This window comes from Eurytemora carolleeae, unplaced genomic scaffold, assembly GCF_000591075.1.
Source record: "Eurytemora carolleeae unplaced genomic scaffold, Eaff_2.0 scaffold292, whole genome shotgun sequence".
Taxonomy (NCBI): domain Eukaryota; kingdom Metazoa; phylum Arthropoda; class Copepoda; order Calanoida; family Temoridae; genus Eurytemora; species Eurytemora carolleeae.
This window is the reverse complement of record NW_019396324.1, coordinates 85,212-317,123: the sequence shown is the minus strand read 5'-3', so window position 1 is coordinate 317,123 and position 231,912 is coordinate 85,212. Positions and strand designations below refer to the sequence as shown.

Below are 231,912 nucleotides of genomic sequence, written 5' to 3'. Positions count from 1 at the left end.
AAAAGGATTAGTTGGGGCTTGCTCCCCGTGTCAAAAAAATTGTTTTAATGAAAGTATTTTTAAGGGTTTGAAGTCGAAAAACTGCAGTTTTTTAATTGTTACAGGGTTGGCTCTGTGCTCATATATATACAGATTTCTCAATAGATCCAAAACCAGTAACTGTGGCTAAAAAAATGACGTACAGAATATTTTAGGCCGGTATTCGGCATACATTTTAAAAATTATAATAGCTCTTTCTTATGTTATATGTTCTTTCCGTTCGTTATAGTTGAGAAAATAAGGAGAATGTGGTTCGGACGAGAAAATGAGGAGAATGTGGTTCGGACGAGAAAATAAGGAAAATGTGGTTCAGACGAGAAAATGAGGAGAATTTGGTTCGGACGAGAAAATAAGGACAATGTGGTTCGGACGAGAAAATAATAACAATGTGGTTCGGACGGGAAAATGAGGAAAATGTGGTTCGGACGAGAAAATAAGGACAATGTGGTTCGGACGGGAAAATGAGGAGAATGTGGTACGGACGAAAATGGTTGTTGTTGGCCTCCCTCCCCCTCCTACAATCGACTCGTTGATTAAAATAGTTTAGATTTCTTTCACAATCTTAAAGCCAGCAAATTGCCAAATTTTCTATATCAGAGTTAAACCCCTGAACTTAACAATACATTTCTGACAAGTTTATTTGATTAATTACATATTCTCCAAACTATGTAAACAAAGAAGATTTCGGAAACTTCACAAAGGATCAATATTAAATTAGTTGGCAGTCCGATAGGTAGTCTGGCAACAAAGTGATTAGAAATAAGGTGGCGGAGGAGGGTTTGCGTATAAGGTGGGGGAGGAGGGTTTGCGTATAAGATGGCGGAGGAGGGTTTGCGTATAAGGTGCCGGTGAGGAGGGTTTGCGTATAAGGTGGCGGAGGAGGGTTTGCGTATAAGGTGGTTACAAGGCATGGGGGAGGAGGGTTTGCGTACATTGCTCCAAAGTTGGCTTACTGTAAATATGAAATATGCAAAACATTTTGTAAACATGTTTTCACAACTCTGGACTTTATACCCTGAGACTAGGAAAATTAAAATCTTTGTTTACAATATCTGTATTTGTTTTGAAACTAATTCCTTATGTTTCTACCAGAAAACTGTAGAATAGGAAGACGACATTACAGCAATAGTGCAAAAGCGCGTTTTATGTTGTCACAAACCAAAAAGCTGTACTAATAAGTTATTAAATCACTTTTAAAGTGAAATGGGTCTATTTACACTGCACCATTACTGTGCCTCATGTTCATCGAACTATTTAAAGTCATAATTTTAGTGTGAAAGTCAACTTACAATTCCAAAGTTTTCTGGTTATCACTGTAATACCTCAAAATGTGTACCTAAAAACCCCAGACCGTAGGTATACTTGCATTGGTTTGGAATTCAAATAAATTATCCAACATCCAAAAAGAAACAATTGCCACAATTGTATAAATTTCATGGTTGTTGATTTTTTTAATTTTTTAAATTTTTTTTAAATGAATAGAGCTCAATTAATGTTTATAGACAAATATAGAAAAATCATTTGATTGTTTGATTTTAACTTCTTAAAAAAAATTGAATAGTTAAATAAGAAAAAAAATTCTGAAAATATGAAGAAATTCATTTCACCTGAAAGCCTGAACCCCTTAGATCCATGATGACTATAACAAACCCCTTAGCACTGGACATATAGTGGACCCAATCCACGCTCCACTGTTTAGAAACCAGTTGGTGCCCTGGTCCACCATATCTAGATATTACAATATAATGGACCCAATCCACGCTCCACTGTTTAGAAACCAGTTGGTGCCCTGGTCCACCATATCTAGATATTACAATATAATGGACCCAATCCACGCTCCACTGTTTAGAAACCAGTTGGTGCCCTGGTCCACCATAACTAGATATTACAATATAATGATCCCAATCCATGGTCCACTGCATTTAGAAATCAGTTGGTGCCCTGGTCCACCATATCTAGATATTACAATATAATGGACCCAATCCGCGGTCCACAATTTTGGTATGAACTACGTGATTAACGGGACTGTAAGCGAAATTTCAAATGAGCTTCCATGCAAAGATATTGTTTCCTGCAGTAGAAAGACACTGTTTTTTAGAGAAACCGCAATCTAAAAAAATCAGTCTTAAAAATGTCTAATTCATACTTGATCAACCTTTTTCAGATTCAATATGGTATCCTTTAAACCTGTGACTGATCAAGGCCCAGAGCCCGCGATTTAAAAAATTCGGGAAAATACGACTCGGGTCTAAGCTGTCGTTGGGCCTTATTTACGGTGAGCTTTCAGATTCAAGCTGCATCTTATTTTCCACAGAGTTGAGTTCAAAAAACATGTTTAATATTCTACTTGGCGGATTTTAATGGTAGGATTTAGCGCATTTACTTGAATTTGGGATGTCCCTCTTTTGCACGGAGGTTCACTTGAATTTATGCTTACAGTATTTCAGAAGGAATTAATTCAATCCATGGAAAAGATATGAAGATAGTGTTTTCTTAATGGATTAAAAATATAAAATGTACATTGTACAATGTGCATGTAACACATATTTTGTATAATGTACAGCTATAAATGCATTCCAATCTTTTGAAGGGTGTGACCGGCAATGTTTGGTAGTTAAACTGAGAATGTAGCATTGTGGAGAATTTTTTAGGACTTATTTGAGACATATAAAACGTTTTAATAATGTATAAATACTGAATTTGAGCGCAAAATCGACTTTCAAAATTTTCCTTTTGGTTGATTACGTTTTGAGAATCGGTTTTTTATATTATTAAATAAATTCTCCAGTAAACTAATTAATTGTTTTGGAACAGGTTCAGAAAATAGAAGGTAACTATTATAATCGAAAATAAATATTCTTATTCAGTTATTAGTTTTTGTAATCTCTTATTGTTCACAAACATTTTCTGTAGATTTTCTGGAATTTTATTGAAAGACGACTTTTGAAAAAAATTGTAGAAATCTGCGAACAAATTCATAAAGAATAAGAAATTCAATATAATGATGAAAAAAATAATTAATTCTAACGTTGATTTATTGACAACTTTCTATTGAGAAATATGTTCCTAAGCATCTCATCAGTTTACTGTAAAATATTTGATACCTTTTTTGTCGTCGTTATTTAATAATCTAATAAAAAAAAATCGATTCTCAAAAAGTAACCACCCAAATGGATGAATTTGAGCGTCGATTTTGCACTCAAAATCAGTAATTATACATCATTAAAACGTTTAATGTGTCTCAAATTAATCCTAAAACTTTTTCCATAATACTACATTCTTAGTTCAACTACCATACATTGCCGGTCATACTTAGACTCACTGTAAGATAAATGTTGAGAAAGTAAAATCATTAAGCACGGTCATCAATTATATAAACGCAGAGTTTTTTAATAAATTATCTACATAATAAAACAAGACATTCGTATATATGTATATATAGCAGTTGGCCAAACGGCTGGACCGAATAGGCTGACATATTAGTGGACACTCATGAATTTCCCACGGGCAACGCTGGGCCCCTCAGCTAGTAATATTATAAAACATATAATGCCACACAGACAACATAAACAAGGAGAATAACATTTTGTATTTATATAAATGGTATTGTCCACTTTATCTGAGTCCCTTCAATTATATTGTCTAGCTAACACTTCTTAGGATTGCTTTTATTTCAGAGCAATTTCACAGATTTCCCCGTTTTATTCACGAATTTTTAAAACATCGGTTACATAAGGGATTGAGTCTTTTTCACAAACTCTAATTTTCTCATCTCTTTTTCTTTGCAACCTGATGGTGTATATACCTTTGATATTTCAAACTCAAATTATTAGTTTTTGAGTTTATATGTAGTTTGTAATTACAAAGAATTAAAAAGATATAGGGCTTATAAAATCAGAGTTTGTTGCGAAGACTCGATTCCGTTAAAACTCATTAATCCTTGGACCGATTTGCCTCAAATTCTGATTGGAGAAACTCAGTAGCACCAAGGGAATTTTCTTAGTCTGGTTTAAAAAATCCAAGTTGAGTGCGTTAATCAAAAGAAAATGTGTTAAAATCATACATTAATTTATCTAATTTTTATTGTGTTTTAAATTCTCTTTAACCGGTGTGCAGAGGTAATTTTAAAGTGACTTTACACATTTACAGAATGGCATTACCGATTCACAACGGTACCCTTTCATCCAGCTTATTATGAGAAAAAATCGTGAACATATCCTTGTGATTGTGGTTAAACTTTTGGTGACTTGCAAATGTTATGCAACTGAAATAAAAGAAAATATGTAGGAACATACAGATTTCAACACGTTTTAAGATGGAAAAACAACAAAATCATCAGTTCACGGGCAGCCGTAGCACATTAGAATTTCCGAGCCGGGTCCCAAATTGTCCTGTATCGCCCGGACATTGGGCAAATAAAGCAGACACTCAATAGAACTAGCCGGTGCAACAAGGTTGACGCGGTCAGACTTTAGGTTAATTTACTTTTACTAAAGGGTCAGAAGTGTGTGAGTGGCTCAAATACAAAATTAAAATGGTTCAGGGTTGTGAATTGGGAATCTCATCTTACAACTAGAAATATTTGTTTGATATTACGTTAATGCATTTAGAATATATTTTTTATCATCATTTATACTTATACTTACATTTCATAAAGAGTAGGGAATGAGATTCTGTCCGTATCTGAGTAACCAGGCGGTATAATAATCTGATAAATAGTTTATCCTTCATACCTAGTTATACAACACTATACTGTACACAGTAAACAGTGTACACTGTACACTGTGCACTGTACAGTGTTTACTGTACACTGTACACTGTATAACAACCTAAAAAATAGTTCATCCTTCATACCTAGTTATACAACACTATACTGAACACTGTACATTGTACACTGTACATTGTACACTGTACACTGTACAGTGTACACTGTCCACTGTACACTGCAGTTTACTGTACAGTGTACACTGTACACTGATAAACACTATACTGCACAATGTATACCGTACACTGTTTACTGTACAGTGTACACTGTTTACTGTACAGTGTACACTGTCTACTCTACACTGTACACTGTATAATAACCTGATAAATAATTTATTCTTCGTCCCTAGTTCTATAACACTATACTGTTCACTGTACACTGTTTACTGTACACTGTACACTGTACACTCGGTATACCTTTTTTAGTAAACAAAGTTCGGGGTATTTATGCTTTGTTAATAATAAATTATTTTTTATTAAAAATTCTAGTTTTCTCTGCTCATTTTTAACCAGTAAAAAATATAGTATAGATGAATTAACTCCTAAAATGGCAGTATCGGAACTATTTCCAATGTGACCTTGGCCTGCGGAGTATTGAGGCGCTATGAAGAGAATATTTTACGATCATAAAATCAACTTATGATATCTTTATCACAAGTTTACTGCTTCTATCAATAGTTTATGATCGGGAAATATCATCAATCTCATTTTTGCTTTTTTTACAGAATATAAACATTTATGTTGGATATTTTTACAGGAAAACTAGTATAGAGGGCATCAGATTATTTTCTTTACTTAAATACAATTCAGTTTGTTAGCTTTCAAGCTTACACTAATCTCACGAGAAGAAGCTGACTTATTTGGTGTACCGTCCCATTAATCTGCCGTTTATGGTACAGGGTGTCCCAAAAAACATGGGAATTCATTGACAAATTGGATATCGTCTTTGTTATGAATAAGCATTGTAATACCTAATTTCAAAAGCCATAATATTATTATGTTTGCTAGAGTTTATTTTATGAAAAGGGTAAAAGACTGTAAAGATGTGTCTATACTGTCTCCGCAAGATAAACAGTGAAGACGGACAAGTTTACTCTGTTTGTATACTGCAATTTTCTTGTTTTACTAAGCACACCCCTATGTAGTCAAAACATAAACAAACAAAATGTGAACATAGCAGTTTGTATTCTGTAATTTTCTTGTTTTACTAAGTACAACCTTATGCAGTCAAAACATAAACAAACAAAATGTGAACATAGCAAACGAAACTCTTACAGATTACAGCTGTCTCAGTAGGTATCCCTTACATATTGGGACACCGTACCCTGTATATATGAATATTGTTCAATTGGGCCTAGTTCTGGTTAAAAGTCAGTCCTGTAATTTAAATAAATAGGAGTTTAATTTAGCTCCTTATAGAAAATTTGATACGTTTTAACAAATTTATTTGTATGTTCTGAAATTTTTTCCCCAATTTAAAACAACATTTTTTTGATTTTGAACCTCATAGATATTTTTGGCCCAAAATTGTCTATTGTTATAATACTGGTAAAATAGGATACCTAGCTCAAATCGTACAACAAACAACCTTCCACAATAACAACTACAGTACATTTTATATGCAGGACAGTTGCAGTACAGTGCAGTGTAGTACAGCACAGTTAGCATTTAATTATCATTTAGAAGGATCAAATTATTTCCTTAAGTTTAGCAAACTGATGATCAGCGACTTGAATACTCATGTATCTGAACATAAATAAATGTATTAATTCAAAACTTTGAATACTCATGTATCTTTACGCATAAACAGATGTATTAATTCCAAAGAGAATAGAATATATATTAGAGTGTAATTTACTAGTAAAAAGTGTAAAACGGCCATTTTGTTGTACTGTTTCCATTCTGCAGGTGTACTCCACATATTTGCGCTATATAACCTTTTGGGCCCTGGAACACTATTTTATAGAAAATCTAAAATTTATATAAAAGAAAGCCAAATTATGAAATAGGCTGGTTTCATAATTGACCAATGATCATTTCACATAGACTCTATGCTTTTCACTTTACAAACGATGATTTTCCGTTATAGCTATAAACCATGATGTTTTTATTGACCTAATTCATTATAAAGTTTATTTAACAGCTTTAAAAATTCGAAATTGAAATGGATAGTCTAGGGAACATACTATATGAATGTACTCTACTGCATATAATTTGTGAACATTTACATGATTTGAACACTTTGAACTCTCTTTCAGGCTGAAAGGGACTGACTAAATTCCTACCAAAGGATTGTTTAAATTCCACTCTAATATATATTCTATTCTCTTTGATTAATTCAAAACTAAAAATCCTTAAATTTTTATGAAGCTAGTATATTTGTTTGTAGTAAAGAATACTTTTAAGACAATTGAAGTAGAAAATATGTTTTTGTTAAAGGAAATAAAAAACGATCATTTTATCTTATTTGATCGATATGTGCATAACGTTATTTCATTAACCTCATATGTATTAACCTGATATGTGGTAAAGCTGTTGTATTAACCTGATGTGTGGTAAATGTGTTGTATTAACCTGATATGTGGTAAAGCTGTTGTATTAACCTGATATGTGGTAAAGCTGTTGTATTAACCTAATGTGTGGTAAAGCTGTTGTATTAACCTAATGTGTGGTAAATGTGTTGTATTAACATGATATGTGGTAAAGCTGTTGTATTAACCTGATATGTGGTAAATGTGTTGTATTAACCTGATATGTGGTAAATGTGTTGTATTAACCTGATATGTGGTAAATGTGTTGTATTAACCTTATATGTGGTAAAGCTCTTGTATTATACTGATATGTGGTAAAGCTCTTGTATTAACCTGATATGTGGTAAAGCTCTTGTATTAACCTGACGTTTGGTAAAGTTGTTGTATTTACCTGATTTGTGGTAAAGTTGTTGTATTAACCTGATATGTGGTAAAGTTGTTGTATTCACCTGATATGTGGTAAATCTGTTGTATTAACCTGATATGTGGTAAAGTTGTTGTATTAACCTGATATGTGGTAAAGTTGTTGTATTAACCTGATATGTGGTAAAGCCGTTAAGTTGACCAGCTGGTGTAGCCTGGAGTTTGTATCCAAGGTCAATAACAAACTATTGGAGGGAAGTTCATACACTTTACTGTATGGTATACAGGGCCCTTTACAATTCTAAACAATACACTTTACTGTATGGTATACAGGGCCCTTTACAATTCTAAGCAATACTCCTTACTGTATGGTTTACAGGGTCCTTTACAATTCTAAACAATACACTTTACTGAATGGTATACAGGGCCCTTTACAGTTCTAAACAATACACTTTACTGTATGGTATACATGGCCCTTTACAATTCTAAACAATACACTTTACTGTATGGTATACAGGGCCCTTTACAATTCTAAACAATACTCCTTACTGTATGGTATACAGGGCCCTTTACAATTCTAAACAATACACTTTACTGTATGGTATACAGGGCCCTTTACAATTCTAAACAATACTCTTTACTGTATGGTATACAGGGTCCTTTACAATTCTAAACAATACAATTTACTGTATGGTATACAGGGCCCTTTACAATTCTAAACAATACTCTTTACTGTATGGTATACAGGGCCCGTTACAATTCTAAACAATACACTATACTGTATGGTATACAGGGCCCTTTACAATTCTAAACAATACTCTTTACTGTATGGAATACAGGGTCCTTTACAATTCTAAACAATACACTATACTGTATGGTATTCAGGGCCCTTTACAATTCTAAACAATACACTATACTGTATGGTATACAGGGCCCTTTACAATTCTAAACAATACACTTTACTGTATGGTTTACAGGGTCCTTTACAATTCTAAACAAAACACTATACTGTATGGTATACAGGGTCCTTTACAATTCTAAACAATACTCTTTACTGTATGGTTTACAGGGTCCTTTACAATTCTAAACAATACAATTTACTGTATGGTTTACAGGGTCTTTTACAATTCTAAACAATACTCTTTACTGTATGGTATACTGGGTCCTTTACAATTCTAAACAATACAATTTACTGTGTGGTATACAGGGCCCTTTACAATTCTAAACAAACTGTATGGTATACAGGGTCCTTTACAATTCTAAACAATACTCTTTACTGTATGGTATACAGGGCCCTTTACAATTCTAAACAATACAATTTACTGTATGGTATACAGGGCCCTTTACAATTCTAAACAATACTCTTTACTGTATGGTATACAGGGTCCTTTACAATTCTAAACAATACTCTTTACTGTATGGTATACAGGGCCCTTTACAATTCTAAACAATACAATTTACTGTATGGTATACAGGGCCCTTTACAATTCTAAACAATACTCTTTACTGAATGGTATACAGGGCCCTTTACAATTCTAAACAATACTCTTTACTGTATGGAATACAGGGTCCTTTACAATTCTAAACAATACACTTTACTGTATGGTATACAGGACCCTTTACAATTCTAAACAATACTCTTTACTGTATGGTAGACAGGGTCCTTTACAATTCTAAACAATACACTTTACTGTATGGTTTACAGGGCCCTTTACAATTCTAAACAATTGAATGAATTCTTTTCAAGGGAAAAAGTTCTAAATCGTGCTGAAGACCCAAATCCAACATTTGGTGTCAGGTTTAGGCTAAATTACAGGATGGAACTTTCTTCACTGGTAATTCCCAATACCTGGACGTATGCTTTACAGGACGGTGAAAACATGTTTTGTGAGTATTCACAATGGTACCCGGTATTCTCAACATCACATTCACCTAGAAGGAAGAGAGATAATAAAGTTGCTATGTCAGGAAAATACGGGTTTCAAATATTAGTTCATGCTTCACCTTCAAGAGCGAGATGCATTAGGTTCCTTTACTTTGAATTAAGTCGCGTTTTAGTCTCAACAGAATTTAACGAATTTAACCATGTGTTTAAACTAATGTAGCTTTGTTCTCTAGAATTTAACGAATTTAACCATGAGTTTAAACTAATGTAGTTTTGTTCTCTAGAATTTAACGAATTTAACCATGTGTTTAAACTAATGTAGTTTGTTCTCTAGAATTTAACGAACTTAACCATATGTTTAAACTAATGTAGTTTTGTTCTCTAGAATTTAACAAATTTAACCATGTGCTTAAACTAATGTAGTTTTGGTCTCTAGAATTTAACGAATTTAACCATGAGTTTAAACTAATGTAGTTTTGTTCTCTAGAATTTAACGAATTTAACCATGTGTTTAAACTAATGTAGTTTTGGACTCTAGAATTTAACAAATTTAACAATGTATTTAAACAAAAAACGCTTCCGCCGACAAAAAAGTAAAGAAAGGGGAAAAAGATCAAACTTAATAGATCAAATTTTGATCATCACTCCACAGTCGCAGATGTTCAGGGGACTGTTGACCTTTTTTCACATGTAATACCGTTATCTTTATCAATTTAAGATGTCCGTAAGTAGAAGAATTAATTTTTTGTTGTTGTAAAATTCTACCTGATTGAGTAAACCCCTTATATACGTCGGAGAATTGATTGTAGTCTAATGTTGTGTCAACAACTTTTACCCAATTAAGAAATTGGTCTCAATTGAATATTTTTAGAACTTTCTAAGGAAACCCCTGAATTCTACACAACCTACGGGAATCGTGAAACCTAAGCAAAGTTTTCATGTTTTTTTTAATAGTAAAAAATACCTCTTATTTTTAGGGAAGGATTAGGTGAAAATCTTAAACTTGAATTCCCGATCCGTCCTTGTTGTGTAAAGTTCATTATTCCTCGACACTAATTGTGAGGTTTGTTTGAAAAAGAAGAGAACAATGAAAATACTTTAAATTGAGTTCTCCTCATCCTTCCATCGAAATACAGGATTATATGACGTAATTTAAAACTATTTTTCATTTTAAGATTGACATGTCCGATTTACGTCGGTACCATTCCAAGATTTTTCTAAAAAAGTGACTTGCAGATTTCTGGTCTTCATAAAACTTCATCAACTCCCCTTATCGTTCATACCTTTTCCTAAACTTACCCTGGAGTTCATAAAACTTGCTAAACTCACCCTGGCGTTCATAAAACCTCAAAAACTCCCCATAGCGTTCATACTTTTTTTTAAATTTACCCTGGCGTTCATAAAACCTGTTAAACTCAACCTGTCGTTCATAAAACCTCATCAACTTTCCCTAGCATTCATACCTCTTGCTAAATTAACCCTGGCGTTCATAAAACTTGCTACACTCACCCTGGCGTTCATAAAACTTCCTAAACTCACCTTGGTGTTCATAAAACTTGCTACATTCACCTTGGTGTTCATAAAACTTGCAAAACTGACCTTGGTGTTCATAAATCTTCCTAAATTCACTGTTGTTCAAAAAACTTTCTAATCTCACCCTGGCGTTCAAAAGCGTGCTAAACTCACCCTGGCGTTCGTAGCTGTCGGCAAACTGACAGCTAACAGATGAATCACAAGAACAGCTGTGTGGACAGCTGGAGTTAATTACTGGTGAGTTAAAGGAAAAGGAAGGACAGGTTAAACATTCAGGTTTGCTCTCTCCTTTATCACTCACTGAAATAAAAAATATATAAATTTGATTATTTTGTTCATTTAAGTGTTTTAAGCTTTCTTGTCAAATAGTTTTACAATGTTCCTATTCTAAACCTCAATATTGTGTACCAAGCTATTACATTATAATAAATATTTTACATACATAGATGTACTGAAATTCTATTAAAGTATTTCCTAATCTGCTCATTTGGGGGAAAGATTCAGAATGTTCCATCGAATAATTTTTGATTATTAAAAAAAATATAATTTTATGAATAGAAAATTCAAAGAAAAGGTAATAGTTATTTTATAAAAGGGGTCATAAACGATTATTCTAAATTCCTAGTTGAATAATCAAAAAACCTAATTTTGTCTTTTTATAACATTATCACTTTTTATACTTTGAAATTTTCGAAATGATAGAATTTCAGGGATTTAAACCATCTTGTTATTCTTGGGTAATATTTAAGTCTGTCCCCACACCTTGTCAAAAATAGGTACTCTTTTTGGATCCATTTTTGAGCATTTAGGATTTTAGGGCTTTTAGAAGACTAAAAAATACTGGGAAAACTACAGTCGTCGTAGTATATATCAATACAATATCTCAATTTTGATTTCTACCAACACTTTCGTCAACATTTTGCATAGTGTATTAAATGCTAACTTTCAAAGCAAACAATGCTAAATTTGTTTACTCTTTTAATTTTGTGGAGTCTCCTGAAACCCCTAAAAACTACATAAAACGTTACCCTACCCTAGAGTCCTTGTTGAAGATACTTCAATAAATTGAAATAGATAAGGGGAGAATTAGTTTCTTTGTCGGTATTGAATTCAAATTAGTTAATCCAATACAGTTGAAACGTGACTCAAATATAAGCCGGGTAAAATACTTCTGAGCTGCAAACTAATAATCCCGATCCCTTGAACTAAAGTTTTAACTGTGAAAGTGCGGACACTTTTAATTTGAGAAAAAAGCTTAACTTTTCCATATTTTCATTTTTGTTATTTCTCCCCTGGTCGAAGCTCCCTTCAACTCCTGACTGGGAAGACTGGGAACCATTACCAGGCGGGATATTGAAGGGACTGTAAAGGAAAAATGAAAGGGGGTATAGGATGAAACCTGATGTTTAAGAAAGTTTTAGATAGATATTTGTAATCATCCAGAACAAAAAGTTCTATCAAAATTAAACTTTTTTAGGTTTATTGGACGTTTTCAAAAATATGCAAAAAAAATCATTTCTGACACCCCTAGGCTTAGTACGTCAATATAATTCACCAAAACCATACTGCAATCCTTCAATTATCATACAGGGAAATTTTCATCTTTCTGAACATCCCAACGAATGATTTGACAGGTTCTTTGAAAATTATTATATTCAAATAATATTAGGAGCACACCTAAGTTTCTCAGGCTTCTCTGGGATATCGTCGTTTTCAGATTGGTTGCGTATTTGTTGAATATGATCTGTTTAATACTACGTATCTTATACAAGTCCTTACATATATATGTTTTGGTATTATTTTGACACAGTTTTGTATCAATTTCTCGAGACAAGAACATCAGATAGATGCTCAACTCCTGAGATTCTCAGGTTTCAGCCTATACCCCCTTTCATTTTCCCTTTAAATAAAGATAAAATTGATCTGTAGATTGACAAGATCAAGCATTGTTCTCAATATCCAGAATACAAGAGTTCCGATATCTGTCATTTTCAAGGGAAAAAATAAACAAAGAAATTAATATAAGTTGTAAATTTGTACTCGTGCAACGTGCAATTTTATCTGAATCTTCGTAAACATTTTACAAATGTGTCCGTTCTTAATGCTGGTTTTTAAAGATTTTCAAACCAAAACTATTTTTAAGCATCTTTTAAGCATCATGTGAGTTCTCACAAAAAACGTCCCTGCTTGGACGTTATTTTGGATATAAACAAACCTTAACAGACTAACAAAATATGCAATCTGCAAAATTCATAAAAAATATCAATTAGCTGACAGCTTGACATTTAGATAATTGTAAATGAAGAATAAAAAAATATTATGTTTGTAAAAATTATCAAAGTTCTGAAGTTAGCTATATACTGTTTCAGTTTTTTCAACCATCTTTAATATCACTTTTAAACATTTCTTTGAATTTAAAAATATCTATTTTTGATTAGATGATTTAGATGCTTATGAGTATGACAATCATAATTTTAAGTTCCAATATCTCCGTTTGAAATAATTTTGAATTTACAGTTCGGGAGTTGCAACTATTTTATCTATATAATAAAACAAAACATTTGTATATATGCTTCCTATAGCCGGCCAAACGGCTGGAACGAAAGGGCTGACATTTTTTGGGGAACCCAGGGGTATCCCAGGGGTAACATAGGCTAACAAATTAAAAAAAAATTAAAATTAAAAAAAAAAGATCTAGTATGTTTTTTTTTAATTTTACAAGCAGTTAAGAATAATAAATACAATGCCTATCTTCTTTAAGCTTTCTTTCGATATTCAAATTGAATGAAAAAAATATTTTCAGCTTAGAATTTATTAAGTGTTGCAATTTCCTATCTGATAGAACTATAAGAGATTGAGTTCTCAAATTTTGAAGTCCCAATATCTTTGCAACTCGATTTCATCATATTTCAAACTATTGATACTGATCATAGTCTAAGTTTAAAATATTAAGATTACAAAGATACAGGGATGAGAATTTTGAGTTTGTGTTTTCTGCTTTATTCAAAATTTATTTATTTTAAAAAATCCTTCACCTCGAAACAGATGACGCACTTCCGGTTGGTTTTCCAGAGTACTTGTAAAATATCTAAAAAACAAGATTTTTTTCAATTTAAACCAAATTTAGCAAGAAAAAGACGAAAAGGGTAAATTTTTCTACAATCTCGTTATTTCTCCAATGAATCCCTCCTGGCTTGTCTTATTTTTACACCCTGTATGAAAGATTAATGATACACACTGTGTAAAAGATTAATGCTACACCCTGTATGAAAGATTAATGATACAACCTGTGTAAAAGATTAATGATACATCCTGGATGAAAGATTAATGATACAACCTGTGTAAAAGATTAATGATACATCCTGTATGAAAGATTACTGATACACCCTGTATGAAATATTAATGGTACACCCTGTATGAAAGATAAATGATAAACCCTGTATGAAAGATAAATGATACACCCTGTATGAAGAATTAATGAAACACCCTGTATGAAAGATTAATGATACATCCTGTATTAAAGAAGATTAATGATACACCCTGTATGAAAGATTAATGATATATCCTGTATGAAAGATTAATGATATAACATGTATGAAAGATTAATGATATATCCTGTATGAAAGAATAATGATACACCCTGTATGAAAGAATAATGATACACCCTGTATGAAAAAATAATGATATATCCTGTATAAAAGAATAATGATACACCCTGTATAAAAGAATAATGATACACCCTGCATAAAAGATTAATGATACACCCTGTATGAAAGAGTAATGATACACCCTGTATGAAAGATAAATGATACACCCTGTATGAAAGATTAATGATACAATTCCTGTATGAAAGATTAATGATACAATTCTTGTATGAAAGATTAATGATACACCCTGTATGAAAGATTAATGATACACCCTGTATGATAGGTTGACCTACATGATATTATTATCCTGGTCCCAGCAGTCAATGCTGGTCACCTCAAAGTGTCCCCGTGTCAGCTCCACAGGTAGAGACGGTGCGTCCCCCTCTGATATTCTAGGATAAAATAATATTATAATTTTGGTGCGTCCTCCCTGATATCGTGGGATATATAAATATATATATTCTAGAATAAATCAATATTAAAATGGTGCACTCCCCCCGCCCATGATATTCTGTCCCAATCCCAAATCTGTCCTACCCGCAGCGCTCGGTCCCCTAGCCTTTTCTAGACGCATCCCTCGGCCACATAGCCCATCCTAGCCGCAGCGCCCGGCCCTTTGGCGCTTGGGAAATGTACATTTGAAAAGTTGCCACTTGGGAATAGGGCTGGGCGTCGTTCCTGGGGAACGATCGTTCACAAGAACGAACGGAACGATCAAGAACGATCCCAAGTTAATATTATAAATAAAAGAATAAAATTACCTAAATTTAACAATATGAGGAAAATATCCTCTGGAACCCTGATCAGTTCAATGTCGTATACCTTTGATATTTCTAACTTATCCTATAAAAGTGAACAGTAAACTTGTTTAAACCAACCTAGGAACATTTTCGTGGTTCTACCGAGTTCACAATCAAAACTGGAGTTATAATCTGACATTCAAACAGACAAACAGAGATTATTTCTATATATATATATATATATATGTATAGAAGACAGAACCAATTTATACTAGTTCCCTTTGTACCTGGACATATTTGAATGGAAGAGCGGAGAACCATGAGGTTCTATCCAACCTGGCTGAGTTTGCTGGTTTCCAAGCTCCCCAGCTACCTGGAGAAATAAATACGGTTCACATTGAACTAGACAGATGGAGTGTGACCTCGGAGCTCCTCTAGTTTTGATTTTGTGCACAAGTAATAAAAAGCAAATTTATTTGACGACATATTGGACATTTTATTTCATAGCTCTTCAATCAGAGAAGATTAATGAAAACCGTAAGATTTCAGTCTTGTAAATAATAAGCTGTAAATGAGTTTTAATTTTACACTAACTTGTTCATTATATAAATAAATAAATAGATAAGTAGATTGATAGATAGATAGATAAGTAGATAGATAGGTAGATACTACAACAGTTGAAACACAACTCTTTTTGCCAAATATATATTTGGTTTATTGAACTACACTGTTAGAAAAACCCGCTTACAATCAACAGTATTTAGTTCACGCACCAAGCCATGAAGATCCGTTGTAATATATCAACGATAATTCTGCTTGATATAAATTTACGGCCTGTACGCTAAATTCTAATTACATTCACTTGAATTCTACTTACTTCAATCATCAGAAATCGAAGCAAGCATAATCCTGCTTACTTTAATTACAGTGATCCGGCGTTCAGACACGTACCGGCACTCAATTCAATCAGAATACTACTTGGATTCTGCATTAACCAGAATTCTGCTTACTTCAATTAAAATTTGACTCTCTTCAAGTAAATTCTAAGAGAGATCAATAATGTATGTATTTAAAGTATCTTGAATAAAACTGACATTGCTTTCTCTCAATTCTCATTTAAAAATTTGATGTGATTCTAATTTTACTTATATCAACTAGTGTTTAGGCTAATTCAAGTAAAATCATTCTGACCAGAAAACATCAAATTTCAAACGATATATCAATGAATGTCTTCTATATACTGGTTATATTGGCCTGAAATATGATGATATTGAAAATTTACAAAATGGCATTTCTAACAGTGTATCCCCAGGGCATTCTTACTTTATCTCAGCTTTTGATAGATGGATAGATAGACAGATTTAGAGATAATTAAATATATTATTAAATTAAATATTGAAATATACAAAGATAGATAGATAGATAAATAGATGAAGAGATATATAACAGATAGAAAAACATGGCTTAACTGTTCTAAACTAGGAGTTTATCTTATAAAAATAAAATCTAATTCAGAACTTTAAATTTAGTTTTTCAAAACATTATTTAAATCTTTATTAATTTTCTAATTCTAAACAGATTTAAGTTTTCATCAGAAAATAAACTTAAAAATGTATTTCTTAACATCTACTCATATTTTTAATATATTAAATACAAGAGAAAAGTTTTGGTTGGAAACTTGAAAACGATGAAAAGAGGTATGAAAGATAAATAATAGTTCTCGGGGGCGAAAAAGTTCAAGTTTTGGAGAGAACGAAGAAGCTCACTCCTTAAATACCGAAGAAAGGAAAAACTAGATATCCAGGGGCAGCCGTAGTACATTTGAATTTCCGAGCCGGGTCAACTTTTCCGGTTCAAGTTTGTACTGTATCGCCCGGTCAGTGAGTAAACTCTTAATAGGACTAGCCGATGCAACAAGGTTGACGCAGGCAGACTTGAGATTGAATTTACTTTTACTGAAGGATCAGAGGTGCGTGTATCCAATAAAAAAGGCAGATCTTATAATTCTGAATTTTTAAATGATGCAACTTTTGTACAATTGTACAAGGGAGTCGTATATTACTCAGAAGGGCAGTTAAATGAATAGTACTGTACTGTTCTTTATTACAATAAACTGTACTGCACAATGCACATACCATTGTACAAGTGTAATCTGGGGGAGAGCAGAGTGTGTACACCATGAACTGTTGAGATCTCGGGAGCCAGCTGACACTAAACCAACAAAAAACATGATTCAAATTTTTTTTTGCCATATTCTTAAGATTACCTGGGAGATCTGGGGGGGGGGATAATTGAATATTTGATATATCCTTTGTGATACTTTTTATCTGAAATTTTATTTTTTACTTTCCCATAAAAACCATTTATTTTCAATTCCATTTATAATTTACCTTTGAACTTTTTTAAACTCCAAACAAGTATCGTAATTGCTTCTTAAAGGGACTGTAGAGGAAAAATGATAGGGGGTATAGGCTGAAAGCTAATCACTTTAGCTCTCGATCGCGACCCATTAAAGTTATATCTGATTTTCCTATCTCGAGAAATTGATTTACAACTTTGTCAAATTTATACGAAAATTAATATATATACAATTTTGTATAAAAGTAGTGGGTTTAAAAAGATCAAATTCAGCAAATATGAAACCAATCTGAAAACGATGATATCCCAGAGAAAGCTAATTGTAACTTAGGTTTACTCCAATTCTAATTTTATATTTGTTATTTTTTTTTTTTATAGATTTAATTCATAATATTATTTATACATCCATATTGCTTGACCAGAAATTCCACCAATGGCAGTGCAGTAAAGTGGTCACGTGATACAGGCGGTGACACGTGACCAGTATACTGCTCTGCCATTGGTGATAGTTCTGGTCACGTGATTTAAGTTTAAGATTTTCTAAATTTTACATACTTTCGTATAATTTTAACACAGTTTTATATCAATTTCTCGAGACAGGAACATCAGATAAAACTTTCATGGGTCGCGATCAAGAGCTAAAGTGATAAAGTGATTAGCTTTCAGAGCCATACCCCCTTTGATTTTTCCTTTACAGTCCCTTTAATACGTTCTTTTTATATGTTAAGATATCAAGTGTAAATACAAAATGTTATTTTTCGTACTTGTTGATAATGTTAATGTATATTTTTAATTCAGATAATTAACATTAATGAACATAATTAAAAGTAATTGATGTAGATTAGTTATACAAAAAATAATGCAAATGTAATGAACAATGATAAAATAGGAAATATGATTGTGAATCTTGGAATCAATTGCACTGACTGAAAAAGTATATAATAAACACATCCGTAAGTTTAAAGATTGTAGAAATATAGACGAAAACACGTTTGATTTCATATAAAAGAAACCGAATGCTTCTCTCTCTGGTTAGTTCGGGGTGGACTAGACCCCGAAAAGGAAACCTTGAGAATTTCAACGATATTCTCTTAAGGACTTGAGTTTTTGCCACAAACTCTGATTTTCTAATCCCAATATCTTTGGAACCCAATGTCGTATACCTTTGATATTTCTAACTTATCTAGCAATAGTCATAGTTTAAAATGTCAAAGGTTTACGACGTTGGAATCCAAAGATATTGGGATTAGAAAATCAGAGTTTGTGGCAAATACTCAATTCCTTTCCGGCTCTGCCAAAAATAAAGACAGTTTTACTTTATGTACACAGTGCACTAAATGTACAGTATAAACTGTACATTGCAAAATGTTGGAAGTTATTGAAAAACTTTCTCAATCAGAAAGTTTTACTCTTCCATCTAGTGTATCATATTGAGTTGTTTTACTCTTCCATCTAGTGTATCATATTGAGGTGTTTTACTATTCCATCTATTGTATCATATTGAGGTGTTTTACTCTTCTATCTAGTGTATCATATTGAGGTGTTTTACTATTCCATCTAGTGTATCATATTGAGGTGTTTTACAATTCCATCTAGTGTATCATATTGAGGTGTTTTACTCTTCCATCTAGTGTATCATATTGAGGTGTTTTACTCTTCCATCTAGTGTATCATATTGAGGTGTTTTACTATTCCATCTAGTGTATCATATTGAGGTGTTTTACTCTTCCATCTAGTGTATCATATTGAGGTGTTTTACTCTTCCATCTAGTGTATCATATTGAGGTGTTTTACTCTTCCATCTATTGTATCATATTGAGGTGTTTTACTCTTCCATCTAGTGTATCATATTGAGGTGTTTTACTATTCCATCTAGTGTATCATATTGAGGTGTTTTACTATTCCATCTAGTGTATCATATTGAGGTTTTTATTTAACTAAATAAACTTCAGTAAATATGAACTAATGTGTTTTCACTTTTTGTCTATACTGTGAAATATTGATAGGGTCCAAATAAAAAAATATGTTCATACGGAAAATATTAAAATTTTGAATTTGAAAAAGGGGTAATTTTCATTTTTTCACTAAAGCATCAAATGCCTCGTAAGTGATGCATAAATGAACGAAAGTCAGAATATGCAATTTTAATATTCAATATTTTATTTGCAATCACAACTTTCTTTTTTAGACAATAAATTTCTGCAATAAAGTTTTATTTGAATAATGTCAAAAGTAAAAGTTTTCTTGTTATTCATGTTTAATGATTTCCTTAGTGTGTCATCATTGGCCCAGGACACAGAACTGATATACCAATCCCTAAAAAATCATACAGTAAAAACCAAAAAACAAAGGAATGATTGTTTTCTTTTCTCTTTCTATTTGGAAATATAGCCATAGGTTTAGTGTTTTTCATAATATTTTTTATTAGTTTCATATTCAATGCACTTAAAACGACGACTTTTTGTCCGCTAGGTGTCTCTCCCTCGTGGAACTACAGCAGAACAATTAGCGGCCAACTAACCGTCGTTTAAATTGCATCACATTAAAAACAAATAAAAAAATTCATGAAATATCAACTTTTTTCGAATGCATCGAATTGCATTCGACATGTATAGGTTGTAATATCTAAATGACTTATTTTAGATTTAATTGAATTATTTAAGATCTGAGTTGAATAATGTGAATTTTAATGGACGCTGTAAAGCTCTTAGGTATAAGACGTTTTTAACCATGTTCTCCATTTATAGATGCACCAGGCAATAATATGGAATTCGATTCGATATCAACCTATACCACCTTTCACACTTACTTTAAGTAAAGTGTTTTTAAAATATATATCTTGAATTAGAAGATGATTTGTTTGTCCAAACTGGATATGTTCTTGATCATTGTCTCAATTCGTCAAGATCATATCTATTACAATCCATAAATTCTTTTTTTTATAAAAAAGTATTCTAGTTTCTCAAAATTTTTGTTGATCTTTTCTTTATGTCAAAACCCAGGTCTCTTCTTGTAAATGTCGTGAATTTTGCAAATATGTTCATAAATATGTTTTTAAATAGGACAAAGCATTAATTAATTTTTAGAATTTTTTAAATTTTGATTTAAAATTCATTGCAAATGGTTAAAAGATCCACAAAATTTTAATGGCCATAAACGCAATAATTAACAAATAAAGATCATTTTGGTCAATTTACAGAAAGATTGGCCTAAAGTTTGTTTCTAATTCCAAAAATAAGATATATTCCATTTTTCAAATAGGTGAATAGTCTCTTTTCTTTATGGCAAAAAAAAAACAAAAGAACATTTTTTTCAACTAAATATTACTTTTAGCCTCATTGTCGTAGACGTTTAAATAATGACCTGTAGAAGGGAAAGGTGTTAATTAATTTTATCAAACTTTGATTCTCGATAAACTTTTAATTTGATCAAATCTAGCAAAGTCATAAATCTCCTAAAACTGATATTCTACCTTGTCTACATGTTTGTACAGAAATTAAATTCTAAAAAATGTCATAAACATGAAAAGGTCCGTAATTGAAAAATAATCTACGTTTAAACATGCAAATCTTTTCCTCTTTCTGTATGAAAAGTATATAAATTCTATTTTTTTCGGAAATAAAAAAATCAAACTTTTATATCAAAACAACTTTGCTTCTGTCTGAGCAATATCATACAATCCTAAACCCCTTTCCCACGTCCTTTGAAATCTTACCCAAACCCCCCTTCATGGTGATTAATTGGAGTCCTAAAAAGAAAGAAAAATTGGATGAAACAATTATATTGTCTTTAAAAAATTTGAAAATAAAAAGTAAAAACTAACGTTGATTTTGATTTTATATTTAAACTTAACAAAGAGTGTTTTTTTTCGAACCCATTTCACCCTTTTATTGTAGATTTTTCAGATTTTTTTATTTGACAATTCAAAAATATATATATTTTGATTCCTGACAGATTGTTGCTTTTTAAATGACAAATCAATGCAATCCGGGCATACTGAGCTCATTTTGATTCGCGTGACTAACTTTGATGGTTAAAAAATATTCTTTTTCTTCGATGTTAATTACTTCAATAAAAACAGAAAATATTTTTTTCTAGTTATCTAAAGGCTAATCGTGTATTATTTTTAGCTGAAACATGTAATAGGAAGAGAATAGAGGGCAGGGGGGGGGGTTAATTAGTAGTATTTTCCTTCGGGATTTTCTATCTTTATTATCATTGCCTAAACCTTACATTTTCTCAAGTTCCCTCGGGGGACTCAAGAACCAGTAGGGGCCCACACCATCCACACCTGGGGAATAATATTAATATCAATAATATTGATAATAATAATAATGGAAATAGTAGTAATAATAATAATAATAATAATAATAATAATAATAATAATAATAATAATAATAATAATAATTAGAATAATACCTAATTTTACGAGAGTAAGGTTCACCCCTGGATTTATATCTCCTGCCAAAGGATATCTTACTGTACTCTGAAACAATAATTTAATTTAATTAAAGAAAAACTTAATATATTAAAAGCTAAGAATAATTTGCCATGTAATGGCATATATCATCAGTAATATTAACAAAACTAAGTATGTTCTAATATATAACCGATTTAACCGTCAAGAAAAAACAAGGAAAATTTTTTATTTTTCTAATTTTCCAATTTTCTAATTATTGTTTACACAAAAAAGTACAGTTTTGGGGAAAAATAAAAACAAACTTACAAGGTGTTGATTAAAATTAAGTTGTAAGAATTAAAAAATAGTAGATACATAGTATCTGATCTATAAAGTAGAAGCTGTTGATATGATGGATCCTGACTCTGGTATCAGATACGATATGTTCACCTGGTCCATAGAGTAGAAGCTGTTGATATGATGGGTCCTGACTCTGGTATCAGATACGCTATGTTCACCTGGTCCATAGAGTAGAAGCTGTTGATATGATGGGTCCTGACTCTGGTATCGTTAAAAGTACAGAAGGCGAGGAAAGTACCACCCGGAGAAACCCAAGAGGCTGATCCACTGTTCAATAGTTCTTCTACAACAATAAGAGTTATGAAAATGCAAAAGAAATTGAAAATGAAAATATTTTATATCCCCTGATATTTCTTAAAGAATATGAATTAATTTGCCCTGTTTCGACCTTCGGTATGTACACTTAGTTTACGTGGTCCCCCTACAGTACGTTTATTGTTGGTGCAGGCTCAATTTTAATCAATTTATGATTTCTTCTATTTTGTGTTTTGTGCAGCTTACATCCCCGGTATTGAAATATGCGAGGAGAACTTGAGTTTAAGATTTCATCAAACTATTCAAAACTATGTGTTCAACATATTTCAGGATCAAATTCAACAGAAAACTTTAGATATATAGATATATAGAAATACAATATATACATATGCATTAAATATTTGTAAACTAAAAAATAATAAAATTTGTTGCTATAATATTGTCTACATATGTGGTTTCACAAAAATGTCCGAAAATTTAAATTTACTTATTTTAATATTTGCTAGATTCTGAAACATGATAATGCACTTAGAACTGGGTAGTTTCAATTCAAGTGATATTTATGCAAGCAAATCAATGCTCGATTAACAACGGTACCATTATGAACTTTGTCTGATCAATTAAACACCAATTTTATTCTTTAAAAAAAATTTCACTTGCGCAATTCTTCTGCAGGAAATTATATATGAATTATCAGAATTAAAAACTTTTAAACCTTAAAAAAAAAAATATGTTCCTCATTATTGGTCAGATAACTAGCTGTATCTAAAGGGTACCGTTGTGAACCAGGCATTGTCATCTTTGTATGGAGGGTCACTTGAAACTACAAATACAGGTCCTTCGAAGCACAATTCATTTGGGCTTTAACGTTTAAATATCGCAATCTTTTGGAGCGCAAATCTTGTAAAACAAATATTTTAATTTAACACTCTAGTAACCCCTAATTTTATAAAACCAAATATTATTAAAATTTTTGTGTTTTTAAAAATCCATTAAATAACAACTTTACCTTCATAAATCCAGTCCGGTACACCAATAAACAACTGTACCTTCATAAATCCAGTCCGGTACACCAATAAACAACTGTACCTTCATAAATCCAGTCCGGTACACCAATAAACAACTGTACCTTCATAACTCCAGTCCGGTGCACCAATAAACAACTGTACCTTCATAAATCCAGTCCGGTACACCAATAAACAACTGTACCTTCATAAATCCAGTCCGGTACACCTTTAAACAACTGTACCTTCATAAATCCAGTCCGGTACACCTTTAAACAACTGTACCTTCATAAATCCAGTCCGGTACACCATTAAACAATTGTACCTTCATAAATCCAGTCCGGTACACTTTTAAACAACTGTACCTTCATAAATTCAGCCCGGTACACCATTAAACAACTGTTTCTTCATAAATCCAGCCCATTACACCATTAGACAACTGTACCGTCATAAATCCAACCCAGTAGACCATTAGACAACTGTACCGTCATAAATCCAACCCAGTACACCATTAGACAACTGTACCGTCATAAATCCAACCCAGTACACCATTAGACAACTGTACCGTCATAAATCCAGCCCAGTACACCATTAGACAACTTTACCGTCATAAATCCAACCCAGTACACCATTAGACAACTGTACATTCATAAATCCTGTCCGGTACACCATTAAACAACTGTACCTTCATAAATCCAGCCCAGTACACCATTAGACAACTATACCTACATAAAAATAGTCCGGTACACTATTAAAAACTGTACCTTCATAAATCCAGTCCGGTACACCATTAAACAAGACTCCCTCAACACCAGTACTTGTTATTCTGTGTACTGTACTTGATTCTACAGAGGGCTAAACAAAATAATAATAATATAATATATATTTTTATATAATATGCCAATTGCTATTGGCTTTATATACTTAATTTGCTCCAAAAGAAAAAAAACCTCATACTCTATATGCTTTACTTATATTTCCAAAGGTTTTTCCAGCCACAGCGTTCCAACACTTCGTAATCTATGACTGAGAGATAAAGACAATTGTTGCTAGGTTGAATGAGAATTAAGAAAATGGTCAATATAGCAAATCATAAAAAAAACAAATGGAAAATAAGAAAGTGGTCATTAGAGAATTTGAAATAAAGTGTGAAGGAAACAAAAAGTTACATGTATATTGTATAATCTGATCAAACCAATAATTATTTACAACTACTGTATAGCGGAGGCAAGAATTTGATGATGCCCAGGGTAAACGAACCCCGGGTATTCACCTTGGAAAGGGGCCCAGGGTAAACGAACCCCGGGTATTTACCTTGGAAAGGGGCCCAGGGTAAACGAACCCCGGGTATTCACCTTGGAAAGTTGGAAAACTAGGGATTTCCAGACCTAAGGGAGCAGGTCAACTCATGTTACCCGGAGAACGGGCAGTTGGCGACGAACCTTCTCATTAGGAAGATGTAAGATCAGTTTGTTAAGAGTTGTGACTCTATCTTCTTACTTCAAGTTTTCTAACCATTAGTATCAACCTTAGTTTGTATTTTTACATTAAATAAGGTATTTGTACCGTACATCGTTTAATATCGGGTAGATGAGTTCAATTTGGATTAGCCCTTTTGGCTGGAGAAAATATTTCTCCCTCGTCCATTTCTTCATATACAACACTACTTTACAAGGTGGTTAAGGTTACTTTTCCAAGGGATCCCAAAACCAATGTTGCCTTGCTGTGCTCTTGTTTTACTATCAAGATTAGTCAAGGAAACCAGTGGTTTAGTAACACGTTTAATTTCCCGAAAAGGTTGTTGTACAGTTTTATCGTCTTTTAAGATAAAGATGCGCGATTTTTTGTTCGAGCGGGTCGTTATTTTACTTAATTGTCCCAAGAGACGAAAGTACCTTGACGTCCCTCTCCTCTATTTGGGAAAATCATAGGTCAGTTATGTTAGCAAAACGGCGGTAAGTTAAAAAGTGATCTAGTTTCTAAACTAGTTTATTCGTAAATATAATCCTATTTAAACCTGTTTTATAATGAATATATGTCATAATAACCTGATAATATAAACTAGTTTATTCGTAAATATAATCCTATTTAAACCTGTTTTATAATGAATATATGTCATAATAACCTGATAATATAAACTAGTTTATTCGTATATATAATCCTATTTAAACCTGTTTTATAATGAATATATGTCATAATAACCTGATAATATAAATCATTGTTTTTTACAATGATTAAAGATGAATTTGATGCCCAGGCAACATATTGAAGATGAGATCCGTTCATAACTGTCTCTACTTCCGGATTACTAAAAAAAATTTACATTATTAAAACTAGCTTGCCTAGGGTACTCACAGTTTACCCGCGCTTTGTCGTTTAAATTATGATTTCCCAAATGTTTCCCTTTAAAAGTCGACCTACTTAGAATCTCAAAACAAAACTAAGACCATTCCCGTTCCCGAGTTCCCCAATCAAAATCTGAGGCAAATCGGTCAAGGGGTTATTGAGTTATGATCGGACATTCAACAAACAAACAGAGATTAAACAACTTTATATATAGCTAGCTTGGTTACAAAAAGTTACTTATGCCGTTTACCCGCACTTGAACGATTTTACCGGGAAACTAAAATTTCGCTATTGCAGTCGACCCACTCAACTTAGAATCTTAAAACCATGCTAAGAACATTCCCGCGGGCTCCTGAGTTTTCTAATTAAAATTTGTGACAAATTGGTCAATGGGTTCTTTAGTCATGACAAACAGACAAACAGACAGACAGAGAATACAACTTTATATATTTTAGATACTAGCTTGGCCACCTAGCTCTGCCCAAATTACTAAAAGTTACTCCCGCCGTTTACCCGCACTTAAACTTTTTACCGAAAAACTAAATGTTCTGCTTTAAAATTTTAAATTACATTTTCATCAAGAAATTAAAAATTTTTCGTATTTGGTATTGAAAACTTAAATTTTACTATCTATTTGTAATATTTGAGGTATTAAAGAATATAATTTGATTTTTACGTTATTTTCGACGGATTTTGACTTAGGGATCAATACACAGACAGGATTGCACAGACTGAACGAACAGACAGAGTGAACAGACAGGATACACAGACAGGATGTACAGACAGAATGTACAGACAGAATGTACGGACAGACTGTACAGACAGAATGTACAGACAGAATGTACAGACAGAATGTACGTTGTTGTATGTAGTTTTATGTGAAAATATGTCACAATAAAATGTATAATTTAGGCAATAACAAACATAGATTGTAAACAAGGTTCGGACTTCATGAACAAACTGTGAAACCGCGGACTAAATCTCTTTAAGTGTCCTTAATTTCGAAAACAATAACCTAGCATCAAATAGTTTAATTTTTGTACTTATTCAATTCTTTTAAACAATTAAGTTAAACTGGAACCCAAACTCTAACAAAGCAAATCTAATTTTTGTTAGAAAGAATTAAATGATGTTTTTTCCAAACGCACACTTCAATTGTTCAATGCAAAAATAGAAATGGGAGTTATTTTATATTAATATAATCATTTTATCAATAATCAAAAAGTATTAAAAATTTACTTTAACCAACCCCATAAAAATCAGATTCTTTTGAAAACATTGTAAATAGAAACATTGTAAAACCTGCGAGAAAAAAAAATCCACGAAAAGTTTTTTTGTGTTATTGTTTGATAATCTAAGAAAAGAATGTCGTAGATAGAACTAGGGTTGTTAATCGTTTTTGAAAACGATCGTTTTTATGAAAACGAGTGGTGACCGTTTTAGATACGATTGTTTTTAAAAAAACGATATTTTTTTAACAAAATTTTTTATTGACAATTATGTTAACGATCGTTAACGAAGGGTTGTCGTTAACCATCGTTAACGAAACGACGAACTTTATAAAAACGGTCGTTTTTAAAAAAACGATCGTTTTTGAAAAAATGTCATGCAAATTTATTGAATGTCGTCTTACATGAAGTTGAAGAGTTGTGGGGGAACTAAAACTTCTTGATATTTTTAAAAACACTCAATGATAAGTACAGATGCCCTTCAGGTCGGTTCCCTCTCTTCGTTCACGATCGTTAACGAAGGGTCGTCGTTAGCGATCGTTAACGAAACGACGAGTTTTATAAAAACGATCGTTTTAAAAACAACCATTTTTATAAAACGAAATTTTAAAACAACGATCGTTTTTAAAAACGATCGTTTGGTTTTTGATTTTTCGTCGCCTTTTTTATAACGAAATAATCGTTTTTCAAAAAAAAGAAAACGTTAACATCCCTAGATAGAGCATCAATTAAAAGTTAAAATCGAAGAGGGGCGCGAAGTGCCCTGTACATTTTCATAAAAAGAAACCTTTGGCCTTAGCTTTTTCAAAATCGTAATGTTTTGTCCCGTCAAAAGATAAATCTTTTTCTCACAAGGTTTGGAAAAAGTTTTAACGGGAAGAAAAACTCAACTTTTATTTATTTATTTCTGTTGTAATAGTCATAACATTGACGAAAAAAATAACAAAATCATTCTTTTTTTAACTTTATGTTAAAAGAAAATATAATAATGCATCCTTCTACAAGTTGATTTTAGTAAATGCTTTTAATGCAAAAAGTATTAAATGTATATAAAATGTTATTGACCATTCAATTACAGAGTTCCCTTAAATGCACGTTGGTGGCCTTAAAAAAATTATCTGAAAAAATGTCATAAATTCTACTCACCATCCAGTTCGACATTTATCGACTCTAAATTCTACAGTCTATATAGTGTACTACGCACGAGGATCCAGACAGCTTGGAAAATTATAAACTTGTATTTAAGGACGGGTCAAATTTAAAGTGTCGCAATGCCTTGGCCTTTTTTAACATACTAACTCGTTCATACATTTTGTAGTGAAAAAAATGCGATTCAATTGTGATGATTTTAAATAGACCAATAGACATTAAACTCAACAATTTTGCTGTTTAAACAAACATTTTAATAAGCTGGTTCTCAAAATATTGGTAAACTAATTGCTTTAAAGGGAGTGACCGGCAATGTATGGTAGTTGAACTGAGAGTACAGTATATTGTTGAAATATTTTTTAGGGTTCATTTTAGACCTATCAGACGTTTTTACGGTTTATATTTTTCCACCAAAAACGTAAATGTAATCTTCAAAATCCTCATCGATTGTGCATTTTGAGAATCGGTTTTTTTAAAATTATCAAATAAAGACGACGAAAAATGTAGCAAAAAAATCTTTAGTTAAGTAATTAATTGTTTAGGAACAGGTTGAGAAAAACAAAGTTAACTCTTATCATTAAAAATAAATTAATCTTATATATGTAATAGTTTCTGTAATGTCTCAATGTTTAAAATCATTTTCTGTAGATTTCCTGTAGTTTTTAATGAAAAGACGACATTTGAAGAATTAGGAGAAATCTGCTAACAAATTCACAAAGAATAAGAAAATCAATATAATGATGAAAAAGAAAGAATTGGTTCTAACATTGGTTTATTGACAAATTTCTAATGAGAAACATGTTCTTTGAATGAATGCCTTTTTAGATCCTATACTACAGTTTCATGGGTCTCGCTGTAGACATTTTAGAGCTACAACTAAGTTTAAGTATTAAGTAAAACTATCTACAAAGAATACCCTGTATTGAAATATGCTCAGTCATATTTTTATCTCTCATTCAATATTCGACAAAAATAGTATAAAAAAGTATTTAAAATATGGACGTTAAAAAAATTTGTATAACAACTAAAATGAAAAAAATCTTCATTTAATGAAAATTGGTTTTAGAGCTAAGGTTTATTGATTGATTACCATGGTGCAGGGTTACCCACAAAGGATGAGACTTTAATAACGACCTGAAACTCATGAGTTCTGCAGATCTGAGGTTAATTTTCGTCAGAGGTCTTTAATATTGCATTTTAAAGATGTGCTAAATGATTAAGCAAAGAATGCAGACAGTTTAGAGCTATAACAGGGAACGAATCATCAACTAAAATTACAAGTTCGTTCAGATTCCATAGAGTCGTCTCAGAAGCCTCGTCTTTTGTTATAAGTAACATTATATATATTACTAACTGAAGAGCCCGGCGTTGCCCGTGAAAAAAAAAGTTTAAAAAAATGTTTTGTAAATTTCGAATTTTTAATAACACTCCCCGGCCATCCCTGAGTGTCCACAAACAATTCCAGCCCAATCGGTCCAGCCGTTTGGCCGGCTATAGGCAATAGAGATGTCAACGATAGTGTAACGTAACGTAAAAATGTACGTTTTTGTACGTTACGTTACAATAATGTGTAACGTTTGGATATATTCTATATAACGTGAACGTTAAACGTTAACGTTATAGGAGCCCATACCTAACGTTAACGTTAAACGTTAACGTTAGAGGAACATACCCCCAACGTTAGCGTTTTGGGGAAATGTAACGTTATTTTTCAAATATCTACAACTTTTTTGACCATAACGTAAAGAAATGTTTTGTTTCCAAGGGGAGCTTGAAAGTCTAACGTTTGAAAAATGAATTGTGATTTGATTGAATATCGTTACGAAAGGATTTCTATTTCAAAGTTCAACTTATAAAAAGTGTAACGTTGTATAACTGAAAAATGCATTACTGTTTATGAAAACGTTTTTAAAACGTTTTCCCTTATAATATAATGAAAAATTCAACGTTGCAGAAATGGGTTTTTATTTTATTAATCAGGAAACGAAAGTTTTTTTACAGAGTAAAATTTCAATAATGTAACGTATAACATTTTAAAAAATGTAATTCTGTAAATCAAAACGTTTCATAACTTTTCTTTGAATACTAAATTGATTAGTCTAACGTTAGATATATGATGAAAATGTTGTTCATAAAACGTTAGACTATGAGGGCTGAGTTTAAATTTCAAAAGTGTAACAATAATTCTGTCAATCAAAACGTTCCTAATATATCAATGTAAGAGATTTAACTGATGATAATAAGAGCAAAGACTTATGGTTTTTCATTTCAAGTTTTAAGAAAATGAGTTTATGCCACAAACTCTAATTTTCATTTAATATATCTTTGCAACCCGATGTCGTAGACCATTAATATTGAAATATACAAGGTTTAAACCATCGGGTTGGAAAGATATAGGGATTAGTAAATTTGAAAAAACTTAGCTCCTTTCTAAAGTGTAAACGTGTTTTTTTGTAACATGCTATTAGTGAAAATTCAAATCTTATAAACTTCTTGGACATCAAAGGTTTTTGATTTGCCATTGTTTGATGAAACCCACTAAAACTCTGGAAAAGGAAGACGACATTAGGAAATTTTACATATGCATTTTCTGTTATAAAGCAAATGATTTACTAATTGCAAAAAATCAACTTTTAAGTGGAACGGGTCTGTGAACAAACAGAACTGGAACAGAATTGCTGGGTTTCATGTTTATTTGACTACTTGAAATCATAACTTCAGTTGGCCAGTTGGCATGGTTCATGTTTTAGGTTGAAAATTTAGAAGTGTAGATACTTACTAAAATGCAACAATATTTTATCAAATGGAAAATGCGTGTTATGTTTTATTCATCAATAGATTTTTATGAAACTTTAGAATAGAAAAAAAAGTTGATTTTTTAATTAATTTTTTTAAAAAGAAAAAAATGTTAAATAATTTTATTTCGAGCTGTTTGTGTTAAAAAAATTTAGCACTTGTTTTTTAACCCCAAACATGAACTCTGAAAACATTTTCATTGTGGTTTGTAAACTAAAGCTAATTCCGCTTTTTTACTCACTTTGTAAGTAACATAAAAAAAAACACAAAAAGAACTAAAAATTCGCCACAAATTATAATTTTCTAATCTCTACATCTTTGCAAACTGGTGTTGTAGACTTTTGATATTTCAAGCTATGACTTCTGTTAGATAAGAATGTCTAAAGGAATTGAGTTGTTCACAAACTTCTATTTCTAATCCCTATATCTTTGCAACCCAATGTTGTAGAGTCGTAGACCTTAGATATTTTAAACTATGAATTCTGTTAGATAGAAAAAAAGAAAAAATGCAAAAGTGGTTTGCCTTGACGAATTTTAACTCATTTTATAAAGTGTCCCAAAACATGTCTATTTTTTAAGCTCGTCAAATACACGATGGTAATTTCTAGTGATCCTCCATTTAAAGAGGGCCATGCTTGATTCCCAATAATAACGTGTATACCTTAATCTGATTGATGATTTGAAAATTAGGAGTGTTTTCCTATCTTGTAAATGTATGCTGGACGTTCAGGGTGATTGATTTGTGACTTTTTTTTAGAACTCAGCCAGCCGCCCACCTGAGGTCGCTGCGTTTCAAATTAATAAAAATATTGTAATAAAAAAATTTCAAATTCGTCCATAGGGTTTCGAATTGACAATTTAATATTAAAGAAATCGCCGTAAGGCCTAAAAAATATTTCAAAAAAAAAATATGATACATCTTTTTCTTATAAATTTCATGCTGAAATCAGATTCGAAAACCATTTTTAAATATATTAAAATCTTAAGAAGTTATGGCCAAATAACGGTACTAAATTCCGGTTTTAAAACTTTTTAATGTTTTTGATGAGTTTTTTAGCTCTGACTCACTCAATTTTCAATTTTTTAAAACGCTTTTCAGATTTGAATTTAGCATTGAATTTCCAAGAAAATGATGTATAACATGAAATAAAAAAATGAAATTTTTTTTGTGGCCTTACGGTGAAAACGAAGCGACTTCCGGTGGGCGGTTGGCTCTATTCCAATATTGATCACCCCTACTGGACTTGCCACTCCATAAATGGAAGGTCACTTGAAATTACGTCTCTAGTCCCGTAAAGACACACTTTGAGTTGAAAGTCTAATGCTAAAAACTTTCATAATGCATATTCTTCTACTGCACATTCTCTAAAAAGGTTAACAATACAACAGCAACATACAGGATGAATAAAAAAATGTAATTATCACGGAAAAAATCTTGCAATGCTTTCATTTAGAAACAATATTATTTTGATAAAGTGTAACGTTAGAAACATTAAGGCTTGAACATTTTAATACAACGCAACGTATAGAACATTTTTTCAAATCTTTCTTAGAAACGAAACGAATAAACAGTTTTGATTGTCAGTTGTAAAAAAGTGTAACAAAAAAGTTTTCACAATAACGTTTCGATAAATCGTAACGTAAGAAAAGTTGCATTTTAGTAAAATTTCTAAACGTAATTAAAAGAGTTTATATTGGAAAAGTTAAGATAAAACGTAACGTTAACAAAAAATATTCTTTGCACTGAAATGCATTGTAACGTACAGAACTATGCTCCAATGACGTTTTATTAAAGCAAAACGTTTGTCATCTTTTAGATCTTAAACTAAGTGAAAGTGTAACGTAAGGTCTCTGAAAAATTTTACCTTGCATGAAAGTTGAACGTTAAAAAATTGTGGTAATATTACATGAGCTTTAACGTAACGTTGGAAAAGTTTTTTAAAACGGGAAATGCAAAAGCGTAACGGAGCTTACTGTTTTTTCACTAACATTTACTAAAGCTTAACGTTGTATAAGGTATTCAAGTGTAGAAAATTCACTTGGTAACGTTACTCTATGCCATAAAATTTCATAATGTTCAACGTAACGTTTCAAACGTTAATACTTTTGATGAACACTATCGTAACGAAAGCTAAAATCTAGAAAAATCAAAACGTTGACATCTCTAATAGGCAACATATATAAATACAAATGTTGTTTTATTCTGTAGATTATAGTATTTGTGTGAGAGCTTGCAAATCTTGGTTTTCAGTTTACTTCGCAATATAAACTTAATACTTTGTTTCTCCCATTTTCCTAAACCTTGTATAGTCCTATATTTCATTAATCATCATTTTCTTCCATTTTTCTCGTTCAAGCATTTCTTTTGAATAAAATAAACATTTGATAAATTGTACAGAAACGCCATTTATTCTAAAAACCTTGTGCCGGCGTTTGGATTTTGTCTAAAATTTGAAAAATTGTAAATTCTAAATAAATGTTATGCATTTAATATGTAGACTTCTGCAAGACTTATTTTAAACAGTCAAAATATAAATAACTAGGCTATTACATGTTCTCTTAAATATCGTCTTTGATTTCCGATATTTGACAAATGATATAAAGAGATTGAAAGTCAAATGAGATTTCTACCTTCTTTGTATCTTTAAATTAACGAAAATATTAAACTTTTGAATAGTTTTGTTGATTTTGAATAAACTGGAATCTGGACTAATTTCCTAATATCTCCGTCAATTTTGAAGGTAAAAAATGGTAGACCACATTTTGGAAATCCCAAGACTAGCAGTTTTCGGTGTTAATTGTTGAACTGTGATACTAAAAAATTATGTTTACGAAAAAATCCCGCAGAGAACAAAAACGACAAAGAAGTCGTCATTAAATTTCCATGCTTATTGGGACACACTGTAATCAAAATAAACAAAAAAAATTAGTCCAAGGTGTTTGTATTTTTAGTTTTCTTTTCACGTCCATTTTTTAACTTTCTTTTGTTTTCCTTTCTTCTTTGATCCTACCTTATTCTAACATTTTCCTATCTTTTTCCAACCTTTTTCCTATCTTTTTCCTATCTTTTTCCTATCTTTTTCCTACCTTTTTCATATCTTTTTCCTATCTTTTTCTTACCTTTTTCCTATCTTTTTCTCCCCTTTTTCTTATCTTTTTCTCCCCTTTTTCTTATCTTTTTCCAACCTTTTTCCTATCTTTTTCCTATCGTGTTCCTATCTTTTTCTTATCTTTTTCCTGTGGTTTTCCTATCTTTTTTTCGATGCGCTCCAATTTACGGAAAAGTCGTCTCCTAAGAAGGATAAATAACACCTTCAGATGACGTAATTCTTGCTTCTATAATCAATGACGTCATATGAGGTTGGTATCTATCCGTACACCCTAACGCATCGAAGTAACCTAACTATATTATACAACCTTGCATTGAACAGTGAGAAAAAATTTGAAGATCGAATCTCCAGAAATTATTAATAAGAGATGAATATATTATCAATGTATACCTGGAACCAAGGCGAATGAACGAGTACTTGGCTAATTTTGAAAATCTAAAAAAAAAAATTATTTATAGAAAAATATTCAATTATTAACACGCACAATTGATAAAAGAATTAAATAAAAAGGAAAATGGGTGGGATTAGCAGGAAAATGGGTGGGATTAACAGGAAAATGGGTGGGATTAGCAGGAAAATGGGTGGGATTAACAAGAAAATGGGTGGGATTAGCAGGAAAATGGGTGGAAAATGGGTGGGATTAGCAGGANGTATATTAGTATATTAGTATATTAGTATATTAGTATATTAGTATATTAGTATATTAGTATATTAGTATATTAGTATATTAGTATATTAGTATATTAGTATATTATGGAATTGGCTCCGATTTTTGAAAAAAATAATTTCGAAAGTAATCGGTATAAGATCTAATATTTTTGAAAAAAGGAATTGAGATTTTGACGCAAACTGAAAATTAGAATTCCTTTTTTTTGCAACATTTGTAGAGTTATAGCTGGGCTACACAATCTAAGTTTGTGGATTGGATAATCTAAGTTTAAAATTTCAAAAGTTTACACCCTCAGGATGCAGATATACATATTTGAACATTTGAGTTTGTCGCAACGGCTCAATTCCTGTGTTGCTCTTTTGACGGTTATATAATAAAAATTAAGTTATTTTAAGTGCTAAAATTGACTAGGGTATAAAAGATAATAAAAATCCTGCTTTCATCATAGAAAGTTATAATTTCTCTGCTTCTTAAGTTCTCTTAGATCCGTCCATTTATTATGTTTGTATAGTTAACGATCAAAAACATTTAGAATACATCCAGAGCACTTATCAGAAATTACATAAAATAATTTCAATTTACCAATTCGCACGATGTTCAAATTAAAAAAATTATAACTCGCCTCTGATTGTTATATTCAAATCCCTGTACATTCGTAATGTGATGGCTGTTTGAACTTTACCTTGTCACACTTTAAAGAATGTCAGATTAAAAGGTCAAAGTTTGAAATATGAAAGGTTTACACCATTTACATTAGAAACTGTTGCTCAGAAACTGAAAGTCGCCATTTTCGTCATTTCCAATTGTAGAGGATTTTCTTTTTAAGTTGGTGCATTTCCAGGACACTATCAACAAATCCCACTTTTTCTTAGGCTGCACGCATCGAAAGTCTAATTTAGTCTGATCGGTTCAGCGAGTGGAGGAAGGCCGCCTCAACAATTTCTCGTCCGAGCCACATTCTCCTCATTTTCTCGTTCGAGCCACCTCGAAATCTTCGGCCTTCGATTATTTTGTGTTAAAAAGTTCCCAATTCTTGAAGATAAAACTATTTTTTAAAAATCTGGCCACGTTAGGGCATAAAATATGGATGGACTATAGTATTGCAATGATTATATCATGTTGGAATCTTCAAACCCATGAGAATGATGTCAAACTTTATTTAGGTAAAACTTAAATCTCTTCTGCCTCCGTGATGGCTAACCTTCACGATATGAAATAAATAGCAAAATATTCGGCGTACCTTTGCCTATAATTTTCACAAGGAACCACCCGGAAAAATTCTATGGTTTTTACTAAAGTTAACAAAAAAGATTGAAGTTCTTTAAACTTGGAATTATTTGCGGCATTCTACACCAGGAATATCTGAAAATGCGCGTAAAAAAGGTGAACTTTTTAAAGACATTAAACTTGAATTCTTTAATTCAATTGAAACTTTTTATTCGATTTACAAAAATTTGATATTTCATTTATGCCCTAACGTGGTTTGATTCTTGAAAAATAGTTTAATCTGGAAGGATTAGACACTTAAAAAAAATAATATTGATAGGACGATGATTTCGAGGTGGCTCGGACGAGAAAATGAGGACAATGTGGCTCGGAATAGAAATTGTCGTGGTCGGCCTTCCTCCCCTCGTTCAGCCGTTTGGACAAATAGACAAACAAACAAGCAAGGTATATACATATATAAGTTCAGTTATTTTATATAAGAAAATATACTTACGAAAACTGTACTATCACAAAGGTTGCGGGTTTGGTTTATTTCCACGTCCAAAACACTGGTTTAAATATTTATAAAACACTTTTGTCGCAAATAAAAATTTTCTAATCCATATATTTTTGCCTCCTGTTGGTAAAAACTTTTGATATTTCAAACTTCGATTATTTAATTTAACCGAATTCCTAGTTTGAAATATCCAACATTGTATTGCCAAAGTAGGGGTTATAAAATCAAAGTTTGTATTAACTTCCTTAAAAAAGAGATTTGTCACAAAAAGTTTCCTTTTTACAAAATTGTTTTATAATATTCCTTAGACCCCCGTTTGAGTTAATAAATACAAGCTCTGTTCCTAAAATTATGAGATCATGCAATACTGTTTTGAAATAAATCAACATTAAGGGTGTTGTGTGACCTTAAAATGCATGGCGGTAACATCTATATTTCTATCTATCTCATTATCAAGTTAGAGTTATGAATCCTTCAATCGGCGCTATCAGTAAATGCAAATATTTACTTCTACTGAAATTATAGTGAATAGTCTAGCTTGATGATTCTCTTCTTCTATTCTCGAATGTTTCGTACATTTTTTCTGAACCATTTAATAAAGTTTATGGCACCTTGTGTAATCTACATATAGTCCTTACCGTGCTAAGTACTCACTAGTTTCAATAGAAGTAAATATTTCCATTTATTAATAGCGCCGATTGGAGGATTCATAACTCTGATTGGATAATGAGATAGATAGAGAGATAGATGTTACCGCCATACTATTTCTATTGGTTCAGAATAGACAACAAACACATGGCTGAACCCTGATTAGATCAGGCGCTAATGGACTCAGCATACATGAGTGTACTGTATATTTTTTGTTTGCACTTTGTCTAAACTATAATTTATCGTAGAAAATAAAAATTCTTTTATCAATAAAAAATATATTCTTTGAAAATATAATTAATTACTTAGTGACCGTAAATTCTTTGATAATAAACATTTTTTTTTAAAAATTTTCATCTAAATTTTTCTAAAAAATCATTTTCTTTGGTCTCCTAATTAGAAACAGATTAAAAGTATGGAATTCCATTTATTCTTTAAATTTTTCCAATGAATTATTATTGGATTCTCCATCGTAAAATTTTAAATCTTGATTTAATAAAATATTAGGTTTTTTTTCAAATTAATTCCATGTTTATTTTCTAAATGGATCTGTGGAGAAACTAACCTGATATCCAGGTTGCATTTGTAGGGTTGGGGCGGAATGACCCATTGTATATTTGGTTGAAAACTATCCGATGCCCTTGAACCCTAAATATAAACATTAAATATATTTTTAAGTAATCTTTGGCTAATAAAGAATTTGGTTATGTACGGAAAAATAATGTTTCATGTACGACAGAATATTGTTCATGTACGACAGAATATTGTTCATGTACGACAGAATATTGTTCATGTACGACAGAATATTGTTCATGTACGACAGAATATTGTTTATGTACGACAGAATATTGTTTATGTACGACGAAATAAATGTTTATGTACAACAGAATGTTGTTTATGTACAACAGAATATTGTTTATGTACAACAGAATGTTGTTTATGTACGACAGAAAATTTGAATAAAAGAAGTTAACCGATGCCCTTGAGTCCATTAAAGCAAAAATGTTTTAAAATTTGCATAAAAGCTCGCTAAATATTCTTAAAACTTCCGCCAATTCACTTCTTTCTTAGAAAATGTTTGGATTTTATTTTGCAAAAACTATTAAGTTGTATAGCTGCTAATAAAATACTAAAATACAGTACTAAAACTTTATTAAACCTTTTTAGTTCATAATCAAGGTAAAGTTTATCATGACTATACATTGATTTGATAAATGGTTGATAAATGGTTGATAAATGGTTGATAAATAGTAGATAAATGGTTGATGAATGGTTGATAAATGGTTGAAAAATGGTTGATAAATGATTGATAAATAATTGATAAATGGTTGATAAATGGTTGATAAATGGTTGATAAATGGTTATGGTTGATAAATGGTTGATAAATGGTTGATAAATGGTTAAAAATGGTTAATAAATGGTAGAAAAATGGTTGATAAATGGTTGATAAATGGTTGATAAATGGTAGATGAATGTTGGTAAATGGTTGATAAATGGTTGATAAATGGTAGATAAATGGTTGATAAATGGTTGATAAATGGTTGATAAATGGTAGATAAATGGTTGATAGATGGTTGATAAATGGCTGATAAATTGTTGATGAATAGTTGATAAATGGTTGATAAATGGTTGATGAATGGTTGATAAATGGTTGATAAATGGTTGATAAATAATTGATAAATGGTTGATAAATGGTAGATAAATGGTTGATAAATGGTTGACAAATGGTTGATAAATGGTTGATGAATGGTTGATAAATGATTGACAAATGGTTGATAAATTGTAGATAAATGGTTGATAAATGGTTGATGAATGGTTGATAAATGGTTGATAAATGGTTGATAAATGGTAGATAAATGGTTGATAAATGGTTGATGAATGGTTGATAAATGGTAGATAAATGGTTGATAAATGGTTGACAAATGGTTGATAAATGGTTGATGAATGGTTGATAAATGGTTGATAAATAGTTGATGAACGGTTGACAAATGGTTGATAAATGGTTGATAAATGATTGATAAATAATTGATAAATGGTTGATAAATGGTTGATAAATGGTTGATGAATGAATGGATTCAGGGATCTGAGTATAACCTATTCATGGTTTAGGTCAGCTGTGAAGTTGGTTTGCAACAGAAACAGAGAACTATTTACTCTGTGCAAAATCGAGGTTGTATATCTTAAACACACAAAGCCTGGGATGTTGCTCATTAAAGGGACTGTAAGCGTAATTTCAAATAAACCTAAATAGAAATGGCATTGCTTGATTCACAACAGTACCCTTAAAGGCTTTGTCTGTTCAAGTATGCAGTATAACATATAGGAGTAATCAGATTTAAACACTTTGTATAAACCAAGTTCAATAATGCGTAGATGAAGCAGGAACAGAGTTTAAACCAGGAAGATTATCTGAATTTTACTTAAAGAACGGGTTGGAAAATATACTTCAGTCCCGCAAAACATCTAGCGGGGTTCACATACACTTTATATTCGGCAATGTTTTTATCAATTGGAATAAAATATACAATAATAATAGTATCTTTAGTTTGCTAGTTGTGCTAGTTATGCATTTAAATACCTTCCCACCTACCAGATTTCAGTCGGGTATAACTTTGAAACCAGAAAAACGACAATATCTTCCACATTCTTGATCAGAAAAGGGTTTCAAGGGTACCGTTGTGAATTGAGCATTGCAATCGTTGCATCAAGGTTGTTTAGTAAAATTGCTTACGTTCGATGAGCGCCAATGTACGGAATTTTGTCTCCAAAGCAATGGACAGTAAAATCCGTAGCAGTAATTTAGGAATTTCACTTCTAATTGCTAAGGAGACGACTTTTTCCGTACATTGGAGCGCATCGAGAGTAAGCAACCTTGCTAAACAACCTTGCTTTGCATGGAGAGTCACTGTAAATTGCGCGTTTAGTCTCTTTAATGTTTAAGAAAAGGAAATAAACAAAATTATAACGTATGCTCTACCCTTTAATGTATGTTTATGTATTCTTTGTCTTAACTCCGGAATATGAATAAAATTTTTCAGGGATTTTCCTTTTATACATTAAACTCACAACTGCAGAAAGTAACATTTTATTTTATTTCGTTCAACAGAAGTGCATTATGACACAATTCTACGGAATAAAAATGAATCTATAAATCATCCGACAGTTGTACTGCAGTCGACACCTTCATAGCTTTTTATCTGTATATATAAAGTTGTATTCTCTGTTTGTCTGTTTGTTTGTGTGTCCGATCATAACTCAGTAACCCCTGGACCGATTTGTTTTTGATGGGGGCACTCGGGAGACCCACGGAAATGTTCTTTCTAGATTCTAAGTTGAGTGGGTCGACTTTTAACGGGAAAAATATCTAAAATCTTAATTTACGACAAAGGTCAGGTAAACGGTGGGACTAACTATGACTCCCCTGGGCAACGCAGGTTTCAAGTTAGGTCTTTCTAAACTTATTTGTTTGAACAGGAAGAATTTGAAAAAAAGTGAAAATGAGGAAAAAAGAAGTAAAAAATTGTCTGAATAGTTTTGTGCAGGGGAATTGAGTCTTTACTCTTTACCAGAAACTCAGCTTTTCCCTTCCCTATATCTTTGCAACCAAATGTCGTAGACCTTAGATATTTCAAACTACGAATTCTGTTACATCAAATCATCTGATTTTGATATATTGAAGTTTTAAACCTTCAGGTTGCAAAGATATCAGTTTGACAAAGTTGAGTTTGTGGCAAGGATCGAATAAATTTCTTGGTGCGGAATTGACAAATTCTAATGAAATATCGGGAAACATTTTTTTAATTAATTGAATTTAAAGAATAAGGATTTGCGAATTTTTAACCCATTTTCGAAAAATAAAGTTGTTCACTAAAAACTAATTTTGAATAAACGTAAAAATGTTATTTGTACGTTTTAAATATCTTACCAGGGGCATATACAGGAATTTGTCAGGAGGGCTTATTTTATTATATATCCGTGGGCTTATTAAACTTTCCCGGGGGGAGAAGGGGGGGTCTCAGCAACCAGCAACCTGATTCCTTCAGGAAACTATCGATTTTTTGATCCAAGGAAAGGGGCTAAGCCCCGATAGCCCCCACATTCTGTATACGCCTCTAAACCATGACCTTCCTGAAGATTAAAACTAGCGGAAACCACGACCCTCCTGAAGATTAAAACTATCGGAAACCATGACCCTCCTGAAGATTAAAACTAGCGGAAACCATGACCTTCCTGAAGATTAAAACTAGTGGAAAACACGACCCTCCTGAAGATTAAAACTAGCGGAAACCATGACCCTCCTGAAGATTAAAACTAGCGGAAACCATGACCTTCCTGAAGATTAAAACTAGCGGAAACGAAAATAATAAAAGTTTCTAAAACTAACCTCAGATTAGATCTAAGATTAACAAACTAAAGAAACTTTTAACAAGGTGGCACCAGAAGATGAAGCTTTTAATACATCTGAGAAAAATAATCTAACATTTCTAATTCGCCATTTTCTACATTTTCTACATTTTCTACATTTCTACATTTTCTACATTTTCTACATTTTCTACCTTTTCTGCATTTTCTACATTTTCTACATTTTCTACATTTTCTACATTTTCTACATTTTCTACATTTTCTACATTTTCTTTTCTGCATTTTCTACATTTTCTACATTTTCTACATTTTCTACATTTTCTGCATTTTCTACATTTTCTACATTTTCTACATTTTCTACTTTGATTTCTTTTTCGCTGAAAACAAGAAAAAAAGTGCACTTTAAAACTTGCTAACTTACGATAAAAAAATGGGAGTCTTTTAATTCTGCGCGTTCCGGGATTTCGTAAACTGAATCTTTTTAGAGTAAAATGAATGAAAAAAACGCATCAGGGAATAAGAATAAAGGGAAAAGAAATGGTGATGGTCTGGCTTGAGAAAGCCAGTTGCACTGCTTTGCAGACGAGTTCCTTATTACACACTCACAGTCTTTTGGTAAAGACACACACCATGATAACAGTCAAGGAAATTGCAGAACAATGTCGTCAATAATAATTAAGCATGAATAACTTAAGTAGATTATTGTAAACTTTAATCAAATAATATTCTTATTCTAATTATATTATAATTGCTCAAATGAATGTTTAAAGCGTACTGCTGCAGCTGTGATTCCCTTTAAATAGAGAGACGTGATATTTCATATTTTAAACAGGGTGTGACTAGGACTTCATGAGACGATTGTTTCTTTATAACTTAATTCCTGAAACTAAAATCATGATTCGCTCTTCTTCAAATCATAAATAAGCCACTAAAAGACTTTCTTCCAGGCAGAAGATTTAATTCAACCTAGAAATCGTCATATTTTGTAAGTTTCAGGTCGTCTTTATATTCCCATCCTTTGTTGGTAACCCTGTACCTTGGTGGTCCTTTGGGCGGAGTAATAGCATAAACTGTGCAAGCAACCACCCCTCCTACTCCTAGTATGACCAGGATAGAGATGAGGATCCCCTTCCAGTTCCGTGTATCAGGAACATACGAAACCAGCTCCTAAAAATACACTTTTATTTAACGTTTTTTTTTGTTTAAATTTTTATTCGAATTGGTTCAGCTTTGTTTGTTGTTGTCAAGGCCAGAATAGGAAGAACAAAGCTGGGTTGGTTTGGCTAATAATAACTTGTTTTGACTTTTGTGTGGCCAAAATAATAGTGTAGTAAAGAAAGATTATTTACATTTGACCAAAGATATGTAAGTGATTTGGAAAAGTGGAATGGTTTAGCCAAAGATGCTCGATTGGTAGAGCCAAAAATATCTAGAAAGGTAAAAATTTTATTTGTTTTGCAAAGGCTGGGTAGAAACGTAGGTTTGGTTTGGCCAATAATCCGTCGAAATGCAAAAATTTGGTTTGGTTTTGCAAGTCTGGATAGAAAGGAAGGTTTGGTTTGGTTCGGCCAAGGCTCTGTAGATAGAAAGGTTTGTTTTGGTTTGGCCAAAAATATGTCGAAAGGTAAACATTTGGCTTAGTTTGCCCAAGGTTGGGTAGAAAGGAAGGTCTGGTATGATTTGGGCAAAGGTGAGTAGAAAGGAAGGTTTGGTACGGTTTGGGTAAGGCTGGGTAGAAAGTAAGGTTTGGTTTGGTTCTTGCCAAGGCTTGTTAAAAAGAAAGGTTTGGTTTGATTTATTCAAGGCTTGGTAGAAAGGAAGGTTCAATTTGCTGTGGCCAAGGTTTGGTAGAAAGGAAGGGTTGTTTGGATTGGTTTGGTTTGGCATCATAAGTGCTCCCCTGGGAGCCCTTACACCTAAAGTATTCTCAATATCTCTAGATTAGAGATATATTCTATAAATAAATACAATTCAAATAAATCTGTTAACTCTGTAAAGGCTGGGGGATCTAAATCAACGTTTACTATAGCCTGAGGGGGGGGGGGTCATGCACTCCTTCCCCCTTTAGAAAATGACCTTAAAGGGCCGAACTTTTGTGTTTTGAATCTTGAGATCAAGGATATGATCGGTGTTTGTTATTTTACTATCAAAGACAAAGCAACTTCTCCAAGAGCTGCGGCTTGAACAGATTAGGTGGCGGGCGCTGCGGCGAGAACAGGCTAGGGGGCGCGCGCTGCTGCTACAACAGACTTGAGAATTTACAGCTTGGGAAATTGCACATTTGGGAAGTTGCTACTTGGGAACGCACGTAAAATCTAGTGATCTCCATCTTGTGCAGTCAAACTGTCTTCACAGAGAATATTCATATTATGTTCCTTTTAAAAATCAATAAACCTTTTTTTTTTGTCGATTTTTAAATCGATCAGATCTCTTTTATATTTAGAATCTTTAGTCACGCTAGATCTTCAAATTTCCGATAAATTGTGTTTTTTTGTTTTAAGTTTAATTTTTCATGTTAGCAATACATCCTTGCATAAATCATGAAACCCTTCTACCTTCTTTACTTTAATTCGAAATATCATAACTAAAACTTATTTTCAATTAACCTAATTTTCTTCTTCATATTTGAAATACCTATTAAGCAAATCAGAATTTAGATTTTATCCAACCTGTTGCTGCATGATTTAAAAGAATTATTCAAAAAACAGATAGAATTTGTTTTTTAGCAAAAAATGACAAATAACACAATAAATGCATTAATTTCTAAATAAGGGTATACACATTTAATGCAAGAGGTCTCCATTAAATCCAGGCCACAATTGTTTGGCTTTTTTTCAATTCTGAGTTTTCTGTATAATGCACAAGATGGATTTTTCAAAATCTATCATTATGACCCAAATATTGGAACAATTATAAATAACTGTCTTTATAATTTCAATTAAAGAGGGACATGTCAAATTCACGAAGGAACCCTTCAAATTCTTTCTCTGGTCAATGATATGGAGAATATTAACGATTTTATTCCTCCCATTGTATCTGCTGTAGAAATGCGCAAGTTACTTTTGCAGAAAAAACAATTGAAACTTAAGAATTTAAAAAAAAGTTAAGCATGGATATCTAATTCTTTCTTGGTTTGGCACAACTTTTAAGGGTAACGTTATGAATCAAGACATGCCACTCTATAAACGGAAAGTTCCTTTAAAGAAACTAAATCTTGGGGTTTAAAACCAAAGAATGTCTCTGCCATTGTTATTCAGGTAAAGCTACAGTAAGACCCATTTAAGTGTGGAATTGAAAGTCAAAATTTATACATAACCCGATATATGAGGAATGTATGAATATTTAATGCTGTTGTATTGCAAGTATTTTATGTTGTATAGACTATATAAAGTCATAACTGCAGGCTGAAACTCGTCTTTTCATTCCACAGTTTAATTCTTAAAACTGCATGGAAATGTATAAATATATATGTTTAAACGAGAATCTAACCTAAAAATACAATCGAACACACCATTTTAGAATCTAGATATACAAAACATCCCATATCCTTATTGAAAAAAAAACTCTTTTCTTTTTCTCTTTGTTAGATATAGCTGTTGGAAACCTCAAGTTTGAAAATGTGGATGGTTTTTTAATGATTTGAAAGGTTTTGCTGATAACTGAGCTGGTATCACTTGAATTCATTTAAAATAGTTAAGCCTGAAGAGTGGAGGATGTGGAGGTGGGAGGAGGGAGGGGAGTTTGAAATATTAATCCCCAGATTGTTAAAGAGGAGAAGGATTGAGAAATTAATTTATTTTAACGATTTCCTTTAAACCCTAGAGGAGTTTAAGATATATTGTATCGGGCTCTTTCGAACATAGAGGGGTGGGGGTGACAAAAGTACCCCCCCCTCATTTTGGTTCAATTTCCAATTTAAATTTTTTCTAACACCGTATACGTTTGATCATACAGTGATAACCAGAAAACTCTGAAGTAGGAAGACGACTTTAAAAATAAAAATAAACCTTTGAAAAGTTCAATGAGCACGAGACTCAGCAATTGTGCAGTGTAAATAGACCCATTTCACTAAAAAAGTGATCTATTAACTGTCAAGCAAAACTATTGCTTTGCAACATTAATTACATTTAAGTATTGCTATAATGTCGTCTTACTAATCCATTATTTTCTAGTTATCACTGTATTTCTGACTTATGTCTTCCTACTTCTTTTCTCTCTCGAGAATATTCTTTCACGAAAAATCGATTTCATTAAAAAATTTAAAATTTAAAATGAAATTGACCTTTCTAATGGCAAACTTTGAATTCATTTAATTGGGTTTTGAACAAGTTATAAACCAAGTTAAAAATCATTTGCCATCATAATGATTTATGGGATCTGGTATATGGACGAAATCAATTTTAGAAATTATCTTAAATCGTTTTACATTAAACGCATTCGGGCACAAGCAATTTTAAGATGAAAATTAGAATTAAAGACTGCATCAAAGAAAATATATGTCCTTAAAAATGAAATGGGGTATAGGCTTATGGAGGAAAATAAGCCCTTTTGATCGGTACTAATCTTACTTCTATCTGTTGCTTCTATAAGGAGAAAAAAACGACTCATGCTGAAGCCTGAAGAACGAAGCGTCATAGAAATTCAGAAATTTGCAACATTCAACTAGCTCGGATCGTAGAAAATTCAATTTAATTCCAAATATGAAATATTAACTATATACAAATGCGTAGAAAAATAATCGATGACTATTATTTGCAATATCTGAATGATTTGCATGGAATTAATTGATCTTTTTACGATCCAAGTCGAATGTTGCAATTTTCTGAATTTGTATGGACGCTACGTTCTTCAGCATGAGTCGTTTTTAAAAGTTTTCTCCTTATAGACGCAACAGATAGAAGTAATATTAGTAGCGATCAAAAGAGCTTATTTTTCGCCGTAAGCATATACCCCATTTCATTTTTCGCGAACGCTCCCTTTAACTTTACATCAATTTCCTAAAATAACCGTTTCTCTCCGAATCTGTAGACGCGTCTATATCGACATTTTCGAGCTAAATTGGAAAAAGTTTATTTAACAAGAGCTGCAATGTATATACCTCAAATGGATCTTTAGTATCATAGTAGTGAGATGGCCCATCAGCTACCCCACCAGCGTGCATACTGATAGATCAGCTGACTACTGTTAGGCATTGGTCAACTCTACACGCCGGAACCACGTGACCTCCAAGATCAGCTTATCCCTATTACGCATTGAACCACGAACAAGTCAAAGTTATGGCATATTCAGGAGTCTTTCAGATTTCAGACAATGTGTTAAAAAGCACGTTATTTCAATGCTCAGCTCACTTCATTTTACGTCCTTATGATGCATTTCGTTTTACGCTTTGCTTAAAACAGACATCATATATTTGTTTACAGAGTGCATATTGAATGCTGATGTTAGGGATTATGAAGAACTTCTCAGTTGAGGTGTAGTAGAATTACAGAGCTTACTGCATTATTAGGATTACATTTTCTATCTGGAATCAAATTGATATTTATGAATTTATACAGTACTACATTACATCTTAGAATTGTATCTATATTACTTTGCTTGTCTGTCAGGGTGTTTGTTTTCAATAAACATAAAAAACGGTTAAAACGAGCCGATCAAGCTCAAAACTTTTGAGACAATGGAAAGTTTGTGGGGGCTCAGAATTACGAAAAATTGTCTTCAAAATGTTAGAGAATTCAGAACAAAATATTATTAAATCACGCAAATCTGCCCCTTTGGTAAAAGTAAATTCAACCCAGGGGCGGATACAGGGGGTGGCGGGGGGACATTCGCCACCCCCTGACAGATTCAGGGAGGGGCGTAGCCCCTCCCTGAGATTTCGAGGCAAAAAATGTTCCCAATTTTATAAATCGTATGTGTTTTTCAATTTCAAGCTTTTTTTATTTAATGGAAATCTTGACTTTCCTTTCTTCACTTTAATTTAAAAATCAACGACAACAAGTAAATGTTATTGTTAACGATAAATTTAGAATTAGAAATTTGTAAGAAACTAGACTTAAGTTATAATATTGTTCATATCTAGTAATGTTCCTTAATCAATACTCATTTATCAAAACTGTAATATTGGTCCTAATTTTGATGCATTTAAGTAGAACTAGTAATTTCTTTTTGTTTTTAAATTGCTAATGTTCCTATTATTGTTCCTGTTCCTAATACTGTGTCCGACCCAACTTAAATCCCTGTCCTAATCTATTATTTTTGTTCCTAATTCCTGAACAATCTTTTAATTGTTCCTAAATGCCTGTCCTAATCATTTATTTTTGTTCCTAATTCCTGAACAATCTTTTTATTGTTCCTAAATCCCTGTCCGAATCCTTTAATTTTGTTCTTAATCCCTGAACAATCTTTTAATTGTTCCTAAATGCCTGTCCTAATCATTTATTTTTGTTCCTAATTCCTGAACAATCTTTTAATTGTTCCTAAATTCCTGTTCTAATCCGTTAATTTTGTTCCTTAAAGTTAAAAATATAGTTTTTTAGTCTTTAGTTATTAATTTTGACTCTTTTTGAGTCTTTTAAGTCAAAAAAAAATTTCGCCTGCGGCACGATTTTTTCTTCCTAATTATTATTTTTTTTGTTCCTAAAAAATCTTCCCCCCCCCCCTCACTTAAATCCTGTATCCGCCCCTTATTCAACCTATATGAAGCATAAAGTCTGACCGCGTCAACCTTGTTGCACCGGCTAGTCCTGTCCTTAGAGCTAGGTACAGTACAAACTGTGACCGGAAAGGTTGACCGGCTCGGAAATTCAAATGTACTACGGCTGACAGTGAAATAATAAATCCCCAACTTTTGTTGTTGTTATTGTTTATTGTTCAAAGAGCTCGAAAATGCTTACAGAGAGATTCACAATTAAAAGTTGAAATACTAAAAGCCTAATTACTAATAAGATATGAAAATTGTCTACTGACATACACAGTTACTCATATTATAGTTCAACGTACTGTGTAGATACAATGTACAGTACACAAATGTACATTTTTAAATTGCAATGTTTAGTTAAAATATCATTTATTTGATTTGGCAAAGTTATATAATTTTTAGTAAAGAATTCGATCTCTCTCCGGGACCTTTAATATATTGCAACAAGTCACGGGCAGCCATAGTACATTTGAATTTCCGAGCCGGGTCAACCTTTCCGGTCACAGTTTGTACTGTATCGCCCAGACATTGGGTAAATAAAGCAGACACTCATTAGGACTAGCCGGTGCCACAAGATTGGCGCGGTAAGACTTTAGGTTGAATTTACTTTTACTAAAGGTTCAGTGTCAGAGCTGCCTGAAGTTGTTGAACTACACAGAGCCGGTTCAACCACGTAACTTTAACTTGAAACTTTGAATCAATGATTCAGTTGGCAAAACGAATATTTTTTACACTGGGTATTGTCTTTTGTGATATTTTTGATCCTTGGTTAACGATAATGTTGTATTCTGTAGGAGGGAGGAGAAAGGGGGGGGGGGAGGAGAGAGAGAGGACAATCCTGTCAATGATTTGATTTGATCAAACTGAAAGAAGGGAAGAGAAATATTGACAGTGTTAGAGGTCTTATAATCAAAGGCTGGCAGAGATAACCCTCTGACCGAGGGACATGACATGAATTTTTAACTTCTCAATCTTTTCCTTCTTTACTTCGAGGCAGTAGAAGATATAAATAATATTTGGGGAGCAAAAAAATCATTTTGATCTCATTTAAACGTCATGGTAACGTCACCTATATTGTGTACTTTTTTTGTAGGACCTCACAAGACCCAAGCGGCAAGATTTATTAAAGTTTATTTGCCTCCCGAAAATTTTGAAAATCCACCCAAAATGTTACAGTATCCACGAATTTTTGTTTTGTTATTGCTTTATATTGTATGGGGAAAAAATGTTAACAGAGCCATAATTAAAATTGAAATAAAAGATGGGCTCGAAGCGCCCTGAAAGCCTAGTTCCTTGAAATATTATATTTTCTAATTTTTCTAATATATCTTTGAAAACAGAAAAATCTGCAAAATTCTTTATTGTTTTTGTTCAATAGTACACGGGAAGCCGTAGTCATTTGAATTTCCGAGCCGGGTCAACCTTTCCAGTCCCAGTTTGTCCTGTATCGCCCGGACATTGGGCAAATAAAGCAGACACTCAATAGGACTAGCCGGTGCAACAAGGTTGACGAGGTCAGACTTTAGGTTGAGTTCACTTTTACTGAAGGGTCAGAGGTGCGTGAGTAAAGAAAATAAAGGCTTGTAAATATCAACAAAAAAACAAAGCTAGAACTTATTATTGAAATCTGGTATTTTCATTGTTGTAAGCCTTTCATGATCCCTTAAACTGAATCCTTTTTGGGCTAAACTTTAATTTAAAGCTTTGTGTTTAATTGAGCATTGAAAAGATAATAAAATCATACAAATTTCCGAATTGTCATGACTTAAAAATTGTTAGAAAGTTTTTAGATTTTTCTAATTATTTGTGTTTTCTGAAAGTTCATTCATCAAATCTTTCTTTATTTTTTTTATATAAATATATTATATGTTTCAAAATATTTTTAATATTTTTTGAGATTTAGACATTTTTATTTGTATAAAAAATAGTTTATCAACATTTTGTATTTTGCATAATCATAACAGTAATATTATGTACAATATTTGTTAAGAGAAATTCACCATTTTCTCTCGAATTCTCAATTTTCGGAGTTAATATTCGCCTAGCTGAACGTGAAAAAATCTTTTCAAATATTATAAATCTATAATATTTTACAGTCCCCAGACAGACTGTTGTGAATATTTGCATAAATTGTTAAGACCGGATCAACTTTAAAGTCACCAGCTTTATTAGACTTTTTTGAGCCCTGCATGCAATATTGATTTGATAGGCCTTAAAATATTGATAATTAAACCTAAATAATATTTAATAAAATGTACAATATTGATATTAAACCTAAATAATATTTAATAAAATGTACAATATTGATAATTAAACCTAAATAATATTTAATAAAATGTACAATATTGATACAAAATAGAAAAAGAAGCTTGAACATATTTTATAAAATTACTTCTTGATTACATTTTCTAGATCCTCCCCCCCTCATTAATCCATCTTTATATTCCCCTAGCTCTCATTTTCTTAATAATTATAAAAATAGTTTAAATATAAACACACTGCAGTGCATTATATATTATATAAATGCGAAGGCTGTATTTAAAGGGACTGTAAGCATAAATTCAATCCATTTAAAGATGCCAATCTCCGATTCACAACAGTGCCCTTTAATATATGATAAACAGAAATAACTTCTAATTTTTACTCAAACAAAGGTATTAAAGGTATAGTGCTACCATCGTGAATCAAACTTGCATCTCTGTCAAGTCTACATAAATTGAGGGTCAATTTTAATGATGTCTTAAGTCCCTTTAAATTCTGCATATTGCATTTTATAAATATTCTATGGGTCAAAAAATATTTTAGCATTTTATTAACTACTTCTAATATGGTTCTGTCTAAAACATCAACTTTGCAACAAAAATGTACAGCTTTGGAAAAAACAACGCTAATCCTGGTTTTTAAAATAAATTCTGTTTTTTTTTTTTTTTGGGGGGGGGGTTAGTTTCATTCCTACGAAACTACCTTCTTTTATGTAATAAAATTATAATAAATCTACGCGCAAGGTCAGACTGGTAACCCAGCACCTTAACTGTTGTTTGGTGTGAGGAGGAACTCTGTAAAATGTGTGTTCACTTCTACAACCTTTGATAAGAAATAGTTTTCTAATTTGAAAGTTTTAAGTAGTTTAAGAACAGAAGAATAGAGTAACATTAGAATACAATAGACAAATTGTCGGTATTCGCCCAACTTTTACTTAAATTCAAGAAGGAACAAATATCTAGACTCCTCTGAAATGTGGCATTAATTTTCAAGACCTGGTCGACTTTCAAGTGTCCTAAAGCGTTGAGTTTTAATTTTACCGTTTAAACTCTCTTATACTTTTTGTAAACATGTATATAGATGAGAACTACTGCAGGAAATAAACCAATATGTTAGAACGTTCATTTTTAAACAACGCTTTAAATTGCTTTTTAAATAGAAGACCTCTCCCTTCAATCAGTAATTTCTCACAAAAGGAATTGAGTCTTTTCCACAAACTCTGATTTTCTATTGCGACCCAAAGTCGTAGATCTTATATTTTTTAAATATGAATTCAGTTATTAAACAATCTTAGTTTTCAAAGGTTTACATCCTCAGGCTGTAAAGATAAAGGGATTAGACAAAATAAGTTTGAGGCAAAGACTTCACAATCTTTTGTAAAGATTTGATATCCATAAAATACAAATAATAAATGATAATTTACTGAAAGATTTTCTGAACAGTGACAAAAAAGTAAAACAAAAGGAAATCCGTGAAATTTCACGCTTTAAAATTGTTTACCGTCGCACCAAACACTTTCTCATGCAACTAGTATTAATTTTATCCTTATTAAATTTAGCTGTTCTCAAATGGCATTAATATAAATTTCTCAAAAAATATAGAATTTAAGTGAGTATCATATATATATTAAGCGCAATATTTCACCGTGGTCAGATAAGTTTAACTACGGTAAAAACAATGTAATTTTATTTTTATTCATGGTAACCACAATTTTTTTCTGAAATTATATTTTCCCCCACTAGGCATACCAATACCCCCCTCCCTTCCCTCATTAAGGTTTACCTCATCAGACTGCAAAGATATTATGGATTAAAAAATAAGTGTCTAGCTTCTTTATGATTTAATTTTTGACACCTTTTTTTGAAAAATCAAGTTTAAGTTTTAATTAAAGTTTAAATGTTTAAGCAAGTAAAGTAAGTAAAGTAAAGTAAGTTAAGTCAAGGGTAACATGGATTAAAGTTTTTTATCCCTTAAAAGAATGCTTTAAAAAATTGTAGAACATAGATAAAGTGTTTTTTGTTTAATCTTTGCAATCTACTGTAGATTTGTAAAATTTCAAACTGTATATTTTACTATATCAAATCGCCAAATTTTTAAATGTTAAAGGATGACACCATCAAATTGCAAAGATATTTTAGATTCAGAAATAAAAAGAAAAAGATGATAAATAATAATTAATGTTTTTCTTCCTCAAAAAAATTACATTTTAACTTCTAAATAAGTCATGGTTTGAATATCCAATGTTTTCTAATTATTTATTTTTCTGTGACCTGTCTCCAATATTGCTTTCGCATGTCTAATTTACTGTTGAATGTTGAATAGGCTGAAAAACGATATTTGTTTATTGGTATTATACCCTCTACTTACTTAACCTACTTTCAGTTCACTTTTTCTTTTTGAAACATAAATGGGAAAGTTTAAAATTTATATTTCAAACCAGGTTTAAAGAATGGAAATAAAAAAAATTATAATCTAGAAAAAAATTTAATTATTATTGGATTTCTAGAAAAAAAAGTAACCTTTGTGATGACATTTTCAGGATAATTTAATTATTTGATGAAAATCATCAGACTTATTTAATTAGATTGAAATTACATTGAATTAAGTAAATGATGATTAAAATGAATTATGTCGTTAACGAGGTTGAAAATAATTCTAATTTTAGAATATTCCTAATTAAATTCTAAACCAACTAGGATTAGATCTATTATGATTACCCCCACATCTTTTTTTTCTATAGAAATGCAATCATCCAAAAGTAGGAATTTAGGGCAGAAGTTTTTTTTACCTTAGATAATTTTTCTGCGTTCTTGTAACAATAACAATTATAACGATTTCCAAATTTTTCGGGTTAGAACAAATTTTAATTTAACTTTTTTTAAACCAAATTTTTAATCTAACCGTTTTAGTATATTGTAAAAAAAGATACAAACAGAGGAGTTAAATATCTATTTACCCAAATAGTCAATTTTAACATAGACATAGATAAAGATAAGATGTAAATAGAAAGTATCTGTTTGGTGAGCAAGTGAGGTAAATTTTATATATATATACATTAGCTTATCAATTGATGGCAATAACATTTCAGAAACAAAAATGTTACATAATTAAAGTTGAAACAGCATCGATTCTTTGTACCATAGGTTTGATTTCATGATTGAAAATTAATAGTTTTAAGAAAAGAGCTTATTAATATATATATAACTATAAATATACTTTCCGTGTCTGTCTGTTGGTTGGTTTATTTGTATCCAAAATTTTGTGTGGGACCTTACATGACCCCAGGGAAGGTTTAGGAATGATCAAAATTTCAAAAATTAGCCTCCAACAAAATTCGATTGGCATTAAATTTTGAAAATCCACGATATTTTTTTTTAAATCCGCGAACTTTTTTGTTTGTTTTTGTTTTACAATGTATACTAAGAGAAATTGTTCATAATTGAAATAGAAGATGGGCGCGAAGCTATCTGTAAGCCTTGTATCAAATTCAAACGATAGCATTCAAACAATATCATTCAAACTTTAGCATTCAAACGATATCATTCAAACGATATCATTCAAACAATATCATTCAAACGATATCATTCAAACGATATCATTCAAACGATAGCATTCAAACAATATCATTCAAACAATACCATTCAAACAATATCATTCAAACAATAGCAATCAAACAATATCATTCAAACAATATCATTCAAACAATATCATTCAAACAATATCATTCAAACAATATCATTCAAACGGCAAAATTGCATTTTAAAATTGATAACATCATAATACAAAAATTTAAGACCTTTTTTAAAATCTATTTTATGACTCTAAACCAAATTTTAGTTAATTTCATTTTTCGAGACAGCGCATTCACATTGCAAACTACACATAAGGATAAGGTCAGATTCATGCAACATTACTGTTTCAACTTTATGACCTGGTAACTCCGTTAGCTTCGATTTCACGCCATTAGCGCCTGATCAAATCAGGGTTCAGTCATGTGTTTGTTGTCTATTCTGAACCAATAGAAATTGTATGGCGGTAACATCTATCTTTCTATCTATCTCATTATCCAATTAGAGATATGAATCCTTAAATCGGCGCTGTCAGTAAATGGTAATATTTACTTCTACTGAAACCATAGTGACATAATATGATTAAAGAACATTTATCCATTCTCAAAGTCTAACAAAACATTTGAAAATTCGAATTTTTTCGTTTATTCGATATTTCGAAGAATTGATTGCGATAGAAGTGTTTTTATTTCTTTATAATATTTGTGTATGTTACATATAATATATGTGTACGGTACATATAATATATGTATACGGTACTTAAAATATATGTGTACGGTACATATAATATATGTGTACGGTACATATAATATATGTGTACGGTACATATAATAAATGTGTACGGTACATATAATATATGTGTACGGTGCATATAATATATGTGTATGGTACATATAATAAATGTGTACGGTACATATATTATATGTGTACGGTACATATAAAGGTGTATAGAACGTTATTTCCTTATAAGGGGCTGGTTATATGTATGTATTTATATATATATTTCCGAATATTTGACTTTTTGGTATTTTATTTCTGAGGATTTGTAGTGTAAGAGGGGAAATGTTGAATAATGAAAGAGGCCGGATTTGTGAATATATAAAGTAAAAATACCTCTTCCTGTCAAAATATAATATTTTCTAAATACAGTTTTATTTCTCATTCACTCCACAGTCCATAGAGTTTTCTCGGTTGCACGACATCTTGGATTAATTTTCAATATTTGTCAGAGATAAGAAATTATAAGGTGCTTTTCTACTTAACTATCTATATAATAAAGCTTTCGCTCATATATGTATACATATATATATTTACATAGATACATATACAAAGGTTTATAACTTTAATGCTATGGAAACAGCAATACTAAGTTTATAGCTTTATTGTTATATTAATAGCAACACTGAGGTCATAACTTAATTTTTATACTAATAGCAATACTAAGCGTATAGCTTTATTGTTATATTAATAGTAATACTAAGTTCATAGCTTTATTGTGATATCAAAAACACAATATAGTTTATAGCTTTATTGTGCAGATATTAATAGTAATACTAAGGTTTATAGCTTTATTATTATACTAATAGCAATACTAAGGTTATATATATCTTTATTGTCATACTAATAGCAATACTAAGGTTATATATAGCTTTATTGTCATACTAATAGCAATACTAATTGGTTATGAATAGCTTTATTAGTATACTAATAGCAATACTAAGTTTATATATAGCTTTATTGTTAAACTAATAGCAATAATAATTTTATATATAGCTTTATTGTTATACTAATAGCAATACTAAGGTTATATATAGCTTTATTTTTATTCTAATAGCAATACTAAGGTTGTATGTTGCTTTCTTGTTATACTAATAGCAATACTAAGGTTATATATATCTTTATTATTGCTTCTGAAATGCTATAAAAGTCATGAAAAATGCTAATTTTGTAAAACTTACAGATAAAGTAAATTTGACGTTAACCTCAAATCTTGCATGCTTTTAAAATCATAAATATAATTAAAAATAATAAATATAATTAAAAATAATAAATATAATTGAAAACCAGAGGAGCTATGAGGTAACAATGCTGTACCATTAGTTTGGCACAGATTTGACATTAAGTCTAGATTAGAGGGACTCTATGAGCCTCTCTGGGCCTCTGTGGGCCTATATGAGCCTCTATGAGCTTATATGGGTCTCTATGAGTCTTAAACCCTAGTCCCGGGGTTCAAAGGACCAGAGAAAAGAAGGAATTGAGAGAATAAAGAAACGTTCTAAAGAAAGAATTAAAACTCCTTATGAGACAAGAAGAGATAAACTACAGTTTTCATTTTACAAATTATTTTCTCTTTGACATTTGCTAAAGTCCTTATAATAACATAATAATACTACATAATACGTCAGCTTGTTCTCAAACTTGGGTTTTCCCAGCTGCATCGATTGGCCCAGAAATCGACGTACCCTTATTTTAGCGAAAATATTGCCTAAAAATATTTTCGAACTAAATCAAAGTTGATTTAGTTTAATTCAAATCTAGCAGTTTTGTTCTTCTTCCAGTTCCTTATTAAACGAAGAAAACTGGTTTTTGGGGTTAGTGACCTGAAACCATGAAAATACAAATACGTGTACTGTGTGTGATGTAGATGTAAAGATATATTAATTTAGGATCAAAATTAAGGTCTGTAAATGTAAAGAGGCTCTGCACTACAATGTGTATTTAGCCGTTTATTGGATAAAAACGTTATACCTTCTTTTTTCTTAAGGTTACAGGAAATTGTGTGCATAAAGAATATAAAAAGAGTTTTCATGTCTGAAAATAGTAATTGTTTATCGTTTTGCTTTGTTTTAAGAAAATGAATAAAAATTAAAAAAGATTCTGAAACTGTATATTCTATTTAAATTTTCACTCATCAAACTTTGCAATATCTTTATCGTCAAAAAAAATTAACGATACAATAATAATTGTTATTTTTTTTTGCATTTATCTTCAGTTAAGGTCAAACGGAATATTTTATATAGGTTTCTACATTTCATTTTTAAACATGTTTTAACTTTCATTGTTACAGAAAGGATTTGAGTTTTTGACACAAACTCAAAATTTCTAATCCCTATATTTTTAATTTCTAATTGTAAGTCTGATTTCAAATTCAGGAAACTAGGCTTTCAGAGCTCTTCGCGCTCATTTTCTATTTCATTTGTGAACATTTTCTCTTTGAGTACATTGTAAAACAAAACCAAAAAATAAGTTCACGGATTTTCAAATACAATGAAAATCGAGTTTTGTTGGGGACTAACTTTTGAAATTTGTATCATTCATAAACCTTCCCTGTGGTCATGTGAGGTTTCACACAAAAGCTAGGCCCGATCGGTTCAGCCGTTTTGATACGAACAAACAATCAAACAAACAGACACCCAGACAAGCAAATTATATATATAGATATATATATATATATATATATTTGATCTGATAGAATTCATAGTTTGAAGTAGGATATCGGGTTGCAGCAAGCAAAGATAAAAATCAGCGTGTGCGGCAATAACTTAAAACTTAAATCTTTGTATCGATAATTTTGAACTTTTTATAATTGCTATTAGTGTCATGATTTTGTTCTTTCCGAATAAGATATATCAAATGTTTAAGGATAAAAGTGGAACTAAACACTAAACAGGCCATGTGCTTCAATTTCAAACGGTTAATATATTTGCAGAGGCCGAATTTAAAGAGTTTGAGCCGCCGCGGCTTAGATTAAATCCGGGGCTCAAATATCGTTGGTTTCACTTAAAATTGTATTCAATTTTTCAATATTTAAGCCGGGCGTTCAATTGAAACTGTTTTTGGGGGATTTGTGACGCGGCTTAAATTCATTAAATTCGGACAGAGTCTACATATAATATAAAAACCAGAAAGTGGTAATAATGAATAAAAAAATCAATCTTAACTTAATCCTATGACCTGATATACATCAAGGAAATGGGTGAATATTTGTTATGTAGGGCAGCGTGAGCTGGTCAAAGGAATTCAGTCTCTGAAACAAACTCGAGTATATTCTAATTACAATATCTTTGCAGCCTGATGGTGTAAACCTTTGATAGTTTAAACTTAGATAATCTGATCTGACAGAATTCAGAGTTTGAAACAGATAAGGTCTGCGACATTGAGTTGCAAATATATAGGGATTAGAAAACAGAGTTCGAAACAAAGACTTAATTCCTTTGACCCACTCCCCCCACCCTCCCCGCCTTTCGAATGAATTTTTAAATATAAAATATTCAGATAAGAGGGAAAACTGACGATAAAAAAGTGAAAACTAGAAAGGAAGAGTGGGGGGTGGTGTTAAATTACAAAAGAATGGAAGATAGAAATGTAAATACCAAAATAAACATTTCCGGGATGGAATGATAAAAATTTCAGGATGAATGGTATTGGTGCAAATGTTCACAAAAGCAACCTTAAAATATATATTTATATATAATGGGCTAAATAATGGGATAAATTTAAAATGCACAAAAAGTGAATAAATTATCCGCAAACTTTTTATTCTCTTCAAATATAATTGCTTAACTGTTTTCCATATAACATCCTTGGTTACTGGAATTCCTTTTTGTTTTTTAAACTTTATCATCAAGTTTGGCTGATATATATGTTGATAGATACGTAAATATTTCGTGATCAAAGATATATAGGAAATCTAAAGTAAAGGTTTGATCGACGAGACGGATTAGAATGATGATTAAATTATGAATCCTAGCCACGGAGCAGGGACGGATTAAAATGATGATTAAATTATGAATACATAGCTACGAAGTAAGGACGGATTATAATGATGATTAAACTATGAATACTAGCTACGGAGCAGGGATGGTTTAGAATGATGATTAAATTATGAATACTAGCTACGGAGTAAGGACGGATTAGAATGATGATTAAATTATAAATCCTAGCTACGGACCAGGGATGGTTTAGAATGATGATTAAATTATGAATACTAGCTACGGAGTAAGGACGGATTATAATGATGATTAAACTAAGAATACTAGCTACGGAGTAAGGACGGATTAGAATGATGTTTTACAGAGCAGGGACGGATTAGAATGATGATTAAATTATGAATACTAGCTACGGAGTAGGAACGGTTTAGAATGATGATTAAACTATGAATATTAGCTACGGAGTAAGGACGGATTAGAATGATGATTAAACTATAAATACTAGCTGCGGAGTAAGGACGGATTAGAATAATGATTAAACTATGAATCCTAGCTACAGAGCGGAGGATCTGAAACTGAACAGAAGGAGAACCCACGGGAAGAGTCTCTCTCAAGGGTTCGAAGAGAAAAATTTCTCCGGGTCCTTGGTTCCGATCCTTCCTAACTCTCTATCCCAGATCCTAACCTTGATCTTAACCCTGATCCTGGTTCTTAGATCTTCCTGCATCTGATACATGGTTACCCATGAGGATGAGACTTCAGAGACGACTGGATAGAATTTACACTGTCAATTTCCTCATATTCACGATTCTCTGCAACTTGAAACTTGTTTCTTTCTTTTTACATTCATCAATTTCAATTAAAAGATTGTATGAAGCGCAAAATACTTTAACCTTTGTATCATCATATTATATGAGAGTCAAGTCCGCATTACAGTCTGATCCTTTGTGGGTAACCCAACACATAAACCATGATATAGGATACAAACACAATCTTATAGATATGGAAACAGGAGAGGATCCCGTGGATTTAACGGTTCTATTAATATTCCAGAAAGCTGCGACTTTCGATCACAATTTGACCCATTAAACATTTTTTTTGCATTTTTTCAGAAATACTTTTTTGTCGGCATATGCATTTTGAATGAAAAAGAAAAGAGCAAGCAAATCCGTAAGTTTTAAGAATTATAGACCAAAACACGATTGATTTCAAATAGAATAAACCGAATGCCACTCTGGTTAGTCCGGTGTGGGATGTGTAGACTGTAGAACCTTGAGATACACCAGACCCTGATAAAGGGCCGAGAGAAGCAACAAAGAGACCATGGTATCTGGATACCAAGAAAAGAATAGAAAAATAAAAGGAATTATAAAAAAAATTTCAAATCAATGTACATTTTAAAACCCCGTTTTCAGTAGGTTTTTCAGTTAAGAGGTTTTTTTGGCAAAAAGAAAGTAGAACTTAATTTGTGAAAAGTAGAGTACAGACATAATTTAATGGTATAGTTGAGAATGTATATATAATTGTATTATATGAAGCATATACGATATTCCTCTGGAGATATGCAATAATAAAGAAGATGTTGGATGGCTCCTACTACTACAATCTTATTATATTACTAGGCTTCCAGGGCGCTACAAGCCAATCTTCTAATTTAACTTTTAATTTTGCGGATTTACAATTTTTTGAAATTTTGAGCATCCAAAAACCTTCCCCGGATCATGTGAGTTCCCACACACTATTTGGGCCCGATCGGTTCAGTCGTTTGTACGTTCATCGGTTAAAATAGACAAGCAAAGTATTTGATGTACATTGTACATTGTACAATGATGACTCTACAAAAATTGAAAAATTGCCTCATACACTAATTGTATATCTTTGTAACCTAAAAGACAACCCAAATCATATTTTCAACTTTGGCTAATAATTACAGATATTTCGGTACCCGCTCATCCTACCTAGAGGAAACTGACATAAATGTTTTCTGACTTAATGATTATCCGAAAGGTTGAGGTCGGTTTGGAGGATCGAGTTTGATTGAAGTTTGACGGAAACGGAAAGTCGATTTAAATCCGTATAAAGGCGCGTGAAACAAAAACACTACCCAATAATTTCTTTGAACTACTCGATAATTAGCTTGGATAGCAACGACATTTTTTAGTTTAAAATTACATCATTATAGGCCAAAACTTTAGCCATTAAATCTGGCTATACTTAGGAGATTCTAATGCATAGCCGGATACATTGCAATGAAGGCAACTAATGCACGACACCGGAAAAGCCTAGGAAAATCAAGTTTGTTGAAAATCCCTCTGTACAAAGTAGTGTATACTCCCTTTAAGTCAATAAAGTTTGGAAATAGTCTTTTTTTTTCAATTTACTAAGTATTTACTCTGAGCTGAAGTAGAAATATTGCGTGATGCTTTTCTTTTTTATTATCAATTCAAACAGTATAAAAAATAAACCTTTCACTAAACTTTTCTAGTTCATGGAGGTTCAATCAATCTTTGAAATCTAGAGACTAAGGCAGCCATTTCATATTTTAAATTTATCATGTTTACAGGAGTAACAAAAAAAATATTTAATTTCCATGTAAAAAATGTTCTGTGAAAAATATTTGGAAACAAATTATTACTTGAATTTTTATTCAATGCAACACAGTTTTTAAAAGGAGGGCTTTGCTGTTTTGTTAACAACATAAAGATTTATTTTTTGAGAAACTCTAGAAAAATAGGAAATGATATGAGTAAATTCCTCTCACAAAAATAGAATCTATATATATATAAAAGCAGCACGCACTGTCTTGGGAACCCAGCTTTGACTGAGTTCCCAAACAAAAATGTTGGGCAAATTGGTCTAGAGGTTCATGGACATCCAAACAAACAAACAAAGTAGTAATCTCTGTTTTTATGTCCGATCATAACTCATGAATCCCTTGACTGATTCGTCTCAAATTTTGATTGGGGGAACTCGAGAATTTTCATAGCTTGGATTTAGAATTCTAAGTTGAGTGCGCTGACTTGTATAGTGAAAATTCATACAAATCTGAGTTCCCAAGCAAGTATTGTTTATTGCTGTAAGATTTAAAGATGAAAAATGATTGACACATACTTATAAATCTGTTTCCATTTACCCTCAAGGGTTTGTTATAACCTATAAATATTCACGTAAAAATCGAAAAGAAGTTTGTTTTTAGATTGAAAAATTAAAATTTCTGTAAAAGTTCGTTAATTAGATCGACCCCCACCCCCACTTTATACACATACGCTACAATATATTATACTTTTTTACTTTTGTCCCATGATTAACCATTTTAAATTAACTAGGCTTTTAGAGCGAATCACGCCAATCTTCTATTTCAATTGTGAACATGTTCTCTTTGTATAAACATTGTAAAACAAAACAAAACAAAAAATTTCGCGGATTTCATAAAAAATTTCGTGGATTTTCAAAATGTTCAAAAATTGAATTTTGTTAGAGGCAAATTTTTGAAAATTCGATCATCCATATACACTTCCTGGGGTCGCGCGAAGTTCCACAAAAAATGTGGGCCGATCGGTTCAGCTGTTTTTACGTTAATGGATACAAACAAACATACAAACAGACACCCAAGCAAAGTATATATATTATAGATAGCTAAAGGTGAATTAGGTTTTACCCAAGAAGATCTATCTCATGATGTTAATCGTTTTGATTTTTTTTCAAAACTTTTATTAAAACTTCCAAGATTTCAAAACTGTTTTAAATAAAAGTTTGTTTTAATAAACTTTACAATATTTTTATCCAAAAAAAAAAGAATAAGGTGTAAAAAACAAGTTTTACAACATTTTCGTATTTGGGTCGTTTCAGTTTCAGTTTCAGTTTCAGTTTCAGTTTCAGTTTCAGTTTCAGTTTCAGTTTCAGTTTCAGTTTCAGTTTCAGTTTCAGTTTCAGTTTCAGTTTCAGATTCAGATTCGGTTTCAGATTCTGTTTCAGTTTCAGTTTCAGTTTAAGTTTCAGTTTCAATTTCAGTTTCAGTTTCAGTTTCAGTCTATTTTCTGTAAAAGTCAAAATTTTGCATAGTGTAAAAAAGCAAATGTGTAAACAAAGGAATTGAGTTTTTGCCACAAATCCCAATTTTATAATACCTGTATCTCAACAACCAGATGATGCATACCTTTCATATTTCAAACTTACATTATTTGATCCACCAGAATTCATAATTTGAAATATCTACGGTCTACGACATTTGGTTTTAAAGAAATTGGGTTTTAAAAATCCGAGTTTGTGGCAAAGACTCAATTCCTTTGAAAACATTTGTTTTTCTGACAGTTTATGCCAAATTTTTCCCATGAATTAAAAAAAGAACCAACCAAGATTGATATATATTTGATGGGCCCCCCGTTCAGAAATATTAAAATCCATATTTGATTCAATTCTAATTCAAAATTCACAAGATTTGAGTCAGCAACTTAATACGGTCGGTTCAAAGGGAGGGTGTTCAAATTTTAGAAAATAAGAAAAGGATTAAAAATACAGTCTTGGTTTTTTTTCAATGCTGGTCATTTTTATGGCAACCGCCTCAGAATCTAATTTTCAAATTCCAATATTTTTAGAACCTGACGGTGTAAACTTTTGTACTTTCAATTTTACCCATGACTCAGCAGAACTAAAGCAGAACCCGTGGTTTAAAATTTTAAAAGCTAGGTTTCGTGATTTTCCTTAACCTCCGAGAAAACAATATTGGTTTCAAAATCCTTTATTCGATAGAATTCCAATTTGTTATTGAGCAAGTGTCGGAAAATGTCTGCAGTCTGACGACAAGATGAAAGTATGATTAATATTCTGTTTTATATTGAAGGGAATGTCACATATTTCTAAAAACACATAATGCCTTATTTTTTTATTTTGATCAAAGCTGAGCAAATCAACTTATCGTTCATGAGTGCCAACCAGCCAACCAATCCCCTTAACCAGGGTCTGGTTTACAATCCCCTTAACCAGGGTCTGGTTTACAATCCCTTTAACCAAGGTCTGGTTTACAATCCCTTAAACCAGAATCGGGTTTACAATCCCTTTAACCAGAATCTGGTATTGAAACGTTAAAAGTTTATGAATAACCTTGAATTTAAGATAGAGGAGGAAAAAGCAGATTTAGAAGGAAAACTGCTCCTGTCGTAAACAAATAGGGAGTTGAAATAAACCACAGTCTTCTAAAATAATTGATTTAAGAAATTAGACCCGGGCCGACTTTAAGCTTTCGCCAGGCCTCACGAAGCCAACATATTTTTGTTTTGTTCGAAATAAAAATATTTCTAGTTTTCTAGTCAAATAATTTTTTTCTGGATTTAAGGATTTTTCGGCGAAATTGTAATATATTTTCGCATATTTTAGATTAGAGAAAATAATTTGCATTTTTTTTGTATTTAAAGTCAAATGTTTTTGGAAGATTTTTAAAAGAGCCTTAAGTCCAAAAGTGAATCCTATTGAAGGGTGAATAATAATCACCCCCCCCCCCACCCTTTGCCCCCTCCCTCCTAAACCAGGATTTATATAATGGAAGTCTAATGTAATAAACTTAGATATTGATATAAATAGTTTAAATACAGGATTATATTTAATGCATGATATGGTAGTAAATGTGACTTCGGAATATGAATTTGAAATTATGAGTCTATATAAAATGTGCATTAGTTCTAATAGGAATTGAGTCTTTGTTTGAAACTAAAATTTTCTTATCTAGCTCAAGAATACAGAGAGAGCTGTATCTGGATTCATACATACTTAAGAATACATAGAGAGTTGTATCTGGATTGATACATACTTAAGAATACATAGAGAGTTGTATCTGGATTAATACATACTTAAGAATACAGAGAAAGCTGTATCTGGATGAATAGAGAGATAGTTGTATCTGAATTGATACATAATTAAGAATACTAAGAAAGTTATATCTGGATTGATACATACTTAATAATACAGAGAGAGCTGTATCTGGATTGATACATACTTAAGAATACATAGAGCACCAACATTGGGTTGATAAAGAAGACAATCAACAGGACTATCCGACGCAACAAGGTTGACGCGGTCAGATTTATGCTTCATATAGGTTTAATTTACTTTTACTAAAGGGGGAGAGGTGTGTGCAGAGAGAGTTGTATCTGGATTGATACATACTTAAGAATACTGCGAGAGTTGTTTATGGTTTGATACATACTTAAGAATTCTGCGAGAGTTGTACCTGGATTGATATAAACTTAAAGAACTATTGGAGTAAGGCATTGGTTACATACTTGACTAGACAAAGCTTTTAGCGACCGTTGTAAATCGGACATGCGGCCATGCCACTCTCTTAATGGAGAGTTACTAGAAAATACAATCATAGTTCCTGTAAGTTTCACTTCGCCTACAGAGCTACCCATTTAAGATGAGAATTAACGATTACAAATGTTTCCCAATTGATACATTGTTGAAGGCACTATGAGATGAATGGATACTATGTTTTTTCAAATATGGAAAATGTTGAATCAGACTGTAAAATGTATATTGTAATATGGAAAATGTTGAATCAGGCTGTATAATGTATATTCTAATATGGAAAATTTTGAATCAGGCTGTATAATGTATATTCGAATATGGAAAATGTTGAATCAGGCTGTAATAATGTATATTCAAATATGGAAAATGTTGAATCAGGCTGAATAATGTATATTCAAATATGGAAAATGTTGAATCAGGCTGTATAATGTATATTCAAATATGGAAAATGTTGAATCAGGCTGTATAATGTATATTCTAATATGGAAAATTTTGAATCAGGCTGTATAATGTATATTCGAATATGGAAAATTTTGAATCAGGCTGTAATAATGTATATTCAAATATGGAAAATGTTGAATCAGGCTGTATAATGTATATTCGAATATGGAAAATGTTGAATCAGGCTGTATAATGTATATTCGAATATGGAAAATGTTGAATCAGGCTGTTTAATGTATATTCGAATATGGAAAATGTTGAATCAGGCTGAATAATGTATATTCGAATATGAATAGATTTCAAGGAATCGGTTTCAATTTAAGATAAAGCAAGATTAAAGACGCGAGCTAGCAATAATACCCCCCCCCCCTCCTTTTTTGAGTTATTTCTTTTTAATTCAAAATTTTTGTTGACCTTTCAGAGCAAGGTACTAATGCAAGGAAAGTTAATTGCGGTCGCGTATACTCTGCGTTCATATTGAAACCAGCTTTCTCTCTGGGCGGAATTTGTAAACAAGAATAGATGATGATGAAGAAAAGTGTTCGTCTGGTATCCGAGGAGGTTAAAATTTTAATAATTTTGAAAATTTGCATGACCAGAATATTTCATAGTACAAAAAATGCGTACACCTCTGAAATAACTTTCCTTGCATTAGTACCTTGTTTCAGAGTAACCACAAGAATCAGAGAATAAAATTGTCATGATTGCGATTAGAATTGTAGAAATTTTTTTTTAATTCTAAGCATCCGGAAACCTTCTCCCTGGGGTCATATGAGTTGCCTCAAAAATTGTGGGTCCAATCGGTTCAGCCGTTTTGATGTTTATTGGATACAAACAGACAAGCAAAGTATAAGTATTATTCTAATACAAAGCAGTAAATTTCTCAAATTGTTTTTCAATTTATATTTTTACATAAACTGATAAAATATTTTAGTAATTTAATTTGTCCTTCTTAACATTTCTTTGTTAACTTGTTTACCCAGGATTCACGTCAATAGAAAGCTAGATAAGCATTCTTCCTGTTAGGTTATATATTGGCAGTTTAAAAAGGTTTTTATGCTTTTTTGATCCCTTTTATTTGCCTGAGCATTATAAAAATTACCAGGATGAGAAAAAAAGTTTGCTATTGTTAAATTGTTAAATTTGAAAATTTAAAACACCTAAACATTAGAGATTATAAATTGGAATAAAATATTTCAGTCTGTTTTTTTCTTATCAGTCAGGCCGGAGCCATGTTACTTCCCTTGGCAATTCTTGCCTTAGGTAAAATATAATTTTTTTTATAGAAGTTTAAAGAAGAAGAAAGTTCAAGGAGAGATCTTACACTTTTGCGTTCACAGAATTTCTAATGGAACGCTTAATTTTAAAAACCAGAATAATTTCCAGAAATAATAATCAAAACTTTTTCTGGCCAAAAATTGTTAAGTCTCTTTTCTTACATTCAGGGTTTCTTGCAGACTTCATCTGGTTCATTTCTGTGCTTTATCATTTAGTAAACCATTTCAATAAAAAAATGGAAAACGGAAACCAAAAATCAAGCTCCATATGTTCAGAGATTTTACAGTCCCATCCTGAGTGATTAACCCCGTTTGTATAATGTATATCCATAGTATGTAAACGAAATTGTATGCCTTTCATAAGCTTTATATATAGAACAACTGTTCTTTGTATTGTAAATCTAAAACCATCTCATTAAATCAAAATATGGCTAGGGAACCATCATGGTTTAAAATGTTAACAGATTAGCTTTCAACAACCAATAGAAAGAACCTTTCAGTTTCAACTCATTTACTTAACTAAGCGTTCAGTTATTAATTATATCTTATTATATCTACTTTGTTAATTTAATTCACAGTTTATGAACAGATTAAAAAAAGTACTAACTTATCTAATCAGTTTTAATAGAAAATGTGCGTTTTTCTTTTAGTAACTAATAACTCTCGATAATTTGTGGCTCCTTCTCTCTTTTTTGACGCTGAAGGACTGATACATATTGTCTTTAGGGCTTGCTGGTCAGGCAGAGGCCAAGCATCTTGGATGCTATTATGGAGTATGGGCATATACAAGACCGGGGATGGGAGAGTTCTGGCCAGAGGACATTGATGTTAGTCTCTGCGATGTAATCTACTACGGGTTTGGTAATGTTTTAAATGACACCTATGAGGTGTGTAGTTGGGATCCATGGTTTGACATGAGTATGGAGATTGATGGTGGAGATATGTCAATTCCTAACTGCATCCAGGAAAGAGATGGAGTTCAGTGGCCTCCTGGTTGTACAACCGACAGCGGACTTGAATACTGTCATCACAACGGAATGAGAAGAACAATTGCCTTGAAAGAAAAGAACCCAAATTTGAAAGTTCTTTTCTCTGTTGGAGGATGGACTGCTGGTGGGTGGATCTTTTCTCAAATGGCTCAGACAGAAGGAACAAGACTGATGTTTATCAGAAGTGCTGTTCATTTCCTCAAACATTTTGGATTTGACGGTCTTGATTTGGATTGGGAATATCCTGCATACGACATGTTGCCTGAGGTACCCACAGATCCAAATGACAAGTACCATTTTACCTCTCTAATGAAAGAAATGAGAGAAGCATTTGACAAGGATGGGTTACTCATAACATTTGCTGCTGCTCCAGATCCTTACAAGGCAAATAATGCTTATGAGATAGAAAAGGTACATCAGTATGTTGACTGGATTAACATAATGAATTATGATTATGGTGGCGCCTGGGATAAGTTTACTGGAATAGACGCTCCTCTTTACGGAAGATGGGAAGAAGGGTTCCAAGGCCATCCTCACTATGAGTTTAACATTCATGCAACTGTCCAGTACTATCTCAACAAGGGAGTTCCATCTGAAAAGCTATCCCTTGGTATTCACACTGAAGCCAAAGGATTTGTACTGAAGAACAATGATGACAATGGAATTTACTGCCCGGCTTCAGGATCTCCAAACATGACATTTTCCAGGCAAGAGGGATGGCTCAACTATTATGAAGTTCTTCAGTTCTTCTACAATGACACAATTGAGGATGCCAACTATCAAGATATGAAGCCTGGAATTGAGAACTGGAACTTTTTCACAGATGGATGTTATATGTCACCCTACGCATATCAAGGCCAGTTCTGGGTTTCCTATGACGATGAAATATCAGTTGACCTAAAAGCAAGATATGCAAACCATCACAAGCTAAAAGGAGCTTTTGTTTGGGAAATTGACACTGACAACTTCATGGGATTATGGGGAAAAGAAAAGTACACCATCACCAAAGCAATCGCAAATGCTCTGACATTTGGCAAAGGTCTAGAAGAGAACGAAATATTGGGAACTGCTGGTGAGAATGCTGCATGTGCTCCACAAGCTCCCCTCTGCGACCCAACCAATGGTAATGCAACCATTCCAACTCTATCGACAGCTCTCCCTACTCCTACAACTACACCAACCGAACATGATTGTGATGAAGTTGGGTGCAAGGAGAACGGAGATTTAACAGCATACCCTGGGGATTGTCACAAGTATTACAAATGTATCTTTGATGACTCTGGCATGTGCCACTTAGAGCAGTACACCTGTGATTCATGGTTTTTTGACCCCATGACTGACTCATGTGGGTGGGAGCCACTACCAGGAGATGACCATCTTTGTAAACAATAAATCCTTTAATATATACATACTGTAATAATTTATATATTGTGTCGCATATTTAAAATGTAAGAATGTGAATGAATGATACGTTTAAGTAATGTATAAAATAAACGTTATATTACTGTTCATAAGTTTTAATTGATTAAGATAGTGATGTTTGATCTAAAATAAAGAATAAATAGAGACTTTTATTTACTTTATTATCAAAGAATTTAATCTTCTTCATTGATTTTAACACTGCGTAATATCTAATCTTGAAACGTAAAACTCATGTATAAATGTCTCCCCAATCTACATCTTATACTTTATATACAGGGTGTCCCACGAAACATGACAGTTGGTGAATAGTTTGAAATGCCTTCTTCCATATAATGTATTAGATATTTAAGACTTTTTGTGTAGTTTATTTAGATAAAAAGTCTACTAAAATATATTTTACTTTCAAATCAATTTTGCTATAATACGACTGTCATATACTATTTTTTATTAGTCTCTTTACTATCAGACAACTTAAAAAAATATGGAAGAAGACATTTCAAACTATTCACCAACTGTCATTTTTCGTGGGACACCCTGTGTATGAAATATAAGATGTAGATTGTACAGTTTGAACAGATTTTTGTTGAAGTTAATTCTATTAAAAGTGTTCTAATAATATTCCATGAACCCATTTTATCATTGATCATTTTTGAAAGATTTCCTAAGGTATATGAATTTTAACATTTTTAATATTTTTATAGTTATTATATAGTTTATTATAACATAATATTTAGTTTATCGATTTTAAACCTTTTTCCTACAGTAATAACCACAATACGACTGTATAGCAATACTTTAGTGCATTTGATGTAGTTACAAAGCAAATAGTTGTACTGAACACTTATTAAATAACTCATTTTAAGTGAAAATGGTGTGCTTTCACTGCTTAACGGTTGTGCCCAATGATTATTGAACTATTAAAGAAGTAAATTGAGTCATAAATGTCGTTTTCCCATTTCAGAGTTTTCTGGTTATCACTGTATTTCTGTGTTATATGTGTGTGTTGTTATATGTTGTTAAATTTGTCTGCTCAAAGTCGAGGATAACACTCACTGATTTTCGATTGTAAACAAAAATTTGTTAATCTGTAAGACGACATTTAAAATGCGAGATGAGTATCCGAGGATAATACAGGATGAACTACAAAGGATATCCAGGACGGCTCCAAGGGGGGGACCTTCGCCCCCCCCCCCTCCTTAAGATTTTGAGGCAAAAACTGTTCCCAATTTAATTAAATCATGTTCTTAAATTAATTAAACGTATGTTTACCCCTTTATCAGGTTATTTGAAGTGTAATTATGATTTTTAATACAAAACAAACAACTTGGTAAATCAGATCATAAATAAAAAGAAATGTCGAACTTAACCCTATCCCTGCTGGGGTACTTGAAAACCAAGAAACGCGGGGGGGGGTCAATTTGACCCCCCCCCCTCTATATCCCATGTTTGATGTCCAAATATGACAAATGATACATCACTAAAAATTTCTTATGCTCTAATTTTAGAATCTGCCAAAAAATTGCATATTTGCAAATATAATTTTTTTTTGCTAAATCCAGTTAAATATGCTTTTGCAAAATATGTCCAAAAAATTATAAAAAATACATTTTTGAAAACTCCTTGACCTTGGCAAAATCTAGCAAAATTTTAAATAAAAAGTACAAATTTCTTTTGACGGGTTGTATGCAAATTATTTGCACAAATTTCTTTGCAAAACTTGTTCAGTCCGTTTCCTTATGTCATAGGCTTTCCAAAAATCTAAAAATTATCAAAATCTGACGAGTGGGTCAAAACAAAGATTTAGTTTTTTAGGAAAAAGTAGTCATTCATCCAGTGTGCCTGAGGAATCAGGCAGTTAGTATGAAAGCCTGGTTTAAGACCTTAAAAAATGGCTATGGGTGTTTAGAAAAAGTCAGAAAATTTCAACAGCCTCAGACCAATACTTTTTGAATTATGTAAAAAGAAACTATAAGGTGGGGGGTAAAATACTATAATTCAAGTCTTCCTGTCCTGTCAAAATTTTTTGTTCCTATTTTTAGAATTTGTTGTTCCTTTTCAGATTTGTTTGTACCAAATAAATCTCGCCCCCTCCCCAGGTTGAAATCCTGTGTAAACACCTGAATAATAAGACTAGAGAGACGACTGAATTTGTTTTTTATTTTTTTTTAAACTTTTTTAACGGATTTCGAAAATTGTGAGTGGTGTGCGGCATTCTTAGATAGTTGCGCAAGCGACAAGAGAAACAAACAAATTTATTAAAAAATATTATAAAATATAAACTTAATACAAATGTGGCGAAAGATAATCGATGAATATAGGTTGTAATATCTGAATGATTTGTTTGAAATTAAATTGATTTTTTACGGTCTAAGTCGTATGTTGCAATTTTCTCAATTTGTATGGCCGCTAAGTTATTCGGTATGAGACGTCTTTAACAATTTTCTCCTTATAGATGCAACAGATAGAAGTAAGATTAGTAGCGATCAAAAGCGCTTATTTTTCTCCGAAAGCCTTTACCCTCTTTCATTTTTCTCGAACACTCCCTTTAAGTCAAAATTCTTAATTCAAACTTATTATTTTCATATTTGAAGTGTTTCAGGTCAATCTTTACAGTCTCATACTTTGTGGTTAACCCTGTAAATTTTCAAGAATAAAAATCTTTTTGTTAAACACTTTTTTTTTAATTCTACGGGCAACGCCGGTCACTTCAGCTAGACATAAAAAAATCCAATACATTTATATTTTAAAATATATAGAAGTCGTGTAGTTAATTTCACAGAGATTTCACTTGGATATTATTTTTCCCATATAGTTTTTGGTCATTCGCGCAATCACCCATAAAACATAATTTATAGTCAAAACTGTTAAAAAAGAATTGGCCAAACCAAACCAAATTCATGAGAGTCTTGGCAGTAAACAGAAGTAATGAAAACGATCAGTGAAAGGGGGGGGGGGCGTCCTCCCTGGAAAATTGGGAAGGGGGGTCTTTCATCCTAGAAAATTGAAAAGGGGGTCGTCCTCCCTTGAAAATTGGAAATGGGGGTAGTCCTCCCTAGAAAATTGGAAAGGGGGCCGTCCTCCCTAGAAAATTGAAAAGGGGGGTCGTCCTCCCTGGAAAGATTGGAATGGGGCCGTTCTCCCTAGAAAATTGGAAAGGGGGGTCGTCCTCCCTGGAAAGATGGGAGGACATAAATGGAAAAGGGCCATTCTTCTAGCCCTTTAATTTCCAAAATAAGTTTTTAAATTCCCTGCAGCGCCACTTTATTATTAAAAATGATTTTTTTAATCACTCATTTCCAAGGCCCATGGGCCATGGGCCATGCCCCAATAGAAACTATAAAATGATGTTACCTCAATTGTGTAAACATCATGTTTTCGGTTTCCATTCCTCCCAGACCCATTCCTTCCAGACCCAGACCCATTCCTACCAGACGAGAGTGCCATCTGTACACTGTTCATCTTGTCACGGTAAACTAAAGTAATTATGCAAGTAAAATTTTATTTGTTTTCAATTATTACTTCTCTTATGTAAGAGCCATTGAGAAGAACAAAAATGTTTTGAGTTTCTAATATAAAATATTTATACAATATATATAATCTATATATTAGGATATATAGATTATATATTAGGATAAATATGCTTTTCATATTCTTTAAAACAAAACTATAGTATAACTACAAGGTCACAAAACTATAGTATAACTACAAGGTCACAAAACTATAGTATAACTACAAGGTCACAAAACTATAGTATAACTACAAGGTCACAAAACTATAGTATAACTACAAGGTCACAAAACTATATTATAACTACAAGGTCACAAAACTATAGTATAACTACAAGGTCACAAAACTATAGTATAACTACAAGGTCACAAAACTATAGTATAACTACAAGGTCACAAAGTCGTACAAAAAATGTCCTCTTGTTTAGTTCACAGTGTTCTAGATTTAGACCGAAGATGTTGAAGTCAGTTTGGAGTTTGGAGCTTTGGGTCAATTTGGAGCTTGGAGTGCGTTTGGAGCTTGGAGTCATTTTGGAGCTTGGAGTCAGTTTAGAGCTTTGAGTCAGTTTGGAGCTTGAAGTCAGTTTGGAGCTTGGAGTCAGTTTGGAGCTTGGAGTCAGTTTGGAGCTTGGAGCCAGTTTGGAGCTTGAAGTCAGTTTGGAGCTTGGAGTCAGTTTAGAGCTTGGAGTCAGTTTGGAGCTTGGAGTCAGTTTGGAGCTTGAAGTCAGTTTGGAGGTATTTTGGAGCTTGGAGTCAGTTTGGAGAATATTTTGAAATTGAGAACATTGATTCTTATTCATATACAGGTAATAATTATTTTATATAAACTTTCATATTTAACAAAGAGTTGAAATTGTTTTTAAAAATTTTCAAAATATGAAAATATTAAATTTTTATTTTGTTTTTAATCTCCAGATATAAAATAATTGAAGATTTAATCTACAAGATTTAAAATCTACATTTTTGATCAGACAAAGGTTCAAAAACCACCGTTAATATTGAAATGTAAAAAATCCCGAGGTCATGTCGGTCATGCAAGGTGCCAAGAAGACAAACTGGACTTTTCATTTACTTTGCTGTTCGTTTTACATTTTGGACCTTAAAGGAATTAAGTATTTGTCAAAAACTCTGATCTTTTCTTTTCAACCCAATGTTGAACACCTTAGATATAAATTTTGTTAGATAAAATAGCGTCAAGGAGTTGAGTCTATGCCACAAACTAAAATTTTCTAACCCCTATGTCTTCGTAACCTGATGCATATGGTGTAAACCTTTGATATGTACAAACTTAAATAATTTGATTTCACAGAATTCTTAATTCAAAATATCTTGGATCAACGTCATTGAATGGAAAAGATATAGAGATAAAAAATCAGAGTTTGTTGCAAAGACTCAATTCCTTTACAATATTAGAGGTTTATACCATCAGGTTGCAAAGATATTGAGATTGAAAAATCAGATTTTGTTGTAAAGACTCAATTCCTTTACAATATTAGAGATTTATACCGTCAGGTTGCAAAGATATGGAGTTTTAAATATTTGAGTTTGTGGTAAAAACTCAATTCCTTTGTGCGGATTTCAGAGGAATGGAATGTTAGAAAGCAAGATGTTTAAAATCATTTATCTCCTTTGCTACATATATATCTTTTAGTGACAATTTAAAACAAAAATTAGCAAGGAATTTAAGCAATCAAAAGGAAATTTACAGTAACACAGAAAATTTCAAGAATTCAGAACCTCTGATGAACTTATTTACATCGAGGTAGACAACGTTCCCTAACCAATTGGAAGTTGTTGACAAGGGAATTGAGTCTTTGCCACAAACTCCGATCTTTTAATCCCTTTATCTTTGCTACTCACTGCCGTAGGCCTTGGACATTTCAAGCTATGTATTCTGTTTGATCAAAAAATCTAAGTTTGAAATATTGTTTACGCCATTGAGTTTGTACCAAATACTTAATTTCTTTTAATCGGAAAATGAACTTTTGAAATTAAATTCATCAACTAGCAGGAAACCTGTTCGTAAAAAATATCGGAAAATTCTATTGTACCGTATGTAATATGTATTTACTTTCTCCTCAATCTTTATTTATTATCATGGGTACACCGCACTGTATACACAGTACACACACTTTGCAGTCTGAATTGATATAACTCCTTTAGCCCTCTATAGAAAATATATATGCATGCATTATATAATGTTTATCTTAACAGAGAGGCTGAATTAAAATCAGGAAACATAATATGTATATAGCCAGATGTTTTAGATACTGTGTAGTCTACATAGGAGTATGGAAGGTATTATTATTATTGTTGTAAAAATCAGGAAATGTCTTTTATGTTTAAGATATATTTATATTTATTGAATGATTCAGGGTTTGATGCTTTGTAAGTTTACATTAAGCATTTAGCGTTTTCAACCATTTAATTTCATAAACAGACGGAGTTCCGTTGCGTGGAATTGCGCGCAATGATTGCTTTCGCTTGCGCCATTTCATTGCACTAAAATTGCGAGCAAGTAAGCAATTAAAGTGAAAACTTTTTTTGGTCAAAATTAGATTATTTGATGTCATTACAAAGCAAAATTAGATTATTTGATGGCGTTACAAAGCAAAATTAGATTATTTGATGGGGTTACAAAGCAATATTAGATTATTTGATGTCGTTACAAAGCAAAATTAGATTAGTTGATGGCGTTACAAAGCAACATTAGATTATTCTATAGCGTTACAAAGCAAAGTTAGATTATTTGATGGCGTTACAAAGCAAAATTAGATTATTTGATGTCGTTACAAAGCAAAGTTAGATTATTTGAGTGGTTACAAAGCAAAATTAGATTATTTGATGTCGTTACAAAGCAAAGTTAGATTATTTGATGTCGTTACAAAGCAAAGTTAGATTATTTGATGTCGTTACAAAGCAAAATTAGATTATTTGATGGCGTTACAAAGCAAAGTTATATCATTTGATGTCATCACAAAGCAAAATTAGATTAGTTAATGTCGTTACAAAGCAAAATTAGATTATTTGATGGCGTTACAAAGCAAAATTAGATTATTTGATGGCGTTACAAAGCAATATTAGATTATTTGATGTCGTTACAAAGCAAAATTAGATTAGTTGATGGCGTTACAAAGCAACAGTTAGATTATTTGATGGCGTTACAAAGCAAAATTAGATTATTTGATGTCGTTACAAAGCAAAATTAGATTATTTGTCGTTACAAAGCAAAATTAGATTATTTGATGTCGTTACAAAGCAAAAATAAATTAATTAGTTATTCAATAAATCACTTATTCAGTTAAATGTCTCTTCCTAAGACACAGTTTTCGGGTTATCATGCTTCATATGAATATTGTAAAATAAATGACTAAGTTTAAATTCAATTTTCTTGGCATTTGAGACTCAAATGTTGGTAAAGTTCAGTTTATGTACGCCACTGCCCACTACCAAAGAATAAATTGAACTTGTTTCGTTGTTGAACGGAATTGCGCAATAATTAATTGCATATCTATAAGGTGTACGTCATTGAATTGAAAAAAGATATGGGGATTATGAAAAAGTTTTTAACAAAAACGCAATTCCTTTAATTAGTATTCCACCTTTTCTTTTCCGAAAACAATCCCAGCCTTCTATGGCTCTGAAAAAATAGGAATTCTGAGCGAATTCAATCCTTCGTGCAGTGCCATCTGCTTATATCTTGCAAAGTATCTTTCTGAGTTAAACAACTAATTATCTTGTTTAAAACAAAGTTTATGAATTACTTCAGATCTTGGTTGTTTTAAAACTGGAAAGTTTCTCTTTTCTTCTGAAATCAAGGTTTACAGAAACGTTTCTAAGACTAAATTTGTTCTGATTAAAACATTACATCAATTTTTTTGGAAATATGTTTTTTAAGCATAAATATAAACTTCTTGTAACCAACACGAATGCTCTAATCCTTTTATCTTCGTGAAATAATGTTGGGGAGTATTATATTGAAAACAAAAAATGTTTAATTATTCAAAAAATAATTCTGCCAATTTAATTGAATCTCGTATATTCAAAATCTGCATCAGGTTTTAATATTACGCTTAGATCTAATTCTGTATAACATAGAAAGAAAAAGGACAGCTACTGATGTTGCAAATGACTTTTGCCAATAGTTAAACAATTTGCAAACATGTCCGGCCACACTGCTACACAACTTCACATTAGCAAGATTTTTCAACATTTAATATTTTCCTATTCAGCTGGGGAAAATAGAAAATAAAACACATATCTTCTAATGGACAGTTCTTCAACTTTTCAATACTTTTAAAGGAATTGAGTCGTTGCCACAAACTCTGATTTTCTAATCCCTATATATTTGCAACCCATCTTTGTGAACCTTAGTTATTTCAAACTATGAATTCTGCTGCATCAAATATTTTAACTGTTGGGTTACAAAAGATTTCCACCATCAGGTTGCAAAGATACAGTGTTTAGAAAATTTGAGTTTGTGGCAAAGACACAATTCCTTTATCTTTAAACATTTTTTTCTCAAGAAATTTTTTCATACAAAATGTGACAATACTGTGGGAAGGTTAATTGTTTTTGATGTCCACACTATATTAAAATATTTAGAAGAAACTCCAAGGTTTGCATAAATTGTAACCTTGATTAAATTGAAACTATAAAAAAAACTCTCCTTTGTAACTCACACTTTTTCTAGAGAATCCTTTGTGAAAAAATAATCCCCCCCCCCCGGCTTCATCTCCTCTAATTTTCTCTTAGAATTCTGGGGGAGCATCCTTCCTGGATATATTATCATCTTGAAAATACTAAATTATTTTCTTCATTTAGTATATTTTAGTTGAGGGAAGAAATATATTACGATCCTTACCCGTTAGGGAAGGTTTGTTTTTTAATTTCGTTTCTTCATCGCTCATGAAAGACCCATTTCGATCGTTTCTTTCAATCTTTCAAAAATATTGATTTCGTGCGTTTTCTAAATTATCATTCGTTTTCTCAGTGAACGATTGTTCAGTAAAATAATTCTTTTAGTAAAATCGGTTGTTAAATAAAATCGTTCTCTCACTCTGTTTTGATTTTCACTGTATTATGAAGCAAAGCAATACAAGGAGGCACATCTGAAGATTATGCCTTAATTCTTTGGTTAAATTCGAGTCTCTTAACTTAACCCCTTGTCTTAACTTTTCTAAATCCTTACGCGTAATTGTTGATAGCTCTAGTTTAAAAGGAGTAGTTGGCAAAATTCTCATATATTTCGATTTCTGGTTGGAAAATGGGGATGGTGGAGGGGGGGGGAGGCAAAACTAAAAAAACGTGTTTAAGACTAGAAAAGGTGCCTATTCTCTATTATATGTGTCCTAGTGTTTTTATTTTCTTTAATTCTGTCGTTATCATACAGGACGCACCTTTAGACCAAGCATTGAGGTTGCACAATTGGGACATACTAACTTGCGTACATTAAAATGCACAGTTCTCGAAGCAAAAAAATAAGTTTAGTATTATAAGCTTCTAAAAATATCCCAAGAGGGTGCATGAATTATTTACAAACGTTTAATCGTGGATATCAAACGGGAGAAAAAAAACCTCCATTACTGGAGAAAAAAATTTACTTTTTATTTAAATATCGATCCATGTTTCAGATTTTTGAGATTTTGGTGGAAAAAAATATTTAAAACAGACAGGTTATCGTTCTGAAGGACATTAGACAGGTTATCGTTCTGAAGGACATTAGACAGGTTATCGTTCTGAAGGACATTAGACAGGTTATCGTTCTGAAGGACATACTTTTTTGTGTTGAATTCACTTGTTGACTGCTGAGAAAATTATGACTTTTTTTTCTTCTAAATCTAAAGTAATTCCGAGAAACTGAAGAACCTAATTAGATATTATGATGATTAAAGGGGGGATGGTATAATGTAGATTAAATCCAGGTATTTATTAAGAGAAATATGATCCAGTAATATATGGAAAAGAAAACGTTTCTAAAAGTACCAGAAATTAAAACTGACCCACGGTTTTATTAAGGAGTTTGGGAAAAGGAATTGAGTTTTGGCCAAACACTCAAATTTTCTAATCCCTATATCTTTGCAACCTGATGGTGAAAACATTTGATACTTCAAACTCAGATTATTTGCTCTAACAAATTTATATGTAAGGTATAATACATTGGGTTTCGAAGACATAAAATTTAGAAAATTCGAAATTGTGCAAGAAACACCCNGGGTACGGTTAATAAAATACGGTGATCAAAATGAAGAAAAAAAAACATAAGGGGGGTATTTTGGCTCCGGATCTTTTGGTGCCCCAGGCATATCGATGTATTTTGAAGAAAATTTGCTGTAGTGAATTATTCAACCACAAATCTTAAAAAAAACGGTTTCCGGTTGGCACTTTCAACTTGCGAAAAATCGTCTTTTCTAAACGTTGTTTTAATATCCCAAACCAATCCATGCACTTTCAGTGGAGTGCAATGGCCAAAATCGATCACCCCTAATATATTTATGTTTGTTTACGTAGTGAGTAAACGAGATATATATATCAAGAGAATTAACATAAAACAAAATAAAAAAAAAAACACATCTGTAAAGTAAATACAGTATGTTTTTACATTGTAACATTTAATCCCTTGATATCGTTACAATCCCAGACATAAATCCTAGGGAAATCAAGATCAATCGTTGCCCCCCCTAGCCTTTGGTTGAACAAACGGAGCTTAACTCATACGTCTGTTCGGTTCAAAGGTCTAGGGTGCACTGTTGAATCTTAATGAATCAGTTCAGGTTAACTACTCCGCATTCATTAAAAGAACAAAGAGATAAAGGTGTGAGGCTGGGGGAGGTTTTTAGCATGAGTCACCTATACTTTAAATATTACAACATACAGTGTATTCCAATTACCATACAAAGGAATTGAGTCTTTGTCACAAACTCAAATTTTCTAATCCATATATTTTTAAACCTTTGGAATTTCAAATTTAGATAATTTAATCTAACAGAATTATAGCTTGAAATATCTAAGGTTTCAAAGGTAAAGGAATTAGAAAATCTAAGTTTGTGGCAAAGACGCAATTTCTTTTCTTATTTGCATTCTTTCTAGAATTTTTTTACTGAAACATTCCAAAAAAATGTGCTACAGAAATGATTTTTTGGAAACTCTGTGTGTGTGTGTATTTATATATGTATTGTTTTTCAAGTGCTTATTTTCTTCGTGAAAGGGTTCTCTATATGTCCAGAGAGTCCTTTATAACAAAGGAAAAGAAGGTATAGGATTATGACAAAAAAGAACAGGAACTTAGTTTCTCAAAATAATAAAATTTGGTTACTTTCAATACTCGGCTTTCAAAACGCTTTGCACCCATTTTCTGTCATAAAGTTATGCAAGTTACTTTACAATTGGCCATTTTTTCGTTATTTATCTTAATTGATTTATTTCTAAAATTTAAAAAGTTCGTTGTTTTCCCTCCCAAAGTTTTCCCTTTTAACCGTCCGTAAATCTTCCCTGGTGTCGTCTAAGTTGCCACCAAAAGTTTTGCCCAGATTGCTTCAGTCGTTTTGAAGTTTATTGGATATAGAGGACAAGCCTCATTTATGTAGAGATTGATTAAAATATAGGTTTTTGTTGAGACAACTTGTCTAATTTGATGGATCAAAAAATGTAGATTTAATCTTATAACTGGGAGTATCTGACTGGACTTAGTAGTTGACACGAGAGTGCAGTATTGTAGAGAAAGGAATTGAGCTTTGTGCAGAATCTTTGCACTAGTTGTTCTTTCAATATGTTCAAATACCTTTTTTATTAAGATATCTTACTATTTTAAAATCTTACTGTTTAGCTATCTTGCCCGCTGTTTAAATATTATTTTCTGTTTAGATATCTAACCGAGCAGCTGTCCAGCTATCTTTTAAAGTTTAGATATCTATATGTTTAGATATCTTGCTATCTGTTTAAATATCTTGCTTTCTGTTTAGATATCTTGCTATTAGTTTAGATATCTTGCTATCTGTTTAAATATCTTGCTATCTGTTTAGATATCTTGCTACCTGTTTAAATATCTTGCTACCTGTTTAGATATCTATACTATCTGTTTGAATATCTTGCTTTTTGTTTAAATTTCTGTTTAGAAATAACTCCGAATGTTTTTTTTTAAAACTTGAACAGTATATTATGTACTCCATGTATAAGATTTAGATACAAACCTTTTAATCTTGATTATGTTACTTAATAATTTATCAAATCTTTAAATCACTTTTATTCACTTATAAATTATAAAGTTAATAAGCTTTTTTGTTCATAGTGTTCCACACTTTATCACTTTATTATTTAAACTATTATCACTATTACACCTGTACTTTATCAAATATATTAAAGGGAAATTGTTTAATTTTAATTTTTTCTATTTTGAAATTTTTGTTCCAGTTCGCTTAATCTTCTTTCAAGATGTTCAGAACTATAGTTACTTTAAACTTCTTAAATAATATCCTTGATTACTTCCGGAGAGATACAGGGTGTCCCAATAAACAAACTTTATAGGAAAAAAGGTAAACACTCCCTCCCCCCCCCAAAAAAAAAACTCTATAATCAAACAATAAATACAGCAATTTAGGGCTTAATTCGTACAGTACAAATCTATATATGTACTTACTATGGTATAGTGGCAAAAATTAAAATATATAAACAAATAAAATACAAACTGAGGAGCGTAACTTCAAACTATCTCTTTGATAGAGATCTAGTTAATCACTAAACAATTCCTTCAATACGGAGCTAGTTATTCTAAACAATTCCTTTAATACGGCGCTAGTTATTCTAAACAATTCCTTTAATACGGAGCTAGTTATTCTAAACAATTCCTTCAATACGGAGCTAGTTATTCTAAACAATTCCTTTAATACGGCGCTAGTTATTCTAAACAATTCCTTTAATACGGAGCTAGTTATTCTAAACAATTCCTTCAATACGGAGCTATTTATTCTAAAAAATTCCTTTAATACGGAGCTAGTTATTCTGAACAATTCCTTTAATATGGAGCTAGTTATTCTAAACAATTCCTTTAATACGGAGCTAGTTATTCTAAACAATTCCTTTAATACGGAGCTAGTTATTCTAAACAATTACTTCAATACGGAGCTAGTTATTCTAAACAATTCCTTTAATACGGCGCTAGTTATTCTAAACAATCCTTTAATACGGCGCTAGTTATTCTAAACAATTCCTTTTATACGGAGCTAGTTATTCTAAACAATTCCTATAATACGTAGCTAGTTATTCTTAACAATTCCTCTAATGCGGAGATAGTAACTATAAACTATCCTATAATACGGAGACAGAAACACTAAACAATCCTTTAATACGTTCTAGTTATTATATTATAGTTATCTAAACTACCCTTTAATACGGAGATAGTAACTCTAAACAATCCTTTAATACGGTGACAAAAACACTTAACAATCCTTTAATACGGAGCTAGTAACTCTAAACTATCCTTTAATACGTTCTAGCTATTCTAAACAATTCCCTTAATACGGAGATAGTAACTCTAAACTATCCTTTAATACGGAGATAGTAACTCTAAAAGAGCAAAAATTCCTTGGCAAACTTCTATTTCCTACTGGTAAACTTAGTGATGCGTTCGATTACATCAAGAGTGAATTTGAAAAAAAACTAATAAACATTAATGCACTACTTATTCGAGATGAATATAAAGTCTGGATCTACAAACAATATTTCATTCCTTCTATTCGATTTCTGCTCACTGTTCATACAATATCACAGAGTCATCTGAAGAAATTAGACACATTCACTGATAAATTTGTGAAAAAATGGACTGGATTACCTCCCTGTGCAACAAATGCTGCTCNTACGGATATAGTAACTCTAAACTATATTCCTTTAATACGGAGCTATAGTGACTCTAAACAGTGTAGAATGCGACTGTTCTCATCGGAGGGTTTTAGTATGGGAAAATATAATAAGAGAATCTCTATATATTATTTATATATATATAGACACAGTGCTTCGCCCTATTAGGGCTTATCCAAAGAGAATAGAATATATATTAGAGGGGAATTTAAAGAATCTCTCGGTATGCATTTTTTCAGTCCCTTTCAGCCTGAAAGGGAGTTCAAAATGTTCACAAATTATATGCAGTAGAGTACATCAATACAGTATGTTCCCTAGACTATCCATTTCAATTTCGATTTTTTTAAAGCTGTTAAATAAACTTTATAAAATGAATTAGGAAAATAAAAAACATAATTTGATTTATAGTTATAACGGAAAATCATCGTTTGTAAAGTGATAGGCATAGAGTCTATGTGAAATGATCATTGGTCAATTATAAAACCACCTATTTCGTAATTTGGTTTTCTTTTAATATTAATTTTAGATTTTAGATCTATAAAATGATGTTCCAGGGCCCAAAAGGTTATATAGCATAAATATGTGAAGTACACCTGCAGAATGGAAACAGTACAACAAAATGGCCGTTTTACACTTTTTTCTAGTAAATTCCACTCTAATATATATTCTATTCTCTTTGGGCTTATCCGTATGGCTCCATTCATCAAATTTTGATTTTGCAATTGGCGGAGCTTGAACCGTGAACCCATGGAATAGTGGATAATTAAATAAAGATCAAATAGTTCAACTATCTCAAAACCAGTTTAGGGCCTTAATTAGTACACCTATTATTTATAAACTATATGTAGGTTAATATAAATTATATCTGTAGATACACACCTCATGCAGTTAGTTTTCCATGGCTATATTTACATAACAGAATGGACATTTTGCTTGCGTACGTATATTTACAGGAATAAATGTCAATTGTTAAAGCGAATACTTTACGATGGTTTTAATTCTGAAATAAGTGGTTAAAAAAAAAGATATTAAAATCATCAATAAAATTTATAAAAATCTATTGCTATCTTGTACTGTTGATATCTTGTACTGTTGATATCTTGTACTGTTGATATCTTGTACTGTTGATATCTTGTACTATTGATATCTTGTACTGTTGATATCTTGCACTGTTGATATCTTGTACTATTGATATCTTGTACTGTTTGTAAGTGTAAGGCTCAACCTACTCTGATTTATAACGTTACTACAATAACATTGTTAATATTTTGAAAATGTTACAAAGGTTCTAGATGTCTCAAGTCCTGAACACCGAACCATAAATTTTTAATTGTTTCGTATGTTTTTTGCGACACGCTTTCTGGAAAACAATCTTATTATGAATTTGTAGGGTGATGTAAACTAAAGTTCGAATAGAATATGTACTGATTGATTAATAAACTTTATTCCTCTTACACTCAATAACTTAGTGGAAGCAGTATTTATGAAAATAATTTTAAAAGTACAGGATGTCCCAACAAACATAGGAGTTAAGCGATAAATTCTATTATATTGTATTTGATCTGCAGGTGTCTTTTTTAACATAATTATTCCATAAATCTATAATCTTAAAACAAAATAAAAATCCAAACTACACCATTGCACTGTCAGCGTTCAATTTCTAAATATAAATTTAAAAGAACTGAGGCCGCGGCTTTTAAAATTTTCAAAATTATAAACATTGATATTTAATTCATACTTGATCTATGCTAAAGGTTCGAAGGGTACCGTTGTGAATCAAGTATTGACACCTTTGCATCATTGTTTTCTATTATGCTTAAAGCGTGGATTTAAACAATTAATATTATGAAGTCTACAAGGGTTGTATCAACCAAACAAACATTGACCTGATCGTAAATTCCTTAAATCCTAATTTCGAAACCTATAAGATACATAATTGTCAGTGCTCATTATCTAATCATAACTTTAACTCGGTTGATTGTGGCGCGCGGTTGACTATGTAAAGACGACCCAAAACTCTAAAAATATTACGGTTCGAAGCTTGGTCTTTGGTTTCTGCTTTGATGGTTTTTTAATATATTAAGCAAAGAAAAAAAGCCAATTTTGGCCGACAAGGAACCCTGATTGCAAGAAAACGGACTAAACAAATTCCGTACAATCGTCTCTGAAATCACATCCTTTGTGGGTAACCCTGGATGATTCTAGAACAGAGTATCTGAATTTTGGGCACAAATTCTAATTTAAAATCACTATATCTTCGAACCTGATGGTTAACCTTTAATATTCGGAACTATTATTATTTAATCTAAAATAATTCACAGTTTGAAATATCTAAGGTCTCTGACATTGAAATGCAAAGTTTAGGGATAAGAAAATCAGAGTTTGTGACAGAAACTCAATTTCTTTCTGTGAAATTTACATTCTACACGATAGCAATCAAATAATTCATTAAATTAATGATCTAATGGAATTAATGTATGTTTAAGTTAATCAGGCATAGCAGGTCTACAATTAAAACCAGAAACGTTATAGTAAGGGTAAAATCTTTTCTTCATGTAGGTCAGAGATAAGAGAGTTACAGATATTGATTAACACCTAAAACTGTACTGTACATGACCAATCAGGAGACATCTGTATTCAGGGATATTTCAGGATCCTTTGAATAGGAAATGCAAAATCTTTAAAAATAGACAATATTCATAAACGTTATGTTTTATGTTTAAAATTGGAGTATTTCTTTAAAAGTTGTAAAACTTAACCCCTGAAAGCAACAAGTGGCCGAGAGATGTCAGTCAAAAAACATTACATGGAACCGTAGCATGGCGTGCCGGGACACTATAGGCCTGCTCAGCCTATTCAGGTAGAGTGTATGAGCAATCTGTGTAGTCTGTGATGTAGGTCAAATCATTTCTGCACCAACAAGTAATATTTTTTTTTTTACTAAATCATTTAGCTCTTGAATTATCACATTGGTCGATTTTTTAATCTTTTTACACATGCGTCTTGAACCGCTGAAATATCTGTTTTTCGATATTTCAAAATTGTTTGATTTCATTCTCTGACAAATAACTGTCAAAATCTCCTTTTTTCTTACTAAGGGATATTTTGATACACATCTTGATTTCTTTTTGACCACTTTTTTCTTGCTGAATTACATTCACAAAAAAAATCTGAACGAGTTTGAAAATTATAATGAAATTCTCAATTTTAAGAAAAATGTATCAAAGAAAACATTTTTTGTCTAAAAAGTGTCCTATAGTTTCTCCCATATTTGTTTAAAGTCACATTAAGGGGATTTTTAAGATCGAACAGGGTAACTCAATAAATATGAAACTTAGGAGACGAATTGACAGAATTAATTTGTAGTTTTGTCTTGGTATTAATGGAACTCCTGCCTGTGCAAGAGTGTTAATTTGTAGTAAATGCCCTACTTCATAACAGTCTTCAGACATGTATTAATCCAGGTACAACTCAATCAGGCAGTCACGGTCCCAGGAATATTTTACAATCATTGTCAATCCGGACAGGACTTTATCTGTATCAATGCTCGTTCCCTCTCGTTAATGTTGACGAGGCATAAGGGCTATTCAGTTCAGTAATACTTTACAATCAATCTAAATCTGGACACAACTTTATCTGTATCGTTGCTCGTTCCCTCTCGCTATGGTAATTAATAATGTACAAAATAGTTCAGGTTTACAGATATAGTGTTACATGACATTCATTACAAATTTATTAACACTTAAAAGCCACTTGTTCACTGCCAATCAAGCTATGCATGGTCTTCTTTAAAACAAGTGCATTTCAATTATAAAGTGTATATGACTAGGGCTACAAAAAAATATTAGTGAGTTAAAACCAAAGGCTGTCTAAAAATGTACAACTTTTAGTGTTGTCTATATTAATGTGATTTACGGCAGAACCTCTAGATTTTTATGGACAAGGACCATAGATAAAGATAGATTTAAAGATATTCCTGTTATATAGATTAACTAGGTCGGTTGTGAACATTGGCTGTTCTTATGACATTGAGTACTTTTGGTGTAGTACATGAGTTCTGTAGAGAGAATTTTAAGTTAGTTTAGTCCTTCGCATGTCCTTCTTCAATTCTAGTCTGCAATATGATATATTGCACAGTGAAATATTGTTGTTCAAATAGTTCCATTCCCAGAGTTATTTTACACTCTATTATGAAAACCATTAAAACACCAAACCACCCCGCTTATCATTGAAGGACACTTTGAACCCTAGAAGTATGAGTTCACGGATTGTTCAATTCTTGGTGATTTTGCGTACATAGGATAAGATAAGATAAGATAAAGTTTATTGCTAAAATACATGTATCTGTATACAGAACGAGTTTACAATCACAAATTGATTATTATATTAACAGTAAAAGTATAAAGCAATTAATCATGTAAATGTTCACAAATTAAATGCAGTAGAGTACATTAATACAGTATGTTCCCTAGACTATTCATTTCAATTTCGAATTTTTTAAAGCTGTTAAATAAACTTTATAATGAATTAGGTGAATAAAAAACATTATTTGATTTATAGTTATAATGGAAAATCATCGTTTGTAAAGTGAAAGGCATAGAGTCTATGTGAAATGATCATTGGTCAATTATGAAACCAGCCTATTTCATAATTTGGTTTTCTTTTCACATTAATATTAGATTTACTATAAAATGATATTCCAGGGCCCAAAAAGTTATATAGCATAAATATGTGAAGTACACCTGCAGTATGGAAACAGTACAACAAAATGGGCCGTTTTACACTTTTTTCTAGTAAATTCCCCTCTAATATATATACTATTCTCTTTGGCAATTGCAAATCGTAATTTTTTGGTATAATTCAATATTTTAACAATGATAACAAGAATGGTATTTTTGTTACAATGAAGTGTGAATTTTGTTCTCACCTTTTTAAGAAAATCCAAAGATTTAGACATAAACATTTTCATTCATCTTGATACTGGAATTAACTCTTTGCCATAATCTCAAATTTTTAATCCCTGTATCTTTGCAACGTGACGGTGTAAACCTCTGATATTTAAAACTTGGATATTTAATCTAACAGAATTCATAGTCTACTACGACATTGGATTGCAAAGATATCAAATTCAGAAATTCAATAAGATTGTGACAAAGATTAAATTCCTTTCTATCTTTGAACTCACCAATTGTATGTGTTGCAAACTTGTACTTGACATTTGTTTCGAAATATTTGTCAATCGGAAGATATTTTGGGTTTTTAATAATTCATTCAAAAGTGCAAAATCGGAAAGGCTAGGATATTTCACTCTAAAAATAACGAAATTTCGCTTTTAAGTATTAAAAATTTTTTGATTCTTTTTAAATTAAACTTTTTATGATTTTGTAAAATTGTTTTATTTCTCTTAAATGTTTATAAAGTGTTGTTCAATGATTTACAGTGACATCTCTGGGGGAGAAAGTTTAGAAATTCATGCCAGGAATTTACTAAAAATTGAGACAATTTTCGGGGCAGGTGGGGGAGGGGATGCCCCCCCCATACCCATGTTTACAAACTTGCATCATTATTTTGTTTAAATTTGGATTTTTTATTTATCACAGAATCAATTCGCACTCTTGGACATCTATTAGATCAATTTCAGTTGCACCTCCCCCCACCCCAACACCCACCTCTTTTTGTTTATGTGGCACTCTTTTAGATCATGCACTTTCAATTTCAGTTGCACCCAACACCCACCTCTTTTTGTTCTTAGACCTCTCTTTTAGATCATGTACTTTCAATTTCAGTTGCACCTCTTTTAGGTTATGCACTTGCAGTTTCAGTTGCAGTTCCTCACATCCATCCCTTCACGTTCCTGGGCTTAATTAGGTCTTGCGTGCACTTGCAATTTTAGTCCTGCGGCCCCTTCCCCCCACACTAGATTAGAAAGTTCTGGACTGGATGTATTTGTTTGTTGTGTTGAGTGTCCTGCATGTCCCTATAGCAACCATGTCATGCATTCTTTACCAGTCAGCGTTTTCATGCCTTAGTCAAACAGATTCCTTGACCTAGTATTGTAGAATTTATTATTTTGTCCAGATTTCAATAGAAAGATAAGTAAAACCAAGAACTGTCTAAGGATAGTAAATATCAAATATTTCCTTTAATTTATTAAGAAAACACACAAAATAGATCACATTTTAAATTGCGTAAACAATTTTTTTTAAAATCTTTTTTTGTAATTCGTTAATGAAAATCAGAAACATTCAGGTCGAGTCTGTTCTGAGATAATTTATGTTATAAGAATGGTTTAATTTAAATAATTTTTAGATTTTTTTCCTAGCTAATTTTGTTTGAAAACTGTTTTATGGCAAAAAATAACAAAATCGATTGATAAAACTTTAAAATAGGGATATTATCTAAATTCTAACCTCCTTAATGTATATCTACTTGTAATTTAAAGTGCTTAAATTCGCAAATAGAACTGCAATGGAAAATTATCAATTTAAAGAGAGAAAAAAAGGGATCTTTCTGTCATTACTGAGACCATAAACTATTAAGATTGAATCTTAATCATAGCTACTAGTTTTGAAGAGATATTGAGAGGAAGAACTAAAATATTTTGAATATCTATTAAATGTCCGGATAATTATTTTCTTTTCTCGTACTTGTGTATAAAATGTAAAACTAGAGAGTTATTAAAAGGTCACAAAGTTGTACCAGTAAATATTGTATACATTCTACCCTCGCCTCGCCTCCAGTTCACAGTGGGTTATCCAAAACTAATCAAACATGTAATATTATTAACCCTATTTACCCTGACGTTTAGTTTCATGCCTGGTTCCCTGGTGACCCCCCCCCCCCCTCCTCTTTTTTCTTATTGTGATACAAATCTATAACATTTGATACGGTTTTGAAAAGACCTTAAGACCTCAATAATCTGACAAAACAAATGCAAATTTTCAAAAATCCAAATATTTATTACAATATCTAGTTATTAAGTAAAAATTGTGCAAAAAAAATTGCATCAAATTATACACTTTTGAAAAGCCCTTGACCCAGCAAATTTAAATCTTCAAAAATAGATTCAAAATTTTAAATTTTAAATCCTAAATGTGTATTCAAGAAAATGTGCAAATTCCCTTCAAAGTCGTCTGTGCAAATTTCTTTGAAAAATTGTGCAATCAGGTTGCTTTTGGTTTTGGCATTCCTAACAGCTGCAAAATGTAGAAATCCAATAATTGGAAGTAGGTCTAAATATTGATTTAGTCTAGTGTAGGTAAAATAAGGCATTTAGGCAGTGTGCCTGAGGACTCAGGCAGTAGGTATAAAAGCCCATCTTTAAGCCTTAAGTGATGGGCATGTGCTAATTAGAAAAAGTCAGAAAATTTGAGCTTCCTGCTCAAATACTTTTTGAGTTATTGAAAAAAAGATCGGGGGGAGACAAGTCAAACCTTCCCACCCCCACCCAGGGTAAATAGGGTTAACCGAGGCTCACTTGAAATAAAGTAAAAAGCCCCAGTAAGACAGAAAGTTCTTCTCTACTTTACAGAAAATAAGTTCTAAATTTTATGAAAAGTATTTTCATTCTGAGGTTAAAAATAATAAACGTCTCTAATGTTTTATTCTGAGGTTAAAAATAATAAACGTCTCTACAAGAGCACGGGGGGGGGGGGGGGGTAAGTAAAAGTAAGAGTATGAGGTGAAAATGTTCTAATCGGAAAGGAGACAAAAAATATGAATGGCCCAGACATAATCTATATTTATAATTATCTGTCTATCTATCCGAGTATCTATCTACTCATCTATCTAATTATCTACCAATACCTACCTACCTATACCTACCTACCGACCTACCTCTCTACCTACTTACCTACCTACCTACCTACCTACCTCTCTACCTACCTACCTACCTATACCTACCTACCTACCTACCTGCCTACCTATCTAAATACCTACCTACCTATCTAGACCTACCTCGACCAAAACCATGCGCGCGTAACGGTGCAGAGCACACTCAATTTTAGATTAAGATACTGTCTACTAGTCAGTTATTTCTAGATTTCTAGATGTACCTTAATTCAGGGTCTTTGTTTCGGATCCAACATGGCGGGGTTTAGAAGCATAAACGTTTATTGGCTACAAACAAGCAGACAAGCAAAGTATATATAAAAATATTATATATAAAGCAATTAAGGTGGCCAATATTGTAGTCTGTTGTATATGTATATGTATATATATATATACTGTATGTAGGTAATATAAAAATGCTTTCCGAGTGCTTTAATATGACAAAACAACTATAGTTCTATGTAATTATAAAATGTAATAAGTATTTATATTTTCCATCTAATCAATTTACAAAAAATAACATATTTCTTAATTTTCATAGCTGTGTTTCCCATTAAACATAATAATTGAGATACGATTTAAAATCAACTGTTGGTAAGTAGATATGAATAAAAAGTTTTAAACAAAAGCAAACACGTCAGATATGTTTTGTGTCTTTTTATACCACTAAATTCTATTGGAAACTTTAATACAGCTTTTATTAAAAAGTTGATTTAAAACCTGTTTATTGATGAAAACCATAGTTAAGGTTCAAGTTTCCCTTGTGTGCTGAGATATCTCCCCCCCCCCCTTTCAGGCCTATATTTAGGCAGTTAGTCACAGGCATCTTTACTAACAACATATCTCCCTCCAGGAATATATTTAGGCAGTTAGTCACAGGTATCTTTACTAACAACATATCTCCCTCCAGGAATATATTTAGGCAGTTAGTCACTGCCATCTTTACTACCAACATATCCCCCTCCAGGAATATGTTAGTCACTGCCATCTTTACTACCAACATATCCCCCTCCAGATCTATATTTAGGTAGTTAGTCACTACCATCTTTACTACCAACATATCCCCCTCCAGGAATATATTTCGGTAGTTAGTCACTGCCATCTTTACTACCAACATATCCCCCTCCAGGAATATATTTAGGTAGTTAGTCACTACCATCTTTACTACCAACATATCCCCCTCCAGGAATATATTTCGGTAGTTAGTCACTACCATCTTTACTACCAACATATCCCCCTCCAGGAATATATTTAGTAGTTAGTCACAGGCATCTTTACTACCAACATATCCCCCTCCAGGAATATATTTCGGTAGTTAGTCACTACCATCTTTTCTACCAACATATCCCCCTCCAGATCTATATTTAGGTAGTTAGTCATTGCCATCTTTACTACCAACATATCCCCCTCCAGGAATAAATTTGGTAGTTAGTCACAGGCATCTTTACTACCAACATATCCCTCTCCAGGAATACATTTAGTAGTTAGTCACAGGCATCTTTACTACAACATATCCCCCCCCCAGGAATTTAATTAGGTAGTTAGTCACTGCTATCTTGACTTCCAAAATTATAACTATACAAGTAGTAAACATTTACAGATTCATTGGATTCTTACAGTTTTTTTTTGTCTCTGTTAATATCCTTTTTAATGACCAAACGTTAGAAATATTTGAAAGTTCCAATTTAGGTGTTTTTTTACCATTCTGTGGCAGCTTCACTGCAACTTTTTTTAGATATTCATTTAATTTTGAGAGAATTCATCACACCATATATATTTCCTGTTGTAGGGCTATAATGTAACATAATCGACCTGCTATTAAAATTACGAAAACATATTTAGATAGTGATACTTTTTAGTATTCATTAAGAAAACTTTATGTTATGATTTACAATTTGCAACTTTATTTTTCTTTAGCAAGAAGAAAAATTTTAATTAATTTTAAAATTTAGAATATTTAAAATGAAAATGCGCGGGATATTTGTATGTCTCGGCCTGGTTCTGGTGGCTGATCTCGTTTCAGGATTTAGCAGAGGAGCCCCAGCTTGTGTAAAGAAACCTGGACATAAAGCTGAACCTCAAAATTCAACCAGCCCCTACCAGATCTATTTGAGGTAAACCAGCCCCTTATACCAGATCTGTTTGAGGTAAACCATCCCCTTATACCAGATCTATTTGAGGTAAACCATCCCCTTATTATTCTATGTATTTAGTAAGAAGATGGAGAGGAATGCATTCTATGTATTTAGTAAGAAGATGGAGGGGAATGTATTATCTGTATTTAGTAAGAAGATGGAGAGGAATGTGTTCTCTGTATTTAGTAAGAAGATGGATTTCTTGACAATTTTTCAATGAGTTTTATACTATATTACGTAAATTTCAGTATTTGCGAAAATAAATGAATAGCCATGAATATGCGGGAACAGTTTTAAAGAGTTCCATATAATCATTTAATTAAAAAACTAAATATCTGCAACATTCCATTATCAGAAAGTGAAGAATACGACATTTGATGAATTCTTTCGATGTATTCGTTATTAAGGGTTTCACTGTATGTATTTAGTAAGAAGATGGAGAGGAATGTATTCTATGTATTTAGTAAGAAGATGGAGAGGAATGTGTTCTCTGGAACCTGGCTACTAACTGTAGGATCTGATGAAGAGTATGCTCCGGAATACAAGGGAATCCTTATTACGGCCCAGCAGTCAGGTAATTAGTTAATATCGAAGAACGTGAGGTTAAAAAAGATGTTGATGTTATTATATGTGGCTCTTTGGTTAAAAAATTGCATGCATGACTCACAACAATATACTTTAATTTGCATTTTTAAAAATTCGAGAAAAATTTTTCTTCTAAATATATCGAGAAGGGTTTAAAGATATTTGGTAATTTTTTCGAGAAATCAGAGACAGAAAACTGTTTTTGTATTAAAAATGTTGATAGTCAGCGACTAGAACTATATCTTTGAATATTGTATATAAAAAGTAGCAATCTCTGTGTTATTTGTTTGTTAGGTATCCGATCATAACTCATGAACGTTTTCGATTTGCCTCTATTGGAGAACTTGGGAGAACCACGAAAATGTTATTGGCTTTGTTTTTAGATACGACCTATCCATAAAATATACGCTCAAAACTTTAAAAACTATTTTTGAAATAATATTATTTAGGTGATTTAATCCCTGTTGATTATGAAAAGTTCAAAACCGTCTCCAGGAGCTGCGATGGACTTCCCGCTTGGACACATTCTGCGGTAAGACAGGGTTACCCAAATAGATAATAGACATTAGAGACGACTGTACAGAATTTATCCTGTATGTTTTCTTATATCAATGATTCCCTACAATTGTATGCAGAACAGAAGAATTAAATTGTCAAATTCAAAAATATGAAGGTCGTCTTTACGGTCTTATAATTTGTAACCTACATCTTTATTTTATACATACTGTGGTAATATCTTTATTTTATATATACCGTGGTTTGGTTATATCTTTATTTTATACATACTGCGGTAATATCTTTTCTTTATTTTATAAATACTGAGGTAATATCTTCTTTTTATAAATACTGTGGTAATATCTTTATTTTATAAATACTGAGGTAATATCTTTATTTTATAAATACTGTGGTAATATCTTTTTTTTATAAATAATGCGGTAATATCTTTATTTTATAAATACTGTGGTAATATTTTTATTTTATACATACTGTAGTAATATCTTTATTTTATAAATACTGTGGTAATATCTTTATTTTATAAATACTGTAGTAATATCTTTATTTTATACATACTGTGGTAATATCTTTATTTTATACATACTTTGGTAATATCTTTATTTTATAAATACTGTGGTAATTTCTTTATTTTATAAATACTGCGGTTATATCTTTATTTTATACATACTGTAGTAAGTTCTTTATTTTATAAATACTTCGGTTATATCTTTATTTTATAAATACTTTGGTAATATCTTTACTTTATAAATACTGTGGTAATATTTTTATTTTATACATACTGTGGTAATACTTTTATTTTATACATACTGTGGTAATATTTTTATTTTATACATACTGTGGTAGTATCTTTATTTTATACATACTGTGGTAATATTTTTATTTTATACATACTGTGGTAATATCTTTATTTTATACATACTTTAGTAATATCTTTATTTTATAAATACTGTGGTAATATCTTTATTTTATATATACTGTGGTAATATCTTTATTTTATACATACTGTAGTAATATCTTAAATTAAATAATATACTGTATTAAAATATAATTTGTACTTTTAAAATATCATGGAAATGCCACATGAATTACAGACGATTCTAAATTCCTGCATGTTTATTGTTCAGTCATGGAGTGGCGAGGAGAACCTAGAGAAGAAGAAGAGTGAATGGGAGTTTACTCCAGCTGAAGGAACCACCGAGGAACCATCTTTCAGAATACATATTGTCCAGGTATATTCCAACTGAAGGAAATATACTTCAGAATACATATTGTCCAGGTATATTCCAACTGTCTTCAGAATACATATTGTACACCTAACTCCTAGTTATTGTAAAAATAAATAAAATAGCCATGAAGTATGCGGAAACTTTCATAAAGAGCTCCATCTAATCATTAAATTAAAAAACCAAACATCTGTTGCATTCCATTATCAGTAGATTAAAAGGACGACATTTTATAATTTCTTTCGATGGCCACAAGGTCTGGGTTAAACATGAAAATCTATAAATGGTTTTTAACTGTTCCTTATCATAATATCCTGGGCCTATTGAGTTATTGTTTTCATCAGCTTTCAGAACACCTTAAACATTATATTGAAATTCTGGCAAACTTGTTATTTTTAATAATCCTCATTATTTTAGGATTACAGAACATTCTGGGTTGATATCCTGGTTACCCCCTCCACCCACCAAGGAGAAGATGTTGAAAGATTTGCTCCAGTTACTGAAGGATCAGAGGTTTATGATTTCAGCGGAGAACGAGAGCTGAGTGGAGAACCAGGACTAAATGGAGACCCAGAATTGAATGGAGAATTCAGTGGAGATGGAGAACAGTTGGAAGTAGCGAACTAAATGGAGAAGATTATTTGGGAATATATCCAATACAAACGTTTGCGTGAATTATAAAATTGTTGTTTATATACGAAATATCTTTCGATTGGAAATGACTGCTCATTTTAGGACTGAAATTGCAGCTTCTTTTAGAGGTTTCAGGCACCATTTATAATTATGGTTTAACTCATACATATATCCCAACAGCTATTAAACGATTTTTAGACAAATTTGATGCATAAAATGCATAATGCATAAAAATATAGTTTATTACACATTTTTTTATTTCAAGTAATTATTTTTTATATTGGCTCCAAAATTGGGGGGAAAATGTCTAAATTATATTAATACCGTAAAATTGTTCAGATAAATAGTGTCACAATTGTTTTAAAAATTTCGAAACTAAAATTATATTTTTGGTTTATGCTGATTTGACAAAACCAAAACAGCAAAAGACAACAAAAATCTGCTCTTCATTCCATTATTCAGGACATTATTTTATTTGTTACCCTATATACTCTACATCATATATACCAAGTGACGATGATTAAATAAATGATTAAAATTCCATGCTTCTATGATAGAGATATTTATACGCAAAACTAAGCAATCCTCAATTTCGTTCAATAAAAAGCCAATGAATGTCGTCATTTCTATAATAAAAAAAAATATTTTTAAAGCATTTCCATCACCATTACGTAATTTGCCGTTAGAAATGCATAACTTTGTTTATTCTAGATAAACTTTATCATAAAACAGATTGCAATGTAATTGGCTAAAAAACGTTACTGTCCTAAAATTCTGCTTTCGACTATTACAAAACTATACTTGATGACATCTAACAAATTTTGTTTTAAAATATGTGGTATTTTTCATACAAATGAGATGCGTAAAAAAATCACAATTTTAGCTTTGTTTTAGCAGGAGAGTATCCTATCCTATAACTGATTAAAAACAAATTTAGAAGTTTATAACCATGTCGTTATTTTTCCACCATTATTAGCACCTACAATGATTAATTTATTTGATAACTAGAGTTTTAATGTTGATTGTTTGGATTTAAAACCACAGACTACACAGACTGCTTATATTCGTTCACAGGGTGGGCTACGTAGGACTATAGGTGAACCAGCACGACATGCTACGTTTTTACGATAGGTTTTTACAGTGCCATCTCACGGCCACTTGTTGAATATAATACTCATTCAGATGTTAAGTTTTATAACTTTTAAAGCAATTCTCCCATTTTAAACATGAAACATAGCATTTATGAATTCAGTTTATTTTTGAAGATTTTGTGTTTTGTATCCAAACGATCCTTAAATATCCCTGAATACAGATGTTTGCTGATTGGTTGTGTACACTACTTGTACACAACAGAACATGCTGGGGGAAATATCGCATATCATAGGTTTCAATCGATCTCTGTAACTCTCTTATCTCTGGAGAAAATAGGAACTATACTCTTAAAGGTTTCGCCGGATCAAGTATGAATTAGATATCAATGTCCATTATTTCAAAAACTAATTATCTTAATTGTGGTTTTGTTACAAAAGTGATTTGCGCATTTCTACATCAGGAACACATATAGTGATTATCAAAACCTAGAAAAACAATAATATCTTCCACTTTATTGATCAGATAATTTTGTCAAGGGTACCATTGTAAATCGAGCATTGCCATCTTAAATTGGAGGGTCAACTCGTTTCTTNACACTGAATTTTTGAAAATTCAAAAGTTACTACCATTTTACATGGCAGTTGGAACCTATGCACGTATTGAGAAAAGAGTTTAAAATCCGTGGTAGTATCTAAATTGTATCTTTGAAATCATAAAAAGTTACTACTGTTTTAACAAAGAAAATAAGGAATATCATAAAATTACTTAAAGTTTTTAATTTTTACACAGAAAAATGTAGATGATAATTTGAATTTACAAATCTTTCTTGAGATTATAATTTTATTTTTTATTAAAATAATAACAATTTCTTTTGCTTAACTATTTTAAAACACTTTTCGGTTTCAGAGCTTTTTTGCAACATTTAAGAAAAAAAAATGGCCTAACCTTTTTTTTGAAAAAAAAAGGCTTTTTATACCTACTGTTAAACGTTTGATATTTCAAACTTAGATTATTCGATCTAACAGAATTCATACAAAATGAAATATCTTTGGTATATACTCTAAGAAAAGTAAAATTGTCATTGAACAAAATTTGTTATGAGCACTGAGGCTAAATTCGACTTCAATTCAAATGTTGTGGGAAAGATTTTTTTCTTTTGTGGATTTTATAAATATTTGCGTACATTAATTTGTCCAGTGCAGGAGGGAACCCCCGGACGCCATGAGCCTCCGCTATGTGCAAACACAAGCCTCCCAGATTTGCCAGGCGGACTGAGCCTCAGCTATGCAGTAATGAGCATGCTTAAACTTGTGTTTTAAGTTTAAATGAAAAATTTTTTTTACAAATTTTTCCACAAATAGTGGCATGAGAAGTGAGAAGGTGAGAAGTATTTATAAATTATCACTAATTATGACAAATAAAGTGGTATTAATTTCTACTTTTTTATCTTTGATTTAAGCAATTCTTTTTTTGTAGTTCAAATTAAATCTAGAAAATTTGTACAATTTATTTAAATCTTAACATTTTTAAAAAAAGTATTGTTTAAATCAAAGATTACAACAAAACAAACTAAGTTTATTTCTCAAAATATCTTCCTTTCTACATAAGAAATGTTGAAAGTTTTAGAATAAATCACTTCATGAGTCTATATATGTTTCTAATCATGGCAAAATAACTCTTATCTTTAGTAAAATTATTATGCCACTACGTCAAAAAAATGGTTACAATTTTTCATCTATATAATTAACCAAGACATTCATATGTATATATATATATATATATATATGTTGCGTATAGCCAGCCAAACGGCTGGACTGATCAGGCTGAAATTTTTTATGGACACTCATGGGTGGCTGGGGAGTTAAAGGCTAAAAAATTTAGAATTTTTTTTTTTTCAAATGTTATTTTTTTAATTTTTTCCACGGGCAACGCTGGGCCCTTTAGCTAGTTACACAAAAACCAAGATTTAAAAAAAAGCTGTGCTTATGGTGGAGGCTCGTTTACTGCTTCGCGGAGGCACGGTCTGCGTAGCAGAGGATTGGTCTTCCTAGCAAGCCTGGGAGGCTCGTGTCTGCATAACGGAGTCTCGTGTCTGCATAGCGGAGGCTCATGGCGTCCAAGGGTTACCTCCCTCGTCCAGTATGATGACACAAGATGGTATATCGGCCTTGTTTATGAATGCCATGAATGCATTTATTGTCTTCTTAATGGATATGAATAAACTGAAATTACTGTACACTGCAGTACAATTAGTTTTTTACACAAACATTTTAATCCATGGGGTATGGAATAGAAGGGAGATACAACGAACGCGGCCCGCCCTACCATATGATTATGCATGCTTTGCAGACGGGACTCCATTTGTATAAGAAATATTCAGAACAGGTTATTGTATACGCGGTAATTATACATCAGACAAATATTGCTGCTTATTCAAATGAAGTACCGTCTGCAAAGCATGTATAATCATATGGCAGGGCGGGCCGCGTCAGTTGTATCTCCCTTCTGTTCCAGTTTACATAAAATTGCTCCAGCAGACCAAATTATAATATGTCTTGACATAAGGTATTACTGAATTCCCATGTTTATTGGGACACCCAGTATGTAACTTATAACCAGAATTGTGGATATCATTGCTTTATCATAATTTTTGTTAATCTACAGATTAATTTAATCCCGTGAAGTCCCAAACATGTTGGATAAGAAAATGTTAAACATTTTTGAACAGGGTTTCATCTAAATTAATGACCCTCCATGTAAAGATGGCAATACCCAATTAAAACGCTAACCTTAAAACCCTAATCTGAAATGTGGAAGATACCGTTGTTTTTCTGGCTCTAAAAGAACTCAATTCTGTACGAACTTGACCATTGCTTCTAATAAGCAAGAAATTCACAAGTCACTTTTGCAGAGAAACCACAAAAGAAAACAAACAATTTAAAAAAGAACATGGATATCTAATTCATAATAGATCAGACAAAGCTTTTAAGAGCATTGACAATGCCATGTTTGCATGGAGGGTCGCTTGAATTTACGTTAACAGTCTCTTTAATCTGACCTTGATTTCTGGGTTTATGTAGGGACTAAACAGTCCCTTTAATCTGACCTTGATTTCTGGGTTTATGTAAGGACTACCCCAGGCATATCCAGCTTGAGCAGCTAGTGCAGCTGCCACCAGACTACCAGAAAACAGATACAGTGGTCTCCTTTTCATAGTAAACAGAATAAGAAGTCCGTGATAAACTATTAAAATATGTAATCTGGCTTTCAAAGCCCCTCATTATTGAAATAATTTTTTCAAATGTTTTTTTGATAAATTCTGCTAAAGTGCACAATAAGCTTTAATAGAAAACCGCAAAACAAATATTATGAAGTTCTAGAATAAAAGTAAATTGCGATCATTTTTTTAGTTTTTTAAAGGGCCGCACTTTCGAATTGTAAATGTAACTTTTGCGAAATAATAATTTCTACCTTCTTAATTTATCCAAGGCTAGGGAGAGAAGAACCGGAACGAGGGCTCTAGAAAATATATATTTTATTTTTTCAAATTCTTAAATACAAATCAATGTTTAAAATTTGCAAACGCACATGTAAACATAAAAGTACAATACAACAGTTTATATGTAGTAAACGCTTACTCCATAACAATTTTTCGAACACATATCTATCCAGGTACAACTCAGATTCTCTTAACTATCAATGTCAACACACGGCTACAATCCCGTGAACTATCAACGCCACTACCACTGGGTGCAATCTTGTTAGCTATCAGTGTCAATATGGACACTAGCAATCAATTGATCAATGTCTCAAACAGGACACGATCAACACAGCTACAATCCCGTAAAATATCAATGCTGCACAATACCACTGGGCGTGATCTTGTCAGCTTTGTCAATCAGACAATTGTAGAAATCTATGGATCAAGCCAAAAACTAAGGAAACGAGCTCAATACGTAGGATACAATCCACAGGGCTACAATCCCGTGAACTATCAACGCCACTACCACTGGGCGCAATCTCGTTAGCTATGTCAACCGGGAAATAGCAATCTGTCGATCAAGCCAAAACTCAAGGCAACAATCTCAATTTGTATATTTCAACAAAACCATAATTATACTCAACACTATATCAACTAAGGTATATTTCTTCAGTTTAGATTTGAATTGGGTCTTAACAGCGTAATTACAAGTTATGCGCTGTTATATATAACGTAGTTAAGCAATCACAATATTGGTATGACGGAATTATAAACTCCGTATCGAATGGGTTTATCGCAATACATAAATTACGTATTTACTAATGGGCACATTTAACTATATGGACAATGTACAACTTTATTTACTATGGGGCCTCCATATTTGCTACATATATAGCAGAAAGTCGATTACTCTCGATGCGCTCCAATGGGAAATGTTGTCTCCTAGATGGTAAGAAAAAATCTCATTTGACGCCACTCTTGCTTCTATAATCAATGACGTCATATGAGGTTTGTTTCTATCTTAGGAGATAACATTTTCCGAACATTAGAGCGGATAGAGAATAACCAACCTTATTTTACAACCTTGATCATGACGGTGCCAAAATTTTAAAAGATGTTCAAAGATAAGAACATTTAGACATTTAATTCACTCTTCATCAAACAAAGCTTTGAAGGGTACCTTTGAGAATCGGAATGTCCCTTTTCTAAAATGAGGCTTGATTAACAGAAATTATTTACTGCTATGAAATACTTTAACTAATGGCCAGCCAAATTGTAAAAGCTATACAATTCGTAATCGTTCTAAAATTCGTAATTCGTAAAAAAAGGTCCATTCACCACTGTAAACTCAACATAAGGAGATTACGCAGCAGTACTATCAACCCTGTAGCAAATTTCTTCGGTTACATTTTATAAATTCAAACCAGTTTTCTTCTTCTCAATAGCTGTTCAAAAACGTCTGTTCAAAAAATAGGCTCTGATTAAAAAGAATTTTTTTGCCTTCTTAACCTTTTTAGTGCATCGATATAATTTACACAATCGATGTAATTAAAATAATCGATATAATTTATATAACCGATGTAATTAAAATAATCGATATAATTTATATAACCGATATAAATTACATAATCGATATAAATTACATAATCGACATAGTTTAAATAATCGATATAATTTACATAATCGATATAAATTACATAATCAATATTATTTACATAAGTGATATATTTTACAAACCCATAAGCAGTAATTATGACTCCAATCCAATACGTGTTTAAGAGAACCTGGACTTCCGACACTATTGTGTGCATATAGTATTCTGAAAACGAAATTTAATTTTTTTTTCAAATGAATTAAGTCTTTGCTGCAAACTTTAATTTTCGTTTTCCTATTACAACCCAATGTTGTAGACCTTAGATATTTCAAACTATTAAATCAGGTTGCAAAATATAGGGATTGGAAAATTTGAGTTTCTGGCAAAGATTCAATTAATATTTTTACAAAATATGAATTTTTATCTTCTATATAATAAAGCTCTTCACTCATATATTTACATGATAGCTAATAGCTGGCCAAACGACTGAACCAAGTTGAATTATATTGTTTGAGGAACCCCGTGGATTCACTGGTGCCGTGACAAACTCCTGAAAGACAAACTCCTAGGAGTTTGTCTTTCCGGAGTTTGTCTTTCAGGAGTTTGTCTTTCAGGAGTTTGTCACGGCGCCGGATTCACTGGCGGTAACATAGGCTAACAAATAATCTTAAGTGTTTTTTAGTCCACGGGCAACGCCGGCACTTCAGCTAGTATTGAAAAGTGCCTATTTGGATAACCATGAAGATAGAACAATGACAAAGTTTGAGAAGGGATTTTATTTAAGTAATTATGTCAGCATTTTTAAAATATAAGAAACAGGACAAAGGAATTGAGTCTTTGCATCAAACTCAAATTTTTTAATGCCTCTATTATAAAATTTGAGTTTGTGACAAGACTCAAATTTTACATGACCCCACAGAGAAGGTTTATGGATGCTTGAAATTACAAAATAAATTGTGTCCAAAAGTTTTTGATTTTTGTAAAATTTTGAAAATGCGCAAAAAGTTATTATTAAATCCGCGACCTTTTTTTTTAAATTAAACAAATAGATGCAGATCCTCACAGACAGAGCCACAATTAAAAGTTAAGTATAAGATGGGCTCAAAGTAGTATATATATATATATATATATATATATATGTCTCCAATATTATTTACCTAGAGCCGCGAAACCCCCCCAATTAATGCCAATTGTCAGCATTAGATTAGGAACAAAGAAAGGTTTGAGGAAACTTGAATCCAAAGCTCGCCTGAAAAAAAATTTAGCTTTGATAATTGTCCTTAAAGTTGGTTATTTTGGTGGGGAAAAAATATTGTCTTTAAGTGACCCTTCATGCAAAACTCATTTCAACGATTATCACGAAGCAGTCACTTTTAAACCTAGAAAATCTACAATATCTTCCACAATGTTGACCAGATAAAGGTTTAAAGGGTAAATGTTGTGAATTGTCATCTTTGCATAGATAATTACTTAAACTTACGCTAACAGTCCTTTTAAGTGCAATTTAAAAAGATCTTGTATCTACATGTATACATGTCACTTTTATAAATATTTAAAATCTAAATACAGAAGTTTATTTAATAATTAACCTTGCATAATTTATCTAAGCTATTGTAAAGAAATAAACTATAAATAATTATTTAAACAAAGGTTTTACATTAAATTCCATTTTTTTAAAATACAACTACTTTAAATTCCATTAAGTTTTGGAACTTTGATTTGACACTTGACTCTTTTTCCTGCATAATGATGCTTTCATCATTTTCTTTTCGTTTAGCAGCTTCCAACCTTAATAGTTTTAATAACTTTTTAATGATATTTTATGTTTACACAATTTAGATTTTTTTCGAACATATTTTCTTCGCATCAAGGGACGGTAGGAGTAATTTTAAGTGAGATGGCCAAGCCCAATTCACAACTGTACCCTTTAAACCTTTGTCAGATCAAGTATGAATAAGATATCTACGTACAACATTTTTGAAACTGGCAATTTTTAGTTGTAGATTCTCTAAAAAAGTGACTTGTACATTTCTACTGCAGGAAAATATATAGGAATTATCAGTACTTTTATGCCTAGAAAAACGACAATATCTTTCATACTTTTTATCAAATAAAGATTTAAATGGTACCGTTGTAAATCGGACATTGTCATCTTTGCATATAGGGTCATTTGAAATTAGACTTACAGTCCCTTAAATGCGCTATCCTGATTTAAATTAGACTTACAGTCCCTTAAATGCGCTATACTGAGTCCTGATTTAAATTATTAAATTATTGATGTGCTAAAAAAGATGTTCTGAAAAATACATATTTTTGTTTATATATGAATTATATTTGTACCAAGTTTCTGGTGTAGTATCACTGTAGAACATCAAGGCCAGCTTTGCACCACTCTCATTACTTCGTCTAGATATTTAAACAACCATTTTTAGACAGTCGTCGTTCAATACATTAATACAATAAAGACGACTTTCTATCTCAATATTTATTTCTACCAAGCTTTCAAACAGCAGAATTATACTTAAACATTTATACAAACAGAAAACCTCTCGTCGATTTGTTTATTAGTAAACTTGATATTTAAAAATGCTTTCAAGGGATCAAATCAATATTAATAAAAAGTCGTCTTTAATATATTGATATAATCGCCGACCGTGCACATATTTTTACATTTTTTTTATATTATCTCAAATTTTTTGGACCATTTTATAAATTCATTTAGAAAAAAAAAACTCTCGTTTAAACTGCCGGCCAACCGGACTTTTATTTTTTGTTGAATAATTCACTATTGCAGGCGAAAAAAATACCTTAAAAATTGAACAATCTGAGTGTTGAAAGATTATAATTGAATATAGAACTTTTGAAATCGCAAAAGTTCGTTAATAATTAATTAAATTTCAAAATAGTGGCACAAAGCTAATTTTTGAGACAGATATTTGCATGATTAAAAAAAAAATTTGTCTTAGAAAAAATAAATTAAAACATTCGACAAAACTCTTATATACATAATCACAAGACATCCAAGATAATTTAAGGGGGGGGGTCCAATTCTTAAAGAAGGTAAAAATCAGACTTAACATACCGATCAATATAGTTCAACATATATATATATATATATACTTTTTTTGTCTGTCTGCTTGTTGGTTTGTTTGGATAAACGTCAAAACGGCTAAACCTTTCCGGCCGTAATTTTTTGTGGGACCTCACATGACCCCAGGAATGGTTTATGAAACATCAAAATTGAAAAAAAATTCTTGAAAATAGTTTGATTTTTTTAAGTGCGCCAATTCGAAAAGAAAAATCCACCAAAATTTAAAATTTCTTTTAAATGGTCGACTTTCAGAGAAACGAATAAAAGCTAATTTTTAAACAGGGACGCGAAGCGCCCTAAAATCTTATGAATACATATACCTTTATGTTTTATATTTAGGATAATTGAACAATATTAAATTGTTTATTAGAAATAAATTCCTACCTAAGAAGCCAGGGAGGAGAATCTTTAATAAATACGAGTAAACAAAAAGATAAAGAAGGAGGGATCATTGATATAGGTACCACAGTTCTCCAGGGCAGGGAGGCGCCTTTAAACAGATTAACCATTTACAAAGTGGCATGTCCGATTTACAAGAGTACTCGTTTAACCTTTATCTAAGTGGAAAACTTTTGAATGGGATATCCTTAATCCATATCGGTTAATTAATCTGGAGATAAATAACAAGAGGAGAACAAGCCCTATTTAAAGAAAAAGAGTGGATTAAGCACTAATCCCGATATCCACAGTTCATAAATTCCCAGATTTAATCAATAACGTGTAGGGGTTTGAAAGTTTTTATTCTAAAAGCTTTCTTTTTTCTCTCTGAGCATTATCACTTTTAATTCACATTTAAGTTAATTAATTATTTAGAAGTATAAAGGGTACCATGGTGAATTAGAAACTTGAGGATTACTTGAAATTATGTCTGCAGTCTCTTTAAGGTTGTTTGGTAATTTTCCGGGTGGCAGCTTCTCCAAGCTTAGGTTAGGGGGGCCGAGCGCTGCGGCTCAATAGACTTGGGAAGATGTCGGCTGGGAAATTACACTATTAGGAAGTTATCATTTGGAAAAATACCCTTGGGAAGTTGGCAGTTGGGAAAATGCTTTTGGGAAAGTACCTATCGTCTGTTTAACAAGTTTGTATTATGCATTTGAATATAGTACGGTGGTGAGCGATTATATCAATACAATGAAGACGACTTTCGACTTAAACTTTGATTTATAACAAGCTTTTACACAGAATAGATACACAATAAATGAAAACAGAGAGAAGCTGTCAATTTAAAAAGCTTCTCTTTAATTACTTGTAAACTTGTAAATCTAAAAAAGCTTGTAAACAATATAAACTTTAATAAAAAGTCGTCTTCATTATATTGGTATTATCACCTACCAACGTATGTAACTGAAATTAATGGAATCGAGGTCATGAGAAATATATTTTTGAATGCAAAAAATATAAATCCAATTGTTCCTACTTTTTTGGCTTTTAGGGCCTCCCAAAAAAGCATAAAAGGTCTAAATCAATTAAGAAATTTTGTTTTATTACAAAATACAAAAATTGACAATGCCAAAAAAAACTATGGTTTTATCAGAATTTCACCATCTTGCATTATCTACAAAAAAAACTTTTAGAACAAATATAATTTAAAACCGCAAGAAAGAGCCAATGCGATGAAGAATTTTCAAGATGAAAACTTAAATTCTTACCAAGAATCATGGAAAGTGTAAAACCAATATTATGATTGATGATGAATAAGCTCCCTGTAAAACTTTTACAAAAAAAAAATTTAAAATGAGCTATGCATTATATTTGATTAATCAAAAAAAAATATTCCTCGGATGGACGGATGTGATATTTCTCCAACAAAAACCGGAACAGAGACATAGTTGCTTCCGGTTGAGTATCCTAAAAACAAAATGTTTGTTATAATACAGAAACAAATTTATGAATCAACATGAACTAGACTATACTAGACGTTTTTTAGCAGCAACAGCACAAACTGCAGTTATTGCCAGAAAGGTCGAAAATCCTAGTTCAGCCCCCCCCCCCCCTCAGATGATGACACTTCTAAATCAGTTGTCTAGTTTAACTACCCAATTATAATTTATAATCCCGTTCCCGTATGCGCGCAACTTTTCATTTTTCATGCCGCGTTCTTGCAGTTTTTTACAGAGAGGCAATACTTTCAATGCACTAAAATAGTGTTATGTAAGAAATGAAAGTTTTTCAAAAGTTTAAAAATTATGATATTCACAATTAACTATTAGATACTACAGTTTAATTTTATATCCGAATTTTTTTTAATCCATGACAGTCGAAAAACATCAAATAGTGTTTAGAAGGACCGTCCCTTCGCGCTGGTATTATGAACGAAAAATCGGCTTTTTCTCCGACCACAATTGTCTTTGAAAAGTAAGACCAGTACTAATCAATAGCTTATAAGCTATTTACCCAAATAAGTCCCTTTAACTGTTATAACTAATGACCGATAATTAGAAACTCCATAATCTTTAAATGGATTTTTAAGTTTCTTAGCATAAAATTTTTTATTTTAAAATTTGTAGAATTGTTTTTGATCATGATTATGGATCTGATTTTGAATCCAGATTCCAAATTCCAGATTCCAGATTCCAGATCCAGATCTGGGTCTGCAATAAAGCATTGGTTCCGACAGCATTGAAATCACCTGTAATAATTCTGCCTAAAAGAATGAGTGGAAGAGAGTTAGTTAGACTGACCAGAAGAGAACCAATGATATATCCCATGGACAATCCACCATCAGACTCTTCCTGCTCCCAATCCTCTCAACCAAATATCCTCCACCAATCACACAGCCGAGTACATGGGAACTAGCTAGATTAGACTGTATTGAAGAGTAATGAAATCTAGAAAACTCTGAATGTTAATCTTCAAATGTGTAGGCAGTCTATACTTTAACGCCTTGGCCTTTCATTATATCCTCACCAACTTACTTATACATTTTGTAACCATAGACACATACATTTCAAAATTACAATGCGCTTGTTTCTAGCTTAACTTTAAAAGAAGTAATTTTCAAAATACTGATAGATTGGTTCTGCAGTGAGATTCCACGGTACCACGCAAAGGGTGAGACTGTAAAGACAACATTAAAGTCGTAAAATATTACGATCCAAAACTTTCTGTCTTGAAAAAAGCCTTTTAATGGCTTGCTTGTTGATTTGACAAAGAAAGAAACGAGTTTACAGTTGCTTGGAGAATCGAGAATATCAGAAAAGAGACAGAATAAATACCGTACAGTCGTCCTTGAGGCCTCAAACCCTGAACACTGTATAGTGTACACATACACATGAAATATTTCATTTGTGCATGGTATTGGAAAACATTCCTGGAACTGTGAACATAGCACATGATGCAACAAATATTATAATTTTATTAAAAACTCCGTCAATTCTGAACAAAATCAAGTTTTAAAATTCATGGGCTACAAAAGGTTTAAGTTAGTTGGTAACGTCAACCAAAGATCAAGAGGCTGGCGAAACTTCCAAATCGACCCGCTCTCAAAAGTTAATGCATAATTTATATAACTGTATAGATTAATAAACCTAATCAAAGATGCTCTGTGTATATTGGACCTGATAAAGTAGACTATAGATAGTTTACGTTTAAAGAATACATTTCAACAAGAAAAAAAAAATATGAAATTAGGTTACAAAGTGCTCTGGGTATTAACCTGATAACGATTGCATTTAAGCTCTTTTAAAAATTTAAATTCTGGCATTGATCAGTCAAATCTTGTACATCAGTGTAATTCGCAACAGATTACCTTCCTTTCAAATATTGTCAATTTCATCAACCCAATTTTATACGAATAAATTTAGAATATTATACAGTTATAACCATGAAACTCTATAATATATCGACAAAACCGAGGAACTATTTCCCAAGTGGCAACTTCCATTATGTGCAATTTCCCAAGTGGCAACTTTCCATAGGTTAGGTTTGGCCTTGCAATGTAGGCCTAGCACTGCGGCTAGAATGGGCTAAGGGGCAGAGCGCTGCGGCTAGGATTGAATTGGGAGGTTGCCGCTTGGGAAATTGCACCGTTGGGAATATACCCATGGGAAGTTTTTTCTTGGGGAAAAACCTTTTGGAAAATACCTAAGATCTATTAAACCTACCAAACCAGGAGCATTCCTCATCATCTAGTTGTATCCCTCCTCCTTATCCGACCAGTAACTGTGGAATAGCGTAGGAAGAGAGAGAGAAACAGAACCCGACTGTAAACAGACCTAGGTTTCCCACCTCAGCTGCAACAATCTGAAAGCGTAATTTCAATTCACAATGGTACCCTAGAAACCTTTATCTGATCAACAATGTGGAAGATATTGTCGTTTATCGAGGTTTAAAAGTGCTTATGACTGATAATTCTCATATGTTTTCCTGCAATAGAAATGCGCAAGTCACTTTTTCAGAGAAACCCCAATTGAAAATAAACAGAGCTAGGAACTTTAGAATGGGATATCCTTAAACCCGATCGGTTAATCAATCTGGAGATTAATTACAAGAGGAGAACAAGCATTATTTTATCCTGAGATCAAGAAAAAGAGTGGATCAAGAATTAATCCCGACATGCACCATTCAAAAGTTCCCAGCTCAGTTTTAACAATTCTAAACATCACTATGTAATTCATAATTGTGAATCGGGCAATGCCTTCTTTGCTAGGAGGGTCTCTATCAGCCGGTTCTTTAAAGACAATTTAATACAAACTGTTTATACTTTTTGAACTTAAACATTGCATGTTCATGTTCAGTGAGAACCAGAAAAGTCTGGAATAGAAAGGCGGCTTGTAGACTTTAGGTATATATTAACCTTGAATGTGAAGTGTAAACAACCCAATTAACTAAATAAGTGATTAAATAATATACTAATACATTTATTTCTTTGCTACAACATCAAATACACTTGAGGATTACTATAATGTCGTCTTCTTATTCCACAGTTTTCTGGTTCTCACTGTATATATAAAAATAAAAAAGTAGTATTCTTTGTTCGTCTGTATTTAGTATGAGAGAGACGTATATCCAATATTCTGTTATTGATCAATTAATAGATTGGATTTCAACTAAAAGTGCTTCCATTTTAATCTTACAATATTTACAATTATGAAATTTAATCTTACTGACCTGAATATGTGTTTTTCTTTTCAAACAGAAGGGAATGGATGTGGATGGATCCCAAGTTGCAATATTTGCAATATTAATGATCAAAATTAATACCATCATTAAAAATCTCTGGAGTCTAGATTAAAGGAAGTGACTGGCTGTGATATAAAGGTTGCAAGCTCTCATGCCAAAATTGATGAGAATTTTGCCAATTACTTCTTAAAAACTAAAGCTAAAAACAATTGCTTTAGAGTTCTACAATGATCATGTTCAGGGTTCAAAACCAAAGGCGTGGCGACACTCCAAAATCGATCCTGTCTTGTAGGTTGATGCAACTTTTCATAGCATGGGGAATCTAATCAGTTTAGAGTGATTGAGATTGCAATATTATAAAATGAAATATGAGGAGTCATGTATATTATAAATGAAATATGAGGAGTCATGTTGATACCTACAAACATGATTTTACGTTCTGCATAAGACGGAAAACTTGTTCTTTAAAAATCATGAGGCTGGATAATTCTAGAACAAACATTCTTTATAAATAAACTTTGCTGATAAGAAACATATCCCTCAAAAGAAGTTCTAGATGATCGATGAAATACGGGGTAGAGTCATCATTATCTTTAAATCTATCTTTTCTGCAAATACGCCAATTTATTACAGGGTGTCCCACGAAACATGACAGTTGGTAAATAGTTTTAAGAATGTCTTCTTCCAGAATTTTTTAAGCTGTTCAATTGGAAATACAATAATAAAAATATTATATAGGAGTCATGTAAAATTAAATTAAAAGTAAAATATATTTGAGAAAAAGATTTTTTAACAAAAAAAACCCTAAAAGTCTTTAATATCTAATACAGTGTATGGAAGACGACATTCAAAACTATTTACCAACTGTCATGTTTCATTGGGACACCATGTAGCTGAAGTCACTCCCCTTTAAGCAATAAGCATTCCATAGCGGTTTTTCCCCATAAATTGAGATTTCTATCTTGTGAGGATCTTAATAATTTTCATGTCAAGTATGTCACAATTGCGTTATAAATTTATAAAATCTTTACATAAGCAAAAGTAAATATCTCCATTTTTTTCGATGAAGCAATTCGAAGAAAAAAAATTATTATGAAAATTAAATTAGCAGGTTTATGCTGAAGACCCCTAACAGAACTGATCCTGAAAGCTATGTTAAGATTAAGAGTAAACCAGATTCTCAAATATTCGATTGAATTGAAAAAACCATGCATGCATATTCAAATATGCGAAACCGGGTATACTAGGGCAGGGCAATGTTCCGATAATAAATGTCATTTGCATTGATTAAAAGAAGAATTTTTATTGAGAAATAATTAAAAAATGATTTTTAAAGTTTTTTTTCAAATGAACTGAGCTCTTGCCAGAAACTCTGATTTTTTAAATCATTTTATATTTGCAATCCAATGTCACGTCATAGACCTTTAGATTTTTCAAATTTTAAATTCAAATAACCTAAGTTTGAAATATCAAAGGTTTTCTCCATTAGGTTTCTAAGATATAGGGATTTAAGTTTATGGCATAAAATCAGCCCCTCTAACCTTTCAGGGATAGAGTACAACCTTTAGGACTTAACAGTAAAGTAAGTTTTGAAATGTTATAATTAACTTCAGTTAACGCCTTTAAACATCTGATACATTATTAAACGATCAACTTAACGAACATAAACCCTTTAACTGACGAAAAGCCAATTGACGAGAAGGTGGACATTGGATAATCCTAATAGTAATATACGAGAAAGTGGACAGAATAACCCCAATATACAGGGTGTCCCAAAAAACATGGGAATTCAGTGACGAATTGGATATCGTCTTTGTTACGAATTAGCATTGTAATACCTAATTTCTAAAGCCATAATATTATTATGTCTGCTAGAGTTTATTTTATGAAAAGGGTAAAAGACTGCAAAGATGTGTCTATAATGTCTCCGCAAGATGAACAGTTAAGACGGACAAGTTTACTCTGTTTGTATACTGTAATTTTCTTGTTTTATTAAGTAGAACCGTATGCAGTCAAAACATAAACAAACAAAATGTGAACAAAGCAGACGAAACTCTTACAGATTACAGCTTTCTCAGTAGGTATCACTATACTGATTCAAAGAATTAGCTAAAAAGACGATATCGAATTCGTCACTGAATTCCCATGTTTATTGGGACACCCTGTATGAGAAGGTGGACTAGATATAACCCTAATATACGAGAAGGTAAACTGGATAACCATAACATACGAGATGGTGGACTAGATAACCCTAATATACGAGAAGGTGGACTAGATAACCCTAATATACGAGAAGGTGAACTGGATAACCCTAATATACGAGAAGGTGGACTAGATAACCCTAATATACGAGATGGTGGACTGGATAACCTTTATACACGACAAACCTGTCTAAACGTGCTCCAAAGTATAACGGTATAATTAACTAAATTACCCTAGGCATTTTATGCTATTTACTTTTGCAAGATGTGACCTAGATTAAAGAACCAACTAGGATTATTATTAATTAAGACTGAAAGGGACTGTAGACGTAATTTCAAGAGACCCTCAAATTAAAGAATGGCTTGGTCGATGCACAACTCCAATCTGAGAATAAATCCGCAAAGTAAGCATTTTTTAAAACCTTAAAGGGAGTGTTCGCGAAAAATAAAAGGGGGTAAAGGCTTAATGCGATAAAAACGCGCTTTTGATCACTATTAATCTTACTTCTATCTGTTGCGTCTATAAGGAGAAAATTGTTCTAATATCATAGAACGTAGTGTCCATACAAATTCAGAAAGATGCAACATTCAACTCGGATCGTAAACAAATCAATTTAATTCCTAACAAATCATTCAGATATTACAAAAAATGGTCATCTATTATTTTTCAACGCATTCGTATATAGTTAATATTTTATGTCATTTTAAATTTTTCATGATCTGAGAGTTACTTTTGAAAACATTTATTCCTGTTTCGAGGATGTTTGATAATGAAGACGACATTTTCATATTTTCCAGGAATGTTCGAAAATCCAGCGCCAATGATAATTATTTAAAAAAAAATCAAAAATATTATGAAATATCAACTATATACAAATGGGTCGAAAAATAATCGATGACTATACTGTATGTAATATCCGAATAATTTGTTTGGAATTAAATTGATTTCAACCGAACATAAAAATGGTTGAAACAAGCAAATAAACATAGTTCAAATTAACATAAAAGTTAAATGAACCAAAAAATAGTAACTCTTAACATATTTTAGGTATGGTAAACTTTATTTCATTTAGACTATATTCATGTTGAACTGAATCTTTAAAAAAACTTTTTAAAGTTCATTTGAACTATTTATTTTGTTCTATTGAACGATTTTTTGATCATTTGAAATATATATTTTTTGTTTATTTGAACTTTTGTTTTTTTATGCTCAAATGAACAGAACAACTATAATAACGTTGTACCAGGTGCGGTAGTTCAAACAGGATAGTTACAAAGACGATATCTAGATCGTCCATTAATGTTTATTGGCACACCTTCTATCTCAATTGTCTACTAGTATCGAGTACTATGGATCCTTACAATCAAGATTAACCGTCTGAAAAAAGTGTGTTTTGATACTTTGCTAAAATGCAAATTATTGCAAGTTGTGCAATAGTATATTATTTGCATTTGCAATATTACGCAACTTAGGTTATTTTTTGTTGTCTATCTATGAGATAAAGTTAATTCAATTTTGTTTGAACCTTATCAGATATGCAGCTAGGGTATATCTACAGGGTGTCCCAAAAAACATGGGAATTCAGTGACGAATTCGATATCGTCTTTGTTGTGAATTAGCATTGTGTTACCTAATTTTAAAAGCCATAATATTATTATGTCTGCTAGAGTTTATTTTATGAAAAGGGTAAAAGACTGTAAATATGTATCTATAATGTCTCCGCAAGATGAACAGTGAAGACGGACAAGTTTACTCTGTTTGTATACTGCAATTTTCTTGTTTTATTAAGTACAACCTATCGCAGTCAAAATATAAACAAACAAAATGTGAACATAGCAGACGAAACTCTTACAGATTACAGCTTTCTCAGTAGGTATCACTATACTATATCAAAGAATTAGTTAAAAAGACGATATCGAATTCGTCACTGAATTCCCATGTTTTTTGGGACACCCTGTATTAGAGGGGTGGGGGGGGGGGCAGGGCCTTTTTTCTTTTAAAACTGAATCCTGTTGCTTGGAATCTTTTGTAGATAGAATTTTAAACATATGCCCACTGTTTTTGGCCTACAATTTTTCCATTTTAAATTTCTGAGAGAAACTGGGCATTGGAGGCCAACTAACTGCCCCCATTTTGCCCTTTAACTTTTTTTTACTTGCAATGTAAGATCAATTAATCTTGGTTTAAAATTGATTTTTACATTTACAACTTGCAAAACTGGTTTAAAATTAAATAAAAAAGTTCGAATCGATTTTTCATTAAAATTTACTGGTTTTAAGAATTTCTACAGTATATTGCACTTGACCACAACTTCTCTAATTATTAAACAAATGCATGGTGTCACACGAAACATGACAGTTGGTGAATAGTCTAGAATGTCTTCTTCCATAATTTTTTAGGTTGATTCATACCATAGACAATAATAATATTATATGGGAGTCATATTACATGTAAAATTGATTTCAAAGTAAAATAAATTTGAGCAGATTTTTTTTAACAAAATAAACTGCTAAAAGCCTTTAATATCATAATACAGTATATGGAAGACTACATTCAAAACTATTTATCAACTACCATGTTTAAAATTTCTAATTTGTAACAAAATAAATATGCTTTTCTATTGTGTGTAAAATCCAAACTAGGGGAGCTACGAGGTCACAAAGTCTTGCTAGTCATGTCTCCCTCATGTATAGTTTCAAGTTGTTAAAGATAAAACAAAAATTGCCTAAAATCCTATAATTTTACCAAACCAAGTGTGATTAAAGATAAATTGTTAATGTTAATTGGCATGTTGTTACGGTTTTCAATAACATTTTTGTTTACTATGAACTGCAGATTTTGTAATGAACAGTAAACATCATAGTTTGTTGTCTTCATATACCAAAGTAAATTCTCATCTCAGACAGAGTTATCCACTGAAAATCCACAATCGACAATAATTAATTTTTAAAGAGAAGATGATGCATTCTTGTCGAGACCAAGGTTTCAGGCTGTAATTTTGACATGACACACGCACACAATGACTCCAGATTTTAAAAACTAAAAAAATTCTTTCATCTCAGTTACATTTTGAAGGTGCATAGCAGGGAGTAAGGAAAAGAAGGGTGATAAAATAAAATACATCTTCGAAAAATAACAACTAGTTAGCAACTTTCAAATCTCTAGAATTTAATGATAAAAAAAAAATAATAAAAAAATTTATTATATAAAACAAAACAAAACCATTCTTCAACTGACTAATGGACCCCCTCTCCACCCGCAGCGGACATTATTTTTTCGGCCAATTCAATACCAACACTATTAAAGGCATTCTCAGCCCACTGCGGATACTCCCGGGAAGGATAAAGAGCTTCCATAAACTCCGTAACAAAGTCGGGAAATCGGCCATCTTTAATTGCTGCACGTGCCTTCGCCATGAGAGACAGCTGATGCGCGACATTGTGTACTGTGATAAGATGGCAGGCTGACGGTTCTTTTGTCACGATTGTGTGAAGATAGGCTCTTGACAATAATAGGGTTATAGAGCACAGTTTTACACCAAGTTAGAAACATTGATCTATTAAAACTCAAACAATGTAATTTGTTGGTTTGCTTCTTCTAAGCAATAGTCCTTAACAATATCAAACTCTCAAAATAAATGTTCGTCGTTAATCCTGAACAAACATAAACTAAGTTCAAAACTTGGTTAGTGTAAATCCTTAGTCAAGCATTTATCTTTAAAGTTGTAACTGTATCATGTTTGAATCGAGATTAAGCATTGTAGATTCTTTTTTGTCAAACAAGTTATGACATCTGTGGCCGAATTTAAAGAATTTGAGCGGCGGTTTAAATTTAAGCCGCGGTTTAAATTTGATTGGTTCACCTTAAAATTGTATCAAATGTTTCAAGATTAAAGCCAGCGCTAAATTTAAACCTGGTTTTGGCGGATTTAAACCGCGGCTCAAATTCTTTAAATTCCATCTCTGAGCTGAAAACTTAAGAATGGTGGATACTGGATTTTGGGATCAATGCTTGATCTCCTCTTTTTCTTAATCTCCAGATTAAATATTGCTTGTTCTCCTCATGTTATTAATCTCCGGATTAATTAACAGATCGGGATTAAGGATATCCCATTCTAAAGTTTTCAACTTTGGTTAGCTTACATTGTTTTAGGTCAAAAACCATCCTTATTTTGAATAACATTGAATTTAAAAGTTGTACTGTACAACCCCTGCCTGGTATATGTTGTACAGGTTGAGCATGTACATGATTCATCAATGGGACGGAAATCAGTTCTAAACTGAGATTTCTTTAAGTTTAAGTCACCAGGAGCCTCAAATACTAAAGCACTCCCAAACCTAAAAAAATCTTTAAAAATAATCTATTTTCTCTTAAATAATTTTAATTATTATCTTAAAGACCTAGCTGTTCTTTAATGTTTTATGTAAGCTAAATTGTGAATAACCAGGGTTGATTAAAATCTGTTAAAATGAGTTTGACTGATTTTAACCGATCGGTCATAAATTAACAGATTAATGAGAGAAATGTTTAAATGAATTCAACCTTTTCAGGAGAATAAATTAAAACTTAATTTTAAAATTATTAGTTGGCATCATAGTTAATTATATATTTATATTATTAATACATTATTGAAACACCTTCCCCCGATTTAATTGTAAATTAATGAAACTGACGACCCACCCCAGTGTTCTATAAGACTCAGGTTCCATGAATAAAGATGGGAATTGTTTTCAGATTACTTTTAATCTCAAGCTTCTGGACTCCACGTTACATTTTGAGAGGTCTATCTTATTACAAAATTGTTTACTCCTATTGATAGTTTTTAGTACAAACAAATTCTAACAAAACTACAAGACAAAAAAACTATAATTCAGATAATTTTGATTTCGTTTGAGTAAATATTTGGCACACTGTAATAAGAGTAATCTCTAAGAGAAAACAATTTTGAATTATGGCAATTCTTCTTGTCATGCCTCTATTATATATAAATATTCAAACCTTACCAAATCAAATCAGATCAGATCAGATCAGATCAGATCAGATCAGATCAGATCAGATCAGATCAGATCAGATCAGATCAGATCAGATCAGATCAGATCAGATCAGATCAGTAATAATAATAATAATAATAATAATAATCAACCTAAATAAACTAGTTTAAAGGCAGATAAACCAGCATTCCGTAGAAAACAAGACTGAACTATTTCTCTCCTTGAATAACCACCAAATGATGTAAAAATGAAAGAAATTAAAAAACAGAAATGTTTCAACAAACTCAAAATTAGTAGAAATTATTGATTTGGCAAAAATCTTCATATCAATTCAGGGAGTTGAAATATTGAAATATTGTTTACTAGAGTTTTTATTACACAAAAATGCATAGGCACAGAACTTCTTTTGGAAACTTGGGGCTTAGGTATTTCATCCATCGTGCATCTAAGGTTTCATCTTAGATTGTCCTGTAGGTCCGCAATAGTCAGTGTCAAGAAATCTCAGCCATTTATAATTCACCATATTATCCAGGATTTTAAATTTGATTTGAACTTCAACATTAACAACTCCGACATAATTACCTAGAACAAGGTTTTTTAAGAAGATTGCTTACTCTCCATAGATAAAATCCTAATATGATGTCACTCTCAAAACTATAATCAGTGACGTCATGTTAGGTTATCTATCTATCTATCTTAGGAGACGACATTATCCGTAAATTAAGGAGCGTATCGAGAGTAAGCAACCTTACAACCTTAACCTAGAATGGCCATCCTTGAATTTCTCGAGAAAAAATTAATGATATTTTCGCCAATAATAATAATATGTTTACCTTAACAATCCTCCAAAATACATCCTTTTCCTCTCCTCCGGAGAGTCCTCCGATAGCAAACCCAGGGACATTTCTCCTGAAAAATAAGGAATTGTAAGCGTAATTTCAAGTGACCCTCCGGCCTCCATACAAAGATGGCAATGCCCGATTTACAACGGTACATTTGAAAGCTTTGTCTGATCAAGTAAGATATCAATGTTTTCGTTTCTTTGAACTGTTTACTTTTATTTGCGGTTTCTCTGCAAAGTGACTTGCGCATTTCTTGTAAATTAGAAGCAATGAGAAAGTGTTCTGAAGTTAACACTTTTCAAGTAGAAAAACGACGTTATCTTCAACATGTTTGATCAGATCAAGGTTTCAAGGGTACCGTTGTAAATCGGACATTGCCATATCTGCATGGAGGGTAACTTGAAATTACGCTTACAAATGTAAGTCTTAAAGAATAAAAAAAATATAAACAATGTACAATGTGTTATCAGCGGCATTCTCAGTTCTACACCAAAAGTTTTGTGTCAATTTCTCAGTACATACACATCAGAAAAAAGAGAATTTAGTAGTGACATATAATAAAGATGTTGAATCCAATTTATTTTATTAACTTCACGATAACCATCCATTTAAAAAAATTGGTTTTACAATAAATTGGTTCCAATGGGAAATAAAAATTAGGATTCCAATGAAAATAAAAGTTTCGATGAAGAAAATAAAAAAATACTTTGTCAGCTGTTCGGCACAATCTTTTCTTTTCTCCGTGTCTAATCCTCCCTGGCAAAAAAAAATAATCAGAGCTGAAAACTTTAGAATGAGATATCCCTTATCTCGATTACTTAATCTGAGTATCCAATGGACACACTTTTGATTATTTTCATCAAAAACCGGTTTTTAAAATTAGAGAGTTCCTCCCGTTTCTGTATATTAATCTTAAATGGCGCGCAAAATTTCAAATTTATCGGCTTCATAGACGCGACTCTGGTTGGTTGAATTTTATACACTTTTTAGGATAGAAGTACAAGATTAGGTTAGTCTCGATATTTAAAAAAGAGAGGATCAAGCATTAATCTCGATATCCGCCATTTTAAAGTTTTCAGCTCAGTGCAAACTTGAAAAAACTAAATTCCGAACTAGAATATTTATTTGATGTTTGGCAATAATGCAAACAAAATTTACCTCGACACCGGGGTAAGAAAATATTTTTAAAAAAGGAACTCGATTTCTAGGAAGAAATTTTTCAGGGGAAGGGGAACAGAGCATCAGAGGGGATTTTTTAACAACAAATAAACTGATTAGATCAGTTGCCCCTTAATATTTCCAAATCCCTTAATCTTTGCAAACTGATAGGGGTAAACCTTTGATATATCAAACTTTGACATTTTAATCGAGTAGAATTTATGGTTAAAATATTTATGGTCTACTACATCAGGTTGCAAAGTTAGAACTTCATATTAAAGATAGAGTCAAGAAACCAAGTAGCTTGGGAACCCAGGTTTGCCTGAAGTTTGTCCTATAAAAGTCGACCCGACTTAACTTAGAACTTTAAAACCAATCTTATCTTTCCATGGTTCTCCCGAGTTCTCCAATCATAATTTGAGACAAATCAAATCATTTGTATCAAAATCATAAAAATAGACAAATAATAAAAAAGAAAAGTTGAACCTGAACTATTGGGAAAAGGTTTTGTTTGTCAGGTTTTTTGTGCGCAACAATGCATCGGTCCAACCAACGGACTGTTCTATGTCGAGCCTCCTCAAACCTAAAATAAAAATTTTATTTCATGTTGAATTAGAAAAAATCAAGACCTATTGTTGTTATTAATAGGTTTTAGGTTTTATCACTAGGTAATACTCTTCTAATTGCAACTTAATGTCTACCAATTTATATCAGGATGTGTAGAATCTACATCAATATAGAATTTCATCATAATATCTACTGTAGTCTACCTGTCTACATTGCAGGGTGTGTAGAATCTACATCAATATATAATTACATCATAATATCTACTACAGTCTACCTGTCTATATCAGTATGTGTAGAATCTACAACATCATCTAACTGCATCATAATATCTACTACAATCTACCTGTCTACATCAGTATGTGTAGAATCTACATCATCATCTAGCTGCATCATAATATCTACTACAATCTTACCTGTCTATATCAGTATGTGTAGAATCTACATCATCATCTAACTGCATCATAATATCTACTACAATCTACCTGTCTGCATCAGATTGTGTAGAATCTACATCAACATCTAAATGCATCAGAATATCTACTACAATCTACCTGTCTACGTAGGTATGTGTAGAATCTACATCATCTAACTGCATCATAATATCTACTACAATCTACCTGTCTGCATCAGTATGTGTAGAATCTACATCATCATCTAACTGCATCATAATATATACTCTTCAACATTAACAACTCCGACATAATTACCTAGAACAAGGTTTTTTAAGAAGATTGCTTACTCTCCATAGATAAAATCCTAATATGATGTCACTCTCAAAACTATAATCAGTGACGTCATGTTAGGTTATCTATCTATCTATCTTAGGAGACGACATTATCCGTAAATTAAGGAGCGTATCGAGAGTAAGCAACCTNATGTTAGAATATAAATTAATTAAAGAAACCATCTAAATATGTTAGAATATAAATTAATTAAAGAAACCATCTAAATATGTTAGAATATAATTAATAATTTAAAAAAAGAATGAACTAAGTCGCATCAAAGTTAGTTAATGTTTTTACCAAACAAAGAAGTTAAGGATTTACCAAATTAAGACGATTTAGACTATAATCATAGGTTTATTTTCATAGCTTGAGAGTCTGTCGCCCCCCCCCCCCCTTCCAAACCTTCTGTATTTACCTGGAACCCCCCTGAGTCCGTGAGCAAGGATCGGTTCCAATTCATGAATTTATGAAGTCCACCGGCAGCCAGTAGAACTTCCTCACCTGGCCTAAAATTTTTTTTCTGGTGTTGAGATAATTTTTTGTTCAATTTTCCCACAGGACCCACATGCGTTTTATTAAAAATTAAGATTTGTAGAACATTTTACAAAATTTAAAGGGAAGAGGGGAAAAAAGGGGATTACAAAGAAAAGGTTAATGCCAGTTTCCAGTTGCAATATTTGCGGATAAAAATTGATAATTAATTATATTTTCAAACTTGGTGTCGACCCATTCTTAACTTTATTAGGTTAGCCCTTTACACCATTAATTTGACGGTACTTTGCTCTTTAAAAAAAATCGTTTCAAAAAATACCTGTTTCCAAGATGATATGTATTCGCCAACATAATTCTGCAGTCTGCAAAAAAAAAATTTTTTTGGTTTGTTTTTCATTGGATGAAAATATTTCTTACCTAGAGCTTCCAGTTGTTGAGGAACAATTCCTTTAAGAGTTCCTTGAGTCCCAACCGGCATAAACACAGGTGTATCAACCCTAGAACAGAAATAATATACCAAATAAATCTCTATTTAGACCCACTTTCAGTCATTGGATTTTAACATTTTACATTGAAGCACGCATTTTTCTTTATCTGAATTAGTATCAACTGTTGAAAAATGTTGCCCATTTGAAATTTGATTTAACGTATTTCTTTTACAGGTTCAGCTGATTCAGATTGAATAGGATTAAAGCCAGGGGTGTATTCAGAAATTTGTTCAGCACCCATTAGGGCCTGAAGCCATTCCTTTCAACATTACAGTGATCGACCACATGACGTCCACCAATTATGGCTGTACTGTACTGTTCTGTACTGTACTGTACTGTACTGTATGGCTGTACTGTACTGTTCTGTACTGTACTGTACTGTACTGTACTGTACGAATTATCTACCAATAAGATAAGAATTTTGCGTGAGACATCTTGCGGCCAAACTTCGTACCCCAATATACGTGAACAACACGACCACTGTTCATACATTATTAGGGAAAAAAACGGGCTCTAAAAACCATATATTTCACAGGTGGGGGGGGGGGGGAATGAGCCCCCATAGCCACCCCCCTGATTACACCTCAGATAAAAGGTGGTAAACTTACAAAGAGTGTGGGAGCTGCATTTCTGCAACTCTAGCTCTACTAGTCGAACATTTTGCCACTATATTGAACCTGGGAGCACCGGCATCAAATATATTTTTCAAAATGAAATATTTAAAAAATAAAATTGAGCGGGAAACTTATGAATGAACGGAAACTTGCTCCTAATAAAACTAATCAAAGTTTAAATAATTTATTTTTTCAAATCTAACGAGGTAAAATCCAGAATCCAATTTGTATAAAAATGCAATATAATCTTTCATATTTTACCAAATTAATAATTGTACCCCCCAATGCCCGATTCAGAACGGTACCCTAAGAAGCTTTGTCTGATCAAGTATGAATATCTAATTAGGAAAACTAGTTTTCTCAAAAAAAATTCAAAAATGGTTTGCAAACTTTTACTGCAGGAAAGCCTAAAGGAATTATTAGAATTAAAAACCTGAAAAAAACGACAATATCTTCCACATTATTGATCAGATAAATAAGGGTTAGAAGGTACAATCGGGTAAAATAATAATAATTTTATCAAACTAATATTTGTTGGTGCTTTCCTGAGCGCAGAGTTGGCACCTCCCACGCACATTGTCAATAATAAATCTGAAAAAATATAAAAGTTTATAAGGTGGCCTGTTCGGGGGTCACTGGGTTCTATTGATAAAATTTATATGGGATTTCGAATTCCGGACAAACACGATGAAGTTAGGAGTTCCAGCCTAAATACAAACCAGGTTTAGCAATCAATCTTGTTGAAATTATAATTAGTTCAATTTTACTTATGTTTAATCTCAATAATCAATATTATTTTATCATCAAATTGGATTAAAACTAAAATCAAGACTAGAATATGAAAGGCTCTTTCAATGGGAGCTTGATTATGCTGTTTATTATCGAAGATTCTTTAAAAAGAAAAAATCTAAGTTCTAAATCCTGCCTTGAGAAGGAATCCAGGTTTAGTGATAGCAGAGAGAAGAGTTGAAGACGTTGATATCTCCAGTAGCTTCTGGTCATAGGACTCCAAGTACACAACAAGGCTAGCCGGCACATACCTGTAGTACACAGTATACAACATACAGACAGGGTGTTTCTCAATTAATGATACTTTTGATTTGCCAGAATGTCAGTGAAAGGACAATTAATAAGAATAATAAGAATAATAAGAATAAGAATGAAAATAAGAGATTAAAAACGTTTTAACCTCTTCTCAGTATCCCAAGGTGGCCTCTCCGCAGAATCTCCAAACATCTCCTAAGATTATTATCATTATTATTTATTATTATTTTTATAAACCTCTTTATTTTCATTTCTTTATTATCATCATTCACTCGGTACAAATGCACTTAGACATAATACACTATTCAGTTCATAACTGTACAATTATTGTTCCAATTTCTGATACCCTCTTTATGTTGTTATTTAGGCAAAGTGCACACAGTACAGTACAGTACATACATATAATCTGAATGCGCTGCCAATGTCTCTGATTCTCTCCATTCCTCAATATATGAACAGTGTACACAGTGTAGGGAAACCGTACAGTTCTAACCTGTATATGCTGTTCCAACGTCTCTGATTCTCTCCACTCTTCAACAAAATCGGTTTCTCCAAACTCTGGGTACAAGAACAGTACAGGAAACACAAGCTCACCTTCCATATAAAACATAAAAAATAATGGATAGATCTGAAAGGAAAGACGACATGGAACCCCCAGACTTTCTTCAGATGGATAGATAGACGTACAACAAGAGAAAATAGGACAGGACAAGACAGGGAAGGATAAGAAAATGCAAGGACAGACAAGAAAATAAAAAAACAAAGAGGAAAAGGAAGGATAAGAAAATGCAAGGAAGAAAAAAGAAAAAACAAAGAAGACAAGGAAGGATAAGAAAATACGAGGACAGACAGGACAGAAGAAAAACAAAGAGGACAAGGAAGGATAAGAAAATGCAAGGACAGACAAGAAAAAAGAAAAACAAAGAGGACAAGGAAGGATAAGAAAATACGAGGACAGACAGGACAAAAGAAAAAAACAGAGAGGACAGAAAAGGAACAGAACAGGCAAAGAAGTGACAGTAAAAGACAAGAAAAAACATGAATTAATATTATAGGGATTTACTAGACAAGTTATAACAGCCAAGGGTTAGAACTGACAGGAAATAACAAAACACAATATAAGACAACAAAGTCAAAACAATACTCCGAATAATAAGACAAAACATACAAACAGGATAAAATGTGACTCATTCAAGATAAGAAAGACATATACAGGATAATTCAACATCCTTACAAGGTAAGACACATATAAGACAAAATCCACACAGGATAAGACAAATCCCATACATGTAAAGACAATACTAGGTGAAGTAAAGACGGGATAAAATATATATACCTGTCCCGGAATCCATATGTACAGGTTTATGGATTGCAGCTGGATGACAGGGCTCAAAATCCGCCAAACTTAATTCATTTCCTGAAAAATATATTAAGTATTGGAAATGATTTAATAACAATTATCTTTTTTTTTTAATAAAATCAGAATAATGAGCCTACCTTTAATTTTTTCCACCTTAATCCCCTTGGATTTAATTTCATTTAAAATTTTCCGTTCTTCTTCCTTCTTTTTCTTCTCCACAGCTGTACGTTTTCTTTCGTCGCGCTCTTGCTCCTTCGAGATACGCACTGCGTCAGACCTGCACAATCAATAATCATCAATATCCAAATACTGATGTGCCTCGTATTTACACAATAAAGTTTTTATGCTTTAAGTGTGCTCTAAAAGAATCTTTTATGTTTAACACATAGAAAATTTTCCGTGACCAAAATAGTAACCCAAAACGATTCATTTTAACGAATTTAGGGTCTGTCCTAGAGAACGATTTTTTGACCCTCTCCCACCCGCCCCCCCCCTCCTATCAATTTTGTACATGACCACTTTTTTCAGCAAAATTATTTTAGTTTTTTTAAAATTTTATTTTAGGGTTAGGTTAGGTCAAGACAATTTCTGGGCCGAGCGCTGCGACTATGACAGGCAAAGGGGGCCGAGCGCTGTGGCTAGGAAAGACTAGGGGGCCGGGCGCTGCAGCTACATGACTAATGATATCCATGGGATACACATGATATTGTTGGCTTATATGTTTGGGAAGAGAAAAATGTTGCATTTAATGTAATAAAAGACAAATTATCAAACAAACAATTTTGAAATAACTAGATCTTTGAGCAGTCTCTTTCAAGTCAAATAAACTAGAATGTTTCAACACGAACCTCAAAACGAATGCCCATCAGTATCGCAAAGCAAACATAAACCAAAAAAAGAATGTAAATGCTATTTTACCTCAATTTAATTAAGTCCGCATCTTTAGGGTCCAATTTCAATCCACGATCGCACCAAATCTTAATAAATCATGAAAATTCTTTGAATGAAAAATAAAGTGCGGAAGTATTGCTATCTTTGCTGTTTCTCTTGATATGAAAATGAAATGCCACTTGAGTGTGTAATATGTATTTCATATAGCCTTAAATTTGTGCGCGTGGACAATGGACATCTGTTCAGTAAATTATAACCGGCAACAAGTTTACTAAAGGGACTGTAAGTGTCATTTCAAGTGACATCCCATGCAAAGATGACAATGCCCACTTCTGAATTCACAACGGTACCCATAAAAGCTTTGTTTGATCATTGATCAATTGGTAATTAGATATAAATTATCAATGTTTATAATTTAAAAAACTTATTATTTTAATTGTGGCTTATGAACAGATGTGACTTACGCATTTCTACTGTAAGAAAACGTATCGGAATTTTCAGAATTAAACAATTATAAACCAGGAAAAACTGCAATATCTCCCGCATTATTGATCAGATAAAGGTTTCAAGGGCATTGTCATCTATACATGGATGGTCACTTACGCTTACGATAATTTGGTTCCCTGGGCATGTTTGCAAAAATATGTTATGTAAGTTTCAAATTACAAAATAAGAAAATCTGAATTCATACCAAAATAATTGGATGAAAATGAAAAATTATCTAACTTACCAAACAGAGCGGATACTGCTTAAGCTGAAACGATGCCTGTGCTCCTCGCAATATTGCCTGAAAATTAACAACTAAAAAGTTTTAAATTTTATAATTTTTTAAGAACCACCCTCCAAACCTTTTTTTACCTTCATATGGGTTGGAGTCAGCTCTATGGCGACATCACAATCTTTCAAACATGATCTTAACAAAAATTAGTACTTCAAAAAAAGGGGAAAAAATAATGATTATGATAATGATAATAATAATATTAATAATAATAATAATGTAATTTTAAAAAATTTACCTATAATTTTTAATGTGGTATTGGCAAACAGCTCTATTGGTCAAAAGTTGAGTGTTTAAAAGGTTATCTTCGCATTTGGACTTTAAACCTAGCGCGGCATTCTTCAGAAAAATCCAAAATTGGGTTTAACGACTAAATTGTACATGGTCATAACAAATTTACGTCGGATAGAATATATTTCTTATATTTTTTGTGTAAAACGTTGTGTGATGTTGTAACATTTCTACAGGAAATGTACTGAACTTTGTTTGTATACAAGAATTTCTCATTTAACTGAGTACAACAGCATGAACTGAAAAACCAGTGTTTCGGATCCATATCATTTTGATTTGGATCCGGATCCGGATCCGCGGATCCGCATCCGTGTTCATGGATCCGGATCCGGCTCCTGATACGGATCCGGATCCTAGGTAACTTTTGATTCTGTGAATCGGATTTTCCCTATTAAATGTTATGCAAGGTTATTATTTATAAAATGTCGTCATTAATTTACTATTATATAAATGTAAACATTAAATTATTAAAGATAATTTTGAAAAATTTTCGTCATGTAAAATGTAAATAATACATTTACGAACCATTTTGATTTATTCATTCCATGGTTTTGGTTAATTTTTGGCGCTACCCGGATCCATATCAACGTTTCCTGATACGGATCCGGATCCGGATCCGGATCCGACCAAATGATACGGATCCGACCGGATCCGGATCCGAAACACTGTCAGAAAAACAAACCAAAAGTTTCTTAAATCCAGCAAACCACCAAACATACTAAATAAAAAAATCATGTGCAAAGACGATGTCAAAATCGTCACATTCCCATGTTTATTGAAACACCGTGAAATAACATGAAATTAGATGATTTCAAACTTTGTTCTGAAGAATCCTACCCTCTGTATAGCTCGCGATAGCAAATCTGAAATCAAATTGTAATAAAAAGCTGCTGTGTCTCATAAACATAAAATAATGTTTTTAAAAGGGCTTGTTACCTGTATTTTTTACATTTGAAATTAAAGTTTCCGTCCTCCTTGTAATTCTGCGCTAGCTCTAGCGGACTGTTCTCATCCGGGGAATATTTCAGATCTTGGATACCCTGCATTTAAATAAATTAACCAGAGCTGAAAACTTTAGAATGGTTGATTTTTCTTAATCTCGAAACTAATCTAATCTTGTGTTTGTATCCTGAAAAGTGTATAAAATTCAACCAATCAGAGTCACATAAATGAAGCTGATAAATTTGAAATTTTGCGCGCCATTTAAGATTATTTACAGAAACGAGATGAACTCTCTTCTTTAAAAAAACGGGTTTTGATTTTTCTCTACTATATCCAAGAAAGAACGGTTAAGAAGAAAATCAAAAGTGTGTCCATTGGATACTCAGATTAAGTAATTGGGATTAAGGATATCTCATTCTAAAGTTTTTAGCTCAGGTAAAATTTCGCAAATATCTGCAAAACTAAACAAATATTTTTTACTAATCAATTAATGCATCAACTATAGTTTTGAAATTTCTCTTACTTTGTTTCGTTTTCTGAAAAATAAATTTCAAAATCAAAATGTTGTCTAACTGAACACCGAAGACGCAGTGAAAGAAATTAATTTGGTTTCAGATGATTAAATAAATTCATTCCGAAACTTCTGCCCAATTTCTTAGTCGTGCTACCCTAGCTGTAACCATAGGTTGTATCTATCACGGTGCTCTTGTTGAACGTAGCCATAGTGTGACTACGGTAGCATAAATCAGAAATTAACCATTTATTCGTTACCACCATTGTGTAGTGTATAAACTAATAATTGTTGTCATTTAAAAAGAAATGTAATAAAATAAATTTATTTTCAAAAAAAAGTAAGATGTTTCAAAACTGATGTTAGGTAGCCTAGACAAAAATTTACTTGTTTATCTAACTTGTCACAAAATTATCAAAATCAGAATGGAAGATTGAGCTTTTGTTAAAAACTCAAAATTTTCTAATCCCTTTATCTTTGAAACCTGAAGGTGTAAATCTTTGATGATTCAAACTTGATCTAACAGAACTTATAGTTTGAAACATCTGAGATTAACAAAATAGTGTGGTCGCAAATGTAAAGGGTTTAAAAAATCAGAGTTTGTGACAAAGACTCAGTTTCTTTTTATTAAAATCTTAAAAACAAAAATTTTAAGATTCGTTAGCAAAAACTGAACCTTCATGAGCGGTGAGAGTTCCTCCCCCTCCTTCCACTGTTGGTTGAAGAAAGGATGGGCTGCCATCTCCTCCTCCCAATTCTCCTCTGTGAACCCTCCCTCCATCCGCCTTCCCTCCCTCTCCTTCGCCTTCTCCTCAAGCTTTCTAAATAGAAACAGAGTTAAAGAGACTGTAAGCATAATTGTTAAAGGGACTGTAATCATAATTTTCTAAATAGAACCAGAGTTAAAGGGACTGTAAGCGTAATTTTCTACATAGAAACAGAGTTAAAGGGACTGTAAGCATAATTGTTAAAGGGACTGTGAGCATAATTTTCTAAATAGAACCAGAGTTAAAGGGGCTGTTAGCGTAATTTTCTAAATAGAACCAGAGTTAAAGGGGCTGTAAGCGTAATTTTCTAAATAGAACCAGAGTTAAAGGGACTGTAAGCGTAATTTTCTAAATAGAAACAGTGTTAAAGGGGCTGTGAGCATAATTTTCTAAATAGAAACAGTGTTAAAGGGGCTGTAAGCATAATTTTCAAAATAGAACAAGAGTTAAAGGGGCTATCAGCGTAATTTTCTAAATAAAACCAGAGTTAAAGAGACTGTAAGCATAATTGTTAAAGGGACTGTAAGCGTAATTTTCTAAATAGAACCAGAGTTAAAGGGGCTGTTAGCGTAATTTTCTAAATAGAACCAGAGTTAAAGGGACTGTAAGCGTAATTTTCTTAATAGAAACAGAGTTAAAGAGACTGTAAGCATAATTGTTAAAGGGACTGTAAGCATAATTGTTAAAGGGACTGTAAACATAATTTTCTAAATAGAAACAGAATTAAAGGGACTGTAAGCGTAATTTTCTGAATAGAAACAGAATTAAAAAGACAGTAAGCATAATTGTTAAAGGGACTGTAAGCGTAATTTTCCAAATAGAAACAGAGTTAAAGAGACTGTAAGGATAATTGTTAAAGGGACTGTAAGCATAATTTTCTAAATAGAACCAGAGTTAAAAAGACTGTAAGCATAATTGTTAAAGGGACTGTAAGCGTAATTTTCTAAATAGAACCAGAGTTAAAGGGGCTGTGTTACGCGAGCCATGCTGCGTGTAGAAAGTCTGCTTGTCACCCCTGGGTATTTCTGAGTTCTCCCTGAAGATCTGTACGGAATGTATTGTGAAATACTGTAAGCGTAATTTTCTATATATAAACAGAGTTAGAGGGACTGTCAGCATAATTTTCTAAATAGAACAAACGTTAAAGGGACTGTAAGCGTAATTTTCTAAATAAAACAAAAGTTAAAGGGACTGTAAGCGTAATTTTCTAAATAGAACAAGAGTTAAAGGGACTGTAAGCGTAATTTTCTAAATAGAACCAGAGTTAAAGGGACTGTAAGCGTAACGGTATCCTTACAAGCCTTCTCTGATCAAGTATGAATATTAGTTATCAATGTTTCTGATTTTAAAAATAATAAAATGATTATTTTTGATTGTAGTTTCTCTAAAACATTACTTGTATATTTCATATATGTTTATCAGAAACTACAAGATATTCCCAAGTATTGATCAGATAAATGTGTCAAAGATACCTTTGTGAATCGAGCTTTGCCATTTTTGCATGGAGGGTCACTTGAAATTACGCTTACAGTCCCCTTAAAGGGATGGAAGTTAATTTGCATCCACCAAAAAAAGGTATTTTTTCTACCTAAAATGTTCTTCAAGGTCCTGGTCCATTTTCTCCACCATCTTCTTCCGCTCCTCATCAGTCATCTGAATAGATGTGGTTCTTCTCTAGGTTTAGAGCTGAGCAAAATTTCAGATAATATCCAGATAAATTAAGATTGACCACAAATTAAATCCGACTCTTGGGAAACTTTTGAACATTCTTAATATAAATAATTCATTACAGAAATAAACTTTCATAATGTTATTAGGCTTATTGTTTTTTTTTGTTATTTTAGAGATTAACGATGTTATTTGTTCCGTCATTTTTTAGCATTTTAGAGAATAACAATGTTATTTGTCCCGTCAGTTATTAAAATTTTAGAGATTAACAATGTTATTTGTTCCGTCATATATTAGCATTTTAGAGATTCACGATGCTATTTGTACTGCCATTTATCAATAATATAGAGATCAACAATGTTATTTCTTCCGTCATATATTAGCATTTTAGAGATTAACAGTGTTATTTGTTCCGTCATATATTAGCATTTTAGAGATTAACGATGCTATTTGTACTTCCATTTATCAATAATATAGAGATTAACAATGTTATTTGTCCCGTCATTTATTTGCCTTTAAGAGATTAACAATGTTAATTGCCTTATCATTTATAGGCATTATGGAGATTATTTGTCTCATCATTTATTAGCATTTAGAAATTAACAATGTTAATTGTCCCATTTTTAGCATTTTTAGAGATTAACAATGTGAATTGTCACGTCATTTATTAGCATTTTAAAGATTACAGATGTTATTTGTCCCGTCATTTATGCTAATAGAATAGTCTCTTTTTTGGGAACCCTATAATGCACATTAAGTTTTTTTTAATTATAATCTTTTAAAGAACAATCTTGCATTCAAGAATGCTCTACGTTTAAGATCAATCTTATACAAGTTAAGTTTTTTTAATGTATGCCTTTGACAGATTTATGTTTATTGGTTTTAAAATGTCCTAAAAACTTTTTTTTGGGAAAATGCATTATCAAATCATGAGGACTAAAAACTTGCAAATTAAAATCCTTATTTTTATGTCTGAAACTACATACTTGGACTCTTGACGTATGGCAAAAAAACTAAACCTACTTTTTCAAATTAAAGCTTACTAAAACCGAAAAATCTCTACCTTAGGTTTAGGCCTGTCACCCATATTAACTAATCTGAAAATGCAAAAGATTTTTATTTACAAAACTTGCAACAATAAGTTTAAATAACATAAACATTTATTTCATAAGGTTTTTGTTCAAGATAATAATATGGAGGAGGGGAGGGGTTTGTGGAGCGGGGGGGGGGGGTGGCGGCTGGAAAATAAAATTTAACTAATTTTCCAGTTGCAGGTGGACGATTTTACAATAAGGTGACTAATAATGAGCTGCATTCCGATCCAGCTCGGCCAAATCGTCCATGATTTCTGCCGAGGTTGTGCCGATCTTTCGAGCAAACTCCGCCTTCTCCGAGGCCGGAAGATCGGAGAACCGAAAGACAAGATCGCCATCAACGATCCCGCGGCAGGGATTTCTTAGATCCTTCTTGTTGGTTCGAATTGTTCGGAACGCTAAAAAAGTTTTTTTAGAAAACAGATTAATCAACAAAAGTTAAAAATAAAATATTAGATTATATAAAACATGGGAATTAATGATAACTCAGTCAAAAACAATAAATGGGGTAAAAAAGTGAAGAACTTCTGGGCTTTTCAAAATCTGGTCATGAGGCATTTGAAGAAAAATAAATTCAGATTTATCAAACTAGAAAAACAATAATATCTTCCAATCCACATTATTGATCGGATTTACATTGTAACAAGAGCATTCTCATTTTCAAATAGATGGTTTCTAAATATAAATAAATAAGTTTTACCTTTTGGATTAAGTCCTGCAGTCTGAGGTAGGTTTGTGCTCAAAACATTATTCAGCATAAGAAGACGTCTGTACACCTTCTCACTTATAGGTAGGATATATCCTAAACATAACATTATTTAGCATAAGAAGACGTTTATACATCTTCTTACTTATAGGCAGGATATATCCTAAACATTACATTATTCAACATAAGAAGACGTCAATACACCTTCTTACTTATAGGCAGGATATATCGTAAATGCAGACAAACTGCAGATATAAATAAATAAAAAATAATCAAGGGAAGAAATAAAGTTGTGATCTTAGCAAAGAAAAAAGTGTTTATTTAAATAAGATAATTTGTATTTTAAGCGATAAAATAAACTTAATGATTTTTAATCTATAAACATGTCCAGCACTTGTTTTTCTCTATCTTTTAAGACCAGACAAGTACACATGAATTTGTCCGGGGGGGGGGGGGGAATGCAATTGCTGATCCCCCCATAGCTCCCCCTCTGTACGCCTCTGTTCAAGACAGATGTTTATGTTCAGTTGAACAAAAAATGTTTACCCAGAGCTCCGTCCAGCGTGGCGTACCACGTGACATGCTTCTTCTCATTCATAGCGAGGACGCGCTGACTGGTGGAAGGATCGGTCAACTTGGCGCGCACACGCCACATACAGTTTACATGCTGACCTAAAAATGTATAAAAGTTTAGGACATACAATTAAATCAAAAATTATAAATTAATAATACAATGAATGGTTTTGATTTTAGATTAGATGTTTAAAATAATTGTAACCAAGCCTTTCCAAAACAGTCAAACATGACAAAAATACAAAGTAACTGACCTTGACCTGATGCCTTAGACGAGTTTTAAAATAATTCTATGACATCAAATAGTTTTATATCATCAGGATGCAAAGAAAAAGGGAATATGAAAAATTAGAGTTAAAGATTTCTACAGTATCGTTCTTTTGCAGGCATTGTATTGCCATTACGGAGGGATTAATTTATCACATAATAATANAAATAATAATACTAATACTAATAATAATCCCAAATATATTACCTAGATGAATATCTGCCTTCCTGATGAGTCGTAATCCACCCAGAGATTCCTTAGATTCAGGAGAATACACAAACATACTAAAAATGCATTTCTTTACACATACTTACATTTAATTATTATTAAAGTCATTGAAAAAGTATTCGAAACCGCTTCCGGCCATCGTTATGAGTCCACTGTCCATAGACAATGCGGACTGGAAAGCTGAAAGCTCTTGGATAAGTTTATACTAATTATCACACTAGATTTTAAAGTGAAAAGCGAATTCACATTTATAATAATTTCTGCGTTAAACATATCGTTCTTTAAGTTACCTGAGATTACGCTCTGAGTCTGTTGCCAGGAAGCCGAGGTGTCCGTTGTCTATGATAAACTCGGCCGCGTAAACTTCCAGGGGAGATGTGTCCCGGGATATAACTGACACAGTCCTGATATTAATATTATTCAAAAGAAGCTTCAGAAATTCTTTTATGGTTAACTAACATATACCGGGCATCCTTCCCCCCTCCCCCCAAAAAATAATGCAATTAATGCTGTCATTTTTCAAAATAAAAAAAGATGTACAGATGAAATTTCAAGTGACCCTACATAAAGAAAGTGACATGGCATGTCTGATTCACAATAGCACCCAATTTGAATAACATAAAGGTAAATATCGTTATTCGTGTTTTACTCTTAAAAAGTCTTGAATTCGGACCATTTTCTTCTTTGTCCAAGCAGCATAAATCCGCCAGTGACTTTAATGGAGACACTGTCCATTAACCGCTACTTAATCTTTGGTCAGTGTACTGCAAATTACTGCAGAGCGCACCGAAAGCTTAGTTATGGGTGGAGAAACCACGATTGAAAAAAAATCAAGTTAAAATAGAAAAATAAGGATAAATCATTCATCCTGGATTAGACACAGAGGGTAAATACGGTCCTGTTATTAATCGGACACGCCTGATCCCACATGGTACAGTATAATTTTTTACATTTTATCTACCTGTAATCCTGTTGGTACTGCAGTACGTTAATAGATTTGTAAACATCTCCAACCAGCAGGAAGTTCTTGAGAGCATGGATTTGATGAATGTAAACATTGGAATCAATGAAAGCAATTCCGTGCAGTTCCTTATCCTGAACAATTTTGTATTGTTTTCCAAACAAAAAGGAAAATTAAATTTTTTATTTTTAGTTTTGTTTTGTTTTCTACCTTAAACTGCCAAATATAGATCTTCTGCCCCACAGTACTCACTAGAAAACCTAAATCAAACAATAACAATTATAAAACTAATTTCTAAAGGGATTGTTCAGATCGTTTAGCTTGTGAAGGAGGTACCACAGTTTATAATACAAAGCAAAAAAAAATATGTGTTATATTGCTTTCGGCTCCAGTTCAGAGTCTCTTCGCTGTACATTGGGGGTTCAGACTGAAACCAGTTTGTTGATTCAATCGAGTTTAATTATAGGTTCCAGGCTTCAAGCACACAACTAATTATAAGCTATATGCATCAAACAATACAAATCTATATACATATATACTTTGCTTGTCTGGATGCTGTTTGTTTGTTTGTTTGTCTCTTTGTATCCATTAACGCCAAAACGGCTGAACTGATCGGGCCAAACTTTTCTGTGAGACTTCACATGTCCTTAGGGAAGGTTTATAGATGATCAAAATTACAAAATGTGTCTCCCAACAAAATTCGATTTTATAGACACATGTTTATTTTTGACTCTATGAAGACCAATTCTACCTGATACAGCAGATATTGCAGTGACAGGTCCCTTCTGTTCCTTGTCGTAAACTGTCTTGATCTTATGTTTGGTGAGGGGTTGACCAGGTTCAGGAACTACTTCGATAACATCGTAGATCTAGACCAGGACAATATTATTCAATCCAGTTGAATTAAAGGGATCCTTACAGGGCCGTAACAGGAAGGGGTACCCCTTCCCCCCCCCCCCGGCTGTGTAAGAGGGGGCTTTGCCCCTCCCACTCTTTACCCTGTGTGCCCCCCTTTCAAAAGCTTTCAGATACAGGGCTGAATCCTTAGAAAATGATTAGCATTTAATTACTTTTTCTCCCTGGAAGACCGGCAAATTGCGACATTGTCAGCGGAATCCGCAAGATCTTTCTTGTTTCTAATGCATTAAAATTGTTCAACCAATCACCGGATATTTGAGCTAGGTCTAGAGACGGTTCAACCACGTATCTTGAATCAGTGATTCAGAATTTGCCGATTTCATTAGATGTAAACTTCATATCAGCACTATAACAGTTAAGTATTTTAATCAGCGGAAGCTAGTTTAGCAATCTAGCTCAAATTCATTAAATTTGATCCAAGGAATTGAAAATGAATTTAGAATCACTAAAACTAACGAGGCCATCCCATCGAATCCCAATTTTCTCTTCTCGAGTTCAGAATAACTTAGTTTATCAGAGTCCGAATATAATGAATTTGAGCTGCGTCTCAAATCCACCAAAAACCGGTTTCAATTGAGTGCCGGCTTAATTTTGAAACATTGAATACAATTTTAAGTTAAACCAACCATATTTAATAAGCGTTTCAAATTTAAGCCGCGGCTCAAATTCTTTAAATTCGGCCTCTGAGTTTACAAATTACATTTATAACGACTGGACAAAAATATAAAATCGGAATACCTTAATATGTCCTCTGCTCGTAATGTCCTCTCCGTAGTTGAAGTTTGTCCCTAGGACAAGGAAACCACGTTGACCGCTGTGCATTCCCTCGCTGCTTAGGTAGAGATGCTTCATGCAGGTCACATACTCCCAGTCCTCCAGCTGCAGCTTAGTTCCTTAAATATATACCTTGTAGATGATCAAAATTTTGACAATTTGCCTCGGGACAAAAATCGATTTTCATTAAATAGTGAAAATCTACAATTTTTTTTTTATAAAATCCGTAAACTTGTTGTTTTGTTTTTGTTCACAATTGAAATAGAAGATGCCTAGTTTGATATATTTCTTAAAGCATTTTATTTCCCAATTTGAATCTGCACTGCACTTGTATCTAGTGATGTACATTCCGTTGATTCGTGTTTTAATCGATTTCGCGCCTGTATTTTCTTCAAGGGTCCAAATTTGGCATATAGTGTAAGAAAAGAAATTGTTTATTCGAAACATGTGCTTTTCTTATTAACCCTGACCGAAAAAAATGAGCAAAAACGATCATTTTTAGAAAGATTTCAATTTTTTTAGGACAAAAATTGCAAGTTTAATGCAAACCTTGAAATCTTGTAAGTTTTGTTAAAAGCTTTTTAAAATCCCCCCCGATCCAATATCATGAAAACATTACTTCTATCATACTATTAATATTGAGTATTGTAATATTAAGAATTCGTGAGAGAATAAATCAAGTACAGCAAATCCACTAGAAAATAACAACGATTATTATTGTGTCCATTTTGTCCCATCATCTTCGTGGTGGTAATTTTTGCTCCTCATTAGCATGGCGTAATTTTGAGTCAAACTACTTTTCTACATTTTCGTTAAGGTATAAATTTTCTTGATACGTCATTAATTTGAAATAAAGACGACATTTAAATTCTGGATTATTTTGTTGGCATTACCTGGAATAGATTCCCAGGATACTGGAGAGAACAGCTGTAGAGAAAACTTCTCTAGCAGAGGATAAAGAAACCTAAATAGATGAATATAAATCAAATCAAATAAATAAAATTGGAAAAACTAGAAATACTCTGCTCTGGTTTATTGAGAATTTACAGTAAATATTAAGTGACAAAAGATTTGAAGAACCCATTAAGCATTTATACTGAACTCTAAATACTTTAACTAAAAATATGTATATTTTTTTACGATTTATAAATGAAATTATATTTTTATGAACTTGGCCAGTTACAGATAAAAAAGTCTCTATTATCCAAAGACTTTTTCAAAACAAAACAGAACAAAAACTTTTTTATTTAATTCATTCATTATGTTTAATCAAGGAATTAAGCTTTTGCCACAAACTCAAATTTTTAAAGCACCATATCTTGGTAACCTGATGGTGTAAACCTTTGATTTTTCACATTTAGTTCATATGATTTTACAGAATTCATAGCTATGAATATTTATCTACGACCTTGGGTTGCAAAGATATAGGGATGAGCAAATCTGGATTTGTGGGAAGAACTCAATTCCTTTAAGATTTTCTTTTCCCTTATATTTTACCTATCACTTCTATCTTCAATATTGAGCTCCTTGTCATCCCCGTTAAACTTCCAGACCTTATTACTCGGCTCCGCCACACTCGTGATCACGGCGAAAGTTTTGGACTCTATATGAAACGCCACCTGGTGAGGGGAACATCTAGACAAGAGAATCAATTAAAAATAAAAAAAATATTTTAAATGTAATGTTTAACAACAGCTTAACCCAGAATTACGAAGACAAAGAAAGAATTTATAAAATGTCGTCTTGATAATTGGTCAATTGCTTTTATACTATTATATCATTTTAACTCTAATAATTTATTTTGATTAAGGGGTGTAAGCACAAGCTCACGCATACAAAATAAAACGATACATTAATTAACCTATTTTCAGTTAGTTATTGAGGTCTATAACTTACTTTGTTTTGCTTAAGATTGGTTAAAAGTTATGTACACCAAAGTTTTATGTTGCACTGTTGTCTCAGTAAAGAACTTGACCATGGGTATCCCTATAAACCATAGTGTACTATTATATCTAAATCTCAGAAATTTTAAAAATAAAAAGCTAGACATGAAATATGGGGGAACAGTTTAAAGAGCTTAATATAAATATTAAATTTAAAAACAAAATATCTGCAGAATTTCCCTATTAATAGTTTTAAAAGACGACATTTTATATATAATCTCATATAATGTCTGAAAAAAGACCTTAAACTGCACGGGGATACCTTAGAGGGACCTTCCTGACCGGCCAAGGTGCATCATATGAGAGATGACCAGGTAGAACACAGATTCTCAGCTCCGAGATCCTGTTGAAGTAGAGGAACCCCTGGGGACAGTTCACGTTGTGGAAGGGAGCAAAGGTAGAGATGGATCCATCTATAGACATTGGATGGAGTCGGAGCTCTCCTCGACTAGTCAGGAACAACCAGTGTGGGTACGGACCTAGGGAGGACAAATAGATCAAACCTCATCCGGAGGATTTAGAGTCAACCTCTTAAAGGGACAGACCGGCTATGTAAGGTAGTTTGAACTGAGTATGCAGTGTTGTGGAAAATTTTTTTCGGATTCATTTGACACATATAAAACTTCTTAAAGATCTGTAAATCCTGAGTTTGAGAGGAAAGTTGACGTTCAAAATCGTACTTTTGGTTGGATATGTTTTCAGAATTGGTTTCTTAAATTACAAAATAACGACGACAAAAAATGTAAACAATATCCTACAGTAAACTAATAAGTGGTTTAGGAACAGGTTGAGAAAATAAAAAGTAATCTTATCATCGAAAATATGTAATCTTGTTCAATTATTAGTTTCTGTTTTCTCATTATACTAGTCTCTCATTATTCACAAATATTTTCTGTAGATTTTCTGGAATTATATTATTGAGAAGACGACATTTGAAGATTTGTAGAAATCTATGAATAAATTCATAGAAAATAAGAAATTCAATATAATGATTAAAACGAAATAATTGATTCTAACATTGATTTTATTGACAAATTTATTTTGAGAAATATGTTCCTAGCCATCTAATTAGTTTACTAAAGAATTTTTACTTTAATTTTCGTTGTCGTTATTTAATAATAATAAAAAAAAATCTGAAAACGTACCCCACCCAAATTCATGATTTTGAACGTCGACTATGCACTAAAACTCAGTAATTATACATCGTGGAAAAATTTACATAGCTCAAATGAATCCTTCAGAATTTGTCCACAACACTGCATACTCAGTTTAACTACCTTACATAGCCGGTCTGTCCCTTTCAGAATGATGCACAAGTCGTATTAATCCAGGGGCGTATACAGGGATTTGTCCAAGAGAGGGGGGGTTTACCTTTTTGAAATTTCAAGGGGGTGGGGGGTGTCAGGCTTCATCGGTAAAATCACGATTTTTTACTTCTCCGCGCCTCAGATAAAAGCATAATTTACAAAACGCTTAGAAAGGTTAAAATATTGAATTTAATAACAATGCCTATTATATTCTAATCCAGGAGTGACGGCGGCGTGGTGGATTTTATTTAATCTATTTATAACAACATTAGTAGATAATTATGATAATAATAAGAATAATAATAATAATAATAAAAGACATTCCTAAAATTCAGACAACAAAATTCAATTTTCACATTTTTAAAGAAAATATTGTATTCTCACCTGATATAAAGACTCCCTCATATCCGGCAATATCCCTGAAGTAGCGAAGTGAGTGCCGGTGCATCAGCTGTTTTTCCTCACGGCCTTTCCTTGACTTCCGGTCGCGCAGCACTAATCCATGGGACAATTTCCTGTTAATAAACCCTTTTAAATGTTTACTGCTCTTAAATCTTATTTGGTGTCCTCAAAACCTTAGCTGATATCATAAAACCTAGCAGATTTCTGGTGTCCTCTAACCCTTATCTGGTATTACCTGAATCTGATTTTAAGCTGATCTGGTGAAAGACTGGGACTCTGGTACTCATACAACTCGTAAATTACAACCTCCTGATCCCTTAACCTCGCTAATAATAACGGCCTCCGTCCTCGAATCCCGAGACCGACCAGACGGATCTCTGTGACCTCTGGTAGATTCTCCAAGCCGCGCGTAGCGTCTGATTGAGTTGAAGCGCGTGTGCTCATATTGTCCACGAGTACATTGGGAGTGTGAGGGAAGTTTAACGAGACAAATCTGTAAAATATTAAAAATAAAATCTTTTAAGGGATTGTTCACCAAATAGAAAGGAATGCTTTAATACCATTAATTATCTCAGTCGTGAGAATTGTCTCTTTATGATCGATCATGAGAAGTATCGTTAAGATTAAAATAGAAAAAAAATAGTGCTACCGAGCTAGAACTACTGCAAACCTTCGTTTTACCAATGATAAACGATATTTACAGACAAGGGCGTATACAGGGGGGGGGCATGGGGGGCAGTGCCCCCCCTAGACTTGTAAAGGGGGGGGTTAAATATACCTATAAAAGTATAATAAAATGTCGATTTTTTAGAAACAATGCTTAGAAGGTAATTATTTGGACTGTATGTGTGCCTTTTAAGTATCTTATACTTATGCCCGATATCCAAGAAGCCAAGTGTTATGAATTTACAGTTCGAATTTTGCCCCCCCCCTAGGAGCTCCTAGAGGGGGGCAAAAAAAAATTTTGCGCTTCGCGCAAATCTTGCCCCCCCCCTACATTTATTTCTGTATACGCCCTTGTTTACAGACAAAAGAACAATGGCCAAGATGACAGAAACTAAGATTTATCATTCTCAACCTTAGAATTGGCTTTCAGTGGAATGCTAGGCTGAGTTGTAAAAAACTAAAAAAAAAGTTGGGTTACTATGTTTACTTTCAAGTTATTTAAACATAACATTTTTTGTTCATTCAATCACAGAATTTGTTTGTAAAAATAGGTTTACCTGAGAGTGAAGTCTGGAACACTGTAAAGCTCAAAGTTTCCATTTTGTCTAACCCCGACACACCAGTAGGTTATCTTAACAGGCTCAAGGTGCTTTCTCCAACCTTCATCGTTATCCTTGTAAAATAGGTAAATAGATAACAATAATCAGGCTCTTAATAGATATATTTGATAATATATAACAGGTTAGAAAGATAGATAAACACATTTATAAAGAATACAAAGAACCGAGAGATAAATATGTCGATACGAGGATAAAATATATCGTTCTTTATCCTAAACGAACAATTTTTTTGGGAAACTTTTTAAGACCGATAGTTTTTACTGAATGATCGATTTTTTTAAAACTGTATTTTTTACTGAACGAACGATTCTACTGCCGAAGAAAGGGTTGAAAAATAACGAAATGGGTCGTTCACGAACGATGAATAAACGAAATGAAAAAACGGGTGTCTCCGACACGTGTAAATAAGATAGTGAGGAAAAATCAATTATCATAAAGGGTTACCCATAAAGAATGTGACTGAAAAGACGACCTAAAACTATGACAACTCTAAGGTTAAAGTAAAAAAGTCTTCTGCTTTGAATGAAGTATTTTAATGGCTTATCTAATGATTTGCCAAAGAAACAAAAAAGCTTAAAGTTGCAGGCAATCACAAATATAAGAAAACAGACAGTATAAATTCTGTATAGTCGTCTCTGAAACCTCTTTATTTGTGGGTAAGCATGTAGATGAATGAAATTGGCTTCCAATAACCGTTTATTTTTCGTCTAAAATATCCCATATTTAAAATATTCCGTTTAGAAATGCGCAAAAGAAAATTGTGATGTGCAGCTGAAAACCTACCTGGTTCTCATCATTATCATCTATTCCTCCCTCACTGAACATCCCAACCTTGAATACATACTATTTAAAGGGATTGCAACAGAAATTTCAAGTGACCCTTCCACCTTAAATTCTTTATCTGATCAATAATAAGATGTTGCGTTTTCTAGCTTTAAGTGTTAAATCCTGATGGTTCATTAGTAATGCGTAAATGCTTTTCCAGAGAAACCTGAAAATAACCTGTTTAAAAAGTATAAACATTCTTATCTAATTCATATTTGATCAGACAAAGCTTTTAAGGGACCGTTATGAACCTTTACAATGAACATTTCTTGAAATTCTGTGGCCGTACATTTTTCAAGTGTAAAACATAAACAAAATAAGGGAAACTAAAAAAGACAATTTTGGAAATTTATTCAAAAAATAAAAAAATGCAAAATATTCATGAGCTGGATCCGGATCCATTTTCAGGACGAATTCAGGCTCCACATCAAAACTAAATGGATCGTAAGAACTATTTTTGATAAAAATAGACAATTTGTCGAACTTCAGGAAATAAAGTTTAATTAATTTAATCATAAAATTCAGATAATTTATTAACCTGAGCTTCGCCACTACCATACAATAGCTCATCCTCCTCATCTAGATCCTAGACAGACAATATTGTTATCATTTTATATTATCAGTTTATATATATATAAAGTAGTAATCTCTGTCAGTACGGTTTGATTGATTGGATGTCCGATGTCATAATAACTCATGAAACCATTAATTGATTTGCCTCAAATGTTGATATTGTAAGTCGTTAAAACCATCTTTACTAGGTTTAAATATTTAAATGTTTGGGATAGTTACCGATGCTAGTCGAAAGGAAGGAGGACTTAGTTAACCGCGCATATTTATACTTCATAATGACAGAGCCATCTGTCATTTAGAACGGTCTATCAAAACAATAGACGTTTTTCTGTTCATACTTTCCCCCCAAAAATATTAATAGAAAATACAAACCTTTGGTTGTTTTTTATTTTCCGTATTCCTGGTTTGCTTCTCCTTGTTGCTAAGTTTAGTTTCTGTAGTTAGTAATCCAGATTTATCCCGGTATAAGCTGACCGCCACCAGGGGACTCTTCATTCTACCTGGCAGCTCACCTAAAGTATCATTATTATTATCATCATTATCATTATCATTTTTATCATCATCATCATCATTATAATTACTTTTATCATTTTTAATAGTTAAGTATCCTTAATATCATTAAAATCAAATCAGGCTTTTATATGGTCCTACTATCCACTATTCAATCTCATTATTTTCATTATTATCATAATTACAATTATCATCATTATCATCATAGTCATCATAGTCATCATTATTATCATTATTATCCTTATTATCGTTATTATCATTGTTATCATTATCATCATTATTATCATTATTATCATTTTTTATCATTATCATCATTTTCATCATTATTATCCTTATTATCCTTATTATCCTTATTATCTTTATTATCCTTATTATCCTTATTATCATTATTATCATTATTATCATCATTATTATAATTATTATCATTATTATCATTGTTATCATTATTATTATTATTATTATCATTACTATCAGTATTATTATTATTATCATCATTATCATCATTATCATCATTATCATCATTATCATCATTATCATTATCTATCATCATACCTATTTTAGTTTTGACAATACTAAGAGTTCCCTCCTTGAGAGTGAGTACTGCAGCTTGACCGGACTCCGATACCAGAGAGAGATGCGGGTCAGCACAGCTTACAGAGCGTATAGGTCCACCCAGATCTAGAATATAACAGAACTTGACCAAAATTAAACCAATTCAAATTGAAGGTTAAATACAACATTGATAAAAGCAAAATCTATTCCAGTATATTTCATCTAAATCAAAAGCCAACCAATAGCTAACTAAGAATAAACAAAGATCCAAGACATATCTAAAATCAACCCAAGATCATTCCCAGATTTAACCCAGATCCAACCCAGAATCAACCCAGATCCATCCAGATCCAACCCAGATCCAACCCAGATCCAACCCAGATCCAACCCAGATCCAACCCAGATCCATCCAGATCCAACCCAGATCCAACCCAGATCCAACCAAGATTCAACCCAGATCCAACCAGAATCCAACAAAGATCCAACCAAGATCCAACCAAGATCCAACCAAGATCCAACCAAGATCCAACCAAGATCCAACCAAGATCCAACCAAGATACAACAATGATCCAACCAATATCCAACCAAGATCTAACCAAGATCTAACCAAGATCCAACAAAGATCCAACCAAGATCCAACCAAGATCCAACCAAGAGCTAACCAAGATCCAACCAAGATCTAACCAAGATCCAACCAAGAGCTAACCAAGAACTAACCATGAATAAACCATAACCCAACAAAGATCCGACCAATAACAAGTAAAGATACAACCAACATTAAATCATGAATCCCACCTATGTCTAGGGTCTGAACAAGATCGCAGTCTTTGAGCAGAAGAACAGCATTAGGTACAACCTGGAGAATATATCCGTTTCCTGCCAGAAAAATAAACTTTATAAAAGTAAAAGAGTTTGACGGTAATCTGGTGAATGAGGGGGGGGGGGGAAGAAGCTATTACTTTACGGAAAAATATTAGTTCACAACTTAATGTATACAAATGATAAAGAAAAAGTACAAATGTTGAGCGTCTCTTTTTATTAAGTTTAATTTCCTCCGATATTTCCAGCAAATACAGTAGGCTCTGTGGTTCTAAATCCAGATGTATCCAGCTCATTAATCTCCTGAAATACATGAACAATTACAGATCAAAGATGGAAGAAATAGGATGGTGAATGATGAAATCCCCGAGAGATGATTATAAAATCGGCAAAAAGAGTAGCGTCGGTTTCTGGACCCAGAGAAGACCTTCTCATCTTCCTCTCCTTTAATATACTCGTTATTCATTATATATTTACATCTATGTACTTCTAAAATGGAAGTATAAAGTTAAAAATGGAAATAACAGAATAAATGGATGAAAAGATGGAAGGAAATGACAGAATTAGTGGAAATGACAGAAAAGATGGATCAACATGATAGATTGAATGGATGTACAGATTGCTTGATATTACCTGTCCTGTTTGTAGAACCATCGAGGAATCTTTCCTTGATAAGATTAGGTACGAATGTTCTGCTGCACCACCCTGAAATATCAATGATTGATAAGTGCCCAGCGTTGCCCTTGGAATTATTTTAAATCGGAGTTTGAATTTTTTTTTATAATTTCAAATATTTTTCGATTAAAAAAAAAAAAATTCCGAATGATAAAATATATTTTATTCTACTGCATCACCCTGTAATAATGATAAAATATATTATATTCTACTGCACCACCCTGTAATACTGATAAAATATATCATATTCTAGTGCACCACCCTGTAATACTGATAAATATATTATATTCTACTGCACCACCCTCTAAAATTAATAATTTATAAAATATTCTACTGCACCACCCTGTAACATTGATAAAATATAGAATATTCTGCAGCACCACCCAGTAACATTAATAAAATATATTATTTTCTACTGCACCACCCTGTAATACTGATAAAATATAGAATATTCTACTGCACCACCCTGTAATACTGATAAATATATTATATTCTACTGCACCACCCTGTAAAATTAATAATTTATAAAATATTCTACTGCACCACCCTGTAACATTGATAAAATATAGAATATTCTGCAGCACCGTCCTTTTAAAATAAAAAAGAAGAATATGAAGTGTTACCAAGTCAAATTAAAAATTGCACTGAAAAAGAAAAAAGATAATAACCTGAGCAGCGTTAGGTCCGAATACTGTCCACATATCTACACATCCAGGAAGTTCAAATGTAGTCACAACCTATTCATCAAATAAATAAACAATAACATTTTTTCTGAATAACACATTTTGATAAAAAGACAGGTTGGCTAGTTTTATCTGAGATTGTAGTGAGCCAAGGAGTATTGAATAGAAGGGAGATACAACTGACGCAGCCCGCCAGTTCGAAATCCCGATAGAAGAGTTCTCACTGCTGGTAACTATCCTCACAGAAAATTGATTTGTGTATACCAGCTGAGCTAGATACTGATAGATATCTGTAGAACACAAAGATTAAGGTTATCAGTTAACACTGAACTGAGATGGATTGACTTCTGTGGAACGCAAAGATCAAGATAAACAATAACCTGAGGACGAATTGATCTTTATAAGACGCAAAGATCAAGATAAACACAAACCTGAAGACAGATTGATCTCTGTAGGACACAAATATCAAGATAATCACTAACCTTGAGAGGGATTAATCTCTATATGACGCAAAGATCAACACTAACCTAAGGACGAATTGATCTCTATAGGACGTAAAGATCAAGATAATACTAACCTGAGGATGGATTGATCTCTGTAGGACACAAAGATCAAGATAATTACTAACCTTACGAGGGATTGATCTCAATATTACGCAAATATCAACACTAACCTAAGGACGAATTGATCTCTATATAATACTAACCTGAGGATGGATTGATATCTGAAGGACACAAAGATCAAGATATACACTAACCTGAGGACGGATTGATATCTGAAGGACGCTAAGATCAAGATATAAATTAACCTAAGGACGAATTGATCTCTGTAGAACGCTTAGATCAAGTTATACACTAACCTGAGGACGAATTGATCTCTGTAGGAAGCAAAGATCAAGATATACACTAACCTGAGATTGATCTCTGTAGAACGCTTAGATCAAGATATACACTAACCTGAGATTGATCTCTTTAGAACGCTTAGATCAAGATATACACTAACCTGAGGACGAATTGATCTCTGTAGGACGCAGAGAGCTCCGTTTTTTCCGATCCCTGCTGTCGTAACCAACTCAATATCAGGATCAGGACTATTTGTGCTAAAATATATTAATCATGAAAAAGTAATTTTTGTTTTTGACAATAATGAGCATTAGACATTCCATTAGACAAATTAGAATCAATGGAAATTTAAATTCAATGATCTGAGAGTAAACGATACCTTCATTGTCAAATGTGAAATAAGCACGATGTAAAACATTAAATTATTTTTTTTACAATTTTAAATGTAGAAAATAAATGTGGGGGGGGGGTTGCATGGGCATATACACGAATTTGTCCAGGGGCACTCAGCATGACTGGCACGGGGGGGGGGGGGCTCATCCCAATGGCGAAGACAAGGTTGTCCTGTATATGACTAGAATGAAGAACTACCTAAACTCCTCTGAAAGGAAGGCGGGTTCCCCCATACTAACATATCCACAGGGTCCAATATTCAGCAGACTGTCACACACCTAGATATAAATAGCAAATGGAAGACGACTTTCAAATATCGTCTTCAGGGATTCATTTAAACGATGTGACTTAAGAGACGCCGCCAATAACAAATTTATTCTGGCTTATACTTTAGGATTAGCTGTAAAAAGAAAAGAGAATTTAAACTGAAGACTTAATCCAACCCATAGGTTTATCAAATTTTAAGTTCTGAGTCGTATTTCAAGTTTTCTCCTTGATGGGATGATGACAAAAAAGCGCTCTTTGATCTTAACTCAGCAATTAAAAATAAAAACAAGTCATAAATTGCTCTGAGTCCGAATTTAATGAATTTGAACCGTGTCTCAAATCCACCAACAACCGGTTTCAACTGAGCGCCGGCTTAAATCTTGAAACATTGAATACGATTTTAAGTGGAACCAACTATATATGAGACGCGTCTCAAATTTAAGCCGCGGCTTAAATTCTTTGAATTCGGCCTCTGGTTAATTAGTCTAAAATTCTAATTATTGATAAAAAGTGTATGTTTCCATTAAATCAACTATCCCAAATCTTTAAACCAACTATATCAATAAGAACCCCTGTGCAAACGAATTTTAAATAATTTAAATGATAAAATGCGATTAAACTATGTCTTTGGTTTGGTCGAATTCAATTCAGTTTCGGTTAGATCTGGTGACGCACCAGTGCCCCTCGGATATACACACTACACTACACAGGTTTTATATTATCAAACACGCACAGCAGTCATAAAAGAATTTTCAATTTTTAGGCGCAATTCTTTATATTTATTAATAACCAATTATATTTGTAGTGGTCTAAAAAAAACTTGATAATGATTGAAAACGTATACAAGTGTCAAAATAAATTCGGTTTGATCAATTTGAATTTGAAAATATTGAACGTAAAGCCATGCATGTTTCCAATCTTTTGAAATACTTTTATGGTTCAAGATTTTATATTCTATACAAGCTTGCCACAAATTCTGATTTTCTTGAAAAAAATTTAATTAGTGTTTAATTATCAAATAAGCATCCTGCAACCCCCTTCTTTTTCATCAATGTGTTACTAAAAAGATAAATAATTTTAGAATGTGCATAAAATCTACGCGTCTTCTATGCTTCAATGACCCCTTAAACACAGCTCCACACTTTGGTAACATTAGAAATAAGGGAGGGAGAATGAGGGTAGAAAAAAAAGTAGAAAAGATTTGTTTTGTTATTAAAAAAACTAAAAACTAATGTTGAAATAAATGGGAAGGCTTAGAAAGCGGGGGGGGGGGGAGCACCCCCACTCATTTTCGCATTGTGGGAAAATAAGCTTTGAATGAAGGTTGTAATACTTAAAAGGGATGCAATGGAGCAAATACAAATGGAAAATGGAAAATTAAGGGTTTAAATTCCATAAAATCCAAAAACTAAGCAATGATGAATACAGAGTTGACCTTAATTTCTTCTATGTAAAAAAAGGTAAAAAAGTAGTTTTTAAGAAACAGATATGATTGTATTATTTGCGGTTTCTTTAAATCAGAGATTTGGATCGTAATATCGAATATTTATTCAAGCCTAAAGTAATCAATTTATTTTTTCAATCAAAAAAACAGATAAACATCCTCATACAAAATGTTTCATGGACCAATTGTCATGGACCAATCTTCAGTGAGGTCTGTTCTCGACTGCAGAATATTCCAGTATTTTTTCTGTTTGTGTATTTTCATGAAAGAGTTGGCGGATTAGTGAAATTTAAATAAAAAAGACGACAATCATGCCACTGTTTTCTGGTCACCACTGTAAGAGAAAATATTTTTTTAAGGATTATATGTAAGTACACATGTGGTTTACACAGCAGTATTTATTGCCTACTGTATAGAGGGGCAACGAGAAGAAATATGGACAACAGGTAACACATGTTCGTTCATTTCCCCACCCAAATTACCAAACCGGTGATTTTTTTAAATGTGTCTTGTTCCCCAAACCTCTCCCAAAGAACCCCCTTATAATATTAAAAAAAAATATGATTATCAAAAATACTTTAAGATTAAGTGCATTATTTAAATATCATCTGTTCTAGGAGGTTTATGGCTAGGGTTTGGTTTGATCTTCGCTGGGATGGATCTTTGGTTGGATCCTTATAAACCTAATTTCAAAACAGCTGTCAGGTTTTTAAGAAATAATCATAAAAATAAAACGTAAATTATCAAAAAATACAGGTTTTTTTTAAACTGTTCGAAATTCATTCAAATTCTAAATTTCATCATTATTTCCAGAACAATCTCAATAATCCTGTTCCTACCCTTCTACACTTTTGCCATGTACTGCCAGTACTCAAAACAGGTATTTTTTAAAAAAATATAACCAACAGAAATAGGATTGTGAACTGATTGTTTCATAACACAACATTTTTAACCATTTTTTACCCCAGTCTTCAAAAAACTACCAACCACAGCTTGAGGGCCTTCTCTTCAATCTCTGGAGATACAATCTTGGTGCTATGCCAATCTACATTATCACCCAGGAACTTAATTTGATTAAAAAAACTTAAGTTTGACAAAATATTCCAGTCTGGCTTTATAAAAAACACTTTGACAAAGAGTATTTTAATCATCTTGATTTATAGAGTGCTCTTCTTTTTGCCAGCTGGGCTAGAATCTCAGAAAGTACCCTTACAGTTAACCTGCAGATAGGATTTCTAGTGCTGGCATTCATGTCACTTATGTCAAGTGGAGCTGCGTTCAAAATCACAGCCAGGGAAACTGAACCAATAATTTGGTTCAAACCCATCAAAGAGTCGGGGAAGAAGGAGTCTTTTAACGACAGACTTTTGCAAGTAATAAAGTCCACAGCAAAGGTAACTTACAAATTAAAATCAAGTGATTAAAGGGTTTGGAGGATTCAAAGTCTAAATTGATAAATCTTAAATGTTGATCTTTTTCTAGGTCGAATATGGTGCTACTCAACCTGGAACAACTCACAGACTCCCAAAAGTTGGTGATTTAGATCAAAGAGTTACATTAAAACAGCAAGGTCTTCCAACTCTTCTTTACTGTCCAAGCTTCCACGAAATATTACAACATATACCCATGGTGATACTTTTTATCCTTTCAAGAATAACCCCCATAGCCCTAATGGTTACATACATCCATACCTACACCCTGGTACCAATATCAGTAATAATCGTTCTACAGATTCTGATTGGATGGCGCCTACTTAAGCTAAAAATAATGGATTCCGTTTTGTCAGCTTTCCTCTCAATTTCACAGCCAGCTCCGTATCAAGTTAAATCAACACCAAACTTCATAGTAAAGGTAAGTACAAACTGTAATCCAAAACTAAACATTCATACAGTCACATGATTTGAGATGGAATTTAAAGAATTTGAGCCGCGGTTAAAATCCGCCAAAACCCGGTTTAAATTAAGCGCCGGCTTAAATCTTGAAACATTTGATACAATTTTAAGTGGAACCAACCATATTTAAACCGCGGCTTAAATTTAAACCGCCGCTCAAATTCTTTAAATTCGGCCATTGGTTGGCTTATCCCATATATCCAAAAATATATTTTTTTAAATGCCCAACAACATTACTTTTGTTGATTATCGAAAAACTACCATATTTTTCTATTACTGCATAGATTAGGTTGTAAGAGAGGAGTGCTGATGTGATTTTGGCATTTATCTCCTTTTTATGGATAGCACTTAAATTTGAACTGCCTGTCAAAACTTTGATAATTAATGTATATCTTAACTCAGGGTAAATTTATTTTACTAAATTCTGTGATATGGATGCTGATCAACATGTCCTCAGTGCCAGTTCTTCTTGGAGCAGCTGTGCATGACCACTCTGAAGGTCTACCCATATTTAGCTGTTTAAATACTACATCAATAAATGATACCCTCAGTAGGATTTGTGAGGTGAACATTACTAATATTCTGCTAACTATGCTAAAATTTAACTTGAGACTTAAACTTATAACATATTTCTCAAAGTTCACAAAACTTTAAGTCCAAATGATTTTCTTAAATCCTTTCGAAGAAATTATGAGTAAAGAATTGAGCTGTTGGGTTAGAAATGGCAAATTAGATGGCAGTGTCATCAACATTCTCTATTACAAGTGGCAATGCACTAAGGCTGACGCCTTAAAAGTGTGACATACATATTAAAATACATAACAGCTAAATGTAATAGGATTGATGTATTAGGAAGATGAGGCACCAAACTCGCTTTTATCTGTTGGATTAACAATTTCCACTTTCCTGGGCCTACTACTGCTCCTGTTGTCCCTTATCCTTGTCAAGAGAGGAACACCTCCTCTGATAATAGTTCAGAGGAAATGGGATGATAAATTGAAAGCATACATGGAACAGGAGAATGGAGGTAGCAAATAATTTGTATTCTAACATTGACAGATGCTTTTTTTGGACTTGGGTATGTGGACTGTGGAGATCACATCATTATTAGTCAAAAAGTTAAGTGAGGCCAAATTTAAAGAATTTGAACCGTGTTGCTGAACCACCAATAACAGGTTCCAGTTGAGCGCAAGCTCAAATCTCAAAACAATTATTAAAATTTTCAGCTGAACCAACAATCTATGAATCGCGTCTAGACGCGGTTCAAATCCTTTGAATTCGGACTCTGATGTTATTACTCTAGGTCTTGGGTATAAATGGAGAATAGCAACAGTAGATGAATTTCAAGAACACAAGAACTTCATCTTTAAGCACATACAATACAAGACAGTAAATGTATTTAGGATTTCAAACTGTCCGGTAAGTCATAACAACAAAATGTCCTATTATTAACTAGTAAATTGTACTAAATATCAGGGACTAGCAGTGCCACATTTCCGACTTCAAGATGGGGTTGTTCTTCCCATGCTGAACTTCTCCAGGTAATAATTCATCATTTTAATAATTGGGAAAAAATATGAATTTAATATATAATCTTTCCTCAGAAATTAAATTAGTCCAATTAAAGTCAAAATCAAAATTTGCGGTAAATCATATGCAATCAGAGATTAATATTTTATATTTTATATATAGCTATGTAAGACCCATCAAGTAGGTTTCGTTTGAATATTATCCTTAAATGTGTGAACAGAATCCTATATTACCTTTAAAATACTCCCCATGACAATTTTTCAACCCCCCCCCCCCCCCTGATTGATAATACTTCATAATATTTCTGTGAATTGGTAGTTAATTTTTTTAGAACTTTTGTAATTTTAAACATCAGATAGAGAAATAATTTGATGTCGAATATATGAAAATATTTAAAAAAAGAGACCTGTAAGTGAGTCAAGATTAAAAGAATCAATAATTAATTTGCAATTAGTTCTGATGATCTGAGAACACTAAAAGCAGAGGCAGAAGAGTTCCAATCATTTGATCTTCTCTTTGGACTGAGATTTACAAGATATTCCATTTACATCCCAGATGACTACTACTGATGATATAATGGAAGGTTTACATAAAGTGATAATAAAATATACATTTATCTTAATTCCACCTTTTACTACAGAGATTTTAACCCATGTAGAGTTTAACTCAAACTTGAAGAAGAAAAAGAAAAAAATCAGAAACTACCAAAACAAGACTTAGTTCTCATAGCAATTCTGTCAAAAAAAACGTATTTGTCAAGAACTAAAACAAATAAATTTCAAGTTCGAATTACAGTGAAATTAATTAGTCATGGATGGCATTGACATATTTAATTTAATTTTGCTCAATCTGAAATGATTTCTAATCTAATCGGGTAAACCCTAGATACCATTATCCAAAATCTATGGTCAATGCTTCAATGTTTCATACCTCAAAAGTAAATGCAGATATTTTGTGGTGAACAGTTTCTGGAGTAGACCCGTAGACTTCTAGTTCCTCATTCTCAGCATCTAACCAGTCTCCAGTAGTATCCAGTCTTTTCTTCTTGTTTGGAGGTTCCTTTTCCCTCCGACCTCCGATCTATAAATAGCAAAATTAACCCTATTCTCTTTAGCTAAATAATAAACACTTATTTGCTTGGAGGCTCCTTATTTTCCTCAAACCTCGAAACATTGAATTTGAGTATATTTTCTTTAGATGCTTGTTCTCCCTTCAACCTCCGAAGGCCTCTTTTCCCTCCAACCTCCGAACAATTGGAGGAATTAGTAGCTTTTTTTCCACCAACCTCTGATCTATAACGTTGAATTTAAGTCTTAGAAGTTTGAATAACGGTGCATTTCTACAGTACATTTGGTCGGTAACAAAACGTTTATTTAGTTTCTTTAGATAGCTCTAAATATATATTTTTTAATGTGGGTGTTCATACCTGGCCTGCATCTCTGCTTGTATATTTGAGTAGAAGAGAGTTTCCAAGCCTACTGCCCAGGAACAAGTAACCTAGACAATATTATTTATTAAAAAACGCAATTTTTATATTTTTTTTTAGAATAGTAAGTAAAATGATTTTTCTCGATGAAGGTTATTTCATAATTCTCGGATCCTTGGAATGAGAACATGATCACGCACCTCTGACTCTTTAGTAAAAGTAAATTCAACCTGAAGTCTGACCGCGTCAACCTTGTTGCACCGGCTAGTACTATTGAGTGCCTGCTTTATTTAACCAATGTCCGGACGATACAGTACAAACTGGGACCGGAATGGTTGATCCGGCTCGGAAATTCAAATGTACTATTTCATGGGTCTGACCCAATCATCAGTTGGATTCTTTAAATATATGCATATATTTAAAGAATCAGCTTTAAATTAAAACATTTCAATATAATTCAGAATCTTACTTGATGTTTCATGCTTTGCATATAAATATATATACTATATATATATATATGAGCGAAGAGCTTTTTTATATAGATTGTTGGGAAAAAGGCTTGATCCTAATTGGATGTGTAGCTACAATTGAAGAACTGGATTTGTGCACTTCATATTTTACTTAGAATATTACAAAACTTGATTGTTTTAGCATCTTTACTCTTAAAATTGAATGAAAACTTTTCACCAAAAACTGTCAAATACACAATTTAAAAAAACATTAATATTTAACTTAATAGTCCTTCTTAAAAAATATGCGGATCCATGTATCCAGATCCAAGGGTCTAACATATCAACAAAAACTGCAAAAATATATTTCCTCTCAAACCCCAAATCTAAACTATTGAAAAAGAAATATAATCCAAAATGTCTTTATCTCTAAAAGACTCATCAAGTTTTAGCATAAAAATAAGAAAAAAAACGAAGCAAAATAAAAATTGAAAATTGTTTTTCTGTAAAAATCAGTAAATCTTAAAGAAAATGCTCATGAACAGAATCCACATCAAATCAAATGGATCCTAAGCACTGATTTAATAGGACGCACTGAATTAGAGGTTTTACCTTTGCCCGTGAGAGAAAGACAAGTGGTGAGTACACTAGCTGCAGCCTTGTCCAGGTGAAATCCTTTTACAGCTCTCATAGCATCTACCAGTAGGGTCAACACGTACAGTTCTCCGCCTTTAACATGTTCAGGCTTTTATTAAAATTAAAATATTTATCTTTTGTTTGAAATGTAATACCACCGTATTATAATTTTGAAAACTGAAATTTTATAATTTCTCCACGAAAGTGACTTGCACATACTACTTAAGGAAAACATATAGGAATAATCAGAATCAAATACTTTAATACCTAGAAAAACGACACCATCGTCCACATTTTGGATCATATAAAGATTTCAATGGTACCGTTGTGAGTTACCATAAAAATAAATCTGAATTGTCATGAGGTTTCAAAATTTAAAAAAATCCCTCCAGACACAACACATACCTTTCAACGATATAACAAGTTGATCTGTAGATAAGAACTCTGCTACAGCACAGTCTAGGCTTAGTTTAACTCCTTCTAGAGGACGAATATGTATATCTGTTGTGATCCCCTTGTCTCCAGTAGCATTCAAGGATACTCCATAGCAGGGTATACCCTGAACAATAAAAACTATAAAACCTCTTTTACCCTTAGAAACAGTGTTTCCAAATATTCTGAAACTCTTTGCATTGGTTAATTAAGTCTTCATCATCGAATAGAATCTTAAACCACGTGACATTGTACAAAAACTAAGAAATAAGACATATTGTAAGTCTCATCCTTTGTGGGTAACTCTTGATCAAATAAGTTTAAATATTCAATGTCATTCAAATCAGATCAAATCAGATCAAATCAGATCAAATCAGATCAAATCAGTTCAAATCATATCAAATCAGATCAAATCAGACCAATCAAATCAAATCAGATCAAATCAGTTCAAATCATATCAAATCAGATCAAATCAGATCAAATCAGACCAATCAGATCAAATCAGATCAAATCAGATCAAATCAGATCAAATCAGATCAAATCAGATCAAATCAAATCAAACCAGATCAAATCAGATCAAATCAGGTCAAATCAGATCAAATCAGATCAAATCAGATCAAATAATCAAACCAAAACAAACCAAACCAGCCTTTTAGAGACCTATCGTGACTTAGTACCTGGTTAAGATAGAAAAGACTGTTGACCGCAAACACAAGAGTTCCTCCAGTAGGCATAGGTACAGGTACAGCCTAGCACATAAGATACATTTTACAATTATACTTTTAACAAGTGCTTAAGATCAGGACATTATTGCTTCCTGGATTCGGATCCTCAAAAATACTAGCCAAAAACTGTAAAAAAAATTATTGCTCTCAAAATCTGTTTTTAAAAAAAAGAAGATACTATCAAAATTTTCCTTAATTCTGAATGTTTCATGGAGTTTAGCATAAAAATAAGCGAAAAAAGGAAAAATAATTATTTGCAGATTCTTCTTTTGTTTAAAAATACCAGTAAATCTTAAAGAAATGTTCATGACAAAGATCCGGATCCATCCTTTCAGGGCAGGATTCGGATCCGCATTAATAATCAAATAGATCCTATCCTCTGCTTTAAATTATATATGAACATTATATATATATATATCTATACTAGCCTTAGAGGGCGCTTCGCGCCCATCTTCTAAATTAATTGTGAACATGTTCTCTTTGTGTACATCGTAAAACAAAACAAAAATAATTCGTGATAAATATATAGAATGGATAAATAGATATATAGATAGATAAATATATAGAATGGATAAATAGATATATAGATAGATAAATATATAGAATGGATAGATAGATAGATAAATAGATATTATGTAAACTAGACTGAAGTAAAGACATTGACTAGATGCACATGCTTCTTTTCCCACCAGACTTAACAGGGGAATATATTCATTCATTTATTCATTCATTTATTCATCCTGGGGTATACATTAATTATTTCATTCATCCTTTCAGGGGAATATACTCATTAATTCATCCTTTCTTCCTTATACATATTCATTAATTCATTCAGGTGTGTATACATCCTTCCGTTTTAGGGATTTATATACATTAATTCATTAATTTATTTATTTGTCCAGTGTCCAATGTCCAGTGTACAGTGTCAAGGTCCAGTGTCCAGTGCCAGGTGTCCAGTGTCCAGTGTCCAGTGTCCAGTGTCCAGTGTCCAGTGTCCATATAACCTAGAATATATAAGAGTAGGGTTGGTTGTATCCGTGCAGGAACTGTATATCCAGGATATTCTCTAAACTATGGGTTGGGATAACCTTGAGTATCAAAGAGTAATGATTGGTTGTATCCGTGCGTACATCCAAGATATTCTCAATACTATGGAGTTTGATAACCTAGAACATATAAGGAGTGGGATTGGATGGTTTGATCAGTAAAGTTGATAAATATAACTATCATAAAATGACATTAAATATAAAAAAAACTGAAATGAAAATGCTTTGAGATTAACTTATATTTACTTACAGTATCTTCAAGTCCAAGTCAACTCCGATCTGAGTTTCAGTTCCAAAGGAGTAGAAATTAAAAAAGGGGCGCGGTTGTAATAAAGTAATAATGTTATGATGTTCGTCTTAGAAATAACTAATGTTACTGTTTGTGTTTTTTACCTGTTCTAAATCAATCGTGTAGGACGGAAGAACCTTACTGCTTCCTCCACCAATCCTAAACATTAAAGATAATAAGATTTTTTAAAGAATTTTATTCTTATTCTCGTTCAGACCATGCAGTGCAGAAGCTATAATTGAATATCTAAAGTAAGAACCAGAAAACAACTGTTAAACACAATTTATGACTCTGAACAATCAAATCAAATAAACATAAGAAAAGAAATTGTGCCATTTAAACTGACTCATTTCACTTTAGAAGTGATTTGATAAGTTGCTAGTTACTATTTGCTTTGAAACAATATCAAATACACTTAATTATTGTTTTAAAGTGGTCTTTCTATTCCACAGTTTTCTGGTTATCACTGTAATAGGATTTCAGGGCACATTTTGTTAATTTGTTAGGTTCTCAAATTTTAAATTCTAATTATGAAAGGACATAACCCCTCTGTTGAGTGTACAGTGTATCTATCTATTATGACGCGTCTGCACCTCCTAAGGACTACAGATCTCATTACTTTACCGTCATAGTCTTGACTCACACAATCACCGTTCACCTCAGCTAAATAGTAGGTTTTAAAAACAGAGACACTTGAGGTTTTTCAGCTTCTTAAAGTAGACTTTGTCTAGACCTAGCATGTAGGTTTTTAGAAATCCATGTCGAGTGTCGAGCCCTTTTTGAGAAAATTCCATTTAAATTTTGTTGTATAGTTTAGACTGAAAAAAGGCGTTTGACTCAAAAGTTTTCGAGAGATATTTAGAAAACCCGAAACGGTTTGAGCTTTTCTGCTTAAATATTATCATCTTATGATAAATTAATTTATTTAAATCTACATGCTAGGTCTAGACAAAGTCTACTTTAAGAAGCTGAAAAAAACTCAGGTGTCTATGTTTTAAAACCTACTTCATAGCTGAGGTGAACGGTGACTAATGAGTTCACACCCGGCTCATAACTGACTCATGTACTCATTAGTATTTAAACGGACGGGAGCTAAACCCTTATCCCAAGGATAAGGATTGACTGCAAGTATTACTATTATTATTATTATTATTTTCCACCCTCTGTATGATTTTGTGAGATCTTACAAAAATTTTGTCTCGACTGGTATATGGATTAAACAAACCGACAAATCAAACATTAATATATCTGGTAGCTCTAACCTAAGTCCCTCCAAAGATATATCTCCCTCCGAGGACTCCCCCTCTGTCTTTATACTGGATATATCCCGTTTAAAGGGAAGAATAACAATCTTCCTCCCGTAGGCCAGCATAGCAGCGCACCTGAACAACATCAATAAACAGAGGTTGGATTTCATAAATAGTAAAAGTAGTTGAACTCGGGATGAATGTTTACTAGTCGAACTACTTGTCTACAGTAGAGAAGCGATTCCTAAGAATCTATATCAAGTTCAACTATTTTTGTTGCTGTTTTTAAAAGATCAAAGAGGGATTTCAAAAAAAGTTAGAAATTCTAAATATTTTATCCGATGTTTCTTTTAAGCGGATGACACCTCACTAACTCCCAGACAGTTGGTCTTGTATTAACCGGTTCAATCAGTGAAAACCCGGTTTCAAAGGATTCGTTCAATTAGGGAGAAAAAATTAAGTCTTTGTCACAAACTCAAATTTTCTAATCCTTAAAAATTTGCAACCTGATAGTGTGATATTTTAGACCTAGATTATTTGATCCTTCAGACATATAAGTTTGACCTATCTAATCTCTGCGACATTGGGTTGCAAAGATATAGGGATGAGAAGATCATAGTTTTTGCCTGTGGCAAAGACTCAATTTCTTTGTTAACAGAAGCATCGGACAGAAATGAAAATATTGCTAACTGAATAAAACTTCCACACTATTCGCGAACCCTTTGAAAATCTACAAAATAATTCAAGACATTTCTTGAACTAAGGTTCTCTTCACCGAACTGGCTTCAAAATAAAAAATAAACATACCTATTTTCTGGATCCACTCTAACCAACGGAATATTCTCATTGTGTATGAACCCTTCATGGATTGATTTCTCCTAAACAGATCAAATCAAATCAACTCAAATCAAAACCAGTGCTTAGGATCCATTTAATTTTGATGCTGATCCGGATCCGGATCCTGGATCCGGTTTTCAAAAAAATGGATCCGGATTCGGATCCGGATCCAGGTCATTGATAAAAAAAAAATTTATTTTAGTTCAAATATCTTTTCATACCCAAAAAAAATGTTAAACATTTTAACATTTTTTAATACTATTTTTCCACTAGTTTGCACAAAATGATAATGATTTTTTTTTACTTTATTGGATGAAAAAAAAACAGGTCTAATTCATATTAACTTTTAGTAGAAGGAGGGCGTTTGGAATATCTGCCTTCAGGCAACTCCTTAGGTCTGATTTGAATATCTTCAGGGCAGAGAACAGTCTCTTTATACTGGGAACACAAGATGTTCCTTAGCATCTGTATCTTTTTAGCATATGTGCGTCCCCTCCCTTTTCCCCTCACTCTTACACATCCTTACACCTTAATTTGTGAAGACTGAATTTGCTTAGTTGCAATGGGGAAAAGGGAGACTTTTCCCCCCCCCTCTCTAGTTATTAAAGGGGGGGGTGCACGGTGGAGGTCTGAGTTAAGATTTGAGTAAGATAGAAACCTGAGACCCTCAGAATATTTTTAAAATCTGTTAAACAATTCAAAATAAGATATTTTTAAGGAAAAATAACGCTGTTTTGCACATTTTGAAAAATTAAATTGTGCTTGGATCCGGATCCTAAGCACTGAATTCAAAACGAATTAAATAATATTAAATCATCAAATGATTAAATCAAATCAGATTAGACACCTTTTTAATGAAAAACAAGAAAAAATTGAACTAAATAAACTTGTTGAACCACTTCCTTTGAACTCTTGAACCGGCCACTCAAGAGAAGTGGTTAAACTGATTCTACCTGGTTCGATCACTTATTACTGTTTATATAATTTGGTCACAAATCAATCTTCAACAAAAAATTTTTAATTCTCTCCACTTAAGTATTACCATTCATATCATCGACGTTGACAATTGATGTAAACATTTTAGCAGTGCTTAGGATCCGGATCCGGATCCGCTGGATCCGCATTATTTTGGCTCTCTGGATCCGGATCCGCAAAAAAATGCGGATCCACGGATCCGGATCCAAGCAAAATTTTATTTTTCCTAATGTGCAAAACGGCTCAATTTTTCCTTTAAAATATCCTATTTTGAATTGTTTAAAGATTTTTAAAATATTCTCAGGGTGTCAGGTTTCTATCTTGCTCAAATCTTAACTCACACCCGTGACTCACACCTCCACCGTGCATCCCCACCCCCATTAATAACTAGAGGGTGGGGGGGGGGAGAAGTCTCTCTTTTCCCCATTGCAACTAAGCAAATTAAGGTGTAAGGATGTGTAAAAGGGAGGGGGCGCACATATGCTAAACAGATACAGATGCTAAGGAAGTTCATCTTGTTGTTCCCAGCCCAGTATAAAATCAGTCTTCAGAGTTCACACATCACTCTACAAACACTGGACGCAACTCAACATGGATAAATTCAAGAATAAAAAGGAGAAAAATGCAATATTAAAACATTTTTTGGTGGAGGGAGATTTCTGGATATGTCAGGTTCAGGTGGATGACGATCAAACATGTGGTGTTAAATTAAGCAGTGGAAGCTTAGGAACCAGTTAAAACCTAGGTGATATATCATTCATAAGTTTGCTTTTCAGTTTGTACCATACGATACCATATTATTATCTTAGTTTAACAATTAAAAGAAAAATTCTATTTTATTCAGTTTTTATATGGAGGGTTTCTTAAAATTTAGACATCAGATCTTTTATATATTCAGTCAATATGAATATTTGTGACCCAAAAAAAACATTTCCCCCCCCCCCCCCCTCCCAAACAATTCAAACTACGCTTTCTGACTTTTTTTGTGATAGGGACAAGAACTGGAAACCTGAGGAAACATCTACAGAGGCATCATGTTCATATTTATGAGGTTTTAGTAGCTGAAGCTGAGGAGAGCAAAACTTCTAAATCATCAACCAAGGAAAGATATCTATATTTATAAAGTAGTAATCTCTGATTGTTTGCTTGGATGTCAGATCATAACTCAGGAACCCCTAGACAAATTTGCCTCAAAATTTTAATTGGGGAACTCATAAGAACCAAGGAAATGCTTATTATTTGACTTATATTGTGAAAACTCCAGGCAAAGCTGGGTCCCCAAATGTAAAAATAAACATTAAATTACATTAACACAAATATTAAATTCTGAGTAGATATGTAACAAAAACTTTAAATTTTCTTAAATATATCATATCCTTTTAGTCTGTGTCGCTGAATCAGAAAAAAATGAACACCTTCTTTATTCCCGACAAGATTGCAGTGTCTATAACAGCAGACCAGTTCAGAACAGGAATAGTGACCATGGTGGTGAAGAATGGAATTCCTTTCAAGTTTTTTGAGTCTGATGGATTTAACATTATCATTGGAGAAATGGCAACAAAGCTGAAGGTAGTTCTTTCTTTCTTTATTGTCTAGAATTTAAATTTTTATACTGATTAAATCGAATTTTAATAAAAGAATATTAGGACAATTTTCACATGTTTTAGAGCTTTTGATAACAAAATTTGTTGACAAAATTATTTCATCTGATGATCTGATACTTTTTCATCTTTTACTTTATTTAGATTAAAACTTAAAGTTCTGATTAATAATCTTAGAAGAAAAAAATTAAATTAAATTTTTTCTAATTCCTAGGTATCCCTGGATAAACAGCAGATACGTAATTACGTCCTGAATGCTGGAAATGAGATGAAGGAGAAAATGAAAGAAGAGTTCAAGAATAGATTTCTCTACCTAAAATTTGACTGTGCAACCAGGCTATGTGTGAACTATTTAGGGTTGAACGTTCGGTTTGTTGATGATCAAGGTCTTGGTATTACCAGAACTCTAGCTGTGGTAGATACAGAGAGCAGACACACCAGCAGTGAGTTAAAGGAGATTATAAATGGTGTGCTCCAAGATTATGATATACCACTGGCTAACATTATCTGCTGTGTCACGGATAATGCCACCAACATGGTTAAGCTGGTGTCCATGATGAACGAAGACCTTCAGCAGAATGAAGAAGTTGAGAGTGAAACTGAAGAAAATGAGACTTTGCCTGGAACATTAGATCTCGAGAGTTCGGTTCCTATTAATTGTGCGCACATGCGCTGTGCAGTACATACACTGCAGCTCGCTATTAATGATGGACTGAAGGAAACTGCCTCAGGAGTTGTTGCCAAGTTAAGAAATGTGGCAAAGGAAGCGCGGTCTCCAAAGATAAATGAACAACTTCGCCGTAGGGCTAAAAAAGTTGCTTTGCTGGACCAAGAAACGCGGTGGGGATCTACGTATTTGATGATTGACCGCCTGATTGAACTGAAAAGTTTTATTGAGGAGATGGCTGATGTAGGTAATACAAGATTAAATCTCTCAAGTTTTGAGTGGGAACAGGCCATTTCCCTGAGGGACCTTTTAAAGAAGGCCCACTTGATCACAAAGTCCCTTCAATATGAAAATCTCACACCTGGATATTTCTATAGAAAGTGGAGCGGGCTCAAACTGTTTTATCAAGATCATGGGTCCTCTTTAGCAGATGCTATTGCTCACTCTATGCAAAAGAGGGAAAAAGAGCTCCTAAGTAATGGTATGCTACTAGCAGCGGTGCTAAGCGATGTATCCAACATGGACCTTCTCCCCCCTGATCACGAGATTAAAGGGAAGGAGACCCTGATCAACCTTGTACTGAGGATTAAGGGGTTGGAAGATGAAGAAAATGATGCCACTGTTCTAGATCTTCAGGTATCAGTCTCTCTCACAGATTCAGATTCTGATGAAGAGTTCAGGGCTGTGAGAAAAAAGCAGAAACTTAATGTGGGGATTGAGGAGGCATCTGTTTTTGATGATAGTGGGGAAGAATGCAACATCAATCTAACTCAACCACCTACTGTAACCAGGTAGATATTGATTAACAATACATAACAGATTTTTTTTGTTAACACAAAAGTTTATGTTTGACTGCTGATTTAAATATTAAAGATTTTAAAGAAATACAATTTGTTGATTAATATCTTATGATGATACTTTATAGGTCATCTTCAAGTTCGAACAGTGGCCACATTTCTGGGGAGATTCAGCCTCAGCCATTGAGTCAAAGGCAGTTCATAAGAAGCAGTGTCTTGAAGGGACTAGAAACTCTTAAAGAATCAAGAAAAGAGTTAAAAACGCTTTCTGATCCAATCTCCCAGTACCCAGATGTGCTGAAGGATGCTGCAAGACTTCTGCGGGCAATGCCCCCTACACAGGTTTCTGTTGAGAGACTGTTCTCTGCGCTGAAGATATTCAAATCAGACCTAAGGAGTTGCCTGAAGGCAGATATTCTAAACGCCCTCCTTCTACTAAAAGCTAATATGAATTAGACCTGTTTTTTTGTCATCCAATAAAGTAAAAAAAATCATTATCTTTTTGTGCAAACTAGTAGAAAAATAGTATAAAAAAATGTTAAAATGTTCATTTTTTTAGGTATAAAAAGATATTTGAACTAAAATTAAATTTTTTTGATTAATGACCTGGATCCATTTTTTTGAAAAGCGGATCCAGGATCCGGATCCGCATCAAAATTAAATGGATCCTAAGCACTGCATTTTAGGATTAGCGCCTATTTGAATTAAATGTGTGAATTAAACTATTTCCCAAGATGTAAAATTTCCTTTAATTACCTCGAAATGATGAAGAGATATTGTGATGAGATCATGGGTGTCAGGACAGTACTCAACTAAACTCAGCTTAGCGTCCTAAAATCAGAGAGCACATTTTAAAAAGCAAGGAAAATCTGGGGGGGAAATGAAAGATTGAACATAAAAGTGTGCAATTTTTTTTTATCTTTTTTGATATTTAAAAAAACTAACTTACAGGAAAATTACTGATTTTCGAAGGGGGGGGGGGTTTCAGCAAAGATAGACCTAACCATAATAAAGTTATTATAGACGGATGTAATGTAAGGAGCAATATAAGACATAAAACATAAGGTACACTGGCTAGCTGATATTTCTCCAAAATATGTCTGCTCCAGTTTAATATTAGTATTCTACCTTGAATGTAAGAAGTAATGTATCCCTATCAGCTCCGAGCAGCCGAACAGCTGCTATGGATTGAACCCACCCATGGAGCTGCCATTGGGCCATACATTCCAACTTCAGGCGAGGATTCACATCCTTCTAAACAAAACAAAATTGGATCAAATTGTTACAAATTAAAGCGTGAAAAGGCACCAATAAAAACTGATTAATAACGACTAAAAACGCAGGGCCTATGAATTAATAATGTCTAAGGAAAGATTCAAGCAGTGATATAAAGTGCGAGTACATAAATGTTAGGAGGGGGGGGGGGAATCTTGATGCAAATATAAGTAAAACCCTCCAAAAAAAAGTTCTGAGGGAAAAAATTATTCTCATAAGGAGCGGGGGGATGATTTCAAAGAAAATATACAACCCTTATTTAACCAAAATACGAATTGAACTTCAACATTTGATTTTGCTCCGATATTGCCTTAGGGATGAATGAGCGATCCCTGTTTTTTTACCATCTGCTTGGTGGAACAGGCTTAGAATTACTTTAAAGGGAGAGACCGGCAATGTATAGTGGTTGAACTGAGTATGCAGTATTGTAGAAAATCTTTTTAGGATTCATTTGAGACATATAAAACGTTTCCACGATGAATAATTACTGAGTTTGTATGCAAAGTCGACGTTCAAAATCATTAATTTTGGTGGGCACGTTTTCAGAATCGGTTTTCTTTAAATTATAGAATAACGACGACGAAAAATAATGTAAAAATTATACAGTAAACTAAATAGATGTTTAACAGCATATTTCTCAAAAGAAATTTGTCAATATATCAATGTTAGAATCAATTATTTGGCTTTTATCATTATATTGAATTTCTTATTTTATATGTATTTGTTCGCAGGTTTCTAAAAATTCTTAAAATGTCGTCTTTTCAACAAAAATTCCAGAAAATCTGCAGAAAATCGTTGAAACGTTTTATATGTCTCAAATTAATCCTAACAAATTTGTCCACAATACTACATATTAAGTTCAACCACCATACATTGCCGGTCACTCCCTTTAACTATTGTTCATTAAAGTATGCTCCATCTTTCTTAAAACAATCTCAAAAATAATTAAACGCTTTCTTTATGATTATTTAGTTTTGTGTTGCGTGTTGAGAAATGAAAAATTATAATTAGTACTTATATAAATTAAAAAGTACGAAAAAAAAAACAATAAACTGCCCAGAACAATTTCTAGTTTAGTTAATTATGAAAATTACTTCAGAAATGATTTTGTATTTAGTATTGTAGTATGTACATAATAAACCTCATCAGCAATTATATAAATTGTATAAATTAGCAATTATATGAAGGGATTTACTATATAATTTCAATTTCTCATTGATTGTCATAGAGCACATCAGGTCAAACCCGGGTTTAGAGCCCAGAGTCTAAAACTAAAGAACGAAAAGTTTTGACTTAAATTTTTAGTTCATGGTTAAATGCCACTTCTGACTTAATTTAAACCTGAACTTTAACCGTGAGGTTAAATATTTAATCCTGTGGTTAAATATTTAACTCGCCGAAATCGACGAGTTAAAATTTAAACACAGGGTTAAAATCTTGAAATCCTGCAATCCCTATTTGTCTATCATCATTCAGCGGTAAACGGCATTCAACTAATTACGATATATTTAAAAGTAAAAATCTTGCTTTAATAAATTTCACGTTTTAGATTAATTAATGTTTGCACATAAACCCAAAATACGGCTGTAACTGGAAATATGTTTTGTTTTTCGTCACGTAAATAATTTAAATTTAAAAAACAGCTGATTACCGAATACCGATACTTACGTAATAATTCTTTAAATCCTTTTCTCTGATTGATTCAGATTTTTCCCGGGAAATTCAAATTTAAAATTGAGAAAGTTAAATATTTAAGTAGCTATTCATTATTTTACAGAACTTTTAACCTCAAACTTAAACTTCGCACATTCTTTAGTTTTAGGCTCAGTTCTAACACCAAGTGTCTGATTTGATCTTAATGTCGAAAGTAGGAGTCGATAATATGGAGAATAACGAACCTTGTTTACAGTTTCTGGTACAAGCTGGAACACCTTGAGTATATTTGCTCCGGCCACGACAAGGTTCTGCTCGTTGCTCCGGAAAAACGAGGCATAGATACTGTGCTCTACTCCCGTAGCAGGGTGACTAGTGCGCACTAAAACATGGGAATACAATCAATCAGTCAATCAATCAAAATAATAAACTGACCTATCACGAAAACCTTGCACTATTCAACAATAAATAAGTATGACCAAATAAAAACTGAATTTAATCTTCAATGGGTCAAATTTTTTCCAAAAGCAAACAAAAATATTAAATAATTAACTGCAACTCCTGCAACTGGTGTCACTAAAAACTCAGTGTAAGCAAAAAGTATGAATTCCTTTTTAATTCTGCAGCATTACTAAAAAAGCATTAATAGAACTATCACCAAGTAATAACTAATCAAACTATTTTTAAATTAATTTTAATTTGTTTTACTTACCGAGGCTAAACATTTTTTTCACTTGTTAAAACTGATCTTTTTGCATTTTAGTCTGAAAAAAAGCCTTCAAAAGTAAACATTAGAATTAAAAATGTATTTGATCTTCAGGAATTGTATTTCAGGGATTACATTTAATGAATAGGAAGACATGGTTGAACCGTGTAGACGTGGTTCAACCACCCGTTAGATTAAACTGGCGCACAATAGAAATTGTGGTGCGGTTCAGCTACTTCTCACTATTCATTAAATTTGGTCTCAGGTTTTAATGATATTTCTTAAATCAATGTACATCAAAGTTCGAGATTAGCTACTTAACAAATTAATCTTTATTGGAAATGAAACTTTTTTTTCGAAACCGTTGTTCACCAAATTGGACCGAAGCTTATGCAATAGTTTTGTTTAAATTCAAATTGTACTACTTTAAACTTACAAATAGATAGTACTGTACAACGGTAAAAAAGACTTTTAAAAATGACTGGTTTTACTAAGTTGGGACTTTTAACAGTAGGACGATGGTTTTTCATATAGGACTGTGGTTTCTTAGAAAAAGGACTGTGGTTTCTTACAAGTAGGATTGAAGTTTTTTTTTAATGACGATGGTGTCTTAACAACGGATACGGATCAATATTGAGGTCCAGAACATTTCTTCAATAATTTTTAATTTGAAAAAAGAAGAATTGTTAAAAATGTGCTTTTCTGGGCTTACCATTCAGAGATTTGGAAGTTTTAATTAATCTGTTATTATTTAACAATTTAAACTTGCTTTTTGAGAGCAAATTTATGTTTTTAGCAGACTCCTTGGATTTCTTACTAAAAAGGACTAAGGTTTCTTACAAAAAAAAACAGTGGCTTCTTGCAAGTATGACTGTGGTTTCTTCCAGAATGAATTTGGTAACAGAATAACTGTGGCTGTCTCTTTGATCTAGCTACCAACGGATATAAAATTGATCCTAAAAACAATATTTTTAAAAATGTGTATACATCAACAATACTTAGATAAAGAATTATTTTTCTACCTCCACCCGTCCCCACTCATCAATCAAAAAGCGAAATTGTAAACTTAAATTAAAACCAATTTAGGACCAAACTGATCAAATATTTCTTACATAAATTATTTCTAGATAATAATATTTTTTGCAAAAAAAGTTGGAAAAACCTTAAATTTAGTTAATTGTCCATGAACTTGAGCAGTTCCCGTATTTTCTATAATTTTCTCCATCACGAGTAATCTTCTGCTGGTGTGGGCAGTCAGCACTTGTTCACAGTTGTAGACAAGCTTCAGGCTAGGATGGGTTGGAAGCAATTCTTCCTAAAATAAATTAAACCTGTTTTCGCTAATAATAAGATGACTTTTAAGTTATATTTTAATTTATTTAAAATTTATTTTAAGGGATTGTGAGCATCTAAATCAGTTTATTTTAAGGGATTGTGAGCATCTAGATCAGTTTATTTTAAGGGAATGTGAGCATCTAATTCAGTTTATTTTATGGGATTGTGAGCATCTAAATAAATTTATTTTAAGGGATTGTGAGCATCTAAATCAGTTTATTTTAAGGGATTGTGAGCATTTAAATCAGTTTATATTAAGGGATTGTGAGCATCTGAATCAGTTTATTTTAAGGGATTGTGAGCATCTAATTCAGTTTATTTTAAGGGAATGTGAGCATCTAATTCAGTTTATTTTAAGGGATTGTGAGCATCTAAATAAATTTATTTTAAGGGATTGTGAGCATCTAAATCAGTTTATTTTAAGGGATTGTGAGCATCTAAATCAGTTAGTTTTAAGGGATTGTGAGCATCTAGATCAGTTTATTTTAAGGGATTGTGAGCATCTAATTCAGTTTATTTTAAGGGATTGTGAGCATCTAAATAAGTTTATCTTAAGGGATTGTGAGCATCTAAATAAGTTTATTTTAAGGGATTGTGAGCATCTAAATCAGTTTATTTTAAGGGATTGTGAGCATTTAAATCAGTTTATATTAAGGGATTGTGAGCATAGTTTATTTTAAGGGATTGTGAGCATCTAAATCAGTTTATTTGAGAAGTTTTCTTTCATTTTATCAAGATATTAAAATATGGACTTAAAGTTGACCAAAATCGGCGTTATTTCAATACTAGAAAACAAAAATCTTTAAAAATATAATTTAAATATTCAACCCCAACATATCAATTTAAATTTTGACCTTATATTCCTGTCTAATGATTGGTATCCAGTAGACCAGCCTGCCACCTAGACAAAGCCGGTCAGCACTAAAGTTCAATAGATCCTGGAGTATATTCTCCAAGGAGTAAACTTCATCTTCTCTTCCTTCAGGGGGTTCTCGGTCTCTTCGCACACTTCGTATCTGTTCTCTTCAAATCAGAAACATGAAAATATGTCCAAATATTCTTTATATAAAATCATATAAAATCATGAATTTTAAGGAAAGCTTAAGGCTCCATTTCCGATTGTTTAATTTGAATTTTTAGCACGGATCTAATTTAAATTTTGACATTTACTATAAATCATTCTAATGATTTCTTTCTTATTACGGCGATCCCAGCAACACGACCAAGATTGGGCCATGCTACCATTTTCAGAAATTCCACAAACCAGTTTTGTTAAGTTTATAAAGTTTACAAAGGAATCCTTCAAAAATATCCAAGGCAATTTTTGGTTTCGGGTTTTCTTCAAGTCCTACTTTAAACGTTATTGTAGGCTTCCTTGTTTTACACAAGATCTAGTTGTCGAGATGAATGTGTGTAAGATCTGAGGATCTTTATAAACTAATGTGTGTTCAGGGTGTTCAGCGACAAGATGTTATTCAGTGTGTTCAACCAGGAATTATCTTCAAACAATCGATCAATCACACGGAACTCTACATGCACAGTTTTCTACATTTAATCACGTGTTCAAATCTATATAATTAATTGAGATTTTTTTGATTGTCATTACTGACTGTTTTGTGATCAAGTGTCTTTGTCCGTCACCTTTAATAAATACAATAAACTTCCTTGTCTTGATGGACTGTTTTGTGATCAAGTGTCGTTGTCCGTCACCTTAATAATACAACTTTATTTATTAATTTAAAGTGAGCCTCCATCTGTAGAGGGCTTTCTTCTGTCTACAAACTGTTTTTTTTCAACTTTGTATTCTATACAATAGTGACTTGCAGATTTCTTAATACAGAAACAATGGAGAAAATTACTTTGCTTAATAAAAAAATCTTCGATAGTATTTATCAGATGGTTATACCGTTGTCAACTATTTGTGAAAAAGATCTTGGAGTGTTAACTGTTAATAACAAGTGTTCTAATCCTTCTCTTCAATGTACGTCAGCTGTTCAAAAGGCAACCCAGCTCCAAGGTAGAATGTCCAGGTTCTTCTCCTACAGGGACAAGTATCCCTGGATCATGCTTATTACGACCACTTCTAGAGTACTGTGTCAAGGCTTGGTCACCTTGGCTTAAATCATATATTGAACTGCTGGAGAGTGTTCAATCCTCCATAGTTCCTCATACCTTTATCAACTAAAGGAGGTCAACTTGACCACCTTAGAAGAAAGAAGAGTAGAGGGGATTTAATTCAGACTTGGAAGATTCTCCATAAACATGATGATGTTAAAGAAGGTACATGGTTTACAAGGTCTGTAGACACAGCTCAGCGAGAAGCAAGGTTTTCTACATGCAATATGAACCTCAACTCAACACTGTGCAATCTAGATATTAGGAGAAACTTCTTTAGCTTATGAGTTATTAAAAGATGGAACAGTTTGCCAATACTTATTAAAAATGCCACCTTATTGATTAGTTTTAAGAATATGTATGACAAACATATTTCTTCAATGTGATTGGTGTCAGGGGCGCCGAGAGTCCTTGTGAAGGTGTCAGGGGCGCCGAGTTCTCTGGTTGAACTTAATGCACTATCAGTAGAAACAAAAAAGATGTATTGACTCGCTGAAAATGTCAAAAAAGTGATTTCCCAGCGAAAAACATTCCAGTAATCCAGTAATCCAGTAATCCAGTAATCCAGTAATCCAGTAATCCAGTAATCCAGTAATCCAGTAATCCAGTAATCCAGAAATCCAGAAATCCAGTAATCCAGTAATCTATCTTGAAAGTAATTTTTTACCTCTCTTGATCAAAGAAGAAAATATCAACAAAATCACAGCAAACAAATCTTAAGTTGTTCTCCCAGTGAACACTCAAAACACAGCATAAAAAAAGAAGAAATTATTTCAAAACTGTTGCTTTAGTTATTATATTAGGTCTATAGAAAATATCCAAATACAAGCTGTGAATACGATTAGTGGATTGAGATCAGTTTGTTTGTTTATGTTTATGTGGTGTTGATTCTCAGGACTCCTTATTGGAGTATAATTTGGATATATATATATATAGTTGAATATACTGAAAAACTTAAAGAACTAGAACTTCTCTCCCTAGAAACAAGGAGAACTAGATATGACCTAATACAAACCTACAAAACCCTAAAGGTTGAAGGAGATGAACTCTGGTTTAAAAGAGTTAACCAAGTATCTGTGAGAACCACCAGACAATCAGATGATAGAACCAGACTGAATAAACAGAGAACCAACACCACCATAAGAAGTAATTTCTTTACCAAAAGAGTGATTGATGATTGGAACCAGTTACCCACCACAATCAGAGAGTCTCAAAATCTCAAGATATTTAAAAGAAATCTTGATCAATATCTATCTTCTTCTGAGATGAACTGATCCTGAGAGTGACAAGATTTTCAGAAGACTGTGTGGAAAAGATGTTGCTAAATGCCCCTAGCAAGGGGCTACACCAACTACTCTCCAAGTATACAAGTAAGTAAGTATAAGAAATCTGAATCTGATACTGGATCACAATTCATTTTTAATTTTTGTTTACAGGACGAAACCAGGATTCCGATCTCCACCCAAATTGAATTATTTCATGCAAAAACATAATGTAAGTTGTCAGGTAAAAATTAATGCTATTAGTTACCTATTTTGAATCCGAAGAATATATTTCTAGGTTCCTCGGACAGATTGTTATTATCAAGTCCCCAGAACTCTAAGTAGGAATACTCTACGTCAGGGTTTATCAGATCCAACCTACCCTGGGAGCAGGGGTACAAATATTTAGGACTCAGTGCTTAGTATCCGGATCCGTTGGCTCCGCAAGATTTTGGTTTCCTGGATCCGGATCCCTCAAGATTTTGGCTTCCTGGATCCGGATCCGCAAAAATATACGGATCCACGGATCCGGATCCAAGGGGCAACATATCAACCAAAAACTGACAAAAAATTGTTCTCTTAAAACCCAAATCAGAACTTAAGAGAAAAGAGAGATTGTACAAATTTCCTGATTTCTGAATGTTTCATCACTTTTCAGCATAAAAATAAGCGAAAAAATAAGACAAAAATTTGAAAATTCTGCTTTGTTGAAATGAATCCGGATCCATTTTTTCCAGTGCGGATCCAGAACCCGTATCCGGATCCGCATCAAAATTAAATAGATCCCAAGCACTGATTTAGGTTTAGAATATTGACGGGAACGGAAAATTAGACTTTAACACTGAAAAAGAAAGTTTTTTTGAAATCCACTGGTAAAAACAGAAAAATTTGTGAAATGTTTAATTGTGTATAGACAGGATAATGTTGGCAACTTCCAGTGCTTACGATCCGGATCCGGATCTGTTGGATCCACAACATTTTGGCTTCCTGGATCCGGATCTGGATCTAGTTTTTTCAGAGCTGATCTCAACTTCGTATGCATTCGAAAAAGTCTATTATATTTGAGTCCTACCTGGCAGGGGACCCGGTCCACCGACTCTATCCTCGCAATCCTCTCTTTCAAGCTTAGCTTCTTCATGAACACGTCCACATGGATCTTGTAGGAGTTGGATGCTCCCAGGATACTTGAGTACTCACTGAAGTCCACGGAGTTTAAACAATCATGGAACTTCTTATATCCTTCTCCCTAGATACGATTTTTTAGACAATTTACTAAATTGAAGAAAAAAATACTTTTTGAAGGAAAATCAATAAATTTTTGGGTAGAAAGTATTGAAAAATGTTTTCAATGTCCAATTTTTTGTTTTGTTTTTCCTCGGGCTATTTAAATATAACACCCATAGAAAAAAAGTTTGCTTACTACAGAATTTTAGTTTTGCCATTTAAATCATGAATAGTCATTACATGTGAACAGATTTTTTGCGACATTTTGCCATGCTTCAAATTGCAAAAACTTAAATGTCGACATTTTCCTCTTTACCTGGGCCCATATTTTAATACAGTGCTTTGTGGAAATACTTCTTGACAAAATTTGTCTCGCATCATCATCTAAACACATCATAAAATACAATTTTTTATTCAACAAGTTACATAGCACATCAGGGAATAATAATCTTTTTTGACAGCTTGGATTCAAAGCCAAAGTAAAAAAATGGTATTTTTCCAAATGGATTTATTTATCAGGGGCATTCATATCATTAGGACAATATGTAATCCTGCAAGCTGGACTGATTTATTGTGTTTTCAGTTCACGGTTGAGTCCTGTATAAACTGCCTACCTGAAATATATACATAAGATTTAATCAGTGCAAATAGAGGTGAGCCGAAGAGAAAGAGTTCATGCTCGATCTTATGTTTGTAGTTATTACCTGGTCTCCTATAGGTAAAAATGAGCACAATGTGAATACATTTAATGATAAAAAAGAATAATAATATTCTCTAGGACAAGATCACATTTTTTCCCTAATTCCATATGGCGGGTCTGTAATGATACAATCAAACTTCAAATCCTGCCGCCAGGGGGATTTCGAGAAATCACAGGCAATCACATCTCCGTAAGACGATGTGAGTCCGTACTGTTCAAAGTTGGCAATCATACTCTCATCTTCCCCCCGAACCTTCTCACCGACTCTAAACATTAAGATATGACAATTTGATCATACTTTACCTTTTTTCTAAGGTTAAACCAGTGCTTAGGATCCATCTAATTTTATTGCGGATCCGCATTGGAAAAATATGGATCCGGATCCAAGTCATGAACAATTTTTAAAGATACTTTTTTAATATTTGCTGATTATTTTTTTTGGCAGAAAAATAATTCTCAAACTATTTTAGTATTTTTTTTTATTTATTTCTGCTAAACTTGATGAACCATTCAGAGATGAGGGAACGTTTGATAATATCTTTTTTTTTAATTTAGATTTAGGTTTAGAGAGCAACAGGTTTTTGTTTGCAGTTTCGGGTTGATTTTTGTCCCATGGATCCAGGAAGTCAAAATGTTGCGGATCCAACGGATCCAACTGGACTGGCCGGTACAACAAAATGTTCATACGACTTAATTGTACAATCATTATTCTGTAACAAAACATAAAAACAAATACAAATCATGTTGAGATTTCTTTTAGCAAATATTAATAATAAAATTATGTTTTTCACCTGCTTGGTCTGTTCTTTGCGTTTAAAGTTAACAGATTAATATCTGCCCCAAACACTAGTCCTGGATGGGAAATAGGGTTAATATAATAATTATAATAATGATAAAAAAAATAAAAATGATAATAATGATAATAATGATAATAATGATAATAATGATAATAATGATAATAATGATAATAATGACAATAATAATAATGATAATAATGATAATAATGATAATAATGATACTAATAATAATGATAATAATGATAATAATGATAATAATGATACTAATGATAATAATGATAATAATAATAATGATAATAATGATAATAATGATAATTATGATAATAATGATAATAATGATAAAAACGATAATAATAATAATAATAATAATGATAATAATGATACTAATGATACTAATGATACTAATGATACTAATGATACTAATGATACTAATGATACTAATGATACTAATGATACTAATGATAATAATGATAATAATGATAATGATAATAATGATAATAATGATAATAATGATAATAATGATAATAGTGATAATGATAATAATGATAATAATGATAATAATGATAATAACACCTCAACTGAAAAGTCGAGGAAGAAAAAAATAGAAGAAATGCATTATCCATTAACAGTTTTGATAAAATAAACTTTTAGTATAATATATGTTGATCTTTAAAAAAGTCTAAAACTAATGAAATGGATTTATTACTTGATCAGACAAACCTTTTAAGGAGACAGTTCTAAAACTGGCATTCAGCTCTATCCATAGAGGGTCACTTGAAATTACGTTTACAGTCCCTTTAAGGCTTAAAACGCATAAAATTTCCTTAGAACAGAAAAAAGTTGTATTTTACCTTTAAACTGAGCAGCAGCTATGAGCAAAGAACCGGTTCCCACGAACGGATCCAAAATAAATTTTCCCTCCTTCACTAATCCTTTCATGGAAAAAAAGCTTAAGAAATTAAAAATACTTGTTTGCCTTCAGAGCTTTTTAATCGTGATAAAAAGAAAATAAAAAAGATATGGGAAGATACCAAGTAGAGGTAAATAATATTAAAATCTAAAAATCAAAAAGTCAAAATACCACAATACCAAAATTCTTTCCAAGATAAAAAAAAAATCTTACCTAGATTTGCCATGAGAAGGGCTAACTGAGCATCCATGGTTGTATTCCCAATAAACTTCCTTGTCTTGATGGACTGCTTAGTTATGAAATGTCTTTGTCCGTCACCTTTAATAAATACAATAAACTTCCTTGTCTTCATGGACTGCTAAGTTATTAAGAGTCTTTGTCCGTCACCTTTAATAAACTTCCTTGTCTTCATGGACTGCTTAGTTATTAAATGTCTTTGTCCGTCACCTTTAATAAAAACAATAAAATTCCTTGTCATTATTGACTGTTTTGTGATCAAGCGTCTTTATCCGTCACCTTTAATAAATNGGGGGGGGGGTGTTCTTACCTGAGTTTAATTTAAGCGTTATCCAAGGATGGGTTTGGTTTTTAAAGACCCACGCAACCGGAATATTAAGTAGTTTACAAATAGATTCAAACTCGGGAACTCGAAACTTCAAATGATCGAAGGCACACCAAAACAAATAATTCATTTTTTAATAGCACATTTCTATCTGAAAAAAAGAGAAAATTTTTAATTATTATCACAGAGTTAAGTATCAGCTATCCTTGTGTAAGTTTATATTAGAATTGAAATTATTTCTCTTCTCGTTTGCTCCGTTTCTTCCAAACCGTTCCATTTCTTCCTGTTCCAAATATATCGATGAAATGAAAGACAATTTAAAGTTAAATTGTAAAGCAAAATGTATTCTAAAAGGGACTGTTAGCGTGATTTCAAGAGACCCTCCATGCCAATATATGACAATGTCCTATTCACAACGGTACTGTTTTAGGATATTAATTAATGTTTTGAAAACTGATTATTTTAAATTGTGGTTTCTCTACAAAAGTGACTTGCGCAAAAAATGACAATATCTCCCAACATTATTGATCAGAAAATGGTTGCAAGAGTACTCTTGTGAACAGGGCATTGCCATCTCTGCATGGATGGTCACTTGAAATTACGCCTGTAGTCCTTTGAACTAAATTATTTCGAATTATTAGAAAAATTTTAATTTTTCATCAACCCATCTCCCTGAGAAATGTTAAGATGTCCGTGTTCTTTGATTCGTTCCTTCCTCTCCTTTCTACTAATATTTCCCGCCAAAGGAACGTAATAGTGGTCCTAAACAACATTCTTATAATAATTCCTTAACAACATTATTTTAAGAATTCCTAAACAACATTCTTATAATAATTCCTAAACAACATTCTTATAATAATTCCTAAACAACATTCTTATCATAATTCCTAAACAACATTCTTAAAATAATTTCTTAACAACATTCTTATAATAATTCCTAAACAACAATCTTAAAATAATTCCTTAACAACATTCTTATAATAATTCCTAACCAACATTCTTATAATAATTCCTAACCAACATTCTTATAATAATTCCTTAACAACATTCTTAAAATATTTCCTTAACAACATTCTTTTAAGAATTCCTAAACAACATTCTTATCAAAATTCCTTAACAACATTCTTTTAAGAATTCCTAAACAACATTCTTATCATAATTCCTTAACAACATTCTTTTAATATTTCCTAAACAACATTCTTATAATAATTTCTAAACAACATTCTTAAAATAATTCCTGAACAACATTCTCATCAAATTTCTTGAACAACGTTCTTATAATAATTCCTGAACAACATTCTTATCATATTTCTTGAACAGTGTTCTTATCATAATTCCTAAACAACATTCTTATCATAATTCCTGAACAACATTCTTATCATAATTCCTGAACAACGTTCTTATCATAATTCCTGAACACCATTCGTATCATAATTCCTGAACACCATTCTTATCAGAATTACTGAACAACGTTCTTGTCAGAATTCCTGAATAACGTTCTTATCATAAGTAGTGAACAACGTTCTTATCATAATTCCAGAACATCATTCTTATCATAATTTAAAATTTTGACAATGTTTTGACAAGTTAGGACACCAAGATGTTGAAGCTTAAAGCACATCCCCCATCTTTCTGCTTTCATTTGATTTATAAAACGAAAAAAATCACCACTGTATTATAATATCCTAATTATTCTATATTTGTAGGAAAATTCTAAAAGGCAATTTTAAAAATCTAATTTATTCTATCGACCATTGTAAGAAGTGAATAAACGCATGGAATAGTGAATACCTTAAATTTGGTTATTTCTGGATAAACTTTTGCCTCTCCTTGAACCTCGGACATCTTCTGCATAACAATGAGCCTCCTGCTTGTGTGGGAGGTGAGGATCTGCTCGCAGTTGTACAGGATCTCCAGGCTAGGATGAGAGGGGAGAAGCTCGTCCTGGAATTCAATGATTGTCAGAAATAAATTATCAAGATCTAATTTTTTTATCCAGAATGCAGATTTTTAAATAGATAATATCCGCTTAGTAAAATATGAATTAAAGAAATATATTAACACTAGCCTTAGAGGGCGATTCGCGCCCATCTTCTAAATTAATTGTGAACATGTTCTCTTTGTGTACATCGTAAAACAAAACAAAGATAATTCGCGGATTATCACAAAAAATTTCGTGGATTTTCAAAATTTTAAAAAATTTAATGAAGATCGAATTTTGATGGAGACAAATATTAGAAATTTTGATCATTCATAAACCTTCCCTGGGGTCCCTAGATGTCCCACAAAAAAATTGGGCCCGATCGGTTCAGCCGTTTTGACGTTTATTGGATACAACCAAACAAACAAACAAACAGACAAACAAACAGACGGACAAGCCAAATTTATATATAGAAGTTTTAGAAAATTAATCTTTGTTGAAGAAAAAAAGTGATTAGGCAGTCGAATATATTTTCTAGAGAAATCATTTTCTCTTTCTCAGAAAATTGATGAATATGGGAAAATAAATGATGGGGGGGGGATTCTTAAAAATGTACATTAGGATCAGGTAAATTAAGTTTAAGTGATATAAATGAGTCATTGCTTTAATCCTATCATTACTATTTTACCCCTGGTCCTAGACTTTACAAAACCTCGATTTTATTCCTGACCAATATAAAGTGAAAAAGATAATTTCCGTGATGGTGGGGGGGGGTTTTTTGCCCCATTTTTGGAATTATATTTTTTATTTTTATTTGTGACAATAAACAATAAGTAACAAATCAACTAAAATAACTCTGTTCAATTTTCATCCAAGTTGGCTGGGTCTCAAATGAAGAAAAAAATTATTATTACTTCTATAAAAAATTAATATTTTTAGCCAAAGCTTTCCTGATTCCGTAAGGAGGGTCGGTAATGATACAATCAAATTCTAATTTCTGCCGCCAGGGGGATTTAGAAAAATCACAAGCAATCACATCTCCGTAACATCTGCCCAAAATTAGATATTCAAAATGAGAAAGTAAAACATTGTAAATTAAAGGAATTGAGTCTTTGTCACAAACTCTGATTTTATAATAGGTGTACCTTTGCAATCCCATTGTCGTAGATTTTAGATATTTCAAACTATGAATTCTGTTATATCTATCTAAGGTTAACACCATGAGGTTGAAAAGATGTAGAATCTGAGTTAGTGGCGAAGACTTAATTTCTTAATAATTTAAGGGATCGTTCCGATCTAAAGATAATACTTGATCATAACTCAGGAACCCCATGACCGATTTGCCTCAAATTTTGTTTGGGGAACAAAAAAACCACGGTGATGTTTTTACTTTGGCTTTGAGATTCTAAATTGAGTTGGTTCAATTGAAAAGTATGTAAAATCGTAATTTATGACCAAGTGCGGGTAAACGACAGGATTACCCTGGGCAACCTGAGCTGAAAACTTTAGAATGGTGGGTATCAGGATTAAGGCTAAATCCACTCTTTTTCTTAATCTCCAGATTAAATTTTGCTTGTTTACCTCATGACTTTAATCTTCAGATTAATTATCCGACGGGATATCTGGATATTTCATTCTAAAGTTTCCACCTCTGGATTCTTAAGCTAGTTAATCATCAAAATGCTCAGTATAAATATTTATTTCTAGCTTTTGTAACACTAGACATAAAAAAGTTTGTTTTAACAATTTTCCATTTTTAAGATCCAACGTTTAAAATTATCTTCCTGGTAAGATGATACTGCTCAAAGTTTGCAACCATGCTTTCATCCTTCGCACGGACTTTATCTCCAACCCTGTACAATCAATTAATCACTCGATAAATTTATCAATTAATTAATCTATTACTTAATCAATCACTTAATCAATTGATCAATCACTTAATCAATTAATGAATCAAATCAATCAACAATTCAACCAATCATACAGATAAATTGATATCATATCTGTATTGTTTTTATCAAGAACAAATTTGATGAACCAGATATTTATCAAAAAAATCAATTCAATTCAAAAAAAAATCTATTATTCAATGAATTGAAACTCAGTATGTAATTGAATCAACCAATATGAATAATGAATATTTTTTATACACGTGTATATATAATAAACATAAAGATTAACTCTTTAACCATGTTTGTATTTTTGTTTAATAAAGTGTACTTTTCCTTAATAAAAGAAAAATAAATAAATAAGGTGAATATATGAATATGGTTTTAAAACTTATGCAGGAACAGACAGATTGGTTCAGAAATGTTTTTATCAATTTTTTAAGTTTGTTATTTGTGTAATTTCTACTTAAGTAAATCCCAGATATATGAATAGTAATACATAGCAGAAAATTTGTATGATGTCTTATTTTCAACATATTTAAGATCAAATGCCGCGGAAAAACGAGTTTAATGTATCAATTGCTGTCCTTCACATTTCAGGGCTATTAATTTACATTGAAAAAGTAAATTTTTAAGAATTAACAAAAAACTTATGACTCTAAAATGATATTTGGATATATTTTCATAAATCGTATTTAAGCTTTTAAACAAATATCAAGACGACATTTCATGCGCTCTTGCTATGTATTCATAATTTGAGATTGGCTGTACCTGCTAGGTCGAGTTCTAGCATGTAGAGTTAAAAAATCTATATCTCCTCCAAATACAATGCCTGAAATAAAGTTGAAATTAATTAACAATGGGAGAATATTACCTTGAAAGAAGAAACTATTGTATTTGTTTAGTATTAAATGCATCGATTATTTACAAACACAGAAAGGACACTAAATGTCGTATTTTCAATACATTAATAAAACTCGAACACAAAAACCCTGAGGAAGAAGCCTAGAAGAGTTTCACAAAGTCGGCGTAGAACAGGCTCTCTCTGTCTTGCAATTCTACGCCAAATTGTGAACGAGTTTCATTGATATGTTGAAAAGACGACATCTAGTGTCCTGTCTGTTATTATGATTAATCTATGATTAAATGAAGCAAAACAAGCGAAACCGCGACATTCACAATTCAATTTAGAGGCTTAAATAAAAAAATTAAGAAAAAAAAATATATATAAAAAAATTCTTACATAACCTATAAAACCTTTTTGAAGAGGGAATTTTTCAAGGAAAAACGCAGAATTAATTAGAATAATTACCTCCGAATTCTGCTGCAGCCAGTAGTAAGGAGCCAGTTCCAACAAATGGATCTAAGGTAAAGCTACCCAACTCCACACCCCCTGACAGAGTTTAAACATTTCATAATTTAATCTTTGATTTAATCTTCAATTTGAACTCAACTCAATTTGAATTCAACTCATTTTGAACTCAACTCATTTTGAACTCAACTCAATTTGAACTCAACTCAATTTAAACTCAGCTCAATTTGAACTCCACTAAATTAGAACTCCATTCAATTTTAATTCCACTCAATATGACATCGACCTCGAACTCGACTCGTGCATAAGGCGCCATAGCGGGGCGGTCAGAGGCACAAATTTGTAACGCACACGCCCCTGAGGTAAATTTTAATTCCCGGTGGCTGAGTGAAAAAGTGACAAACTGTGTTCTCAACATGGAACAAAAGAATGGCTTTCAATATTCCAAGATTAATGTCTATGGCTTAAATAAAATATTAAAAATTTTTACTCAACACTTAAATCCTCAAAAAAATGATGAAGATGAAAAGGTTGTTGAAAAAACGCATTTTCTTTTTAAAGCTTAAAAATTTTAAACTCTCACCTAGGTTTGCCATGAGAAGGGCTAACTGAGCATCCATGGTTGTATTCCCAATAAACTTCCTTGTCTTGATGGACTGCTTAGTTATTAAATGTCGTTGTCCGTCACCTTAATAAATACAATAAACTTCATTGTCTTAGTGGACTGCTGAGTATTAAAATAAATTAGTTTTGTATTTTCTACCTTACTATGTATATTTTCTACCCCCCCCCCCCCCCCGGTCAGGCGACGGGAGGAAACTACAAAAATCAGACTTTTGTTGTCTAACCTAATGATTCTAGCCCAAAGCTTATGAACTGAAAAACTTATGAATTGTTAATTAGAAGAAAATGTCTTTCGAGATTTAAGAAAACGGATCCGAACTTCATCTCCTTGGATCCCATTTTATACTTTGTCTTTAAAAATTTGTTATTTAATTAAAAGAAAAAAAAATTAGCTTAATTTCCGTCTTCAATAAACAAAAAATAAGTTATTCTTTTAAATATTGTTAAATTTTGTCCTCTGAATAATAAAATTGCTTACCAATCTTAAGACCAAAGAAAATATTCAAAGGATGGTCTGGAACATTGTTATGATCAAGTCCCCAGAACTCCAGGTAGGAATATTCAACGTCAGGTGTTTTTAGGTTCACCCTTCCCTCTATCGGGACATAGTCTAGAGTCTCTATCTTATCAATTCTTTCCTAAATTTAAATTTCCCGTTAACAAATAAATACTTCAAGGTGGAAAGTCACGACCCAGTGGATTGTAAGCGTAATTTCAAGTGACCCTCCAGGCAAAAATGGAAATATTTAAATCGTTGTCTGATCAAGTATTAATTACGATATCAATATTAATAACTTTGAAAACAGATCATTTTCAATTGTTTCTCTACAAAAGTGGAAAATAGACATTATCAATATTAAATATATTTAAAATATTAATTTTAAAAAAGCAATATGTTCCACATTATTAATCAGATCCAGGTTTCAAGGGTACCGTTGTTTCTCGGGAATTGCCGTATTTGTATTGAGAGTCACTTGATATTGCATGTAAAATCCCTATAAGATTCGGAACCAAATAAATCAAGAATCTGGGTCCGCTACAGCTGGAAGTAATTCTACCCCCCCCCCCCTCCCCTCACTTTCTCCCCTTGTAGAACTGCTAATCAAGGCTAGAATTAACATTGATAAAACAAATTTTTTTGGAGACCGAATTTAATGCACTGGAACTGTCAATCATCTCCGCCGGTTCAAATTTGAACCACCGAGTCAAACCCTTCCCTAATCTTTAATTTTTAATCGGTGGTTTAAATTAAATTAAAATTTGCACCGACACTAAGTAGTAAAGCGACGCAGCTAAAATCATTAAACTCGGTCACGGGCTTAGTATTTACCTTGACACTGGTTTTCTTCATGAATGTCTCCACGTTGATGATAAAACTATTTGAAGGTGCGAGGAGCTCTGTGTGCTCATGGAACGGGAAGGAGCGGAGGGAGGTATGAAATGTCTCCAGGCTGTCCCCCTGGATAAAATTAAATTATTAAACCAAAAAAAGCACAGAAATATAAATTCATCATAAATATGAAAGTATTTCTTTTTACACATCATATCCTTTTTAAATTCTATGTATGCCAAAATTGACCTCCATAATCAATTTTTAAAAGATTTTGAGAAGTGACAACTATAAATTAGATTAAAATTTCTGTTGATTCATCCTTATAAGAAACGTAAACTAACTTACCTCCCCCCATATTTTGATACAATGCTTAGTTGAAATACTTCTAGACAAAATTTTCTTGGCCTCATTATCTAAAATTAAGATATCTAAAATTTTTAAGTTTGTAAGATTCTTTCTCTTTCCTCTGAAAAAAATTGTACTGAAACTTTAATTAGTCTCATTGGCATAAGATCCCTGAGCACAGTGAGTCTCAACCTGGAAATGTTTAACCCTGACCTATCTTTATTTGACATCTTATAAGGACTGGAAATTTTGTGTACCCTCCCCCCCCCCCAATCAATTTTTTACAAAGAGCACATATGTAAGACATGGTTTAAGTTGGTTATGAAAAATAGTTTCATGAAGAAAATTTAAATCGTATTCATGAACGGACATAATTAATTCAGTAATTGTGTAAAATAAAAGGTTATAGTCTGAAACTGCTTTTATATTTGACTACTATAGAAATAAGATCTTTAAGCAAGACAAGGCCGAACATTGGGCTCAATCCTTGAAAAGAATTTATGTACCTTCCCCCCCCCCTTGTGTTATTCCCAGGTGTTAGGTCAGGTTAAGACAGTTTCTGAGCCGAGCGCCGCGGCCAGAATAAGCTAGGGGGTCTGTCCCAGAGAACAATTTTTAGACCCCCCTCCCCCTCCTATCAATGACCATTTATTTTTCAACAAAATTACCAATATATTTTCTTCATTATTTTAGGGTTAGGTTAAGTTAAGCCGATTTCTAGGCCAAGCGCTGCAGCTAAGACAGGTTATTAGGTCGAGCACTGCGTCTTGGACAGGCTAGGGGCTCAGGCGCTGCGGCCACAAGACCAATTATATCCATGTGTTACATAAGAGATCCATGTACAAAATTGATAGGAGGGGGGGGGTGCGAGGTCCAAAAAACGTTCTCTAATAATTACCGGCTAGGGGGCCGAGCGCCGCGGCTAAGACAGGCTAGGGGGCCGGGCGCTGCGGCTTTAAATCTTACTTTTAAAATTCGGTGATGGTGAAAAAAGTAGATGTTAGTTCCACATTATTGAAAATGTATTTCGGTCTGGGTTGACCCTCTTCACTCTCTTCAGTTCTTACTTTGACCATGTACAGGGGGTGGTCCAAAAATCCTTATCTAGAAAATTACCGAACGTAGGAAATATGTACAAACCTGACTGAAGTTCTAACACAACCCAGGGATGTGAATCATTTTTATAAATCCAGTTCAACTGAATCTTCAAAACTCGACAAATAGATTCGAATTCAGGGATTCTGAAGCAGAGACGATCGAACCCACACCAGAACAAATACTTCATTTCGAAGTTCTAGTAAAACGTCGATAAATTCGACATTTGAGTTCACATGTTTAAATTTAAAATATTTACAGAAAACTGAAAACTTGTCCTTAACTTTTCGGTGATATTAAACCGGCGGCGCGGGCACGAAACTGTTTTCGTGGCTTTGTGTTTTGAAGGATAATGTAATGGAAAGTATGAGAAATAAAATACAAATATAGCTTTTTCAGAAAATTTCTTTAATAAATGGAACTAAATGTGATATAATTTGTTAATCAAACCCTGACAAATCCAGGCATGTGAGAGTCAAATTGAAAGTATTTAATTTTTATTTCAATCCAACTGACCTTCAAAATATATTGCCATCAAACAATAGATTGCGGCAAGTTTGGAACTTTTGTTGACGTTAGTTACAGTAATAGTTTATTTTTCAACTTATGCTTATCCTCTATAATGCACTTCTGACCTACTCGCAAGTGGTTTTCCATCTGCTTTTTAGTTGCTGTAGGTCTATTAAACTATAGGTCAGAATTGCACCTTAATTAAAAAAACGCTCTATTGATCCGTCTCTACTTTACCCTACTTACCAGGCAACGTTTGAAAAACGACAGTTTTGTTAGGTAAGGTTATGGTACAGAAACATTTCCTAGAAACGTTTGTGCAATTTTAAAACACACCATTTTTAACATTTCTGCCCTAAAAACCAGCGATGTTGCACTACCTGTCCAATTAGGTCGAGATAAGTCAGGTAAGGTCAGGTTATGTCAGATTACCAAACTGGTTGCAATATGACCAGTCCCCTTAGGTCATATGAGGTCAGGTTAGGTTGGGTTACATCAGATTACCAAACTGGTCAAAACGTGACCAGTCCCCCTAGGTTGTGTTTGGTCAGGTTAGGTCCAATAACCTAACTGGTCTCTTATACTGATCTTAACCTGACCAATTCACTTGGGTCAGATTTGGTCGAGATTGGTTGAGTTATGTCAGGAAACCTATAACTGGTCGGAACTTGACCAGTCCCCCTAGGTCGTGTTTGGTCAGGTTAGGTTGGGATAGGTTGAGTTACCAAACTGGTCTCATATAGTGGTCTTAACCTGACCAATCCACTTAGGTCAGATTTGGTTGTGATTGGTTGAGTTATTTCAGGAGACCCAACTGGTTGGAACATGACCAGTCCCTCCTAGGTTGTGTTTGGTCAGGTTAGGACAGGTTAGGTGGAGTTACCTAACTGGTCTCATACTGGTCTTAACCTGACCAATCCACTTAGGTCAGGTTTGGTCGAGATTGGTTGAGGTAAGTCAGGAGACCTAACTGTATTGGGTTGGATTAGATCAAACTTGGTTGCTTTACCTAACTAGTCCTAACTGTTCATAACTTTATTCTTTAGTCAGATTGGGTCTTACATGGTTGGATTACCAAACTGGTCATAACTGGTCACAACCTAACCAGTGCCCTTAAATTGGATTTAGGTTGTATTAGGTCGGATTAGGACCTTCAGAGTTTTGCCACTAGAAGTCTCTATACCTGAAATTTAAATAAAAGCCACTTTTTGGCCTTGACTGGCTAGAATTTTCAAATATTATAATTTTTTCCATAGAATCCATCTGTAAGATAAAATACCCAAATATTTGAAAAATAACATTTTCGAAAACTTTGATTTTTTATTAATTGATGTTTTAGGAAAATCAATGTCAGTAAATTGTGAATTTTGTGATAAATAGAATTTCTTTTCAGTTATAGATTAGTGTGTAAGTATGAATTGCCGAGTGGGGTTGGGNAATAGAATAAGTTAGACTCTGTTCAATGGTTAAATGTGGGATAAATAAATGACTAGTTTGGTCATTTAGACATCAAACGTTTGTTCATTTAGACGTCAAAAGTTTAGTCATTTTGGAAGTAAAAAGTTTGGTCATTTGGACGTCCAAAGTGACGTCATTTTGACTTAAATTAGGTTGTGAGGGCGTAAGAATCCTTGCGTTAAACGTCCTCAACACCTAAAATATAACGTCACCGGACGTCCCACTGGTAATTATTGACGTCCTCATGACGTCCTTAGGACGACCTCTGGTTTCTAGGGTGGAACGTTTCCCAGAAACATTTCTGCACTTTAACTTATACCTAACAAAACGTTTCTGAAATGGTTCTAAACAACCTTTTCAAATAACCTTGAATGTAATTATGAGATCTGATTTTACAAAGAAAGAACCTTTTAATATAAGTGTAAGGGTAAACATGCACACATGAAATATACAGTTCAATGTATTTTAATATCTTAGCAACTAATGTGTAGCTTTAAGATTCTTTCCTGTAGTTATGAAAGAGGAAGAAGAATATCAGAGAGGGAAGAAAGATCAGTTCAGTTTTTTCTTCCTACAACTTCCATATTCATCTCCTTGAATTAAAGAGAGGGAAAAGATTAAATATAGACAGAATCTATTCCAGTGGATAGTCAAAAAGGGGGTAAAAAAAGCTTGAAATGGTCATTAAAGTTCATGAAAAAAAAACCAGTAGACAAGAGTCTGAAACTAAAGAAAGATAAGTTATGACTTAAATGTTAAGATTTAGCTTAAATGCCAGCCACTTATGGCTGAATTTAAAGCTGAATTTTAACCCCGAGTTTAAATATTTAACTTGCTGAAAGCTACAAGTTAAAATTTTAACCCAGGGTTAAAACCTTGATTGAATAAATTTCACATTTTAGATTAATTAATATTTGCATGTAAACCCAAAAAGAGTTGTAACTGTAAAATATTTTGTTTTCAGTTACATAAATAATTTCAAATTAAAAGTTAGTTGATCTGAAGAGCAATTGTTAGTGCTTACATAATTTATCTCTCATGTAGATCCTTTTCTCTGATTGGTTCAGACTTTCCTAGGAAATTAAAATTTTCCTTCAGGGTTAAATTCAGAGTTTGATATTTAAGTAGCAACTCATTATTTTACAGAACTTTTAAGCTATAACTTAAATTTCCTGCATTCGTTAGTTTTAAACTCAGGGATATAAGAAGGAATTTTCTGCTGTGGACGGTATTTCCCAAAGAACCTGGGAGATTCTCCATGTCAGAAACAAGTTTGGAAACGGTGGAGGACACTATTGCGAAATCTGTGTAAATGGTTCCTGAATTGTTTCTCTTCTCTATCTTCAATTAAGCACATTCAAATACTATTCAGTATTCATGTAGAATGAGTCATGATTTTAATGAAGAATGTTGTTGGTGGATCTTAAGTATTTCTAATATCCATTTTCAAGCAATAATTTACATATCCATGCAGTTTCCATATTTAAAATTTCTACACTGTATCTCAATGTATCACCAGAGTCTCTTGTTCTTGCATTACTCAAATAAATGTTTTTTGTTCATACTTGAGCTGCTTTCTACTGTAGTGTGTGATCATGTGATCTAATCACTGTGCTCTGAATGGACACACATGTTGCTGCTCTTTTTTCTTGACTCTGGGTTGGAACTTTAGTCAATCAGGGGGCGGAAACGTCATGAATGTGTGTCTGACCAAAAGAGTTTGTTTAAGGAATACCAAACCGAAGGCATGTACTGTAGGTATAAACAGTACATAAGAATCTGGGAGAGTGGGATTCATGTTCAAAACCCCGGAATATTCCAAAACAGAGAGGGGGGGATTGAATTTTGTAGATCCAGAAAATTAATATCTGTGGGATGCCTGCGTAGAGACTGGCAGCTGGTGGGGTCTTAAATGGAAGACATGTGGCCGCAGCGCTTGGCCTAGAAAGTGTCATAACCTAACCTAACTTGTGGCCGCAGTGCTCGGCCCCCTCTAGCCTGTCCTAGCTGCAGCGCTAGGCCCTGAAAGTGTCTTAATCTAACCTAACCCTAAATAAGTACTAATTTAATTATTTTTCTGGATCTATAAAATTCATAAAATTCAATTCCCCTCTCTCTGTTTTGGAATTTTCCGGGGCATTGAACACAACATGAATCCCACTCTCCCTATGAATCTTGGTATTTGTACAGTCTATGAAAGTACATTTGTCTATTGTTAATAGTTTACTTAAAAATAAGTTTAATATACATGTAATTTATTATTTATATATTTATGTCAACACTATAAGCCAAATTTTCATGCCAAAAATATAATTATATAACTACTCGTTCTTCAAGCTTAATTATAACTAACAACAATGCTCTGCAATTTCCTTGACTGTAGTCATTTTGTGTGTCTGTACCAAAAGAGTGTGCGTGTGTAATACCGAACTCGTCTGCAAAGCAGTGCAACTGCAGCTTTCTCATGCCAAACCAGCGCCATTTCCCTTCCCTTTATTCCTATTCCCCGTATAGTCAATATGACCTATAATCTTCTTATGATAGCCAAACCAAACCATCTGTTTTAACTTTGGTAGAAATTTAACCATGGTAAAACAAAATTTTCGGCTTCTAAAGCAACTTTATCCAACACTATATCCATCTTTATATAAATAAAAATTGTATTATCAATAAGTTGGCATTGAATCTAGCCCATTCTGTTCTCAGTGTTTTACAGTGTACACACAGTACAGTACATAACTATTATCATAGAATAATAAAATGAAGAGGTAAAGCTTACCTCAGATGTACACAACCGACCTCCCTATTAATTAATTAATTTGTAGGTTATCAATTTATTAGCTAAAAGTTATGTCAAAAATTTCAAACTTATACTCAAGTACTGGGAAAAAAAACTGGATGGATGGTTAACAAATGATAAACAAATGAACTAAAGAAAACGATGCGCACGCATCTTTAATTGCCACTTCTTTTTTTAAATTATGTTAAATATTAAAACATTATGAAGTAAACAGTACAGTAAATACAGGGGCGTAAATAAGGATTCTGTAGGGGGGGGGGGGGGGGGGGTTTTCCCCCCCCCCCCCTCCCCCTAGAAAAATATCATGACATTGACTATTACTTTAGAATTTATAATCATTTAGAATATGTTGACTTAACATCTGAAATATCTGAAGTAACTGCACATTAAAATTATTTTCGTGCAAACTCTAAAGATATTCAATTTTAAAATGAACTTTTAAAAAAAAAATATATTCTAGGGGGGTAATTACCCCCAGGATTCTAGGGGGGGGGTAAATAACCCAATAACCCCCCCCCCTTATTTACGCCACTGAGTAATGGTGTTGCATTTTTCTTTATACTTGGTTTTTTCTCCTTCTTTAAAATGGTTTTAGCAAATAAAACTTTAGGGATATAAAAGGTCCAGCCATGCACGATGTTTTGCAGTATTATGAAAAAACTGACATTTTTACAAGAAGAATTGTTTATGCACTTTTTCACGATGCAAAATTTGGGCATACTTTTATTAACATAAACAAACAACTGAACTGGAATGTACTGCAGTATACAACCCTGTGTTTACAATTCATATTAAGTGTCTATCTAATTGCAGGGGCTGGAAACGTCATGTGTGTGTGTCTGTACCAAAAAAATGTGTGTAAGGAATACCGTACAGAAGGTGTGAACTGTAGGTATATACAGTACATACGAATCTTGGTTTTTGTACAGTCTAGAAGAGTAAATTTGTTTATTGTTAATTGTTTACTTTAAGATAAGTTTAATATACAAGTAGTATATTATTTATATATTGAAGTCAACACCATAAGCCAAATTTTCATGCAAAGAATATTACTAGATTAAAGTTTCAATAAATATAGTCGTTATTCAAGCTTATTTTTAATTTACAACATTGTTCTGCAATTTCCTTGTCTGTAATCATGTTGTGTGTCGGCACCAAAAGAGTGTGTGTAAAGATTACTGTACTGGTCTGCAAAGCAGTGCGACTGGATTTCTCATGCCAGACCAGCGCCATTTCCTTTCCCTTTTTCCTATTCCCTGTCTAATTATCAATATAAATATGTAATGATCTACATTTTACTACCCCAGAGAAATACGATCACACTCTATACAAGTGTACAGTGTAAGATATGTAAACATATCGTGATGTACACAACCGACCACTCTAATAATTAATTAATAAGGAGGTCGGTTGTGTACATCTGAGGTAAGCTTTACCTCTTCGTTTTATTACTCTATGAATATTATATACCCTACGCTTAATCAATTTAAAGGGACTGTTATTGCAATTTCTGTAGAACCTCTTTCCAAAGGGTTAGATAACATTGATTTGCTGTAGTGATGAATATATTTTTGCTTTTCTTTCTTAAAACTGACAAATCAGTTCCTCTGCAGAACTGCAGAAAATTAACAATATCTTCTGTGTATTTGATGCTGTTTTACATACAAAGAGAATAGATTATTTATAGAGTGGAAATAACTCGAAAACAGTGTAAAACGGAGACAGACTTCACAGACTGCTCATACACTCTACCTGGATAGGCTGAGCAGGCCTATAGTGTCCCGGCACGCCATGCTACGGTTCCATGTAATGTTTTTTGACTGACATCTCACGGCCACTTTTTACAACTTTTAAAGAAATACTCCAATTTTAAACATGAAACATGACATTTATGAATTCAGTCTTTTTTTTTGAAGATTTTGTGTTTCGTATATCCAAAACAATAGCACATGCTGTGGAAAATATCGGCATATTTTAGCTGATAATCGATCTTTGTAACTCTCTTATCGCTGAAAACGGCCACTTGTTGTACTGTTTCCATACTAGGTTTACTTCACACATATGTGCTATATAACCTTTTGGGCCCTGTAACATCATTTATAGAAATAAGTCTTTTTGGAAAATTATATGATTTTCTCTAAATCAATTCTCCAATAGCCTTTCATGCATTCCCAAGTTCATTTCAGCATAAGTAACAGTACACCCAATATTTTTGAAATACTCAATATACCAAAATATTAAAATTGAGGATGAGGAATGTAAATGTTTATTAACTCTTTAATTTCAATTTCATAACTTTTATACAGCAGAACTCATAATATTGTGAAATGGAAGGACAACATTTTAACAATCTAATTTATGTTTGCTAAGTTTTAAGTCTTGTTAGAAAGTAAAACGGCTCTGAGACAGTAAAAGGGCAGGCGGAAAGGAGGCTTTTTAAGACAATTTATTTTAAATATAAAAATTATTTAAATTAAGATAATAATTGCAGTAAGTTATAGTCTGAAGCAAAACAGATTAACAATTCTGTATGTATTCACTTTACAAACGACGATTTTACATTTTGATGTTTAATAAAATAATGATTTTAATTCACACGTTACAGTTGTTATTTAACAACTGTATAAAACAAAGAAATTGTAATGGATATGTCCAGATATCATACTGTATTAGTTTGATGTACTGTGTATGGTTTGTGAACATTTACTTGAATTGTACACTTTGAACTCTCTTTCAGGCTGAAAGGGACGACTGACAAACTTCATACCAAGGGATTGTTTAAATTCCTTTCTATTCATATTCTCTGTTCTGTGTTTATATAGTAAAACCTTTTATACCGATACATAGCAAGAAAACCCCTCTTTTGAATTGAATGGGCAGGGGCGGATACAGATTTAAGTGAGGGGGGGGGGGCAAGATTTTTTAGGAACCAAAAAAATGAATAATTAGGAACAAAAAATGGTGCCGCAGGCGAAAATTTTTTTTGACTTAAAAGACTCAAAAAGAGTCAAAATTAATGACTAAAGACTAAAAAACTAGATTTTTAAATTTTAGGAACAAAATTAAAGGATTAGAACAGGAATTTAGGAACAATTAAAAGATTGTTCAAGAATTAGGAACAAAATTAAAGGATTAGGACAGGGCTTTAGGAACAATAAACAGATTGTTCAGGAATTAGGAACAAAAATATAGGATTAGGACAGGGATTTAGGAACAATAAAAAGATTGTTCAGGAATTAGGAACAAAAATATAGGATTAGGACAGGGATTTAAGGTGGGTCGGACACAGGAACAGGAACAATAATAGGAACATTAGCAATTTCAGAACAAAAAGAAATTACTAGTTATACTGAAATACATGAAAATTAGGAACAATATTACAATTTTGATAAATGAGTATTGATTAAGGAACATTACTAGATATGAACAATATTATGACTTAAGTCTAGTTTCTTACAAATTTCTAATTCTAAATTTATCGTTAACAATAACATTTATCAAATTGGGAACATTTTTTGCCTCGAAATCTCAGGGGGGGAGAATTTCCCCCCGCCCCCCCCCCTTGTATCCGCCCCTGTGAATAGGTCTGTGTGTGTGTGTACGTAAATTGCTGTGTTCATGCTCATTTAAAATTCAAAAGTCATAACTTATCTCTAAAAGTTATATATATTTCCCAAAATTTATTATCTCTCCCTATCTATTATTATTATATATTAAGTATTGAGTGAAATATCCCGATTGGGTGATGCAAGAGTCTTATTATGTTATGTATTCACTATACAGTGACCTTGTAATCTTGCTGTGTACATAATAGAGCTTAGACATATGGGCGCTGTATGGAATCAAGTTCTATTCAGAACTGTCATTCCACCGATTCCACCCCACTCTATTCATTCCTTAATACTTCAGCAGTTTACAGATAGATGCTAGGTGGTGTAGAACTATATAAGTACAGGGTGTCCCAAGAAACATGATAGTTGGTTAATAATTTAAAATGTCTTATTTCATAATTAGTTTAGTTGTTTAATACTGAAGAGAAAGATAAACATATTATATGGCAATTATATTATTCCAGCAAAGTTAATTTCAAAGTGAAATAAATTTAAGGAAAAGGTGTTTTATAATGAAATAAGCTGCAAAATGTCTTTAATATTCAATAAAATATACGGAAGAAGACATTCAAAACTATTCACTAACTGTCATGTTTCGTGGGACAGGACAGCTGCAAACCTAGTTTTATTGTAAACAAAAACAGTGATTGTCAGATATTCTTTAGATCTTCTTTTATAGTAGAAACTGTAGATATAAGAACTAAATCTAAGAAAAAACCAATTTTTGGATGGAAATTTCCTATAAAGTTAAACATTTTATTCAGTTTTCTTTGATAATGATTCTTTCTAAAATAACTATGACAGAAAAACGATCTTATTAAGTTTGAAAAGCACAGTTTGTTATTTATGTCTAACTAAAGATGGCATCAGCAGTTTGAGGACGTTCCTGATTTACAACGGTACCCTTCTAACCTTTACCTAAGTGATAATGGGGAAGTTAATGTAATTATTCTAGCTTGAAAAGTGTTTAATTTTGATAATTTCTCATTTGTTATCCTGCAGCAGAAATGCACAAGTCACTGTTTTAGCAAAACCACAATTAAAATACTGTCTTCAAAATTATATTTATATCTAATTCATACTTGATCACACAAAGCTTGAAGGTGCCCAATTGTGAATAAAACTTGCCACTCTACAAATGAAAATTTGAAAGTAAGTTTACAGACCCATAAAAGACTCAGAAACAGAAAATCCTAGGCCTCATGTAATCCTGGGGTTTAGAAATTATATAATATTTAGAAGATCTTAACGTGTGTTTTTATAGCTATTAGTTATTAAAAACCCCGTCAGTACTATTGAAAACAAGGTTTTTAACTACGCAGTATTTACAATTAATACAGTTACTACAATTTCAATAATTATTGCAATTACTATAGTTACAACAGTTACTACAATTTCAATAATTATTGCAATTACTATAGTTACTACAGTTACAAAAATTTCTTCTGGTGTTACAGTTACTACTGTTGAGTGTTACTATAAAGTTACTGCATTCACTGCAATTACTATAATTACCGCAATTTTCAAAACTCATTGACAAAATTAATCTGTTTTATTCAATTTTGTCTTCATCATAGATTAATTAGAATAACAGACAGGACACTAAATGTTGCCTTTTCAAGATTTTAATTAAACGGATGGGATTTAATTGAAAATTTTTAGCAGTGAAGAGCAGTGAAATTTTTCTCTGACTTGTTTCTTCTTTTTAACTGATCTGCAGTTTTCAGTTTTGCCAGGAATGACTGACTCAACAACTGATTGAAGGTTCAGGTTCAAACATGAATTCGTCATTTAATATTCTTACAGATTTAAAAAGTAAAATTCACTTCACATGTTCGGATTGTATAATGAATTAACAAAACAATAGCCCTGAGAGAACCTGTTCTACGCTGACTGCGCAAAACTCCTCCAAACGTCTGCCTCAGGGGTTTTCTGAACAAGTTTCATCCAAATCTTGAAAAGGCAACATCTAGTGTCCTATCTGTTATTCCAATTAATCTATGGTTTTCATTTTTTCTAGCTGAAAGTAATAAACTCATTTAGTCTAGTCTATAATGTAAGCGTTTAGATTTTTCATTAAAACATATTATTCTACATTCATAGATAAAAATTAATTGTTAAATTTCACAAAGACAACCTGTTTGAATCAGATTGGCATTTTAATTTTGATACTAAAATGATATTAAATTGAAATTCTATAATTATAGTTATAACCATGCCAATTGTCAAACAAAATTATTTTGTATTACAATAAAACATGGACATTTTAGAAAAGGCACTTGAATGTAACAATATTTTTTTCAGATTTAAGACTGATAAGAGCTTGGCTTGATCTGCAAAAAAACAGTTTGATTAGAAGAGATGCCTTATGCATGTTTGGTTTGTGGCAATGAGACAGTAAAACTGCTTTATCACTATGGATCTGATGGAAATATCTGCAATTCATGCAGAATATTTTTCAGGTAGAATAGATAAAAAAAATTTGTATAAATATGAAATCTCATATCTGTTTAGGAGGTCTGTCAGCCAAAATCTGAGGAGAATCTGCCCAACTGGGTTGTTCAATTGCCCAATTGCAACGAATGCCAGAGTTGGTTGCAAGTTGTGTCGGTTTAATAAATGTATCCAGGTTGGAATGAAACCAGAGCTAGTAGACAAGACCAAAAAAGCAATCATTGCTTATTTTGCTGAGCAAGAAAAGAATTCAGGAAAAAATGAAGCATTTGCATCTCCAACAGATAGTCCTTTTGATAACATAGAAGTGGAAATAGTTATTGATGCGGATTTAATTATAGACAAACAAATTACCCAGCCCATGTTTGTTGACCCAAAAAGAAACCAATCAGCCATTGCTGAAGGTGCAGGGTTGTTGATCAAGAATCCCAAACTGTTCCATATGTCCATAAATGACCAACTTGACCCAGAGGATGTTCAGTTCTTTAGTGGTGTTGTAACTAGCTGGAGAAAGCTTCTGCTTAAAATCTATGAGGACGGACTGTCATACAACTCTGTCCATGAAGAAATTAATAAGTTTTATGATCAAACCATAGATGCTCAACCACTGACCTATGATCCAGCTTTAGATTGTACATTGATTGAATTAGCTGTTGACAACATTTTAAGTGCTTCGGTAAAAGACATTTTTGATCTTGATCCCTCTGTACAGATAAACTTCAAAACTTTGTACCAATGCTATTATATATTCAATTCATCAGCTAAAGAAGGAACGACAATACGGCAATCTTTAGCAACTTTTGGATTCAATGTTGAATCCTACCCGTTCAGTGCAATAATGCCGGTTCACATGCAGGACATGAAAGTTGTTGATTTCATGAAAAGCGACATGTTTAAATCCCCTTGGGCTGAAAGTCTTGAAGTGGAAGAATTCTTCATAAAGACCTGCCAAACATTAAAAACCTTTTTGGCCGATCCTGTGATCGATCTTTTATTCTTAAATCTGGTCTTATTCAACTCCATTGTTGAATGTGAGAGCTTCCTTAATGTTTTTCCAGGTAAGATTTTTTTGCCAAAGCTATATTTTCTTAGCTTCAAAACAGAACACTTAAATCATCATAGAGACTGCATCTTTATCTAAACAACCTGCCCTTGCCAGGCTCTGAATTTGATTATCTATGATTTATGTTCAACAAATATTTCAGGAAAGCTGAAGATGATCTTGTACAAAGAAATGTTGAGGAAGAGCCAAGACTCCAATATTGCCAATCATAGATTCACCCAGCTGATCTCAACAATAGATGATGTGGAGGAGTGTGCAAGAATTTTAGAGAGAGCTTCCTTGATCAAGGAAACACATATCGATCTACAGGACATTGATGTTTCACCTTTGGAGTAATTAATCTGAAGGGATCTCTTGTTTTTCCAATAGCACATCTGTCACCTGATACAGTGAATAGCAATACAAAGTTGAACCAAATAGACATATTTCAACCACTTCTCATCCTCTTTACACACATTTTTTAAACCATAACCAAAACTTTTTAGTTTAGCGTGACAGTTAGGGCTGGGCATGTTCCGACTTTTTTTAAATTGTTCCGTTCTGTTCTAGAACGGGGGCCTTCAGCAAGATTGTTCAGTTCTTGGTTGTTGTTTTTGCGATTGTTCCATCCACGTTCCGTTCCGTTCTGTTCTTGGTGTTCTTAGATGAGAACGGTTCCATCCCCCTTTTGTTACCTTCTTTGTCATGAACGGTTCCATCTGCGTTCCGTTCCTTATATTCAAATATTTATCACAAGTAAAATGTTCTTCCTTTCACACTTGAGGGTAAGAAAATACAGGGGCTACGAGGGGGGTGTGGACATATAGTGCACGGCCTCCCCTAAACGTGCCCCCCTAGGAGTGGGGGGGGGGGTCATTTAATATTACAACTGAAGATTTGTTGAAAAAAAATTAGGATTCTTGATTTTAGAGCCAGTACTTTTAAAGCTTTTCATTATCTTTTTTTAAAGATCATTTTGTAATTTTTTTTATTTCTTAAAAGTACGCAAACCTACAAAGCAGTTTAATTAATATTGAATCAATTGAAAGGTTTAAAGTGATTGCAGACATAATTTCAATTCTGATTCACAACAATACCATTTAATGCTATGACTGATCAAGTATTGCATTATATATCCATGTGATCCATTTTAAAAACTGCGGTTTCTTTACAAAAAGTGACTCGTGCATTTATTGCCTCAGAAACGATGGAGAAATGAAGGTTTCAGAGGTACATTGGACATGCCACTCTAAAAATGGGTCAAATGCACCAACTTTTTTTCCTGATTTAAAACCGGTTCCCTACTTAGAACTTGTTCCTAAAAATAAGAACGCGTTCCTGATTTTAACCTTCTTTTCAATCAATTTCCAGGAACGACGCCCAGCCCTAGCGACAGTCTAATATTTCACTACTAGTTTAAAAGTTGGACATTGTTGACATCTATGATTACTTCATTAATTTCAATTCATATGGGAAAACTCATTATATCAGGGGATCCAATGCAGATTTTTAGGTAGCGGCCAAACTCTGTTACTTGCGCATGCCGCAATGAATTATAAAAACAGAGAGATTAGTATATATTTTAGGGTTAGGTTAGGTTTGGACACTTTCTGGGCCGCGCACTTCGACTAGGACAGGTTAGTTGGTCAAGCGCCGCGGCTAGGACAGGTTAGAGGGACGCAGCTAGAACCGGCTCTCTCTGTCTTATAATTCATTGCGGCATTCGGGAGTAACACAGATTGGCCGCTGCCAGATTTTACCGATAAAATCATTTAATTTTGTATAATATTAAGTATATATGATGTGCCAATGTTTACTTGTAAAGTTGTAAAAGTAAACTTTTCTATCTTATTTTCTATTTTGTACACTGATGTAAATCAAGAAAACATTTTTTTGTATTCTCATTCATCTTTGTTTCTATGAGTGTTATATTTTTGGTTTTGTGGAACTCTTCCAGAGTCTGAATTTCATTTTGCATATTAAGGTTTCAATACAATATTGCAGCCCTATTCCGGCAGGGGGGGGGGGTCCATGGGGCCGGACCCCCTCACGTTTTTTGGAAACCAAAAGGTATTGGTCTGAGGCTTTTAGAATTTTTTGACTTTTCTAACACATGCCACTCACTTAAGGCTCAAATCGGTACTTTTATAAATACTGCCTTATTTTACCTATACACGACACGACGAGGTCATTGGATATTTGTAGCTCTTTGGAAAGTCTTGAACAAAAGGAAGGAGATTACTTAATTTTTGCGAAGAAATTTTGCTTAAATATTTGCATAGATGCCTTTGAAAAGAATTTGCTTATTTTAGTTTTCCTTAAATACAAATTTAGTTTTTGAAAATTTTTGAATATTTAAAATTTTGTAAATTTGCTATTTTTTGTAGATTATTAGAGGGCTTTCCAAACATGTATCAAATGTTATCAATAAGGAAATAGAGGGAATGGGTTCCGGGGACCTTCCCCCCCCCCAGCCCGACTACTTTGGTTAAACCAAACGTCTGCCTGAATTGGGTTAAAGTTTTCAATGCAAACAGAAAAAAATTGTAATAAGTTTAGAATATTGCAATATATTGTTAATATGTGTTTAAATAAGTTTGCCAACTAACACTTTGATACAGTGAGATACATAAAATTCTGGAATGGAAGACGACTTCATCTGTGTGTTGATGTTGTTTTAAAGCAATTGAATAGTTTCACCTGTTGCTTAGAAATCAACTAATTAATTACAATGCTCTGTTCTTATTGCATACTTTTCCAATAAACACAGGGCCATTTTTGCTAAGGAGTACCATTGGTGACCGGGCTTTGCTATCTTTGCATGGAGGTTAACTTGAAATCACGCTTGCAGTCCCATAAAGAAGACGACATATAGTGTCGACTTGAGCTTGCAAGATTCAATAAAAAAAATTTTGCGGAGATAAAAGCATTTTATTCATCTACTATATTTCTTATAGTCATTTTCATTATCATCATTATTATTGTTATTATTGCTTGCATTTTTAATTTTATTATTTTCATTATTTTAATAGTTCTGTGCGTATTTCGTTGATATTCTAGTAAAAACTGTTCATATTTTTGTGCACCTGCGTAAATCCTTTTTTGCCAGAAAACAAAGTTGATGAAGATGAAACAAATTTGTCAGAGAATGAAAGTGATTTCAACGACCTAGAGACTGAGAATGATTGTTCCCACAATGAACCGGAAATAGTTGAATCTAAGGATTCCCCCATATCCTGTTAATCACCTGCCCAGTAATAATTGAACAATTATATGTCAATTAACCTGATCTCACCCCTTTCCTGACCGATATTTTCTTCTAATTATTGTTGTGACCTGATCTCACCCCTCTCCTGACTGATATTTACTTCTAATTATTGTTGTGACCTGATCTCACCCCTCTCTTGACTGATATTTACTTCTAATTATTTATTATTATAACTATTATTATCATCGTCATCATCATTATGATTTTTGCATTGTTATCATTTGTAACTGCTTCTTCTTCTCTCATTTTACTAATCACAAAACCAGTCTAAATGGAGTCTGAGTCGTGTTTTTTCGCATTATTACCGTTTTTTCACGAATTATCCCATTATTTTTTCGCGAAAATTTCGATTTATTTTTTTCATGAAAATTTCGCATTCCTAATTTGGAGAAAATTTCACATTTCCAATTTCGCGAAACATTTTTTGCGACCAAACAAAATTTAAACAATGCGAAGTTGTCGCAAAACGATTTTCCTTTTTCATTGGAAACCTTATTAGAAAACCCCACTCTTTGGATCTCACCTAGGACAGCCCCACATTCTCGTTAGAGACCCCAAGCTTTTCATTGGAGAACTCTAGATTTTCATTGGAGACTCCCATATTTTCATTGGAGACCCCATATTTTCGTTGGAGACCCCAGGAAATTTATTGATTACTCCCAGATTTTCATTGGAGACCTAAGATTTTTGTTGAAGACCACAAGAATTTTGTCAGAGATCCTCATATTTTTTATTGGAGATCCTAAACTTTTCATTGGTGACCCACTCATATTGGAGACCCAAGAATTCATTAGAGACCCCAAATTTGACCCTACTCAAAAATGCTGGTGTAAAACCCTGAAAATATGACGCTCCATGCAAACATACCTAACTTCTGTAAAAACATAATATTGGTGATAAAAAAAAACACAGAAAAATTGGACGTCCATAGGCCAATTTTTCATCATTAAGCAATTAAAACCCTAAACATTGTTATGATATTCTAGGCAAACAAACCAAACTTTTAAAGGAAGAAATTATTTTTGATGAAAGAGGCGAAAGATCCAAAGTAACAGGATTCAGTGATTGGAATGAAAGAAGGACCCCCCCCCCATTGCATTCTCGCCCCCCCCCCACTTAAATAGTACACTCAATATTGCATCTGAGATAATGTTCAACCAAAATTTTATTAACTTTTATCTCACAGGCCAAAAAAAAGTTTTTACATAAGTTGCATAATATTGCAGATATATACTATTGCACAACTTGCAATAATTAATTGCATTTTAGCAAAGTATTAAAACAAGCATTTTTCAGGCAGACAACCTATTGTAAAGGGATTGTAAGGAAAATATTATCCAGTACTATAGAAGGACAATTTATATGATAAAGATGTTACAAAGAAAATCTGAATTCATAATTAGTTTATTTATTTCAGGCTCCTTGTATTTTTATTTGAAATAGCACTAGTGTGCTCAGTATGGTGTAATTTGGGTTTTCTTGTTTACAAGAACCTTTTTTCTACAAAGTTAATTTTCTTGTTTTCGTGTTTTTTTAATCTTTTATATAATCTGTGTATATTACATATACTGCCTGTCTGTTTGTTTGCATCCAATAAACGTCTAAAATAACAAAATTTGATTTTTGAAAATTTTAAAATCCACGAAATTTTTCGTTTGTGTTTGTTTTACAATGTAAACAAAGAGAAAATGTTCACAATTGAAAAAAAAAGACGTCCGCGAAGCGCCCTAAAAGCATAGTTCGTTAAATTTATCTCAACTTACGCAATTTTTTTAATATTTTAGAAGTACATTTATTGCTTCTGGATATAATTACATGATAAATGACTATAAGTGTTTAATAGGAGAGGAAGTTGAGTAGGTCTTCTCTGGTTCCAAGATCCGACACCACTGATTTGAGGATTTCATAATAATCATTCGGAGATTTCATATCCTCTACAATATATTATATATGTAAGAATGTTTATGTATATATTTATGCAATGCAACGGCTGCTCAAATGGTACGAGTATCTTATTTCAGTGGAAGAAAGTTCCAAACCGTGATTTGGCCAAACCTGACTCTAAGTGTCAAGTTTGGAACAAAAGCACGGTTTGAACTTTCTCCCCCTGCATTTGTAAGATTACGGCCGGTGTATAGACAATTTTCAATCTAATTTATAAAGGTTTGTTTGTGCAATGTAAAGAGTGTCCCAATTACACAGTCACAACAGGACCCTTAAAAGCTTTGTCTAATTAGGAATGTAGGAATACATGAGATAACCAATATCTTCTCTTTGAAAATAGACTATTTTTATTTGTGTTTTTTTTTATGGAAGAAACGTGCATAATGGATGAAATCGTAAAGTATAAACAAGATAAAAACGATAAAAGCAACGATATCTTCAAAATTATTGATTAGATGATGGTTTAAAGGGTACAGCTGGGAATTTGGCATGCCCCTCTTGAATTTATACCGGCATTCCCTTGAATTTTGTTTACATTATGTTAATATAGATTCTAGTATAATGGATGACAACGGAGAATTTGGCTCTCAGTACAACTGTATTATGACGTCACAAGTGTCAACTCAGTTTTTGTGTCCGACAAAATTATTAATAATAATAATAATAATTTTAGAATAAAGTGCTTATCTTACAGTAAATTAGTTCCATTTTATTTGTTCTTTTTTTCTGTTTTTGCACTTTTTTATTTAATCTTGGAAAAAATGTCAACTAATGTAGAAAATATTGTTTTCCTTGTTATATTTGACACTTGTGGCGTCGTGCATAATTGGGTTATTTCTTTGTTGCCACCTATTGTACTTGATAATCTATTTGGTACACACTATGAATTGTGTTGGACAACATTTCTGGTTTTGGATATTTTAAGTACATGCAAATAAACTAACCTAAACTCAAAACTATCGTTTTTGGTTATTTTTTTTTATTTTTTATAGGATAAAAAAAGTGTTGGGGTCTTATTTTATGGAACGTTATATTGAAAATCCAAAGAACTTAAAAAGCTTAGAAAAAAAAACAAAGTATTGCCCATCACTATCCGCGCGCGTTGATTTCCTGTTTATAAACTGATCCACTAAAAATGCACAATTTATACTGTGGGTCTTTTAACCTTTGTTTATCATTGCCTAGCAACAGCAAGAAAAGGCTGGAAACTTGCGCTAAAAAAAAAAAATTTATTACAAAACAACATATAAAGTTTTATTTCTATCTGATTTTCTGTAATCCTAACATGATTTTCTCCCACTAAACAGAATTGGGTTCATATTCTTAGGAACTGTTAGTATAATTTCAAGTGACCCTTCATTCAAAGATGACAATGCATGATTCACCCTTGAAACCTGATCAATAATGTGGCAAATACTGTCGTTTTTCTATGATAAAACTAAAAGTGTTTAATTATGATAATCTATACATGCTCTCTTAGAGTAGAAATGCGCAAGTCACTTTTGCAGAGACATCACAATCGAAAATGAACAGTTTTCAAAATGAAATAAATTCATACTTGGTCAGACAAAGCTTTTACGGGTGCCGTTGAGAATAGGGCATGGAAGGTCACTTGGAATTACGTTAACAGTCCCTTTATTGTTTATAGTTAACATTCCCTTTATTGTTTATAGTTAACAGTCCCTTTATTGTTTATTTTATTTAATTATTTATTTATTCATTTCACCAGTTTTTCATTTTTTTCGACTACTATTTTGTTTTAATTCTAAAATTGGTTTTTTCTTCAAGGTACATTATTCTCACTAAGATTGCTTATTTCTCCTAAACTCGTTAATTTTTCCTAAAATCGGTTCTTTATTTTTCAAACAGTATTTTTTCTTTTTAATATTTAATTGTGTTGTCCTGTCAAACCGAGTTGTTTATCAGCATGCATGTGTATTAAAAAATTGCAAAAAATACTTGTTTATAATTTATAATTTCAAGGTTCTGGTTGTATATATATATAATCTGGAGGTTTAAATAGATATTCAGTGTTTGTTTAACCCTTGCACTGCACACTCTAAACTTAACAATGTTTAAGGTTTGAATATTCTTTTTTACAAAGAATAACATTGAAAATTCAAATGTTATTCAGCATTCAATTGGTTTAATCAAACCAAAATTTTATATACTTTGAAACCACATAGAAGGCAGACACAGTTTTATGCGATCAAAAAATCAATATCTAAATCTAAATTCCCATGAAACATTTTTGTACTTACACTTTGTTCCCCATATTAAACTAAAATTCACTTAAATGTGAAACATTTAAACTATGATAAAAGGATTGCTAAAAGGTTGCTAAGTCGTCCCAATGATACTAAATCAAATAAAGTTGGGGTCATGTGTATATATTATGATATATTATCGGTTTTCCGCTGCAAGTAGTTTAATGGTGAAAAATCCAACTTGAGGAATTTAGTCTTTGCCACAAACTCAAATTCTCAAAATCTTTATCCTTGCAACCTGATGATGTAAACTTTTTATATTTTTAAGTTAGGTTATGTGATTTGACAGAATTTAATGTTTGAGTTATCTAAGGTCTATGACATTGGGTTGTAATGATATAGGAATCAGAGTTTGAGGCACAGACTCAATTCCTTTAACATAATGTTTCTATAGTTATCGGTATCGTTTGCTCTTTTTGGTCTAATTACCGCAACACAAGGACCCTGCGATGAATGCAACCAAGTTTCAGGTATTTAACATTCTTTGTAAATATTGTTTTGTCCATCTTCATGCTTCTAACTTTAATTTTTACTGGACAAAACTGAACTATCCAGGTAAGGTAAAAATATTAATATATTCCAAATACAAATTAGCGCCATTTTATATTGCTACTCCAATTATTAGGAATATTAGGGGGCTTTGCGCCCATTTTTCCAGGTCGAACTTTGCTTTTAGTTGCTGACCTTTCTGCAATCCTTTTGTACATTTTGAAATAATAAGGATACAGATTTTTGAAGATTTCCTTGTTTTAATTAGCGTATCAAAATATTCTTTAGATCTGATCTTCCATAGACCGGACATCAACCTTTTCTGGGGTCAGTTCAGTGACCATAAAAATGTTTGGGCTCGTTTGGTTTAGCCGTTTCGACTTTTTTTTATACAAGTGCAAACATTACTTTGGCCAAGGGAAGTTTAAATTGGATCTTAATATAATATATATAATGATAATGTCAATTTTTCAGCTGCTCTGAGAGACCGGATTGTTCAAGACGGAAGCATTAAAATGCAGGTTGTAACAAATTGATTGTAATATATGAGCATTTATTAATTTTTAGAAATGTCTGACTAATCGAAAGAAATATTATTTAAATAGTAGTTATAATTGACTATTGTATATAAATATTATTCAATTAATACAAATATTAATTAAGTAATTCAAATATTGGATAATGCAATAGAAATATTTGACTAATTAATAGAAATATCTAATTAATTGATAAAAATATTTAACTAATTGATAGAAATATTTCATAAATTGCTAGATCGGTCTGCTATCATCCCGTGTTTGCCCGAGTCTAGATGATCCAGATTTCTGCCAAGAAATGTTGAATGAACACTGGTTAGATATTGCTCGTGTTTTGCATCCTTTCAATTTCTCTCCTCCTAAAGCTTGCGAACGCACCAATGTTTGCAATGGGTAAGAGCAAAATGTTTTTAATGGGTAAGTGCAAAATATTTGCAATGGGTAAGTGCAAAATGTTTGCAATGGGTAAGTGAAAATTGTTTGCATCGGGTAAGTGCAAAATGTTTGCCATAGATAAGTGCAAAATGTTTGCAATGGGTAAGTGCATAATGTCTGCAATCTGTAAGTGCAAAATGTTTGCAATGGGTAAGTGCAAATTGTTTGCATTGGGTAAGTGCAAAATGTTTGCAATGGGTAAGTGCAAAATGTCTGCAATCGGTAAGTGCAAAATATTGCAATGGGTAAGTGAAAATTGTTTGCATTGGGTAAGTGCACAATGTTTGCAATGGGTAAGTGCAAAATGTTTGCGATGGGTAAGTGAAAATTGTTTGCATTGGGTAAGTGCAAAATGTTTGCAATGGGTAAGTGCAAATTGTTTGCAATGGATGAATGCAAATTGTTTGCAATGGGTAAGTGCAAAATGTTTGCGATGGGTAAGTAAAAATTGTTTGCATTGGGTAAGTGCAAAAAGTTTGCAATGGGTAAGTGCAAAATTAAAAAATGTAAAGCAACTTCATTGATATTTTAAGGAACCACCCATTGAAAGAAGGAAATGCCTGATTTCCAAGAGTACCCTTAAAACCTTAATTTAATCAAAAATGTGGAAAAAGAAGTTTTTTTCGTTGTTTCTACTGTATAATATGTGTCAGATTTGTAGAGAAACCACGAATGAAATCAGTTTTCAAAATAAAATCAATGGCCGGGGAGCCGCTTGAAATAAGATCTTTTTAAATTTAAATACGGCAGGCGATTATATCAATATAATAAAGATGAATTTTTCATTTAAGTTTTAATTGTTACCAAGCTTTTTTAAAATTACAAGTTTACAAGCAATTAAAGAGAAGCTTTTTTAATTGACAGCTTCTCTAATCTCTTTGTTTCCATGTTTTTGTGTATTCATCATGCTCTTTTTAAAACCGTGACATAAATCTAAATTGAAATTGAAAGTCTTCTTCATTTTATTGATTTAACTGCCTTAGGTTAAATGAGTTGTTTTAGATTGATAACACCCATTGTTCGTGAATGGACTTGTGAGAACTGTTTGGCTGGGACAGCAACACTGCAGAAGTTCTTTAAGCTGGATCAGACAATTGCTGAATCTATCTCTTTTCTCAAAGGTACGGGGTTACCCAGAAACCATGAGACTGTAAATACGACCCAAGAAAATCTTGAAATATGACGATTTCAAGGCTGAATTGAGTCTTTTGCCTTAAATAAAGATTTCCCATATTTCAATATTTCCAATATTTCCAATAGTTCAATATTTCAATATTTCCAATATTCCAGTATTTCCATTACTTTCCAATATTTCCAATATTTCCATTATTTTCCAATAGCTTATTTCATGATTTGGAAAAGAAAGAAACAAGTCTACGGCTGTATGGAATATGGACCCGTGCAAATAAGGAATCCAATAGTATAACTTCTTACTGTCGTCTCTGAAGACTCATCCTTTGTGAGTAACCCTGTAGAAAAAAGCTGGAATCAAATTCTAAAGCTGATAATTGCACATGGTGTGAACCAAAGCTGAGATATTTGACCTAATGTGACTTCTTGTCCTCCCTTTTTAAGAAAGTTCATTTACCCAAATGGTATTTTCCAATAAATGTGCAATTTAGGCTGAATTTTTTTTTTTGGCGTGATGATAGATTTAAACATTATTTGGACCGAGTGCTGCATTTTCAATATTTTTGTAAAAGTGATGCCAGAAGGGTCATCATACAGTTGAAATAATTCTTTGTAAGTAAACTGCCTAAAATGCTATTTTTAGGCGAGAGTTTCTGTGGTAAACGTGAGAAGAAGACTGATGACTGTAATGGACTTGTTGAGAAACTGATGCCTTCTCTTCTACCAGGGTTGGCTGGTATACTCGGAGCTAGGGCTCAGGGGTTCTGTACAGACACTTTCTCAGTCTGCTAAAATCTATAATTAGTCTGCTAAGATATGAATTCTATCTGCTAAAACCTATGATTAGTCTGCTAAGATATGAATTCTATCTGCTAAAACCTATGATTAGTCTGCTGCTAAGATATGAATTCTATTTGCTCAAATCTATAATTAGTCTGCTAAGGTTTAGTCTGCTAAGATATGAATTCTATCTGCTAAAACCTATGATTAGTCTGCTAAGATATGAATTCTATCTGCTAAAACCTATGATTAGTCTGCTATGATATGAATTCTATCTGCTAAAATCTATGATTAGTCGTTCTGCTAAGATATGAATTCTATTTGCTCAAATCTATAATTAGTCTGCTAAGGTATTAATTCCACTAAGATATGGTTTCTACTGCTAAAATCTGCAATTAGCCTGCTAAAATATTCTTATTCTTATTTTTCAGAACTGCAATTTTGCTTTTTAGTCAAAAAGAAGTATATCTTAGTCAGTAGATATAGTATCAAATCATATAAATTATATATTCTAAACGTCCATTTTCAAATTCTATTTTGTTTTATCGTTAATGCTTAATATAATTTATATGTTAACATATTAAGAGTTAAATAAACAATTCATTTTATAAATAATGTTTACTTTTCCGCTAATGGAATTCAGATAGGAACAGAAGTATTTTTTGTTATGCCTATTATTGTTCAGCAACATTTGGGGCTAACTGGAAGAATTGTTTATATGTCACACTTTTTGCTTCCTCAAAAATGCGTCCTAAATGTTTTTCTTCACAACAATAGGCGCTTTTTCAGTTTCATCTTGCAATAATGTGTCCTTAATGTGCATTCTCATCACTTTATTAGGGTTGTTAATCGTTTTAAAAAACGATCGTTTCGTTTTTGAAAAAAAACTCGTTTTGAACTTTCATAAAACGAAAAACGATAGTTTTTCTATCTTTCGCGAATGAATCTGAGTTTTATGACAATTAATTTAATTTTTTATTAAGATAATGTTATAAATGATATCAATTAACCTGAATCTTTTCTGACCTCGGATTTTCCGACCAAAAATGTATGAAAGGTCGTTAACTTTAAACTATCGTTAACGAAGGATCGGTTTCAAAAAACGATAGCTTTTAAAAACAATCGTTTTTAAAAGCTACCGTTTTAAAAACAAAAAACGTTCACTTTTTAAAATGACAATTTTCAAAAACAATATTTTTTAAAACTTTTCGTTTTTTCTTCGTCTTTTCAAAACGAAACTATGGTTTTTCAAAAAAGTGGAAACGACCCATCCCTAACATTATCACGCAGCTTATACCAAGTGTTGTGGTACGATCTCAAGTATTTTTCAAGAGGAAATGTTCACATTTCAAATTCTCCAAATCACACTTTTGATTTTGATCCAAATGAACAGAAAAACTTCAAAAATGAACCAAATTAAATTTTCAGTGGAAAATGGCTAAAAACTAGAGAAGGGAAAGAATGCATCATTAAAATCAGTAAAAAATTGCCAAGAAAACACAGGATCAAAACATATATTTTATCAAAAATATTAATATATATTTCTATTTTGAAAACATTGGAAAACATTGATATATTTCTATTTTGAAAACATTGGAAAACATTGATATATTTCTATTTTTAAAACATTGGAAAACATTTATATATTTCTATTTTCAACATTTTAAAAAATGCAAAATCTCAAGAAAATAATATGATTTTATAAAGTTCTAAAATTACTTACAAGTTACAAGCATCAAGCTTGACAAGCTTTCTCAGGTTCCAGGAGTTCCGGGAGTTCCAGGAGTTCCCGGAGTTCCAGGAGTTCCGGGAGAAGGACATTGACAATATCTTCCCAGTTCTCTTCAGCCATTACTTAACAATCTGACCAGGGGCGTATACAGGAGGGGGGGGGGGGATCTTGAAGTGAAAACTATGAGAAAATTCTATTTTTTTCTTATTTTGCTATATTTGATCAAAAATGGTCAACAATCATGATCATGACAGGGTCGAGTGAGGAGGGGGCAAGTTGCGCCACTGGACATAAATAAGAAGTTTATGAAATAAACTCATTTTTGCCAACCCCAACACACACAAACACAATACCACACTGTGCGGCTCCACTGAATGTCATGCATACGTTTTTTGGTTTTCCACAAAAAAACAAGAAAAAAAACATGATAATTCAAATTTATAAATTTTCTTCATGAAAGATAGATACCCGTGTGAAATAGAATTATGTAAACGTGTGAAAATATAACTTTCTTTTTCAAGTTTTAAAATGCCGACATGGGCCGGATTAGTTCAGGATGAGTTGGGTTGGAGCAATGTATTGATATTAAACATGAAACATTATCCAATTGCACAGTGACATGTACAGAAGTCAGAACCTTCATGTGCTGTGAATCTCGGATCAAGCATTGATCTCCATCTTATGCAGACCTATGGATTAATTTAATTCCTCTTCGATATCCCGTAGTACGGTATACACTGCAGGTATGATTTATTCTCAAATTTAAAAGCGTCCACATTGGATATAGAGATCAAACGTTCAAAATTAACAATACTTTCCAGAACATTTAGTGAAACAATTTTATTCTTTCTGCTCAAATTGCAGTTTTTATGTTAAGCATGTTTGCTTTTCTAGTTCACGTCGTATTCGTATAATAGTAAAGTATTTAGGTGTTTTTACCCTTAGAAAGTTATTACCCTCTTATTTTTATCATCATCGCCATTAAAACTTTTGGTACAAGAACTGGTTTGAAAAATGGATGATGCATGATCCACTTCAATTTCTGGCTTTAAACCTTTTTCAGGGTGACTGGAGCCCCACCCCCCCTAGCATCACAGAGATTTAGACCACCCCCCCCCCCCAGTACCCACTCTTTACAGGATTGATATGTCTTTAAAATTTGGGTTTAAATATCTAACTTAGTACAGGGTTACCCACAAAGGATGCGACTGCAAAAGACGACTTGAAATTCTAAAGATATTACGCGTGCCTGAGGCCGAACTTAAAGAATTTGAGTCGCGGCTTAGATTTGAGACGAGGCTCAAATGTATTACATTCAGACTCAGATTAAGCTAAGCCTTCTGGCTCAGATAAAGTCTTAAAATATTTGGCAGTTGCGGGGAATCATGAAAATAGATAGAGGTCTCATCCTGTGTGGATAACCCTGTATCTAGATAGAGGTCTCATCCTGTGTGGATAACCCTGTATCTAGATAGAGGTCTCATCCTGTGTGGATAACCCTGTATCAATACAAAAATGCTGTTTTTTTCTGTTGGTAAACCATTTTAATTTTTTTACTACAGTGATAGCCAGAAAACTCTGAAATAGGAAGACGGCTTTTAGACTCAAGTTTTAACTTTAAAAGGTCTAATGAGCTTAAGACACAACAATTGTGCCGTTTAAAAAGACCCATTTAACTAAAGTAGTGATTTAATAAGCGTCTAGTAAAACAACATCAAATACACTTTTTTATTGCTATAATGTCGTCTTCCTATTACACTGTTTTCTGGTTATTACTGTATATTAAAATTATCAAATTTTTAAAAGCTTAAATATTTTACATTTCAGAAGTATGACCACCATTGGAGATCTTCTTGTTGAATTCCCTTCCTCCCATACTAAGATTAAAGTGATAAAAGACCATTTCTTGAGAAAATATGAAGAGATACACAATTGTGTCATTGCTAATGAAGACACTTTCAATGACAGAGCACAACAATATAAAAAAACAATTTAAAACTTACCAGAACCAAGAAAAATTTCGTATTCATTGTTCAAACTGGATGAATCTACCAGCATTAAACAAACCCCCTTCATGTTTGCGCCTGCTTTCATCATCACAGATAAGATCGTACTTCTCAACAGAAACTCTGACAGAACTCTCTTCAGAGATGGTTTTATCGCTGATGTCAAATGTGCATTCAGTGACAAGTATTGAAGAACAACGGTCTATATTACAAATGCTCAGTGAGGATACTTTTAGAAAACTGCTCTACTCCCTTCCTCGTCCATTATTATCCACATATTTAGAGAAAATAATCCCAAAGCATGCCAATTCTACCATGTCTGATACTTTAAAGAAAAGCTTGCCAGAAACTCCTGCCAGAAGAGAAAGTAAATTTCAAGAGGAATTTCTGCGCCAAATTTCCGACCCTTTTGCTGAGCCAACCCTGAGTATTGAGCCAAACCCTTCTTCTGAGTCAATCCAAGTGAGTATTGAGCCAAACCCTCATGCTAATAATACAACTCTAGATTCTCACTGCAATTCTAAACCTAGCTCCCCTCTCAAAGAACACCGTCAAAACAATGTGCCTGAAAATGCAGATTCTCAGTCCCAAATCAGGCTTTATACATGCCAGGATTGTGTAAAGACTTTTACCCGCAAAGATTCTTTGACTAAACATATGATAGCCAAGCATAGTGATCATCCAGGGTTCAAGTGTAACCATTGCAGTAAAACATTTTTGTATGTTACTAATTTGAAAAGGCACATGAAAGTGCATAGTTCTGATAAAAACTCCGGTCCGGACTTGAAAGGAAGCGAGAGCAGGTTGTACAGTTTAAATACAGAGACTAGAAACGGCAAAACGGGACTTCTTATAGTGAGATTAAAGTGACTGGGACTTTTAAAGCACGTTAACATAATGTGTTTTCACAAAAATTGAAAATGGCCTGGGCAAATATGCTTAGTTGGAACTTTTAAAAACATTAAAATGAAAAGAAATTTAAAATAAAAGTACCTCAAAAATACATCTTTCACAAAATTAACAAAAGAACTAATTACTTGCCTCAAATTCCATTTTTTAGTTTATATGTATTTGCAACCGGATTTTTAATATTCACAGATCAAATAGTCAAAGTTTGAAATATCTAAGGTTTAAACAATCAGGTCGCAAAAGGGATTTGAAAATTAGAGTTTGAGGCAAGTCAAATTTTTTGGAATTCCAAATTTACTAAAAATACTTTCCACGAATCTAAAAAAAGTTTAAATCAATAAATATTGTTTTTAACAAAGCAATTGAACACTTATACAAAATTATAATTTTCTAATCCCAATATCTGTGCAACCTGATGTAGATCTTTTAAAAAATGATAATAATTTTGTATAAAAAATTCTAAGTTTGAATTATCATAAGTATACTTTATCAGGTTGGAAAGATATATTGAGTACATTACTAGAATTTGTGTCAAGTATATTACTTTATTTAGGAAAATTCCTAATATTAATATCAATAAATAAAGCTTAGTTGTATAAAACACCTGTATTTTAATACTAATATTTCTTAGAAGACCTTCCACTATGTCGCCTCTACAAATAATAATCTTATTTTAAAAATAAATTAAGTTTTTTTTACTTTTCAAATTCAATTTCAATTTAGCGCAGAATTTATTTTTAATTTAAAATATCAAAGGTCTATAGTCTATAAGTTTGAAAAGAAATAGGGATTACAATTTTTTAGTTTAAACTTGCTTCAAACCAAGTTTGGATTTCAAGATATTCAATTTGGAAAATATTTAATAACTAACAACTATTTATGACACTGCTATTTTGATGATGCTACAAGCCTGATAGATTATAAGTTTGTAAGTAGGTGTTAGTTCCACATTTGTTGACACTTTCAAATACCTCAGCCTGTAGTTCACTGGGTATCAATATGATTGGTCTGTTAATGTAGACCTGTAATGGAAAGGTTTCATTTGACACTGAATATCTATGTCTAGATATCCTTCAGAAGAATGTTCTCAACGATCCTTGTAATCAACTTAGCTAAATATGCCCAATTTCTTAGTCGTGCTACCATTAGGTAGAACTGCAGTTACACTATGGTTAGGCTCTACTAGTGCAGTATAGATTGAAAGGTACGACCTATGGTGGCATATCTAAGAAATTGGGCTAACGCCTTGCTACCATTGGTCGAATCAATCTACAGGGTTATCCACAAAGGATTAGACTTCAGAGACGACTATACGGAATTAACGTCTTCTATCATAGCATTATGCTTCCCTGCAACGGTATATTCGTTGCTTTCTTTTCTCAATTATTAGAAAGGCCGTAAGAAGACTTCATTCATGACAGAATAAGTGCTTTAACCTTGAAAAATAAACAATTAGTTTCAGGTCGGCTTTATAGTCTCATCCTTTGCAGGCAACCCTGTATCTGAAGTGTTCTGGTAAAGAAAGATGCTATGGAAACTGAACTAAAGGCAACATAACCTAAAGGGTTTCGAGAATATTTTATTCCACTCCCATTAAGACTGCAGGATTAATCCCAATCCAACTAAACTAACTTGATACAATAGGTCAGGTTAGGGAGGTTTTCTAAATAGGTCTAGGGCAGCGTGACCATGGCTGTACGATTTTATCTAAATAATTCCAATAGCTTCCAAACTATCAATAAGCTCCATTTAATATGTTTTTATACAAATTCTTCAATAAATGTATTAGAACTCAACTAAAGATTTTAGAATATTTTATACAATTTGGCCTGTAACACCTACAAAACTTGAGAATTTCATGACAACTGACAAGATTGTTATGGCTATCGTTAAGTTTTGGAAAAAAATATCGTCTTGGACCCCCGAACCACTCGTTTTGAACTTTCTAATTATAGAAAAACTATTGTAATTGAAAACGATAGTTTTCACGAACAATTATTACTTTTCAAACGGTCGTTTTTTATCTCCTTTAAATCATTTCAATTTTTTTTCAAAAGATAAGGCTATGAATGTTGTAGACAGGGGCGGATAGAGGATTTAAGTGAGGGGGGGGGTAGATTNAAATTTTTTTTGACTTAAAAGACTCAAAAAGAGTCAAAATTAATGACTAAAGACTAAAAAACTAGATTTTTAATTTTTCACTCGTTTTAGTTTATTAAGACAGATATTTTTCATGTTTTGCGCTAGGGTTTCTTTCCCTTAAGCATGCTATTGAGAAGCTATTCTGAAAATAGGAACAAAAAATTCCAAATTCAGGTGAGGGGCGAATGTGCCCCCGCCCTCCCTGTATCAGCCCCTGGTCTTAGATGTTATATTTATTAATCTGAATGATTTCGGACCTAAATTTTCTGACCAAAAAGTATTTTCTCTGAAAAAGTTCGTTAACGAAGGGTCGTCGTTAATGGTCGTTAACAAAGGGCCATTTTCAAAAAACGACCGTTTTTAAAAAGACGAAAGTGATATCTTTAAAGAAAAAATCGTTTCGTTTTCCGAGTTTTCGTCGTCGTTTCAAGAACGAAACGATTCCTAGTTATGGCTATTTTTTTAAAGTACGACAAAAAAGTCTACTTTAACAGATATTGAATATTTAATTTTAAATCGAAATATCAATTGGAATATCAAAACAAGCAGACCCAAGGAAAGTAAATAAAAGTTATTCTTGAATAATGCCGCAAATATTTCACGACGATATGACATGCCTTACTTATTTGAATTCATTTATAACAAATAATAAAATAATTGACAATTCTCTCATTTGGATTCAAAATTTTTGATTAAAATTAAAATTTATTAGAACAACCTAAAATTTCTCTCAAAGTTGACAAAGGTGAATTTTATATAATTATATATTTCACAATTGAATTTAAATACACCGCCGAATTCCAAATGTGACCAAATAACCAGGGGTGGTTTATGTTTCAAAATAAAATAAAAACTAAACAATAACCGGCAAGATACTAAAAATAACAAAAACAAAAGGAAAATCGAAGAGGGGGGGGGGGTTAGGCTTTGAAACATAAAACACCCCTGTAAATAATTCTCAGGGATTCACGTAACTAATTCAATAATATTCTAACATCACAAAAAGTTTAAACCATATCTGAGTACATTAGATCAATGGAGGGCTGAAACATTGTTTGGATTACTTTCCGCTTGAGTTTGAAGGCTGCGGTGACCAGGCCTGACTCCGGGGTCCAGGGTTCAGGTTCAAGGGTTATCCTGGTTGGGATCTCAAACCTCTCCAGGTTTGTTTTCTTTCCGTGTAGAGATAAGGTCTTCAATACGGCCTAAACAATTTTTTATTTTCCACAAAAATATTAAAAACTATCAAAATAAGCATACGCAAAGGGGTAAATGAAAAAAAACCAAGCGGCACCGAAAAATATTATTAAATGATTGATGAAAAATAAGAGAGAAAAAAAGTAAACCATATTTTCTTAAATCTTGCAAAAATCCAAACAGGAAGAGGGAAGAACAAACATGATAAGAATGAAAAAAGGGAGAATATTCGGTGAGCAAAATATTTTTTCAATGGATATTTACAATAATATCTTTAAAACATAAAACATTCAAGGAAAAAGAAAAGAAAAGGGAAAAAGTAATTTAGTTGGTTAATTGGATAAACCAAAACAAAACTATTTAAAATTTAGAAGCATAGATCAAAAACTTAAATTGATGTTTGGTAAAGAAGTATAGAAACAAGAGAGAGTAACGATGACACATGAAATGAGAGATATTAAGAATAACAAAAAGAGGATGAAAGGGGTTAATAATTAGGAAAACTAAAATGGTTGCAGAATTGAAAGAAATGGATAGCTAATTACCAGGAAATTAAAGAAATAAATGTGGGTTTACAACATTACATGGAAAGTTTTAACAAAAATATTTTTAGTATTTGGAAAAGTTAAATTGCTTTATAATTTTGTTAAAAAAAATGCGATAAGACTGCAAACTTAATTAAGGCGAGAATTTCCATCGGGAGAACTGAACTTTACCGGTAATTTACTTTTCCAGTCGTTTCGAGACTTTTTTCATGAAATTTCATCACGAGCGTAAGTTGTCAGTTCTCCCTGGTAATAATAAATAAATAGCTTAACTTTAATCTTTCTGATAAAAGAAGTATTTTCAAAAATACCAACCTGAATGACGTCATTATCCTTGCAGAGCCGCTCATAGTTCATCTCCGTCTTACCGAGCTCAGTGGCCAGCTTCTCCAGAGCGTTCTTGATCGGGACCATGATGGCAACCGTGTGATATTGCAGACTATCCCCGTACACACAAATGTTCTCAACCAGGGGATGGGTCTTCAGCTGGGATTCAACTTTACCTAAACGAACATTATTCTTACATTTTTATTTCGGGATCGCATTGGATGGAATTATATGGACCCGGCCCTTGCTATTACCTAGTGAGACATATTCTCCGAGTTGTAGTTTAACAAGATCCTTCTTACGATCAATGATCCTGAGCACTCCGTCCCGATCCATCTCCCCAATATCTCCAGACTTAAACCATCTAAATAGAATACAATTTAGCTTTTTTTTTACAAATACAGTGGGGGGGATGCCTGGATGATTGCTATTTCTATTTTGAGATATAAATAAACTAAGAAGGGATTGCTAAGCGTAATTTTAAGTGAAAAATATAATGGCAATATTCGATTTCCGATGTTAACCTTTTTGATCAATATTGGAGAAATATGTTGTCGTTTCCAAGGTCATAACGCAAGGAAAATTAATTGCAGTTGCGTATACTATGCGTAAATATTGAAACCCTCTCTGGGCGGAATTTGTAAACAAGAATAGATGCATCAGTGTTCGTTTAGTATCCAAGGAGTTTAAAAGCTATTAATTTTGATAATTCACATAATAGTTTCCTATGACCAGAATATTTCATTGATTTTTTTTGTGGAAGATGGATCCCATGTCAGGCTTCGAGTTCTATCTTGCGTTTACATTACCCCCAGAGACAGTACACTTTCCTTGCACATACTTGATCAGACAAAGCTTTTAAGGATACCTTTTGAATTATTTGAAATTACGCTTACGCAAGATGTATTACCAACCTTTTTCCGTTTTCAATAGAGAAATCCTCCTTTGTAAGTTCATCGTTCTTAAAATATCCCTTAGCAACAGATTTCCCGCCAATTAAGATTTCTCCACGTGGGAACGGTCTAAAAATTGACAATTAAAACGTACAAAAATACGAAAATAGTTAGATAAACGAAATGAGAGTCAACGGGAGCAAATAGAACCAATAAAAGTAGTAAATTCCAGGAAATTATAAAAAAATTAAGTAAAATAAGAAAACGAAGTAAAAAAAAACAAAATGTTTTATAAGTCGAACAATTTATGTTAAGGTGAAACTCAAAAAAAATTACCCATAATTAAAGCTAGCATGAAATGAGGAGGTTTAAACTTCAAGTTTAATAACTGATAGATCCAACTATTAAATATTAGTCGTATAGGTTAAAGGTCATTTTGTATGTTCAAATTAGAGTTTAGTGAGAGCAATTATTCGAGACAATCTATGGTTGAAGTTCGACACAATGCATCAATACTTGGCGGCGCGGCATTTACTGAAAATAAAAATCAATACAACAAAAGCTTCAGCTCAAAACATAGAAATCCACAATTATCTTACTTAGTATTCAAAGTAGCCCAGAAAGTCACATGCATATGACGCAAATATAGGCTTTCTCTCAATGTCAACAGCCACAGAACATGTGTAGGAAAAAAATTATTAATACGCTTTAAAATATTGCGTCAGCAAAATATATAACATGACTCGGATAAAATGTTCATTAATTAGTTGTAAAAAGCGCATCAATATTCAATATGCTTTATTCCTGATTTTGATTCTTACTGACAGTTAATAAAAATATGAAAAAATCAAAACATGTTGACTTATCTAAGATCGATTATTGTGATCTATTAAACCAATTTCTTCCCTGGGTGGAATAAAATAAAACGATTTTAAAAATTAGTGATGAATTATGGCACAAAGTCTACGGTTGGAGTAGACCATAATTATTAAAAATCCTTGATTAAAAAGTTTCAAGAAAAATTAAATATTGAAATAAAAATGCAAAAGTTACTCTTTCACGGGTTTGAACAATTATAATCTTACTTGTCTGTGACCCTGTAGTTCCCTTCCTCCCAGTTGATGAGCTTCACCTCCATCCCCGCCATGGCAGGTCCCACCTTTCCTGTCGTAGCATCCTCAGGTTCCATACACGTGCCAGAGCAGGTGGTCTCAGTCATACTGTATCCTGATTATAAATAAAAATAAGAAACAAAACGAATTTTACATTCTCCAATAAAGTTTTCTTTTAAGCATATATTTCAAGTTTATGAATAATTAATCTAATCTTTAACTACAGTTCCTACATAATAGTAATAATATAGAACATAAAATAGTATTTACAAGTTCTGATGGAATGTACAGTTTAACCCAGAACGTCGGAGACACCGCTAGAATGTAAAGTATGTCGTTTTCTAACCCTTCTAGTACTGAATGCTGCAGATATTTAGATTTTTTAATTTTATTATTATTTGAAAACCATTGAAAAATTGTCAAGACGACATTTTATAAATTAATATTATGCAAGTTTTCCTGGAAGAAACGTACCTTGCACTAGAGTTAGGCCGAGGCAAACCCTGATAAAATCATGAGTTTCTGGTGAGAGAGGAGCTCCACCTGTGATTGCAAACCTCATTCGTCCTCCAAGAAGAGCCTGAAGAACAATTTTTTTCAGTCTACCAGAGTCTAGTAAACGTCGGCCATTTTCTTTTTCGACATTATAATTTTATATCCAGTCGACCAGTCTAGTAAACGTCGGCCAATTACTTTTAAACTTACACGGGCAACGGCCCGTACTCCAACTAGTTCATTATTCAAGCTTAAATTAATTTTATTTGAACATGAAAAATATGTTACCTTAATTTTATTAAAAACTATTCTATCCACAATTGGTGTTTGACTACCCGATCTAGTCCAGTACAGCTTATATCTAAATAAATTAAACAATTGTTTTTTTTTGGGAAAATGATATCTTTAAATAAAAAAAAACAAAAAAAGTGGAAAATACTTAAAAATATTCAGATAAAAAATGAAAAAAAAAATTGCCGACCTATAGCAAAACTCGAAAACTTTCTGAAAGTTGACGCCGCGCTTGTTGACACTGTCAATGATGTTCTTGTAGATCCTATCCAAGATCAACGGAACTACGCACATCATGGTCGGCTTTAATACGCTGGCGTCACCCTTCTGTCCACGCTTCACCTAAAAAAGTTTATTTAAATATGTAAACAAAACAAAAAAAAATATTTAGAATTAAAAAGTTAGAAACGTGTTTAAAACTGAACTTAATGTAGGAAAAAAAATATTTTTCACTAAAAGGAAATCCGTAATATAACGGCAAAATTAACAACGTAAGAAGATGAATAAATTTGTTCTGTTTATTGCAAACAAAATCATTTCAGACTACCTTTGTGGACATATCTGTCATGGTATTAGGCGATGAGTATCCTACTGGTACACCAAACATCATCATTGTACACTCAGAGAGTAGTTCCAATACATGAGCTAGGGGTAGGTAACCTATGTACACGTCGTCAGCGTTGAACCCGGAGAGGAACATAATGCAGGTCGAGGTGGAGATTAGGTTCTCATGGGTCAACACAACACCCTGTACATAATTATTGCATCAATATATACTACACCCTGTACATAATTATTTCATCTATTACAACCTGTACATAATTAGTGCATCAATACTACACCCTGTACTTAATTTTTTCATCCATTACAACCTGTACATAATTATTGCATCAATACTACACCCTGTACTTAATTTTTTCATCAATTACAACCTGTACATAATTCTTCCATCAAGTACAATCTGTACATAATTATTTCATCAATACGACACCGACGTCAAGTTAAACATTTTCTCATTTACTATTTTGTCAATATTTGAAAATGTGCAAAAATGCGTCGGCAGTCCAAATCTGTTATTGAAAACGTAATTAATATAAAATTTGGCTGAACCAATTTACTGGGGGATAAAAGGGTCACCCTTGTAAATTATGATTATGTAAATTATGATTATGTAAATTATGATTATGTAAATTATGATTATGTAAATTATGATTTTGTAAATTATGATTATGTAAATTATGATTTTTTTTTATTCATTAAAGACAAAAAATCGTCTTGAAACGCTGATTTCAAAACAATCATTTAAAATAAATGAAGCTTGATTGAAAAAGTGAGATATTTATCTAAACGTCAAAAGCTGGTCAAAACTGACAGTTTTAAGCATCCACTTTCTAACACCTCGAAACTTTGAATATTTGATTCTATATGATGAAAACAATTCTTTAGATGGTAGATACCAAAATTAGCCAGTTAAAAAAAAATAAAAATTCCGGAGTTTTAAGGTTAAATTTAAGGTTAATTTTTCAAATTGTAACGAAATGAAGCTCAAGATAATTTTTTCCATTTCATTCGTAGAATTGAATTCCATTCAAAGAAAACGTTGAACATGTTAAGCGTTGGTCGAATTGAAATTACGAGAAAAAATTATTTTCTTAAAAAGCACACCTTGTTAAATACATCCGTACAACTGCATTAGTGTACAATGTACATATTACATACCCTCAGTGCCCCAGTATAATCATTAGTGTACATCGTACATACCTTGGGTACCCCGGTAGAACCACTAGTGTACATGATAATGGCGGTATCATCAGCTGATGGATGGTTCTCTTCTAGCTTAGATTCTTCTCCCATCTTCACAACTGTTTTAAACGGCAGGATTCGAACACCCTCCTTGAACCCTAAAAAAACAAAAACTTTACATTACAAACTTGCTGAAAAAGAAATCCTCTTCATCTTTTTCATCGCTAAGTTTTTTTTTGTGAAGAAGAAATGATTGTCTGAAGGAAAAGATTTTTTAAGAGGGAAAGGGGTATCAAAAGATCCATTCGAATTTGTATATTAAGAGATACAAAAATTAGCTTCAAGCCATACGAAATTGAAAACTGAGAAGACCCTTGAAAATGGATCCCAAATTGATATCCTATAAATAGAAAACTTAGATAAATACATCAAACATTGGATAATCCAATATGATATTAATCTGAGACGATCTTCAACTACCGTTTCAAATCGTTCTCTGTACAAATTAAATCATGTTGAAATTTCTTTTAAAATAATTTTATTTTAATAATTTTTGTCTGAAAGAGAACAATAACAAAACCTTGTTTTTGAAAATATGTTTTAAAGTATTTTGGATTAGTTTTATTTGTCTGGAGATTATTTGTAACATGAAGCCGTAGAATGATATTTGCAAAGCACTCCCTGTCTCAAAGAATTCACATATTATAAATATATACTTTGCTTGTTTGTTTGTTTGTATCCAATAAACGTCAAAACGTCTGAACCGATCGGGTCCAAATTATGTGTGGAACTTTTCAAAAATTAGCCACCAACAAAATTCGACTTTAATTAAATTTTGAAAATCCACGATTTTTTAAAATAAAATCTGCGAACCTTTTTTTGCTTTTGTTTTACAATGTGCACACAGAGAAAATGTTCACAATTGAAAAAGAAGATGGGCGCGAAGCGCCTTGTAAGCCGAGTATTATAAATTTAACAAAGTACTTAAAAAGTAAAAATGAGTAAGTTAATTCAGTGCCGGGAGGGGAACATATTTATACATTTCTATTAATCATGAATTTTAAAAAACATATTTCTCAAATTTAAAACAGATAAATCCAAAGCCTTTTGTAATAAAAAACATCATGCTTGGAATAAAATAAACATATTTAGAAAAAAACGAAGAAAACTACATCTTGTTTTGATTAAATAAAATCTAGGGTGAAGAAAAATGGCTATTCTACCATTATTAAAAATAACAGGTTTTTTTTATTATCACCTCCAACCCCCCCCCCCCCGAAGTTAGGTATTTTTTATGGGTTTCTTTGCTGAATTGGGAAATTAAAGGTTTTTTTGGGGGGAATACATATTAAAAAGGATGAAAACACTTTCGCCCCCCTGCCCCCCCAATTTATCAAAACTAATTTAGTTTTTAATTATTAACTCCTGAAAATTTAAAAGACAAATATATAAAAAAAAATTATTGGGGGGGGGGGTATAGCTACCTGATGTATCTGTAGGGAAAAGCTGATCTTCAAGATACACTATTGTATGAATTTTAGGACACTGGGGCAACATGTTCTTAAACTTAGGGAGCATCTCGTGGCTTGTAATCACCAGGCCAACCTGGAGAAAAAGGGTGTGAAAAACGATAAAAAATGTGAAAACGTCACTAGTAGAAGTGAAAATGAAACTTTGGTAAAACTCAAATTAGATTTGATATTCAGGGATGAATTTCTGAATTTACAGAATTGAAAAAAAAAATTTGACCGAGTTTGGTAACAAAAAACTTATTTATTTGAAGAAAATACGATTTTTCACTATACAATTTTCAATGTTTTACAATTTTTAAATTGTTTTGAACTTAGGTTTTTAAGCCGGATATCCAATATCCATATTTTTAGGATTTAATTTTATTTTTATTTTCATTAACACTACTGAAAATTTTTAATCATTAAACTCCATTTAAGCGGCCCATTTTTGAATTGTGAAAAATGCATTTAACAAACTGCCTTAGAATTCGAAGTGGAATACTACTTTGCTTCTGTACAATGGATTCAGAAAAATTTCTCACCCTTACTGGAGAATAGGAATAAAAAATTCACATTATTTTTTTAAAAAGCTGTTTTTCGATATTCAACAAAGTTCATTAAAAGGAGAGGCCAGCTGGGTAACATAGTTGAACCGAATGGTTTTAGGATTCATTTATTATGCGATTACATTGAGTCGTTTTCACAGTGAATAATTACTAATTAAGAGCGTTTATTCTTATGTAAATTTTACATCTTTCGTCCGGGTTGTTACATAATGTAATAAAACGATTCTTCAGCGGACCATCCCTTCTGGTTAAATTTACAAACTTATTTAGAAAATTTACACTTTAAAAACATCTCAATGGTATCAAACGAATCCTATTTCCCCACCTTTTAACACCATGCACTCTCGGTTCAACTACGTTACCCAGGCAGTCCCTCCCTTTACCGTTATGTGGTTTTTTTACAAACTTCACCGATAAATATTAAAATAGTCTTGGTCATATCACAAAAACTATTTTCTTTAATTAGCTTTAATACTTACATCGAACATTTTCTAATCCTTTAATCTTTCAGACCTAATATCGTAGATATTTCAAACTAAGTATGGAACCAAATGGCTAAAATTTAAGATATCTAAGGTTTACAATATCAGGTTGCAAAGATGAAGGGCACAGAATGTGAGTTGAAGCAAGTATTCAGTTCCTTGCCATTTTCTCACGTCTTGTTTTATAAAAACAACGCTTCGGGGGGATATTATCAATTTTTAGAGAAAAAAAAGAATATTGCAAATCTTTTAAGAGTAGGAGAAGATAAGTGTCTAACCTCTGTCTCGTTGAGTCCATGGATAATAGCCTCGTCCCCTAGGTTGGTATACAAGGTGGAGACCACGATTCTCTGTGAGAATGCTCCGAAGGCGGACATGATCCACTCCGCCCTCGTCTCTGCATAGATGGCAATCGGCGTCTGAGGCTGTTCCCCGAGCACACGGAGACCCTTCCCGAAGTTTGATGAGATAACATGAGCTTCGTTGTATGAAATCCAGCGGTAGGATCCCAGGCTCAACTTTTTAAACATCTAAACAAGGTATAGTAACTATGTTTGTATGTCCGATCATAACTCATGAACCCCTTGGCTGATTTGCTTCAAATTTTGATTGAGGAACTCGGGAGAACCACGGAAATGTTATTAGCTTGGTTTTGAGATTCTAAGTTGAGTGGGTCGACTTTTATAGGGAAACATGGCTAAAATCGTAATTTTCGAAAAAGTGCGGCTAAACAGCGGAAGGAACTGTGCGCACCCTGGGCAACACTGGGTTCTCAAGCTAGTGGGTATGTATCCCCTCCCTTCTACTACTCAAAAATCTTCTTTCCCTATATATGAAACAATTACGCGCTGCGGGAACACATGTTTTGTGTGTCTGCTAATCTGAGGAAAATGAATCAATTTGATTATGAAGTAAAATCTTCATAACTACCACCCTAAAAACAAAATCTTTCAAAATTTTATTTGAAATTTAGTTCCCTGCATGATATTAAAGATAATATAAGCATTAAAATGAACATTAGATAAGAATTAAATTTAATAAAGAAATTCTTGTTCAGAATAAATTACCGAGATTTATCAAATTCGCTTATCTTTTCATGTATGCTACTTGTTCTTATTTGGTATACAAATATACACATTATCTTAAAATTTTTTTTTCTTCTAGCTTTTTCGTTAACAAATATCATCTAGCTGGAAACCATAAAATATAGATTTAAGAGAAGTATAATTAAAATTTGTCTACAATGCACATTTCCAATGGCGAATTTGTTACTAATGATTTACTTTTATTTAGAATTTAAATCTACTTTATTCTTGTAATTTCGTTCTTTGCATTAAAATGAAACGCAAGCCCCCCCCCCCCCTCCAACCTAAAAACACTTCTAGAAAACAGGACAATTAGATTGACTGTTAAATATCTTACTCTCTAAATGTAAATATTTTAGCTTTAAGAAAAACAAAAAATGGGTTTAACTAAAATTCATGAAAATTTTCCAGATATTAGTTTGTGAAGACCAAAAATCGAGGAATTCTGTAGAAAAATAAATAAAAGAAAAGCTTTGAAGTGTATAAAGCCATGAAACAGTTGTATTCATCTACTTTTATTAATAGAAATAGTGTCACAAAAAAACTTCACACTTTTTTCTCTCACAAGCTTAATTATTATCCGATCATAATTAAATTTTTATCGCAGCGTCTCTAGAACGTTAGGACAACATGGTTAAAAAATTATCTAATTTTGTCAACCCTGCTCTGAATAAATGCGCTTTATCAGGTGTGTGAAGATTTTTTTTGACAGTCTTTATATATTTTGCTTGTTTGTATACAATAAAATGTGTAACCCCGCATGACTCCAGGGAACGTTTGTGGATGCTCAGAATTACAAAAAGTTGTGTCCAAAAGCTTCTGATTTTTGTAAAAATTTAAAAATACGCGAACTTTATTTTGTTATTGTTTTATACTGTACAAATAGAAGATGCTCACAGATAGAGCCACAATTGAAAGATAAATGGAGGATGAGTGCGAAGCACCCTAAAACCTAGTAATCATAAATAAGACGTTTCAAACCTTGCCGTTATCTTGCATCTCGTCCTCCTCCCCAAGGACCTCCCTGGTGCCGAGGCACTGCTTCGACCCATGCTTCCTCACACTGTAGTTGAAGGCCTTGGTCACAGTGTCCACCTAAACAGACATCAATCAGAAAATCAAGTGGGTTCTCATCGGGTTTTTTGACGCTGGAACTTAGTTCGGAATAAAATAATTGAAATAATTCCTTAAAAATTAAGATTTTCTGTAATAAATAATTTTAGGAAATTTCGTATTTTCGCAGAAATTAATTAAAAAAGGTTTTATTATATTCATCCAAAATTCAATTCATTAATTAAATCAGAACTTCCACAGATAGTCCGGGATATGTGTTAATTATTCCCCTAATATGCATAAATATTTTATCATATGTATGCATCGAGTAATTAGCCCTTCTTGTCTAACTTTATAAAACAGTGTCTCATCAAAAGCATGTTTATTAAGGAAACTTTTGTCATTCTCGATGTCAAGGATCAATTGACGTTTATATCATTTATGGATCCAAATAAAAGCGTCATTTCTTGCAGCCGAGAGTGCTATTACGAAGGGTATGATACTTATCATTTAATTCCAAATAAAAACATCAAATTGAAATTGAAACTGAAAATAATCAATTTTCAATTAAAAAAACAAAGATATTGTCGGAAGAGGGTCACTTTTAAGTACTTTTACAAATATCTTAATTAATATTTTCTTATTTACAGGTATTTTGTCAACAGTTTGATGAAAACATTTAACCCAAATTAAATCCGAGCATTGATAAGGTTTAAAGGAAAAACTTTAAGTAAAGTCTAAACTCCAAACAACTAAAAAAGTACATTGTAATCGTCGGGTGACATGCATTTTCATCATGTTAATTGCGAAAACAGGAAAAAAATAATTCTGTTGTTTTAGCTCGATAACTTCAAGTAATTATAAGCTTAAAAATCAGAATAATAAGTTCAACTGAAATAATTATAGTAATTTATTGAAAATAAAGTTCTTACTCTCTTGATTTTAGAACCTTTTTCAATTGATCAAAAATATCAAATGTTTAAACTTTATTAAATCAATTATGAAGCTCTAATTTGATCAGCTGAATATTTGGAACTTTTATTCAGAGATAAAAAATCAATAAAAAAGGCAGGAAATTTATTCTCAGGTGATCAAAAAACAAAAAATTATTAAAATATTGCATTTCTTCATTATTCACCAATCAGAAAGAAACACTTAACTATTTGTAACTGCCAAAAGAAACTATAAAAGTGTTAACGTTTTATTTCTAGATTTTGTTATTAAGGACTAATAAAAATATTTAAATACGGATAAAAAATGCAGGAATCCATGAATCACCCATAAAATAAAATATTAAACACATTTGAACAAAATTTTGAGAATTGCCATGATCAAGCTTTTTTTAACTTGGTTTTTCAATAAATCTACCAGTTTCATAAATCATGGTACTTCGTAATGTCTTCAAAGGGAGTGTGTGCGAAAAATGAAAGGGGGTATAGGCTTACGGCGATAAATAATCGCTTCTGATCGCTACTAATCTTACTTCTATCTGTTGCGTCTATAAAGAGAAAATTGTTAAAAACGTCTTATACCGAAGATCGAAGTGTCCATACAAATTGAAGAAGTTGGAACAAACGACTTGGATCGTAAAAATATCAAATTAATAATCCAGGTTATTTCCATAAAATTTACTGAATTTTTTAACAAAGCAGAATATTCAAATTTTTTGTCTTATTTCAGGAATTTTTATTTTAATTTCTCTATTTTTCAATAGTTCAGATTTGGGGTTTGAGAGTAAATTTTTTTCTTTAGTTTTTTGTTGATATTTTGCCCCTTGGATCCGGATATCCGCATATTTTGCGGATCTTCTCATATTTACCATTTAATAGGATCTTTGCTACATGAGTTGATCCGAATATTTTTGCTTTCTTTTCAGTAATGGTTTCCTATATTAGTGATCAATCCTGTTTCCTACCTGGTTTTCAATAATGATCTCCTATTCAGGGATCAATCCTGTTACCTATCTGGTTTTAAATAATGATCTCCTATTCAGAGATCAATCCTGATTCCTACCTGGTTTCAATAATGATCTCCTATTCAGGGATCAATCCTGTTTCCTCCCTGGTTTTCAATAATGATCTCCTATTCGGGGATAAATCCTGTGTCCTACCTGGTTTCAATGATCTCCTTTTCAGGGATCAATCCTGTTTCCTACCTTGTTTTCAATAATGATCTCCTTATAGGTTGGGTTATCATTGCTTTTATCCCTTCTGAAATGAACCTCCTCACTAGACGAGGTAACTAGGTAAGGGACGGGGGCTGGGTTCCCTCCTTTACCCTTCCTGAAAACAAATAGTTTTGTGAGTCGCGCAAATTTTCGGAAGTGTTCCATTTTGATCCGGATCCGGATCAGTCACGTAAATGAATAGATCCGGATCATGGATCACTATCTTCTATCAAGACCAACACTCGAATTGTGTTGAGAAGATTTTTTGACATATTTTGCCGATATTTTGCACTCCTTGATCCGAATATATTTCCGGATCCGGATTAAGGAATCTAAAATGCTGCGGCTCCGAATCCTTAGCACTGAATTTTAGAAATTACTTAATGATGAAAATGCAACGTTTCACATTTTGAAATGTTGATGAATAATGAAAGCTTGCAAAAATGCCCGGTTAACAATCATATAAAAGAGTTATTCTGAAAGTATTTCTACTAATCATAGAAAAACTCTTAGAGTCATTAAATTAAAGTTTTAACGAACAAGAAAATAAGATTCAGTGGAACCCACTTCGGATGCAATTGATAATAAAATTGGTACAATTTGACCGTGTAATTTTTTAAACGATTTATACAAAGTCTATTTTTATTTATACTTTATTTTCCTTCTTCAGGTTGAGAGCAGAGTAGATGAATTTTGTTAAAAATGAAGAGAAGGAGCGGGGAGGGGGGTCGGGAGAAGGGAATTACAAATAACTGAAAAATATTAATTTTGATTTTAAAAATTCGACGGTATTAAATTATTTCTCTTCTACTTACTTCCAAGGTTGTGAGAGAGCATGGTATACAGGGTAGGTAACAACATCATAGACGAAGACGATCACCTGGGCCACGGTCAGAAAGATATCAACGATCATACTAAAATTGATCGTAATGAAATTTTCCTTCTGAAATGACCACACTAAAATTGATTAAACAGATATTGATTCTTTTTGAAATTGATCATATTGAAATTAATTTCACTGAAATTGTTCGAGATGAAATAGTTAAAAATGAAAATGATTTTGATCATACAGAAAACTGATAAGAAAAGATCATTTATTAATCAGTGATTAGAGACATGGTAATTCATTAGAAAGATCTAAAATCTTATTTGATATGTGAATTTTGAAATAGTAATAAAAAATTGATGAAAATAAGCTGGTAAGCAAAAAATCAATATTCATTAATTTATTTGACATCGTACAGGTGTGAAATTTTCTCGAGCCGAATTCTTTTATTGAAAGTTGACTATAAGGTGGGGGCAAAGGGGGGGAGGGGAAATCCCTAGAACACTATTTTTCTACACTTAAAAATGGGTTCTTCCGTAAGCTTCCTTGACATTATCACCAATTGTGCCCCCCCCTTGATACCAAATTTTGTTTGAAAATAAATTCAACTATTTTATAATTGTTACATACTTAATTACTCTCATTTCCTGTTATAAATAAATAAATGAAAAAGATCGTGATAGACCCCCAATGTGGGATCCCCAGACCGACTCCGGGAAGGGTCTCAGTCAGGTGCTGATTCCCCTGCCGATTCAATCTGGCACCCTAATCTCATTCCCCCTACTCTGAGGGAAATCAATTAATGCAGGTACATACCAGATGCCGTCTAGCCATTCATCCTGATGACGAAAGTGTACCCTGCAATCAAAATATTAATTGAATAAGAAAACTAACTTGTAATTGTTGAGTATTTTCTGTTCAGGGTCTCCTACAATTAACTTCTCATCTCAATCTGAAAAAAGGTTAAATTAAAAATATTTTTCAAAAAAGAATTCAATTCACCTTTATATTAGCATCATCACAAAAAATTTCAGTACAAATTCATCATTTTGTAATGTAATTCATAAAGAAAAATCTTTTGCTTACTTTATTTTAACCTGAGTTTGACCAATAATAAAACAATCCAGTGCAATGGCCATGTTAGGTCCCACACAAAATCGGGGCCAAATTATTAGTTTAGTTAAGTTCTTGTATTGAATAAATGTTTATATTGGTTTTCTGTGTAAACTGTATACCTTACATTATATCCATTCAAACCATTATTATTAGGAATATCATTTTGTATAGTTTACACAACTTGGTTTGGTTTAGCTAACTAACCAGGGAAGGAGAAGGAAGGGGGGTTCATTTCTATTGCTAACGAACTAGTTTGTTTGTAAACAGCCTTCCGTTCCTGCCTTTGTTAGGAGTACCAATCTTACTATTATTATTATCATTATCATTATAAATAAACAAAATAACATCATCGTTTTCTGTGTTGAAGATTTCAAGGAAACTTAATCATTATGTTGAATATGATCTAGTCAAGGATACCGTTGTCAATCGAGCATTACCATCTTTGCATGGAGGGTCACTTGAAATTACCCTTACAGTCCCTTTAACAACTATCCCTTCTAAATCTTAAACTAGAGATTATAAGAAATGAATATATTAAATGATACATAGATTGATACTGCTAGACCATATTAAGTCACAAGCCACTCCTTGTAACCGCCCTTCCCCCGTTCCTAAAATATTACCATAAAGTTATTCTTTTAACGTCTATATATATATATATAAAGTGTAAATCTCTGTTTGTCTGTTTGTATGTCCGATCTAATCTCATAAACGCTTTGACCGATTCGCCTTGAATTTTGATTGGGGAACTCGGGAAAATAACGGGAATGTTCTTAGTTTTGTTTTTAAATTCAGGTTGAGTGGGTTGACGTTTAAAGGGTAACATCCAGAGAACGCTGGGTTCCCAAGCTATTTCAAAATAAAAATGAACATGATAAATACCAACATTGTTAATGTCGATCGGGTTTTAAAGTCATTAATTATCTGTAGTTGTAATTTAAAAGGATCCTCTAGCCTCCATTCAAAGAGGTTGTACCCCACTCACGGATACTCATGGATATCTATTTCAAGGCAGACAGACAGGACTTTTAAGGAAACGTTGTGAAACGGACATAACGCTCAACTGACGGACCATCACTTAAAAATTTAGTCTATATTCACATAATAAAGACTGTCGGGGAAACTCCTAGACCCCCCCCTTAAACTAACCATATATTCTCATTGAAAATATCGAATAAAAAGTTACTTTTCACAGGGATGGTAAAAAAAATATTTCAAAGGGGGGGGGGGGGGAGAAAAGCAAATTTTCGACAAAATATACACCTCTGTTTTCATGAGTTTCCAAGTATTCAACCACGGTACGTGTTACTGTTCATTTGATCCTAAATTTTTTTTCTGAGTATTACATATGCAGGTTTTTAGAAAGAGTTTGTCACTAAATTGTGACATAAGATTGTTATCAATATCCAGATCAAAAATTTAGCGGGACAAAAAGAAGTGTTTAATTTCTCCAGGGCGTAAAAAATCAACACAAAGAAGTATTATCATATCATGTTAATGCACAATATAAACTCCTGCTAATTTTTTTATACATGGAAAATAAAGTCAAATAAAGATTTGCGCAAGAATTAATTGAAAACAACATTCGATGTACAACAATCAAAGTGTATACCAAATTATAATCTAGTTTTTTTAATGCTGAACCATAAGGTGATAAAGAAATTTATATTAATCTCTTAAGATTTCACAATTGAGATTTTTGTTCGGAGAGTAAATTATTTTATAGCAGGCTTTGATCCGGATCGAGGAAAATAAAATGTTGCGGATCCTAAGCATTGAATAAATGTATAAAAAATCTGCTAGGGAGTTAGTTTCCAGACTGAAATAATGACCTCAGCTTGAGCTTTCCCCCATTGACGCAAAACTAGGCAATTTAAGCATAAATACTTTCAGAGGCGTAGTCAGGGGGCTAAGCCCCCCCCCCATGGACCAGTGAAATCTATGAATATCAGGGGGTTTTCAGGCCCCAACGGGTACTGAGCCCCTCTCCCATAAAAGAAAAAAATGTAAGCCCTTCGGACTAATTCCTAACTACGCCCCTGAATACTTTACATCCATCCCTATACAAAGTGCTACTTCACGTGTTAACATTTAAAAAAAAGATAAATGACAAGTAGTGTTGTTTGTCCGATTATAACTCACGAACCATTGGATCGACCGATTTGCATCAACTTTGATTGGGGAACCGTGGAGAACCCCGGGAATGTTCTTAGCTTCAGATTTTAAGTTGTGTGAGTCGACTATTATGGTGAAAAATAGCTAAAATCGTAATTTAACACCAAGTGCAAATACCATTATGGAATATAAAAACTATATTTCTGCCCCACCCCCTTCTTAAATTGTACATGAAATTATCAACACGAGCGCTGCGGTCAGGGGAACGTGCGCCGCGGCTAGAACAGATTAGGGTCCGAGCGCTGCGGCCAAATGTCCAACTTTGACCATGTGTTATATGTATACATACATGGAGCTCTAAGAAAAAATTAAAAGAAAAAAAACCTTCTCTAGGAAATTACCACTCAAGTTTTCACTATGAACCCTGTAAATCAGTCTAGGAGGGAGGGGAAGGACTCGACCCCCCTCCCTCATTCTTAAACTGCATGTACTTAACTCACAGGTTTTGGATTACCGATAATTCATGACATTGAAATTTGATTCACACCATTTGCGAATGATTTAAAACACTAACGCAGCAATATAATAGACCGCCCCCCCCCCCTTCAAAGAAGAGACTGTGACGTAAGATGATATGAATTATAATAATAATTATTC

At 32.5% G+C, this 231,912-nt stretch overlaps 17 protein-coding genes across 23 annotated transcripts; 7 read left to right on the top strand and 10 right to left on the bottom strand.

The window, feature by feature from the left end:
• Window positions 1-1,646: 1,646 nt before the first annotated feature.
• LOC111700953 (probable dipeptidyl peptidase 4) lies at window positions 1,647-15,564 on the bottom strand (the record flags this gene model as incomplete). The annotated part of the gene is made up of 9 exons (XM_023472038.1): window positions 15,524-15,564; window positions 15,056-15,154; window positions 14,151-14,203; window positions 11,269-11,415; window positions 9,547-9,629; window positions 7,871-7,998; window positions 6,504-6,549; window positions 4,686-4,747; window positions 1,647-1,842 (listed from the first exon to the last, which is right to left on the bottom strand). Coding segments are annotated over exons 5-9 (465 nt in total), but the record flags the coding sequence as incomplete, so codon positions are not given.
• Window positions 15,565-15,773: 209 nt separating this feature from the next.
• LOC111700952 (dipeptidyl aminopeptidase-like protein 6) lies at window positions 15,774-34,939 on the bottom strand. Its single transcript, XM_023472037.1, has 9 exons — window positions 34,899-34,939; window positions 26,081-26,186; window positions 24,643-24,733; window positions 22,778-22,902; window positions 22,280-22,346; window positions 22,094-22,151; window positions 20,129-20,176; window positions 17,638-17,713; window positions 15,774-15,875 (listed from the first exon to the last, which is right to left on the bottom strand). Exons 2-9 carry the CDS (start codon window positions 26,162-26,164, stop codon window positions 15,774-15,776), a joined length of 651 nt encoding a protein of 216 aa, XP_023327805.1. The 5' UTR covers window positions 26,165-26,186; window positions 34,899-34,939.
• A 1,932-nt stretch (window positions 34,940-36,871) lies between these two features.
• On the bottom strand, window positions 36,872-47,428 carry LOC111700951 (uncharacterized). The gene is made up of 5 exons (XM_023472035.1): window positions 47,010-47,428; window positions 42,948-43,078; window positions 38,115-38,197; window positions 37,205-37,244; window positions 36,872-36,953 (listed from the first exon to the last, which is right to left on the bottom strand). The coding sequence occupies exons 1-5, from the start codon at window positions 47,070-47,072 to the stop codon at window positions 36,872-36,874; spliced, it is 399 nt and encodes a 132-aa protein (XP_023327803.1). The 5' UTR covers window positions 47,073-47,428.
• Window positions 47,429-67,045: 19,617 nt separating this feature from the next.
• On the top strand, window positions 67,046-69,664 carry LOC111700957 (chitinase-3-like protein 1). Its single transcript, XM_023472044.1, has 2 exons — window positions 67,046-67,152; window positions 67,893-69,664. The coding sequence occupies exons 1-2, from the start codon at window positions 67,122-67,124 to the stop codon at window positions 69,545-69,547; spliced, it is 1,686 nt and encodes a 561-aa protein (XP_023327812.1). The 5' UTR covers window positions 67,046-67,121; the 3' UTR covers window positions 69,548-69,664.
• A 21,979-nt stretch (window positions 69,665-91,643) lies between these two features.
• LOC111700967 (uncharacterized) lies at window positions 91,644-96,397 on the top strand. Its single transcript, XM_023472058.1, has 6 exons — window positions 91,644-91,699; window positions 92,716-92,879; window positions 93,365-93,474; window positions 93,935-94,017; window positions 95,126-95,230; window positions 95,642-96,397. Exons 2-6 carry the CDS (start codon window positions 92,728-92,730, stop codon window positions 95,849-95,851), a joined length of 660 nt encoding a protein of 219 aa, XP_023327826.1. The 5' UTR covers window positions 91,644-91,699; window positions 92,716-92,727; the 3' UTR covers window positions 95,852-96,397.
• A 3,555-nt stretch (window positions 96,398-99,952) lies between these two features.
• Window positions 99,953-110,261, bottom strand: LOC111700964 (solute carrier family 2, facilitated glucose transporter member 8). Its single transcript, XM_023472056.1, has 10 exons — window positions 110,225-110,261; window positions 109,219-109,357; window positions 107,745-107,911; window positions 106,892-106,963; window positions 105,500-105,605; window positions 104,365-104,430; window positions 103,182-103,273; window positions 102,168-102,249; window positions 100,421-100,468; window positions 99,953-100,155 (listed from the first exon to the last, which is right to left on the bottom strand). Exons 3-10 carry the CDS (start codon window positions 107,821-107,823, stop codon window positions 99,981-99,983), a joined length of 720 nt encoding a protein of 239 aa, XP_023327824.1. The 5' UTR covers window positions 107,824-107,911; window positions 109,219-109,357; window positions 110,225-110,261; the 3' UTR covers window positions 99,953-99,980.
• A 5,359-nt stretch (window positions 110,262-115,620) lies between these two features.
• LOC111700950 (queuine tRNA-ribosyltransferase catalytic subunit 1) lies at window positions 115,621-122,939 on the bottom strand. The gene is made up of 14 exons (XM_023472034.1): window positions 122,861-122,939; window positions 122,310-122,378; window positions 121,631-121,710; window positions 121,533-121,575; window positions 121,137-121,227; window positions 120,901-120,941; window positions 120,732-120,752; window positions 120,614-120,673; window positions 119,916-120,012; window positions 118,978-119,027; window positions 118,201-118,338; window positions 117,582-117,649; window positions 116,653-116,785; window positions 115,621-115,939 (listed from the first exon to the last, which is right to left on the bottom strand). The coding sequence occupies exons 1-14, from the start codon at window positions 122,890-122,892 to the stop codon at window positions 115,675-115,677; spliced, it is 1,188 nt and encodes a 395-aa protein (XP_023327802.1). The 5' UTR covers window positions 122,893-122,939; the 3' UTR covers window positions 115,621-115,674.
• Window positions 122,906-131,696, bottom strand: LOC111700961 (tetratricopeptide repeat protein 4). Its single transcript, XM_023472050.1, has 15 exons — window positions 131,631-131,696; window positions 130,488-130,552; window positions 128,809-128,953; window positions 127,616-127,719; window positions 127,517-127,542; window positions 126,627-126,714; window positions 126,469-126,523; window positions 126,341-126,397; window positions 125,638-125,696; window positions 124,857-124,996; window positions 124,696-124,776; window positions 123,853-123,953; window positions 123,505-123,554; window positions 123,241-123,355; window positions 122,906-123,022 (listed from the first exon to the last, which is right to left on the bottom strand). The coding sequence occupies exons 1-15, from the start codon at window positions 131,652-131,654 to the stop codon at window positions 122,948-122,950; spliced, it is 1,185 nt and encodes a 394-aa protein (XP_023327818.1). The 5' UTR covers window positions 131,655-131,696; the 3' UTR covers window positions 122,906-122,947.
• A 159-nt stretch (window positions 131,697-131,855) lies between these two features.
• LOC111700958 (cleavage and polyadenylation specificity factor subunit 1) lies at window positions 131,856-155,732 on the bottom strand. Its single transcript, XM_023472045.1, has 30 exons — window positions 155,653-155,732; window positions 154,949-155,102; window positions 154,520-154,636; window positions 153,459-153,529; window positions 152,963-153,112; window positions 147,098-147,177; window positions 146,667-146,763; window positions 145,650-145,718; window positions 144,940-145,011; window positions 144,540-144,609; window positions 144,283-144,363; window positions 143,488-143,613; window positions 142,798-142,937; window positions 142,391-142,438; window positions 141,811-141,858; window positions 140,965-141,080; window positions 139,977-140,234; window positions 139,724-139,854; window positions 138,295-138,511; window positions 137,587-137,724; window positions 136,983-137,053; window positions 136,054-136,208; window positions 135,149-135,266; window positions 134,608-134,657; window positions 134,398-134,531; window positions 133,727-133,840; window positions 133,416-133,492; window positions 132,914-133,039; window positions 132,362-132,463; window positions 131,856-132,059 (listed from the first exon to the last, which is right to left on the bottom strand). The coding sequence occupies exons 1-30, from the start codon at window positions 155,707-155,709 to the stop codon at window positions 131,866-131,868; spliced, it is 3,381 nt and encodes a 1,126-aa protein (XP_023327813.1). The 5' UTR covers window positions 155,710-155,732; the 3' UTR covers window positions 131,856-131,865.
• LOC111700960 (uncharacterized) lies at window positions 147,695-152,654 on the top strand. The gene is made up of 13 exons (XM_023472049.1): window positions 147,695-147,876; window positions 148,248-148,312; window positions 148,970-149,056; window positions 149,228-149,315; window positions 149,424-149,490; window positions 149,579-149,671; window positions 149,774-150,004; window positions 150,093-150,461; window positions 150,905-151,066; window positions 151,355-151,529; window positions 151,806-151,921; window positions 151,979-152,043; window positions 152,487-152,654. The coding sequence occupies exons 1-13, from the start codon at window positions 147,788-147,790 to the stop codon at window positions 152,599-152,601; spliced, it is 1,722 nt and encodes a 573-aa protein (XP_023327817.1). The 5' UTR covers window positions 147,695-147,787; the 3' UTR covers window positions 152,602-152,654.
• Window positions 155,733-161,489: 5,757 nt separating the features above from the next.
• LOC111700959 (uncharacterized) lies at window positions 161,490-163,698 on the top strand. The gene is made up of 3 exons (XM_023472046.1): window positions 161,490-161,663; window positions 161,910-163,153; window positions 163,288-163,698. Exons 1-3 carry the CDS (start codon window positions 161,502-161,504, stop codon window positions 163,613-163,615), a joined length of 1,734 nt encoding a protein of 577 aa, XP_023327814.1. The 5' UTR covers window positions 161,490-161,501; the 3' UTR covers window positions 163,616-163,698.
• A 178-nt stretch (window positions 163,699-163,876) lies between these two features.
• Window positions 163,877-166,904, bottom strand: LOC111700949 (cleavage and polyadenylation specificity factor subunit 1). The gene is made up of 4 exons (XM_023472033.1): window positions 166,800-166,904; window positions 166,333-166,469; window positions 164,288-164,413; window positions 163,877-163,990 (listed from the first exon to the last, which is right to left on the bottom strand). Exons 1-4 carry the CDS (start codon window positions 166,810-166,812, stop codon window positions 163,877-163,879), a joined length of 390 nt encoding a protein of 129 aa, XP_023327801.1. The 5' UTR covers window positions 166,813-166,904.
• LOC111700963 (tRNA (guanine(10)-N2)-methyltransferase homolog) lies at window positions 166,851-184,650 on the bottom strand. The gene is made up of 17 exons (XM_023472055.1): window positions 184,263-184,650; window positions 183,123-183,190; window positions 182,775-182,903; window positions 181,923-182,082; window positions 181,404-181,508; window positions 180,821-180,901; window positions 180,280-180,340; window positions 179,404-179,472; window positions 178,539-178,668; window positions 177,523-177,642; window positions 175,350-175,494; window positions 175,078-175,158; window positions 174,221-174,281; window positions 173,528-173,695; window positions 168,983-169,151; window positions 167,956-168,108; window positions 166,851-167,749 (listed from the first exon to the last, which is right to left on the bottom strand). Exons 1-17 carry the CDS (start codon window positions 184,405-184,407, stop codon window positions 167,726-167,728), a joined length of 1,869 nt encoding a protein of 622 aa, XP_023327823.1. The 5' UTR covers window positions 184,408-184,650; the 3' UTR covers window positions 166,851-167,725.
• Window positions 184,651-193,361: 8,711 nt separating this feature from the next.
• On the top strand, window positions 193,362-198,147 carry LOC111700962 (uncharacterized). 4 transcript variants are annotated; one of them, XM_023472053.1, is made up of 6 exons: window positions 193,362-193,495; window positions 194,901-195,058; window positions 195,111-196,108; window positions 196,256-196,610; window positions 197,477-197,605; window positions 197,846-198,147. In XM_023472053.1, the coding sequence occupies exons 2-4, from the start codon at window positions 194,958-194,960 to the stop codon at window positions 196,447-196,449; spliced, it is 1,293 nt and encodes a 430-aa protein (XP_023327821.1). In that variant the 5' UTR covers window positions 193,362-193,495; window positions 194,901-194,957; the 3' UTR covers window positions 196,450-196,610; window positions 197,477-197,605; window positions 197,846-198,147. The 4 variants fall into 4 exon arrangements, with proteins under 4 accessions (XP_023327821.1, XP_023327822.1, XP_023327820.1 ...); XM_023472054.1 differs by having other exon boundaries at window positions 197,831-198,147; XM_023472052.1 differs by having other exon boundaries at window positions 197,508-198,147.
• Window positions 198,148-203,281: 5,134 nt separating this feature from the next.
• LOC111700968 (uncharacterized) lies at window positions 203,282-207,479 on the top strand. Of its 2 annotated transcripts, XM_023472060.1 has the most exons (7): window positions 203,282-203,384; window positions 203,966-204,041; window positions 204,535-204,581; window positions 204,835-204,989; window positions 206,034-206,152; window positions 206,806-206,976; window positions 207,121-207,479. In XM_023472060.1, the coding sequence occupies exons 1-6, from the start codon at window positions 203,376-203,378 to the stop codon at window positions 206,952-206,954; spliced, it is 555 nt and encodes a 184-aa protein (XP_023327828.1). In that variant the 5' UTR covers window positions 203,282-203,375; the 3' UTR covers window positions 206,955-206,976; window positions 207,121-207,479. The 2 variants fall into 2 exon arrangements, with proteins under 2 accessions (XP_023327828.1, XP_023327827.1); XM_023472059.1 differs by lacking the exon at window positions 207,121-207,479 and having other exon boundaries at window positions 206,806-207,052.
• Window positions 207,480-209,220: 1,741 nt separating this feature from the next.
• Window positions 209,221-211,683, top strand: LOC111700947 (zinc finger protein 354A). The gene is made up of 2 exons (XM_023472032.1): window positions 209,221-209,417; window positions 210,502-211,683. The coding sequence occupies exon 2, from the start codon at window positions 210,591-210,593 to the stop codon at window positions 211,548-211,550; it is 960 nt and encodes a 319-aa protein (XP_023327800.1). The 5' UTR covers window positions 209,221-209,417; window positions 210,502-210,590; the 3' UTR covers window positions 211,551-211,683.
• Window positions 211,684-214,477: 2,794 nt separating this feature from the next.
• LOC111700955 (long-chain-fatty-acid--CoA ligase 4) lies at window positions 214,478-228,976 on the bottom strand. 3 transcript variants are annotated; one of them, XR_002765108.1, is made up of 17 exons: window positions 228,919-228,976; window positions 228,014-228,112; window positions 227,187-227,313; window positions 224,960-225,073; window positions 223,172-223,423; window positions 221,819-221,939; window positions 220,353-220,492; window positions 219,139-219,339; window positions 218,782-218,933; window positions 218,589-218,661; window positions 218,280-218,385; window positions 217,779-217,920; window positions 216,715-216,822; window positions 216,055-216,164; window positions 215,789-215,976; window positions 214,678-214,936; window positions 214,478-214,551 (listed from the first exon to the last, which is right to left on the bottom strand). XR_002765108.1 is itself a non-coding variant. In XM_023472043.1 (16 exons), the coding sequence occupies exons 2-16, from the start codon at window positions 228,109-228,111 to the stop codon at window positions 214,739-214,741; spliced, it is 2,130 nt and encodes a 709-aa protein (XP_023327811.1). In that variant the 5' UTR covers window position 228,112; window positions 228,919-228,976; the 3' UTR covers window positions 214,478-214,738. The 3 variants fall into 3 exon arrangements, 1 of the variants encoding a protein (XP_023327811.1); XR_002765109.1 differs by having other exon boundaries at window positions 214,478-214,543; XM_023472043.1 differs by having other exon boundaries at window positions 214,478-214,936.
• Window positions 228,977-231,912: the final 2,936 nt, after the last annotated feature.

What these genes read in the sequence shown, in the direction of transcription:
- LOC111700960 (XM_023472049.1), top strand. Translation starts at nt 147,788, where the DNA reads ATGTCTTTGGTTTGGTCGAATTCAATTCAGTTTCGGTTAGATCTGGTG. An exon ending in ATACACACTACACTACACAG is followed by an intron (nt 147,877 to 148,247) that starts GTTTTATATTAT and finishes AAATAATTTTAG; the next exon opens with AATGTGCATAAAATCTACGC. An exon ending in ACTGCCAGTACTCAAAACAG is followed by an intron (nt 149,491 to 149,578) that starts GTATTTTTTAAA and finishes TTTTTACCCCAG; the next exon opens with TCTTCAAAAAACTACCAACC.
- LOC111700950 (XM_023472034.1), bottom strand. Translation starts at nt 122,892, where the DNA reads ATGTGCGTGGGAGGTGCCAACTCTGCGCTCAG. An exon ending in ACCTTTTCCCAATAGTTCAG is followed by an intron (nt 119,028 to 119,915) that starts GTTCAACTTTTC and finishes TTTTTTTGCCAG; the next exon opens with GGAGGATTAGACACGGAGAA. An exon ending in TGTGCCGAACAGCTGACAAA is followed by an intron (nt 118,339 to 118,977) that starts GTATTTTTTTAT and finishes CTTATTTTTCAG; the next exon opens with GAGAAATGTCCCTGGGTTTG.
- LOC111700961 (XM_023472050.1), bottom strand. Translation starts at nt 131,654, where the DNA reads ATGGGTGACAGGCCTAAACCTAAG. An exon ending in TTCAAATGTAAAAAATACAG is followed by an intron (nt 127,543 to 127,615) that starts GTAACAAGCCCT and finishes ATTTGATTTCAG; the next exon opens with ATTTGCTATCGCGAGCTATA. An exon ending in TACCACATTAAAAATTATAG is followed by an intron (nt 126,524 to 126,626) that starts GTAAATTTTTTA and finishes ATTTTTGTTAAG; the next exon opens with ATCATGTTTGAAAGATTGTG.
- LOC111700957 (XM_023472044.1), top strand. Translation starts at nt 67,122, where the DNA reads ATGTTACTTCCCTTGGCAATTCTTGCCTTAG. An exon ending in CTTGGCAATTCTTGCCTTAG is followed by an intron (nt 67,153 to 67,892) that starts GTAAAATATAAT and finishes TATTGTCTTTAG; the next exon opens with GGCTTGCTGGTCAGGCAGAG.
- LOC111700955 (XM_023472043.1), bottom strand. Translation starts at nt 228,111, where the DNA reads ATGATCGTTGATATCTTTCTGACCGTGGCCCAGGTGATCGTCTTCGTC. An exon ending in TAGTTTTTAATAAAATTAAG is followed by an intron (nt 218,386 to 218,588) that starts GTAACATATTTT and finishes ATTGTTCTTCAG; the next exon opens with GCTCTTCTTGGAGGACGAAT. An exon ending in CGGAGAATATGTCTCACTAG is followed by an intron (nt 215,977 to 216,054) that starts GTAATAGCAAGG and finishes ATGTTCGTTTAG; the next exon opens with GTAAAGTTGAATCCCAGCTG.
- LOC111700959 (XM_023472046.1), top strand. Translation starts at nt 161,502, where the DNA reads ATGAACACCTTCTTTATTCCCGACAAGATTGCAGTGTCTATAACAGCA. An exon ending in AAATGGCAACAAAGCTGAAG is followed by an intron (nt 161,664 to 161,909) that starts GTAGTTCTTTCT and finishes TCTAATTCCTAG; the next exon opens with GTATCCCTGGATAAACAGCA. An exon ending in CAACCACCTACTGTAACCAG is followed by an intron (nt 163,154 to 163,287) that starts GTAGATATTGAT and finishes GATACTTTATAG; the next exon opens with GTCATCTTCAAGTTCGAACA.
- LOC111700962 (XM_023472052.1), top strand. Translation starts at nt 194,958, where the DNA reads ATGCCTTATGCATGTTTGGTTTGTGGCAATGAGACAGTAAAACTGCTT. An exon ending in TCATGCAGAATATTTTTCAG is followed by an intron (nt 195,059 to 195,110) that starts GTAGAATAGATA and finishes ATATCTGTTTAG; the next exon opens with GAGGTCTGTCAGCCAAAATC. An exon ending in CTTCCTTAATGTTTTTCCAG is followed by an intron (nt 196,109 to 196,255) that starts GTAAGATTTTTT and finishes CAAATATTTCAG; the next exon opens with GAAAGCTGAAGATGATCTTG.
- LOC111700949 (XM_023472033.1), bottom strand. An exon ending in TACCAGAAACTGTAAACAAG is followed by an intron (nt 164,414 to 166,332) that starts GTTCGTTATTCT and finishes TGTTTTGTTTAG; the next exon opens with AAGGATGTGAATCCTCGCCT. An exon ending in CATTACTTCTTACATTCAAG is followed by an intron (nt 163,991 to 164,287) that starts GTAGAATACTAA and finishes CTCTGATTTTAG; the next exon opens with GACGCTAAGCTGAGTTTAGT.
- LOC111700968 (XM_023472060.1), top strand. An exon ending in TGAATGCAACCAAGTTTCAG is followed by an intron (nt 204,042 to 204,534) that starts GTATTTAACATT and finishes TCAATTTTTCAG; the next exon opens with CTGCTCTGAGAGACCGGATT. An exon ending in ACGGAAGCATTAAAATGCAG is followed by an intron (nt 204,582 to 204,834) that starts GTTGTAACAAAT and finishes ATAAATTGCTAG; the next exon opens with ATCGGTCTGCTATCATCCCG.
- LOC111700947 (XM_023472032.1), top strand. Translation starts at nt 210,591, where the DNA reads ATGAAGAGATACACAATTGTGTCATTGCTAATGAAGACACTTTCAATG.
- LOC111700964 (XM_023472056.1), bottom strand. Translation starts at nt 107,823, where the DNA reads ATGGGATATATCATTGGTTCTCTTCTGGTCAGTCTAACTAACTCTCTT. An exon ending in TTTAGGCAGAATTATTACAG is followed by an intron (nt 106,964 to 107,744) that starts GTGATTTCAATG and finishes TTTTGTTTTTAG; the next exon opens with GATACTCAACCGGAAGCAAC. An exon ending in ATCACATCCGTCCATCCGAG is followed by an intron (nt 105,606 to 106,891) that starts GAATATTTTTTT and finishes ATCTGTTTAAAG; the next exon opens with GCGCCTCCCTGCCCTGGAGA.
- LOC111700952 (XM_023472037.1), bottom strand. Translation starts at nt 26,164, where the DNA reads ATGAACGGATCTCATCTTCAATATGTTGCCTGGGCATCAAATTCATCT. An exon ending in ACCGGACTGGATTTATGAAG is followed by an intron (nt 22,903 to 24,642) that starts GTACAGTTTTTA and finishes TTATTGTTGTAG; the next exon opens with AAGAACTATTGAACAGTGGA. An exon ending in GCTTCTACTCTATGGACCAG is followed by an intron (nt 22,347 to 22,777) that starts GTGAACATAGCG and finishes TTATTGTTTCAG; the next exon opens with AGTACAGTAAGATATCCTTT.
- LOC111700958 (XM_023472045.1), bottom strand. Translation starts at nt 155,709, where the DNA reads ATGCCTACTGGAGGAACTCTTGTGTTTGCGGTCAACAGTCTTTTCTAT. An exon ending in TTCCTTTCAGAGGAGTTTAG is followed by an intron (nt 146,764 to 147,097) that starts GTAGTTCTTCAT and finishes AATATATTTTAG; the next exon opens with CACAAATAGTCCTGATCCTG. An exon ending in ATTTGCTGGAAATATCGGAG is followed by an intron (nt 144,364 to 144,539) that starts GAAATTAAACTT and finishes TTTTTCTGGCAG; the next exon opens with GAAACGGATATATTCTCCAG.
- LOC111700963 (XM_023472055.1), bottom strand. Translation starts at nt 184,407, where the DNA reads ATGAAGTATTTGTTCTGGTGTGGGTTCGATCGTCTCTGCTTCAGAATC. An exon ending in TGAAGAAAACCAGTGTCAAG is followed by an intron (nt 182,083 to 182,774) that starts GTAAATACTAAG and finishes ATTTAAATTTAG; the next exon opens with GAAAGAATTGATAAGATAGA. An exon ending in CCTTCTCATGGCAAACCTAG is followed by an intron (nt 180,902 to 181,403) that starts GTGAGAGTTTAA and finishes AAACTCTGTCAG; the next exon opens with GGGGTGTGGAGTTGGGTAGC.
- LOC111700967 (XM_023472058.1), top strand. Translation starts at nt 92,728, where the DNA reads ATGAAAATGCGCGGGATATTTGTATGTCTCGGCCTGGTTCTGGTGGCT. An exon ending in CCCTACCAGATCTATTTGAG is followed by an intron (nt 92,880 to 93,364) that starts GTAAACCAGCCC and finishes CTATGTATTTAG; the next exon opens with TAAGAAGATGGAGAGGAATG. An exon ending in CCGCTTGGACACATTCTGCG is followed by an intron (nt 94,018 to 95,125) that starts GTAAGACAGGGT and finishes TTTATTGTTCAG; the next exon opens with TCATGGAGTGGCGAGGAGAA.
- LOC111700951 (XM_023472035.1), bottom strand. Translation starts at nt 47,072, where the DNA reads ATGCACGCTGGTGGGGTAGCTGATGGGCCATCTCACTACTATGATACT. An exon ending in ATACTAAAGATCCATTTGAG is followed by an intron (nt 43,079 to 47,009) that starts GTATATACATTG and finishes GTGTATTTTTAG; the next exon opens with GAGCTGGTTTCGTATGTTCC. An exon ending in AACTCAAACGGGGGTCTAAG is followed by an intron (nt 36,954 to 37,204) that starts GAATATTATAAA and finishes TATTTAAACCAG; the next exon opens with TGTTTTGGACGTGGAAATAA.